This window comes from Asterias rubens, chromosome 2 (assembly GCF_902459465.1).
Source record: "Asterias rubens chromosome 2, eAstRub1.3, whole genome shotgun sequence".
Lineage (NCBI taxonomy): Eukaryota > Metazoa > Echinodermata > Asteroidea > Forcipulatida > Asteriidae > Asterias > Asterias rubens.
The window spans coordinates 17,176,425-17,424,760 of NC_047063.1; the positions used below are offsets into that span (position 1 = coordinate 17,176,425).

Here is a 248,336-nt window from a genome sequence, read left to right on the forward strand (position 1 = left end):
ACATGTCATGACGCGGCAAAATGTGTGGAAACAAGGGTGGGTTTTCTTGTTATTTTCTCAAGAAATAAACAAAAACATGTGCCATGATGAAAATAACACAGTCTTGTGAAAGCAGCCGATTTCACAAGACTTTACAACATGGCACAACTTAAGCACTACTTTTGTGAAATCAGCTGCTGGTTTGTTGAACTTTGTTTCAACCTTTTATAGCCATGTTCCCAATGATTCACTCCCTCTGTTAAAAAAATCAGCGAGCGGTTTAGCAGGGGATTTTAGCTCTGCCGTTACTGATCAGCAGAGTGTATTAATGTGTCCCTGGGCAAGATACTTTATCATAATTGATTTGTCCTTTGGATGGGATTGGTAGTGCACATTAAAGGCAGTGGACACTTCTGGTAATTGTCAAAGACTATAGCCTTCACAGTTGGTGCATCTCAACATATGCATAAAATAAACCTGTAAAAATATGAGCTCAGTCGGTCGTCGAACTTGCGAGATAATAATGAAAGAAATAAAACACCCTTGTCACATGAAGTTGTGTTCGTTTGAGATGGTTGATTTTGAGATCTCATGTTCTAAACCTGAGGTCTCAAAATCAAATTCGTGGAAAATTACCTCTTTCTCAAAAACTATGGCACTTCAGAGGGAGCCGTTTCTCACCGTGTTTTATACCTGATCAACCTCTCCCCATTACCCGTCACCAAGAAAGGTTTTATGCTAATAATTACTTTGAGTAAAAGTGTCCGGTGTCTTTAAAGAATCAGTATAACTAAAATCTCATATAGCGCATTTCACAATAAAAACTGCGCTCTAATACTACCCTGGTTATATGATTCATTAGGCCAGTAACGTATCTTTTTTAGTCTTGTTCAGCTCCCTGGGGAGTAAACAGCCTGGGCATAAGACTATGGGTTAACCCCAGTGTTTATGGTTCAGATAGAAAGCACCCTTGTTTAACAGGTTCCTTTAGGCTTGCGAGCTACAGTGATTGATTCCACTTACGAGGCATCCTTTGTTTCATTACCAGAAATGTATAGTAAGAAATATGATTGATAATTTCTTTTACACACTCCCCATTGATAATCCTCTAAATTGTTTAAACCAATACAATTTCCATTGGAAATCTTTTTCCGTGTTTGAGATGCTCTTGCAATCCCCAACATAATCTACATCCCTTTGAGACTACCACTTTAAATAAAGAAAGAAAAATCACGAAAAAATGAGAAAATCTACTTTGTTAAAACCTTGTAGGTCCAGATCTAGAGGGCGGCATGTATAACTTGTGCGTAAAGCGCCCCCCCCCCCCTTCTCACCAATCTGGATCTGGTTCGATACCTGGCTTAGGCCATAGTGATAAGAGTTTTGTGTTGTCAGGTCAGACCTGTGTGTTCTTTCCTATGCTGTGAGGGTTTCTTTCCTCAGGGCCCTCTGCTTGGCTGTGCTCTGTGGTTATTAATTGCTTGATGTGGCTGGCTGCCAAAGGGGCATGCCTAGAGGGCGGCTCAAACACATTGTAGCAGCATCCTTCCCAATAGACCGATCCATTAAGCTCCGCCCATTGCGTATTGACCAATCACAACGCAACGAAGGTCCGACAAATAAGGTCCGACATGCGTGCTTGTATCTTGGCGCGCGCGGCAAAGTTGTGCAGAAAGACATTGGAGAGCTGCATGTGCTCTTGCTCACACGTGCGTCGTGGGCGGAGCCAGCTTTTCAGCAACATGTAAGACAATTAGCTTCCCAAAGTATTGTTATCTTTGTTCTGAGGTCCAAGCTTATTACAAATTGCTTGTTCTATTTTTCAATAACAAAACCAAAACCGGACACAGATACATGTTAGTTTTTCTTTGAAATGTTTTATTTCACTGAGCTTGTAAGAAAATATAATGGGAAAAAAAGTTCTCCAAAGGGTTTTTCCAAGCTTAGTAGCGATGGCATTTAATAACTTACAAATAGTCTAGAAAAATATACAACTATTATATCCAATGCTTAAGCACAGGAGGGATGTTTAAGGCACTTGATGACTAAAGAATAACTACAAACTGAAACATAAACCAAATTAATTTAAAGTAAACCTCGTTTTGCCATTTTTAAGTTTTGGAATACAACACAAGCGGCATACAAATCTTGAATACAAACATCATTACAAATTGTCGTCATTAAAATCAATGTTTTATACAGATATATTTTGGCAAATCAACCTCTCAAAAATGTAGTCCCTCCTTTGTTTTTAAATTAATCACAAGAATGCTTCTTTTCATTGATGTGTTGTAAAAAATATCAATGTTAACAAAATTACAATGTTGCTGACCTTGCCCATCTTATTGCACACTTCAGCCAAATGTAGAAAAGTAAAACCCTGTTTGATCTGAATATTCAGGGTATTAGATAAATTTTGAAGATATAAAAAGTATGTTTTTCAAATGAACAAAAATTCAAAGTGGGAAGAAATACATCCACCAGAACATAAATGAATACAACAAAATACACAATTTGTTGACAAGGAACATCTATGACCCTTTTTCTTTTTGGAAACTACAACTGGGGCCAAGGCCCAATCTTGGGTCCTGGGTCCCAGCTTGAGCTCCATCTGTTATTTTATGTGAGTTCAAACACCCAAGCCTTGGTGTCAAAAAAGCTATGTAGAACGTGGACAAAACTTCAGTACGATGGGTGTGTTTCAACTATGTTGGATCTCACTGGAGTTGATGTTGTACAATGAATATGCAAAATAAAAACAAATTGAGTTACATTGTATGAATAACAAGTCTGTTAGCATCATAAAAGGACGAATATTTATATGCATTTTGAATATCTATGATTTGATCATATCAAAATGTTTGAAACGGAATACGGTAATGCTGGAATGAGTGTTAAGCAGTCTGTTAATCATAAAAAAATAAGTTTGTTACAAAATCCCTTTTTTTTCTGGCCCAATTTCAGCTTGAGCATGAGAAGTAGATCAGCACAACAAGATTAAACTAACTACAGGCATGATATTCTCCCTACTGTTGTCTGTTTTCTGATTTTTGAGGCCCTTGAAAAAATCTGTATTTAAATAGCCTAAAGTGTATATAAGAGCCAACACCTCGTGTACATGTAGGTCAGCCCTTGTACTCAATAAAATATTCCTACTTTTTTGACAAAGACCAAATATCATGTCTGCTAATAGACCTATATCACGCTGTCACCATCTTGGTCATGTTCCTTATTTCCACAACAGTAATGAATGCTAACATTCATTACGAAAACATGGCACCAGACTATTATTTCGTCCAGCCTCAGTTTGGTTACAATGAGTTGGAATGGAGTAAAACCAAGATGACCACACCGTGATAAAGGTCTACAGAATTAGGTTACCAAATCAAGGTCTTACATCCAAGTGTCTGGCGGCTCATAATCCCATACAGTAGCACTACCTCATGATCCAGTTGGAATATAAAAATGCAGCATGAAAACATTCGCTGAACTTCACAACTCTTAGCAAAGCTAAAGTTTTACAGCTGAAGTCGCCAACCAAATTCATAAAGCTGCTCAAAGGAGTATATACCGCTAAGCCAAACCCAGAAGTGACCCAGTCTTAAAGCCATTATATACTTTCGGAACATAAATAAAAAAATTAAAAAAAATCACAGATTTACAAATAACTTATAGGGTTGACAGAAGGCAATGGTAAAAGACTTCTCTTGAAATATTATTCCATGAAATGCTTTACTTGGCCTTGGCCTTGGTGCCCTTCAAAAGTTTCCCATTGACGTTAAGATTTTCCAATGAAAATGCTCTTTTCAACATGATCAAAGATGAAATTCCAGTCCCGAGATACCACCCATGCAGGTACCAACCGCATCTCTGGCCACAGCATTCGCGATTGAACACCAACCCTTCAGAAATGTCAATCTCAACTTCTCGAATTGGCATTATTTGATAAGCCAATAGAAGACGTATGTACCGGCTGCTACGTAGTGACTGGCGTAGTTCAGGTTGGACCATTTGCTCAAGGTGTGCCCCATACCATAACCCTAGAGGGAAAATGATAAACATTGATACTGATCAATACAAAAAAGCACTCACATATTACTGTACAATAAAAGTCACTGAAAAAAATGCGAGCATACAAATACTGCTGACTAAACAAATAAAATATTGTTGTCAAAATTGAATTAAACCAAGTCATTGCCCACTACTGATAACATATAAAACTTAATACATCAGATTTTGACGTGAAAGAAGTGCAAGTTATTTTTTATAAATTAACATAAAAAAAGGGCATGAAAACTGGTATTAATTGAGTCATTCATTGTGTGTATCTTTGTCCTTATTTTGTTGATCCTTACATGTTGAAATTACTTCAATCTTGTACTCACCTGTTCTTCAATTTCTGAATCCGAGTTGAACATGACACCAAGGTATGCCAGATGAAATATTGCCAGCAGACTGAATCCTAAATTGGTTAGAGCAACTAGAGGTGTGTTCTGAGACAAACAAATTTAACAAAAGACACTGAAATCAATCCACAAACATCGAGATGTATTTTGTTGCTGTAGAATCTAGTTACGCCCTTGATGCACAAACATGTCAAATTATACATCATATTCTTGAGAAAGGATTGTTTTTCCATGACGTTTTCACAATTTTTCCTTATCCCAGTAGGCCGAGAACTCTGTTCTTCAAGAGTTCTGTAAAAAAATGCCAATTCCAACTTTTTAATTTTTAGATCAGTGATCTCGCATTGAAAACTACATAGTGGCAATAGTTTGACCCTTCCATTTAAAAAGAAAAAAACAAACTCTGAAATTAATCCTTACACTTTTATGTGAATGCTGGCAGTCGGGTTTACACTTCCTGGCAAGAATACAAGCGTTGAATGTAATCGCTAACCTCTGACGAAGAACTGAAGAAAAAGGGAAATATATCACAAATTCTTTAAGCAACTGGATTTAGAGTTCTTCTTTCTAGAAAAATTGTTTGCTAACTTCTGACAAAGAACTAAAGACGAAGTAAAAAATAACTTAAGAATGACTAACTCACAACTATCAATTTTTCTTAGCAACTAGGATTAAGAGTTCTTGAGTAAACAATGCTGTTGAAAAACTTCCAGATCACCCCACCAGACCACACTCAAAACAACTGCTGGTGGGATCGAAGCTTACAGTAACGCCCTCTATCTGTGACTAATAAAGTGACTAATAAGGATTGGTCTTACAGCGGCTGAAAGTTCGCCATGAGTTTTGTGCTTGTGAATAAATCAAGCTTTTATGCTGTGGCAGAAATCAAATTTCTTTTTGATCATTGTCAATTTATGTAATAAGACAATGTTGAAGGCCCGGTCACACAGGCCTCGATAAAGAGAACGCAAAGGAGAACGTTAAAAATGCACGCCCTTGATTGGCGTGGGCGTATTCTGCGTGGAGCAATTCAACCAATAGAATGCTTTCTCTTTGCGATGTAATCGTTATTGTTTTCGTTATCGCTGCAGTGTGACTTTGCCTTAACTCACCATGCTCAATGTAAGAATACAATCCCAATGATAGGAGCACACTAGCTAACTGAAAATTCAGTCCCTGAAAAAAGGAAGACAAATAAAAAGCTCATCAAGGAGATATAAACCCAATTAAATATTAATTTATTCTGAATTTGAAACCAAGACTTCTCGAGAAAAGCACCAGTGTCATCACTTGGTGTATCTCAACATGTGCATAAAATAACAAATCTGTGACAACTTTTGCTCCATTGGTCATCGAAGTGCAAGAAAATAATGAAAGAAAAAAAACACCCTTGTTGCACAAATTTGTGTGCTTTCAGATGCCTGAGAAAAGCTTCAGGCCTGAAGTGTTTCTCAGATTAAAATAATTTAGTGAGAAATTTTTTTTTTTTTCAAATACTACGCTACCTCAAAGAGGTCATTTCTCACCACTTTTTTATACTATCAACAGCTCTGCATTGCTCGCTACCAAGTAATTTATTATGCTAATATTTTTGAGTAATTACCAAATTTGTCCACCGCCTTTTAGTAGAGTCAAGAAATGTTCATGAAGTAAAACTGAATTGAAATGAGTAGGAACCTTACATGCAGTAGGGAGCTAGCAGCGTAGGTCAGTAGCACTGCCGCAAAGTTACCAAATTTACGACTCGTCTTAAATACATCTGCTCAAAGAAAAAAGTGAAATCTGTTAGATGCTGGATTGGAGTGTTACGAATAAAACATCATTCTTAATTTCATTTCATCAATTGACTTTTTTGAAACACAAACTACATTGGTATATTATTTACTTTGCTGTGCAGATTTGTTTACTGGAGGGGTAGACTGTGGGATATATCTCATATAGGGTGTCTTGGCCGAGCGGATAAGAGCACCGAATTCAAGCTCTGGTGCTCCTGTTCAGCAGAGTGTGGGTTTGAATCCCAGTCGTGACACAAGGGTCCCTGAGCGAGACAATTAACTTTAATTGCATCTCTCCAGCCAGGGGTAAATGGGGACCTGTGAGGGCAGAGATGGTTCTTGTGATTGATTTAGCTGAGAAGCGCATAGTTAATGTTGCACAGGCTATATACTCCCAAGGGAGCTGAGATAGTTTAAGGAATGAATTAAGGCCCAGTGACCAGGGGTAATAATGTTGGAAGGGCTTTGAGATGCCCTTCGGGTGTAAAGGCGCTATATAAAAACCGATTATTGGTATAATTATAATGAGAAGAGTAGGGTGATAGGATTGAGTGCCAAATACTGCTGATAATGAAATAGTTATTTTCTTGGGCTCAATGGTTTCTCTAATATTATGGGTGTACCAATGTTGCAGTGTTTCTCTGGAGCTATGGTTTGAGCTTGTTCCCGATCTACGACGTGGTTTAGATCAGCGTTAAAAAAAGAAAATTGATAAACAAAACTAAACTGGCACTTGACTCACATGTTTTCAGCCACATGTGCATCGGTAGATTCCAATTGGTGACAACTTGAACCAGAGAGCGGGGTAACTCAATATGCCAGGGTCTTGCAACACTCAATTCCCTTAGGTTGAAAGAAACAGAACCAAAAACAATAAAACAAAGAGTACAACAGAGCACAATGAAGGTTGAAATCCCCAGAACTTTGGGGATTGTAAAGACAAATTGAAATTTCATTTGTTTCAAACAGCTTTTCAGTAGTTTATTTCTTTTGTTTTCCCGATGTTCCCTCTTCCTTCTGTTGATTTGTTTCTGTTTTCTTCTTTTCATGCGCTTTGAGCACCTTATTAGGTGGATGCATGCGCAATATAAATTTTCCTTATTATTATTATTATTATTATTATTATTATTTTCTTATTATTATTAAAATTGTGATGATATGATAAGTAGCTCTTTAGATATGAATTTCTCAAACTTTCAATAAACACTTTTCATAATGGCCAAAACTTTGTCTGGATCTTGTTTATAACTAGTCGTCATACTCACTCCATGCAAACTCTGAACAGTTACGACTTTTTTCAACAGTTTGTGCCTTTGAAGTCCAATATACTATGAGCTATATATAGGGCAGTTAGACTTTAGGTCTACTAAATCAGAGTTTGAACCGGAAGACATGGATAAATAAGGTCTCACTATGTGCAGTGTTTGTTCAGTGTTTAAAGGCCTTCCCAATTGTGTATAGATTGTAATGTGTGGTTCAGGAGTTATGATTCTTATTCAATACCTGATGAAGCGTCATGAGTCATAAAAACCGTGCGTCTACGTTATTTGAAGTTCAACTGTCTGATGAGTTTTCAATTTCAAATGAGTTTGAACCGAAGTCAAGGTTAATTAAGGTCTCACTATGTGCAATGTTTGTTCAGTGTTTAACTGCCTTCCCAATTGTGTGTAGATTGTAATGTGTGGTTCAGGATTTATGATTCTTATTCAATACCTGATGAAGCGTCATGAGTCATGAAAACCGTGCGTCTACATTATTTGAAGTTCAACTGTCTGATGAGTTTTCAATTCAATTTCAATCTTGACTTATACTGCAGAGAAGCTCGAACACCTTACTAAATAAAGACAGGGGCTGTGCGGTTGCTTTCTCACCAGTATTTATTCCCCCCTTCCTGTGGGGTGCGGAGACCAGATGATATTGCAGTACACTCAGACACGAAACTAACAAAGTAATGACTGAATCGGAATCCCATAGCATCTTTGTACGCATCGAGCCATCTGTTTAGAAACAATCATTCAAAATTGCATTATTATTGTTATCATTAATGGTTTATTAAATACTTGTGGCTAAAAGCTGAAATGTAGTCAATTACAAAAACAGTTACTTAAAAAATAAAATAAAAGCACCAGAAATTATGGTCTCTTACTCAAGGACACAAGTGTCGTGACCAGGATTCGAGCCCACACCCTAATTGTTCCCTTATATAACACAAAGGTCAATGAGAAAATATCACAATTTTATTGTTACTCACTTTTGGTCGGAGTCAATAAACAAAATTGAGGCAACACACGTTGATATCAAGAGACACAGTAGTGATTGGATGTACTTGAATAGCGATGTTAGAATCCATCGTATATCCTACATAGAAACATAGCAACCAGAATTTATAATAATAATAATAATAATGGCTTCTTATACCGCGCTCAGGTCCATCATGCAGTGACGCTCATGGCGCTCCACCATTATTACCCCTGGTCACTGGGCCTGAAATAATTCCTAAAAACCATCTCAGCTCCCTGGGGAATATACAGCCTTGTGCAACAAATGCGCTACTCGGTTAAATCAATCACAAGAACCATCTCTGCCCTCACAGGTACCTATTTACCCCTGGGTGGAGAGAAGCAATTATAGTGAAGTGTCTTGCTCAGGGACACAAGTGTCATGACTATAAGGATTCAAACCCACAGTCTGCTGAACAAAAACACCAGAGTTTGAATTCGGTGCTCTCATCCTCTCGGCCACAACACCCCAATGTATTTCATCCTCTGTCTTGTCTCCTATATTACACCATGGCAGTCATGATTACTGTATTTTTAACGTAAAAAAAAGAGCCCAACTATTTTTCCTTGTGGCCTGGGTTTGGTTTTGTTGAAGTGACTCAGAGGAAAAAATGGTAATAATAACTAGTTCTTATAATAGCGCATTTTACAACAACGTCTCAATGCCCTTTACATTTGTGCTTTGGTCATTCGAGCCTGTAGTCTTTCTCAGCTCCCTGGGGGGGAGTTTATGGCATCCAGGCTGCCTCTACCCTTGCAGTTACCCATGTTATGTTGTTACTCTATAGTCCAAAGAAATAGACCACTGTGGTCTATCACTTTAAAGGGTGAAGGCTTTCACAAATTTCAATGTCTGAATACCAAAGAGACTTGCACAATCCATTATGTGCACTATGATCTAGATGGAACACTAGCACCTTATAAATTGTAGTTGTTATATTGTGTCAAAGAGAGTGGACACTATTGGTAATTACTAAAAAAAATTATTAGCATAAAACCTTACTTGGTAACGAGTGAGGGGAGAGCTGTTGATAGTATTAAACATTGTGAGAAATGGCTCCCTCTGAAGTAACGTAGTTTTCCACGAATTTGACTTTGAAACCTCAGAATTAGATTTTGAGGTCTCAAAATCAAGCATCTGAAAGCACACAACTTTGTGCGTCAAGGGTGGGTTTTTTTTTCCATTATTATCTCGCAACTTCGACGACCAATTGAGTTCAAATTTTCACAGGTTTGTTATTTTATGCATATGTTGAGATACACCAAGTGAGAAGACTGGTCTTTGACAGTTACCAATAGTGTCCAGTGTCTTTAAGACAAGGGCATAGATGCTTGGAATATGCTACTCACAATATCACCAGGTTGAAGCAGACTGATATAACTAGAGTAGCTAATCCAGGGCCCGAATATAACAGTTCCGATGTTAAAGGTGTAGCCTAGGTACGCCATGAAATCTGGCAACTCGGAAACGACCCCTTGATCAAGGTCAAAGGCCAAGGAGATAATCTTCATCACCAAGATCATCTGCGCTCCTAGGAGGATCAAAACATATCAAATCTCATATCAGAAAAATAGTCCTTCAATGTTAAGGCTCTCCTTATAAAATCTTGGGTGAGATAGTATGAATACCAGAATAAAAGTGTCCTCGTGCATAGAGATGCTTAAATGCACGGTTAACTATTGGTAATTATTCAAAATAATTGCTAGCACAAAATTGTTACTAGGTAATGAGCAATGGAGAGCTGTTGATAGTATGAAACATTGTGAGAAACGGCTCCCTCTGATGTAAAATAGTTTTTGAGAAAGAGGTAATTTCTCACTCAAATATGAAAAGACTTTAGGCCTGAAGCCTTTTATAAGGCATCTGAAAGCAGACAAATTTGTGCAGCAAGGGTTTTTTTCTTTCATTAATCTCTTGCAACTTTGAATAAAAATTTTACAAATTTTTAATTGTATGCATATGTTGGGATATACCAAGTGAGGATACTGGTCTTTGACAATTACCAAAGGTGTCCAGTGCATTTAAGCAGAAAATATTGCTTAACAATTCTGCTATAAAAGCAATACTAAGCAGGATACAAGTCACAAAAAATCCTCTTCAGTCTTGGACCTTTTTTTGCAACTGTCTTTATTTGGGGAAAAAGTTAAAAGTAGTTTATGCTTACCTCTTATTCTATTCCATTCAACTGGATCTGCAATAGTCAACTCCCTGATGAAAAAAGAAGGTCCACAAATTTTAATATTTGAGCTCCTGTTCTAACATTCTTAATCAAGTTTTATTGGGGTACACATATCCAGAAAAATAGTTAATGGACTGACAATTTAACCTGAGCAGAGTCTTTTTCTAAGGCTAAACGTATTTGTTTTTTTTACAATTTCCATATATATTTGGTTTGTGGTAACACCATGGTGTGTGTCTACTTGCCAGGTAGAGTTTGTTCTAAGAGAACTGTCTTTCTTTATTCTACTATCGCCTGAGCAGATTTATCGGATGTTCGGGAGACTTCTCAGTTCTGAAAAGATCTTTCCTGCTTTTTAACTAATACCCGGGCGAAAGGAATAGAAAATTGGCGGGACTACTACTTTAGCTTATAGCTTCGTATAACTGCACTACCACAATATCCATACAAATAACTGTTCTTTGGGGAACGGTTGAGTCATAAAAATACAAATAAAATTGGTTATACAAATCCCAGATCACTGGTTGATTAGAACAAGTTTCTACTCATGGCACGCAAATTGCCATATCTTCTCATCTCTTCACTGTATCCGTTTTAAAGGCCTGTGCCCAATGTCATACAGCTACTTAAATGGAAAAATCGCTTAACAATTTTCTGCTTAGCAAAAAGGAGGATAGGCCTACCATTCATAAGTTGAACATAATGTGATATAGTATTGGGCTGGTAACCTTATTCTGGTGAGCTTAATTAGTTTGAGCTCAGCTACTCTTTGTGTTTAAAGCAGCACTATAAAATTGAGCCAGGTTTTGCAAGATAGCCTGCTATCTTTCTTTGTTGCACTCGTACTGTTGCCTTTTGGAACTCCCTATCTTTATCTTGCTTTCTAATATCTGATAAAAATCGCAGTTCAAGAGTTCAAGAAAAAATGTGAACAGATATCTTTTAGCTCCCCTTAACTTTTCCGTATTTTTTCTCTTCACCTTGAGTGACCATCTGGCCTTGTGTTGCTTGATATCGCATCACAGATAAAAGATCTAGCTCAAATTTAGTAGAGCTTTTAAAAGTAGAACAAATTCTGCAGGTCAAGTAAAATGCCTCATTGGACCGAGGATGCCCCATAAGAGTGAATGGGAACTAAGATCACAGATTTACATAAAACTTACACGGTCTAATGATGATGATAGTAGAAAACATCCATTAAAATATTTCTGCCTGAAACGTCGTAGGATTTGATGAGAAATTTGTTTAATCGATGTCATGCAAAATGTGTACCCGTTTTTCACTTTTTTTCCTTGTGACCCAGATCTTTTCTCGTGACCCAGATGGTCGATTGATTTCAAACTTCTACCGGTTTGTCAGTTTATGTAGGTGGATTACATTTAGTTCTTACACTGCCGTGAACTGTTTTGTTCACAAAAACCTTTTCTGCTATGAAGGGTCTATGTACTTTTTCCTAATATAAAACACAATGTCCACAGATTTACATTAAACTTACACAGTTTGAAGATAATGATAGTAGAAAGCTTCCCTTAAAACATTACTGAGGTGCTGTAGTTTTTGAGAAATGAGTAAAACAATGTCACAAAAATAATTTTTGTCGCAGTTTGAGCATCTAAAAACGTATTAACCAGTTATGGTATGTCTGGTTAATACGTTTTAACATGCTAAAAAAAAATTTGTGACTTATTTTCATCATTTCTCAAACACTACAGCACCTCAGTAAGTAATATTTGAAGGGAAGCTTTCTGCTATCATTATCTTCAAACCATTTGAGTTTAATGTAAATCTGTGGCCATTTTGAAAAAGTACCTGAATCTTTTAAAGACAACACTTACCAAGCAACCAGCAGAGACACAAAAACAACGGAGGTGAAAGGTCCTTTACTGGTTGCACCGAGTGTGTGCGCTACTTGTAGCAAGAAATAACCAAGAAGACTAAGAGCAACAATCTGGATGATCAGATTCTCAAAGAAGTAAGACAGGGCAGTCAGGCCGGCAGTCATGGACAGTAGATGGTAGATGGTTGCAGGTAAACCTGTCAATATTAGTAATAACAATAATGATTGTTTTTTATATCGCTTTATACACTTAAAGGACGTCTCAAGGCGCTTCAATTATTAGTGCCCCTGGTCACTAGGCCTTAAATCACTCCTTAAACCATCTCAGCTCCCTGGGGAGTAAACAGCCTGTACTGCCAAATAAGTAGCGCACTAAGCTAAATCAAACACAAGAACCGTCACTGTCTTCACAGATACCCATTTACTCCTCGGTGGAGAGAAGCAATTATAGTTAAGTGTCTTGCTCAGGGACACAAGTGTCACGACGGAGACTCCAACCCACACTCTGCTGAACAGAAACACCAGAGTTTGAGTTTGGCGCTCTTAACCGCTCGGCTACGACACCTTACAATGTCAGTAAACACACTCTTGCATTCAATTTCAGGAACATACACCTGCAATTAGTTCAAATTTAAAACCAGACAGGCCATGAACAAGGCCTACACATCTATTGGTTATTGGTGACAGAGGTCACATAGGCCTCAGTGTTGGCCTTGGTTCCCCTTCAAATGTTTCCCATAGACTTTGAGACTTTCCAGTGGAATCGCCCTTAGCAAAATGAAAATGGCCTTACCCTCTCAAATATAATAACAATGAATAGTGGCTTCTCATATGGCGCACATGTCCGTCACTCAGCGACGCTCCTAGGGCTGTAACATACAGTATTTCCTGCAAGATTTGGGACTACATTTGAATTATGAGACCTAATTCATACATAATGTTTTACAAGGTGTGTGCAACAACTTGCTGCCAATCGGACCAGGAACACCTAGCCAACCCCTTCTCTTCTCTGGCTTCTTTTACATGCGTTACATAACACATGGGACCAACGGCTTACTGTCCCATCCGAAGGACGAAGCAATGGCTAAGTGTCTTACTTAAGGACACAAGTGTCACGGCTTGGGATTCGAACCCACACTCTGCTGATCAGAAACACCAGAGTTTTAATTCTGTGCTCTTAACCGCTCGGCCACAACACTTCCACATATGAAAATCTACCAGTAGTTGTTACCTGTAAATGAAACGGTTCTCATTGTCAAACACACAAGCACCAAGGGCGTGATGATCTGAATTCCTTGAGTCAATGTTGGCAAGAAGCAGTTCTCAAGATGCCCTGCATATGAGAAGGGAGGCGGCTGTGAATCCCCAAAGTTGAAATCTCCTTCGTACTCATCTTGATACTGCTGCATCATCCGATATAAGACGTCCTCGGGAATATCCTCTAAACTCTCATATTGGAAGTCTTCATCCATCATAGCATCCATGTCCAACTGCTGCTTCTAGTATCGGGAAATTTGTGCAATTTTAGATTGTTAGTGGAACATCTGAAGAAAAAAAAATGATCTTGAACATGGCTGTAATTGTGATCCTCCTGATGTGGAGGATATCTCGACATAGTTGCGATAACGTAACCCTCCTCTCGACAACGAAGCCAGGGGGAGGAGGGTTACATTATCGCAACTAATCTCGACATGGCAGATGAATGCGAGATATTTGTTGGGATCCTCACAATAATTCATTAGCGTTTCATTAAATACCACACGTGACACTACCATTGGCGGATAATAAGTAAAAACAAGCTAACATTAACAATGAATCATTTCAGATCAATTCAAGGTTGTTGTTTTTTTATTTTTTAAGTTATGCAAGGGTGAAATATTACAATTGTTTTCAATTTTTTTTATTTTATAAATTTATAAATCATTGACAGCGCCACCATTTCCAAAACAATTCTTTTGGGGAGAACGTCAAGATTGTCCTCCATCATGTGTCCATTTAAACTACTTATAAAAATGAGCTTAAATGTTTTAGTCATATCTCCCAATACAAGTTATAACTTTATAAACACAACTGTTGCGGTGACGTTGCTCATTCATAAAACAATCTTGCGCTACAAAAAAACCTCAATATATATAGGGGGCCTATAATAAATAATTAATAAACCGAGAGTTTGGATCACTAATGGCATTTTGTCGTTACTGAGTATCCAACAAAATTGACTGAACTGTTCCTTTAAAATACTCGAAATTAATGTTTAAATTTAACAAGTTTACCAAAAGCTGAACTGGCAAATGGAGTTTGAAGAAGAGTCTTGCCTCGGATCGTTGATAATCTAAATAGGAAGTTCCACCAGTTGATATGCGTCGTACGGTTATGCACACATCACCACATCACACTACAACTGCATGGAACCTATACCACATCACATTACTCACACAGTTCCAGTTGGCGCACCAGTCTGGTAGCAAATTAGTCAGCTAGCCGCATTCGTCTAGACAGTGTGATTAACGACGAACAATGGGCCTGGGTGCAAGATCACTCACGCATCGTTTTCTCTGCAACATGAGGAACATGTGTGCGGCAGCACCGGTGTTTATTATAACTGTTTATAAAGAGCACACGTGGCTTTGTTGTTTTCATGTGTAATTTGAGTGGGTGGTGCCGCCCAGCAGAGGTATAAAACAACAGCGGTGGATGCAGATGTGCAACTGCAAGCAGCCTGTGTCCAACTCACCCGTGCTGGGAGAAATTTCTTCTTAAGTTTTGGTGAGTGCCAAGCAAGTCAGTTTTTTTTATTATGTAACCCAATGCAATTGCAATCATTAACAAAATTAGTGTCAAATACTCCTAGAACGATTTCAGTTTCGTCCGCTATCGGAACCGAAATAGTTCTTCTGTTCTTTTTTTAGCACTTCGGAGAAGTGCCAAAGTGCTCTTTGAGAATTTTAATTGAATGTCCCTGTAACCTGTTGAATTAGTTTTGAATGTTGCATGATTTTGTTTTGATTCTGCCCACACTGCCACGCAGTACAGTGTGGTTGTGGCGCTAGAGCAAGGACACTACCTCTGAGTTAAACTTCTGCCTGTCAAATATTAATTAATTGTGGACCAACTGCGGAATAAAACATGATCAGGTGTTGTTTTTTTTACATGTAGCTTTACAAAATACAAGTGATTTTCATCATCAACACGGGAAAATATGCCTAAATCTGACCGCCAATTTTTCATTTATGACCATTTGTTCTGACCAGATCGTAGACCCAGTAACTGGGTAGCTATTTTGGATAACTTTCCGTATGGCGCCACCACTTTTTCACTCATTTTTACAAAAATGGATATATCAATCAGGTAAATTAGATACTATATTATTTTATTTCGAATGAAAAAGTGGTGGCGCCATACGGAAACTTTTCCGCTATTTTTTATAAGCTAGCTAGTATGACCGATAATGTCAACACTTCGAAAAAAGGAATACAAACTTAACTTAAACTTAACTTAAACTTAACTTTAACTTAACTTAACTTTAAACTTAAAATAAATGCATAATTTTATAAAGCGCTTCAACACTGTTTCAAAGCGCTGTACAGCCAAGAAAAACATTAAAATACAGGATAAAAAATATGAGCAAAAATAAGCAATATGGTTTTAAAAATACACAACAGTTAAAAAGGTAGCAAAACATTTGTAAAGCAGTGCATTATAAACATTCATATTATAATACAGAATAAAATACAAAAAATAAGCGTCAGGCGTACCCACAGTAAATCAACCCACTATACTATACAGCGCCCCAGTTATGCTGGATCTTACCAGATCGTTATTCTTGTCTTGTTTTTAGTGCACAAACCACTGCAACTGTGCTAAATTTTAAACCATAAGACGTGCAGCATGCATGTACCCTATTTATTTATAGGCCCTTGTTGGGAGCAGAGCACAGACAATCACATAGTGTTTTTATGGGGGTTTTTTTCACAGGAAAATTGTAGCAACTGTGAAATGAACAAGGGTTTAGGTGATGGGGTCGAAAACCTCAAAAAGTTCTTGGGTTTCCCCAGCCTTTGAAATTGGCTCATGATTGCTAAAAAAGGGCTTTATACTAGTCTTGAAATCAAGTCGGTAATTGTTAAAGACACTGGACACTGGTAATTGTCAAAGACTAGTCTTCACATAGTGAATTTCACAACAGGCATAAAATATCAAACCTGTGAAAATTTGAGCTCAATGGGCCATCAAAGTTGCGAGATATTAATGAAAGAAAAAGATCACCCTTGTTGCACCATGATCACACGAATTTGTGTGCTTTCAGATGCTTGATTTCGAGACCTCAAATTCTAAATCTGAGGTCTCAAAATCAAATTCATGGAAAATAACTTCTTTCTCAAAAACTTTGACACTTCAGAGGGAGCTGTTTCTCACGATGTGTTATACTATCAACCTCTCCCCATTACTCGTACGGAAATAATTAATTTGAGTAATTACCAATAGTGTCAACTGCTTTTAAGCGGGGTGTAGCAACGGGAAGGCACACTCATCCTTGATTCCCAGTATGTTTGTGTGAGTCAGTGGCAAGTAACACGTGCTACCTACCTACGACCGTTGCATGTGTATAATCGCACTGTGACTGTTGCGTTATCTGTTGCAGAATGTGTGTTCATAACAATTAGGCAGCGCCATAACGTCATCAAGCCTAGGGCTCTCCCCTGGAATTTCATCTTTGAGAGGTCAATGCCATTTCCATTTTGAAAGGTGGGCTTCCATTGGAAAGTATTCAAGTCTATGGGGCATCAAGACCAGGGCAACAGAGTGGGGGGGGGGGTAGGCACTAGAAATTTGAGGATGATGGCAGTTGGAGTATTGGATTTGACCTTTACCAAACCTACTGCATTTTGTTACATGTGACAGGCTTGCTAAGGGTTTGAAAACACTGTGTCTTCTGATTCTATGTAGATGTTGGTGATTTGCACCACCAGTGAAGCAATTGCTCTATGCACCACCTCACTTGTTGAGCAGGGAGGGGTGCAGGATCAGCAAAGGTTTTTAAAAGCCTTAATGTTTGGTTTAAAAACTAAACTGTTCAGTAAACACATGATGCAATGTATACATAGTGGATTACTAGACTGGTCTGAATCTGAAATTCACATAGTCATTGTGGAGGATCCATGTATGCCTAAAACTGCTGCATAAGGCCAAATAAAAACCAGTTGATCGTCCCCTCCCTCATTCTTTTTTTGAGGCCGCATCCTTTTTTTAAACTATTTTTTTGAATTACATTTTTTTTTTAATGACACATTTTCTGTGTATTGTTCACTAAACTTACTATCTTTTAAGAACTTGTAAACATATTTAGTAAGTGCTGACTTTAAAATGAATAATTGGTAGCCAGTTTGAATGAAAATCCATGGCAGTCACATTTGAAAATTTAAAAAAAAATGATAAATAAAAAGGCCCTCATCTTTCTCTTTTTGGAAAATCCTGGACGATCAACTGGTGTTTTTTTTTTACTTTGCCTAACCAGTATGAACAAGTGTGTTGTGGTTGGATTTTATTTTAATTGGTCCTACCAAGGAGGAAAATTTCTTTGCATAGGCCTACATGCAATACACAAAATAATTACACTCAATTATAATAATACTACTGAAAATAAATTAGACCATGATAATGCAATGAATGATTTTGTGACGAATAAGACAATTCAAAAGGACATTATAAGGTGAGATGAGGTCACATATTATATATGATGTCCATCTTCAATGTAAACAAGTTATTTAATGAGTATTTCTATAGAAATTTGAAACTTTATAACAAAAAACACAAAAAAGGGTACCAGTTTGTATACCAAGAGTTAACAAAGAGTTAAGACTATAGTCTTATCTCGACTTCGAAAAAGTTTTTACTCCTAGAGTCCTGACTCTTTGTGAAATCGGTCCCAGGACACATTAGACATCAAATTTATTTATTTCTAAACAGAAAAGAAAATATTACTCACACCATGGAGGTATCACCATGCTCATACCATGCGCACATGCTTTTAAACAAAATACCACAATAATTGTGAACTAGAAAACAAATGAGTGGTATGAATTTTTTAGTAACCATCAAATTTCAATCAAAAATTGACAGATAAATGAGGGCACCTCTTCAGCCCATTTTTGTATTTATTTACTTAATTTATTTATTTTAACTCTTCGGACAAAACAAAACAAAACAAAACAATCAAACAAGCACAGGCCGTTCAGTTAGGGCAAAAGTTATAAAAACTGTCATCAAAAAAGATGTGCCCTCCCAGACCTAGCTCATATAAAGTACACATTTATATACTTTACATTAAACACTCTAAAATTGCAGTAACAATTTAAACAAAAGATGGCAAGTATGGAAACTTGAGGATGATTTAAATAATAAAACTTTCGAAGAAAACAACAAATTAATCAACTCAATATGTTCAGCATGTGAAACACTGTTTGAGTGGTTTTAGCATGGTTTCAGGTAGGGTCATACTAGATTCCTATGGGGGGGGGATGAAATACACCATAGCAAATCAAGGTACCGCACATGCAAGCCCCAAATGTTTTTTTAGACTATTTGATCCAACATCCGAGGTTTCATTGATCTGCCAGTACATAGAGTAGATTTCTGTCCTTACTCCCTGGTGAGTATTATCTGTGTCATTCAAATTTAACCATCACTTCATTCATGTCTTCCTGTCTACAACAGTAACGGATGTGCCCTAACAAGCTTCCTTTTAAAATAAACATATCTTTAATGGACATGTCTGTTGTATTAAAAATTCTAATCATTTACATTTAAAGCCCCTTGCACACGAGAGCAATTTAGAAAGGGTCCCTTGCTAAACTGTAGCATGGTTGTAAGATTTTACAAAATGCACCTGTTGTGAAACGACAATCATTAGTGTCCAGGGTCCCTTGTCAAATCTTGTCCAACATTGCTTCATTTTGTCAGAGGTCCGGGCCTATGACACAATCTTACGCTAGCGGAAGTTTTGACCAAGGACGTGGGCTACATCATCGTGTGAAAGGAACCCTTGTTTATTGACCGACGTCCTAGGTGAAGTTGCCCATGCAGCGCATGCTATTGTGGGTGCTATCTTGTCCAATCAAGGTGATCAGGATTACCGATGCTTCATATCACTCTCACGTCACACAAGGGTTGTTATTTTTTTTAATTTGCAGTGGGAAAGCTCACAAAATCAGTCACACATGGTGATAACAAACAAACAATCCACGCTCGTAAATTTTGTAGCGAGGGACCCTGGCTACATTTTGGCTGTGTCAAAAGGGCTAAAGAAGAAACTATAAATAAATAGTAAACTTGCGGGTACAAACCATGTGTAAATCTCTGAGGGTGAGTGTTGGCCGGTTGGGTCTCAACATTTCGAACAGTATACTCTGCTCTTCTTCATGGTTGCAGTCTGGATGCTGATACTTATCCTCGCCTCAGGCGCGGGTTATTATCGCATCCAGACTGCAACCCTGAAGACGAGCAGAGAATCTGTAAGAAACATCTAGACCCAACCGGCTCTTTTCAGAGCCAACACTTGCCCTCAGAGATTTACACATGGTTGTACACACAAGTTTACTATCTATTTATAGTTTCTTTTTATGTCTCCACACCATGCAAAGCTTCAAACAATACTCATTTACATTTAGTGTAAATGCTAAATCTGTATGGTAAAATTTTCTTTTGAATAATTCATTGTTTGTTCTTTGTCAGTGTATTGATTTGGTTACCTACATGCCAGGTCCAAAAACACACAGCTGTACAATTTAAAGTCTGCTTGTGATATGAAATATCTGGGGGGAAATTTGGCAAAGAAAAATGTGTTAAAGTTTTGATTGCTTACTACATTGTACTACCTGGGCGAAAGGTAGGAGATTGGCCAGGACATATATTATTCTTTATTCCAATGCAAATTTAACATCTATTAACGAATTTATTGTATAGCCTATTTGGTTTGCAGTAACACCATGTGTGTATTTACTTGCTGGGTAGAAATTGTTCTTTTGAGAACTTGTCTGGATTCTAGTACCTGCGGAGAAGATTTTTTCAGAATTCGGGAGACTTCTCTACCACTGCAGAGTAGATTTTTTTACTGACTTCGGGTGACTCCTCAATTCAGAAAAGAACTTTTCTTTTAACTACTATACCTGGGCTAAAGGTAGGAAATTTAAAAAACCTTATACTTCCGCTTTAGTGGATCGATGGGACCTCTCGTTCTTCACCACTACTGGGTGAGTTCTTAATTAAGAAATCTACTCCGCACTATGTATAGCACTAAGCGAGACAAGTTCTCCAAAAGAACATAATCTACTTGGCAAGTACACATGGTGATACCGCAAACCAAATATAGATTGATACCTCACCATGCAATGCCTCAAATCCCAAATGACTAATTGACTCTTTTTTTTTTTCTTTTTATATTTATTGTTATTCACTGCAACAAAAAACATGCAAATACAAAAAAAATCACAGAAAAAGCAACCAACAGAATTAAACTAAAATGCCAAAAGGGCAGTAAACAAGATAACTATGGACAGAAGACAAACAAAAAGGGACAACAAAAAGACCAAGGACTAGACAGAACCAACTAGACATCTAAACATCAGATAAACAATATAAACCAGGCAGAAAATTCTAATTAAAACATATTTACCCATTTTTTTTGTTACGGTCATCGAGTGATCAATTTCTTGTTGCTATGGCTTTTTCTGTTTTAAATGAAGAATAAACAAACTCTTTTAAAACGCAGTAATTGATAGAAGAGGCACTGCTTTACACTTATTGTTGAAAATGAACTTTTTCGCCAAAATAATAATAAAGGAGATAAGCTCTTTCCCTGGTAATAAACCAAAACAAATATCTCTACAGCTTGGAGTCACTGGATTATAAGATGTTGAATTAATCCAGATGATTATATTGTTTCAAAAAAGGTTTGACCTTACTGCAATCCCAAAAGAGGTGAAGCATCTTCTCACGCTCTTCGTTACAAAAGAAACAAATGTCAGAATTCTTCTTTTTAATTTTGCCAAGAAAGGTGTTTGTTGGAATGAGAAAATGAATGAATTTATATTGAAAATATTGCAATCAAAGCCCGGTTCATACTTCATGCGAATGCGAAGCAAATTTGACGTGAATTTGAGGTCACAACCCTCCTTTCACAGCGATATTCGCAAGAGCGTCGAGCATAGTTTAACTGCTGCGAAGTATTCGTTGCGAATTTGTGATGTCAACATACGCTTCGCATTCGCAGGAAGTATGAAGCGGGCTTTAGGGTCTTTAGTAGTCTTAAAAGGAACTTGGTGAACCTCATCCCATTGTGGGGAAAATTCAATCAAAGTGATCCATTTCCGTTTTTTTAGTAAGCTCTTGGGCTACTGTTTGGAAAATTAAGTTGTAAACAAATTTAGACGGCTTTTCTTGTTGCGAAGTTCATGAATCAATAATGATTATGACTCAATCTCATTTGTCAAGTCACAGCCAAACAGTTGTTTCCAAGCCCTAGGAAGTGCTTTAAAGCCATTATACACTTTCGGTAAAAAAAAAAATTAAAGTTCACAGATTTACAAATAATTTACAGGGTTTACAGAAGGTAATGGTGAAAGACTTATCTTGAAATATTATGCCATGAAATTATTACTTTTTGAGAAAACATTAAAACAATATAAATTCTCGATAGTGAGAATTACGGATTAATTTTAAACACATGTCATGACACGGCAAAACGTGGGGAAACAAGGGTGGGTTTTCCCGTTATTTTCTCCCGACTCCGATGACCGATTGAGCCTAAATTTTCACATGTTTGTTATTTTATGTGGTGGTACACAAAGTGTGGGCCTTGGACAACACTGTTTACCGAAAGTGTCCAATGGCTTTAAGTAGACCACAGTACTTGGCGAAAGTACATTTTATATTGCTATATTTCAATCCTGAAAGTTAGAATATTCCCATCCTTAGAACAAATGTCCATAAGTTTTAAGATCTCTTCATCCTTCCAAGAACGATAGAAAATACATTTGTTATTGATTTTGACATTAGAATTAAGCACGATAATTTCAGACAAAAAGTGCGTGGAATGGTTTGCTTGCAATTCCAACTAATTGACTTTTGTCTACTGTAGCGTAATCTGAGCAGTAGCTATGGCAGCCTACGAGGAGCCTCCAGACACGGATATTGTCCATCCTCGGAAACGACACAGTATTTGTATCAACCGTCCGTCCTTCAACGAGTTACAATTCCAAGAGATACATGAAGAGAGTACTAAGGAGAAAACGTCACTGGGGACAAAAATTTCAAGGTATTTGTGACAGGGAAAAAATTATAATTTTAAAATGCAATTTTTTGACATTTGATTTTCAGATTTCCATTTCGAGCACCATAAACGCTTTCTGAAATCTAACAAAAAAATAGATACTACCCATTCTTATTAAAGGAGTTGCTCCCCTGAAACTAGTTATAGTGCCTGTTCCCCCGTAAGGTACACTACATGAAGAACATAGCCCTGCTTGAAAATAAGCTTGGGCGATATTCGGATATTATCGAATATCGCATTACTAATTTGGAAACGATTTCGATATCGGATCAATTTGGTTTTAATCGAAATGTTGATATATCGCGATATATTGCAATATCGATTAAGTATCGCAATATCGCCATGTATTTCTTAGCTGAGACATCTTGCACCCCATAGGTTTGGAGTAAAACCAGAAGAATAGGTCATAAGAACACCTCTCTTATGCTATGACTGTCTCTTCTACAACTTTCACTGGGAGTTTGAAGATTGATGATGTCAAATTTAATTAATTACGATTATATCGAATATCGCGATATATTGTCGACGATATATCATGAATAAAATAAATCGATATCGCCCAAGCTTACTTGAAAACAGAAGCGTCCAATCTCATACATGTAGACCCCTCTAACAGCAACCTGGCCAAAATAGAGAAGCACAACTTTCTCTTTAAACTTCAATAGTCTTTTTAACAAAGTATTTTCAAATTCAGCTTACATCAGCAAAAAGGGTTTCAACATGTTACAAGTGAATGTTCATACTGATTTTTTAATTATCCACAACTTTGTGTAAAATAAATGACAGATAACTTACGTACATGTAAATCTTTCAGTCAGTTTTTTTTTGTTTTAACCTGAGGGTGATTTTTTAAAAAGAACTCTACTGTGTTGGTTTTGTTTGTTCAAAACTAAGTTATAATCTTGGTTACGTTTTTACTTTGTTTTAATCTTGGTTATAGGTTTTTTTCTACTGTCTATTATGAAGTTTGGCCTATGCACATTGGCAAATCAGTTGATTTTCTGTTTTTCTGTGTACTTTTTTCGCCAGAGCAACCATGGGCAGTTTCCTCATGTTTTATTAGTGGGTTGATTGTCTGATTATAATAAATGTCCAAAGAAAGTTCTCCTGCTAAATGTTCTACATTTTGTACAAGGCGCAGTAAAAACTAAAAACAAACAAAACAGAAGAAACAGAAGTAACAAATCTATGAATGACCTTTTCAGTGGCACTTTTATCCAAGTACTTGCAAATCTTACCAATAATCCTAATGTTGTATGATGGCAGACGGACGATGTTGTTGATCTGTTGATCTGTGTGTCATAGATGAATCAAAAATAACCCCTGAGTTCCGAGCTTGCAGCGAGGGAGCTAACTGAGCATCATTGATGCAAATGAACTTAGTATTTTTAACATGTACTTTAAAACAAAAACGCACAGACAAGTTTTGAGTCATGCACCCTACCTTTATTTTGATCAGGTTTGTCAGTCGGCAGCAGTGCACAAGTCAAAGCTTAAAGGGTTTCTTCCGTCGAGTCATTCCAATACTTGATTGGCTTCCAGCATATGACATTAAGCGTGACCTAATGGGGGACTGTGCGGCAGGACTTACAGTTGGAATCATGAGGTTACCCCAGGGTGAGTCATGACCTCGACCGTTAAAATTTACTTTTATTTTTAAATAATGCGTGTTATTTTAGGCCTACTGAAACTATGAACAAAGCCAAAGATGTAGCTTGAAAACAACTAGGAATAAATGAATCACTTGTAATTTTAAAGCAGTGGACACTATTGGTAATTACACAAAATAATTGTTAGCATAATAACATACTTTTGCTGTTGGTAGTATAAGACATTGTGAGAAACAGCTCCCTCTGAAGCAACATAGTTTTCGAGAAAGAAGTAATTTTCCACGAATTTGATTTCGAGACCTCAGAATTAGATTTTGAGGTCCGAAATCAAGCATCTGAAAGCACACAACATCATGTGACAAGGGTGTTTTTTCTTCCATAATTATCGCGCAACTTCGATGACCAATTGAGTTCAAATTTTCACAGGGTAGTTATTTTATGCATATGTTGAGATACACCAAGTGAGAAGACTAGCCTTAGACAATTACCAATAGTGTCCAGTGTCTTTAATTGAATGTCAAAGTTTGTGGGTTGGAATGCCACCCAAGTAATGTGCCAGTGTATTTTTTTGTTCCTCTGGACGAAAGTTGTAGGTACAGTTGAGTAGGCACACAGTGCTTAACACACAACACACATTGATGTAAGGACAAACCTCAAAAATATTCATTTGTAAAAGAATTTTACTTAATATTTTGTTCAGGTAATTTTGTTGGTATTTATTCTAACTATACCCATTCGATGACTCTAAAACCATTTTATATTGGACAAACAAATTCCTCATCAAGGAAAAGTTCCTTGGTCTTTCACTTTCACATCAATGCTGAACCAGGAAAAAAGGAAGTCGATTTTTTTCCTCAGTAAATAGCTCCTTCGGAAATTGGGATTAGTGTTATAGATTAAGGATCTTTTCATTTTTCGCAGAAAACGTGCAGGAAGTTTTTAATTTCATTTTTACTGCCAGAATCAAAATGAGAAAGAAGGTTCTTAATTTACACTTTGTGTGTTAGCACTGTGTACTTGGTACTTTCGAAGCTCTGTGTACAAAATTCACAGGCATATTTTACTCTCTATTAAATCACCGGACTTGCCCGGTTGCGAGACACTGACATCAGTGCCCTTCAGTTCACTGTAATTGAAGAGGCTTGCCAGCATGGTAGTTTATAGTATTGAGTTTAATTATTCCTGTGTCTCACTCCTTCCTACCTTTATCTTTGATTCCAAAACCATCTGTTATTAAGACTACCAGCAAAATTATTAGATTTTACATATAGTTGCAAGAACATGCCAGCAAAAATACCCATACGAGACTTATTGACAACTAAAAAAAGAAAAGTCTAAGTGTACTTTTAAAGACACTGGACACTATTGGTAATTGTCAAAGACTAGCCTTCACACTTGGTGTATCTCAACATAGGCATAAAATAACAAACCTGTGAAAATTTGAGCTCAATCGGTCATCGAACTTGCAAGTAATAATGAAAAAAAATAACCCTTGTCACACGAAGTTGTGTGCGTTTAGATGGTTGATTTCGAGACCTCAAATTCTAAATCTGAGGTCTTGATATCATATTAGTGGAAAATTACTTTATTCTCACAAACAATGGCACTTCAGAGGGAGTCGTTTCTCACAATGTTTTATACCATCAACCTCTCCCCATTACTCATCACCAAGAAAGGTTTTATGCTAATAATTATTCTGAGTAATTACCATTTAGTGTCCACTGCCTTTAAAGGCACTGGACACTATTGGCAACTACTCAAAATAATTGTTAGCATAAACATTTATTTGGTAATCAAGTGAGTAATGGAGAGCTGTTAAAAGTATAAAACCTTTTGAGAAACGGCTCCATCTGAAGTCACATAGTTTGTGAGAGTGAGCTGATTTCTAACTGAAATAATAAAATACTTTAGACCTGAAGCCTTTTATTCGGATTTGAAAAGCACACAAATAATTGTGCAACAAGGGTGTTTCTTCTTTTATTATTTTCTCCCAACTTGGATGACAAATTGAGTCCAAGTTTTCATAGATTTGTTATTTTATGGATGTTGGGATACACCAAGTTAGAATACTCTGGTCTTTGACAATTATCAAATGTGTCCAGTGCCTATAAACTTTTTTCCCCAATAACCATCATAAAAACAAAGGAACAATACTTGAATAAAAGGGTGTAGATTTTGGGACAATATATTGGTACAATACTCATATGTGCTGTGGATATTAAAACCAAAGATTATAAGGCGCAAGATGCCGAACTGAAGCTTTATCTAATGTTAGAACTTGAAATACGCACGGGTGGCATTTCAGCAAGTAAATGTTTTATGTTTCCCATTGATAGGAATGGTCATTGTCTGCGCTGATCTTAATTGATCTCAAAAGAGTTACTTGCCAAAATGGCGTCCAGTGGGATTTCACTTTTCAGCCCGAGTTCTGCATCTTGCGCCTCTGGCTCTATAATATTTTATTAAAACCCAAGCTATCCCCCAACCCCCTGTTTATTTAGGTTAACTGTTTATTTTGTTTGATGTTCTGATGGAATTATAATATAACAATGCACCATTGCACTAAATCACTTTTGTATGCTCCCAGATGCTCTATGCATAAGGATAAACATTACGTATGGTACAGTAGGACTGAAACATTTAAAGGGATGCTGCAGTGAATTCAAATAAAACAGTTAATTTTGCTGTCATTTATTTCTGATATATGTATTGAACAACAATAAAATGTGTTTTGTTTATTCCCGACATATCTGACTTGCGTACTTAGCGAATAAGTCATGCCCCCCTTTTGTGGATTGTTACCGCCCCCCTACCATCGACGTCACGTCGGGAATTCAAACATATCGTCGGCAAAAAGAGTCTGGTCCCTTACTACACACGCCTAGGTATTAGGCCACACAGAGCACACGTCTCTATATGCACACAGCCAGGGGGCCTGACGGCTCGGGTTACCGACATGACGTCACGTTTATGCAAATGAAGGTTCCCTTTTAGGGGCGGGGTGGGTTCCCCTAATCTCTTGAAACCATTTTTAAAATACTTGGGCATTCAATAAAAAATATATAACAAATATTTCAGGTTTAAAAAGTCATGTTTAATCGTTTAAATGAATAAAATTAAAACACTTTAACTCTTTGGGTGTTGGGTTAAACCCCATGGAATTGGATTTTCTTAGAGTGGGAAAGGATCCAAACAAATTGCTGTAGAATTGAAGTAAATTTCAACTGGTATACCATACAAAGACATGCGGGAATTACATGTATTTTGTCAGTTGGTTCTTTTCAACTTACAAAACCTATACATAGATTAAAAAAAAGCTAACCATGGATAAATATTTTATTGGTAAACAAAAATGCCCTTGTGGTTATTGTTGTACACAATGGCAATTTTTTACAGATAAAATATACCTTGTGATTTTTATCTTGAAACCTTTCTTCCCTGAAAAATGATTCATGCTTTTTCTGGATATGTTTAAGATATTTTGAGGACCAATAAATAAAGTTAGAAAGAGTCAAATCCAAATTGAAATAAAAGTTTAACTTAAGTTGAACTTTTTTTTTTGGGGGGGGGGGGGGATTCGTTTTTTTCTTCTTCTTTTTGGGGAAGTAAATATTTCCTTTGCCTTAGAATTCTCCACCAATATTCAAGTTATCAATAAGAAATGATGTATAATACAACATTGACTACTGTTCTTCATTGTAATAAAGGTATGGCATACGGACTCTTGGCAACCCTGGCACCTGTCTATGGACTCTACACTGTATTCTTCCCAGCAATTATCTATGCAATGATGGGAACATCAAGACACATCTCAGTAGGTAGGTCAAAGGTCATTTGCTCTTCTCTTCTTGGCTTTTTCTTTTAATTTAAAGGCAGTGGACACTGTTGGTAATTACTCAAAATAATTATTAGCATAAAACCTTACTTGGTAAACGAGTAATGGAGAGCTGTTGATAGTATACAACATTGTGAGAAACGGCTCCCTCTGAAGTAACGTTGTATTTGAGAAAGATGTAATTTTCCACGAATTTGATTTTGAGACCACAGAATTAGATTTTGAGGTCTGGAAATCAAGCATCTGAAAGCACACAACTTCGTATCACAAGGGTCCCTTACAAAAAAGTCCTATAGGAGTCCTATAGGATCCTATGGGACTCTATAGAATCCTATAGGATTTCTATAGGACATGTAAAGGACTGTAAACATTCCTATAGGATTCCATAGGATTCCTATAGGACATTTAAAGGACTGTTAATACTACTATAGGATTCTATAGGATTCCTATAGGACAAGTAAAGGACTGTAAACATTCCTGTAGGATTCCGTAGGATTCCTATAGGACATGTAAAGGACTGGACACATTCCTATAGGATTCTATAGGATTCCTATAGGAAATGCAAAGGACTGTAAATATTTCTATAGGATTCTATAGGATTCCTATAGGACATGTAAAGGACTGGACACATTCCTATAGGATTCTATAGGATTCCTATAGGAAATGCAAAGGACTGTAAATATTTCTATAGGATTCTTATGGGACATAGGGTCCTATAGAATTCCTATAGGACATTTTTTATGTGTCCTATATGATACATATATATAGGAGACTTGTTTGATATTCTATACATAAGATGGCGAACAAAAGACTCTTTCAGTGTCCTAATAAGCCACTTCGGAATTCCAGCTGCCCAAAGTCTGTTACTGCTGACAACGCATGTTGTCTATCTCCCCTAACCCGCCGGTGTTGTCAAAAGGTTACGTGAGGTAGACAAAATGCAGGTGTCAGCAGGAAAATGAGACATGCGCAGCTGGAATTCCGAAGTGGCTTATAGGACTTAAGGCATGGATTATGGAGAATTAGGTCTAATGAATGTCAAAGAGCACTGGGCAAGATTGCACTCTGATTTAACTGCATCAGCAGTCTCATTGAACTCAAAATTCTATTCTAAATCTATTCTATTCTATTCTAAAAGTGTGGTGTCACAATCAATTTGAGCTCAGGCAGAGTGAGGACTCGTGTGCATAACATTTATTATTGAATTAGTTGTTGCCGCGCATCATTGCATTGCGCATTAAACATCATCACAAAATCATCACAACTTGTTTGTTGTACCTTGTATTGGTCGAATAAATAATAATAAAAAAAAATAAAAAAATCTACGATAAAAAAGATTTATGTTGAAATTTTTCTCAGCTTTTTTTTATTGAGACTGACAGCCAGCAACTTCAGCAACATTACATTTCCACAGGGCGTTTTCACATTTTGTATAACGGATCACAGTTTGTTATATTATAAATTGTTGGCTATAGAAAAATATAATAGGTGAACTGTTTACAAAAAATGCTCTGTTCAGACCTTTTTTTGCAATCAACTTTTATGATATTTATTTCATTTGTGTAGACCAAAACACAATCTCTGCAAAACCTTTAGAAAATACCCAATTCCAGTTACAGTGTAGATATCTAGTTTACTTAACTGGTGGACATGTGCTATCTTAAGTGACACCACAACAAACATGAACAGGTAACTAAGTGAAACATAAGCAGTGAAGTTGAAATACATGAATGGGGTTAGAACAGAAAAAAAAGCAAGGGGTAAACAATGAATAGGGGGAAGGGACTGGCTTGACCACAAGAAGATGGAAACACAAAGGACAATATCAAGGGTGGGGAGGTGGGGGGAAAAGTAATTAATTAGTGAATGAGCCTCAGGCTAAAAGGCTGTGGGGAAAAGAGAGACGGCAACACAAAAGGTTTATTAGTCGCAAGGGGTAATCAATTAATAGGGGGACAAAAGGGGGGGCGGGGGTTGAAGGGAAGGGACTTGCTTGACCACAAGATAATGGAAACACAAAGGACAATATAAGGATGGGAAGGAGAGGAAGGGAAAAAAAGTAATTAATTAGTGAATGAGGCGTAGGCTAGAAGGGGGATATGTGTGGGGAAAAAGGAGACCGCAAAACCAAAGGTTTATTAGTCGTTTCCTTCTTGGATGTTCAGACCATGGGGTTGAATGGTCTGAAGGCGTCTGTAATACAGAGTTTCTCCCTACTCAAACGAACAGTCTCTCTGTGGTTGCCTAGTGCCTCTATGCCCTGTAAAATCATGTCAGAAATTGAGTGATTAGGAAGATTGATGTGATGCCCTACAGGTGTATCTAGCTTTTGGGTCTTGACTGTAGATCTGTGGCCAAAACGCCTCTTGAGTGTAGTTCTTGTTTCACCTATATATTGAACACCACAGACTCTGCAAGATATGAGACAAATGAGATTAGTGGTGGTGCAGGTGACATGACCCCTTGTTTTATGGGTGGTACCGCCGGTGTTGTTGGTGAAGGAGTCCGATTCCCTGATGTGTTGTCTACAGACGATGCATTTGGAGATGTTGGAACACCCAAAAGTTCCCTGTGGTAGAGGGGGGTTAACATTGTCATTAATGGGAGGGACTTCCTGCTCGGACAATAAGAAATATATTAATTTAATTTGAGACCTCAGAGGTCGCGAAACTTAAATCACACAAATTGTGTGACAAGGGTGTTTTTTCCTCCATTATTATCTCGCAACTTCGTGATCAATTGAGTTCAAGTTTTCACAGGTTTTTTATCTTATGCATATGTTGAGATACACCAAGTGAGAAGAATGGTCTTCATCACAACTACCAATAGTGTCCAGTGGCTATAAGCCGCGTCCAATTTAAAGGAAAGTGTATCTATTTTTTGTTTTAATCACTTGATTGTTTTAGTCCTATTATAGGTGTTTACAATAAAACTAACGAATGATATTTTATTTCAAAAGATGGGACATTCCTTCTGGATTTTCGGCAATATGAAATTTTTTCACTCTCTTATTTTTAGTTTAACAAGATTAAAATTATTCAAATGTTCCAAAAACCAAAAGGTAGCTATCCCTTAAATGTTACAGCTATACTTTTAATAAAGTGGAATTTTTATGTCAACATTTAGACACAGCTGGCCTAAGGACGACTTTTGTAACTGAAATGAACACATCCGCACTAACAAATATTTGCTTTTTGAACAATGAATTCAATTAACCAACCATTCCATCTTGTGTGCATCCTGTTGATGTCAGCTATTTAATTAATTAAGTAGAATTGTAAAAGGGTGCTGTTGTGTGAACTGTAAATAAAACGTCTCATTTCTTTTTTAAACAAACACGGTGTACCATCTTACTACAATGAACATTCACAAATTAACATCTGCAGTACACTGAAATAAAAGCCCACAATTTCATAGGAAAAATTCAGAGAATATTTATTGACATTTTTATGCACACATTTAAAACCCTCTAGAAACAAATTGCTTCATGTAAGCTTTTTGTAGTAGTAGCCAACCAGGCGTGTAAACTTTTGTGCGTTTTACTTGCCCCCAGGTAGTTTTAGTTGCCAATATTATAAACATGTAGCGTCAAAAAATGTATATGGAAGCGCTCTAAACCAGTTTAACATGAACCATGCTTAATGCAACAATATGCACACAAATAATGGTAATACATGTAGTATAATCTGTTGCATTTGGCAGTCAACTCAGATGTCATTATTTGACTGAATTTGTTGCATTTAGCAGCCTAGTGATTTTGCTTTAGGGTTTGCATTTTGTGTGGACCAACTACTTTCAAATGACAATGTGTTCCCACAGTGACCATTTCTCATTGTGACCACTCCCAGACTATGAAAACTGTGTGAATGATGCATAATGAAGAAGTTGGTCCACACAGATAACACACTGAGATCACACTGTATTCACACGGTGACCATTTCACATTGTGACCACTCCCAGACTATGAAAACTGTGTGAATGATGCATGATTTGAAAGAAGTTCACCATGTGAACACAGTGTGATCTCAGTTTGTTTTCTGTGTGGACCAACTATATTCAAATCACGCATCATTCACACAGTTTTCATAGTCTTGGAGTGGTCACAATGTGAAATGATCATCGCCCAAACTATAAAAAACTATGTCGATGATGTGTGATTTGAAAGAATGGTCCACACAGAAAACACACTGAGATCACACTGTGACTGTGTTCACACGGTGACCATTTCACATTGTGACCACTCCCGGTCTATGAAAACTGTGTAAATGATGTGTTATTTGATTTGAGTTGATCCTCCCAGAAAACACACTGAGATCCAGTCACACAGTGACCCTTTCCAATTGTGACCACTCCCAAACTATGAAAACTGTGTGAATGATGTGTGATTTGAAAGAAGTTCTCACAGATAACACACTGAGATCACACTGTGTTCACACAGTGACCATTTCACATAGTGACCACTCCCAGACTTTGATAACTGTGTGAATGATGTGTGATTTGAATGTAGTTGGTCCACGGTGAAAACACACTGAGATCACACTGTGTTCACACGGTGACCATTTCACATAGTGACAACTCCCAAACTATGAAAACTGTGTGAATGATGTGTGATTTGAAAGAAGTTCTCACAGATAACACACTGAGATCACACTGTGTTCACACAGTGACCATTTCACATAGTGACCACTCCCAGACTTTGATAACTGTGTGAATGATGTGTGATTTAAATATAGTTGGTCCACGGTGAAAACACACTGAGATCACACTGTGTTCACACGGTGACCATTTCACATAGTGACTACTCCCAGACTTTGAAAACTGTGTGAATGATGTGTGATTTGAATATAGTTGGTCCACACAGAAAACACACTGAGATCACACTGTGTTCACACGGTGACCATTTCACATAGTGACTACTCCCAGACTATGAAAAACTGTGTGAATGATGTGTGATTTGAAAGAAGTTCACACAGATAACACACTGAGATCACACTGTGTTCACACAGTGACCATTTCACATAGTGACCACTCCCAGACTATGAAAACTGTGTGAAATATGTGTGATTTGAACGTAGTTGGTCCACACAAAAACACACTGAGATCACACTGTGTTCACAGGGTAACCATTTCACATAGTGACTACTCCCAGACTATGAAAAACTGTGTGAATGATGTGTGATTTGAAAGAAGTTTACACAGATAACACACTGAGATCACACTGTGTTCACACAGTGACCATTTCACATAGTGACCACTCCCAGACTATGAAAACTGTGTGCATGATGTGTGATTTGAAAGAAGTTCACGCATCTGTGTGGACCAACTTCTTTCAAATCACGCATCATTCACACAGTTTCCATAGTCTGGGAGTAGTCACTATGTGAAATGGTCACCGTGTGAACACAGTGTGATCTCAGTGTGTTTTTGTGTGGACCAAATAAACTGCACCAATAAGTATCTAAACACCTGCAAATTGTCAGATATATCCGAATCTCAAACAGTAAGCCAAAAAATTAATTAATTAATCCGATGCACAGTTATCTTCTGTGCATTTTGATACCTCTTGTTTTATGCTACGATGTTGTTTGGCGCATTTAGTGGTGCTTGGGTGGCTTAAGGTCAAATTTCAAAAGTTGCAAAAGCCCCTATTCACCACAATTCCTGAAGGGAGCCGCAGAAGCATCACACACATACAAAATGAAGACAAAAGACACCAATTTGTTATGTTTTTTTACTGCAGTAACTCTTAAGTCTTCTCACTTAACTGCTGAAAGGTACTCTCTGCTTTTATCTTATGAACTCTAACTGCTTATATCCTGAAGATAGTCCTTAATACTGGGTGTGTCCTCCATCACTGTCCTGAACGGCAAGGACACATCTTCTCATTATGTTATCTCGTAACACCTTTCCCTGTCTTACCATATCAGGGAATCGTCTGGCTTTACAGTTTATGGCTCCCTTCTCTGACCCTTTTGCTTTGTTAGATAATTAAAGCTGATTTTTATCGCCATCGATTTATTCAACACACGATAAACAACTAATTTTTATTTTATGAAAGGCAGGCAAAAAAAATGCTGATCTTATGCGTCACCGAACGCTTTTGCTTGAATTGGGGCTTTTGCAACTTTTGAAATTCGCCTTAAGCCACTCAAGTACCCAACAATTCACCGAACAATATCGTAGCGGAACACAAAGAGGAAAACTGTACATCGGATTAATTATTTAATGTTTTGCTTTATATTTGAGGTTCCAATATATCTGACAATTTACAAGTGTTTAGATACTTTTTTTGGGTGCAGTTTATATTCAAATCACACATCATTCACACAGTTTTGTTATAGTCTGGGAGTGGTCACTATGTGAAATGGTCACTGCGTGAACACAGTGTGATCTCAGTGTGTTATCTGTGTGGACCAACTTTTTTTAAGCCACGCATCTTTCACACAGTTTAAAAAAAAAATCAAATTACTTTGTTTTTGGTGTATGTGCACGCTACATAATTTATGTGGTTAATTTGTATACCTTTTTGTACTTTCGTGAAAGACTCTAAAAAGAGATGAAACATCGGGCAACAAACTAATAACTATGCACCAGTGCTTTCGCTCAAATTCATGTCAGGCGACTTTGTCGAAGGGCGACACTGTCAGGGGGTGACTTTGTGAGGGGCGACTTGTTGGGATTAAACCACTAGTTGAAAACCTCTTCACCACACATTGATTCCCTTATTAATTGTTTGTTGAATGTCTTGGTACAATTTTGAAGGTCAAAAGTGCCAGGAAGGCATAGGGCCTGTGTGTAGTCAGTAGTGAAGTATTCTGGTGAATTACTCGATCTTGAAGACTGCCCTCTGTTGGTGTCAGTCAGTCTGATCCTCTCTTGTCTTATTATGGTTGACTTGGGAAGTTGGCAATTGTAATAAAACTACGGTGTCTGTTTTACAGGCAGGGTTTATTTCTGGTACTTGTCAAAGACCAGTATCCTCGCTTTAGTGTATCTCAACATATGCTTTAAACTTAAAATAACAAACCTGTGAAAATTTGAGCTCAATCAGTCATCAAAGCTGCAAGAAAATAGGGAGATGAAAAAAGTAACCCTTGTTGCATGGAATTGTGTGCTTTGGGGTCCCTGGAGAAAGGCTTCATGCCTGAAGACTTTTTCAGATTCATATTTGTTGGTGAATATTTACCCTCTCCTCTAAATCTAAATTACTTCATAGGGTATTGGTTTTTTTATAAGGTTTTATTATAACAGCGGCTCTTTTAATGGTAATTAATTTTTGGATTATTCACCACAAGTGTATCAAGTGCCCCCTAATCTAAAAAAAAAAGCATCAGAGATCATGAAAAATATATAGTTAACCTCTTGCAAAACATGCATAACTTCAGTGTCTGAATTTCAACCACTTGAAATAATTAAAAATAAATAAGTATTTCCACAAACCTTATTTAATTACATGTTGATTTTATGAATGTAGTTGCTTAAACCTAGATCATATTGAAACAAGTTAAATTTATTCTTGAATTCCAATGATTTATCATCCCTTTGTTGTTGTTTCCAGGAAGTTTTGCTGTGGTCAGTATAATGACAGCTGTAGCTGTGGACAGAGTGGTTGAGGAGACCAGACCTAAAGAAGGACCGTATGATGAAGGTTTAGAGAGGGCCAAGATTGCATCATCTCTAGCGTTTCTTGTTGGCATGATACAGGTAAGGCCTTCTTGTATACAGCAGGCCTGGTACTTAAAGGAACATTACAGAATTGGTTTTTGCTAACAAAACAGTTGCCTGGCAGTGTAGGCACTTTATGTAATCCATCATATACATAAACTGACCAACCTGTAGAAGTTTGAGATTGATCGGCCATCTGGGTCGCGAGAGAAAAGTGAAAACCGGTTACTAATTTTGCCTTGATTTTTTATTTTTTGGGGGTATATAATACAGAAATTAATGGTCTCTTAAAGACAGTGGACACTATTGGTAATTGTCAAAGACTAGCCTTCACAGTTGGTGTATCTCAACATATGCATAAAATAACAAACCTGTGAAAATTTGAGCTCAATCGGTCGTCGAATTTGCGAGATAATAATGAAAGAAAAAACACCCTTGTCACACAAAGTTGTGTGCTTTCAGATGCTTGATTTCGAGACCTCAATTTCTAAATCTAAGGTCTCGAAATCAAATTCGTGGAAAATTACTTCTTTCTCGAAAACTACATTACTTCAGAGGGAGCCGTTTCTCACAATGCTTTACACTATCAACCTCTTCCCATTACTCGTTACCAAGAAAGGTTTTGTGCTAATAATTATTTTGAGTAATTACCACTAGTGTCCACTACCTTTAAGGGTTTAAGGATGATTTTACGACCTGAGGCAACCTTAATACAACTTGAATAGGATGCAAGGTTAACACTTCAGACTGGACTCGACCATACAATCATCAAACTATCCCTGGAAATTTTAAATGTCAGCAATTTTTTCTAATGTTTCACAGGAGAGTGATTTTGTAATTTCCCTCTTTAATTAAAGTTGTACTGACCCATGTGATTTTGAAGGTTATGCTTTGTTCAAAGATGTCTGTAACATGTTAAGTTTTGTTGCATGTGATGCTTTTTTTAATATTTAGTAACCACTTTTTTTCAAAATCATCTATCGTTTCCGGGTTTTTGTTTTTCCAAAATGTTCTTAATTTCATGTTTTATTGTCTCCCATATGTATTCTTTGAATTTTAATCTGCCAAGCACCATTTTAATAATATGAAATAAATACTGTTGCAAATGTAAGTTAGTGGCCTGGGCCAAATTTCATAGAGCTGCTTAGCACAAAAATGTGCTTAGCATGAAATTTCTTCCTTGATAAAAATTGGATTACCAACAAGATTTTCATGTGTTGCATATTGCTTGTTACTGGTATTCAGCTACTGTTTGCTTATAAATCCTGAAAATCACGTGGAAATTTAGTTGGTAATCCTGTTTTTATTAAGAAAGAAATTTCTCGCTGAGCAAATTTGTGTGCTTAGTAGCTCTATGATATTGGGCCCTGATGTTTTTACCTGAGAAAAGCCTTTCTCTTAAGCCTTTGAGAAAGTCTCTGCTGTGATATGGTCTAAACCTCAGGCCACTAACTTTTGTTTGCATTTTCACCTTTTAGTCAGTAAGCAGTTTGCAACACTACTGTTGTATTCTATTCTTATCTTGTAGTTTGGGCTAGGAGCACTTCGGCTAGGCTTTGTCAGTACATATCTTGCCGAGCCGTTGGTACGGGGTTTTACTACCGGTGCAGCTTTCTACGTCTTCAACAGTCAGTTCAAGTACTTGTTTGGTATAGATGTGAAGAGGTACAGTGGACCATTCGCCATCATTAAGGTGAGAATAGACTGCAAGTCTCGCACTCATTCAAACTCATCCGGGACCATTATGGTCCCAACCTTATTGAGTTTTACGTTGGGAAGATTTAGTTTCGTCCATTATTTCATAGTTTGTGAACATGCAAATTACATATTTTGTTAAAAATGTAATACCAATTAACAGCACATATCAAAGTTAAAATTAAAATTAATTATTCTCTCGCAACTTCGACGACCAATTAGGCTCAAATTTACACAGGTTTGTTATTTTATGCATATATGTTGAGATACACCAAGTGAGAAGACTGGTCTTTGACAATTACCAATAGTGTGCATTGCTTTTAATGGGATGTCAAAACAGAACGTATGTTGTTAAAAATCGCGTTAGCTAACGAAAAAACTAAGATACAACAAAAATGTTTTACTTGCATAGACAAAAAAAACCAATAATAATTGAGAGAGCAAAATACACTAACTTTATATGTTTTATTGAAGGGGTGATTTAGATTCAACATCATTTACACAGCTCACATATTGGTCTATCTTTTCTTCCTCCAACAGACATTTATTGATTTGTTCTCCAATCTAGCATCTACCAACGTATCAGAGCTCATTATAGCTCTCATTAATTTAATCGCTTTGGTGTCCGTCAAGGAACTTCAAGATAAATATAAAGACAAAATGAAGTACCCAATACCACTGGAGCTCTTCTCAGTAAGTGTAATTCTCTCTTGCTCTCTTTCTCATTAGTTTTTCGTTAGAGTTTTGATTAGGCGTGGGCAACTAGTGAAAATTATTATTTGACTAATAGCGCCTCAAATAGTTGCGACTTTGACACTAATCGGGCAAGTTTTGTATTTCCAAGAATCACTTTTATAACTCAACTAAGCAAGTTGTGAGTCATTGGCGTGGTCATGACTGAGCTGTCTAGCTCATCAGACTCAAGTTCTGGGCCCAATTTCATGGCTCTGCTTACCGTAAGCACAGAATTGGCGCTTACGGATCAGGAAATTCTGTGCCTATGGCAAGCGTATTTCATGGGTTGGCGGCGAACTTTGGCTTCTGTGTGTGCGTACTCCACGTTACTAGGCATTCTACGCTTTCAAGGCTAGTGCAGAAATTCGGCGCTTGCACGTAAGCGGGGAATCGTGATCGTAAGCACAGAATTCGGCGGTAAACAGAGCCATGAAATTGGGCCCTGATGATGACTCAATCAATGGGTGCGTTCGATTAGCTTCCCTGGGTCGACCCGGTCTGCCCCCGGTACGTTCGTAAAGCTTCGACATCATTCCAGGGGCTCACCCGGGTCAGCCCCAAGTGCCCTGCTTGTGGAGTGGGTCACTTTGGGGCTGGCCCCAGGTGCATGACCTCACCAGGAGAGGGTGATCAGTGATCGTTCAATTAGCTCTTGTCAGGGGCTCACCTGAGTGAGCACCACGGGGTCAACACAGGGAAGCTAATTGAACGCACCGAATAGTTTACAGTCTCTCTTTTATGTCCATATCGTTGTCAGGGGTGAGTGTCAGAAGCCATTCAACAGGGATACCACAAGTACTATTACTTTTTGTTAAAAACAAAATGGGGAGACTGCCAAGGGCTAGATACTTGTTGGGAGAGCGTGGCACCTTAAACTGGAGGTCCCAGGTCCATGTCTCGCTCCAGTCAATTTTTCTTTGTTCAACCAAAACATTCATACAAATTTACCGAGTCAGTTTCCTTTGTGGTTTACTACTAAATTAATATACATGTATAACATAGATATATTTATAATTGATATAATTGCATTTTCAGATAGTTTTGACAACTTTGGTGTCCCATTTTGCACAGCTAGAAGAAAGATATGGCACCAATGTGGTTGGTGAAATTCCTACAGGGTAGGTACCAATATATTTGTTTTAGAAAATATTTTTAACCTCAATATTCTACCCCATTACATAAAGAATAAACACTTTTATGGCTTGCCATAAGGAAGCGCATGACCAAGGTCAGACATATCGCTTTGTAACGCTCAGCTGACTTCAGAATTATTTCCCTGCACATTTGTTAATTGTTTATTCATAGAATTTTGAAAGCACTATTATTAATGCATCATGCAATCCAATTGGTTTTTAATTACCCAACCAGGATAATTTAGTTCTTTCAATTTGAAATATTGTATTGCAGTTATCTCTTCCTCCCCTTTCCTTTATTAGTCCCCCTAAGTTTTTTATTGACTATTCATAAATACCTCTGACAGTTTCGCTATTCCAATCGGTGGAGAGCGCGTCACGTGAGTGTGTATAAACTTTTGTTTATGACCAGTAAAAAGTGTTGAAACATGGGCGTGACACGCAAGTTTGTACATGTGCTTATAAGACAGTTTCTTCATTCCTATTGGTCGAGAGCAAAGGCCGAGACAGTTTTGACACAACGCGATGCGCATAGCATTCCCTTAAAAGGAGTTGTTTACCCGAGGGCCTCGACCGGGCCTTACGATTTCATAGCTGGAGGGGTTTGTGTTGAAAGAAATCATTGAAAAATTACAATTTTTTCATTTATTTTACTATTTGACCATAAGTGTTGATGATTTTTGACTGAAAAAGTATTTATGAATGGGTAAAATCATACGTCTCGGTAAAATTATCAAGAACCAGGATTATCACTAGTTGAAAACCACTTCACCACACATTGATTTCCTTATTTTTATTCATTTTTGTTTCCTAGAAATTTATAACTAAGAGTTTTGTTAATGTTTTTGATGATGGTATCACATTTCACTTTCCTTGAGAAAATATTTGCATATTTTTTTTAACCTTTTACCAAAAATTGTTTTAGGGAAAAAGTATGTTTTTACAAAAACGATGATCAGTAAAAAGAACCATCCCGCACACAGCATGCAAATTTAATACCTATTATATATCATTGCGGTACCTGCTGCCAAAAAAATAGGATTCCATCTGCCTTTAGCTACTGGGCAATCTCAGTGGTCTAGTTGGTATGACACTGCTCTAGAATTGCAGGGTCAGGGGTTTGAATCCCACCCGAGTAACATGACTGTGATATTTTTCACAGGACTCGGTGAAAGTACTGATTATACAGTACTAACACACATCGATGTATGGGTAAAAACCAAAATTAATAAACATTAGGGCTAAATAGCTCAGTTGGTAGAGTGCCGGCACGTTTCTGTGTGGCCAAAGGCCCAAGTTTCACTCTTTTCTTTGTTAAATTCAAGGTTTTTTTAAAGTTTCCCTTGTGTTTTTTTTAACTTAATATTGGATATCATCATCATCATCATGTCCGTTTAAAGGTCGTTGTCCAGTCTGTTCTTGGTTGGGCCTACTTTCTCCCTATGGCTCTCCTTCACTTGGCCCTGTCCGTCGTGTCCCTTGCATTGACTCCATGCCGTTCCATGTCATTTGACACGGAGCTCTGCTACGTCTTGCACGAACAGCCAACGGATGTGAGCCCACCCACAATAACCTTGGTACACCTCTTAACCCAGTTGGCATCCTCTTTTTTCTCCACCTCTGCCAAACCACATCAGCATGTGCTTCCTTCATATCTTGGTGGTGTCGCATCCCCTTAGGGTGATCATTCTTCGACTGCAGGTTGTATCGATTTTGGGTTCGATTCCTGGCTATGACATGAAACAAATTTATGGCTAGTTAATCTGGGAGGTTGAAGGCTCAAACCACGCTGTAGTCAACAAAATTCCTTTTTCAATTGTAAATAACTTGTTGTTGAAGTGCATTGGCAGTAATTTGGCATGATAAAAATCCATTCATTAATTTATTTTTACTGACTGTTTTTTGCAAACTGTGCATTTCTGTTTTTAGCCGCCGTATTGCAGTGTTTTAAAGACACTAGAGACTATTGGTAATTGTCAAAGACTAGTCTTCACAGTTGGTGTATCTCAACATAAGCATAAAATAACAAACCTGTGAAAATTTGAGCTCAATCGGTCGTCGAAGTTGCGAGATATTAATGAAAGAAAAAAACACCCTTGTCACACAAAGTTGCGTGCTTTCACATGCTTGATTTCGAGACCTCAAATTCTAAATCTGAGGTCTCGAAATAAAATTCGTGGAAAATTACTTCTTTCTCGAAAACTGCTTCACTTCAGAGGGAGTTGTTTCTCACAATGTTTTATACTATCAACCTCTCCCCATTACTCGTAATCAAGAAAGGTTTTATAATAACAATTATTTTGAGTAATTACAAATGAGTGGTTGTCCACTGCCTTTAATCTGGACGTCGCAGGCTCAAACCATGCTGTTGTAAAAAAAAAAATCCTTTTTCAACTGTAAATTACTTTTTGTTGAAGTGCCTTGGCGGTAATTTGGCATGATAAAAATCCATTCATTAATGTATTTTTACTGACTGTTTTTTGTAAACTGTACATTTCTGCTTTTTTAGCCGCTGTATTGCAGTGTTTTAATAAAACCATGAATAATAATATTGCTGTTATTTTGATACAATTTTTGGAAAGGAAAAAGAAAAAAGAAAAGATCTTCTTTTTTGTTAAAATTGTCATTGAATAAAAAATTATCTCATCAGAAGTCCCTTGAGAACAATAAGTGCACCTCATTAAATGCTACCAGTAACTTTTTATGGTGATTGTTTTTTAGAAGATTAAAATATAATCGTTTTTGAACCCATTTTGAAGTCTTTTCCCTGGTATCAAATACCCATTTTGAAGTCTTTTACCCGGCATCAAAGCTCCATTTTGATTAATTGCTATGAGGCATTAGTTTTTAACAACATCGTCCTGATGAAAGAAAATTAATTTTTTTTGTTACAGGTGAGGGTAGTGCTATTAAAAGAGCTACATAGTTTCTTGATCATTAGCCTTAAATTTTTACGAGTCAACTGCAAAGGAGGATATAAAAAAAAATCCATATAAATGATTGCCATTGACTTGATATAGTAAGGTTTGCGTTAACACTATGTCATGATAATCTCTAAATGAGTTGGGCTGGTTCTGAAAAGAACCGTTGGTTTTAACTCGACATTTTGATCAGTATGTTCTGATCGTCTTCTGGAGAACATTGCTTTGGCCAAGGCATACCAATGACTAAATAGTTTTATTTTGAAAAACCAGCTGGTTAGCATTCCATCCTACCGCATGTTGTACTGAATAATTCTGAACGGCTGGACTTTTTAATTCATTTAGGAGTTTCACATGTTAGTTTTTGTTTAGAAATGTGTGTAGTGTAGATTAGAACAGCACTGGTAATTGTCAAAGACCAGGGCCCAATTTCAAAGAGCTGCTTAAGCGAAAAATTTGCTTAAGCACGAAAATAGCTTGCTTATTTTACACATGTTACTGGCAAAAATTTCATGCCATGTACATTGCTTGTGACTAATATTTAGCTGTTGTTTACTTAGCATAACAATCGGGTCTTAGCCGGTATTCTGATTTTACAAAGCAAAGATTGTTTTGCTTAAGCAAAATTTGTTGCTTAAGCACCTCTATGAAATTGGGCCCAGGGTCCAGGTTCATGGCTCTGCTTACTGTAAGCACAGAATCGGTGCATACGGAAGCATGGAATTCTGTGCCTACGGCAAGCATATTTCACCGGTTAGCGGTGAACTTGGGCTTCTGTGCGTGCGTATTCCACGTTACTAGGGATTCTACGCTTACAAGGCTAGCGCAGAAATTCAGGTAAGCGGGGAATCGTGATCCTAAGCGCAGAATTCGACGGTAAGCAGAGCCATCAAATTGGGCCCAGTTTCTGCTCTTTATGTGGTCCAGCGTCATGAACTACCAACCTTTGAAAGTTTGAGCTCACTCAGTCACCAGGGACATGAGAAAGTAATGAAATAATCTCACTGTTTCAAAATATCAGGTTTTTAGCTAAAAACTGGCTGTTTGACTTATTTCTCTAGAACTAAGCATTTCAGGCAAAACTATTTCAAGGGTTGTTTTCCACCATGACCATCTTTATATCATGGAAGTTCTGCACAAATATACCTTCTACTTTTATTTAAATAATTTTCAGATTTAAAAAAAAATCCTCAACCCTTTACTTCATTCTTTTTAATTACAAATGTGTCTGTCCCTGCAGCATACAATGACACAAAGTATTCCATTGAAATTCAAAAGGCCTTGTCTTTTAAATAAAAACTCACATGAAATAATCTTTCATTTATAAAAACTCCTTTAAATAAAAGCTGCAGTGAGGGCCACTGTCAGCATGTGTAAGTTTAAGCTCAATCTCAGAACTGCCAACTCACCCTGAATCCCTCATTCCATTTTCCGATAAACAAAATAATTTTGAAAATCTCCCTGACTATTAAAATTGTGTTCCTATTACGTTGTTGTAGTTCTGAATATCTCCCTGATTGTTGTACAAAATTTCCCCGATGATAAGTTGCAATACGTTTGCTGCTCTGCATAATTTAGTTTACCATTGTCTTAAAGGCACTGGACAATATTAGTAGTTACTCAAAATAATTGATAGCTTAAAAACTTACTTGGTGACGAGTAATGGAGAGCTCTTGATAGTATAAAACATTGTGAGAAAGGGCTCCCTCTGTAGTAACTTATTTTTTCGGAGAAAGAAGTAATTTTTGACGAGTTTGATTTCGAGACCTCAGAATTAGAATTTGAGGTCCCGAACTCAAACATCTGAAAGCACACAACTTTGTGTGACAAGTGTATTTTTCTCACATAACTATCTCGCAACTTCGCTGACTAAGTGAGCAGACTGGTCTGTGAAAATTACCAATAGTGTCCAGTGTCTTGAACCACATCGCACACACTGGTCAGCTCAATTGTCATGATCAATTAAATTAAATTAAATTATTTCATCACAGTTTACAAGTAAAAAGTGAAAAATAACACTCCAGGTGTGCACTAAAAACATTTTTTTCTTTTCAATACAGATATAAAAGACAAAATTACAAATTACCAACACAGTATATTGCTAGTACAATAATGATGGGTTAGTGATTTGGTCTAGAGGGGGAAGGAAATAACTATTATACACATATTGACTGCCAATGAGGTAACTAGTGTTTGTCTAGACCCCAGAGGGACTTTGAGTGACCAGAAGAGCGACCTATTTCCCGAGACCGAAGGCCCCTCTTCTGGTGTCACTCACAGGCCGGAGGGGGAATAGACGTACACTAGTTACCGAATTATGCCAGTTAAATATGTGTTTTATAACACAGTTCGGTCTTAATGTGAAATAATCTGGAAAAGAAAGGAAGTTTTGTAGTTGCTGTTCACGGTTCAAGTCAAGAGAGGGCGCTGTAACAGGGCACTATTTTCAAAGACCAGTGCCCGCTCGGGAACTAGTTCCTGCAAACACGCATGCACGAGCACTAGACTATATTAGTTCATCCCACGTGACCGTGTTTCAGCCAACCAGAATACAGAACAAGCAAAAGGTGTGTTATAAATCCATATACCTCCTTCGTGTTCATCGGTTTGTCAATTGTCAATAATAAACAGCATTTATAAGGGGCATTATGATCAAAGATTCCTCAATGCGCCTAACAATAAAAAACTAAAAGGCAAAAAACGACCAATTAAAATATTGGCTAAATACTAATAAACCGGAAAATAACCGACATAAAAAAGATTCAACAATGCAAACAAAAGTAGATACAAATTTAAACATTAGAAACAACAGACCTAGATATGTATATAGGGCCTAAACCCATACAAATGGAAATGTTAAAAATACAAGAAATTAGTCCATCAATATACATTGAACCAGGAGCAACTAGCAAATGTAAAAATGTCAATCAAAACCTTAATGAAACCAAACACTTAATTCAGCAAACAAGTAAGATTAAATTAACCAAGGCAAGATAATTATAGATTAAAACAATTCTTAACCCACAGGAAAAAGCTTGATGTGATGTGCTTGATGTTAGGTCCCGGGCGTGTTAAAACTTGTACACTAATTATTTACAAATGTTTTGTCCCTGCTGCATTCGATTACACAGAGCAATCCAAAGGAATTCAAAAGGCCTTTTCTTGGAAATATAATCTCACATGCATACATGCATGATGTCAGCACGTGTGTAGCAAATCAACCATAGCTTGACAAATTGTAAATTTCATTATGATGGTAATGAAAGACTTGTGGTAATAGTCAAGGGTTCCATCTTCAGACTTGTTGGCAATCTTTTTTTTCTTCTAATCAATGCATGCTTTGAAGGTCATCTGTGTCAATTTGCTTCAATAAATTAAATAATTAATTACAGTCGTCCTCCCGAGGCAGGTCCCAGGTCCTGGAGATGGCTTGCCAACTGTCTCTGTTGTTTGCTAAATATGTCCTGCTGTTGCCATGCATTCAGAAATTTCAGATGAGGTTGTTTGCGTTAATCTTGATGTATTTTGACAAGGGCGGTAGTCGCTGCATAAAATTATCACAATGAAGTATTGTTTCTTATCTAAAAAGTATTGACTTCCATTTACATTTATTTGCAAATTTGTTTGTTTGTTTATTGTTTTTGTTCTTTTTTTGTTCTTTTTGACATTTTTACTGAAACTATTTGAACAGTATAAGCCATGTCTCTCAACAACCTGTCTCTGAGTTACCTCTCATCTCTACTTTATACCCGGAAGACTTCCTCCTCGTACTGTCTTCGCTCCTCTGTCGGAGGATGTCTTCAAGTTCCCAAATCTCGTAAACAGGCTGTCTCTGCCCCTAGGCTATGGAATAACCTTCCAGCTCATGTTAGAAATTCAACTGGTCTCACCCCTTTTAAAAAGGCCCTCAAGAATTATCTTTTCTCTGCTCGCATGTAATCTGGGTTTCTCCAGTGTAAACCCCACCCACCCAACCCTGCCCTTCTGGCTCTCTGTTCTTTTTCTCTCTCCAGCGCTTTGCAGCCTCTGGTAAAAGGCGCTATATAAATGTCTTGTTTATTATTATTATTATTATTATTATTATTATTATTATTATTATTATTATTATTATTATTATTATTATTATTATTATTATTATTATTATTATTATTATTATTATTATTATTATTATTATTATTATTATTATTATTATGTCTGGACGTTGTGTGATGATTACACAGAATTGGATGTTCTCTAAAGAGTAAACCAAGTCACACCAGTGTTTAAAGACAGTGGACACTATTGGTAATTGTCAAAGACTAGCCTTCACAGTTGGTCTATCTCAACATATGCATAAAATAACAAACCTGTGAAAATTAGAGCTCAATCGGTCATTGAACTTGCGAGATAATAATGAAAGAAAAACAACCCTTGCAACATGAAGTTGTTTGCGTTTCGATGGTTGATTTCGAGACCTCAAATTCTAAACTTGAGGTCTCAAAATAAAATTCGTGGAAAATTACTTCTTTCTCAAAAACTATGGCACTTCAGAGGGAGCCGTTTCTCACAATGTTTTATACCATCAACCTCTCCCCATTACTCGTCACCAAGAAAGGTTTTATGGCAATAATTATTTTGAGTAATTACCAATAGTGTCCACTGCCTTTAAGACAAATTTAGCGCCTCTGCACTGAATTAATTTTTCCGATCTTTCAGAATAATTTGCTTTGTTGTCACAATGACAGTCTTACTATAAACAAATAAAAGACAACAACAAAATGCACTGAGGTATTTGTTGAAGAATTGTGCGCGCCCCTCTCGTGGAGCCCTGGATTTTATGAACTATGATTAATCTTCATATTGAAACCAATCAATCTTAATTGCTATGATAAAACTGACAACCTGCTTAGTATCAAACAAAATGGGGGTTCTGAAGTTGAGCCTCAGGCTTATATGACTATAGTGCTTTTCTGATTGAAGCTTTTATGTAATTGTGCACATCTACATACCCTTGGGGGGATTAAGTTATATCTGATGTCAAAAACCACTATTCAGACGTGGCCTTAAATTGCATTAAAATGTCTAAGAATAATGCATATGCAGGCACTGTTTAAAGGCAGTGGACACTATTGGTAATATACTCAAAATATTTATTAGCATAAAACCTGACTTGGTAATGAGTAATGGGGAGAGGTTGATTGTATAAAACATTGTGAGAAACAGTTCCCTCTGAGAAAGCAGTAATTTTCCATGGATTTGATTTCGAGACCTCAGGTTTAGAACTTGAGGTCTCGAAATCAAGCATCAGAAAGCACATAACTCCGTATGACAAGGTAGTTTTTTCTTTCATTATTATCTCGCAACTTCGACGACCGATTGAGCTCAAATTTTCACAGGTTCATTATTTTATGCATATGTTGAGATACACCAAGTGCAAAGACTGGTCTTTGACAATTACTAAAAGTGTCCAGTGTCTTTAAAGGGAAGGTTTACTTTTGGTAATCACTCTAAGAAGTAAAGGCAATGTAACAACTTTATGGTTCTAGAACCAGACCCTTTGTGGGGATTAAGTTATATCTGCTGTCAAGAACCACTTTTCAGATGTACCCTTGAGTTGAATTAAAGTCTTAGAATAATGCAGGAACTGTTTAAAGGGAAGGTATATGTTTCATAATCACTCTTAAAAGTAAAGAGTATTTAACATCTTTTTGTTCAGCTTTTGATAGTACAAAGCATTTTGAGAAACATTTCACTTCAAAGTAGCACGTCCACATACCTTTCAGGGGATTAAGTTGTATCTGATGTCAAAAACCAATTTTCAGAGGTGGCCTTGAACTGTAATAAAGTCGTAGAATAATGCAGGTGTTTAAAGGGAAGGTATAGGCCCTACATTTTGTAATCCCTCTTAAAAGTAAAAGGCAATTTGGTTTTCATAGCCCACTGCAGCTTTTGATAGTATAAAGCATTTTGAGAGACCTTTTCACTTTCAAAGAAGCATGTCTACATACCTTTCGGGGGATTAAGTTATATCTGATGTCAAAACCACTTGTTTGGTAAAAGTAAAAGTAAAGGCAATTTGGTTTTGATAGCCCACTGCAGCTTTTGATAGTATAAAGCATTTTGAGAAACATTTCTCCTTTAAATATATAGTATGGTTATGTTAAAAGATTTCCGTTTCTAGTTACAAAACATGAATTTGAGCTGTGTAACGCGTCTCAGATTGTGTATGAATTCCTATAAAGGAATGCTTCCTGCAAGGACATATTCGCTCTGGGTTTTCAGGGATATCTATAATAATAAAAAAGCGACCACCTTTTCAGTTTTACTGCATTTACATAAGTTTAAAACAACCAAAATGTGCCAAAAGCCAAAGGTATGTTTTACCTTAAAATATTACTCAATGTGACCTAATACTGCAATTTGAGTGTAAAATTTCCAACGTTGTGGCACTTGCGGCATATTATTTAAATTTTCTCACATAAAAATACCAGTATCGTCACTGTTTCTCTAATAGCCACATAAATTCTTAAGTGACAAATTATTGATTAGTACAGGACGGGCCTTTATCTCAATACATGAAATTGCATTTTGCGTTTTCACAAAGAGCCACAGTGTCTAAAAATGCACTTTAAACAGAACCAGAAGAGAGATGAAAATTGTTTTAGCATGTAAAACGTATTTCTGTGACATTGTTTTACTTATTTCTCAAAAAACAACAGCACTTCAGCAAGTAATATTTTAAGGTAAGCTTTCTGTTATCATATATCTTCAAACGGTGTAAGTTTAATGTAAATCTGTGAACATTGTGTTTTGTGTTAGAAAAAGTACCCAAATCCTTTAACTTGATCAGGAACTTGCCAGCAGGACCAGTTAGCTTGTTGTTTTACTTCTTTCCTAGTTCTTCACAAGTCCACATTCCACATTAAAGCTCTGCAGTGAGGGATGTTGTCATGATATTTTGATACTTCCATTGTCTTAACCATAACCTACACATTGGTCAGCTCATATGCCTCGACATCTATCCGAAGGTGAACCATGAGGCAGGGATGTGATTTCTCTGTTTTACACCAAAACAAATTTTGCCCCAAATGAAAGAAATTGTGTGTTTTTTTATGCCCCAAATTTTCCCAAAATTTCTTTCGAAAATGGAGATATAACTACATAATTACACTCCGTGTTGCAGAGTAGGGTCTTTAAAACCAATGATAAATGTTAATAATTTGGCTTCATGCTGGCAAGTTTTCATGCTTGCATGCTTTTGCACTTTGCGCTCAGAGTTCAGTTTGTTTTCTCAGCAGACTATCACATCCCTGTAGAGGGAGTGATTTGGTCAGAAGGTGGCAAGAAAAAACTCTGTCAACATCTTTTATGTACAAAATAAATATGTCAATTGTCAATGGTAGATGAAACCAAATCTAACTAATAAAAACCCCACGCTCAATTAGTGATGCGTCGTGGTCAAACAACTTGCTTACCCAGGGGTAAATAGAATTGTACCGGTAAGGGCAGAGATGGTTCTTGTGGTTTATCATATAGTACGCTACAAACTCGGCAGCACAGGCTGTATTTCTCCCCAACAGGGAGATGGTTTAAGGAATGGAATTTATGGCCCAGTGTATAGGGGTAATAATGTTTGTAGTGCAATTATCAGTCTTTGGCATTGGACTATTTAAGAGTCAATACTATTATAATTATTTATTATTATAGTTACATGTAAGCAAAGATATTCTGAGGTCTCAAAATCAAATTTGTGGAAAATTACTTCTTTCTTGAAAACTACGTCACTTCAGAGGGAGCCGTTTCTCACCTCTTTGGTACTCGTAACGTTACCAAGTATGGTTTTTATGCTAATAATTGTTTTGAGTAATTACCTATAGTGTCCACTGTCTTTAAGGTAAGCTTTCTATTATCATATATCAAAGAAATTAGATAAAATTACCTAGGCAATACCTGGTTTTGACATTTTAACAAAACACTTGGATAACAAAAATTGTTTGAAAAATGAAAGATGCAAAACAAAACCCTCTAAACCTTTGGAAAATTCTAAGAGACGTCAGTACAACAGACCAATGTTGCTGTTGGTACGCAGTCCACCCGACAGTGTAGGTCCTTCTTCATTCACAATGAGCATGATCTTTTTTTATTTATATTTTCAAACATAACACTCATTTTCTGAAACCAAGAGAGTGTTTTTTCCTGCAGCTTCTTAGAAGCCTTGTCATGAAAAAACTCCTCAACTTTCTGTTCGTAGCCACATAGAGGAAGGGGTTGAGGAAGGAGTTAACAAAGATGAGCTGCGAGAGCATGACCCGCATTGAGTCCTCCTCGCAGACGCATCCAAAGAAGCTGACCGCAGTAGTGAAGAAGAAGTATGGGAGATTGCAAAGAGCAAATACACTGAGAAGTACAACTAGGGTTATTGTCGGGCGGATGTAACGATGATGAAATCGTCGATCATTCCCAAGAATTTTGCCTCTAAATAAATCCTTCAGACTGCGTGATTGCTTCTTGGTGACGTTAGTCGAACTGTCTAAAGAAGGCGCTCGTTGTTCTAGATCCAAATTTGTTTCTTTTTGGTGTCTACGTTTAGGACTTCCTTGCGATGGCTGGATTTCCTCTTTGCCACCAGTTCTATCAACTTTGAAATTGGTGTGCGGGACAAGGAGATGGTTTGTTGATTGGCTCAGTGGTTTAGACATTTCCTCAACATTTTGCAATTTTGAGGCATGCACTGGAATTCCCGCATTTGCTGATTTCATTTTTGGTTTGGGGCTACTTTGGTGTAGGGAAGGTTCTTCTGACTCACTGCATAGTTGACCTCTGTAACCATGAGTTGGTGTTCTCTGAACTTTCTCAAGACGTATTCTCAGAAGACTCAGAAAACGAACGGTGCAGACTGTCATTATGATCAGTGGGATGAGAAAGAACAATGTCATGGTTACCACTGATGTGACAGGATTTTTCTTGACAGGAGAAACGCATTCGTGATCAAAGTTTAGGCCCTCATGCATTGCATACGGTCGAATGTCCCAGAGTACAAGTTCAGCGATGCTATACGCAATCATGCTTAACCAGGTGATCACAATCATTCTTGCAATCTTGTTGTGGGCCTGGATGGAAAGATAATTGGCATACTCACGCGACATCAGGAGGTAATTGTCGATGCTGATGGCCGTGATGCTGGCTATCCCTGTAGTGATTCCAATATTAGAGAACAAAAGTCGAAACTTGCAACCAGCCTCGCCGAGCGGCCAGTGCCCGTAACCAGCATCAATTGTCAGTATAGGCCAGACAATTGAACCAATCATCAGATCTGCACAGGATAAACTAATAATCCAGAGCATTCTTGCTTTTCTGTGGAGACTACGCTCGAGAATAAATGCAGCGATTGTCATCGCATTTCCAAGAATTGCAATAGTTGTGATCATTGCGAACAAAGTTGTCAGTATTACCCTGAGTGCGACTGATTTCTCCACCTCATTTCCTCCAGAAGATATGTTCAAATTTGTAGACTCCATTGGGGTTTTTTTTGTGAGTGGAATTGGTATCAGACTTCTGTAAGCATAGCGAGTTAAAACTATTGATACCAACAAGGCGTTAAAATGCAGCATACAATTGCAAAAATGTTGAAGTCTGTAAATGAAACGGCCTGAGAAACAGTTATTTTATCTTGAAAGCAGTCTTTCATCACTGTTACATCCATCCGACAATAATTTATTTATTCTTAAAAAAATAGTTTTAAGCAGGACAGACTAACTCTTGACAAACGTCCTGATTATACTGTCTGCAAATTTCCTCAATACTGTCCCTGATGTCCCAAGATGAGAGTAATTTCACTTGTGTTTCCAGCTCCGAGGTGAAGTGTACAGATGTTTATTCTTGAAAGTAGTCCTTTAAGATGCATAGTCTGAAAAATGACTTGATTTTAATGACTGCAAATTTTCCTCAAACTTCCCTGATGTCGCAAGATGGGGAATGTTTTCACTTGTATTTCCAGCTCCAAATTGAAGTGTACAGATGTTTATTCTTGAAAGTAGTCCTCTAAGGAGCATAGTCTAAAAATGTCCTGATTTTATCGACTGCAAGTTTTCTTAAATGTCCCTGATGTCGCAAGATGGGGAATGTTTTCACTTGTCAGTCCAGCTTTAAAGTGAAGTGTCGTTTCGAACACCCTCGGCCGATCAAGAAAATAAAGGAAAAAAATCATTGATTTTATTTCTGCAAAACGTTCTACTACCAGACATGGTGCTTGAAGCGTAGGTGGTTTAATGATTGCCATGTATACAGCTTGGCATATAACGTAACATATGTTGTCCATCTTGCTATAGACCATTAGACTGCACTTGATGAACCAAGGTTGTCATAGTCACCAGAGCAAACTAAATTTCCAATTTGCGTTCGTTGAAATGAAGCAGTGACACTTCGTCGATAAAAAAAAACCTGACGTCATTCATTGATCTTGTGTAGTAGCTTTGATTGAAAGGGGGCGGGTTGAAGATGTGCCTTATATAGAGACCTCACGTTAGTGCCATGTGGAATGATCTAGATGTGGCGTGCAGAGTCACTTAATTCCACCCTGTCAATATAGAAGAAAAATAGGTCACCTTGTTAGTAAATTTTCTCTCTAATTCTCTTGACATTCAGTGCAGATTCCTTCATGCTTTACACAACCTAGTTTATGAAGGTGTGGTAATACTTTGACTTTTCAGCAAGCTAAGTTACCCTAGGAATACACATGGCTGACCAGTCAATTTTATGCTATCTCATTTGTTGTCACTGTGAGCATGCTTTTATTGTGATTTTTTTCTTCTTCTGTTTTTCATTCAAATTATCTCTGATCAAGCATTTAAAGTACTGGACACTTGGTGTTTACTCAAAATAGTTATTAGCATAAAGACTTTCTTGGTATCGAGTAATGAATAGTATAAAGTATTGTGAGAAACTGCTCACAAGTAACATTGTTTTGGGGGGACAGAGGTAATTTCTAACTTTTAGTATGCATCTTAAGGCACGTACATTTGTGCAACACAGGTGTTTTGTTCTATAACTATTTCCTTGCGACTTTGATGACTAATTGAGTCCAAATTTGCACAGGTTTGTTATGTAGTACTGGTCTTTGAAAATTACCAAAGGTGTCCAGGGGTCAGTTTCACAAAGAGTTAGGACTCGTCTTATCTCAAGTTAGGACGAGTAACTCGTTCTAACTTAGGATTAATCTTAATGTCTGCATGCTACAGTGCAGGGTTGGGACTCGTCCTAAGTCCTAAGATTAGTCTTAAGTTAGGAAGAGTTTTGTGAAATCGGCGGCAGTGCCTTTAAGCTTAATTTGAATCCAGTCCTTTTCATTTTATGTTTGAAGACTTATTGGATGAACATTTCCTCTCTGGACTGGTGCACTTACAGCTTGTTATCACATTAGTCCCCACTGTAAACTCTTTTCTCCTGAACACCGTGTCCTTGATAGGTGAAATCAGGTCTTCAAATAAGATGAAGGGTTACATCTTTAAGGAATACAAGGCATCCCGAAATGCTCATTTGCAAATGATATTTTATGGTTTTTTATTTAAACAGGAACAGGTGTTTTTTCGCAAGGCACACAGTTAAGATGATATGTAAAATGCTTTTTGTTGATTGATGAATTATTTATTTTTTATTTTATATTATCCGTAAATGGAATTTCTGATAATTGGTGATTGTACAATCAGTTATCACAGATAAGGCCTTTTATTTCTTTGTATCAGAATTGTTTTGTTTAAAGCCATTATACACTTTCGGGACAAAATTTGTTTTTATAAGTTCACAGATTTACAAATATTAATAATAATAGCTTAACTTACATGCTTTACAGAAAGTAATGATGAAAAACTTCTCTTGAAATATTATTCCATGAAATGCTTTACTTTTTGAGAAAACATTAAAACATTTGTCAATTCTCAATGTCGAGAATTATGGATTTATTTTAAACACATGTCATGACACGTCGAAATGTGCAGAAACAAGGGTGGGTTTTCCCGTAATTTTCTCCCGACTCCAATGACCGATTGAGCCTAAATTTTCACTGGTTTGTTATTTTATATATAAGTTGTGATACACGGAGTGTGGGCCTTTTGGACAATACAGGTTACCGAAAGTGTCCAATGCCTTTAATAGATAGTGTTATTGAAAAATGTCTTTTGCAATTAAAAATTTTAAAAAATATATAACTCAAAGAGAAACAAATCATTAAATTTCAAAATTTCACAAGAATATTTTTAGGGTTAAAACAAATGTTTTTAAAGCTCTATGTGGTTTTGTTGTTAAAACTCACACATCCAAAGGTTTTATGCTAATAATTATGTTAAAGGCAGTGGACACTATTGGTAATTGTCAAAGACTAGCCTTCACAGTTGGTGTATCTCAACATATGCATAAAATAACTAACCTGTGAAAATTTGAGCTCAATCGGTCATCAAAGTTGCGAGATAATAATGAAAGAAGAAAACACCCATGTCACACGAAGTTGTGTGCGTTTAGATGGTTGATTTCGAGACCTCAAGTTCTAAACCTGAGGTCTCGAAATTCTTGAGGTCGTGGAAAATTACTTCTTTCTCGAAAACTATGGCACTTCAGAGGAGCTGTTTCTCACAATGTTTTATACCATCAACCTCTCCCCATTACTCGTCACCAAGAAAGGATTTACGCTAACAATTATTTTGAGTAAATACCAATAGTGTCCACTGCCTTTAAGTGATTACCAATAGTGTCCACTGCCTTTAATAGATGGTGTTATTGATGAATATCTTTTGGTAGTAGTGGTTTAGTATACACATAATGAATGTTTATGAGTGCAATGGTGCGAATATGTTCATGAGTTGAAAGATGGAATGTTCTATTCAACGAGGCGGAGCCGAGTTGAATGGAACATTCCAGCTTTCAACGAATGAACATATTCGCACCATTGCACGAATGAAAAACATTCATTATTTGTTTTATATAACATCCAAGTCATTTGTCATTTTGATTGAAAGATACAACTTTCAAAACAAACAATTTCAACTGTAGAAGCCGAATGCTAGTAATTTTACTATGCCTTCTTGCAGTAACACCTGCTGCGTTACCAAAGACACGCGCACGCCATGATGTTTTTACTCAGCTTTTTCGTTCCATCCGAAAAGTACCATTGCACGCTGCCAGCGTGCAATGGTACTTTTCGGATGGAACGAAAAAGCACGGTGAGTGACTCAGCGTGCAATGGTACTTTTATTTGCTATCACGTGACGGACAATCCTCCAATCAAATGGCAAGGATCTGCTTGGGTGTTATATAATTGTTAATAATCACACATCGATTTACAAATATAGACAACTTCACAGAAGTTTCACTGGTTGAGTTCACCTCTTCAGATCCCATCCTATTTAAAAAAAGTCACACTTGAAATCAAATAACCATATCCTGGGAGCCTCTCAGACTTGGAAATTGCGATTTATTTACAGAAGTTATTTACCGTGGTCCCATTAAGGACTGGTAAATATTTAGTGACGAGGCTCTGAAAGTGTGAAACGGCGTCTGTCTGCTGTTAAAGATCGTGGAGAGGTCTTCTTATATTTCCCATGTAGATGTAGAGTTTCTCAGTTTTTCCATATACCTCTACCCTTGGTCTCTGATTTGTGAATCTCGTTTAAAGACACTGAACACCTTTGGTAATTGTCAAAGACCAGTCTTCTCACTTGGTGTATCTCAACACAACAAACCTGTGAAAATTTGAAGTTGCGAGATAATAGTGGAAGAAAAAACACCATTGTCACAAGAAGTTGTGTGCTTTTAGATGCTTTATTTCGAAATCAATTCAAATTGTTTACTGAGAAATTACTTCTTTCTCACAAACTTTAACTTTGTTAATTCAGAGGGAGTCGTGTCTCACAACATTTATACTATCAACAGCTATCCATTGCTCGTTACCAAGTAAGTTTTTATGCTAAAAATTGTTTTGAGTAAATACCAATAGTGTACACTGCCTTTAAAAGTCAATGCATGAGTGACATTGAAGTTGTTTCCATCATGTTACCATTCATAAACACTTAGCATTTCTTAAGATGGGAACCAGACATCTTAGAATGTACAATTCCTCCGCATCCATATGAAACAAAAAGCTCCATCAAAAACTCCTTTCAATAAGATACACCTCCCTTGCCACTCAGAACTATTCTAAGATGACATTCAGTGTTATGACAACGGTTCTCATTAAAACAAAAAATTGACAATAATAGTTGTGGGTGTAGAAAACAGTCTTGCCAGGCTGAAAAAGCCCTGCGTGTTTTTTATCAGTTCCTTCAGATTGTATCTGACCCCGAAGGAAGGTTCAATATCATCTTTTTTTTATTGTGCTGTATTCTGAGCACACAGGTACTCCTCCTGCTGCATATAAATCAAGCCTTGTTAGTCTTGAGATCTCACTTAAAGACACTGGACACTATTAGTCAAAGACCAGTCTTCTCACTTGGTGTATGTCAACACATGCATAAAATAACAAACCTGTGAAAATTCTAGCTCAATTCTAGCTCAAGTGGTCGAAGGTGCGAGATAATAATGAAAGAAAAAAACATGATCAGTGCTTTCAGATGCTTGATTTCGAAACCTCACATTCTAAATCTGAGGTCTCGAAATCAAACTTGGGGAAAATTACTTCTTTTGCGAAAACTATGTTACGTTAGGGAGCCGTTTCTCACAATGTTTTATACTACCAACCTCTCCCAATTGTTTGTTACCAAGCAAGTTTTTATGCTAATAATTATTTTGAGTAATTACCAATAGTGTCCACTGCCTTTAAAGGAACATTACAGAATTGGTTTTTGCTAACAAAACAGTTGCTTGCACTTTATGTAATCCACCAAATACATAAACTGACAAAGCTGTAGAAGTTCGAGATCAAATCGGCCATCTGGGTCACAAGAAAAAAATGAAAAATCGATAAAACATTATGAATGACATTGATTCAAAATAAAACTGAACAAAATGCTCACTGAGCGATAAACTCCAAACGGGATACTAGTTTTATTTATTTGACACCAAATATGACATTTCAGACAAAAATATTTCAAGGGATGTTTTCTACTATCATCATTAGACTGTGTAAGTTTTATGTAAATCTGTGATCTTAGACAATTTTTTTCTCACCAATTCTGTAATTGTCCTTTAATTGGTACTGACTTAACACACTGTGCTCATGTAATGGCTGCCCGAGTAGAATTCACATACCTGTTCAGTCGTATTAATGGGTTGAGGATTAAATACTTAGGGTCTGTATTCCAAAACACGACTTCTGAGTGCTTCTTAGTTTCCGGAACAGTTGCTATTGGTTACCGGGTAATATATGCTCACCGTTTTTACGAAGAGCCACTTATGTCCAAACCTTTATTGAGATTTACATTTTTTATTGTGCTAAAAACTGCAAAATCTGCATTACTTAATATTAGCCATGGTCTTGATTTGAAGACCTCTCATATGATTCTGTATTAGTTTAATCTCTTCATTGACTAAACTATAATTTCTCTAAAGGCAGTGGAAACTATTGGTAATTACTTAAAATAATTATTAGCATAAAACCTTACCTGTTAAAGGCAGCAGTGGACACTATTGGTAATTACTTAAAATAATTATTAGCGTTAACCTTACTTGGTAACGATTAATGGAGAGATGTTGAAAGTACAAAACATTATGAGGAACGGCTCCCTCTGAAGTGACGTAGTTTTCGAGAAAGAAGTGATTTCCCATGAATTTGATTTTGAGACCTCAGAATTAAATTTTGAGGTCTCAAAATCAAGCATCTGAAAGCACACAACTTCGTGTGACAATGGTTTTTTTTACTTTCATTATTATCTCGCAACTTTGATTACCAAATGGAGCTCAAAGTTTCAAAGGTTTGTTATTTTATGCATATGTTGAGATACACCAACTGTGAAGACTGGTATTTGACAATTACCAATAGTGTCCAGTGTCTTTAAATATATTGGCTAATTAATTTATGATACGTGTCTCTTCATGAAACCTTAAATGTGTTTTTACATAGGAAAAGGGCACGCATGTCACACAGATCACGCTAGGTGAAACCTGAAAAACGCTTTGACCTTCCGGTACATGTTACTCTCTTCTGTTGCAATGTAGTACAATGCAATTTTGGGGCCTGCGGCTCTTCTGAACGCGCAAAATGCATAAGATCGATCCATTAGGCTCTGCCCACTCTGCCGCGCACCCCAAGCATACACGCACGCATGTCAGACTTTATTTGTCGGACCTTCGGTTGCGCATTGGTCAATACGCAATTTAATGGACCAGCTTAATGGATCGGTCTGTGAGTGGGATAAAGGCCCCTTCCAGAAGTAATCAATAATTTGTCATTTTAAGATATTACTCTTCGTTAAAAAGCAGTGACGATATTCATTTTGGTTTCACCCGTCGATGGATGTACTTTAGCACTGTTTACTCAGTACTTTCCTGGGTGACGTTTTGACTATCAAGTACCCATGAGGGATCAGAGCAATACAGCTCTATCTTATGTGTCAAGAGCAGTGCAATTTGGCTTAACCACTGCCTCACTCGGAAATTACTAAAAGGGTTTGTTCATATAGCTTTCCTCTCACTCCATGCCTTTTAGACTTGACCGAGTTTATATATAAAAGATCCTTTGATGCAAGTAATGCGAGTCAACAGTGCTTTTAGGCACAAACGTGGTATATCAGTGCCAAGTTTCTAATGCAAGGCGAGGTGTGTTTTCTTATAGGTGTTTTTATTTAAAGCAGCGTCTTCTAATATTATAGGTGAAAAATACTAATAAATGTTTTTTTTTATTTAAACAGGAACAGGTGTTTTTTCTCAGGGTGCATTGTTCAGTTGATATGTAAAATGCTTTTTGGTGATTGATTTTGTATTTTGTTACTTTATATTATCCGTAAATGGAAGTTCTGATAAGTGGTTATCTGCAATCAGTTATTAAAGATAAGGTTTTATACTACTTTGAATCAGCATTGTACTGTTTAGTGGATGATATTATTGAAGCCAAAATTGTCTTTGGAAGCAGTAAAATAAAATAGAGTACTTATACAAAGAGTATCAAACCATTTAAGGGTTAACAAAAAATTGTTTTGAATTTTGTACAAGGTTTCGTTGTAAATAGTCTATACATCCGTTAACAAATTTAGATAATTTGCGGGAGCTTCATTATGAAAAGAACTTGGGTAAATGAAAACATGATGAGTCTTAAATGTTGTTTGAAGCTTTGCATGGTGTGGTGAATAAGGGCAACTAGAAGTATAAATTTTAATAGTAAACTTGCAGGTACAACCATGGGACGAGCAGAGTATATTGTTCAAAACGTCGAGACCAAACTGGCTCTTTTGAGAGCCACCACTCCTTCAAAGGAGTTTTTACTCGTGGTGGTATCTGAAGTTTACTATTAATATTTATATTTATAGTTGTCCTTATGATGAGCCTAACACGTTGACTTGGATTGGGCGAGTTGGTCTATGTAAACCATTTGTAACCGATTTTATAAAATGCATATGGTTAGAAAGTTGTTTTAAAAGTAGAATACAGTGAAAATGCTTTGAAATTGCGTGGTTTTCCTTTTATTTTGCGAACTAGCACGGTTGGCAATTTTGTGGACAAATAAATTTGATGCCACAAATTGGAGTGCTGTGTTAGTTCACGACATATAAGGCAAATCGTGCAAATTCGAGGTATGTTTGTGTGGATCATTATATTCTACTTTTAAAACATCTTTCTATCCATATGCATTTCAGAACATCGTTTTCAAATGCTTTTAATAGACCAACCTGACCGATCCAAGGCAGCGTGTCCCTTTAAATATGAAAATTCCCCACAGGAATAATAAAAATGGTGTGTTCGTGTTCTAGAAACTTGTTAGACACAACCTTATATTAAAACTACACCAGCTACATTTATCGAGTAGGGGTTTTATTTATACACTGTAGCTGTTTATGCTGTGGTTTGAAGGAAATAGAACTGAATAAGTAACCAGTAATAAGTTTAAGTGTAATGTAACAAGTAATTAGTGTCAGCAGGCCTAAGTGTCAGTTGTGTGGTGCTTTCAATGTTTAAAAACGGTCAAACGGCTTTGTAGTATGAAAATTCCCTACATGAATAACTAACAGGTTGCTTTATATAGAAACCAGTTAGACTCAACAGCTCTCGTTGTAGCTGTTTATGCTGTGGTTTGAAAGATATAAAACTGAATAATTAACCTGTATTAGATTTGCTGTAACACCATGTGTGTATCTACTTGCCAGGTAGAGTTTGTTCTTAGAGAACTGTTTTGCTTTATTCTACTATCGTGGAGTAGATGTTCGGGGTTCTGGAGTCTTCTCAGTTCTGAAAAGAACTGTCCTGCTTTTTAACTATTACTTGGGCGGATGGTATAGAAAAAAGGCTGGGACTACTACTTAAGCTTATTGGATTGTGATTAACTGTTCTACCGCGGAGTCAGTTCTTAAAATGGTCTCAACTTTCGACTAGCTTGCTCTAGTCATCGTCATCAGGAGACCGTGTAATCAGTGTAACCTGTAATGAGTTTCAGTGCAATTGTAACAAGTAATTAGTGTCAGTTGTGTGTTGCTTCTTTAATGTGTGTAAAAAAAAATGTGTAAAAACAGTGTAATTAGAAAACTGTTATTAGAAATCATAGAACTAAATAAGTAACCAGTGAGGAGTTTCAGTTGTTTGTCGCTTTCAATGTGTGAATAAATGGTTTTGAAATGTAGGTCAAAATATAACTGATTTGCCCCAGTTTCTTTTTTAATTTAGCCCTTTGATTGTAAGCAGGCATGATATTGGGCCCTTGGTAGTAAAACAGGGCAATTTTATTGAACACAAGGGCTGACCTACTTGTTTTTATGGTGTAGGTTTAATTAGATTATTCAGGCTATTTGATCAAAAACAAATATGATATTTTTTCCCAAGGGCAAAACAGTCCGAAGTTAGGAAGAATAGAATGTTGAGAGTCTTTTTCTTTGACTCTTTTCATGTTGGCTCGCCCTCGGCCCTTCCCCTTACTCAATACCATGCCACTCTTTGCACATCTCTTCCCCATATATATTTGTTGCTTATTTTCTTCTTCTTTTTTTCTCTTTAGTGGAGTTGTATATATGTATTTCAAAGGCATGATACTTCACATTACAACATACAACAAATATTGCTTATGCATACAATTTAGGAGGACATATATAGCAAAGAAAGATAAACAGGTATAATTGTATACAATTTAAAGTGTAATCACTAGATCTCACAAAGAACAAACAATAATAAAGTTGAAATAAATATTATATGGTTGTATGAAGTTGCTGTTACACTTGGTGTCCAGTGAGTCTTATCTGAATAATTATTACAAATAGTAATCTTAAATGAATTAACTTATTTTAACATTTTTTATGCCATGAAAATATTGATTGTCAAATTTCAGCTCAGGAAAACTTGATGTTTTATGGAAAGCAGATACATTTTTTTTATAAAGCAGCTCCATGAAATTGGGCTCTTGTCGAATGTTGTAATTTCGAACAAATTTACATTGTAATTTTGGGTTGAACAAAGACAAATTGACTAGAGCAGGACATGAATCTGCAACTTCCAGATGCGTTCATGCCGGTGCTCAACCAAATGAGTTATCTAGCTCTATGTTGGCGGTCTTCCTATGTTGTTAATATTTTTTGCTGGGTTGCCAGTCAGAAGCCATACAACCTGTAACGCTATATGGACAGGAATCAGAATTAGGATAAGGGCCTGACAGCTCAGATGGGTTAGAGCACCAGCACATTAATCCGGAGGTCGCAAAGTCAAGTCTCACTCAAGTAAAAAAGATTCTTCAATCTACTTCAACCTAACATTATCTATAAAAAAAATAGCCCAGTCAGTTTCCCTTGTGGTTTAGCACTTTTACTTGAAATACAAAAAGTAGCATCTCTTTAAAGACACTGGGCACAATTGGTAATTGTCAAAGACCAGTCTTCTCACTTGGTGTATCTCAACATATGCATAACAAACCTGTTAAAATTTGAGCTCAATTGGTCGTCGAAGATGCGAGATTATAATGAAAGAAAACCACCTTTGTCACACAAAGTTGTGTACTTTCAGATGCAAAAAAACGAAATCAAACTAGTGGAAAATTACTTCTTTCTCAAAAAATACGTTAATTCAGAGAGAGCCGTTCTCACAATGTTTTATACTATCAACCTCTCCCCATTACTCGTGCAAGTAAGGTTTTATGCTAATAATTATTTTGAGTAATTACCAATAGTGTCCACTGCCTTTAAGGTGATCCCTCTCCTCGATCCTGCATTTACTTTGAGCCCTGTCATAGTGCTTTCTAGCTTGTACCACAAACTTGGGTTTGATTCCTGGCTATACACCAGGTACAAGTTGAATGACTTCGGACTGACACCTCTGAGCAAAGATACTTTACACTGTGTAAAGAGACTGGAATTTCTGTATTAAATTATACATATCTCTTGTGTCATTCCAGTCTTCCACTGCCGAGTTTACCGGTGTTTTCTTACATGGAGTCCATGATATTGGATGCAATCGTCATAGCAATCGTCACTTTCTCCGTCTCAGTTTCGGTCAGCTACATCTTCGCAAAGAAAAACAACTACGAAATCGACGCAAACCAGGTAAAGTCATTACCATAGTACCGGTTTAGCAATAAGAAACTTCAAGAAGAACATTCATTTGATGATTTTTGTATTAATTTTTTTCAAATTTATGCAAATTTTGTATTTAACTACCTTTTGATCTTTACAGATATGATAATTTCAATTAACAATCTTAACGAATCAAAATGCAGGCCTAAAAGAGTGCCTGGAGTGCTGAAAGTTCCTTAGGCTTTTCAACTGAATTAATATGTCATAAAAAAAAACTTTAAAAAAAAACAGCAAGCACTGTACTAATCACTTGCACTTTTCCGCACTTTCTCATCTCTTCATTGTATCCGTTTCAAGAGAGATATTCAAATAGCTTATCCACTCGTACTGCTGCACTTTGGAACTCCCTACCTGTAGTGTGTTTACCACCATCTGACACTCTTTTCCTGTTTAAGCTTTTAGAGTCTTTATATTTTATTGTAGTCGTCAATCAATCAACCGTAACATTTATTTGGCGCCATATTCCAACAATCATTGCTCATGGCACTGTACAGTAATCTCTTGTAAACGGATGCAATTTGATTCATGTCTTTAAGTACGTATTGTAGGTGATTGTCTGATGTTGTTGAGATGACTCTTTCATATCCTTAAGTGTCCCTTTGGTTTTTTGTGAGTAGATTTTTTCATTATAAACAAAAGTACAAAATTAAACAACCCCAACACAACCCATCCAACAAAAGTTTAATGAAAGGGGGTTTTACTGTTCTGCATAATTTGCAGGAAAATTCCAGGCAAGAATATTCCCTGTTCAATCCAAGTCCCAAAGATAATCTCACTGGCTCTAAAAGCTAATAGATCATAATTTGGTTTTTAACCTGTACACCTATGTGCAAGTCCGGTGTGTAAGCCCTGTGAAAAAAATACACATTGGTGTTCGGGCAAAAAAACAAAGAACATTAGTTATCCCCATGCATAATTAACATCATAGTGGTACCCACTGCTAATAAACAGGATTCAAACTGCCTCTACCCGCTGGACTAGCTCAGTAGTGTAGTCGTAAGATTTCATGGCTCTGCTTACTGTAAGCACAGAATCAGCGCTTACAGAAGCAGGGAATTGTGTGCTAACGCCAAGCGTATTTCACGGCTTAGCTGCGAATTTTGGTTTCTGCGCTTGCGTACTCCATGTTACAAGGCATTCTATGCTTACCAGGCTTAGCGCAGAAATTTGACGCTTAGCGCAGAAAATCGTTATCGTAGACGCAGAATTCGGCGGTAAGCAGAGCCATGAAATTTGGCCCTGTTCTAGCAATGCAAAGGTCTTAAAGAAGCAATTGTCTCGATCACTACTCCAAGAAATATCTCACTTGTACTGTTTCCCCCTTTACAGGAGTTGGTTGCTCTAGGTTCTATGAGTGTCGTTGGATCTTTCTTCTTATGTTACCCAGCTGCTACCTCATTGTCTCGATCACTACTCCAAGAAATATCTGGAGGAAAGACTCAAGTGTGTATCTGCTTTTTGTATTTTCCCAAAAATGTTGATTTTGATAAATTATTTGAGGTATTGATTTTGATACTCAAGTTTAAAAAGAAACCATATGTTACATAATCAGGCATGCAACTTTTCAGCTGATCAGCTGATTTCCCCTGTTTCCTTTCAAAACAGTACAATAGAAAACTGAAAAACACTGTTCAAAAATTAAGTGGGGTCGGCCATTTCCTATTTTCCAATTCAGAATACAGCCCCCCCCCTTTTGGTTTGTTTTGTAAGACTCCTCACGAAATAACAATTATATAAGTATTTTGTTAAACTTGGACATGAGCTAAGAAACATTTACCAGAGCAAGACTTAAACCTGGGTAAACTTGGGTAAACTTGGGTAAACTTGGGTAAACCTGTTCAAACCTGGGTAAACCTTGGTGTAATCCCTGGCTTACACAGCAGTTACAGGTTGTATGTTTTTTGACTGGCACCCCCAAACAAAGATATTGACAAAATAGAACGATCGCCAACATATAGGGCTAGATGGCTCAATTGGTAGAGCGCGAGCTTGTTAATCCGAAAGCTGCAGGCAGGCATGCAACTCTTTCGTGTTTCGCGGAATTCCGCTTTTTAAAAAGAATGATAAGTGCTATAAAAAAAAACTCTGGTTATTTTTTTTTTTTTTGGGGGGGGGGTATATTATTCTTTATTCAACCCCAAGTTGTTTAAGTTTACCCAGTCCGTTTTCCTTGTGGTTTATTACGTGAAAATTGTTTTTGAGATTAAAAACTTCAAATGTTTTGATTTATTTTTAAAAGAAAAATATATTAAAAAACGAAGTTGTCTTTTTTGTCATATTTGTCCTGTGAGGAAATCTACAAATTTGTCCTCAACTTTGATAATTCAATACTGATTGTATTTTTTATTTTATTTTTCCTTGCAGTTGACGAGTCTGTTTTCCTGTGTATTCATTCTAATTGTGTTGCTTTTTATAGCACCACTTTTTTACTCATTGCCAAAGGTATGGGCTTTCTTTCTTGTTTAAAATTTGTTTAAATATTTTATTTTTGATGGTTTTTTTAAGTTGCATGACCCAAATTTTACAGAAAATATTTGTATGTATGTTTATTAATGCAAAAACCTTTGCATTATACACCAGACAATGCACAGTATGCACAATGTAACATGCATTATTATTTGTACATTGCTGTTTGGATGTGATCCTGACAATAATTAATATTTGTGTTTTTAGTTATACTTACAGAATTTCCTGTTATCGTTGACTGGAGTTGTTCATGCAATACTTTAATGAAAGCTTGAAATTTTCTCATTTCTATAATTAGCCTTTTCAAATTTAAATATAAATGTTTGGGTCAAATTGGCAAAAAGTCACACTGAGCATCTTTCAATTTGTTTATTATAGTTTTTTTTTAGTTATTCCATTTTCGATTCCACTCCTTTTATGACATAACACTAATAAGCTATTAATAATATATTTTTTGTGACTTCTTGAATATTGTCTAGTACATTGTGAGTAGGATTTGAAACTTTGCATGGTGGAAATTAGATATAGTAGAGATTGCGGTAACACCGGTCACGTAATGATAATCTCTAATTGAGTTGGGGTGGTTCTAAAAGGAACCGTAGGTTATAAGCTCGACGTTTCGAGAAGTATGCAACTGTTTAAATTGTGCATCCTGGGACTAGAGAAATTTTCTATGACAGTAACACCCGTTTCAGATATGCGCGCAAGAGTTGCACGGAACCAAATAGATTAGGAGCAACTCGAGGTCGACACAAATAACTTTTTGTTTCAGACGGCTGACTAAATAAACATTTACATTGGCTCGGCTCATGACAAGTTTGACGTCTGAAACCAAGATGCTCCAGAGTTGTTCCGAACAACTGCAACAGTCGATCTCTCGATCTGTTTCAGACGTCAAACTTTTCATGTACTTAATTCTGAATTTGGTTCGGCGCGACTCTGGAGCGCCTGTCTGATACGTTGTGGAGCAAACACCCTGTCACAGTACTGAATGATGTATGACAGAATGGTACCTAGCTTTGCTTGTTTAGCAGTTGTTTTACAAACAGTGAACCGGTTGCTTGTTCAAACAATGTGACCCAGCAACTCTCGTCTTTAGTCTTGTAAATCCAATTAATCAACTCATGGTACCGGACGCTAGATGAGGAGGGGTTTGGCGATCAGCAAAGGGATAGGGACACAAATTCGAAAACGGATGAACCATTATCTGTTCGTGTTAGATGTGCGTTAGATTTTGTCTCGAAATCATAGAGTTGTATGTCACGCCTTAGCCAAATTATAGATACCCATTGGCTGGCAAAGGTTTTGAAAGTAAAACAAGTCAAAAACCATTCTGTATGTGTTCTTGTTTTTTTACGTTTTTGGGGTTTTTTTTTTTTCAATACTTGAGTCCAGTCTATTTACTAATACTAGTTGTGGGTATTATTATTAGATTATAATTAACAATATTGTTAAATTTTCCATAAGAGTACAAAACAAAATACAAGACAACATACCCTGAGATAGGCAAAGGTTGTCCAGCAAAAACAAATACAGACTTTGATCCGAAGATCTGTACAGCCCCGCCACATCTACTGTCGTGTATGAATAGTATGCCCTTTGCAGGCACTGTATATACATGCAGCACAATCATACTATTGGTTTACAAACCATATTAATTTGTCCGTCTTTACCTACGTTTCTTGACAGAACTCATGGGCTAAAATATACATTTGAAGAAGACTTTAAAAGAAGATCCAAACTTACCACTGTCACTTGGTTTTGAGTTTTCATTATGTCTGAATTCTTTAATCTTCCAAACACGAGTGACAACTGGGGTTGCCGTGGCCAGCTGGCTACCTGTTGCTATGTGCGTTTGTGCACTGCTAAGTGATACAACAACTATCCATCATCATAAAGTCTCAATGTGTTTGTAACAAAATTTCACTTGTTTTCCCTTTTTTTCTATCTTTTTTTTCTTATGACACAGAGCTGTCTGGCTGCAATTGTTGTTGTAGCCCTTCGAGGAATGTTCCGTCAGTTTAAAGATATCAAAGTTTTATGGAAGTATTCAAAAATAGACTGTGTAAGTTTTTAAGAATTAGAAAGAATTAGTAGTTCAATTCCAGAATGTAAAAAATCAAATCAGATCTTTAAAACATTTATTTTATGAGAACATTTTCTTCAATACTGAATCATTTTCTTCATTTTACTGGACTGCAAGGTAGAGGCCACTGATTTTGGCACAAGGCCAGTAAACTCAGACCGAGAAAGTTTGGCTTTCTTTTGTTGTTCAATTAAATAATAACACCTATCTGTGTATAGAGCTTTGGTTTAAAGGGAATGTACCGGTACACGATTGGTAATTGTCAAAGTCCAGTCTACTCACTTGGTGTATCCCAACATACATGACATAAGCATAAAATAGCAATCGAAAGTAAAAAAAAACCTTGTTAGACGAATTTGTGTGCTTTCAGATAGAAATAAAAGACTTCTAGCTAGAAGTCTTTTAATATTTTATTGAGAAACTACCTCTTTCTCAAAATCTACACTACTTCAGAGGGAGCCGATTCTCACGATGTTGTATACTTTCAGCAGCTCTTCAATGCTTGTTACCAAGTCAATTTTTAAGTTAATATTTGTTTTGAGTAATTACCAACCGTGTACCTTCCCTTTAAAGGAATTGTGTTCAAATGTTGACTTTGAATTTGACTAAAATTGTTCAATTCAGTGTTGGACATCAAAGTCTACTTACCCATAAGACAATTAATAAGATAAATCTAATTCTCTCAGTGATTCTTCAAATGGAAATAAATGAAATCATCTTTGTAGAATTTATTTATCATTTTGGTCTTGTGAAATAATCTTTGGTCCAGTTGCAAGCCCTTTTGTCTTGTGGATTCTTTTACCAAATTTGAGTCCTGATCATAAAGAAGATATGGTGTTGCATAAGGGTTACTTGAAGGCACTGGACACTATTGATAATTACTCAAAATAATAGATAGCATAAAAACTTACTTGGTAACGAGCAATGGAGAGCTGTTAATAGTATAAAACATTGTAAAAATCGACTCCCTCTGACATAGTAACATAGTTTTTGAGAAAGAGTTAATTTCTCTTTCAAATAATAGAAGACTTCAGCTTAAGCCTGTTATTATGCATCTGAAAGCACAGTATTCTCTTGCAATTTTGATGACCAATTGAGCCCATATTTTCACAGTTTATTTTATATTTTATGCATGTATTGGGATACACCAAGTGAGAACACTAGTCTTTGACTTATTACCAAATGTGTCCAGCCGTCGACTTCACCAAACTCTTCCTAACTTAGGATTAATCTTAGGACTTATGACAAGTTAAGTTCCGTATCCATAGACGTTAAGACGCATTGAACCCACCCTAAGTTAGGACAAGTTACTCATCCTAACTCGAGACAGGATTAATCCTTAGCGTTTCATGAAATCGCTTGCAGTGCCCTTTCATCTTTTTTTTTTGCATTAATATATTTTTTATGAATGCACTCTCAATTACAGATGATATGGTTAGTCACATGGTCTTCCACAGCTCTCCTGGGCGTCGACTTGGGGCTAGCAGTGGGTGTGGTCTTTGCTATCATGACGGTCATCGTGAGAACCCAGAAGCCGTACTGCTCCCTGATGGGAAAAATACCTGGCACTGACATCTACAGAGATGTTGCTTACTACAAAGATGTACGTCAAACAAATTGTTTCCATTTTTTCTTCACTTCCAAAGGGAACCATGAGTGTCTGAATGGTCAATTTGTTTTCCAACTTGTGCCAAAAATAGTCATAGTTTCATATATTAAAATACCTACAAAATAGAAATAATACAAGGTTTGTCAAGAGCCACCATTCTTTGACCAAACATATTCCAAGGCACTGATAAAAATACAAATTTAAGGAAAGAGTACAGAGATACAACTTCGTGTGACAAGGGTGTTTTTTTCTTCCATTATTATCCCGCAACTTCGAAGACCAAAAAAATAATTAAATTTTTCACAGGTTTGTTATCTTATGCATATGTTCAGATACGCCAAGTGAGAAGACTGGTCTTTGACAATGACCAATATTGTCAAGTGTCTTATTAAACCAGAAGTGTGTTTTTCAATATTAAAATACCATCCTGAATATTGTAGCGTATTGTTCTCGCAAACTCTGATTTTGTCCTAGACATGGTTGATGATTCTCTTTAAAATGTTAACAAGCTTTTTCCTGAAGACAAGTAGAGTATACTGTTCAAAACATCAAGATCAAACCGGCTCTTTTTAGAGCCAACACTCCCTCAAAGGAGAATATTATATAGTTGTACAAGCAAGTTTTTTATAGTTTATTATTGTCCTTCACACCATGCAAAGCTTCAAACATCACTTAAAGACACTGGACACACTGGTAATTGTCAAAGACCGGTCTTCGCACTTAGTGTATCTCAACATGTGCATAAATTAACAAACCTGTGAAAATTTGAACTCAATTGGTCATCGAAGTTGCGAGACAAATAATGGAAGAAAAAAACACCCTTGTCACCTGAAGCTACTTGATTTTGGGACCTCAAAGTCTAATTCTGAGATCTCAAAATCAAATTCAAACATTTTAGTGGAAAACTATTTCTTTCTCGAAAACTACGTTACTTCAGAGGGAGCCGATTCTCACAATGCTTTATACTATCAACAGCTCTCCATTGCTTGTATACTAAGTCAGTTTTTATGCTAACAATTGTTTTGAGTAATTACCAATAGTGTCCAGCACCTTTAATCTATTCATCAAATCATTCTAAAATGTGATTTCCCACAGGCTGAGCCGATACAAGGTATCAAGATTTTCCGTGTTCAAAGCCCCCTGTACTATGCAAACTCCGACTACGTTAAGAGTACCTTATACGGTAAATCCAAGTTGAACCCACCTGAGATTCTTAGGACAAGAGCCAAGGCAGATACCAAGAGGATAAAAATGGAGACCAGAGCAAAGAAAAAGGAAGTCAGACAGAGGAAGAAGATGTCTAAACACCCAAAAATAGATGAAGAATATGAGGTTAGGTCATGTTACATTACAATTATAAATAAAAGGTCCATAGAGCCTGGGCCTTGTTTTTTACAAAGTATACAACTTCCAGCCATTGGACACTTTCTGAACAGAACAAAAATTTAAAGTTCACAGATGTACAAATAACTTACAGGGTTTACAGAAGGTAATGGTGAAAGATTTCATTTCCCTAGAAATATTCTTTCATGAAATGCTTTACTTTTTGAAAAAAACATCAAAAACAATTATCAATTCTCGATATCGAGAATAACAGATTTATTTCTAATAAACACATGTCATGACACGGCGAAACGTGCGGGAACAAGGGTGGGTTTTCCCGTTATTTTCTCCAGACTCCGATGACCTATTGAGCCTAAATGTTCACAGGTTTGTTATTTTATATGTAAGTTGTGATACACGAAGTGTGGGCCTTTGGACAAAACTGTTTCCCGATGTTGTGTGATTGCTTTAACAGCAATTTAAAGTTCACACATTAAGTCGACCCGTGCTTGACCACTGACTAGCAATGTACATAGACCTTTTCGCAACTACTCGGCGTGCAATCAGGTGCATGCTGGTCTAGCTAGCTAACAAGTTTGATCGCTAGCTAGACCAGCATGCTTCTCATTCATGGGTATTTGCAAAAAGGTCTATGTATGGTGATGTACTCCATCAAGTTTAGTCAACCATCAGGGCCCATGTTTCATACAGCTGTTATGAAAAATACCGCTTGATGAATTTCATTTCTTAACAAAAATCGAGTGGGGCACCAGTCACACCAATGTAAACTTTTATTGGCTGGTAACCTGTTTCTGTTTAGCAATATTGACTTGTCTTTGCTTTTCAGAGCCATGCACACTCCTACTTAAGAGATTTACACATGGTTGAACCCGCAAGTTTACTATTTATTGGTGGGTTCTTCCTATTATTGTTATACACACCATGCTAAGCTTCAAACAGTAGTTACTTCCATTGCCTTCCCCAATTTTGCTACAGTGTCACTGGATCGATTCTGCTCTTTACATGGTAAGTCATCGAAGTGTGGGTTCGGGTCCCCGTCGTGACACTAGTGCCCTTGAGTAAGATGCTTTATGATAATTGCTTCCCTTCACCATGGGGTATAAATGGGTACCTGCAAGGGTAGAGGTTGATATATTGTGAAGGAAAAAACCTTTAGGGTGCTATGGTTGCCCAGCTTGTATACTCCCCAGGGAACTGAGAAAGATTAGAGGAATTAATAGAGGAATTAGTTACCAGGGCACTGTTGTAAGAACTTGTTATTATTTTTATTATTATAGGGCTTCATGTGGAAAAATCCCCCAGGCTTACAGATATTACATAAGGATTGGTCAGGATAGAAAAACATAAATGGTTAAATTGTTAGTCTGAAAGCTTACTGATTGTGACACTCATACTAGAACAATTTATTTTCCTAAATGTTTCCTTGTGAATTAGTCACACAGAGCATCTTGACTTCAAAAGAAATTCTGTGGCCCTTGGGCGGGCCCCGGACACCCAACGCCGCAAGGGGCGAGCTTGCGCTCGCAAGGATAGGACTCACATTTCCAGACACTTTTTCAGGCTTTTTTTAAGACAAGCAATCACATCCCTGCATACTCCAGAAAGCTGTATCTGAAAATCTAACATAAATACCAACTGCTGATTTGGGTTTTTGCAACCAAAATTTGTTTACATGTTGAAAATTGTGGATGATGATTTGTTTTCCATATTTTCTCCCGCCTCACATAACAGATTAAACCCAAGTTTTCACAATATTTTTTAAGAATAAAAGTTCACCAAAATAAACAAATCCTAATTTTGTTGGCTTTGTGTTATGATCAACATACAATTATTTTTAGGCCTAACGAATAGAAAAATGTTGGTTTTTTTTTAAGTGTAGGTGACAATTTCAGCAGTTCTGGGGTTAAACTTTAACAGGTTTTACATGGAATTATCAATTAATACGTCCTCTTTTGAATTTCAGATTAAAAGCTAAACTATCACTTTCATTTTCTTAATCTTTCAGGGATTACCATAAAAGGTGTCAAAACCCCCATCTCCCCACCCCCAAGAAAAGATATATAAAATAAAATAAATAAATAGGTAAACAAACAAAGTGCAGTATTAATTAATTGATCAAACTTACCTTTGTGCCATCCCTATAAAAAAAACTTCACTTCTTCCATTGTGCATTAGATGACGTCTAACAATACAACCATCATCAACGACCCCAAAAAAGACTTGATTGAACAGTTCAACCAGGTAGAAAATCATAATAATCACAATGACAACGGAAATGTTGAGAGTATAGAGACGACACTGGAGGATGGAACCCACTCACTCGTTCTGGACCTCGGCTCGGTCAGCTTCATCGACTGCGTTGGGATTAGCGCCCTCAAGAGCATCATTGCTGACTATGAGAAGATCGGGATCAACGTGGTGATCGCGCACTGTAAAGGTAAATGCTTAAAGACACTGGACACTATTGGTAATTGTCAAAGACTAGTCTTCACAGTTGGTGTATCTCAACAAATGCATAAAATAACAAACCTGTAAAAATTTGAGCTCAAGCGGACGTCGAAGTTGGGAGATATTAATGAAGAAAAAAAAACACCCTTGTCGCACCATGGTCACACGGAGTTGTGTGCTTTCAGATGGTTGATTTCGAGACCTCAAATTCTAAGTCTGAGGTCTCAAAATCAATCTGTGGTCTCAAAATCAAATTAGTTCTTTCTCTAAAACTACGTCACTTCAGAGGGAGCTGTTTCTCACAATGTTTTATATTATCAACCTCTCCCCATCTGGTAATCAAGAAAGGTTTTATGCCAATAATTATTTTAAGTAATTACCACTAGTGTCCACTGCCTTTAAAGCTGTGTTTGAGTTCTTGGAGAATGGAGATAGTATTGTGGCCAAGTGGATAAGAGCACCCGACTCAAGCTCTGATGACCATCACATAAAAGTATCACAGCTCTTCAGAAAAATGCATCGGAGTAATTTGTTAAAATATTTCATTTGGTTATAATTTGTTTCGTAGAAAACGTGCGTGAGATGTTACTGCAGAGTGGCTTCATGAAACAAGTCGGCTTAGATCGAATGTTTGTCACTTTACATGATGCAATCCAGCAGATTTCTTCTGATCTAGAAGCACATTCAGCAAACAAGGTAATAATAATAATAGTGGCTTCTTATATAGAACTCATATCCGTCACTCAGTGACGCTCAAGGCGCTTCAAAATTATTATTTATTCCTGCAAAGTATGTGGGACTCGATATAAATCATGAGACCTTTACCTTTTTGTACAAGGTACATATGTACTTGAAGGCATAGAACAATCTTTAGTACAATCTAGCGCGGTTTGTGGAGACATCGACTACATAAGACTTTCCCTCTCTCTGAGTTATGGTGGTTTTTTAAATGAACCGTGGGTTTAACAACTACAACGCTTACAGTGTGCCCTGATTGACTTCCTTCTTCTGGTCATCTTCAGGAGAAGAAAGATAACGTTTGCAGATGATCAGAGCATACTGAAGACGGTCAGAGCATTCTGATCGAAATGTTGAGTTTTTAACCGCAAAAGAGGCAGTCTTATGTACGCCATGTGTAACCTAATAGATTGTATTCTCACCACAAAAGTTTCAAATCTGGAAGACATTCACACCAGTGTTACATTTTGACAATTAATACAAAAGCCATGTATCATTGGCTCTGGCACCAGAGACCAGTATCATTGCTCTGCTTACAAAAAGAAAGAACTTACGACAGCAGGGAATTCTGTGCTTACGTTAAGCGTATTTCACAGGTTAGCTAGGAATTCTAGCGTGTGCGCGTGCGTGCTCCATGTTACTAGGCATTCTAAGCTTACACAGCTAGTGCAGAAATTTGGCGTGTACCCTGCAAGTGGAGAAGGGTGATCGTAAGCGCAGAATTTGGCGCTAAGCAGAGCCATGAAATTAGGCTCGGGTTTAGTTGCTGTTAGAGTCAAACTGACCGCCCTTTAATAATAATAATAATAATAATAATAATAATAATAATAATAATAATAATAATAATAATAATAATAATAATAATAATAATAATAATAATAATAATAATAATAATAATAATAATAATAATAATAATAATAATAATAATAATAATAATAATAATAATAATAATAATAATAATAATAATAATAATAATAACCGTATTTATAACACGCCTTTTGCCAAAGGATACAAAGCGCCAGGTATTATTACTGCAAGGAGTGGGGGCGATTTTTGAGATAATATAAGACCTAATCCTTAAGCACCATGTAATGGTTTACAAGGTGCTGTGGCGCAATATGCTGCCAATCCAGCCAGGAACACCGGGGCGAACCCCTTCTCTTTTCGGTAAGTGCACTGGGTTCTTTTACATGCGTTTAAACAACACATGGGACCAACGGCTTTACGTCCCATCCGAAGGACGAAGCAATGGTTATGTGTCTTGCTTAAGGACACAGGTGTCACGGCTGGGGATTCGAACCCACACTCTGCTGATCAGAAACACCAGAGTTTGAATTTGGTGCTCTTAACCGCTCGGCCACGACACTTCCACCAAGCGAGAGCCAGTTCAAATTGTATTGAGTAAATAGATGTTAAATTTACTAGCGGGCAACTCAATGGTCTTATGATTATTGCATCTATCCACTTCTTGATGATGTTTCATTTTAATAGATGTTATTTTTGCATCGTGGATAAAGAATGTAATTTTTTGTTTATCCTTACACCAATATGTAATACAAACTCTCTACTTCCCAGAGTTCTGTGAAAAATATTCCACTTGCAAATCATTCTGGTGGGACGCAAACCCATGACCTTACTTTATTTTTGTCTTTTTTTTCCTTTTGTTCCCACAGTTTGCCCTTGACTACATTTCAGGAGCATCAGGTGGTGATGCTTCTTATGAAATGAAGGATCTTTGTAATCATGACAAGGGTGCTGATACTGACCAACTCCACGTAGAGATGAACTAGTAAAAATGAACAGCCAAAACGTAAGCAATATGATGTGACACTCGTAGATTGAAATGGGTCTTAGCTCTCTTCTGAAGTATGGCAAATCTTAATTTTTTTACAGATCTGGGCCCAATTTCATAAATATGTTTAGCAGAAGAAGAAAAAATGTTTAGCAATAGCCTTGAGGCAAAAAATGAGCAGGGCGCCAGTTGCAACAATGTCAACTTTATGGAATTTTTGATGGTAACCAGTATCTGTAAACCAAGATTTTTCTGTGCTTAGCAAGTTTTTTATGCTTACAGTCTGTGACTAGAGTGGGACTTGAACCTATGGCCTTGATTAATGTCTTGCCCCTCTACCAACATAACACCCCTTACAAATATTCTGCCTTTTCATTGGTTTAGAGCGTGTCACATGATGTGTCTTAGTTTTACTAGACGGCGTACAAGTGATAGTTCATCGTTTGCCGTGTGATGATGCATCATTTGTCGACTATCACACGGCGTGCAGTACCCAGACGTCTTTTTACCCATCCGAACCCAATCAGTTGTGCATCTGTGTATCTGAAACGGGCGTCTGAACGTTACGTGTACGGAGATGATAAATAGTCTGTTGGGGCTGACTGCTTTAACTCGTGCTATGGTTAAAACTACGACTCCCTTGGTGATCCCCGGACCGTTCCATTTTCCCTTGGCTGCGCCTCAGGAAAATAGAACGCTCCGGGGATCACCTCTGGTGTCTTAGTTTCAACCATAGCACTCAAAGCAGTCAATATTTGTATACTATCACATATAATTATCAATGAATTTCAAAGATATAGTTTGTCATAATCTGTACTATGGTTGTGTTTGTTTATCAAATCAAATTCGGACATCGAGTTTGACCGGAGTTTGACTGTGTCCTAAAGTGACAGTCACTTTTGAGACTATAGATCAAGGTAACTCCCACACATTTATTTATTTATTCGTTTAGGCCTTAAAAAAAAAACAGCAACAATAACAGAAAATGGAGGATTTAAATACCACAACCTATGGACAAACAAACATAAAATGACTGATCCGTCCAACACAACCTACAAGTTACACCTTATTAGACTATGAATAAGAGTCAAGGAACTGAGCTCTTAGAAAGAGGGTGAATATTTAAGAGAATCATTTAAACTATTCCAGTATGAGATGCCTCGATGGACAACATTGTTTTTAGACTAAGATAATCTATTAATATGGACGAACTAATTACCCTTAGCGCTACAACGAGTATTATATGCGTGAATATTTTAAGTTATGTAAAACAAGAATTAAGACGGAGAAAGTAGGTTATGCATACATTTATTCATGAATTTACCCAAATTAAGGTGGTATAAGTCAATACGTTTAAGTATGTTTAATTCTGCAAATAATGGACCAGAATGCTGATGGTATCAAGCATGGGATTGGAGGTATCCCATGGTGATTAAGATATCAATGTATAATTTGGTTTGCGGTAACACCATGTGTGTATCTACTTGCTGGGTAACTTACGTTCTTTCGAAAACTTGTCTTGATTTGTATTCTACTAGCGCGGAGTAGATTATGGGAACTCATTACTACTGCAGAGTGGATTTTCGGAATTCGCAAGACTTCTCAGTTCTGAAAAAGAACCGTCCTGCCTATTGTAGGAAATCGGTCTGGATTACTTTTTTCGCTTTAGTGGAAAGAGGGGACTTCTCTTTATTTAACTTCACTCCCGCGAATTCTGATGTTCTTGAACACCTTGAACACCATGCGCCATGAACACCCAGCAGGGTGGATACGTGCGCATCACAAGTCTTATTATTATAAATATTGTTAGTTCTTAATTGGTCTCAACGTTTCGACTAGCTTTGCTCTAGTCGTCACCAGAAGACTGACATTGGTGGTAACATATTTCTGCTGAGTAAGTTAAGTCAGTGCCAGTGTAAATTTGTTGCCTAGTGGCTTTATGAAATTTGCCCTTGGTTGGTAAGTGGTGCTGTGCTCCACTTGTTATCTCCGTGGGCGGGTTTGACTCCTGCTGACCCGAGAAAACATGTTGATATTTCCGAGACTACCTCACCTTTTTTCTTTTTACATCTGAAAACTTGTGTATGGACCTTTCTTTATTTTCGTCTTTTCCCATTGTTTGGTGGCTTTTAGTACCGGCCAAACCCAGCAAAAAATAATTTTTCTGGCTTGTTCATTTTAGTAACTCCTCACCCGTATTCATTTAGGTACACAAATAGAAAGAATAAAGTTTGATTTATTGTTTTAACTAAAAGCAATTTGAAATAAAATTTAATCCTTGACAATCTTTATTTTTATGATTTCATGGAAACTAATAATGGTTGTTAATGGACGTATGACATTGACAGCATGTACAGAAGAATTACAAATAATATAATATAATTAAATATATTGTAAGATGTCTTTCCAAAGAAGAGTTGAAGGGAGGTTATATGATTAGTTTGCTAGACAAAGTTTTCCATAGAAACCTACCGCAGCATTTGATAGTATAAAGCATTATGAGAAACATTTCACATCAAAGTAATGTGGTTATGTCAAAATATATATATTTGTTATGCCTTTAAATTTGAATCTAAGAAGCGTTACTTTCAGTCAAGTTTCTCAGGTTGTTTATTCCTGTAGAGAATTGTCTTCCTGGTTGTTTGCTCAAGATTTTTGGCGATATCTCATAATGCAACCATTAATGTATACACACGTATACTAAACGCTTCCAAAAAGAAAATCAAATATTGAAGACCTCTCTGTTTTAATGCTGTACTTCTCTCTGTACATCTTTGAATTCTGAGAGTTATAAAGTTTCCTTCTGAGTCAGTGCAATTATCAAGTAGAAATTGTCAAAACAAATATTTAAGTTTAATAATTAATTGACGCAGCTGCTGGTCAGAAATGTTGCGGCCATGCTAGTGAGAGAAACTGGCTAGCTGGTTTCAGTATTTAGGCCTACAGGTAGTTGGTTTTAGTTTCTGGACGAGATGGTGCTGAATCTTTGTTGTTATTTTTATTTTTTTAAATTTTTTTGTTTACCAAAGGTTTGAATAAATTTGTGCTTCCTAAAACCGCCTTCCTACCACAGTACCAGGTTTTTAACAATGGGTCTATAATCAACACACTTCGTGAGATTGTTATTTAGTTAATTGAAGGTGGCTTTTTTACAATTCCACATCATTTTGAACAAAACTGTTGAACTTCCAAATGTATATTTTTATATGAAGCAGCTGGTAACACTATAGAGAATTGATAGCAATAAGTGAAATGATTAAAATTGTATGTATTCATTCCAGATAGTTTTTTTGCATTGACTTGAAGTTGGGCAGAAGCACAAATTTTTTATTTTATATGAACTCAATGCCAATACAATTTCAACTTAAATGGAGTAACCTGGGGTTATTTTATGTCAAGCAAACGCACAAATATACATTTTAAATTGCCAAAGTTAAACGTTAGTTGTATTTCATGTGCTTTTTCTGTGAAATTGTGCATTTGTGTGTGACAGTTATTATGCATTTGCAATCTAAGGTTCTATACTGATTTATATACGTGTGGACAAAGGGCTCGATTTCACAAAGCACCCAGATTTATCTTTAGATGAGTTATCAACTTGTAAATCAAAAAATATAGAGACGTAAGTATAATGTTGTGTGCCTTTTTTCTGTGTAATTGTGCATTTGTGTGGGTGACCGTTATTCGCATTTGCACTCAATAAGGTTATATACTGATATAATTTATATAATACGTGTGGACACATGGCTCGGTTTCACAAAGTACCGAGATTTATCTTTAGATGGGTTAAAAACACACAATATAGAATAGTCTATAATGCTGTGTGCCTTTTTTCTGTGGAATCGTGCGCGTTTGTGTGGGTGACAGTTATTTGCACTTGCAATCTAACGCTACAATGCTTTCTTTCACAGATTAAAGCAATATTTGGGCCCAGGGCTCGATTTCACAAAGCACTAAGATCCATCTATTGTCGATATAACCAAGTGATTTGTACTGTGGCACACACTGCTGACAGTTAAGATCAACTCATTGTGAAATTGGCCTTAAGGTTCGCAAAAAAAGTGCAAATATAGCCAAGACCTGAATTTACTATTTTAGGCCAAGATGATTGTATGGTGTATTGAGATTTATTGTAAACTAAATATAAAAAAAAAATAAACTATTGACTCCCACCGAACAAAGGCAGATTATAGTTTGATATTTTGTATTGTGTAATTATATTAAATAAATGAAGAGCAGTATTATATTTATTAGAATATTTTATATGGTATATTGTGTCAACTGACGACAACTCTGATTTGAATGAAAAAATTACAGTGTACAACTTTGATGACTGCAAACATAAATATTATTTTTCTCACATCTGTGCACCATTCCATGCAGGTCTCGGAACATTTACCGTTTAAAAGAGAAATGGTTCACCCTAGGTTTTGTTTCTTTTCATCTTCTTTTTATTTGCAGTTGAGCTCACTTTTTGTTTCAGTAAACATAATAAATATAATGTTGTAAATATATATCATGCAAATACACACAGCCAAAAGATACAAACATTTAAGAGAGAAACCAATTCTTTCTCTCTTTGTTTCGTTTTTAGGATGAAATTTATTATTTTTTATTTTGTTTAATTCTTTAATATGCAATGATTATTGTTTTACTACAGTGCATAGCATCTCAATAAAATAGGCCTACATTTTATGTTAATATATATATATATGTATAGAAATAACTATCAATAAACGTGATTATTATAAATGTGATTATTTGTGACGTTAATTACTGCCCTGTTTTGTGCATGCATTATTGTTTACATAACTTCAGCTCAAATCTAAAGTCATCAAACAAATTTCCATGAACTTGGATTTAGTGGAGTTTGAAGGTTCATTTCGGCTGTTCAGACGTCCGGAATGGGCCAGCCCCCTGCGGGTTATATGGGGAGATTTTAAGTTTTTTTTGTCTCGGGGTTCTGGTGGTAAGGATCTTTATTATAAAACATCATACAATTCTGTATAATTGAAACTATTTTTCCATTTACAATTACTCGCAGAGATATATTTGTTTACACTAACAAAGTGCCCCACCGCCCCCCCCCTACAAAAAAATATTTTGCACCATCGCCTAACAGTCCAGAAGGCTCGCCCCCCAACCCGAACCTGCGCCTCGTGGTATTGGTGGTAAGGATCTTTATTATAAAACATCATACAATTCTGTTTAATTGAAACTATTTTTTTCATTTACAATTGCTCGCAGAGATATATTTGTTTACACTAACAAAGTGCCCCACTGCCCCCCCCCCCCCCCACCCCACTACAAAAAAATGTTGCACCCTCGCCTAACAATCCAGCCTGTCCAGAAGGCTCGCCCCCAACCCGAACCTGCGCCTCGTGGTATTGGTGGTAAGGATCTTTATTATAAAACATCATACAATTCTGTTTAATTGAAACTACTTTTTTCATTTACAATTACTCGTAGAGATATATTTGTTTACACTAACAAAGAAGCCGTGATCTCGCATAGGGCCTTAGTAGTAGCGGGAATTTCGTTTTTCAACATGACATGCGGTGATACTTTCTATTTTTGGAATCCTCTTCTTGCGAGAAAACCATGACCATACAAGGGCATTTGTTTTGTCAGTATGCAGATGGACGAACAGTGATTATCCAATCAAAATCATTGCTAACTCTTGACCAATCAACGCATTGTTTTATTTGCGCTGTTCCAATAATGACTGTCACTAAAATTTCACACTGCGTAGAGTAAACAAATAGTCCGCCAAATAAATTTAAATTCACCTAAAACTCTGTTAGAAACTAAAAATGGGTTGATTTGTTTGAAGAACTTTCCTTACAACTTATCCTCAAGCAATTTTGTTGAATCGTCGCTCTAAAAGACGAAAATCTGAGAATATTTGGAGGGTTAGTGAACAACTTGTGTGTTCAGATACCTGAACGCCCAAGGCTTGCTATGCACCTTAGCATGCAATCGTGCTGTTGTGTACACCTAATACCTCCATGTGTACACCGACATTTTCTTCATTTTGAGCAGACGATAAAACAACTTTTCCGTATGAGTTTATTTGCATTTTACACCTTAAAATCTTTTAAAGGTGAACATGTTTTTAATTTGCCTTTTCTCTAGACGCCTGCTCTCTATTTGAAAGTCAACATTTTTATAGCGGCATAGCAATTCTCCCATCCAAACCACAGCTACTTACGTAGAGGGTTTTTACTGCAGTTGTTTTTCCCCTTTTCAAAAGAATGAGAGACTCCTAGTAACTACTTTTGGAGTTCAAAGACAGTGAACACTATTGGTAATTGTCCAAAACTAGTCTCCACAGTTGGTGTATCTCAACATAATTATGCATAAAATAGTAAACCTGTGAAAATTTGAGTTCAATCGGTTATATCGAAGTTGCGAGATATTAATGAAAGAAAAAACACCCTTGTCGAACCACGTTCACACGAAGTTGTGTGCTTTCAGATGCTTGATTTCGAGACCTAAAATTCTAAACTTGAGGTCTCGAAATCAAATTTGTGGAAAATTACTTCTTTCTCGAAAACTATGTCACTTCAGAGGGAGCTGTTTCGTGTGACTATCAACCTCTCCCCATCACTCGTAATCAAGAAAGGTTTTATGATAATAATTATTTTGAGTAATTACCATATAGTGTCCACTGCCTTTAACAAAAAAGTATTCCTCAAGCGTGAGTTCGATTTCTAAAGGATTTTTGTTTTAGTGGGTGGGGTGCGCGTCCATAGCGACTAGCACGACCACAGACATAGTAAAACCACAGAGCGTTCTTTTATATAGCTCTATAAATAAAACCTACGTCTGTGAGCACGACAGAACAAAGTTTAAGTAGCGCCCTCATGTGTCTAGTTATGGTGAGACGCGTTACCTTGGCACTTCTGACGTTTTGGGAGGTTATTTGCATAAGAAATTAATTGGCACCTGCATGTACCTGTCTTTTCGTGAAGTTTGTAACACGGATATTTGTTTTGGAAGAGCAAGCTAGCGCAAGTTCGTCATTCAACAAAATCCTTCGTGAGTAAAATGTGAGATTTCATCGTGGCTTTGTCTTAGGCTGACTGACAAGAGCACACAACCATGTTGATTTACGTGGAAAGCAGCGCCTTTGCGGTAAGTTAATATTTTCGTTGAGAGGGGGAGAATGTCAGATACTAAACAGGTATGAATGTACTTAACCAGTTTCGTGAAAAACCCAAGAATGTAAAGTTTTTATATACTTCTACTTCTACTTCGATACTTGGCATAGTCCTTCAGTCAGGATATAAACGCCAAGGATAGCTGGAGAGATACCATTGAACAATCCTTCTTTGAATATATGTGAGCCTATGTGTGAGTGGGCATAATTTATGCTCTATAAATTTTAGCAGTTAAATAAAGAACAAATGACTGGGAGCTGTACTTTAACTCCTGTAAAAAAAAAGGGAAAAATTTTACGTCGTCGCCACCAACTTCCGGCCCTTTTTTTTTTCTCTCTTTTTTTTCTGGATGTATATATGCGGTAACCCTTCTTCTAAGGTAAGAAAAAAATTCAGTGGTTTTGGAGTTAATTACAGCGGATAAATTGGTGGCGACGTCCGGAAGATTATCCAAAAAAAGACTTTGAGTTGGCAGTCGTTAGCTATAGCTTGGCTTGGGCTTTGTTTGGATGGGGTAGTCATGGAGGTAGAAGGGGTAGGTAAGTAAGAATACTGGACACTTCGGCATCCTGCAGACTCAGCATCCGCAAACTCGGCACTTTGCAAACTCGGCGCCACCTCTTCACCTACTTCTAGAAACTATTATAAGGCTCCCCTGCGAGCCTTTTAATAGGGGTCTAATATTTTGGTCCAACTCGATCGAGGCTCGGCAGTTCGGCAAGCGAGTAGGCAGGTGTCCGCGTGTACAGCGCTTGGTGACCAAGTGACCAAAAAATAAGGCGTTGAGCATATGGAGAAGTCAAAAAACGTGCGATGCGGCAGAAAAACAACAGTGAGTACCGAGCAGAAAATGTCCTTTTATGAAGATGTTTTTTAATTTAACTCAACAAAAAAGCCATACAAGCATCATGAATGTATATTGAGTGTGTGGTGAAAGTTTCTGGTGTGTAGTACAAAGGAAACTTTAGTTATTGATGGCGAACGGTCGCAAAACTTTCACCTATCAACGCCAGTTTAAAAAAACATATAGCGTTAAGGAGGTCCAAAATATTAGACCCCTATAAGGCTCTCGGGGGAGCCTTCGGAGCCTTATAGTTTTGTAGAAGTACTCTGTTCCCACCCGTAACAAGAATGTCAGAACCATACATCAGCCTTTTTTTTACTAACAAACTCGGCACCAATCAATATCTTTTGAATGTATAAGTGTATAGTTACACAATAAAAACTGGTTTGAATCTAGTTTAGTATAGCTTTGTTAACGCTGTGAGTGCAGAGTTTGGAAGATGCCGTGTTCTCATTTTGTTGGTGCCAAAACTGCCGAGTTTGCAAGGTGCCGAACCAGTACCCATTTTGTATTGTCTACTGCATGCTGTGTTTACTCACATTGGAGGGAATTACCTAAGTCTAAGAAAAACAATTAATTAAGTTGTTGCTTTCAAACACCATGGAGCTATTTAACTGCTGATTATTAGTACCAAAATATTCATTTCGGGTTTGAATAAAATAAAATTAACATGTCTAGAGGGGATTTGTACCAGTTCCTTCGGATTAATGTGACGTTGCTCTTTACACTGCGCTATCCAACCCAATTCAATCTTCTTCTTTTTTCCCCTTGTGGTTAATTACTTTATAAAAAAAAAAATGTCATAGCTCTGGCAATGTTCATTGTGTTTGCCTCTTTCAAAATGCTTTTATTGAATTAAATTGAATGAATGAATGAATGGATCAGACCAAGTTGTCTTCGAACAACATGTAAAGGACTCTGATAAAACTCCTTTTTTTATCTTAATCTCCTAATTACTCAATTTACATGCTGTTCTTTTCACCAGATTCACTCCTTTGTTCTGCAATGTTTCCCTGGCGACACGCTGGCCCGTGTCAGGGCCAACCTCTTGCACATCCTGTACCAGATGGGTCACGAGGACCATCAATTCCGCATGAGGTATAAAGGTCAATATCTACGAGACGCATACACATTGGAGGATTACCGCATCGGAGACCACTGTGTGCTAAAGATGGTACCGCTGGCTAAAAAACATGAGGTACTTTTATTAAACATCTATTCATAAATACCTTGGACAGTTTCGCTATTCCTATTGGTGGAGAGCGCGTCACGTTGGTGTGTATAAACCTTTGTTTATGACCGGTAAAAAGTGTTAATTCATGGGCGTGACACGCGACCTTACACCTGGTCTTATAAGACAGTTTCTTCATTCCTATTGAGCAACGGCTGAAACAGTTGTGCCACATCATGCGATATGCGCGACGCACACAGCATCCCAAGGGCGGCGGAGGGCTTTACCATTTCATAGCTGGAGGGGTGTTGTGTTGAAAGAAATCATTTAACGATTATAATTTGCATTTATTTTACTTTTTGACTAAAAAGTGTTGATGTTTTTGACCGAAGGTATTTATGAATGGGTATCTTGGTAAATTATCAAGAACCAGGCCTCGTTGGGATTAAACCACTAGTTGAAAACCTCTTCACCAAACATTGATTCCCTTATTATATATGAGGTACTTCCTAAAAAAAGCTCAGACTCTTCTTTCCTTCAAGACGCACTTTTTTCTCCAATCCGTAGTCTGTAGAAAATTGCTTGTGAGCATGCTATCATGGAAATATTTATTTGCATTTTATCGCTTGAAAGTTGAATTGTATTTTGTTTGTGCAGTCCTTCACAGATGTGAAAGCCGAGAAGGCCAAGCTGGGTGCAGGGCAGAGCGATGAGATCAAGTTTGCTCTGATCAAGGAAGTGGCCATGTTGAAATGGAGAGAACAGATGATGTCCGGTTTCAGTGTGAGTACATAAACAATGACAAGTTTAAAGGCAGTGGACACTATTGGTAATTGTCAAAGACTAGCCTTCACAGTTGGTGTATCTCAACATATGCATAAAATAACAAACCTGTGAAAATTTGAGCTCAATCGGTCATCGAAGTTGCAAGATAACAATGAAAGAAAAATAACCCTTGTCACACGAAGTTGTGTGCGTTTAGATGGTTGATTTTGAGACCTCAAGTTCTAAGTCTGAGGTCTTCAAATCAAATTCGTGGAAAATTACTTCTTTCTCGAAAACTATGGCATTTCAGGGGGAGCCATTTCTCACAATGTTTTATACCATAAACCTCTCCCCATTACTCGTCACCAAGAAAGGTTTTATGCCAATATTTATTTTGAGTAATCACCAATAGTGTGCACTGCCTTTAAAGGAAGCAAAACTAAGCCAGAGGAAGCAAGGGAAGGAAAATTGAAATGGAGGCAAGGGGGGTATGGTAGAGGGATACTTTTTCCACAATTAATTTCCATAATTATTTATTCGGCATAAAAACACATACAAAATACAAACATTAACAAAACAAAAGCCAGGGACATTGTGCCTAGAATTAAAAAGGTTTTACCAAAAAACTGTGACCCGAAGGCCTTCAGTTCCAATATCCCTGGCCATATATTAAAAATTGATAATTATTTACAATAAAGCCCGGTTCATACTTCATGCGAATGCGAAGCGAATGTTGACGTCACAAATTCGCAACGATTAATTTCGCAGCAGCTGAACTCTGCTCTACTCACTTGCGAATGTCGCTGCGAAAGAAGGGGCGTTACGTCAAATTCACGTCAAATTCGCTTCGCAATCGCAATCGCAGGAAGTATGAACCGGGCTTTAGTCTATAAAAACATTATTAAACATAGGACAACATGAGATACATCATATTGCTTAATTCTGTACATTGTACCGAAACTTTCCCTCAGGGAACTCGGTAGTGAGGCGAGTAGAGTCCAGTCTGGTTTAAACCTCAATTTTGGATGACTGAAACTTTCACGTTATACAATTTTAAAACTGCACAAAATTCTTAAAGGAATGTTACATAATTGGTAAGAAACAAAAATCGTGAAGATCACAAATTTACATAAAACTCGGTTTAATGATGATGATAGAAGAAAACATTTGTGAAATCGTTCTGTCTGAAATTTCTTATTTGATGAGAGTTTTATTAATTTTTGTTTTGGCATCGATGCAACACAAAATTTGTAATCGGTTTTTCACTATTCTGACAGGGATGGTCGATCGCTCATGAATTTCTACAGGTTTGTCAGTTAATGTATATGGTGGACATAAAGTGCTTACACTGCCAGCAACTTTTTTGCTAGCAAAACCAATTCTTTAATGTTCCTTTAATTAATGGTGTTTCATATCGTTCCTTTCTTGAATGGCAGAATTAATTTCAGCGTTTGATTCCTTTTGACTTCTCAGGGCATCCTGTCGCTGAATCGTGTCTTCACTCTGTTTGCTGCTTTGATGTTCTTATGGTACTTCATTTCACCGTACCAGCCCTGGCAGTACGGATCCTTCCTCCCATGGGCCATGTTGATCTACTGTGTGGGTGTGGGATTGATTACGTTGTACACCATGGAGAAATGTCCGTCATACACTCACAGATCGGGATTTACTGGTCCGTCCAGTCTATGGTGAGTGTTGTAGCCACGGTGGGTGGTGTTGGCCGGGCCGGCCCAGTGTGGCGGTTTCAGATTTCCGGCGTGTTCAGGTTTCCGGGCGACGTATCCGGACAAAAATACCGCTGCGAGTACTGTAGTTCAGTGAAATAAAAATAAATAAATAAATAAATAAATAAATAAAAAACGGTAATAAATAAATTTAATAAACTAAACCAGAATAATAAAAAAAATCTCTTTTGATTCTCTGACGCTCGTTCGGTATATGTACCACTGGTTAAATACAGGATAATTTGCTTGGTCTTCACACCAAATTCTCTCATACGATCCATGCGTTCGCTGCTCGGTTGTACTCGTGGATGCCGCCATGACAGCTACCAGAGAGTAACACGGATGACTCAATACGGCACTAAAAATGGACTACTTTCACTTGCTGTGCGCAGGCGTCGCATGATGTAATGTTACCGTATTTGGTCATTCGGAAAACTGAACACGGCGGAAAGTTTAAACCGACACACAGGGACTCTTTTACCCAGGAATTTGAAAAGAAAGTACATAATAAAATAATAGTAAACCATTCTTGTATACATGTAGCGCATAACACAAAGTAATTAAACATGTCCCTAAGCGCTCTTGAGAAAAACACAACAGAATGCAAAGACAAGATGTACTGGGTAACAAACAAAAATGGATGAATTAAATGTTAAATAAGTGCGTCTTCAAAGCAGTCTTAAACCTAACAATGGAGTCAATGTTATTATAGATGTTCCGGGAGATTGTTCCATAAAATTGAGGCAGTGTGAGTGAAGCTGCATTCACCGTATGACTTGGTCATTACTGGTAGAATAACAAACAGTTTTTTCTTGTTAGAACAAAGATTTATAGAAGGTGTGTACAATTTTAACAGCTCTATCAAATAAGGAGCCACCCAGACACAGATTATTATATTGTCCACTGTGCATTGATCTAAGACACAGCTAATGATAAGGAGTCTCAAATGTCAATGAGAAAGAACACAACCAAAAGACCATTCAACTGATTGCATGGCCCCCAAAGCCTGAACAGTTTAGTTTGGGAACCTGACCCCACTTCAATTATAATGGCCCTGTTTAAGAGTTCATTCAATGAAACTGTTCACTTTTTAACTGACCAAATCTTGAAATGAATAAAAATGTTTGTGATATTTTTATATTATACTGATCTTTCAAGTTGTGCATTTTGTTTTTATCAAAATGGAACCATTTCAGAGGAGAATGTTTTTTTTATGATGATGTTCGGAGAACGAGCTGTAGGTGTTGCTCTAAAAGTGTAGACTACAAATTAATATTTCAGTTTGTATGACAACAAAGCACTCCTGAGATTTTTAATAATTCCCCACAAATTAATCTTTTTCATCTTTTGCAGGCCTAAGTTTTTCTTGGTGACTTTTTCCATTTTGACGATGGTGAATTGGGGTGTAGCGCTTTTTCTGACCATCAGGTTTATTCTGTCCATCCTGGTAAGTTAAAACATATTGCTTTTTCTGGAACTCTTTTTTGAAATGTTTTTGTAGCATGGTGGCATTTTTTCAAAATGTCCTGTATAGGGTAAATACATTATAAAGAGCATTGTTATAAAGAGGTACTTCTTCTAAATGAATTAATAAACCTGAGAGAATTTGGGCTACAAGTCTTCAGTGTGAGTTGTCAGGAAAAAATAATGAGAAACTGTGCACTTTCCAGCATGTAAATAGTGACATTTTCCTTAATTGTTGTATTGAGCAAGGGATTTTTGTTGTGTTTTTAGGTTTCCATATACTATTTTCTTAAATGATATGGCTTACTTAAATTTAGAGGACTGATTATAACTCGTAAGCTTTCAGACTACAATTTAACATTGATGTTTTTTAACCTTGCTGATCCTGTATAAAACCTTTAATTTAGAATGTTAAAATGTTTAGGCATCATACTTTTGAGGTTACCTTTACTGTTCAAGGCAGTGGACACTATTGGTAATTGTGAAAGACCAGTCTTCTCACTTAGTGTATCTCAACATATGAATAAAATAGCAAACCTGTGAAAATTTGAAATCAATTGCTCAAATTACTTTTTTTTCCTCGGAAACTACGTTACTTCAGAGGGAGTTGTTTCTCACAATGTTTTATACTATCAACAGCTCCCCGTTACTTGTTACCACGTAAGGTTTTATGCTAATAATTATTATGAGTAATTACAAGTAGTGTCCAATGCCTTTAAATACACTGGACACTATTAGTAATATTGTCTTCTCACTTGGTGTGTCTAAACATATATGCATCAAATGTCAAACCTGTGAAAATTTGAGCTCAATTGGTCGTTTGAAGTTGCGAGATAATAATGAAAGAAAAAACACCCTTGTCACATAGAGTTGTGTGCTTTCAGACGTTTGATTTCGAGACCTAAAAATCTAATTCTGAGACGTCAAAATCAAATTCAGGGAAAATTACTCTTTCTAAAAAACTATGCTACTTCAGGGGGAGCCGTTTCTCAAAATGTTTTATACTATCAACCTCTCTCCATCACTCAATTCCAAGTAAGATTTTATGCAAATAATTATTTTGAGTAATTACCAATAGTGTCTATTGCCTTTAAAGACATTTAATACGTGTCTAAGGAAATGTTAACAGCACTGCTTATTAATATTACATTTTAAGATTTTTTTCAAAGGATTTTAAACATTTTTTCTTTTAGGATTATTCTTGTCTGACGGATGAGACGACTGATTCCTGCACAGTGCGTGGTTTCTGGTCCTACTTCTTAGCCATTTACTTCTCTCTGCACTCTATCTATCTCTTCATCATCTGGTCAATGGCTATGTCCTTGCTCTACAACTTCAAGTTCAGCATTGGTGATTTCCTGGAGGAACACCTCGTGGTTACCAGGGATGTGGAGAAGGTGATTGAGACGGCGAGAAATGGAAGGTGGGTCTCGGCAAGGAGCAATTGTTAACTTTTCACCCAAAAAACATTTCCTAGTTATTTGAATTTTGGTTTTGACCCTTACACCGATGTGTGTAAGCACTGTATACTCAGTGTAGCAGTATGCCATTAGCAGACTGACTCAAGTCTAGCGTTCCTTCTTTACACTCGGTACTTTCCCAAGTCCTATGAAAACAAAATCACAGGCATATGTACTGAGTATTCAGTGCTTACTCACATCGCTGTAAGGGTAAAAACTTAAGTTGATATTGTTGATTCCTGATGCCAATTTACCATCCATTAAAACCTTTAAAATAGTTATTGTGATTCTTTTGCTCTGATTTATTAAGAAATATCTGAAGTGCCACTCAAACAGTTTGAAGATAATGATGGAAGAAAGCTTCCCCTAAAATATTACTTACTGAGGTGCTGTAGCTTTTTGTGTTACAAAAAGTACCCAAATCCTTTGAAGACAACAGTACGTATTTTAACACTCAACTAGGGCGTGTCGTGGACGAGCCGATAAGAGCACTGGACTGAAGCTCTCGTGTTTCTGTTCAGCAGAGTGTTGGTTTGGGTCCCGGTTGTGACACGTGTGTCCTTAATCCAGACACTTAAACATCGTTACTACATCCTTTGGATGGGACGTTAAGCCGTTGGTTCTGTGTGCTGTGTAATGCACGTAAAACAACCAAGTGCACTTTTTGAAAAGAGAAGTGGTTCAGATATTTGATTGACTGCATGTTGCCCACAGCACCTTGTGTTATGTAAAGGAATTGCATACCTAAAAAATGCAGCTCCACAATACTTCGCAGGAAAATACTAAATGTTGAAGCGCCTTAAAGGCAGTGGACACTATTGGTAATTACTCAAAATAATTATTAGCATAAAACCATACTTGGTAACGAGTAATGAGGAGAGGTTGGTAGTATAAAACATTGTGAAAAACGGCTCCCTCTGAAGTGACATAGTTTTCGAGAAAGAAGTAATTTTCCACGAATTTGATTTCGAGACCTCAAGTTTAGAATTTGAGGTCCCGAAATCAAGCATCTGAAAGCACACAACTTCGTGTGACAAGGGTGTTTTTATCTTTCATAGTTATTTCGCAACTCCGACAACCAATCGATCTCAACCAACCAATTTTCACAGGTTTGTTATTTTATGCATATGTTGAGATACAGCAAGTGAGAAGACTGGTCTTTGACAATTACCAATAGTGTCCAGTGTCTTTAAGCGTCACTGAGTGTTATATAAGAAGCAATATTTTGGTCAACATCGGAGACCTAATTTGCATACTGATCACATGCCCAAGTTGCAAATATTTGAGCTTTGATGAGTTTGATCAAAAAGACCTGGGCCCAGTTTCATAGAGCTGCTAAGCACAAAAATTTGCTTAGCATGAAATTTCTTCCTTGATAAAAACATGCTTACCAACCAAATTTGTATTGTGCATATTGCTTGTTACTGCTATTAAGCTGTTGTTAGCTTATCCTGAAAATCACATGAAAATTTGGTTGGTAATTCTGTTTTTCTCAAGGACGAAATTGCATGCTTTGCAAATTTGTGTGCTTAGCAGCTCTATAATATTGGGCCCTGGTGGTCTATTGGGTTTTTGTTTTAAGCTCTGTCTGACAGTGTATTTTTTACGTTGTTTCTTGTTAACAGAATAAAGGAAAGAAGACAAGCTGCCTTTGAGTTGGCCACTCTAGCAACAACTGGAGATGACAGCAAATTCAGGATCGTCGCTGAGGGAGGGTAAGTCTGCTTGATATAAGAATAAGCTATAAATGATCGTAAACTTACGTGTACAACCATGTTTTTTCGACGTAGATAATTTGCAATTGGAGTTAAACGCACATTTTGTGAACAGGTTTGGTACTGCCGATTTTGGTTTACATCTGGTATACTAATTGGCTCAAATTCTCTTGACGAATGATCTTGGTTGCGTCCTTTTGGGAGTCGTTGCCCTCATACATTGTTGTACCCGCAAGTTCAGTATCATTTAAAGATTATTATTCACACCATGCAAAGATTTAAACATCACTTCTGCTCGAACTCGTTGTTGGGTTCACCTCCCTACTATCTGACCATTTAGTTATGGTTTTGAATGATAGATGAACTTTGCCAACCTGCAATAATAGTGCACATTTAACAACCTCACCATCTGACTGCGTTCAATAACATACGCAATGACAATCCACATTTTAATATCTTGGGTGAATGTATCCCAACAGGAATTTGAAGAGAAAAAAAAAAACAAGGTTTTTTTTAAAGAGTACTTACCTTTATTTTTTTATTTTTTATTTTTCTGAATGTTTTTTGTTTCTTTTTGGTTATGTCCATAGGTTGGAGGTCCTAATCTCTCTTGGTCTATCCACTGATGAAGCAACTCAAGAATATTCCACAGAGGCAATGGCTGAGTTGCTTACAGTTCCAGCTATCCAGGTACGAATCATACTGTTCTGAGAGTTTTTCAAAACTATTTCAAGAATTTTCCTACTTCTGTTTAACCATTACCACTCATTCCGATCAGAGCTATTAGCCCATTTTATGAGCACACTTTCAATGGTTACAAGTAGAACACTCAGTGTTCTACATTTAACCCTTGAAAGTGTACCCATTTCACTTTGAAGTACTTTGGTTATCAAAAAAATATAACACTTGTTATCACCAAAAGTTTTAACATAGGAAGCATTATGGGTTATGCTTCCAAGTTAATGTGTATTCCTATATATCCTATTTTTGGGGCATTGTTGGCTTGTGTATGAAGCGCTCGCCTCTCACCAAGGTGACCCTGGTTCGATACCCAGCCAAGGCAATATGTGAGTTGAGTTGTGAGTTAGTTCTCTGCTGTGCCATGTGGGTTTTCCAAAGCATCCATTTTTGTTCCCTCAGGGAAAATCAAACACTTTTGATCTCTGGCTGTGCTCCGTGGTCATATGTGTTGATGTGGCTGGCAGCCAAAGGCGCCCTTGCCAAAGGCGCCCTTCGCAATTCAGCTCTTAGCTGCGAGTAAGGATGATTAGCCTCCCAAACTATTTTTTATTATTATTAATTATTTTTAGGAGTGGATACATATCTCAAAAACGCGTCCATCTTTTAAAAAAATCTCTTGAATTATCTCTAAGTTTATTCATTTATTCCCCTACACCACCAGGATCAGTTTGTGGAGTTGGGAGGCATCACCACGCTGACCACCCTCCTGCATTCCCGCTACCCACGCCTAGTCCAAGAGGCGGTCACTGCCATCTCTTACATCGTGGTAGACTCTGAGGACAACAAGCAAGCCGTTATTGCTGACCGGGGCCTGGATGACCTTGCTCATGCAGCTAAGGAAGGTAACGAGGTCACTAAGCGCAACATAGCTGGGATCTATCTTGACTTAGCCTTCAGCCCGAGCGTAAGAGCTCAGATGGCCTCACGTAATTCCCCAAGTAAGTACTTCAATGTCAGAGCTTGACAACAAGAACATCGAACCTACCTCCATAGGCCTTTATCACGATCTGGCCATCTTGATTTTTACTCCATTCCAACTCATTTTTACCAAACTGAGGTTGGACGAAATAATAGTCTGTGTCCATGTTTGCGCAATGAATGTTAGCATTCATTATAGCATTCATTACTGTTGGAAACATGGAACATGACCAAGATGGTGACAGCATGATAAATGTCCATGGTCAAACATTCCTTTTAGTTAGAGATTATTACATTTGTCACATTATATAGTTTGTGAGAGAAAGTTTCTTTGATAGGTTTTTTTATTTGCTGCACTCAGATCGTACCAAAAATTAGTTTGTTGATAAATAACCCAACAAAATTGCTGTAAATCCAAAAAGAGAAACGTTAGAGTGGGGGCTTAGCAGCTACATTTATGGGAGAAAAGGTTGTTAGGACACCGGCTTACAAACTTACCAACTACCATATCTCCACTATTTCAATAAATCCCAACACGCCGAGCTGGGAACCTTTACCTTTTTCATAATGGCAAAATGACAAAAATTTGTTCTTCTGGTCTTTAAAAATGATTGATTTTTTTTTCTTAATGCACTTTTTCTACCTGATGATTTGCCAACCCTTAGTCTCAAAATGCTCACTAGAAAAATTAATGGAGATGCGTGCACCCCTTGCGACCCCCCCCCCCCCTCTCACAAGACCTTCGTTGTTATTGTCTCAAAGGTTCTTGAATAATATGTGCGGTGCTACTAGAGAATGTTTACTGGACCAGAAATGTTTATACAAGACCAGAATCATAATGAAACAATATTCATTTGAATGAACTAAGACATATGTAAGAGAAGATTTATCTCAACTGTCTTGGCGTGTATCAAGTACACTTCATTCTCAATAAAGGTATTTTTCTGATTCGGTCAAGATTTAAAGACACTGGGCACTATTGGTATTATTGTCAAAGACCAGTCTTCTCACTTGTCTGCTTTTAGATGCTTGATTTCGAGACCTCAAAATCTAACTCTGAGGTCTCGAAATCAAATTCGTGGAAAATTACTTCTTTCTCGAAAACTGCGTTACTTCAGAGGGAGCCGTTTTCTCACAATGTTTTAAACTATCAACAGCTCCCCATTACTGGTTACCAAGTAAGGTTTTATGCTAATAATTATTTTGGGTAATTACCAATAGCGTCCACTGCCTTTCAACATAATTTGTTTCTGTTCAAGATAATTTTTAGATTATTCAATTGAAAAGACACCAGACCATTGGATTTGTGCAGTCATAAATTTACTGAACTGACACTACACTACACTTTTTGTCAAGTAATCTTTACATTTTTAAACTATTGTATATTTCTCTTAATATTTTTATGTGGAGCTGGTCTACTGTTGTAATTGCCTGCAAAGGACGACTACAGTTTTTTTGAATTGAATTTGAATTGAACTACAACCACTAGACTCGGGCCTGCAGTACAAATTGTGATATTAGAGCTTGACCAGTTGCGTTTCAATTCCCGCATATCAAAAGATTTCTCTAGTATTTGTCCTATTATTTGAAATAGCGTCTGAACTGATCTTGACATGTTGTTTTTGTGGATTGAATCCAGCTGCAGCACTAGTGTCACTGTGTACAACACCCGACAACGAGACGCTTAGGCTAGCCCTTCAAGCTCTTGAACTACTGGCTATAGAGAGCTCAGAGGTTATCCTTTATCAGGTCAGTACATAATATAAATAATAATATTGAAGTCTTATATAGTGCACGTATCTATCAAACAAGGTACTCAAGGCGCTGAATGTTTATATACGTTATACAGAAAAAAGGGTTATTGAAGTTATGAGTTATGACACCCAATTATGAAGCACTTTTAAAATTATTTTACAAGGTGCTACGGCGCATTCAGCAGCCACAGCCAGGAACACAGGAGCAAGCCCCTTGTCTTTTCGATAACTGCACTGGAACATGCGTTACACAACACATGGGACTAACAGCTTAACGTCGCATCCAAAGGACGAAGCAATGGTTAAGTGTCTTGCTTAAGGACTGGGTTTTTTTACATGCGTTACACAACACATGGGACTAACAGCTTAACGTCGCATCCAAAGGACGAAGCAATGGTTAAGTGTCTTGCTTACATCTAGTACTGCACCTCAAGAGTTTTTGCCTAATTTTGAAAATAGTTACTTTGCTAGGTGAGGTTTGTGGTAGCACCATGTGTAAATCTCTTTAGAGTGGTGTTGGTTCCGAAAAGAACTGACGGTTGACAACTCAATGTTTTGATCAGTATGCTCTGAAAGTCTTCAGGAGATCTTTCTCCTGAAGGAGAACTTTCTCATGAATCCTTGAAGTAATGAAAGTACAAGTCCTTTATCTTATTTGTATATTTTATCTGAAGGAGGACCTCCTTGATCGTCTTCTGAACATCCCTCGTCTCACCAAGGATTCAGAAATCTTCCTTCTGGCTGGCAAGATCTTACTCTACTCTGCTGAGAGTCCTGAGGTATTCTAAACAAACCCGTCCTTCACTCGCCTCCCCTCCATCACCTCACAACCTAGACCCTCATTAGTGATAATCCCTTTTTCAGCAGCTAACTCGCCCCAAGTCTGCAGAAGGTTCCCTGAAAATAATGCACTCTTTCCATGTTCTGATAAAACAAATTTGAAAAACTCCCTGATTAAGGAAACTGTTTCCTTGTTATGTCAAGTGTGATTCTAAATATCTTCCTGATTGATATTTAGTTTGCGGTAACACCATGTATATATCTACTTGCCAGGTAGAGTTTGTTCTTTAGAGAACTGTCTTTCTTTATTCTACGACCGCGGAGTAGATTTATCGGACTATTCAGGAGATTTCTCAGTTCTGAAAAGAACTGACCTGCTTTTTAACTACTGCCTGGGCGGATGGTATAGAAAATTAGCTGGGAATACTACTTTAGCTTACATGTTATATGATCGTTACTAACGGCACTCCGGCGGAGTTCTTAAATTAGTCTGAACATTTCGACTAGCTTGCTTTTAGTCTTCGTCAGGAGACTCAAATCATACATATCTTCCTGATACTTGTTCAAAATCTCCCCAATTGCAAGATGCAAATGTTGGTAGCTCTGAATTTAGCCTATAATAAAACTCATTCGTAAACAAATGTGGGGTTTTTTCGGGGGGGGGGGGTGGGCATGTCTTTTTTGAACACTACCGTGACTACTTCATGAAACATGTTTTTGACTGTTGAATAATGTTCTAATTAATTATCTACAAATATCTTGTATGGGTAAAATCCCATAACATAAAGGCATTCTTAACTGTTGAATAATACATCACTATCTTATTCCTCGAGTACAAAATGGTTTAAGTAACTGTATAAGCAATGCTCAATAATTCACCTGATCAAGCTTGTGTTAATTCCCAATTAATGGTGACACCCCTTTTTCCAGGCTTGTGTCAAAATGCTGGCTGCCCAGAACTTGAAGACTACACTGTTTCAATTTGCCAAAACGGGTGATCCCATTCTGCAGAAGGTGGTTGCTAAAGTGATTCTGTGCACTCTAGAGGAGAGAGCCCTTGCGTGAGTATATTTTGCATCCATTCCACAATAAATGTTATTGTCCCAATTAAGTGCTCGACAAATAAAGTTTATATTCTGAAGTAAATGTCAGTGCTAACATCGGTGAAATTTGTTTATGGTTGTTTATCAACTTAAGGGATGGTCACTTATTAATCTCTTCATATTCAAATTCCAAAGAAACGACCATGCCCATGACAGTGTCATTTTTCATAAACTTATCTGAATAATATTTGAAACAATTTTAACATCTTGAAGTTCTGGTAAGTGAATGACCCTAGATAAACTGTGCTAGGTATGTTTGAAGTTTCTGCATTTGGTTGGTTTCAATTTGCAATTATCTACAAATGAAATATGAACAACGGGTTAGTTCCAAAGACCAACATCGCTGAAGTGCATTTTGTGGAAAATAATAAACCACTAAAAAAATGGTTTCATTTCCACAGAACGAAGGGCTACAGAAAGAAATTCAATTTCCTGCTCTTGGTTTTACTTTGCAATTATCTACAAGTGAAATATAAACATATTTCAAGGCTACTATTAAAAGACCAACGTCTCTGAAGTGCATTTTGTGGAAAATAATAAACCACTAAAAAAAAAATGGTTACATTTGCACAGAGCGAAGGCCAAGGAGCTGAACCTGAAAGAGATTCTAGTTTACATCCGTGGCCACGCTGACGACCGTGAGGCATGGAACATGGCAGACGAGGGGATCACAACCTTCGATAATGCTCTCTTCAGCAGCTTTGTGCCCGGACCAGAGAGTGATATGGGCTCACTTCTTTCCTTCAAGAAACCTCCGCTACCGATGTTTGAAGGCGCAAAAGGAATGACTGGATCGTCGGTGAGTATGTCTGAAGCTGTAGCGCAATCAAGCTCACCACCGGACAGTGATAGTCAGAGATCTCAAGGTGTTGATGATAGAAGACCGACAGAGGTGATAAGACCAGGGTCAAAGGGTAATAAAAGAAAGACCAAATCAGCTTCATCAACATCTTCCTCCTCCTCCTCCTCCTCCTCTTCCTCCTCCTCATCTTCCTCAAGTAAAAGCAACAGTGACAAAAAGTAATTATTTATGGGGCGTCTTGGCCGAGGTTTTTAGAGCATAACATTCAAGTTCATTAGAATGTTGGTTAAAATCCCAGTTATTACACTTGTACCCCTGAGCATGATGCTTTACTATATTTGCTTCTCTTCACCCAGGAGTATAAATGGGTACCTGTGAGAAGGAAGTTGATACTGTGTTTGAAAAGGCCTCCTGAGTGCCACGACAGCCCGTGGCTGAATACTCCCTACTAGGGAGCTGAGAAACTGTTATTGGCCCAATGTAAAGCGCATTGATATGCTGTTGTGAAATGCGCGTTAAAAGATCTAGTTATTGATATTATTATACAGCTCAGAAATCAAAATGAAATAATAGTCATAAAATGTAGTCTACGCTTTTGGTAAAGTGATTGGCAATACATCTGTATCTGAGTCATCAGTTCAGGGAATAATTGTAGATTATTTGAAGGGCACCATTTTCACAAAAACAGCATGTTTTTAATGCTACAATTGGAAATCACCGGTCAGAACTTTCCTCAGTACTTAATACTTGTACATACTTTCTTTTTGTTTCCGGTTTTGATTTGTTTTCAGCTGTCTGAAACAAAATGTTGAATTATTCATTTAGACACTTGCATGCTATTGATATTCATTGTGTATTATAGTGTGGGGCGTGTATCATCACACACTTGAGTAGATGGAGTGAGCATTAAGGGAGTGAATATAGTAGTTGTGTGAGTACCTACACCGATCTACATTAAACACTTTATTTTCGTTGTGCTTTAGGATTCAAACTGCCTCTGAAATGGCAATGTCATGGATGAAATCCCACTAGAGTTTGCCTTTGGATTATATACAGTGCTTAATACACATTGCTGTAGGGTACAATACAAGTAATATTCTTTATTTCGGATGCAACTTTAAAATCTTTTGTTTAATGTAGTTGTTTTATCATGTAGAAAGAGATGGAAAGACATTTTATATATATATTTTCTAGTTTTGTAGATTTTATATTTAAAAGATATGTAAAAAGAGGAAAGAATGTTTTTTCTGTACAAAATGATTCCGTCCATAATGTACAAATTTTAATTGATAATCATTGTCCATCATAGTAGAATGGTTGGTTGGAGTAAGGGTTGCTGTCAGTACAAAGGATTGGGGTAAGAGTTGGGGTCAATGGTTTAAGACATTATGCTTAGAGTTTTGGTTTGGTATGGGTTAAAGTTGCCGTTAGAACAAGGTATTGAGGTTGGGTCAAAGTTCATTGGTAAGGGTTTGAGTTGCTGTTGGTCAGGGGAATTGGGCCGAGTTGGATAAAACTGCTGGACTTACCCCTTGTCCGTTTTTCAATTTTAGGCCAAAATTTGACGAAACTGCTGGACTTACCCCTTGTCCGTTTTTCAATTTTAGGCCAAAATTTGATGAAACTGCTGGACTTACGCCTTGTCCGTTTTTCAATTTTAGGCCAAAATTTGATGAAACTGCTGGACTTACCCCTTGTCCGTTTTTCAATTTTAGGCCAAAATTTGATGAAACTGCTGGACTTACCCCTTGTCCGTTTTTCAATTTTAGGCCAAAATTTGATGAAACTGCTGGACTTACCCCTTGTCTGTTTTTCAATTTTAGGCAAACATTTGATGAAACTGCTGGACTTACCCCTTGTCCGTTTTTCAATTTTAGGCCAAATTTTGATGAAACTGCTGGACTTACCCCTTGTCCGTTTTTCAATTTTAGGCCAAAATTGATGAAACTGCTGGACTTACCCCTTGTCTGTTTTTCAATTTTAGGCAAACATTTGATGAAACTGCTGGACTTACCCCTTGTCCGTTTTTCAATTTTAGGCCAAAATTTGATGAAACTGCTTGACTTGACCCTTGTTCGTTTTCAATTTAAGGCCAAAATTTGATGAAACTGCTGGACTTACCCCTTGTCTGTTTGTCAATTTTAGGCCAAAATTTGATGAAACTGCTGGACTTACCCCTTGTCTGTTTTTCAATTTTAGGCAAACATTTGATGAAACTGCTTTTTCCGTTTTCAATTTTAGGCCAAAATTTGATGAAACTGCTGGACTTACCCCTTGTCCGTTTTTCAATTTTAGGCCAAAATTTGATGAAACTGCTGGACTTACCCCTGGTCCGTTTTTAAATTTTAGGCAAAAATTTGATTAAACTGCTGGACTTACCCCTGGTCCGTTTTTCAATTTTAGGCCAAATTTTGATGAAACTGCTGGACTTACCCCTTGTCTGTTTTTCAATTTTAGGCAAACATTTGATGAAACTGCTGGACTTACCCCTTGTCCGTTTTTCAATTTTAGGCCAAAATTTGATGAAACTGCTTGACTTGACCCTTGTTCGTTTTCAATTTAAGGCCAAAATTTGATGAAACTGCTTTTCCGTTTTTCAATTTTAGGCCAAAATTTGATGAAACTGCTGGACTTACCCCTTGTCCGTTTTTCAATTTTAGGCCAAAATTTGATGAAACTGCTGGACTTACCCCTTGTCTGTTTTTCAATTTTAGGCAAACATTTGATGAAACTGCTGGACTTACCCCTTGTCCGTTTTTCAATTTTAGGCCAAATTTTGATGAAACTGCTCGACTTACCCCTTGTCCGTTTTTCAATTTTAGGCCAAAATTTGATGAAACTGCTGGACTTACCCCTTGTCTGTTTTTCAATTTTAGGCAAACATTTGATGAAACTGCTGGACTTACCCCTTGTCCGTTTTTCAATTTTAGGCCAAAATTTGATGAAACTGCTTGACTTGACCCTTGTTCGTTTTCAATTTAAGGCCAAATTTGATGAAACTGCTGGACTTACCCCTTGTCTGTTTGTCAATTTTAGGCCAAAATTTGATGAAACTGCTGGACTTACCCCTTGTCTGTTTTTCAATTTTAGGCAAACATTTGATGAAACTGCTTTTCCGTTTTTCAATTTTAGGCCAAAATTTGATGAAACTGCTGGACTTACCCCTTGTCCGTTTTTCAATTTTAGGCCAAAATTTGATGAAACTGCTGGACTTACCCCTGGTCCGTTTTTAAATTTTAGGCAAAAATTTGATTAAACTGCTGGACTTACCCCTGGTCCGTTTTTAAATTTCAGGCCAAAATTTGATGAAACTGCTGGACTTACCCCTTGTCAGTTTTTCAATTTTAGGCCAAAATTTGATTAAACTGCTGGACTTACCCCTTGTCCGTTTTTCAATTTTAGGCCAAAATTTGATGAAACTGCTGGACTTGCCCCTTGTCTGTTTTTCAATTTTAGGCCAAAATTTGATGAAACTGCTGGACTTACCCCTTGTCTGTTTGTCAATTTTAGGCCAAAGTTTGATGAAACTGCTGGACTTACCCCTTGTCTGTTTTTCAATTTTAGGCAAACATTTGATGAAACTGCTTTTCCGTTTTTCAATTTTAGGCCAAAATTTGATGAAACTGCTGGACTTACCCCTTGTCCGTTTTTCAATTTTAGGCCAAAATTTGATGAAACTGCTGGACTTACCCCTGGTCCGTTTTTCAATTTTAGGCAAAAATTTGATTAAACTGCTGGACTTACCCCTGGTCCGTTTTTCAATTTTAGGCCAAAATTTGATGAAACTGCTGGACTTACCCCTTGTCAGTTTTTCAATTTTAGGCCAAAATTTGATTAAACTGCTGGACTTACCCCTTGTCCGTTTTTCAATTTTAGGCCAAAATTTGATGAAACTGCTGGACCTGCCCCTTGTCTGTTTTTCAATTTTAGGCCAAAATTTGATGAAACTGCTGGACTTACCCCTTGTCTGTTTGTCAATTTTAGGCCAAAGTTTGATGAAACTGCTGGACTTGCCCCTTGTCTGTTTTTCAATTTAAGGCCAACCTTTGATGAAACTGCTGGACATACGCCTTGTCCGTTTTTCAATTTTAGGCCAAAATTTGATGAAACTGCTGGACTTACCCCTTGTCCGTTTTTCAATTTTAGGCCAAAATTTGATGAAACTGCTGGACTTACCCCTTGTCCGTTTTTCAATTTTAGGCCAAAATTTGATGAAACTGCTGGACTTACCCCTTGTCTGTTTTTCAATTTTAGGCAAACATTTGATGAAACTGCTGGACTTACCCCTTGTCCGTTTTTCAATTTTAGGCCAAATTTTGATGAAACTGCTGGACTTACCCCTTGTCCGTTTTTCAATTTTAGGCCAAAATTTGATGAAACTGCTGGACTTACCCCTTGTCTGTTTTTCAATTTTAGGCAAACATTTGATGAAACTGCTGGACTTACCCCTTGTCCGTTTTTAAATTTTAGGCCAAAATTTGATGAAACTGCTTGACTTGACCCTTGTTCGTTTTCAATTTAAGGCCAAAATTTGATGAAACTGCTGGACTTACCCCTTGTCTGTTTGTCAATTTTAGGCCAAAATTTGATGAAACTGCTGGACTTACCCCTTGTCTGTTTTTCAATTTTAGGCAAACATTTGATGAAACTGCTTTTCCGTTTTTCAATTTTAGGCCAAAATTTGATGAAACTGCTGGACTTACCCCTTGTCCGTTTTTCAATTTTAGGCCAAAATTTGATGAAACTGCTGGACTTACCCCTGGTCCGTTTTTAAATTTTAGGCAAAAATTTGATTAAACTGCTGGACTTACCCCTGGTCCGTTTTTCAATTTTAGGCCAAATTTTGATGAAACTGCTGGACTTACCCCTTGTCTGTTTTTCAATTTTAGGCAAACATTTGATGAAACTGCTGGACTTACCCCTTGTCCGTTTTTCAATTTTAGGCCAAAATTTGATGAAACTGCTTGACTTGACCCTTGTTCGTTTTCAATTTAAGGCCAAAATTTGATGAAACTGCTTTTCCGTTTTTCAATTTTAGGCCAAAATTTGATGAAACTGCTGGACTTACCCCTTGTCCGTTTTTCAATTTTAGGCCAAAATTTGATGAAACTGCTGGACTTACCCCTTGTCTGTTTTTCAATTTTAGGCAAACATTTGATGAAACTGCTGGACTTACCCCTTGTCCGTTTTTCAATTTTAGGCCAAATTTTGATGAAACTGCTGGACTTACCCCTTGTCCGTTTTTCAATTTTAGGCCAAAATTTGATGAAACTGCTGGACTTACCCCTTGTCTGTTTTTCAATTTTAGGCAAACATTTGATGAAACTGCTGGACTTACCCCTTGTCCGTTTTTCAATTTTAGGCCAAAATTTGATGAAACTGCTTGACTTGACCCTTGTTCGTTTTCAATTTAAGGCCAAAATTTGATGAAACTGCTGGACTTACCCCTTGTCTGTTTGTCAATTTTAGGCCAAAATTTGATGAAACTGCTGGACTTACCCCTTGTCTGTTTTTCAATTTTAGGCAAACATTTGATGAAACTGCTTTTCCGTTTTTCAATTTTAGGCCAAAATTTGATGAAACTGCTGGACTTACCCCTTGTCCGTTTTTCAATTTTAGGCCAAAATTTGATGAAACTGCTGGACTTACCCCTGGTCCGTTTTTAAATTTTAGGCAAAAATTTGATTAAACTGCTGGACTTACCCCTGGTCCGTTTTTAAATTTTAGGCCAAAATTTGATGAAACTGCTGGACTTACCCCTTGTCAGTTTTTCAATTTTAGGCCAAAATTTGATTAAACTGCTGGACTTACCCCTTGTCCGTTTTTCAATTTTAGGCCAAAATTTGATGAAACTGCTGGACTTGCCCCTTGTCTGTTTGTCAATTTTAGGCCAAAATTTGATGAAACTGCTGGACTTACCCCTTGTCTGTTTGTCAATTTTAGGCCAAAGTTTGATGAAACTGCTGGACTTACCCCTTGTCTGTTTTTCAATTTTAGGAAAACATTTGATGAAACTGCTTTTCCGTTTTTCAATTTTAGGCCAAAATTTGATGAAACTGCTGGACTTACCCCTTGTCCGTTTTTCAATTTTAGGCCAAAATTTGATGAAACTGCTGGACTTACCCCTGGTCCGTTTTTCAATTTTAGGCAAAAATTTGATTAAACTGCTGGACTTACCCCTGGTCCGTTTTTCAATTTTAGGCCAAAATTTGATGAAACTGCTGGACTTACCCCTTGTCAGTTTTTCAATTTTAGGCCAAAATTTGATTAAACTGCTGGACTTACCCCTTGTCCGTTTTTCAATTTTAGGCCAAAATTTGATGAAACTGCTGGACCTGCCCCTTGTCTGTTTTTCAATTTTAGGCCAAAATTTGATGAAACTGCTGGACTTACCCCTTGTCTGTTTGTCAATTTTAGGCCAAAGTTTGATGAAACTGCTGGACTTGCCCCTTGTCTGTTTTTCAATTTAAGGCCAACCTTTGATGAAACTGCTGGACTTACCCCTTGTCTGTTTGTCAATTTTAGGCCAAAATTTGATGAAACTGCTTGACTTGACCCTTGTTCGTTTTCAATTTAAGGCCAAAATTTGATGAAACTGCTGGACTTACCCCTTGTCTGTTTGTCAATTTTAGGCCAAAGTTTGATGAAACTGCTGGACTTGCCCCTTGTCTGTTTTTCAATTTAAGGCCAACCTTTGATGAAACTGCTGGACTTACCCCTTGTCTGTTTGTCAATTTTAGGCCAAAATTTGATGAAACTGCTGGACTTACCCCTTGTCCGTTTTTCAATTTTAGGCCAAAATTTGATGAAACTGCTGGACTTTACCCCTTGTCCATTTTTCAATTTTAGGCCAAAATTTGATGAAACTGCTGGACTTACCCCTTGTCCGTTTTTCAATTTTAGGCCAAAATTTGATGAAACTGCTTGACTTGACCCTTGTTCGTTTTCAATTTAAGGCCAAAATTTGATGAAACTGCTGGACTTACCCCTTGTCCGTTTTTCAATTTTAGGCCAAAATTTGATGAAACTGCTGGACTTACCCCTTGTCTGTTTGTCAATTTTAGGCCAAAATTTGATGAAACTGCTGGACTTACCCCTTGTCCGTTTTTCAATTTTAGGCCAAAATTTGATGAAACTGCTGGACTTTACCCCTTGTCCATTTTTCAATTTTAGGCCAAAATTTGATGAAACTGCTGGACTTACCCCTTGTCCGTTTTTCAATTTTAGGCCAAAATTTGATGAAACTGCTTGACTTGACCCTTGTTCGTTTTCAATTTAAGGCCAAAATTTGATGAAACTGCTGGACTTACCCCTTGTCCGTTTTTCAATTTTAGGCCAAAATTTGATGAAACTGCTGGACTTACCCCTTGTCTGTTTGTCAATTTTAGGCCAAAATTTGATGAAACTGCTGGACTTACCCCTTGTCCGTTTTTCAATTTTAGGCAAAAATTTGATAAAACTACTGGACTTACCCCGTTTTTTTCACTATTAGGCCCAAGTCGGTTTATCAATTTTAGGCCTAAATCTGATAATACTGTTGTCCCCTTGTGAATTGTTCCAGAACATTGATTGACTGTGGGTTTGGGTAAGGTTTTGTTGCCATTAACAATCCACATGGGAAACTGACTGCCTGATTAGTTAAGAAATTCTGTGTAAAAATAGCTAATTAATGTAGCTTTATGATCAGGAATAAATATGTATTCAGAAATCAATCTGTGGTTTGGTCTCTCATTGTTTTTTGTTTGTTCTTTTGAATATTTGGGGAAAACAACATTTTTGGCAAGTAATGTAATGCATTTGTGAAGAAAATGAGGCAATTAGATTTGTCTTAGTGCATCTTTGTCTTTGTTTCCATAAACCAAGAACATCCCATTACAAACAGTATGTTTATTACTTAGGATTGTTGTTGAACAAAAAAGCTGAGTTACCCTATCAGTTTACTCACAAAAACTAGCCTTGCTAAGAAGACCTGTAATACTGGAATGAATTTATTCTGGTATATCCCTTAATCACACGATATTAAATCTTATTCAATGCAACACTCACAATGTTTGAAAAGATCTTTTAAACCTGACAGAAGTTAGTTCTAGCTCCCTCGTAAGCCGACACAAATGTTCAAATGGATTGTCAAAAGAAATAATTAATGTCAAGTTAACAATCACTCAAGATTAATTAATGTCAAATTAATAATTACCTGAACCAAATGTGACAACATGATCCTTATAATTAGTGTTGACGAAGAAAGATAAAACCATGATATAGCTGTGTCAAGGTTCATTTTTATGGAACTGCCCACCACTTTCGATTCATTGAGTGGCAATTTCTGTCCCGTTAGCCAAACACTTGCATACTGAAAAAAAATATATCTACAATGTACTTCAAATAAGGCAGTGTGTGTTTTTAAGGATGATACCCAAGCACTCAAGATGTTACTTCATACAATGTCTCGTACATCTACACCTTCCTATATTTTAACATTTTCTTAAGTCCACACTTGACATCACTCGAATGTTCCCGAGGAAACAAAGTTCTTGGTCAGAAAGCATTCAGTGTAGCTGGAACAATGATTTGGGACAATCTTCCTTCGTCATTACGGAATCTCTTTAGTTTATCTCTAATTCTTAAAGCTCTTAAGAATCACCTCTATCCACTTTAAGTTCTATTTTATGTGATATGAACTTAAAGGAATAACGCCGTATAAATCTAAAGTGTGACGACAGATTAGCGATTTGATACTATTAAATGAAATTATGTTTCCATTTTTTCGCTGACTAAAATGAGTTTTATGTGTTTTAATCAGATTAGCTACAGGGCCAGTATTCATAAAAACAGCTGCACTATCATCAAAAATGTTATTCGATTAGTGGTCTTCTTTACTATTAAGACTAAAAACTAAACAACCCTCATATGATTGCATTGTAGCTCATCTAAGAGGGGAGGGGGGGGGAAGAAATTTTCTATATCAATGTCTTAAAGAAAGTTACAAAAAAAGCAGAAGAATACATTCTTATATTTACAAGGATAGATATCCAGCACAATAAATCAAAAGTAAACTAAATCAGACTACCGTTCACCAAAATAGTATAAATCGCAAATGAAATAATTGTGTATCAGATTTGAGAACTTGCATATAGTAGGAAACGGCGGCCATATTTAAAAATGGCAGCCTACATGTACCAACAAACTAGATTAAATCCTTAAGCCATCATCAAATGGATGGAAATTGTATTTAGTTCTTTAGTAATTTCTGTGATTCATCCTTATTTATACTTATGATTTCATGATTATTGTGGTGGGTATCTACCCCCATTTCATATGAAACTCTGCCTGAACACGAAAAACTCAACACTCAAGAAAAGAAAAAAAAAGTTAGCAATCAGGATTGCATTGATTTTCTGTTCAATCCTTTGGTTCTGGGCCCAATTTCACGGCTCTGCTTAACCGTCAGCACAGAATCGGCACTTACAGAAGCAGAGAATTATGTGCTTACGGCAAGCGTATTTCACGGGTTGGCTGCGAATTTTGGCTTCTGCGTGTGCATACTCCCCATTACTAGGCATTCTACGCTTACAAGGCTAGTGCAGAAATTCAGCGCTTTAACGTAAGCAAGTATGTTTTTATGCTAACAATTATTTTGAGTGGTAATCGATAGTGTCCAGCGCCTTTAGGAGTTTATTTTGCATTTTGGTTTCAGGCAGAGTTTTCTAAAATTCAGTAGAACGATGCAACGCCCCGTCAAGTCCATTCCCGCCCAGCAATGTGGGTTTTAAGGAAGAGTCCGTCATCATGCAATGGTGTCACATTACCAATTGCGGCGGTTGAACCATTCTACCTCCATCTCTCTCAGTCCGTGGTCACCCCACCATCTTACACCCATAATCAAGCAGTCCGCTAAAAGTATCAAGAGCCTACAACTGCTGGTTCATATTTCACTTAAGTCAAAACAAAAGTTGAAATATAAACCAGGCTTCACTATTTATGCCAAGTATCATGGTAACATTCTATTTAATACCATCATCAACGTTAATCTTGCAAAATATATACCTAAATATCTTGTTGAATTAAGTTCTGATGACTGTGGTTTTAATTAACTTTAGAAAATCATGCATAGAAAAATATGCAACAACATTCAAATTTGTAGTAACATAAATTCTATATGTACAGTACTCCTTCAAATTAAAAGGAGCGTCTCTTCTTTTATAGACAATTTGTTACTCATAATTATTCAACCAGGTCGCGCTTTCCTTATAAACCTACTTTTAATGTTAACGACAAAATAGTGATTAGTAAACGGTGGATACTTGGCATTATTTGAAGACACTACTTTACGGCTCTCTCTTTACTTGTATTTAGTGAGACTACTTTGGGTGTGTTGATGGTAGGGTTTAACCTCAGCAACCTCCAGCTTTGATGCTAACCCCAGATCTCTTCGTGGTCTGTAGGGTGGTGAACACCTGATTTGGGGGGAAAACAAAATTTAGGTTTTAATTAAGACAATATCAATGGGAGACTTTAGGACTGTCCTTTTCTCACTGTTCTTACCAGGGGCCAGTTTTATAGAGCTGCTTAAGCACAACGAAAATAGTTTGCTTATTTTACAAATGTTACTGGCCACAATTCCATGGCATAAACATTGTTTGTGACTGGTATTAAGCTGCTGTTTACTTAGCATAACAATTGTGTGGAGTCTTGGCTGGTAATCTGATTTTACTAAGGAAGAATGCTTTTGCTTAAGCAAGTTTTTGTGCTTAAGCAGCTTTATGGAATTGGCCCAAGTAGTGCACTTGCTCAGACATACACCCGCAATACTGAGCATTTGCTCGCACACTAAGAGCGTAGTGAGCCCTGTCAGACCAGGAATTTAAGCGGGAGGCCACAGAGGGGGTGATCCTTAACAAAATAAAGATGACCTTGCCCTTTCATTCACCTACCATGCTACCCTTCATTTCACCCCGACAAAGAGCAACAGGTTCTAGAAAACATGCCTTGTAAAATCTTTCTGGGGGTTATTGCATTACCCCCCGATTCCAGGGTACTTGGTTGTTTGTACAAACTTAATAATAACAATTATAACGTTGGAGTCTTATATAGCGCACGTATCTACCAAACAAGGTACTCAAGGCGCTGAGTATATACACTCTTTCAGAAAAATAGGTTATTGCAGTGATGAATTCTGAGACCCAATTTAATTTTTAGCATGCAAGAATGGAAGCTGCCAAAAAGGTTTGTTATTATATTCAGCTCGTTGGGAGGTAAGTGCCTAACAAATTCTCTTGGACGACAACATCAAATCCTTGAACTAATTATAAGAATCAGGCACAGAAATTTTGTGAAAAAACACTGATCAGAAAATATCCGCGTTAATGAGACTCAAGTCTTTTCTTACCTCAGACACAGTTGGATGAATGCCAATGGTAGAATCAAAGTGCGCCTTTGTAGCTCCACATTTCATGGCCACTGCGTAACCTTGCATGACTTCTCCAGCATTAGGACCCAAGATGTGAAGTCCAACGACTCTCTCCTGAAATATTCACAAAATTAGTGGATCGATTACTACCAGTCGTTTTTTTTTTCACGTTTTCAAAAAAACAAAAACGCGGAAACGCGGAAGAGTTGCATGCCTGAAATATATAGCGAGTTTTTGGAAGACAGAAGAAGCAAGCTTTAACCTTTGTGCAAGAGGGGTCAATACAAAGGTGTGTTGTGACACGAAGACACAAACTTTCTTACCGAGTCATTCTTATTGCAGATGATCTTTGCATAGCACGATTCTTTGTCCCTGTCAGCCACTGTGTACTCCAGGGGTTGGTACATGGAATGGTAGACCTGCAAAGAACCAAAGTCAAAAAGGATCAATGGCCATTCAGAAATGTCAATGTTGAAAACAACAAAATCTCAAAACTTTTGGTGGGTGGGTCAAAAGAAATAACTAAAAATCACAATTCTTTGATTAAATTCATTAAGTCTACATTTTTGCAACTGTGTTCCAATTAAAGAATTGTGTCAAACAGTATTAGATGAACAGCTTTATCAATTAATGTCTTAACATTTATTTCATTGTTGTCCATTCATCTTACAATACATAGATTAACATTACATTCAGTTACATTGGGACCTGGTCACAGGTGTTATGTAGTATGCCATTATATTTGGAAGGAACTTCAACCATAAATTTAAAGATATAGTTTTCTATCTAAAGCCCCCCCCCAAAAAAAAAAAAAGAAGAAAAAAAGAAACCTTAGTCCTGTCTTTTTGTAAAAAGGAAGGAGGGCCTTTTCTTGTTTTATTTCTTTAAAATGAACGCCCAACAAAATTATTAACACAACTTGGCCTTTTTTTTTCAATAGGCCAGGTTTGTTTTTGTTTTTGTTTGTCTTGGAATGTAAAATTTTGTCGTCCTTTTTTTTCACACAAAAAAGAGAGAGAAAAGGAGGCAGCATCTAAAAGAAAAGCGGACGGGGTCGCTAAAAAATTTGTTTTTGTTGTTTGGCCTTATATTTGATTTGAAATGGTTTATTAAAAACAACGACCATCGCAGCCAATAGGCTGAATTGCAGTCAAATAACAAAGAGATAAAAAATATACACATTTCAAAGAGTCAAAAATGCAACAAAACAATCAAATATTAAAGGCAAACTCTTAAAAAACAAGATTTACAAAAATGATTAAAGACACTAGACACTATTGGTAATTGTCAAAGACCAGTCTTCTCACTTAGTGTATCTCAACAAATGCATAAAATCACAAATCTGTGAAAATTTGAGCTCAACTGGTCATCGGAGTTGCAAGATAATACTGAAAGAAAAAATACCCTTGTCACACAAAGTCTGAGGTCTTAAAATTAAATTCGTTGCAAATTACTCCTTCCTCGAAAACTTTGTCACTTCAGCTAGAGGGAGCCCTTTCTCACAATGTTTCATACTATCAACCTCTCCCCATTACTCGCTACCAAGTAAGGTTTTTGCTAATAATTATTTTGAGTAATTACCAATAGTGTCCACTGCCTTTAAAAAATGATTAATAAGTTTACGAGTCAAGTTTTTTTACGCCATGTACCTCTATATTGCTTTCACCGTACTGTGCGATGGCGTCTTCCTCTGCCAGGCCACAGCTACCGTACTCCAGAGGGGTGAAGACAGTTGTTGGAACATTCACATAGTCGCACTGCATTGTGGGATGAAATAAACAAATTTATGCTTCTTAAATTGACAGGGTGCTTTGATAAAATTTGATAAACAACAACTTGTTAAACAACACTAAATAATAATAATAGTAACAATAATAATACAAGGCCTTTATAATACGCTATACAAAGAACAGAGGGCCTAACAAAGGGAGGGCAACACAAGAACAAAAGCAGAACAAAAACAGACCAACGGCAGGCCAAGAGATAACCCCCCCCCCAAAAAAAAAAAAGAGGAGCAAATTAGGATGGTTGTGGGAAACCAAACCCTCATCATTTGACTCGAGGATTTGATGTCTGTCAATTATCAAATCTTTGATTTGGACGATTGGAGGTCCTTATTCACACCATTTCATGGCATGTCACTGAACGTGCCTTTTTTTATACTCGTAAAGCGTGCATTTCTGGTACTATCCTTTGTGCACCCTTTGATGCTAGACCACTATGCGCTCACCTGCAATCACATGCATCACACACGTTGATGCATATATCGTGCACGCTAAACCACAACATTTGCTCCTGCAGCGGTTCATGACTTCAAGATTGGAAATAGCAGAAAGGCTTACATTATTTTGGAAATTGTGTTGCTTTTTTGCTCCAAATGACGACCACTCACTTGATTGATGTTACATTTGTGCTGTGGAGATTTCATTTTCATTCATTTGAGATGGAATGTTCTATTAAACTTGGGTCTGCCCTGTTGAATGGAACATTCCATCTTTCAATTCATGAAAATATGCACACCATTACACTCAAATATATTAACTGTTTCACTACATCAGAATTACCAACAAAATTTTCATTTGTTGCATAATGCTTATCCTGAAAATCATGTGGAAATCTGGTTGTATAGGATTTGAGGCATTGCATGGTGAGGTATCAATGTATATTTGGTTTGCGGTAACGCTATGTGTGTAATTTGGTTGGTTATCCTGTTATTATCAAAGTAGAAATTTCATGCTAAGCAAATTTTTGTGCTTAGCAGCTCTATGTAATTGGGCCCAGATCTAATCTTTGTTACTGACCTGTTCTGTTTTCCCACCGTACAGTCTTCTAGCCAGTAGTCGACCGGCCTGTATAGCGACAGGAGTCAGCTCCAGATTGCCCTCGATGATGTCACCAACGGCGTAGACATGAGGAATGTTAGTCTGCTCATTCACCACTGGGACCTTCCCATTTCTAACAGATCAACAAAAAAACAAAAAACATTTTATCCTCACATCAACGAAGAGCAATTTCGGGTGTGCACAATGGTTAACTAAAGGTTGATCATTTGCACTTGAACCCAGGCTGGTCGACCATTGGTTGACTACTGTGGTCGACCATTTGGAACGAGCCTCGAGCCCATGGTTTCTTTACTGGTCTCAACAGCATGTTCCATTCTAACACGTGTAAAGCGCAGAGGGGAACCAGTGGCACTATAGCGAAAAGGCGGAAGGTTGACTAGACTTCCATATGAGTCGTTCGAGTGAGTGCGTCACTGCGACTATGCGTTGCTAGTCAGTAGTCAATCACAGGTCGGTTGAATGTGCCCACTTGAACTTGCTCCTACTTGTATATGTGGTCTGAGGTAACACCATGTTAACTCTTTGGTGCATAGATAAATAAACAAAATAAATAAATCAAAAAAACATGTTCAACCGTTACTTAAAATTGTTCAATGGCACCCCCTGTTGAACATCACACCAAACAAAAGTTCAACAATCACTTAAACAACTGAATGAAGACGGTCTATATGGGGTATATGAAATACTTTATAAGAGAAGTCCCCCGGCGGTTTCCATGTCAACTTCTCCTCAAATCCTCTTTGGTTTGTACTTACTTGGAATTTGTCATGACACCAATTTTCTCAAGGCCAATGTTTTTTGTACAGGCGTCACGTCCAACTGCAACAAGAATCTAAAAGTAAAAAAAATTATCCTTTTGAAATACACTTCAATAATGGTTTAAGTATTAGACACAAACAACAATTTAAAGGCACACTCAGCCCAATTTCATGCTGTTTATGCAGTAGAAAAATTGCTAAATGCTAAGCACAGCAAAATTATGCTTACCAGATTGTGGTTACCAGCCAAAATACCACGTTACATGTATCATCTGTGACCGGTCTCCTGCATAATTTATACTTTTTGCAGAAAATTTGTGACCCTTATTTTCTGCTCAAACAACACTAAGGAATTATGGGACCCAGTTCCTGCTCTTCCAGAAATCAGTTTTAAACAATCTTCAATTCTTGCATACAATTGTTGGGTAATATAAGACACAATAAGAACCGCCTTTCTTCATGGTTAGAAACACTCCTCATGCGCTAGTGAAGTAAATGTATCAATGGTGAGAGTCAATACTGAAAAAAGAGGTTGAAACTTGAATCCAGATCTTACAAAATATTTTGATAATCTGAAGTCTTAGATTTCAATAAGATTTTGAAAATGGTATTCTCAGCTCCAGAGAAGCAGACCAAAGAGCAATTTTGTTTTGACCTCAACGAAATAACTGCAGTCAGAACTGAAATAAAAGTCCCAAGGCAAACATAAACATGTCAGAATTCAGATAAAAGTCTAACATTTCACATTTCCCTGATTTATCCATTACTCAAGAGTGACTCTGATAAAAATGGTATTGTACCCTGACTTACCGTGTTGCATTCAATGACCTGCTCTTCTCCTCCGTCAGTGGGTTCATAGGTCACTCGGAATAGACCAGGCGTACCCTCAAGGATCTTCTCAACCTGCCAACAGTGACACAATCAATCAATCAATCAATCAATCAATCAATCAATCAATCAATCAATCAATCAATTAATCAATTAATCAATCAATCACTGGACTAGTCATCGATAGTGCCAACAAATGTCTGCTTTTAGGGGTTATTTAGAATAATTAATTTTCAAAAACTTCAATCTCTTTTCAAAATTGTCGGCGGGTGGGTCATAAAAAACAACCTGAAAAATAAAAACCACTTTTCTTTTCATCTTTTCAAATAAAAGAAGTACTGTCAGTGCAGTGCCATTGTTAGCAGTCAACCTTGCTTCGATAGCTGGCCTCTGCATCCAATAGGGAGATGGCCAGGGTTTTCTCTTTTTTTCTCCACCAAAATGTTGCTTGCAGGAAGCCAGAAAAAGCCATAGAAAACTCCTGGCCTGGGAGATTATTTGGTAAAAATACCAGCTTCATTTGAGGAATTACTTTGTTCTGCAGTGTTTTGACGAGGAGCACCTCCGTTGGAAAATCTTAAAGGCTATGAGAAGGTATTCTGTCACCCGGAAATGTACAAAAGCAATACAAATTTAAGCATATATGCTGAAATTTATTCCCTGCATGTTGGCTAGAATGTTAATTACACTCGATACTAACTTTGAAATTTCTTTACATTTTATTGTTAAATTATGTGGCATCCATCTTTTCATAGTTATAATCATTGTTATTTATTTCAACAAGAAAAATAAATGTGCACTGAATTGAATGAACTATTGAAGGGGGCACAAAGGACAAGACCAGGGCAACTGGTCTCTCCCATGCCCCGAGCATTACCTTCTTAGGTACAGCTTTCCTGATGAAGTTAACACCATGCTGTTCCATGTGCTCCCCAGCTCTGTCAGCCATCTCCTGATCGAACCCTCTCAGTAAAATGGAACGGACCATGACTGTTACGTCCAATCCCATCCCACGAAGGAAGCCGGCACACTCTAAGGACACGTAAGACGCCCCTATGCACAGCGTTTTGTTAGGGCAGTAAGGCAGCGAGAAAAGATCATCACTGGCAAATGAAAATACAAATGTACCAGGTTAGTAAGGCACCTTTGCTTGAGGGATTGCATACTTACATTACTAAGAATTCTTTCCTTACACAGGCTTCTGAAAGCCCACTTGTTTCAGGAGGCCTACCATCAATGACTTTTGATTTAGGTGCTATACAAATTTCGTTTGATTGATTGATTGATTCTTTGCCCTTAACCTTTTCAGTGACTATTTAGGATGACAAGGGCCAAATTTCATGGCTCTGCTTCAAGCCAAATGCTGTGCGCTCGGATCACCATCTCCACTTGGCAAGCACCAAATTTCTGTGCTAGTTGAAGGAACATCACAGAATTGGTAAGAAACAAAAATTGTGAAGATCACAGATTTACATCAAACTTACACGGTCTAATCATGATGATAGTAAAAACATCCCTTGAAATATTTCTGTCTGAAATTTCATACTTGATGAGAAATAAATAATATAATTGTGTAATGCAATTTTTAACTTTTTTTTTTTTTTTTACCGTTGTGTATTTTTAAAACCATATTGCTATCTTTGCTCATGTTTTTTATCCTGCATTAAAATGTTTTTTCTTGGCTGTACAGCGCTTTGAAACAGTGTTAAAGCACTTTATAAATGCATTTAAGTCAAGTTAAGTTGAGTTCGGAGTTATCGCTCAGTGAGCGTTTTATTCATTTTTGTTTTGGCATCGGTGCAAAGCAGAATTTGTAATCGGTTTTTCACTATTCTCTCGTGACCCAGATGGCGGATCAATCTCAAACTTCTACAGGTTTTGTCAGTTTATGTATATGGTGGAGTACATAAAGTGCTTACACTGCCAGCAAGTTTTTTTGCTAGCAATGTTCCTTTAAGGAAGCGTAGATTGCCTAGTAACATTGAGTACCAACACGTACAAGCCAAAATATTATAATTCAGGAGTGATTGACGCGATTGAAGTACTCTTTAATTGGAAATGCCTACCTTTACGGGCAAACCATATTTATTTTGTTTCCAGGGACCAGGTTCCACATTTCAATGTGGTCGAGGAAACAACCGAGAAAAAGTGGAGAGTTGTTTTCATAAGGAAGTGACTGCTGTTTTTTTTTATACGAAACGCCAAAAGGTTCCACTTCCTGTCATAGATGAGAGGACAACATTCTCTGTCCCGATCTATTGTGTTTTATGAGTTTGGATGAAAATTATGTTGTAAAACATGCAGCTCCAATTTTATCATATTTTATTTTGAAAGAACATGGAAACCCCTCTGTTGCAGTATCCCTTTTGTTGATACACCTCAACTCTCTGGTTTCTTATTATATGTTGTCTTGTTTGTTACAGCTTGTTCATGTGTAATCATTCAATGCTCGCATTCGGTACAAAGTCCTCCTCACGTTCAATGCTGTCCATGGTCTTTCCCCTCATGATATTTCCCCCCAAGAACATTTGAAGGCCAACAGAAAAACCCTGGGAAATCACACGCCTGGCACGCAGGCAGGGCTCAATTTCAAAAAGCTGTTGAGCAGAAAATTCTGCTTTGCAAATTTCCTTGCCAGGCAAGAAATGAGCAGGGTACCAGTCACAGCAATGGAATCGATTGTTGAAATGTTTTTATCCGAATAAATTCAATCAATCAATCAATCAATCATGTAAATGTATGGTTTTTTGCCTGGTAACCTATTTTTACTAAGCAAGAGTTTTTCTGTGCTTAGCAAGTTTTTTATGCTTACAGGCCTTAAAAATTGGGCCATGGCCTGTACACGCTATGACAACTCTCAGCCAATGATAAGTCCTCATTGACGTCATCAAGAGTTATTCTGTGCTTAGCAAGTTTTTTTTGTGCTTACAGTCTTTATATAGCATTGGGCCCTGGCCTGTACACGCCGCGTACATCTCTCAGCCAATGATAAGTCCTCATTGATGTCAGTGAGGGCGGTATTTGGTTTTGTGGCGTCTATTCTTACCTTGTGACAGCGTATTCCTTGAGTCCTGGGATATCAGGATACCGTGGTCTCATGCCAGTGGCCAGAACGAACCGCTCGGACTTCAACACTTTCTCTTTCCCTCGTTTGTTCACGGTCTGTTTTCAATGAGAGAAAAAATCAAGTCATTAGAATTCTTGCTACTACCAATCCAGTACAAGTTGGTGTTGTTCTGCCCTTTTTTTTTTTGATTTTTTTGTTGTTGATGATCGTACCAAAAAGGGAACTTGTCAAAGCTCCCATAAGGTGATATAAGCTCAGAGCTGGCCCAATCTATCTCATATAAACATTGGTTCAATATCTATGATTATAAATTGCACAAATCAAATGAAATTTGTTTTGAACTCATAAAGCTGTTATCATATATAAGATATACTCAATGTGTATTTTCTATACTTTCTATAAATGGATACGTATTTGTTTGTACTTGTTTACTGAAATAGGTCCGGTTTGGATAGAAAACTAAGGCCCTCTACCCTACTCATTAAATATACAAATCAAAGGAACTTATGATTTCATTTGTCTGGAAAAATAATATTAGTAATAGCTAAGTTAGTCTGACAGATATAATAAGGAAAATGAGTAAAACAAGTCACAAAAATGATTTTTCGTCTCAGGAGATGAAAATTATTTTACCATGTAAAACGTATTCTCGTAACATTGTTTCACTCATTTCTCAAAAACTACAGCACCTCAGCAAGTAATATTTTAAGGGAAGCTTTCTACCATCATTATCTTTAAACGGAGAATTTTGATGTAAATCTTTGGACGTTGTGTTTTGTGTTACAAAAAGTACCAAATCCTTTAAAAGCCAATATTGAGCAAATGTAATAAAAACAAACTTTTACTTTGTGTGACGTCCAAAAAGCTATTTGAAACAGGCACATTAGCTTTACCCATTATCATAATTGCCAACTATTGACAAATATTATTGATGTCTACATTATCCAAACCTTTTACGGAAAAGGTCAACCAGTCGTCTGTTATTAATGTTAACGAAAATCAATGACTGTGGTTCGGGTAATTTATTTCGCAAAACATTTCAATCTTAGAAACGATTCATGCATAAAGCGTTTCTCAGATTTCTCAGGGTCAGTGTCCGTTTGCAAATGGTGTGGGCAGAGATGCCGTTAGTATACCCACTGCCACTCCACTTAACATGGGTTTTGTGTATGTTAAAAATACTGTGACAATTTGTTTGCTGTTTTTTTTTTTCAACAAATAGAGACTACTTAGTCAGCTGAAAATTTCACATGTGACATTATATATTTATTGATAATTTTGCATTGCGTTGACAAAAACCAATCTATGACCCCACCTTAAACTCTCTGTAAAATCTTCAGATATTGTTCAAACCGGATTTACAGATGTAGGCAGTGGACAAAGTGCCTAAGACCAGTATTCTTATTTGGTGTATCCCAACATATGATGCATAAAATAACAACTCTGTGAACATTTTTACTCAATTGGTCATTGAACTTGCAAGAGAATAATCAAAGAAAAAACACGCTTGTTGCACAAATTTGTGAGTTTTCAGATGCCTAAAAAAAATATTAAAAGACTTCTGGCCTCAAACCCTTTAAATATTTAAGTGAGAAATAACCTCTTTCTCAAAAACAATGTGACTTCAGGGGGAGCCATTTCCCACAATGTTTGATACTATCAAAAGCTCTCCGTTGCTTGCTACCAAGTAAGTTTTTACGCTGACAATTATTTTGAGTAATTACCAACAGTGTCCAGTACCTTTAATTAGGCTGAAGCTTTATATTATCATAATGTTTAATTTACGATAGTTTCCCTTCCTAATCTTGGATAAATAATGAGGAAAATACATACTGATTAGTGATAGTATTTAAATGTGTAAACAGCATTTCAAAAAGAGAAAGCTTAAAAAAAATCTACATATAAATAGAGTTGTGGTGAACTAAAAATGCAAAATTACTTTTCTCAGAAAAAAAAAACCCAATGAATTATTAAAAAAAAATCAGTATTTGTCTTTAAACAACTTTGTTTGCTTTGCTAGAATTGTTCGTTATGAAACGAATTTGAAAAACAACTCATGCATAATGGCTAATATGGTGACTTAAAGGGATTGGATTGAGAACAGGCGCAGGCAAGGGATCTGATCCTCAAAAGAGCAAGGCCATTTTCATTTTGCCACCGGGGAAACCCTTTAGAGAAATCTTATTACATTGTATCATTAGAGGTCTAGAGCATCCATGTTTCATGCCTGGAATTTCATCTTAGAAAGGGCAAGGCCATTCTCATCCTGCAAAGGGCACTTCCATTTGGAAAATCAAAATTCCAAAGGGAAAAACTTTTGAAGGGGCACCAAGGCCAAGACCAGGGGGCAATGGAGGCCATTGCCTGCGTTTAATTCCACGCCTGATGTTTATTCCTCACCAGAAATTGATTACATTCAATTTGAAAGCTGATCAAGTAAACAGTAGCCTACAGAGTCATGACCAAACGGTTAAGAGCCCAAGCAGACCTCGAACTCTGGGCCTAATTTCATGAAGCTGTTAAGCAGAAAATACTGACTGGACAAACATCTTTGCATGCGGCACCAGCAGCAACAATGCAAACTCAATGAAATTTTGGCTGGTTTCTGCCAAGCGATACTATTCGGTGCTTTAGCAAACTTTTGTGCTTACAGGCTTACCCATACCCTCGCAGGTACCCATTTATACCCTCGCAGGTACCCATTTATACCCTCGCAGGTACCCATTTATACCCTCGCAGGTACCCATTTATACCCTCGCAGGTACCCATTTAAACCCCTCGCAGGTACCCATTTATACCCTCGCAGGTACCCATTTATACCCTCGCAGGTACCCATTTATACCCTCGCAGGTACCCATTTATACCCTCGCAGGTACCCATTTATACCCTCGCAGGTACCCATTTAAACCCCTCGCAGGTACCCATTTATACCCTCGCAGGTACCCATTTATACCCTCGCAGGTACCCATTTATACCCTCGCAGGTACCCATTTATACCCTCGCAGGTACCCATTTATACCCTCGCAGGTACCCTATTATACCCTCGCAGGTACCCATTTATACACCTGGGTGAAGTGAATATTTTCTGCAAACAAATCTTACAAAAGTTGTCTCAACACATTACCTTAACTGTGTGCTCATCAATGAACTCTGCATATCCATTGACGTAGGTGACATCCTGGTCTCTCAGAGCCACCTTATAGCCCCAGTTCAATGACCCGATGTGATTCTGCACTGCATCCCTCAATTCACCCCATTCATGCGTAGCTAAAAGAAAAAGAAACAAAAATACAACAAATACATCATTAAAACACCTTGTGTTTTTTTTTTTTTTTACAGCTATACAGTGATAATACTATAGTGCCACCATCTTTTAGAACCTGCTACCTCAAGATTGACTAAACTATACAGCGATAATACTACAGTGCCACCATCTTTTAGAACCTGCTACCTCAAGATTGACACGCCTCCGCTCTACCAACTAAACTATACAGCGATAATACTGTAGTGCCACCATCTTTTAGAACCTGCTACCTCAAGATTGACTAAACTATACAGCGATAATACTACAGTGCCACCATCTTTTAGAACCTGCTACCTCAAGATTGACACGCCTCCGCTCTACCAACTAAACTATACAGCGATAATACTGTAGTGCCACCACCTTTTAGGCCCTTAAAATATTCTAGGTTACTGTACTTCTAGGCCCTGAAAATTTTTCCCATTTGCCGATAGGTGTAGGGCCAATTCTTTCAAGATTGATGCTCAGATGTTTTAAAATTTACGTAAGAGTAGGAGTGAGTTTATTTGAAGAAAGAATGGCTCTTAAATTTAGTTGGTAACATGGTTACATACATTTGTACGATATAAAAGTATTGTACAATTTCTCACTTTACAAGAGACACAATTTAATGCATTTAAATTTATTGATTTTATTATAAATTACTTTTTACAGGAATTGACCTTGAAGCATTTGTGATGCTCATGTTGAAAAAAAACCAATCATGTGAACGTGAAGGTCAACTTCCAGAATGGCCTCTGCAGAGTCTTAAATGCAATAGTAAACAAAATAAAAACAATCCAATCTCTCATTCAAACATTATTAGATTAGATTCTAATTAGATTAGAAATAATTTGTTATAAGCCACAAGGAAAACTGACTGGGTAATTTTTTTTTTTTTTTTTTTTTTCAATTCAATTCAATTCAACAACATTTGTTTCCATTTCACATGTCCCAGCATTTTTATTGTTTCATTTATTTATTTTAGGGAGGGGTGACACAAGAGCAGTTGGAATTATTTTCAAAAAGGAAGACCCAATTCAAGCCATTTTTTTGTGTGCGCACGATTTTTTACAATTTTGTGTGGACTTTTTCTTCTTTTTTGGTTTTTGGGGGGACTTATTATAATTTGTATCAGCGGGGTAGTTACAGGCCTGCTTGTTTTTATAACACACAAAAAAAGAATGGGAGAAAGAAATTTTACAACATAGGCCCCACAGCCAGATATTTAATACCACTTTCTCACTGGACTAGTAATTTGATTTTACACGTCAACAATAATCCTAAGTTCGTTTTATTGATAATCAACCGCATGTCCCAATTGTTCATGGCATACACGCTTTTAGTTAAATTCAATTATCATGTTTTAGTGCCAATGACCCTGAAGTCACCTGATCCGTGTATTTATAGAAACAAACACTTTGTCCTGGACAAACGGCGGACAATCTGAAAATACCACTCCCCTTTTTATCATTTTCATGACTCAGCTGATTTTTTTGCCTGTGCAATCTAATCTTTCCCCTGTAGAAAAGAAAATAAATTTCCAATATTATTATAAAATGGCTCCTTCTATAGATCTGCCTTTTTCAAGATGTCTCTTTGTGATTTAATTTGGTTTGCGGTAACACCATCTTCTTGCCAGGTAGATTATGTTCTTTAGAGAACTATCTTGCTTTATATTCTACTACCGCAGAGTTGATTTTAACAATCCGAGAGACTTCTCAGTTCTGAAAAGAACTGTCCTGCTTTGTGATTTGTTTTATTTTTCTCCATTGATCATGTTAACGTTTTTTTTTTAGAGGCGGAAGAGACGTGTAAGATTCACGATGTCACTCAAGACGCACCCTTTCAACTTATTAATAGCTCCTTCCGTAACAACATGCACTTCTGTCTATTTTAAGCTATTTATTTTTCAAATGCCGGAACTCTTCAGAAATCCTTGTCTAAGGCCACACTATCATCTTTCTCGTATCTAGGGTTTTAGGGGGGCTTTTTTTCAAAGAGAAGGCTTGTTATGAAATTAGGCCCTGTTGTAGGCCTAAGTATATATAACTGCGACTGACTAAGCTTAGGCGATATAGATTTATTTTATTCACGATATATCGCCGACAATATATTGCGATATTCGATATAATCGCGATTAATTAAATTTGACATCATCAGTCTTTAAACTCCAAGTGAAAGTTGTAGAAGAGACAGTCATAGCATATTATAGAGGTGTTCTAATGACCTATTCTTCTGGTTTTACTCCAAACCTATGGGGTGCAAGATGTCTCAGCTAGGAAATACGTCGCAATATTGCGATACTTAATCGATATCGCGATATATCGCAATATATCGATATTTCGATTAAAACCAAATCGATCCGATATTGAAATCATTTCCAAATTAGTATCGCCCAAGCTTACGACTGACTCGCACAATGCTGGGATCGAGGGTGTGCGAACCTTCCCTGTAACTGCATCGCGCTCCGACTGCACCACGCTTAACAATTACCGCCTTAACTTCAAGACTAAAGTATGTACAACTTGTGTGCAGATGTGAGGGAAAAAAATCGTGAAAAACTAATGACACTTCTTGACGAAGAATGAACACCCCTGGTACACAAATAAAACCCTGCGACCTGTCTACAATGTAATCCCACCCAAACCCTAACCCCACCCCCCATAGTCGACGCTTGGCTACATTGCTGACATTTTGTAAACAAAAACCACATTATACAATGTGTAGGCCAGACAGGGTTTAGGCATAGATGTTTGAAAAAGGAAAATGTAGATTGTGTTTATTCCCTGTCTACAATATAATCTCCCCCAAACCCTAACCCCACCCCCCATAATGGACGCTTGGCTGGTTGCCACAGCAACAGTGAATAGAAGTCAACATGACTCTTTGGATACATTGTTGACATTTTGTAAACAAGAATCACATTATACAATGTGTAGGCCAGACAGGGTTTATGCATAGATGTTTGAAAAAGGAAAATGTAGATTGTGTTTATTGTATGAATAGGCTATATCCATTAAATATTAAAGGGGCCGTTTGGTCTGTTCAGCCACTTTGATAATGACCTTCTGTCGCTATTGACTTTCCCTGCCAGGGTTCTTGTCTTTTGTTTTGTCTCTAGTGCTTTGTGTTCCAACCCCACTGGAGGTGTTTCCTACACAATCCTTGTATCTGCCCGCGGCCAGGCCAGGTTTCTCAGTAATTTGCTTAGTGTTTTTACACCTTTGTATTCTTATTACAACCATTGTAGTGCTTACATTCTTGCAAATCTTTGATGTGAAATTTTTTAATGTTTTTTTTTTCTTCATGTTTGATGGCAAATAAAATGAAATTAAATGAAATGAGAGTTCATAATTCAATGTACAGCCACAGGCCTACTTTGATCATGATGACACAGCCTCTTTAAAAATTAAGGGAATATTTGGCTCAATCCCTTTACCCATGGCCACGACCCTGCAAGGTTTTCAAACAGCCATTTCAGACCAATTCACTAATTTATTGCCATTCAAAAATTCCCTTTTTTGGTGAAAAAGCGCGGTAATGAAGGAAAATCGGTAAAACTTGTCTGTTTTTTCGGCCTAAATTTTCTCAATTCTAAACCAAACAAATTATAACAGACCAAATTAACCTATTGATTTCTATGTTGTTTTTTACCAAAATTGCACAGTCATCTTCCATGCAATAAACTAATAACACAGAGTAACACCCACGATAATGCATTAAAATTAATCTCTACTACATGCATAATTTTACTGATTGTCATTTGCTGTAACTTTTTATGGATTTTTGCTGAAATTTACACATTTGATTGTTTTCGGATGGATTAATTTTCATAATTTTAATTTTCTTACTGGAATTTGTTATGCGCTCTCGAACAGGCTGGTCCTGGAGAGGGCGCAATGTAAGTTCAATAAATTATTATTAATATAATTTACATTGATAGATGGAGTTTGGCAGCTCTGTCATTTGTTACTCACGGTCAATTTCTTTAATATTCACCAAAGCTTCTCCAAGTGCTATCATAACCTATCAAGCATACACTATTTTATGTAGACGGCTTAATTATACCATTGCTTTTTAGACATGCTACTACCAGCAGCATGTAATTCCATCCCCCCCCCCCCATTGAACATACAGAAAGGTAAATGGCTCGTTAATAATTCATCGGGTAAAAGAGATAGAAACTTACAAAGCAAGGTGTGAGGTTGTTTAAGGGTATGGGTACTTTTTTCTATTCACAAAACACAACGTCCACAGATTTACGTTAAATTTACACGAGATGAAGATAATGATAGTGGAAGGCTTCCCTTAAAATATTTCTTGCTGAGGTGCTGTAGTTTTTGAGAAACGAGTAAAACAATGTCAGTTTTAGTATGTAAAAACATATTTATCAGTTATGGTTTGTTATGGTATGGTATAATACCATAACTGGTTAATACGGGTTTACATGCTAAAATTTTAGTCTCTCTGCAGAGATGCAAATTATTTTCTGGCTTGTTTTTACTCATATCTCAAAAAACTAAAGCACCTCAGTAAGTAATTTTTCAAGGGAAGCTTTCTACTATCATTATCTTCAAACCATGTAAGTTTAACGTAAATCTGTGGACATTTTGTTTTGTGTTACAAAAAGTACCCAAATCCTTTAACGGCACTGGACACATTTTGATATTTTCAAAGACCAGTATTCTCTCTTGGTTGTGTCACAACAAATGCATAAAAATAACAAGTATGTGTGCATTGAAGTTGCAAGAAAATTATGAACGAAAATTAATAAAAGCCTTCAGTTGTAGTCTTTTAAAATATTTTAGTGAGAAAATACATCTTTCTCAAAAACTACATTACTTCAGAGGAAACTGTTTCTCAAAATGTTTTATACTATCAACAGCTTTCCGTTGCTCATCACCAAGTCAGTTTTTATGCTGATAATATTTTAGAATGAGAGAAATTTTTGAAACATTACAAAATTAAGAATTGTTGTTTATAGTTAGGTCATTGTATTGCTTATATTGATAATGCTGTACTTGGCATGCCCCCGCAAAAACCTCAGGTGTTGTCATACCTCGGTAACAAACTGTGATTGATTGGTTTGATTAAGTTTGATAATTTGATTAAGTTTGATTGGTCGAGAACCAATCCTGTGACGTGCAACAAAAACGCATGTTACATGGCTCGGGTAGCATAAAAAGTAATGTACACCGGTGTACATCACCTTGATCGTTCCCAGTGTTGGTTAATTTCCAGCGCTGTGTACGAAACACCCGCGGGTTTGAGGGAACAGTCAGGAATTGTTTCTTATTCGTCTGCTTATTAAACAATGAATACTCCGTCGTAATAATATTTGAAGATAACAACAGAACTTCGAGAAGAGGAATATTATTGTTACCAAGGTATAACAAAACAATTGTTGCACGCTGTGATTGGGGTCCATGGGTTTTTGTATACCCTCGGGGTCCCTCGAGCGTACAAAACGCCCGACACAGCGTGCAACAATTGTATAATGTTGCCAGGCACTTTACATAAAAAATGGTTTCTAGAATATGGTGACAGAGTTACTACTATAATTTGTTAATGACTATCAAGCCGAGACCAGTAAGCTTTTAATTTCACTAGTCTGTAAGGGCCCCCCCCCCCCCTGCAAGGCTTTTCTCTACCAAACTAGGGATGTTTGTCAACACTGAAGTAGCTAGCTATGACCACTTGGAGATAATTTTGACTGGTTTAATTAGCATTTGGCTAGCAAACCATTGTTTGACAATTTGAAGGATATGGGCTGGCCTTCATAAACATAGGGTGTAGGTATTTATTAACCCTTATTTTTATCCTTTTTTATTTTACTATTTAACAGGAATGTTGATTTTCTGCTGGTAAACAAATCAAAAATCAGATTAAAGGCACTGGACACCTTTGGTAATTGGTCATTGTAGTTGAAAGAGAATCATGAAGAGAAAAAAACTGCCCTTGATGAAGAACAAATTACGTACTTTCAGATGCAAAATTTAAAAAAAATTAATAAAAGGCTTCAGGCCATAGTCTTATTAATTGAGTGAGAAATTACTTCTTTCTCAAAAACTATTTACATCAGAGGGAGCCGTTTCTCACACTGTTTTATACTATCAACAGTAAGTTTTTATGCTAAAAGTTATTTTGAGTAATTACAAATAGTGTCGAGTGTTAAAGGGAAGGTACACTATTGGTTATTGTCAAAGACCAGTGTTCTCAACGCATTAAATAACAAACCTGTGAAAAGTTTGAGCTCAATTGGTCATCGGAGTTGGGAGAAAATGATGAACGAAAAAACAACCTTGTTGGACGAATTGGAGTGCTTTCAGATAGGAATAAAAGACTTCTAGCTAGAAGTCTTTTAACATTTTAGTGAGAAATTACATGTACCTCTTTCTCAAAAACTACAGTACTTCTGCAGGAGTCGTTTCCCACAATGTTTTATACTATCAACAGCTCTCCAATGCTAGTTACCAAGTCAGTTTTGAGTAATTACCAAATGTGTACCTTCCCTTTAAAGGCAATGGACACTATTGTTAATTACTCAAAATATTTATTAGCATAAAACTTTCTTGGTGACAAGTAATGGGGAGAGGTTGATGGTATAAAACATTGTGAGAAACGGCTCCCTCTGAAGTGCCATAGTTTTCGAGAAATAAGAAATTTTCCACGAATTTGATTTCGAGACCTCAGGTTTAGAACTTGAGGTCTCGAAATCAACCATCTAAACGCACACAACTTCGTGTGACAAGGGTGTTTATTTCTTTCATTATTATCTCGCAAGTGCGATGACCGATTGAGCTCAAATTTTCACAGGTTTGTTATTTTATGCATATGTTGAGATACACCAACTGTGAAGGCTAGTCTTTGACAATTACCAATAGTGTCCACTGTCTTTAAGGACGAATATCAAGCCAGGTACCGACCATAGACTTTTTAATATTGCAAAAGGAAAAAGGTCTATCTGCGAATAAAGCGTGTCCTCCAAACGTAATTTTGACTTCTAAATTGAAAGTGCACCTGTTCATCTCCATACAATTATCGTATAGTTGTACTTGATTTCCTTTTACAAACAAGCAAGTGCCTCGTACCTATCACCTTGGCAGACACTGCAGCTGCCTCTCAAGGCTGGACAGAGACTCTCTATTAGTCTTCAGGTTGGTTTTGTTTAAAGGCACTGGACATTATTGGTCATTACTTAAAATAATTATCAGCATGAAACCTTACTTGGTAATGAGTAATGGAAAGCTGTTGATAGTATAAAACATTGTGAGAAACGGCTCCCTCTGAAGTGACGTAGTTTCGATAAAGAAGTAATTTTTCATGAATTTGATTTCAAGACATCAGAATTAGATTTTGAGGTCTCGAAATCAAGCATCTGAAAGTACACAACTTAGTGTGACAAGGGTGTTTTTTCCTTTCATTATTGTCTTGCCTTAACTTTGATGACCAATTGAGCTCAATGTTACGGAGGTTTGATATTTTATGCATATGTCGAGATACACCAAGTGAGAAGACTGGTGACAATTACCAAAGGTGTCCAGTGTCTTTAATTGAACTAAGACCCTGAAGCCAGCTGCTCGTTGACTTAAAACAAAAAATTAGGATGAAGTAAATGGAATTTAGAAGGGGAAGAAGCAACCTTTTTAAAATGTTATTAAAATGTTGTTGCCCTTATCAGGGAAAATACGGTGCATTGTGGCACATCACCCCACTCTATGCCACAGCTTCTACAGTGCCCAGCCCTTGAGGAGCAGTGCTGTCTTGAAGACCTGATGGCAGCAAACAAGCACACATCACCCCACTCTATGCCACACCTTCTACGATGCCCAGCCCTTGAGAGGCAGTGCTGCCATGAAGACCCGATGGCAGCAAACAATAAGACTGTGAGATGCACCCAATCCTGGCCCAAACATTTGAAGAGCAAATGATGGACTCGAAAGAAGAATCTATCTGCACAGGCCACACCATCCATTACACATGACAGTACAAAGCGACCTCATTCTAGATACCTAAGTATCATTGCGCAAAGTTTGTTTATTGTTAGATTTATCCTCAAAATGAAATTACAATCTCCACTTGGATGACACACAAAATAATCAATGGATATTTTGCACTAAAGCTTATTTTCATACACTGACAGATCCATTCAACACAGCTTTGCCCTTCAAATTTGAACATTCCATTTTTCAACTCCACTAAAAATGGTTCTAGTGTGAAATTCATAGTCAGTAAGCTTTCACACTAAAATCAAACAATATTTTTCACCCTTACCAATCTAAAAATTTGCATCCTTACCTGTAAAATAACTTTAAGTTCAGTAATGTATGTTTTTAAATTCCCTATCATTCTGCCATCTCAGAGAGAAAACTACACAGGGGGCTATGAATGCGCAGCGCACAGGTTGAGCCAATGAGCAGCCTCCTTTTGATCCAAGGGGAGGGTGTCCTACCTAAAGACACTGGACACTATTGTTAATTGTCAAAGACCAGTTTTCTGTACGCGAGTACTGAAACAGGCAAATAAAAAAATATATAATTTTTTTTAAACAAAAACAAGAGCTGTTTCCCTGCGCTGCGAAACAGCTAATGAAGCAGGGCTCTAATAATTAATTACACATTTCACAGCATTTCAGTTTCTAATGATTAACTCTCAGTAAATACCAATTAGGTACAAGCTCAACTGAAAGGTACTGGACACATTTTGTTATTGTCAAGGACCAGTATTCACACTTGGTGTATCCTAACATAGGCATAAAATAACAAACCTGTGATGGTGTGTTGGCTCCAACCGGTTTGCTCGACGTTTTAAATATATATTCAGACTCTGCTCGTCTTTCTACTGAAGACGAGTAGAGTACTGTTCGAAACGTTGACACCAAACCGGCTCGTTTCAGAGTCAACACTCCCACAAAAGAGACTTATTACATGGCTGTACCCGCAAGTTTCCTAATACTAATAGTTTAAGTTTATTCTTATGAGTTAAACATATCACACATAAAATTCAGTCATCTACATGTATACTTACCAGAGTCTGTTACATTCCAGCCGTATTTCTTTGCATCTCGTATAGAGTCACCTACAAGAACAAAATAACAAAGAAAACAGTTATCAAAATATTGCTAACTATTAATATTAATAATAGCATTTTTAAAGTGTCTTTTCCAAAGGATGCAAAGCGCTCAGGGAATGACCAAGAAAATAACAACATCGGGAATGGAATCGTAAAAGCAAATGGAAATCCACTGCTTGGGCCCAGCCTGCAGCATTCAGGTAGTGTAGAGAGTCCCTCTATGACAGGTTTATGTGCAAGCCCTGACAAATATTACAGATCAAACAAGTTGGTTTTTACCGACCCTTTGAACTTGCACTGATAATATGAAGCACTATATTATATACTCAGTACTTCCCACCGAGTCCTAAGAAAAAAGCAAAAAACTTCAGACATATATGTACGTGAGTTACTCGGTCACATGTGATTCGAACCCACAACCTTTGCCATTCTATGAGCATATTATTAATTTGTAATTTTGGTTTTTACCCTTACACCAATGTGTGTTAGCACTGTATACTCTGTACTTTCCCGAGTCTTGTGAAAAAATATCACAGGCATATTATTCGGGTGGGGTTCGAACCCACGACCACGACCCTTGCCATTCTAGAGCAGTGTCTTACCAACTAGACCACCAAGATTGCCTGGTAGCTAGAGGCAGTTCAAATCCTATGTTTTGGCAGCGGGTACCGCAACGATATAACAGATGTTAAATTTGCATCAGGGGTAATGAATCTTAATTCTTTAAGCAGTTGTCTAACCACTAGACTACTTAGCTTACCCTGTAGTCAAAGGCAGTTTGAATCCTATACTTTAGCAGCCTTTAATTGATCATTGGTTACATTTGTATTTAGGCGTAATCAAATGATTTCATACAGCAATTTTGTATTACAAAATATTTAGACCATACGTTTTTTTTTGCACATTGAATGATGATATTGAGTAGCAAATGATGATTTTTGAGTAGCATCCGTAACAGTTTGTGTAACTTTTCGAAGAAAAATCAGTCGCTGCATTGCATATTGATTATCAGAGATCAGATTATTGAGTTTAGATTATCAACTATTTACCTAAAACTGCCGACTGATGCATTAGTTTCTTTGGGATGCAGCCAACATTCACACAAGTTCCTCCAAGACCTGTTGAAAACGATAAAAGTAAATAATTGTTTTTAAAAATTGTCATATTGCCTCATTTCTAAAACCTTTGCTGTCTTTCCTATAAAGACACTGGACACTATTAGTAAGACCATTCTTCTCACTTGGTGTGTCTCAACAAATGCATAAAGTAACAAGCCTGTGAAAATTTGAGCTCCAAAACCCCCTTGTCACACAAAGTTATGTGCTTTCAGATGCTTGATTTCTTGACCTCAAAATCTAATTCTGAGGTCTTAAAGTCAAATTCGTGGAAAATTTCTTCATTCTCGAAAACTACGTTACTTCAGAGGGAGCCGTTTCTCACAGTGTTTTATACTATCAACAGCTCCCCATTACTTGTTACCAAGTCAGGGTTTTATGCTAATAAATACTTTGAGTAATTACTAATAGTGTCCACTGCCTACAAGTCAGGGTTTCATTGTGGCAACGATATTCTAAAAGGAAAATAATTACTCAAGAAGCTAAAAAAAAAAATCTGAAAAATAAAGTGCGCATGAGTAAGATTAAGTGGTTAATTAAATATCATGCACCATGTGATTATCAAACTTTTGCAAAATAATTTCCTGAGAATTATAATAAAAAAAGGCCTTCATCATAGCATTTAAGAACATACATGTGTATGCATGAGTTTTACAAAGAAGCAGGGCCCAATTTCATGGTTTGCTTACCCTAAGCACAGATATTGCGCTTACTAAGCAGGAAATTCTGTGCTTACGGCAAGCCTATTTCACAGATGTTGGCTTCTGCGCGTGCGTACTCTGTGTTACTAGGCATTCTACGCTTACAAGGCTAGCGCAGAAATTCGGCACTTGCACGTAACCGGCGAATGGTGATTGTAAGCGCAGAATTTGGCTGTAAGCAGAGCCATGAAATTAGGCCCAGATCTTAACGAAGGTAAGAAATTGTTGCAGGTCTGGAATTTCATCTTTGAGAGGGCAAGGTCATTTTCATTTGGCAAAGGGCACTTCCACTGGACAATCTAAACTCTATGGGAAACTTTTGAAGGGGCACCAAGGCTAAGGTCAGGGCAACAAGAAATTCCAGACCTGGTTTGTGCACAAAAAATACATATTGTATTCTGAACTCCATTCTTACCCCAAGTCGTTCCTTTAGGGGTGGGTTTAACAAAGTCACACACAGCAACATTCTTTCCAAACGAAGCAGCTTCCTGTGACAAAAAGAACCAAATACAAAAGTTTTGGAAATATTAATCTATTAATTTTTAGTAATAAAACACAAGGTAAACTGACAAGCAACCAGGAAACAAGGAAATTGGGCAGACTGCAAACATCAAAAGGCTAGTTACTCAGTTAGTACAGCACCAGCAACCAAGCCCTGAGTTCGCAGGTTCGGAGCCTGCAATAGTGAATTTTACTATGTTAATCCCAAGAATATAATTATAGCATAATAATAAGGGAATCAATGTGTGGTGAAGAGGTTTTCAACAAGTGGTTTAATCCCAACGAGGCCTGGTTCTTGATCATTTTACCGAGACGAAGTCGTGGTAAATTATCAAGAACCAGGCCTCAGCGGGTTAAAACCACTAGTTGAAAATTGATTCAACACGCTTTGATTCCCATTCATAAATACCTTTTCGGTCAAAAACATCAACACTTTTTGGTCAAAAAGTAAAATAAGTACAAAAATTATAATTGTTCAATAATTTCTTTCAACACAACACCCCTCCAGCTAAGAAATGGTAAGGCCCTCGGGTAAACAACTCCTTATAAGGGAATGCTGTGCGCATCACGCGTATCGCGTGATGTGGCACAACTGTTTCAGCCGTTGCTTTTGACCAATAGGAATGAAGAAACTGTCTTATAAGCACAGGTGCAAGCACGCGTGTCACGCCCATGTTTCAACACGTTTTACTGGTTATAAACAAAAACAAAGGTTTATACAGACCCAGTGACACGCTCTCCACCAATAGGAATAGCGAAACTGTCTGAGGTATTTATGAGTGACTCTTACGAACATTCCAAAGTTATTATTATTGCGCTTTACATAATTACCTCTGCCGTCGATTTCACCAAACTCTTCCTAACTTTGGATTAATCTTAGGACTTAGGGAGAGTTGAGTCCCGCATCCAAATACGTAGGAAGCATTGAAACCATCCTAAGTTAGGACGGGTTACTCGTCCTAACTCGAGTTAGGATTAATCCTAGAGTTGAGTCCCGCATCCAAATACGTAGGAAGCATTGAAACCATCCTAAGTTAGGACGGGTTACTCGTCCTAACTCGAGTTAGGATTAATCCTAGAGTTTCGTGAAATCGGCTGCTGATCACTTAGCCATTTATTTTAGTCATTAAAAGTGCACAATGCACATCATGGAACATGGTGGCCGAAGGCGTTAGACTTAAGTTCTAATGGACGTAAGTCCTCATGGGTTCGAACCCCATCCGTGTTATTAATTTTCTGCGCCTTGAACACCCAGCAGGGTGGATACATGCGCATTACAAGTCTTATTATTATTATTATTTACTATCATTTTATAATGCATCAGTAACATTGGTCCTTTTCAAAACTACGGCTTCAGCTTAATAATAAGAAATACTTATATAGCATAATTCAGTACTGCAAGTACTCTCAAAGCGCTTTACAAAACAAATAAACAAATTTATACAAGAGAAAGCAACAAATAAACTAAACAGTACAAGATTACAAAAAAAGTTTGAGTAAACAGGTGGGTCTTGAGATGTAATTTGAAGAGGTCCGGGTTTATCTGAGAACGGAGGGTAGCAGGAAGAGAGTTCCAAAGGGTGGGTGAGCTGAATTCAAAGGCTCTTTTATTGTCCATTTGTGTTCTGTATGGGGGTAGCTTATACTTTTGAAGCTTCTTTCACCTGGTTGATGGAGCCTACTAAGCCTCTAAAGATGACGCTGTGGTTTTGTAAAAAGTTCTTTGTATCATTCTATCGCAATGTCAGAGGGCCCAAGGTTTGAAAAGTACAGACCTTTATCACAGTGTGGTAATCTTGATATACTCCATTCCAACTCATTGAAACCAAACTGAGGCTGGACGAGATAATAGTCTGGTGCCATGGGCAATGAATGTTAGCATTCATTACTGTTATGGAAACAGGGAACATGACCGAGATGATGACAGAGTGATAAAGGTCTATAGAAAGCCAGTAGACGGAAAACCCAAACAGATGGCCACAGTTTATATAACAATGTCACACAACTATTCAAATAGAGTGTTGAATTTGTTTGAAACCAAGCAACCATTTCTGTATGACATTTCATTTTTTTGAAAGTTTGCAAGAAATGTTGAATTTGGTCAGAACATCTGTTATGACGGTTGAGTGTTTCGCTAACATTCAGCCGTCCATGCCTACCAGCTTGGTTTGTTTATCAACAATGGAAAGGTCTATAATGTTTTGTGACCCTGAAAGGAAATATAGTCTGGCGCCTTTGTGGTTGGATGGCTTCCATAATTGATTATGTGCATAGAGAGGTAGGGAGCTTGGTTAAAGATGGAGTCAGATGGTTCAAGGGTATTGCTACGCTATTACAGAGAAGGAATTAAAAACAAATAATAAATAATACATTAAAATCTATATAGCGCTTTCCACAAGGGTTTCAAAGCACTTTAACATTGCCTGAAAAGATGTGTTTTTAACTGAGACTTGGATGAGCTGATTGAGGATGAGTCACGGATGTGTAGAGGGAGCTTGTTCCAGCAAGTTGATGCAGCTACTGAGAATGCTCTATCACCATAGCAGGTATTCCTGCGTGGGCCATTGGAAAGTTGAAGAGAGATGGTAAGCTTACAACTGTGTATGTTTGTGACGCACACAGGTAGCACAGTGACGTACACAGGTAGCAGGATTACAGCGCGGAGCTGTTACCATTAAACTTTTTAGCAGCCGTGTTGAGCTAATTAAAGTGTAAAGTGTCGTGGCCGAGTGTCGTGGCCGAATGGATAAGAGCACCGAACTCAAGCTCTGATGCTTCTGTTCAGCAGAGTGTGGGTTCGAATCCCGGTTTTGACACTTGTATCCCTGAGCAAGACACCTATACTTGCTTCTCTCCACCCAGGGGTAAATGGGTACCTGTGAGGACAGAGATGGTTCTTGTGAATGGTTTTAGCCGAGTAGCACATATACTGCACATAGGCTGTATACTCCCCAGGGAGCTGAGATAGTTTAAGGAATGATTTAAGGCCCAGTGACCAGGGGTAATAATGTCGGAAGCGCTTTGAGACACCCCTCGGGCGACGCAACACCACAACAATGATGGTTCATTATTCATTCAAGAGGTAGGGTTTCAAACATCCCTAAGTGCACTTCTCCATTAATGTCATTTTACCGATGATGTACGCACAATAAGACACAGATAGAGACGTGTCGGCCAGTGTCAGTTGCAATCTACAGCTATGTTCAAATCATATCAATATGAATACATGAGCATGACATATGAGATACATGTAAAGCCCTAAGGCCGAGCCACACTGCAGCGTAACGAAAAACAATAACGGTCATGACGCAAAGAGAACGCATTCTATTGGTTGAATTGCTCAACGCACACGCACATGCTCATTTAACCATACTTTTTCAAATGGGGAAATTTATGGCTGTGATATTGTAAAAGAAAAGGCCAATAAACTGAACACAAGTTCATGAAGTTCTGGACCCAATTTCATAAAAGTCTCCGCACTAAAAGCAGCTTAGCGCAACAAAATTATTTATACTGGAATAAGGTTACCAGCAAAAACAAAACAAAAACAAAGCCAGACCAAAAACAAGGGGTGTTCAGCTGAATCCCAAATACCTATAAAGAACCATTCAACATCCACCATAAGTAACTGGTAACCTGCTCGTTTTTGCTTAGCAGAAACTCGTCAAAGCAGCACAATGAAATTAGGCCCCGTTTTACAAGGCCAACAATTAATTCACCAACTCATGGCAAATAAGTAAATAGGATGCCATAGCCTAAATAATCATTTTGGAATGTGAAATAATATTACCTCGCATTGCCCTTTCCATTTTCGACTCTCTCTTTGTACAATGCGAAATGTGAAAGATGTCAACTATCTTGTCTAAAATCTACATGGTATGTTGTCAACAGAAATATTGCTGATTGACTTCTGCATACCTATGGGTCCATACACATGATGACAACGCATGTTTGGAAACACACACATGTCCAGACATCTGTGAATAATATCATCAGCATATGTACAGTGATTAACCACTTCGGGTTGGTATGCCAACCATGCCGCTGCAAGAATTTATTTTTCAGAAATGTTTTTGTTCATTTCAGAGGTGGATTTCACAAAGAATTAAGACTAGTCTTAACATTAATTAGGACGAGTAACTCATCTTACAATGTAGGACTAGGTCAGGCCTTAAGATTTTACAAACATTAACAGTCCTAAGTTAGGACTATCTAATAATAATAATATAATATTTATTCGGGCAATCACATTTACAAGCACATGTACATAAAAACATATTTAAGAAAACAAAGTAAAACAACAGTGGGGTGCCCAGGAGAGCATAAAAGTTAAAAAAATTACTATCGCCAAAAGGCGTATGTCTCCTAAATCCCCAAAAATACATAAAGGCAAGAGAGGGCATATAAAAAAGCACAGAAGATAATAACAATCACTGAACGACTATAAAAGGCAAACAAGCAGAGATAAACACAATAATACACACAATCCAAAAAGGATATTTGTTAAAATGCAGGACAATACATCAAAATGGTTTAGAGCAATACATAAAAACTCCGGTAAGGGGATACAAATGTAATGACGTTGTCAACAGGTTAGACTTGTGGACAAGTCGTCATATCCGCCCCACGCACCGAGACAGCGCTGCCGGGAGACCACCACTCCCGCGCGAACCAATGGCCCCCCCGACCCCTCATTAATGAGGAGTCGAAATCGGGGAGCCACCAGCCAGCAGCGATCCCGCGAGAGCACCATCCCAGCGCGCAGGGCCGACCTAACGACCCGTCCACCCGTCTTTGTGAAATCAACCCCTGGAGCATATATTTTCCTTTTTAAAATATCATTGCCACAATGAAACCCTAACTTGACAAAAGGAAGACAACAAAGGTTCTTTTAAAGGCACTGGACACTTGGTAATTACTCAAAATAATTGTTAAGCATAAAAAACTTACTTGGTAATGAGCAATGAAAATGTAAATTGGTATTGGAAATCTGCAAAAAGGCACCAACAGCAAAAGCGCAGTACACCATGACAATTACTGCAAGTGCTGTGGGTTTATTCCTAGCCTGAATTAGTGATTGAAAAAGTCAAGGGCAAACTCTTAACGACATGTTATTTGGGGCTCCGTGGCCGAGGGGTTTAAAGAGCACCAGACTCAAGCTATGGTGTTTCTGATCAGTATAGTGCGGGTGTGAGTCCCAGTCGTGGCACTTGCGTTCTTCAGCTGGATACTCTACCATAATTGCTTTTTCTTTCAGATGGGACATTAAAGACACTGGACACTATCGGTGATTGTCACGGACCAGTCTTCACAGTTGGTGTATCTCAACATATATGCATAAAATAACATACCTGTGAAAATTTGAGCTCAATTGGTCCTCGAAGTTGCGAGATATTAATGAAAGAAAAAAACACCCTTGTCACACCATGGTCACATGAAGTTGTGTGCTTACAGATGCTTGATTTCGAGACCTCAAATTCTAAATTTGAGGTCTCGAAATCAAATTTGTGGAAAATTACTTCTTTATTGAAAACTACATCACTTCGAAGGGAGCCTTTTCCACAACGTTTTATACTATCAACAGCTCCCCATTACTCGTAATCAAGAAAGGTTTTATGATATCAATTATTTTGAGTAATTACCAATAGCGTCCACTGCCTTTAAGCGGTAGGTCCTCTGTGCTGGGATTGGTAGTGCATGCAAATAAAACCAGAAGACTTATTTCGTGAGAGTTGGGTAACCCCCAGTGTTTCTGGTTCACATACATGTACATACACATGTGTAGCAAGCCCCTTTTGTCTACATGTTTCCCCCAGCTTGCCTCCTGCTTTACTCTACCATAATTGCTTTTTCTTTCAGATGGGACATTAAGCGGTAGGTCCTATGTACTGGGATTGGTAGTGCATGCACAAAAAACGGAAGACTTAGTGTAGGGTAACCCCAGTATTTCTGGTTCACATACTCTCTAAATATAAAAGAATGAAAAACATCATTCTTTACATTTTGAGTTGTCCCTCATATGGCTCTTTAAAACGCGTGGTAATTATTTCACTCTTTTAAAAGGGGTTTCACTTCAGGACAGAGTGAAAAATTACTCACAAAGATGTAAACTTCAATATTAAATAGTGGAAGACCACTCTCAAAAGAGTTGTCCCTCATGTTGTTTCACTCTTTTGCATTTAGAGAGTACATGTACATGTACATGGACATGTATAGCAAGCCCCTTTTGTCTATATGTTTCCCCAGGCTTGCCCGCTATAGTGTTGAAGTTCACTTTATGAGACATCCTTGTCTTCACACATATACAAAGTAATAATAAAACTACTATGTGACAGATTAACTGTCATCTGTATAGAATGTATGTGAAAATCACATTTGTAACCATCCCCTTAAAATGCTTAGTCATTGCTTCTGCAAAGTCATTTGATAAATCTGCTAGTTCATTCAGCATGCATGTACGACTCATACAAGCAAGAGAACTAGTGGCACAGTATATAATACTGCGTAAGCACTGCAGTATGTAATTTTAACAATGTTATATTGATTGAATTAAGTTTAGCATTGCATAACCTTGAACACTGTAGAGTCGTCCTGCTTTATTTCCTATTTCATTCTATTCAAATATACAGGGATGACATTTGACAAATATACAGGGATGACATTGGACCTCTTGAGGAGGGCTTTAATTAAGGGCCTTGGTTCCCCCTTATTCTAGACCTGGACCTCCTAGCTGTTACAATTACTTTTTACTGCATACTTTTGACTGCATGGAGGGTGCTTTCACATGGGAATTGTCTTGCATCAACCTGGCCAGCAGACACATTTTGAAAGACAACAGCCTTTTTTCCATCTGAGATCGTTGAAATGTGTCCCCTTTTGGTCATTAAAAAAAAGGAGGCGGCGGCTGGCCTTTAAAAATGAAGCATGCAGGGACGCTAAACATTTTGACCTTTATTGCCTGTATGTTGTTATCTTACATCAATGATAATACTTTAAAAAACTATGCAACCTAAAAATTTGGTTTCACATAAACCCTCACACGGCAAAACATACGACAACATCAGGAGGTTTACAAACTGTGCATCAACGAAACTATGAGTGTGGCCACAATTTGGACTAGGTCCTTTGCCTTCTCAAGACAATTTGAAGGCATTTTGGCCATTTTGGACAGCACTGTGTGAATTGATTATAAACAGGGTATAATACAATTAAAGGCAGTGGACACTATTGGTAATTACTAAAATAAAATTATTAGCACAAAACCTTACTTGGTAATGAATTTGATTTCAAGACCTCAGAATTAGAATTTGAGGTCTCGAAATCAAGCATCTGAAAGCCACAACTTGTTGTGACAAGGGTGTTTTTTTTATTTCATTATTATCTCGCAACTTCGACGACCGATTGAGCTCAAATTTTCACAAATTTGTTATTTTATGAATATGTTATGATACACTAACTTAAAGACAGGTCTTTGGCAATTACCAATAGTGTCTTTAAGCTGAGGTATAACAAAGACAAACAAAAAAATAAATAATCTGGCCACTACTGTGTTTAAAACTATGTTTTATCATTTTTGTTTTGCCATTTTGGTCGCATGCATTGTACTAAATAATTGTACAATACACTAATGGCTGTAGTCATGGATACAATGCTGACACTAGAGTTAATTTTCTAAGAGCAATGAATCAGAAAACGCATCATGGTTGTATTCCCAAAGGTACTCTTGTTTGTCAATATGTTCAAGGAAGAAAGAAAACAATAATAAAGAACAAAAGGGATCTGGGAGAGTCGGGTTAAAAAAATTCCCCACGGACCATTTCCTGCAATTGTATTTCCAGGAATCGGCGGATGTCCAGTGGAAAAGTGCTGAGCATGAGGAAGCAGCTATAAAGGCAGGCTATTCCTATGGCAATTACTCCAAATCCTAAAGCAACACGTATAAAACATTGTTAGAAACGGCTCCCTCTGAAGTGACGCAGTTTTTGAGAATGAGGTTATTTCTCTCTCAAACATTAAAATTCATCAGACCTGAAGTCTTTTAATTTTTTATTAGTCATCTTAGCCTAAATTATAGACCCACTTGTTTAGGGATTCTTATGATCTGTAATCACTTGTATGTATTGTGCGGGTGACAGTTGTTAAATTCTTTGTGCAATTTGCTTCTGTATGTTTTTTAAGTCTGTTTTGTACATATGTTTGATGTAAATTTTACTGATTGTTATTTGCTTGAACCTGTTAATGGATTTTTGCTGTAGTAGTTTACACATTTGATTGTTTCCGAATGGATTAATTTTCATAATTTTAATTTTTTACTGGAATTGTGTTTTTGATATGTGCTCTCGAATAGGCTGGTCCTGGAGAGAGCGCAATATAAGTTCAATAAATTATTATGTTTATTATTATAATATTCATACAATATCAAGGATTTGTCAAAAATATATACTGATGATTCACAGAAAATTTCTTTAATGTGCTGAATCAAACAGAGTTCATGTGTGTGTTCCGGATTAATTTCCTTGTTTCCTAAGCTTTCATGCAACCTTGCATGAGAATTTCCTTCCGTTTATTACTTTTGTCTTGTTAAAAGGCATTATAGTTTTTTATACTACTTGTTTGAGGATAAGGTACGATGGAAAACAAATTGCACAAAGTATTAATAGGATTTCACACGATAAATAGGTGGAAGAAAAACATTAAAATACACTTATTCGTAGTATTTGATTCAGTAAAATCGATGTTCAGAAATGTCAATCTTTTTCAAAATTGTATGGGTTTTTTGGGTTAAAAAAAAAGGAGAAAATATAGAAATTCACATTCCGTTTCAAATAATGGAAAACTTTTTTTCTGTAGTTCCTTATGGTGCCCTTGAAATGCGCCAATAGAAATTTACAGTTTCCTCACAGAGTGCCCTTCCCCTTTCTGCAGGCAAGCCATAAGAGTTTCGGAAAAAGATCAACATTTTGTGTGAGAACTTCTTCAAACACAAGAATCTTACCTTTGCTGCAGCGAGGCCGCCAGAGCCTCCACCAAGAACAACAAGATCGTACTCGTACGAAGATGACGTTTCAGTTGGATTTAACAACAGAGACAGTCGTCCCTCGGCATGGGCCTTCTGTGTGTCGTCATTCCCCCCGAGATGTTTCCCTCTGATGAAGACATTTGGGACAGTCCCCTGGCCAGTCATCTCCTTCAGAAGGTCTTGGATTTGCCCGCCATTTCCTAGGTAGATTGATGGATGAATTTGGATGGAAATTACTACGAGGGTCTATTTATTAGCGCTTTATCACACCCCTAGGGTTGTATCAAAGCACTCAGTATTTTGTCCTGCTATGTATGTGGAAATACGTTTGTGAAGTATGAGACCTGTTAGCATACTGGTGTACGAGGTGACGTGGCCGATATGAAGCATATCAAACAGGAACACCGGGGCGAACCCCTTCTCTTTACAATAAGTGCACTGGATTTTTTTTACTTGCAAATTACACAACACATGGGCCCAGTCAAAGGGACTAAAAAGAGCGTGATTTGAACCAATGATCTCCGGATTAACGTACTGGCATGCTAATCTGGAGGTCGTTGGTTCAAATCCATCTCTAGTCAATTTGTTTGCGTTTAACCCCAAGTTATTTAAATTGTACCCAGTCAATGTCCCTTGTGGTGTATTACTTGATAAAAATAAAAGCCATCAAAACTACAAATGGACCTGAACGAATAAAGGGACATTAGAAAAAATAGTTTCATCTGTATAACATACCAAGCTACATTTGTCCAACATCTTTGAAAAAATCTTGATTCAAAATTCCTACCTTCTTTATCAAGCTCCAGTGCCTGAAATGGGGCCTTCAGAGATGTAAACAAGTCCTTCACCTGTTGTATAAAGAAATAACAGAACATCTTAGTACAATACTCTGTACAGTAATTTGTCTGTGTCCCATGTCTAATTCTTTGTACATGGCATGCCATACGATCTTCCTTGCCAGGATCGAAAGCGTAGCATCAGATTTACGCGGGGGGGGGGGGGGGGGGGGGGGGGGGGAACACACAAAACTAACAACACATTGATATTTGTGACCCACTCTGTGAAAATGAGTCACATGTCACCCAATGCAATGCTAAGTTATAGACAGTTTAATGTGGAAAATGTAAATTAAAAAAAAAAAATATTTTTTTCTTTTTAAGATCTTTAGTTGCATGGTTAACCTTACTTACTTTTAGGCAATAAAGCTATGAATACAACAATTTTGTGATCATACTTATATATCTAATTTGTATCCTTTTGCACACAATGGTAGATTAAAATGTCATTTGCTGTTCCGACCTACCGTGGGACAATATCGATTTTCAAACTTTTTTCAGTTAGAGACTCCTTTGGCATTGGAGATTAGCATTAGGTTACCATTACCCCATGTCGACCTCTACTTCTGGGTCAACCGGAAGTGGCACCATTTAACTCAATACACTATTCAACATGTTCAAACTTGTTTTCAGTTATAGACTCCTTGGTCATTTTAACACATAATCCAAGCAAAAAAACACGGAACAGCTTTGTGTTTGTCCACAAACACCTAATGTCTAGTTTTACTTGTAATTCGTTTTTCAAAAAAAATGGTGTAGTGGCTAATTTCAAACGGGAGTAACTCAGCAACACGATACACCCCAAAGCTTAGACACATACCAAATTACTGCTGCTGATGCTGCTCATGCATCAGTTCCTGAAATTGCCGGGTCACATTTGGTTTTACCTGTACATTTGGTTTTACCTGTACACAGATGTGTACTTTCCCAGAGTTCTGTGAAAAAAATCCACAGGCGTATTACATGTACTTGGGTGTGATTCAAACTCATGATCTTTGATGTTCTAGAGTCCCTATTTTTTGTTCCACTCGTCGGACCCTTTTACCAGAAAAGATACTTTGCCGGTTTACTCTTTCATTTTGGATGGGAATTATCAAGTACAGTTGTCACCAAATATGCTAATGGGCTAATTAGGGCTCAGTTAGCAGAAAACACTGATAACATGTTTGATGAAAATGGGTTCCAATCAGAGAAATTGTTCCATTATTTTGATTGAGTGTGAACAAAACAAAGAATGTAACACCACCATGATTCTGCCATTTGCTTGGTTTCAAGTGCACCACATATTTATTTGCTAGAATGCCACATGAACGCGACGTGCTATTCACACAGCAAACAACTACATGTATATCCACAGCAACCACTGTACTTAATATATATACAGTAGCAAAAGCAGCGTTTTGGTGCCTAGACGTCTCGGATGTTTGGGGTCAACATGGTCAATGGGGTGTTATAAAACAAATAATTACTGATTTTACTAAAAGACCCTGGACACTATTAGTAATTGTCGAAGACCAGTCTTCTCACTTAGTGTACCTCAGTATATACAAATAACTAGACATTGAGAGTTTGTGAACAAACTCTAGGTGTTCGGTTTCCGGGAGTAAAAGCCTGGTGTACTGCCAGTTTAGACAGGTCAAAAGGTCACGAGAAGGTCACCAACATATCCTTTTTTGTAATGTACGTAAAGCCCTTCAATGTGATGTATAGATTGTCAAAATAGCTTGTGTGGTTGAGAAAATATGAACTTATGAAATATTGACGACTGTACAGAACAGACTAACTAATCGTAAGGGAACTGTATGTTGAAAACGCCTTGAACGAAGACTATTATACGCGAAGCATTGCACTCTATGGTTGAGCACTGAAGCGTGACACTACACGTGTTTTATGTGTATAATCTTTAGGCACGACCAATGGTGGAATTTTTCAACCTCAATTTTGAACCAGAAGACTAGGTCAAAACGGGGTCATGTCTGTGAGGCATTTACGGAGTTTTCAATGACGATTCCGATGATGTATTGATTGTAAGAATCCCTCATGTAGATCAAAAGTTATGATTTTTTGAAATAATAAACTTTGAATTTTCATAACTCAAGAATGGATTACGTCATCATGACGTAACTACACATTTTTCCTCTCCTAGAGAATATCTAACTATGTGCGAAGTTTCAAGTTCATACGATTTTGGAAAAGATGTTTTTGTAAGGGGACAAGGGACGTAGAGAAGAAGAAGAAGTATCAACAAAAATAAAAAAACGAACAAAAATAAGAGGTGTTCCAGGCTGTTGGCCCGAACACCTAACAAACCTGCACAAATTTGAGCTCAATTGGTCGTCGAAGTTGCGAGATAAAATAATGCAAGAAAAAAACACTTTGTCACACGAAAATGCCCTGGTGCCCTTGCCATTTTAAAAACAAAGGTACATCGTGTTCTACTTCTACTGCATGTACATTACACTCCTCGAGATTATCTCATGTATCCTGACTACACGCAGTATAATTACACTGGTCAGATTAGCCTTTCAACAAACTAAAGACTGGCAGCATGACTTGACACTTTTATACAAACGCTGCTATTCACTGTGTAGATCTTTGAATTAAAGGACGATCAGACCATGGAGGAATGATCAGACATGGCTCAGCTCATCTGCAAGAGTAATGCCATAATTGTTTACTACATGCAAAAAGTACAAATTATCAGCAATTTCACGAAGGGCCAAAAACCTTAAAAATCAATAAAAAACTAATTTTGATTTTGTTGGTGGATTTGACTAAGGTGATCGGGATCTAACTATTTACGAAGTTATAGGTCTCAAAATTGTCTAGTTTCTTAATAATGCTAAGTTGATAAAAGACAAAAACCTCAAGAACCTGTAATTATGTTTCCACGAAGAACCAAAAACCTTTGTAACAGCTAGCACAGTGCAACTCATGAGTGCGCCAGCTTTTGCGTTTTCACGAAGAGCCAAAAACTTAAAAGGACACAAAATAAGCACCACCCGGAATAGCGTTTTCACGAAGTGCAGAAAAGTGTTGCTCTACCGCATGGAATTATCCCTTCGCACGGTGCCAAAGGGATACTAAAAACAAATTCTTACGATAGCTGTTAATATTAGACATTATCAAAACCTTAATTGTAATTTTTACATCACATAATTATGATAAATGGCTTAAGGAAAGCACTTAAAACAAAAGCTGCAAAAACTGACGTGAACCTACACTTTAAAATAAACAACCCCGAAGCCAATATAATGCATGTACAAAGTTAGCTTGTTTACTCTTCCCTATAAATGACTTGCATATACATTGGGTAACATCACAAGCCCAAATGTGCCCCTTACTTTACATCAATGTGTTAGTCGACGAGGTAGAAGGAAAACCGTGCAATTTCGAGGCATGTTTGCGTGGATCATTGTACTCTACTTTTACAACATCTTTCTACCCATATGCATTTTATAACAAACGGTTACAAACGCTTTTCAAAGACCAACTCGGCCGATCCAAGGCAACGTTTTCCTTTAAATACAACAATAATTTATGAAGTTTCCCTGTGGACTCACTGCACTTGGAAATGTCAAGGCTGTGTAGAACATTGCTAAATGCAGCATAGTGCAACAGAGTATAGGATTTGAGTTCACTCTGATTTAAAACATTTTAAAGGCAGTGGACACTATTGGTAATTACTCAAAATAATTGTTAGCATAAAAACTAACTTGGTTATGAGCAATAGAGAGCTGTTGATAGTTTAAAACATTGTGAAAAATGGCTCCCTCTGAAGTAACATATTTTTTTAGAAAGAAGCAATTTTCCTCGAATTTGATTTCAAGACCTCAGAATTAGAATTCATGAGGTCTCAAAATCAAGCATCTGAAGAAAGCACGTAACCTTTGTGTGTGTCAAGGGTGTTTTTTCTTTCATTATTATCCAGCAACTTCGACGAATCAATTGAGCTCAAATTTTCACAGGTTTGTTATTTCGTGCATTATATGACGTTGAGATACACCAATTTAGAAGAATGGTCTTTGACAATTACCAAAAGTGTCCAGTGTCTTTAACAAGCTTGTAAAGCATGTTTGATTTGAAGAGAATCGTAGCAAATAAAGCATAGCAAATAAAGATAAGAAATGCAAGCAGAGGGATGCAATTTTTGAGCTCTGATTGTGAACATCACTGGTCAGCATTTTGTAGTTCACAACTGATCGTAGCAGTGCAGTCAACCGGATGTGGTATTTTATTGCTGGTTTTACCGATGTGTGTCTGCAACTTTAGTTTGACCAGGGCCCCATAGACCGTATTGAGTATGATGTCACCGTTCAAATTTTTGCCCTACAAGATGGCGTCTGCGAACGTGTGCGTATGTGTGTGCGTGCTTGTGCCGTAGAAATCAAACCGGGAACACTGTGTGCTGCGTGTTTCTTTGATGTATGCATGTAGACGCGCATACGGTTCGAACTACAAGATGGTGACTTTCATTACAAAAAAGGAGTTATCCAATACGGTCTATCTCATGGCTCTGCGTCCCATTTCCAACGCCGCTAAATGCCAAGTTGGATATATATGGGACGCAGAATCACTTATAAAATTTCAAATTCCACTCACGCTGGTATGAGCAACAAATTGGTTGCAAATTGGTTAAAATTAATGAAAAAAAAATGATAGTTCCTTCAAAATCACATCATACACTGATATGATCTTTAACGGGCCCCCAAAAATAGGGTAGGTAGGTAGGGATTTTTTTTAATTTCTTTAATTTTATTTTCCCCCTTCCCGCAACGAAAATTAAATGTTTTCTAATTGTTTAAGCCGGTAGTACAAACGATAACAAAACAAAACAAGGCTACACACAACAAATAGTATATTTTTAAACTCTCAATGACATTTAGAGTTTGCAGGGTTCCGACAAAAAAAATGTTCTGACAATTCGGCCTATTCCAACACCCCTATTCGGACACCCGTATTACAGTTTCCCTATGTTCCGACAACTCGGCCTATAATTATTCCGACACCCATATTTCAACAGAAGTGGGGAAAGTTTTGGTAGTGTAGTACAAAAGAAACTTCAGTTATTGCTGGCTAACGGTCGTAAAACTTTCACCTATCAATGCTGATTTGAAAAACGTATAGCGTTAAGGAGGCCCAAAATATTGGTAGACCGAAAAGGAGACCCAGTAGAGGATGTACGTCATGGACTTTGGTCGTGTGAATAAAACATTGTATGCATAATTCATGTTTGATGTCGGGTCAGATGTCAAATCGAAATCGAGGCAACCCTAACCCTAACCCTAACCCTAACCCCCGACATCAAACATGAATTATGCATACAATGTTTTATTAACACGACCAAAGTCCATGACGTACGTCCTCTACTGGGTCTCCTTTTCCGTCTACCCAAAATAATAGACCCCTATAAGGCTCACGGGGGGAGCCTTATAGTTTCTAGAAGTAGCCTATCTATAGGCATGATAGGGGTGTCGGAATATAGGTTGAGTTGTCAGAACATAGGGGTGTCGGAACAACTATTGTCAGTGTCGGAATATAGAGCAGTCACCTCCTAGACATTGGCCATGCGTGCGCATGTCGTGCAAGACAACATACACCACGGCGTTGAATGCCCCTCTGCCTACTACTACTAGTACTATACCCATAACGCATTGCTGTTCTCAATCGCGATATTTATTTATGGGCCCATGACGGTCATGGCAGTAGCATGACCAGACCTACTCCTCCATCCATTTAGAAGTTTGTTTTTTTGAACTATGATCGAGATGAGGTTAGTTCCGCTCTCTACTGTCTCCCGTACGGGGGCCGATAGCAGAACGAACCTCATGTAGTTCTAGGAGTAGACCAGGGCCCAATTTCATGGCTCTGCTTACCGTAAGCACAGAATCGGCGCTTACGGAAGCAGGGAATTCTGTGCTTACGGCAAGCAAATTTCACGGGTTAGCGGCAAATTTGGGCTTCTGCGCGTGCGTACTTCACGTAACTAGGCATTCTACGCTTACAAAGCTAGCGCAGAAATTCAGCGCTTGCACGTAAGCGGAGAATCGCGATCGTAAGCGCAGAATTCGGCGGTAAGCAGCGCCATGAAATTGGGCCCTGACCATGACCAGACTAACTAGGATAAAATAACATTTAAATAAATATTAAATGGAACTTAGAACAGTCTGAGTTTAGAAGGGCATATAGATACTGCCATACAACAAATAATTTCTATAAAAAATATATTATTAATTAATAAATTAAATGGGTTGCTGTCTTACCTTTTTACAGAAAGGACAAGTTGTTTTACTAAATATCATCACATCGTTTTGGTTGATGTACTGCAGCACCATCGCCCGCAAATTTCCAGCGGTGTCCAAGTTGGTGGGTGCCATTTTTTAGTTCAGTAATCTAGCCCAGCGCGCGCCCAGAGGTTCGTCCGTGGGTACCGTGGTGGGTGGTGTCAAAGATACTATTAAAATAGTATCTTTGGTGGGTGCGGTGGTGTGGGGAGCCCCCCAAATCTAACGCTGTCGTCTGCCTTAATTGGCACCTAGCTTGCCGGTGGTGGCGTTGTTACTGGTGTGGTTGTTGTGTAAACGAAACGCAGTCACACTGCTCCAATGATCGGTTCTTGATTAGTTAGCACCATAGAGCTCTATGGTTAGCACACTTTCTCGGCTAGACTCCCCTCCGTGCGCAACATGCACAGCATGCAAGTGATCCGACACTAAGTTTTCACCATGAAAACATTTTATACCAAGTCTACAACATTTGCTACACAGCCGTTGTCCAGGAAAGGCGGCTCCACACAATCATGTTACGAAATCCCAACACGATCCGTCGTGCATGGACAGTCCGCATGTAACACGTACCCGAGGTTGGTGTGGAAATATTCTACCAACGTTTATTTCATACAATAAGCCATTGAGGGATCGAGGATCGAGTTTGTCATAAGAACACATGCGGTGAAATAAACAACATGAGGGCGCTAGCTTCAAGAAAACCCCGCGAAATATTTCGCGCCACCAACACTATGGTCAAGATATCCGCGGCAATTCTGTTACTGTAATAGAATTGCAATCCTCAAAAAAGGTCTCTTGTTTTATTTTTTTCTATGATTCTATTTTTTAATTGATTTAGAAAAAAACACGCTTGAAATGTACTACGACAGGGGACATTTAATTCTATTCCAACGTCTCGAAATCAAATTCGTGGAATTACATCTTTCTCAAAAACTAAGTTACTTCAGACCACGGAGGAATAAATTAGTTCCTCCATGTTCAGACATACCTCCATGCTTCAGAGAGGGAGCCGTTTCTAACAATGTTTTATACTATTAATTTAACAGCTCCCCACTCGTTACAAAGTATGGTTTTATGCTAATAACTTTTTTTTAGTAATACCAATGGCAGACGCCAACAAAACAATCATGTTTGCCCCGGGTTTTCATTGGGTGCATTCGTTTAGCTTTTGGGTCATCCCCGGTCTGCCCCGGTGCGTTCGAATAGCTTTTGACGTAATTCCAGGTGCATTGTGGGACAGATATGGATCAAATTTGGCTACCAGCTAGACCACAATGCACCTAATTCCAAGCTTTATGCGCGCGCCCTAGTATTTGCGACGTCAATATCGCCTGATCATTTATTGACAGCTGGTGCGTACTAAATAATAGAAATAAGAAACAGGGGAACCAAAATAATATCAATGCACATCATGATATGAATTTATTGTACCTCTAAGTTATTACAGAAAAAAAAATATTGTAAAAGTAAACTTTAAAGGCACTGGACACTATTGGTTATTGTCAAAGACCACTCTTCCCACTTGGTGTATCTCAAAATTTGCACAAAGTAACAAACCCGTAAAAACTCAATCGACAAAGTTGCGAGATAATAATGGAAGAAAAAAACACCCTTGTCACGCGAAGTTGTGTCACACTCGATGCTTGATTTCGGGACCTCATAAAATCTAATTCTGAGGTCAATCGAAATCAAATTCGTGGAAAATTACTTCTTTCTCGAAACTACGTTACTCCAGATGGAGCCGTTTCTACTCACGATGTTTTATACTATGAAGAGCTCTCCATTACTCGTTCCCAAGTAAGTTTTTATACGCTAACAATTTTTTTGAGTCAATACCAACAGTGTTCACTGCCTTTATGTTTTAGCTGTTGCAAACTGCTAACCAACCAAAAGGACCCATGGTACATAAATGACAAATAATTTAAATCATTTTTGAGCCTTCGAGAAAGACTCTGCTGAAGGGTTGAAACGTCATCACATTAATTATTTTTAGCACAAGTAAAATAATTAACAATTGTAAATTCAAGTAGACCACATCAGGATGCACACTGCTTCCCCTATCGAAATCAAGCGCATGCAGCGATTCAATATAGTAATTAAAAATACAAATAAATACCCGGTACAAAGTCAAAATCATACTGAAACTTTCCTCATAAAAAAAAGTAAGCTCATGAATCTGCAATCATGACTACTCTAAAAAAACTCCCATGTAGAGAACTGACCACATTCGGTTCCGAATCCCCTTCTGGGGGCCTGACCTAGTTGGGTCAGTGTGACCCGCAATCTGTATCAAAATTACACAACAATAGGTCAAACCTTAGCATAATCCTAGCTACTCCACTGTTTAAAGTAAGTTTCCAGATCATTAGCCTGTCCAGTATTCTCACTATGTGTATCCCCACATTATGCATTAAAATAACAAAACCTGTGAAAATTTGGGCTCTTGGTCATAGAATTTGCAAGAAAATAAAGACAGTATTATTTTGTGTGCTTTCAGATACAAAAATGCTTCAGCTGAAGCCTTTTATTATTTGAGGTGGGAATTTCCTCTTTCTCCAAAACTACGTTACTTCAGAGGGAGCCATTTCTCATACTATCAACAGCTCTCAATTGCTCGTTGCCCAGTAAATATTGTTATGCTAACAATTATTTTGAGTAATTACAAGTAGTGTATGTACAGTGCATGTGGAGCAAGCAGCATATTGTGTGATCGGGAATGTGCGGTAACACCGTGATATCTACTTGCCAGGTATGTTCTTATAGAGAACTATCTTGCTTTATTCTACTACCGCGGAGTAGATATGTTCGGGAGTTTGGGAGACTTCTCAGTTCTGAAAAGAACTGTCCTGCTATTACCCGGGCGGATGGTATAACAAATAGGCTGGGATAGGATCGTGATTAACTGTACTACCGCGGAGTCAGTTCTTAAAGGGTATACGTATACTTTTTCCCAACAAAAAACACAATATCCACAGATTTACATTAAACTTACACAGTTTGAAGATTATGATAGTAGAAAGCTTCCCTTGAAATTTTACTTCTGAGGTGCTGTAGTTTTTGAGAAATGAGTTAAAAGTAATAATTTTCGTCTCAGTTTTAGCATGTAAAAACGTATTAACCAGTTATGCTATGGTTTTGGTATAATATCATAACTGGTTAAGGGGATTTTAGAGACCAAAATTATTTTGTGACTTGTTTTACTCGTTTCTCAAAAACTACACAACCTTAATGTATATTTGGTTTGCGGTAACACCATGTGTGTATCTACTTGCCAGGTAGAGTTGTTCTTAGGGAACTGTCTTGCTTTATTCTACTGCCGTGGAGTAGATAATCGGAGGTTCGGGAGACTTCTCAGTTCTGAAAACAACTTTAGTTAGTAATATTTGAAGGGAAGCTTTCCACTATCATTATCTTCAAACCATGTAAGTTTAATGTAAATCTGTGGACATTTTGAAAAAGTACCCGAATTCTTTAAATTGGTCTCCACGTTTTGACTAGCTTGCTCTAGTCATCGTCATGAGACATGTTATAATACCATTGACTGTTCATTCAGCAGAACAGTGAGAGTTAACAAGTTTTGGCTTCAGTTTTATATGAAAAAATAACAACCCTGCGTATCGTAGATCATTGCAGATTATGAAAATAAATTGCCCTTCCAAACAAGGGAGATTTCTGGCACACTTTGAACCTCCATGTATTTTTTTAACACGAGATTTTGGAGCATCGTGGTTCAGTGGGATAAAGTTACCATGGCTGACATTTGGCTATCTTTTTTTGTCCTTGCAAAAACACCAATCCAAGCCTTACGAACTTCCTTCTCCCTCAAGCAAAAAATCAGAAAGATTGCAAAGCCCTCAAGAGAATTAAAGACTTCGAAAAGGACTTGGAAGGGTAAATACAGCGGCGCAATAAAAGATAAGAGTCCGAAGACCCATGTCAGACCGATCAAGATTGAGATATAAAAGGCCCTCTTGAGTCGAGTAGCCACCTCCCTGTCATGGGTTGTAGATGAAATCAAGCTGGGGCGGGTCAGCCTGTACATAACCAGGGTGAAGATGACGAAGTTGTAGAGTAGAACGAGTCCAATGATGAGTATGTGGCCATAGTATAACGAGTTGCCAACTTTCAGGAAACAACTGAAAGTATAAATAACAATTAGAGGTGCGGTGTTCTTTTATGAAACCTCGGTTATAGCAAAATGTATGCTGGTACACAGATCACAGTCAAGAAAAATGTCTAACAAATTACCCTATAAAAAAATACCATTTTAGGGACACGTTGCCTTTCGGATTGGTTGCTTTGGGCTACAAATGGCGTTTATGTGTACGAAGGAGATGTTTGAGTACAGTACACAAATATCCCTTACGTGTGTTTTCATGGACTAAAACGTTCCGCCATTTTGTTTGGAGTAAAAAAAACCTGGTTCTACAAAATGGCGGACCGTGTCACCAAGTGAAAGGAGAACTGGATATTAATTTTGTATGAATAATCACTTTTTCTACTAATTTTTCCCCCAGCCTTTTCAATCCGAAGGCAATGACGGTCCCTTTAGGTATCAGCTTGTATCATGGATCTGTAGCCTGGGCCCATGACTTATCCACAAGGATAAAGACAGGTACCTGCTATCAAAGATCCAGTGGATCCATTAGATACAATGACATCATTGGATAAACGTGCGGTGACAAACATAGATGCCCAAACAGGACGTCATCGGATGTCCAGGCTATCATGTGACCCACAGTCGTATCTGCTTGTTTCCCGTTGAAATGTTATAATTAGTTCATCTACAGTATTGGTGTATCTGTTACTTACATACCACCTTTCGAGTGGAAGGACACGAATGGCATTTTTCTACATTAGGACTAAACTTTGAGCATAAAAATGTCTGGATATCGCATGAAAATAAAAAGGTTCAGTTTTATACTTACTAATTATCATTTATATATTGTGTGTGGTCAACTGCAAATACGATGATAACCACTAACAACGGAAGTCCTGTAAATTGGAAACATATCCATTTCACATTATTTATAATATTTGTGGTCGATATGATCTCATTGTTTTTTATAAGTACAAGGAAATGAAATTAACTCACTCACGATTTTAAAGTTGAAAAAAAATCAAAAATGAGAGAAAAATAAGTAAAACAATCTCTTTGATACTTGATCCAAAGACCCCTGACAGATGCTCTACCAACTGAGCTAAGAGGCTCAGAGGTACACCCCTCAGGTATATACGTTAAGACACTGGACACTATTGGTAATTGTCAAAGACCAGTCTTCTCACTTGGTGTATCTCAACATATGCATAAAATAACAAACCTGTGAAAATTTTAGCTCAATTGGTCGTCGAAGTTGCGAGATAATAACGAAAGAAAAAACACCATTGTCACACGAAGTTGTGTGCTTTCTGATGCTTGACTTCGAGACCTCAAATTCTAAATCTGAGGTCTCGAAATCAAATTCGTGGAAAATTACTTCTTTCTCGACAACTATGTCACTTCAGAGGGAGCCTTTTATCACAATGTTTTATACGGTCAACCTCTCCCCATTATTCGTCACCAAGTAAGGTTTTATGCTAATAAATATTTTGAGTAATTACCAATAGTGTCCACTGCCTTTAAATATAAGATACGTAAATGAGCAAGAAAACAAAAGTCTTCTGAATACTTACCCCACGCAGTGGCTGACGCTATCATCATGAAGTGAGACACCATAGCGTTGGTAACTTTCACAAACAGAAGATACATATTGGTGGCTGCTACGGCCATCCAGGCAACTGAAGCTAGAGTAAAGAAATGAATCAACACCGCCACGATCGTACAGCCGACGGCAGGCCCTGTAGCTTCGATACCGGTCAGAAAGACGAGGTTAAGCCCCAAGAGGGAGAAGGATAGGCAAATTATGATCTGCTTAGGACGACTTTTGCGACATTTCCTGCAGGAGATAATGGAGACAAGAGTGAAAGATTAACATTGACATATTAGATGTTGTGATTTAGGAAAAAAACAATCAATCAGTCTGTTATTTTGTTTAAAAAAATTCTTTTTTTAAATCAATTTTGATAAATATCTGCGTTTTAAACACAATTCAGCTTTTGGCTGCGAAGTTTTAATGGTTTTTTGAATAAACAAATAAATAATAATAACAACTTTGTATAAACAAAGTTTCACAGAGCAGAACAGTCTACTTCACACACTTCTGCTGAATAGAAATGAGTAGGAAACCAGTTACAAACCGTCATTACAAACTGTCATAAGGAGTCATGAAACCATAAAGGTAAAGGCACTGGACACTGTTGGTAATTACTCAAAATAATTGTTAGCATAAAACATTACTTGATAACGAGCAACTGAGAGCTGTTGAAAGTATAAAACATTGTGAGAAACGGCTCACTCTGAAGTCACGTAGGTTTTGAGAAAGAAGCAAATTCTCACTAAATTGAATTCGAGACCTCAGCTGAGGTCTCGAGTTCAAGGCATCTGAAAGCACACAACTTGTACGACAAGAATGTTTTTTTCTTCCATTTTTTCTCACAACTTTGACCAATTGAGTTCAAATTTTCTTTGTTATTTTATGCATATACACCAAGTGAGAAAACTGGTCTTTGACATTTGCCAAAGGTAAGAAAATAATCAACGTAATAGTTTTTACTCCCGCGTAAAACAAATGCAAAAGAAATAAACAATTTACGAACTGTCATTTGTTGTTGTCGTACACTTTACGGTCTTCATATGTGTATTTTATTACTTTTATGTGTCAAGATTTATAAACCTTGTATTCAGCGCTATATTATTGTTTTACATTAATTTTTTAAATGATTTTTATATTTTTTATTTTACCCGATTGCAAGAAAAGAGACAATGGTAACAATGAGAGCAACGATGGATATCGCAAGTAGTATCCTGCTGATGATGCCGCGTTCTATGCTGACATCTTTGTTACCATGAATATCCTAAAGGAGAAACAACCAACAGTCAAGAGTAAATAACTACATTTCCTGGTGGGGTTGGGGAGTCATGAAACCATTATCCTGAAACGTGCCTCACCCCCCCCCCCCCCCCCCCCCCGCGAAGAAAACAATTACCGTGATATAATAGTTTTTACTCCCGGGTAAAATAAACGCACACGATGACAAAGATTTACCACCTAAACTAATACAACAACCCGTAATTTGGACAACATACTAGAAACATAATTATATCATCCAAAACAATTGTTACTAAAAAGTACCCCTTCCAGCCTCATCAGAGTATAATAAAAGCAAAATAAATTTATCACAAATACTGGGCGAGTCAAAATGAAGTCGACAGAGAGGGATTCATGATTTAAAAACAAAACAACAACTGACACTCAACGCCCCCAGTGAAGTACATAATAAACGAGCATAATTTCGTGCTTATCTGGAGGAAAAAATGAAACAAATAATTGATCATTTCAAAGATAAGTTATGCCTGTTTTACTTAAAGCACTCATGTTTGTAGCTGTCCATGGAATGTTAATGCTTGACTGAATCTAAATATCTGAGTCATTCATTTGTATTTGTTTTGTCAAGTATTCCGTGAACAGCTTGCAAAATGAGTACCTTTATTAAATTAGAAATAACTCCTCTTAAGAACGATCAATATTTCTTTCATTCTTTTTTTTTTTAATAAGCAGGAGAGAGTGCTTGTTACATATACGTTTGAGTGTCATTTTGTTTGTTTTGAAAAAATATCACCAATCCCGGTTAACTTCTTATTGGCTCATCCTGTATCGTTGTATTTCATACAAAGATAACTCCAAAGGTGTGGTAGCTTGTCAAATGATCACAGTGGCACACTGTCTGGCCATCGGCGTTACTGTTGTCGGAGGCCAGTCTACATCCTTGACTTGACCAACTACCAAGGCCGTTAGATAAGTAATCCCAGAACACACACATGAATCTATCCACCGTCTCGTTTGCTCTGTTGACCTGTCAGAAAAGGCATGTGAAGTTTTAAAATCACAATTTGGAGTATGACCAACACTCTATACAAAATAATGTGATTTTGCTTTAGATTTAGATCTCATTGATGTGAAAAGGTGCAAGTTTTCTGAAAAAGTCCTGATGCATTTTGTTTACTATTTTTCTTCTTTTGGGGGCTATTGTGATGTTTTGCTCCGCGCGAAAGTAACCACAGATTAAAGAGGGGATTCAAGGTAAATTCTCAGTTTAGTGATGCGCTCATTTTTCAATGAGTTGAGTGCTTGGAAAGTAGGGCAGAAGCGTTCGTCATCGGACAACACAAAATAATTAGTAATAAAATAAAAACATGGGTCCGTGCACAACAAAAAATAATGTATGCGTCAGTGTTAAGCTCAATTTTCAATGCCATTTTGATCGATTGGTTACCTCGTTTATAGAGACCATGTTTTTAACGGTGTAATATACAACATAAATACCCTTTAAGTGTATTTAAGTTGTCAAAATCCAAAATTATCTATTCGAAAATGAGCAGATCAAAGTGTCTCTCTAAATGTAAAAGAGTGAAAACAACACACTTTACATTTCTAGTGGTCCCTCAAATGGCTCTTTAAAAAGAGTGGCGGTTATTCACTCTTTTACAGGGGCTTTTACCCCATGACAGAGTGAAAAATCACTCAAAAAGATGCAAACTTCAATCTAAAAGAGTGGAAGACCACTCAAAAAAGAGTTGTCCCAATATGGTTCTTCAAAGAGTACTTTTTCACTCTTTTGCATTTAGAGAGATTTATAAGTGTAACTAGCAGAATTCATTCACATTCTTACTTTGGGAGTGGGAAATGTAGTGATGACTGGAGAATCTAGTTTATCTATCATTACGCCCTCAACGGTAGCAGCAATAACACGACGTGAAGACACGTTCTTACTCTGGTTCCGCATTTGGGGAGGCCGGAACAACTTGCTGTTCTGGTAGATGAAGAAACTGATTGGAACTGGATCTTCTGAGACAATTTTGATTAGATAAGATAATAAAAGTAATTAAAAAAAAACAATTATCGTGAAACTTTTTAATGCGCACAAATCAATTAAAGTACTCATGGCGCTATTAATACAAACAATAATATACACATGTATTATTATAATAACCAAAATTGAAATCCAGCACATGTGGTAGAGAAATACAATTAATGCAATACCTAAAAAAATTCGAAGGGTCAAAAATCAACCTTTTACTCAAATATTTGATTTAAAAGATGTGTCTTAAGTTTTTTTAAAGGTTTTTACACTGCACTGCTGGGGTGTTAAATTAACACCATGGGTAAGATACCAACAAAAGAATCAACAATGTACAACAGGGTTTTAAAATAACACCCATTTCATAAAAACAATTACATTGGCATTATTTTTTTACACTAACACCCTTAATGTGACAACAGCACCCATGGTGTCAATATTTTAATACCCAGGTTTTTACAGTGTAGGTCTTTAGATTAGATTAGAACAGATTAGATAAGATTAGATTAAATTAGTTTATTGCTATTTATAACAAGAGTATACAATAGAAATTGCCTTGATCTCGTGCTTCAAAAATACCTAAATATGTGATAGTAAAATTAAGACAAACAACTTATATCCAGGCAAAAAGCGAAAAATAAAGGCAGAGTACACCTTTGGTGTTTGGAACTGCTGATTGTTTGAACCCTATAAATGTATGTAGTGACGATTTACGAGTCTTCAAAGACACTGGACACTATTGGTAATTGTCCTAGACCATGCTTCTCAATTGGTGTATCTCAACATTATGCATTACATAGTAAACCTGTCAAAATTAGAGCTCAATTGGTCGTCGAAGTTGCGAATGAATAATGGAAGAAAAAACGCCCTTGTTGCACAAGTTGTATGCTTTCAGATGCCTGATTTCGAGACCTCCAAATATAATTCTGAGGTCTCGAAATCAAATTCAAACATTTTAGTGAGAAATTACTTCTTTCCCGAAAACTACCTTACTTCAGAAGGAGCCGTTTCTCAAAATGTTTTATACTATCAACAGCTCTCCGTTGCTCGTTACAAAGTAAGTTTCTATGCTAACAATTATTTTGAGTAATTACCAATAGTGTCCAGTGGCCTTTAAGGAGGGGTTTGGATGTTTTGAGAACTTTGGTGTAACACAACCTTTATCGTGGAAGAAGTGTTTATGGATCATACAGCAAGCACTCATGTTTCCTTATATGCTTGCGAGCTATCATCGGTGATTAAGTTAATTTATAAGGCATCTTTGGTTTCATTACCAGAAACACATAACACATTATCATACTTTCTTTACCTGTTGAATTGACTTGTTTAAGGATTGCATTTGGTAGTTGGATGGATATACCAGCATCATCAATTACTGGATTCTGGCCCCTTCCTCCATCAGTAAGAAGGAAAATATCCTCCGGTTTCAAAGTATCATGGTCGCCGCCAGAGTCAGTGGAATTACTGCCGAACACCAAACCGTATCCGAGGCCTTCCCGTGGTACGGTGACCGCCACCACGGCAAGGCTGTTCTCCACTAAGGTTAAGTTACCCATGTCGGCTTTCTGGAGAGCACTGATGTAGCTTTCCATTGCCAAGATGATTTGAGATGTAATGTTACTCTCCCCTAGGTCGTCAAATACCGTATGGTTAAACTGAAGCAAGTCGTTTAAAATGCTAACCACTTCACCAGCAATCTGTCACAGATATTTGGAAATAACTTTCATGCTTTATAAGGTATACTGTACCCATTTGACAAATTATCAAAGACCAGTATTCTCATTTGGTGTATCTCATTATGCATAAAATAACAAACATGTGAAAATTTGGACTCATTAGTTATCGAAGAGAATAGTGAAAGAAAAAACACCCTTTGTGCGGCTTTCAGATGCCTAATAAAAGGTTTCAGCTGAAGTCTTTCATTTGAGTGAGAAACTTACCTCTATCTCAAAAACTATTACTTCAGACGGAGCCGTTTAAGTAAGTTTTTATGCTAAAAATGATTTTGAGTAACTGCCAATAGTGTCCAGTGCCTTTCATATAATGCTTTTTTGTTGTTTACCTCTCTATTACCGCTCCGCTGCACCCACAGCCATAATAGCAATAGTGTATTCTTCTTTTAAAGGATTTGGGTACTTTTTCAAAATGTCCATAGATTTACATTAAACTTACAGTGTTGAAGATAATGATAGTGGAAAGCTTCCCTTCAAATATTACTTACTGAGGTGCTGTAGTTTTTGAGAAATGAGTAACAAAATGTAATGAAAATACGTTTGTAAATGATTAAAATAATTTTCGTCTCATGAGACGAAAATTATGTTTACGACATTGTTTTACTCATTTCCCAAAAACTACAGCACCTCAGCACGTAATATTTTCAGGGAAGCTTTCTACTATGATTGTCTTCAAACTGTGTAAGTTTAGCGTAAATCTGTAGACATTGTGTTTTTTGTCCTACAAAAGTTACATACACCCTTTAAGTGCCCATATCCGTCACTCAGTGACGCTAAAGGCGCTTCAACATTAAGAATTGTTCAGTAACATAAAAAAACAAATTGTGGAGCTGAAAGTATGAGACCAACTCCTTTGCAACCAATGGTTTACAAGGTGCTGTGGCGCAATATGCGGCTGATCCAGCCAGGAACATCTGGGAGAACCCCGTCTCTTTTTAAAGATGCTATGTCAGATTTTTGGCCGATTTGACCCCAAAATTTTGATTCAAAATTCAATAGGTATTTTGATGGGGGTCGAGAAATTTATACTTGAAATTTCACTGTTTTCCTCTTAATATAGACCTAATGACTACGGAATCACTTTGAGCAAAGATTATTAAAAATAGAGCGCCGATCATATTGACCTTTGACTCGATCTAGTTTGAATAGTCATCTTCAATTCGTCACGTGATATGAATATTGGATACATTAAAAGTCATTTACATAGTCTGGCCACGCCTTCAATTTGCAAATGTCCAAGACCTTGGTGAGCACAGACTCTAGAAATGGTGAGATCTAAATCAGAGAAACAGAGCGCCCGCTAGCGTTCGTTCATTACAAGCGTGTACAGTTTTTGCACTGCATAATCGGAACGTTGGTTGTGTGTGACCGCGCAACACCAATGGTCTTGGAACCAAGACTAGCGTTACACAACACATGGGACCAACGGCTTTTACGTCCCATCCGAGGACGCAGCAATAATGGTTAAGTGTCTTGCTTGTGTCACGACCGGGACTCGAACCCACACTCCGCTGAACAGAAACATCAGAGCTTGAGTCCGGTGGCCTTATCTGTCTTACACCACGATCTTGTACTGTAAAGGCTTTTTTTGTGATATGAAACGAAATTCGCTCGGTGCCGCCGGTCTCATCAAAGACCGCTGGGATGAGCTGCGTGATGATGAGCTTGTTCAAATTATTTTTTCAGAATGCATGGCTGGGGGACATTTTGCTAACCATTGGCGCAATGCACACCCAAAACACCACAACACAATGTGTATTATAGAAAATGTTTTACCGTACGTGTTAATAGGTTGCATTAGCTGTTTCGCAAAATACTCTGTAGTTGCGCCTTTCTGCTAAAGTAAACGCCGATTTCGTAAAGTTAAAAAGACACATGCCTCTTAATGACACTAAATGAAAGTGAAATAGGTTGCTCAGGAAAACCCAATAATATATTCAAAATGATGTCAACATATGGCCTACCTGAATGTCAGGCGGCGCAGTAGAAAACTGCAAGATACCGATTAGAGCGACTCCAATGGAAACAATGCCGTCAGCATTGTGGTTTTCCTCAAGTGACGACTGGCTCTTGAGTGCCGTAGCCACTGCAGCAACATTCTCTGTTTTGATTTCCACCTGATGATTCGAAATCACGTACGCACACATTCAGAAATGTTGGAAAAGCACTAAATGGGTGGGGGGGGGCTGTCTTGAGTTCTTACCGTTCGAGCCCTTCTCTCCCCACAAACCCCCCTTCCCCAAACCCAGACATGCCGTTAAAACAACTATATTTAGAATACTTCAACCAGGGACAACGACTAACTTGTTCGTCATAAAGAAGTTATCACTTAATATTGGAATTGGAGACAGTTGTTATGTGACATGATTTGGGGCAAACTGTTGCGTAGCTATACACAACGACACAATGACACAATCTGGAGGTTGCTATTTTAGTGAAAAGGACTATTCAAAAAAGCTTTTCCTGGACCATTTGGCGTTAGTGAAACTGTCTCTTTTTGATGAAGACACTGGGCCTCACCTTTAGTAATTGTCAAAGACCAGTCTTCTCACTTGGTTATCTCAAAATATGCACAAAATAACAAACTATGAAAATTGGAACTCAATTGCCGTCGAAATTGCGAGATAATAATGGAAGAAAAAACACTATTGTCACACGAAGTTGGGTGCTTTCAAATGCTCGAAATCAAATTCAAATATTTTGTGGAAAATTACTTCTTTCTCGAAAACTATGTTACTTCAGAGGGAGCCGTTTCTCACAATGTTTTATACTATCAACAGCTCTCCATTGCTTAATACAAAGTAAAATTGTTTTGAGTAATATACCAACAGTGTCCATGTGCCGTTAAGGTAATAATATGTATCTCTGAAGACTTTATTCAAATCTAACTATGGAAAATGGATTAATCTGCCGTTATACAATGTAAAGACCTTTTCACACGAGAAAAATAAGCAGGGTGTCCGTGTAAGTTGTTCTTACCGTTTCCAATTCATCCAAGCTGCACGGCGTTGTGATTGGATTCTTCCAATAGGCACGTAGCAGTTCGTCCACGGCACACTCCCTCGTTGCTGAACAATGATCGGAACAACTTTGATTTTAATTATTTAAATATATTGATACTTATCAAGTATTAAGCCACTGGGAACATTTGGGTTTGAACAAAGAAAACTTGACTGGAGCTTGAACCAACGACCTACCGCCTGAACTCGGTGAAAACACGATGTAAAAAAGCTGCTCACCAAACTCTTCCTAATACCCCTTCACACCGAACTCGTCCTCAATACGTTCTGAAAAATGTAGTCTTGGTACAAGACGTTGTAATTCAAACTATCACTCTCTACAATAGGGTACTTTTGGGACGCGCTAGCTAGGTGGCAGCAGACTTACCAGGTAAAATCCATTGTTCTCAGTAATGTTCGCATGCTCAGTAATACCTGATAAGTCTGCTGCCACCTAGCGTCCCAATAAAAGCAAGCGGGGATCGCGATAGTTGAGTGGTGCATAACAACGTCTTGCACCTAGACTACATTTTTGTTTTAGAACGTAGTAAGAACGTGCTTGGTGTGATGGGAGTATTCCTGAGTATTAATCTTAGGACATATGACGAGTTAAAGGCAGTGGACACTATTGGTAATTACTCAAAATAATTATTAGCATAAAACCTTTCTTGGTGACGAATAATGGGGAGAGGTTGATGGTATAAAACATTGTGCGAAACGGCTCCCTCTGAAGTGCCATATTTTTCGAGAAAGAAGTAATTATCCACGAATTTGATTTCGAGACCTCAGATTTAGAACTTGAGGTCTCGAAATCAACCATCTAAACGCACACAACTTCGTGCGACAATGGGTTTTTTTCCCTTCATTATTATCTCGCATTTTCACAGGTTTGTTAATTTATGCATATGTTGAGATACACTAACTGTGAAGGCGTGTCTTTGACAATTACCAATAGCGTCCACTGCCTTTAATACTCGTTCTAACTCGAGATAGGATTAGTCAATAGCGTTTCGTGAAATAGGCTGCAGGTGAAAGCGATACCAAGCATATAATAATCAATTGCAAATTGTAATTTCTCCAGTAGTTTGTTCGTCTCTGTCTGTCTGTCTGTTTGTTTCGTCTTTGTTTTGTCCTAAGCATGTACCTTTGCTCATGTATTTTGTTATGTAAAGGCAAGCCGCTATACAAGCTACCTGGCTTATTTTGGGCCTTGCCTCTACGGGCTTTCCCGCTATTTTATTCTTTTTCTGTCTAAGTTATATATATGCATTACAATGTAGTTCTGTCATTTGTAGAAATAAATTTGAATTGGGTTGAATTTAATTGAATGAATCACTACAAATACCCTACCCATGAAAGGATCCGATGAGCAGTTCTGAGAAGAAATAGCCACGTTGCCCACTCTGGTGGAAGGGAAGACCAACGGGCCTTGTGTTCCATTGTACATGTATACATCAGCTGGGCATTCTTAAGATTGAAGACAAAATACAAATTTGAAAGGAAGGATATTGGCTTAGGTCTCGAATCCAATTCAAATATTTAAATAAGAATTGTTTTTCTCAAAAAATTTACGTTACTTCAGAGAGAGCCGTTTCTCAGAATGGTTGATACTATAAATAGCAGAGCCGAATCTACGGCGAGTGATTTTGTTCGTCCTGTTGGATTTCATCTAATTTAATTTATCGTGTGTTGCTTGCTCTCATCCAACACGGTCCGCCATTTTGTGGGGTCAACAATGGGTTCTACAAAATGGCGAACTGTGTATGTTCATGAAGTAATTAGGCCGTGTCCGAAACGACGACTTCGGCTACAGCTACGTCTAGATCAGCGCGTCTACCAGTGTTGAAGTATAGCAGACGCGCGCGATCTAGCCGTAGCTGTAGCCGAAGTCGCCGTTTCGGACACGGCATCAATGCCCATTCAATTTTGAGGGGTATATGTGTGGATCATTGGGTGCGTTCGTTTAGCTTCCCTGGGTCGACCCCGGTGTGTGGCGGTTTTTTCTCCCAGGACGAACCTGGGTAATTGTCTGCACACGTTCGTCCTGGAAAAAGAAAACGCAACACACCGGGGTCGACCCGGGCGAGCTAATCGAACGCACCCATATCCTACTTACAATGGGTGCGTTCGTTTAGCTTCCCGGTCTGCCCCGGTGCGTTCGAAAAGCTTTGGACGTCATTTCAGGGGCTCACCCAGGTCAGCCCCCAGTGGCCTGCTTGTGAGTGGGTCACTTTGGGGCTGGCCCCAGGTGAACGACGTCATTACGAGAGCGGTGAGTGGTCGTTCGTTTAGCTCTTGTCAGGACTCACCCGATTGAGCACCGCGGGGTAGACCCAGGGAAGGCACCCATATATTCTATAACCATTATGCATTCCAATACAATTTTTTTGTACCCAAAGCGCCCAATCTGAGGGCAATTTGTTCCTTAATCTGTCACCTTCGCGTTTTAATTTGATGCTTATTTAGTTAAATTCTGATTATTTACCACTGCAACCAATGAGTTCCACACGCATCGACGGCCAATAGCTGAACGTTATGGGAATAATGCGGATGAAACGAGCTCGAATTGAACTGTCAAACTTTCTCGTAACGGTGTCTGTCAAGCCTTGGTTGCCCTCAAAAATCTGAGCGTGATAAAAAAAACATTATTAGAGGCACTAAGTCAGGTGGCTTAGTGTAGAATGTCAATGTAATTGTATTTTACACCAAATCCCCTTTACAAGGAACACGTTGCCTTGGATCGGACGAGTTGGTCTGTGACTGTTTATTTGGTGTTATATTTTTATTAAATAAACCAGAGTTGAGTTGAATTGAATATTAAGGTTACCGTTACAAGGGGTGTGTGTGATTATAACTACGATATTTATGATATTTTACAAATGTTCCGGTACTTTTATAGTTGTTATCCATCTACCTAAAAGTCACACAACAATTTATTTCTACCCTTTTACGAAGTATAATAATTTAAAGAAAAATTCATATGTTCTTGTTTGAGAAAACATTTGGGGCAATAGAAATAATCAAGGGTGAGCCTGGTGGTGTATAACTTTGACGATGTTTCAGACGGACTTGTTTCCAGCCTCGGCACTTGAAGGCAGTGGACACTATTGGTAATTACTCAAAATAATTATTAGCATAAAGCCTTACTTGGTATAACGAGTAATAGGGAGAGGTTGGTAGTATAAAACATTGGGAGGAACGGTTCCCTCTGAAGAAATGTAGTTTTCGAGAAAGTTAGTAATTTTCCACGAATTTGATTTCGAGACCTCAGATTTAGAACTCAAAGTCTCGAAATCAAGCATCTGAAAGCACACCACTTTGTGTGACAAGGGCTGTTTTGTTTAGTTTTCTATCTCGCAACTTCGACGACCGATTGAGCTCAAATTGTGCACAGATTTGTTATTTTATGCGTATGTTAATAATACACCAACTGCGAAGAGTATTCTTTGACAATTACAAATAGTGTCCAGTGTCTTTAACCATCGTTCGTAAGGACAAGTTTCTATAAAATAAACATCCACAGACTGAAAAGGCTTATGGGCCTACCTCGGTTTTACTATCAGCAGAAGTAACACTTTTCCATTCACTTTCGTCCATGCTGTACTGAACCTTGTATGTGCTTACGTATGAACGATAGTCACCGATTGGTGGGATCATTGACACCTTGTGTAATAACGCCTTCAACCAGTGTTTGCTCAACCAGGTCGACTTGGAACCATAGGTCATCCACGTTCGTATCATCACTGTAAGCGCACCAGCCCCCAGCAACGGGCGGGTTTATGGTTCCATTCTGGTTCAGTCGGCCGTTCTTCGGCTGACAGTCACCCTCATATCTCGGTGTTTGATAAGACCGCGCGGCTGATATCCTACTGTCGGGAATCCCACCACTTTCCATTCCCAGTGGATCCCCGCAAATAACTTTAAATATTCAAACACATTAATTATAAAGAATTAGAACATTCGAATGGTTCCAAAATCCAAAGGAATACTTTTTTTTCTGAAGTACACCACCCCTTAAAGTCCTGTAAAGATTTCCTGAGATAACCATCAGAACACAACGGAGACATAGGTCTTGTTCATCGTTCTTATTTTATATAACTCTATGGTTATAAAAGAGATCATTGATGTAAACCAAATGAAACGTGGTTCCAAAGTCCAAAGGAGTTTTTTGCCTTAAGCAAACGTTTTTCCTATGAAGTACCCCCTAAACAAACAAACAAACCCTCAAACAAACAAACAAACCCTCAAACCCTCAAACAAACAAACAAACAAACAAATAAACAAACAAACAAACAAACAAACAAACAAACAAACAAACAAACAAACAAACAAACAAACAAACAAACAAACAAACAAACAAACAAACAAACAAACAAACAAACAAACCAAACAAACAAACAAACAAACAAACAAACAAACAAACACACAAACAAACAAACAAACAAACAAACAAACAAACAAACAAACAAACAAACGAGCAAAAGTTCTCAATACTTACAATCCTGTGAACATGAACTTCTTGATAACATTGCGACAAGAATCACACTCAAGAATCTATGCAACTGCATGATGCCGTGCAGTAAAATGACGAGTTGACCACTGAGATTCTAACGTTGGCCGAAACCAACTTTCCCCCAACCAATTCCAAGTTTACCAAAAACGTGCGTAATTATCAAGTTCGGGGTTGTGAATTTGACAGAAATGGTTCGGATAAGAAGTTTCAAAATTGTTTTTAATGCAATGAGTAGAGTGAACCGATGAACCGATAGAGCAAGGACGAGACTACACTGTTTTACAGTTTTCGCTGTTCGCGGTTAAAGTCTCTCAAACACTGAGGGATGTCAAACGACGTTTCCAATTTTAAGCAATCTATGAACACCAACACTGTACACGCTCAATCTATTATGATAATGACGTTCGCGGTAGCTTGGTTCTGATAATCCACTGTGTTCTCGAAATCGTAACATTGTCATGTCAAATTACAGTCGATGTGTTTTCCGGGTAAACAATGCATCAGCAAGAATCACGGTGACGCGCCGTTTTGGGTCCAACAAATAAAATGTTCATTGTGTTTGTGTTACTAACAACTGTGTAAAACTGATACCGTGTCTTCTTCATCCATATGCCCCTAAATATGCCTGATTATTTGTAGTCTTGTTTAACTGTGTACTGTGTAAGTTGCACTGTGTACAAACATTTGTAACATTCATATTATAATTTGACTATACAAAACAATGTTTCACTCAGAAGTCATAGATGCGCGTATGGTAGAGAGAAAACCACGTAGTCGAAAAGGTTTTTTTACTATAAAATATTCAATTGGTTTAAAGGATCATTATACATTAAGTGGTTTTTGCTACCAAAACAGTTTGCTGGCGGTGTAAGCACTTTATGTAATCCACCATTATACACAAACTGACAAAGGCCAGCCCGTAACAGTATGAGATCGATTGGCCGTCTTGGTCACGACGAAATAGTTCAAACCCAATAGCACATTTTGCATGACATCGATTTGAAGGGAAAAAAAGAATAAAAAGCTCACTGAGCGATAAACAACAAACGGGAAAGTAAATTTTTCTCATCAAATATGAAATTTCAGACAGAAATATGTCAAAAGATGTTTTCAACTACCATTGATCATCATTAGACCGTGTGTAAGTTTTATGAAAATCTGTGATCCGTAGTAAGTTTTTTTTCACCAATTCTAACGTTCCTTTAATCATTTTATCGGGAGTTCAATCGTCTGGGCGCCAATGTGTGGCACCGGTTATACATGAATCTGCTACAATGGCAGGAAATAATGCCCTTTCTCCTAATGAGTCAACTTTATGCAATTCTTTGTAAACACTGAAACCATGAACTAAGCAAAAGTACGAACTTAGTGCAGCGCGTGTATACCTGGAACTTGAAACCACTTCCTTTCGCTATTATGACGGAAATGAGTTTGTTATTGTTCCCGTTTAACAATGACATCGTCGCATCATGTTAAATAATGGTTCAATGCTGAGCTCTATACTCATACCTGGAAGGCTCTCTTTAAAATAATAAGTGGATACATTGGCTGGGGTTCTGTGGGAACAGCGGGGTGTTGATTCAAATCAACCCTGAAGACCCATCTTTTTTCAAAAACATTTCAGTAACATTCACTAGATAGTGGAATTTTTAATTTGTCTTGATCTTTGCACTGCTAACTACCAAGGAGACACGTTTTTATTGGAGTAAGCGCCATGAGCACCTTTTTGTGGATACCGGCGCTATAGAATAATAATAATAATAATAATAAACCATTCTTATATAGCGCATATCACCGTGAGGTCCCTAAGCGCTGTAAAAGGAAATCAACAATTATTGTACAAAGTAAACAGATATGTTTTCAACCGGGTTTTGAATTGTTCTGATGTCTCAGCCTGTTTAACAACCTCTGGAAGACTGTTCCATAACTGAACTGCTGCATATTGGAAAGAGCGGGAACCGTACGACTTGGTTTTGATAACTGGGGGGGTCAGAAGGGATTTATTTGAAGATCGCAGATTCCTGGTTGTTTTGTACTCCTGAACCAAGCTTTGAAGATAAACAGGGGCAATACCATGGATACATTGATAAGTCAGAACCAAAACTTTAAAATCAATTCTAGCCCGTATTGGTAGCCAATGTAGATCCTTGAGAATGGGTGTGATGGATTCCCGAGTGCGAGTTCTGGTGACAAGTCTGGCCGCTGAATTTTGTATGCGTTGTAATCTGGCAATCTGAGTGTCCGGTAGTCCGTAAAGAAGGCTATTGCAGGTATCTATGCGGCACATTACAAAGGAATGAACCAAATTTTCAGTAGATTTCACATCCAGATATTGTCTGATGGAGCCAATTCTATGAAGAGCAAACGAAGCAGCACGACAAACATTGCTGACATGATTGTTAAGTGAAAGATGGGTATCAAACAGAACTCCGAGGTTGCGAGCACTTGACACTGGGCATATGGAGGTATTGTTTAATGTGCACACAGAGAAAAGATTACACAACTTGTGTAAAATATTACCTGTTTTAGATGTAGTGGGCGAACACCATAACTATTAGGTAAAACTTTACCCAACAGGCGTTGGGTAATATCTTGCTTAATAGCTGTGTAAAAGTTTACATAAATATTGGGTAGTTTTCTTTACTGAATTGTGGGTAAACCCACTCATGTAAAATATTACTTAATTGTGACGTAAGACTTTACCGCTTTACAATGTAAATAGTTGTGTAAAACTTTACATCAATATTGGGTATTGTTTTTACTGAATTGCTGGGTATAAATCCACTCATGTAAAATAATTACCTTATTTTGAAGTATAGATTTTACCGATTTTTAATGTAAACTGTGTGCCTTTAAAACTGGTAATAATATACACAATGCTTGTGTTGAATACTAGCAAAGTGTTATTTCATGGAGTTTAGGGCTGTAATAAATGGACACATCATAAATACTGAGACTTGGCGACTACAACATGAATTTCAATCTGAATTTCAATTTTTTAATACAAATTTATTGGTAATAACATTAACAATCCAAAACATCACATGTGTAAAATGGGGTGTTCTGTATGTTTCATAATCAGTCAACAATTTCAGTGAATTTAAAAAATTACAAAAAATCTACCTAATTGGCAAGGTCAGAATAAATACTTCCAGGCTAACACAGCTTAAAATGTAAGGTTGTTCCATAAATCAAAACTATCACAACTATCACATCTCTGATGATTTTGATACTTTATTGCAAACAATTTGTGCAAGAACTTCTTTAACTACAATGCTTCTGGAATGGTCAAATTACATTAATTGGCAATGTCAGAATAAATACTTCCAGGCTAACACAGCTTAAAGAAGAACTCCAAGGTCAAATTCAATTTTGGGTTTGAACAATTTGTATGGGGAATTATTGGTTTATCCTAATTGTCGCTAAGCAATCAAAACGGCGTTGAATTTGACATTTTGACAAATTTGACAAAACTAGAAGGGTATTGAATAAAAATTTGAATTTGACCTTTGAGTTCCTATTTAAACTGTAAAATTGTTCCATTAATCCAAACTATCACAACTATCACATCTCTTATGATTTTGATACGTATTTGCAAACATTTTGTGCAAGAACTTTCACTGCACCGCCCGAGTTTCTGAAAACCAATTTTTCAAGATTCTTGCAGTAAACAACTGGAATCGTAGTTCAATTTTTAACAGATAGCTTAATATTTATGCACAATTGTTTACCCTTTTGGTAATGTTTGTATAAAAGTACAAGCTCCCATTGGGAACAATAATCGGCTCTCGAATATTTTTGTGTAAGGATAAAATGGACACAATAGCTTTTCAAGGCTTTTATTTGGCTCAATGCTCATACTAATTAAATGCGAAGGCGTTAGTTTTCGACAAAATCATCATTAGTGATGAATAAATACAGTTTCCGTTGTGCTTACTAATTGGTATGAGCTAAATTATTTCATTGAAGCTAATGACGATGAAATAATTTAGCTCATACCAATTAGTAAACACAAAGGAAACTGTATTTATTTATCATTAATATAGTACTTACCGTCAAACGTCTCAACTAAATGAGGGAAGTTTCACTCAAGAAGTTTTTCCTTCATGAGATCCATTTCGTTACGTTGTGTGTGGTTACACTGTAGAACACAGAGCGCGACCCCAGCAGACAAGTCACACGCTGCGTATTTTGCACAATACTTGAGTAAAATATCGTGGTTTACTAAACACCATGTAAACTTTTACAACCAGTTCAGTAAGATTTGCATAATATGTGTTTAAAGTTGCTAAGTTATGTAAACTATTAGTTTTACTAACTATTTGAGTAGTTTTTTATTTACACAAACGTCTTGCTTAAATTTTTCATTAATTTTTACTTATGTTACGTATTTTTTTACTTAACACATTTAACATAACTTTTTTTACCATTCTTTTTCTGAGTGTGATACTTGAGAGAGGACTAACAGGTCTGTGACGACTGGAAAAATGGATGACCTCTGTTTTGTTGTCGTTTAACTTAAGAGAGTTCTTAGTAGACCATGACTTGATGTCTTTCAGGCATTCTTGAAGCTGGACTATGCCTGATGCTCTTTCATCATTTTTGAGAATAATATAAAGCTGGGTGTCGTCGGCGTAAATCATATTGGAGATACCATGGTGATTAATGACGTCTTCAAGTGGTGAAGAATAAAGAGTAAAGGCTAAAGGGCCAATAACCGAGCCCTGTGGTAGAAGACGTCATTACTATTATTATGCCCTTCACTTACTAATTTTAAAGTGTGCAATAACAAAAGGAGGTCCATGACTGTTAGACGGTAAGACTCGCCCAAGGCATTGCACGCTTATCAGAGAAAACGGTGATGTCAAAGACTATAGTCTTCACGGTTGGTGTATCTCAACATGCATAAAATAACAAACCTGTGAAATGTTGAGCTCAATGGGAGACTTTCTGGGACGATAGAGGGCAGCAGACTTACCGGGTAAATCCATTGTTCTCAGAATTATGCGCATGTTCAGAACTACGTAAACAATGGAAATTTACCCGGTATGTCTGCTGCCACCTAGCGTTGGAAAGTCTCCTATTGGTCGTCACTATTGGTAATTGTCAAACCCAGTCTTCTCAGTTGGTGTCCCAACATATGTTGAAAATTTGAACTCAATTTGTCGTCGAAGTTGCGAGAGAATAATGAAAGAAAAACCACTCTTGTCGCACAAGTGTTGTACTTTCAGATGCCTTGAATTCGAGACCTCCGATCAGCTGAAGTCTCGAATTCAATTAAAATACTTAAGTGAGAAATAACATCTTTCTTAAAAACTACGTTACTTCAGAGGCAGTCGTTTCTCACAGTTTTGTGTTATCAATAGCTCTCCTTTGCTCGTTACCAAGTAAGTTTTTAATGTAACAATTTTGAGTAATTACCAAAGTGTCCAGTGCCTTGAAACAACACGTGTCATGACTTACGTGTAATACCGGTGCCCACTTAAATACACTGTATTCTCACATGATGTATCATTGCATAAAATAACAAGTCTGTGAACATTTTGACTCAATTGGTCAACGAAGTTGCAAGAGAATAATGAACGAAAAAAACTCTTATTGCACAAGGTGTGTGATTTCAGATGCGTAATAAAAGGCTTCAGCTGAAGTATATTTTATTATATGAGTGAGAAATTACCTCAAAAACTACAATACTTCAGAGTCAACCGTTTCTCACAGTGTTTAATACAATCAACAGCTCTCCTTTGCTCGCTCGATGTGTCGTGACTTTTAGTGTTTAAAACGGTGTAAACGCAATAGTATTTTTATACCATTCCTGTGGAACTTTTGGCCAATCCACAAACCGTCACATTAAAAAAGAAAGTGGATCAGTACATTTTTAAACACGGAATTTTAAGTTCATCCCTAATGTTGTTAGTATAGGTTTTCTCGGTCAAATTCGGCAAATGAGCAGTCAATTTCATTTTCATGCGTTCGAATTAAAGCTATTTTGCCTCTTCGGTTGTTACTGCGTTTCAAATTCAGAATTCGGCCTTTCAATTTCGTTTTGAGTGGAGTCGAATTCCTTTAGCACTATGATCAATTTAGCCTATCGTCATTCTTTTTCGTGACACACACGCCTCAAGAAGCGTCTGCGAATTTGAATTCTGCTTTGATGAATTGTTAAATTGTATGATTATTTTGTTAAATCGAATGACGCAACATTACATTTGACTAATCATAAAATGAAATCGAATGACCCTTTTCAGAAGCATTCGATTTCGCGCGAAATAGAATAGCTTGGTGGTTAAATTGGCTGCTCTTTTGCCGAAATTGACCGAGAAAACTTATAATACTATTGTCATCAGAAAGGCATTGCATTTGACATTGGTTTTTTGGACTGACGAATACATTCCTGTGTGGAATGCACGGACCCATTTGTTGTTAATATCTAATGATTCAAATTTCACTCTGAAAGAGTATGAAATAAAAATGCATTTCACACAATTTGAAGGCGAGGTTAGGAACTTTCAGATGGACTCTTTCTATCGGAAAATGACTGTTTCACAAAACTGAATTTACGATTACATGATTTTATTTCACATGCCTCTGAAGAAGGTCCGGTTTGGATCGAAAGCTAAGGCCATCTACCCTATTCAATATTTTTATTTCACCTTATATGAATTGATGCTTGCGGCTATTGACCAGAGAAACAGAACCGATACAAAACATATGAACGAGTCTGTTAATCACCCCCTACATTCTATTAATACGAACAGATTTACAATCTTATATTTATTTATTTACAGTCGTATAAGAGCCGTTATCATAATATAGGGAAATCTTTCCCCGGAGATTCTTTTCCCCATGGGAAATCAACGTGGGCTGAAACAGGAGGATTCAGGGAGGCATTTTTATTTTTTTATGCAAAAGTCGCCAGACACACAAGGCATGAAGGCCACTTCAAGGTTTGGGCTACAGTTATTTTTTTTTCCAGAGGCCGTTGCCACCAACCCCTAGAGCTAAAACGGGGTTTACCCTTTTACAGTCCATACTTAGGTATCATCAATATAGAGAGGAAAGCACTACCTCCCCAATTTTACAGAGCAAGTGTCACAACCGGGATTCGAACCCACACTCTGCTGATCAATTCCGGAAGGGTGGGGTTATAATCTCCTCTACATGTCACACCTGTGTCAACTAGGAAGTTTATTCAAAAGAGGGCAGACGAAACTTCTACAGAGTTCGCCATTTGGGTGGGTGTGTGTGGGGGGGGGGATTAAGTAGAATAATATTTATATTTATTTATTCGGGCAATCACATTTACAAGCACATGTACATACATTAAGCATATTTAAGAAAACAAAGTAAAACAACAGTGGGGTGCCCAGGAGAGCATAAAAGTTAAAAAAATAACTATCGCCAAAAGGCGTATGTCTCCTAAATCCCCAAAAATCTCCAGCCACACCGAATCGCCTATGCCTATTATTTCGGGACTAATAATCAGAGTTTTAAGCACTGATCCCCACACTCGAGCGAGGGTAGAGGTTGCGTGAATGAACAAGCCTTTGGAGCGCTATACGGTTGCCCAGGTTGTATACCCAGGGAGCTGAGAAAGATAAGGTGAATGTTGTTGGCCCAATTACCAGGGCACCAGTAAAAAGCGCGTTGAGACGGTTACGTAGAAAATGCGCTGTGTGTATAAGAACTTGCTGTTATTATTATTATTAATAATCGCAGAACTCCCTTTATCTCTGGATTCTTAAACCTCATGTACCGCATTGGTGTACGAATCATCAAGGCTACCACCGGAACCACGCTGTCTAAGTGACGTCAGCTGGACATCAGATTGCGATTTGAAATTGGTACTCTTGGTGGCGCTCTGCCCCTCCTCATCCGGTATCCTCGGACAGAACACCTTCCTGTTACGGATTGGTAGCATATTCATGATGGTGACGCGCATTTGCTGTCGGCAGCAGAACATCAAGAAAATTAAGAGACCCTGGAGCGAGTTGAAAACCGAGAAGAGAACCTGGAAGACGAAATTTGAGGACTCGAAGATGGAGAGAAGACCGAAGACCCAGGTGAGACCGAGCAGCACGGAGATGGCCACCGAGTTCTGGATGCGTTTGACGGCCTTACCTTTCTGGTTTTTCGCCAAGGTCGATTTTATACGTTGTCGAAAATACAGGCTCCAGAGAACCAGTATGAAGATGATTGTGTTGTAGAGCAAAACGAGAGCCAACACAACGATCTCAGCATACAGAAATGCCCAACCTCCAGGCCTCAAGAAGCAGCTTAAGAGAAACAAAAACAGGTGGAATGCTAAGGTTTGTAACTTGGCCAAACTAACTAAATATTTGTAAATGCAAGTTGAAACGATAGCGTCTCCAATCCTTAAATGTGAGTAACCAATGGGCCCAATGTCATGAGTCGCTTAAGCAGAAAATAGTGCTTAAAAAATTTTTTGCTGAGCAGAAATAAGCAGGATACCAGCCATAACTTGTGCAAGGTAGTTTGCATGACTTCGCATGACCACCAACAAATTTGTGTAAGTTTAGGTTGAATCGGTTATTGGACTCACGAGAAAAACCTATTATGGTTTCACTGTTTTAAATTATTGGGGTTTTTAACTATAGAAACTTTTTGTTACGAGTAAATAAATAGAGCATTTCAAGCAAAACTATTTCAGCGTAATGCTCTCTGTGTGAGAGTGTAAAATCTCTATGTGCTACGTGCACATGTTTGCAATCACAACTTACCAGCATGACTGAGGAAACCAAAGGATTTAGTCGGTAAACCTGTGAATGGATCCTATGACAATAACGGTCATCAAATCAATTTGTCAGTTGTCTATAAGGGTCACACTAGAAGCCGACAACTGACGACGCTTGAAGACAGCTGCCGACAACAAGTTTTAAAATGCACCTAAAACAACATTTGAACATAAGTAAACTGGTTAAATGTATGTACAAGAGTCATATTAGTTATCTACATCACCTGCGTTGTTTTAGAATGCATTTAAAATGTGTTGTCTGCAGCTGTCATCAGTTGTCTGCTTTTATTGCGACCGGTATGTAAAGGGTGTGCGACTTACAACTGTTGGTTTTCATATTGCGTGTAATCCACCGCTAGGATGATTGCTACAATCAAAAGAGGCATTCCTGTTTAAAACAAAATATATATATCATAAACATAGTGTGACTTATAGAAATACAAAGATGACTATATAGCTTCCCAGGAGTCGACAGAGAGTTAGGTAAAGGACTAGTCATGTAGCATCAGAAGATATTAAAAACGTATGGCTAGACCTAAATTAGGACGAGTAACTCGTCCTAACTCGAGATAAGACTAGTCTTTTAAACTCTTTGTGAAATCCACCTATGGTTTGTTATTACCCAACAACACAATTATTGCAAAAACATCACTGCAAAAAACTGGGTGTTACAATTAACACTATGGGTAATGTCACATAATATTGATACCATAAAGAATCGCCAATTGACATTATGACGTAAAAAATAACACTTATTTCTGCCAAAATAAGTACATTATATTTTTTATACCATATAATGTTAATTTCGATTCTCTCTTCGGTGTGTGGAAATATCCATGGTGTATATTTAAACACCTCAATTTTTGCAGTGTATGGTAATATTAGGTACAAAGTTACAGTTTCGTGAAATTGGAAAACAATGCTGAAGGGTATAAATAAAACACAATGGGAAATATAGCGGATTTCTTTATGAAGTAATTTCTTGATGAAATAGTTTCCTTCATTATACGGATTCTATGGATTGAAACACGATTGCAGGTATGATGTAAGGGCTATGTAAAGTCGAAAATCAAAGCAAATGTGAAACTCAGTTATAACTAAGGTTATACATATTAATTATATGGTTAATTTCCTTTAGGGTGTACATTCCCAACGATGGAAGCTGCAAACAATTTCATTAAGCCCAATTTCATAAAGCCTGTAAGCACAAAGATTCGCTGAGCACAGAAGAGTTTTGCATAGAAAAATCAGGTTACCAGCCAAAATTACATTTAGTTTGCACTGAGTGTGGCTAGTACCCGACTCAAGTTTTGCTTAGCAAAGAAATTTGGCTAGGAGTGTTTTCTGCTTCACAGATTCATGAAATTGTTGGCACCGGGCCCAATTTCATAGCGCTGCTTAACGGAAAGCAAATTTTTGTGCTTACTGTAGCAGAACAAAATTGCTAAGGTGCAAGCGTGTTTCACAGGTTATCAGAAAAATGAGGCGGTCATATTGCTTGTTGGCATGGATTTGCAAGATGACGTCAGGTATTTTCGTGAAGTAAGCTTAGCACGCGTAGCATGCGTGATAGCACGCGTGATGAAATGGAAATCGCATAGTAAGCAAAACATCGGCCGCTAAGCAGCTCTATATGAATTTAGGGCCTGGGGTCGATTTCACAAAGAGTCCTAACTTAGGACTAGTCCTAGGAGATATACAAATTGCATGGATAGTCCTAAATTAGGACGAGCAACTGGTCCTAACTCGAGATAAGACTAGGCCTAACTCTTTGTGAAATCCACCCCTGGTCTTTTTCGCCACATTGGCTGCCCATACATCCCTGCATTAATAACCTACCCCAAGCCAGCAAGGAAGCCTTCACAAGGAAATGCCTGAGTCCAAGGTTCATGACTTTGACTAGGAACATGTACAAGTTGGTCGCCTCAACAGCCATCCAGGCCAGCGAGGCAAGGGTGAAATAGTGAATCAACACGGCGACCAGGATGCAGCCAGCCCTGGTGGCTGTTTGCTCGATGCCGATCAAGAAAATCGTGTATAGACACAGTAGAGACAATGAGAGACAGATGAGGATACGGCCTGGTAACTTCCCCCGGAGAGACCTGGGGGAGTATAAATTCATTCATTCATTCATTCATTTCATTTCATTCATTCAGTAACATGTTTTTCAATGATGTCATTCAATATAATAATGCACCTTTTCTAAATTACAATAGCAATAATTTTAGTATGAAGTATGTACATAATGATTCATGCTTTTGTTCTCTAACCTATGGACAGACAAACATTTAGTAAGACTAGAGTTCTACCAGCAATCAATAAGTTCTTCATTCATGATGTGGCAACGGGGCGTCTTTGAGCAAACCTAACATTTAGGCGGTTGATAAATGATGAAATCTCACCGGATTTATTCTATAACACCCAAGCAGATCATTGCCATTTGATTGGAGGATGATCCATTCAACTCGGCTTCGCCTCGTTGAATAGAACATTCCATCTTTCAACTCATGAACATATTCGAACCATTGCACTCATAAACATTCATTATCATTGTATAATATATCTGTTAGATTCGCACCGGGGATAAAGGATATTAAAGTTGGTTTTACCCTGACATCGATGTATGTTAGCTCTGTATATGCCTAAAAATCACGCAGGCATCTTGGGTATTGCAAACTAAGGTCGTGTATGGGTTCGGGTCCAAACCGAGTGATTGTGATTGTTTTCACAGAGGTCGAAAAAAAGTACCAAGTATGTGTGCGTTCGATTAGCTTCCCTGGGTCGACCCACGGTGCTCACTCGGGTGATCAGAGCCCCTGACAAGAGCTAATCGAACGATCACACTCGCCCTCTCGTGGTGACGCCATGCACCTCGGGTCAGCCCCAAGTGACCCACTCCACAAACAGGGCACTGGGGGATGACCCGGGTGAGCCCTTGGAATGACGTCAAAGCTATTAAAACGTACCGGGGCAGACCGGGTCGACTGAGGGAACGAAGCTAAAGAACGCACCCAGAGTATGCAGTGGTATAATACACTAAGGGTAAAACCAAAATTGGTATCCTCATCATGGTCATCTTTATCATTTCTGTCTTTGTTCTACCTGTCTGTCCATACGTTCTTGTTCCTGTCATAAGAACTAAGACACATCTGTTTTCAGGAAGCTTACTAGTCTTGATGCAAGACATTTTTGTTTCCCCCTACAGCGCCCGCTGTCGTTCGATAGTAATGTACGCGGCGGAGTGGAGTGGGGGACCGCGATAGTTGAGTGATAATGAACAACAACGTCTTGCACCAAGACTAGATGTCTACCAGCAATAGAGTTCTTCTATTCGTCCCTATAGGCACCTTTGAGCAAATCTAAAATTTAGGCGGTTTATAAATGTTGATTGATTGATTGATAAATGATGAAATCTCACCTGATGGCCAAGTATACGACGAGTGTAAGAAGCAGTGCAATGATGGACACTCCACAACCTATCTTGTTTATGATATCCAAGGCAACGCTACTCTGCTTCTGGCCATGAATATCCTTCAAAAACAAAAAGATGTCTCAAGATGTCAATTTTCTTTCTTTAAACCACACGATAGAAAAAAAGGTCATTCATGAATATTAAAATGTTAATTTTGCGGTCCATTCATACGAGAAACAAAATTGGGCGTATAAGAAATGCCGTATCGTTGATGTACAATACTCCAACGTATTCTTACTTGCGTAGTTCGGTTCCTTCACATATACTTTAAAGCTTAGTTTGTTGCTATACAAATTATATCATGCTGTTGGGAAAGTTGCGAAACAATTAGTCTTTAGAAATATGAAAGTAAAATCATTTTAATGAGTTAAAAAAGAGAACCATGGAGCGAAGTAGACTTGACCTCCATTTTGGGTCTCAAGTAAACATATTAATTTTGCCCATATGTGACGTTCATGTTATCATTAAAAATGTAATGGTCGCACATATTTGGGCGTAATTGGCAAATGGGATTTCAACAAAAAATAAAGCATCCGGGTCCCAAGTTTTAATGTGGTGTGTTCAGAAATAAAATTGGATTGATAATTTTGTTATGGGCCTTTTTCATTTGGAAGAATTTCGTAGGCCTATAATGTAAACAAAAGATATTGTTTCAAATGAAAACATATAGTCTTCGTTCGAGTTGTTTTTCTTTCTTTCTCGTTTATGAAGACTCGCGAGACTTGCACATCCTATTGCACAGCAACACAACCCGAGAGATGTGTGACCTTTTCTTGAAGGCGGAATGCGGGGTTCTCACCACGAGTACAGCAAAGCTAGTTAAGTGATTGCATTTACACTCTGCCCTCCTGCTGGAGAGAGAGACTAGCTGACAGCCCTCTTTCGACCAATCACCAATGCCGTTGTTTAGTTTGAAATCCCAGAAAACGCAATGAATGTTGGTGACGTCAGCAACTCCATTGATTGACTCACGGCTTGTCCGCGCCACGTCACTTTGGCGTACCTTTAAAATAAAGCAACCAAATTATTACAAATAACGTTATGTCGATCAAACCGTAAACATTTTACGAGTCGTTTGGATTTTCACTTGATGTATGTTTTTCTAAAAAATATATTAAAACTGCATTCTGCAATACATCCACCTAATAATAGCTATAGCGTTATTTATTTGTTTTAGCAACTTACAGTGTTTTGTGTTTTAAAATAATTCAATTAATAAAATATTGCTGCACAAAACAATGAAAAACCAGCAACATCGGCAGGAACATTATAACAAAGCTTATACACAGAGACGCATCAAAATACACAACGACATGTCACCTATAACGTCACATGGTTACAAAAGAGCCACGAGCCTGGACCTCCTGCAGGCACGATTTGTACACCGCCTAACGGAAAAATAATCATCTCTATTCATTTCTTTTGAGATTGCATTGTCTTAAAGGCAGTGGACACTATTGGTAATTGTCAAAGACTAGCCTTCACAGTTGGTGTATCTCAACATATGCATAAAATAACAAATCTGTACAAATTTGAGCTCAATCGGTCATCGAACTTGCGAGATAATAATGAAAGAAAAAATACCCTTGTCACACGAACTTGTGTGCGTTTAATAAATAGTTGATTTCGAGACCTCAAATTCTAAACTTGAGGTCTCGAAATAAAATTCGTGGACAATAATCCTTTCTCGAAAACTACCTCACTTCAGAGGGAGCCGTTTCTCACAATGTTTTATACCATCAACCTCTCTCCATTACTCGTCACCAAGAAAGTTTTTACGCTATTAATTATTTTGAGTAATTAACAATAGTGCCCACTGCCTTTAAAAAATTGCCTCGTGTGTCATGGCCTTGTATGGCACGAAATAGACACAACTAGTGAAACTCACCTGCGACAGTAACAGAAATGACGTCACAACCGACGCGTTGGGCGGCAGGTTTTCGACAGTGGCCCCGTTAATTGAAGCCGAGACAATCCTGCTACCCACAGTGGGTGTAGAAGACGACGAACTACGGCCAGAGCCGAACAGCTTAGCGTTCTGATAGACAGTAAAACTGATTGGCACTTTGCCTATGAATTCAAAAATAGGTAACTGTTGTTTGTTGAAACATTACAGAGAATTTGTGAGATAAATACAATAAGAAATCTTATCTCACTTCAATATAATGTTTGTGTTATTCTTCACGGTGAAAAACATTCCTCTTAACCCCCCCCCCCCCCCCCCCCCCCCCCCAATATAGTGCAATTTAATGTCTGGATATACAAGTGCCGAGAAAAGATGTTGGAACTTCTTTCCTCACTTCTTAGACACACACCTGTAATGTTAACCAAGCTCAAAATATCTCCCGGTAGACTGATAGACGTGTCTATTGTCTTCCCGTCTCCCCCAGTCTCCTCACACTTGGTGCAGACGTTGACGTCATCTTCCTCGAGGTTATCATTCCCGTCTTCGTTTTGCCTCGTCGAGAATACGATCCCTCTGAAGTTCTCCGTGAGTGGGACATTGAGCGCCTTGACGGCAAGGCTACTAGCCACTGCACTAAAGTTGATGCCATTGGATACGACTAAGGATACCTGTTTCTCCACTGCCTTTACGATACGGGAGGTCGAGTTGTCACTTTGCAGGAGGGAGTCTTCAGACACTTGTAGAACATTATTCACAACATTAATGACATCTGTAGTAACCTAAAGCAGATAATATAAAACCAATGGAAATTTAAAGTAGTTACTGACACACCATTGGTCGTCGAAGTTGCGAGATAATATGAAAGAAAAACACCATTGTCACACGAAGTTGTGTGATTTCAGATGCTAGATTTCGAGACCTCAAAATCTAATTCTGAGGTCTCGAAATCAAGTTCGCGGAAAACTACTTCTTTCTCGAAAACTACGTCACTTCAGAGGGAGCCGTTTCTCACAATGTTTTTTATAACACCCCTTACAAATATTCTGCCTTTTCATTGGTTTAGAGTGCGTCACAAGATATGTCTTAGTTTTACTACGGCGGCCGTGTGATAGTGCATCGTTTGCCGTGTGATAGTCCGACGACTATCACACGGCGTGCAGTACCTACGTCTTTTTGTAATTACCCACCTCGAACCCAATTAGTTGTGCATCTGTGTATCTGAAACGCGCGTACAAACGTTATGTGTACGAAGATGATAAATAGTCTCTTGATGGGGTGTTATAAAACAAATATTGACTGCTTTATCTCGTGCTATGGTTAAAACTACGACTCCCTCGGTGATCCCCGAACCGTTCCATTGCGCCTCGGGAAAAAATATAACGGTCCGGGGATCACCTCGGGAGTCGTAGTTTTAACCATAGCACTCAAAGCAGTCAATATTTGTATACTACCAACAGGTTTTGTGCTAATAATTATTTTGAGTATAATCGCCAACTGCCTATCGCTGGTCCTCGTGCGAACTTGGCTATTGTATCGTTTTAAAAACCCTTGTCTTATAACCCGAACCTGTGGCGATGGGCTTCCGATGCTGATAATGTTGTCCAGGACGGTAGCCGTGGAGGAAATACCTTCACTGTCGATAGAGGATGTTTTATTCGTCAATGCCATCAAAGCCAAGGACACTTCGGCCACGTTGTCTTCTGTCACTTGTTGCTAACCACAAACAAAGGTGATATGGAAATAGAAATAGAAAAGATAATGGTGTTCATTTTGGTGATGGCTTAGTGGGGAAAGTATGAACGGGGTTGTTAAACAATTTCCCTGGGGGGGGGGGGGTTGGCAGACTCGGATTAGCATCGTGCTACTTTGCCCCGTTTCAAAAGCACAAACACTGTGAAAGCCCTTCACGATGTTCAACATTTCTTTGACTGTAGATTACAGGAGGCAATTGTACAACACAACACAAAGTCAATGAAAAACATGATTTTCAAGAAACGTTAATTCAAACGAATTCTTCAGCGTGCTTACTTCTGATAAATTATCCAGGTAGTCGTTGACACTTGGCTTTTCGTAGCATTCAACAAAAACAGGATCGCTCCAGAATGCGCCAGTTTCGGCGCTTCCATTGCATTCGCGTGAAGCACGGGAAGTCATTGTACCTTCAGATGAAGAAAAGAAATTAGGTGGGTCAAAACAAAGTGCGCCACCTAGTGTTTGCAAACAAGAGATTATTTTAAATGGGGGGCAGTTTTCATTATTTCATTATTCCATTCAACACTCACATTTCACGCAGCAATCTATATTTCGTGCTTACAACAGGCATTTCAAAGTCTTTGTTTGTATTGTGTCATTGGTACTCATTTTCTTTTGTTTTTATATTGATTTTTACTATTGCAAATTTCGTGTGTGTACATCATCTAAATTGCGCATGTATTCCATTTCCTTGTAAAGACACATAGTGGCGCACTGTATTGAGAAGGTGTCGTGGAAAAATAGGGTCCAGTCCAATTCAAATTTTCTGCCCGACAATAAAAAAAGAAGGGAAATCTTATTATGTTACTTTAAGGCACTAGACACGTTACGAGCAATGTAGAGCTGCTGGTAGTATAAAACATAGTGAGAAACGGCTCCCTCTGAAGTAACGTAGTTTTTGAGAAAGAGGTTTCTACCCAACTATTTGAATCTGATAAAAGACTAAAGGCCGGAAGTGTTCTTTTGGAATCTGAAAGTTATCACATCATTTCAGCAATAAGGGTAAATGTTTTCTTTCACAATCCTCTTACAATATCGGTGATCAATAATTGAGTAAAAAATTAACACATTTGTTATTTAATGCATATGTTTGGATACACACCCATTGAGTGACAATTACCTAACGTGGCCAGTGCCTTTAGTGAGAAAGTATATACTTACTTGGATCATCGGTCACTGCACATTCCTCCACCGAGTTTTGAGATGACCATGGCTGTGTTGCTTCGAATGTGACAAACCCACCATTCATTAATATATATATATCATCAGGACACCAGGCTGAGAAGTAATGTTAAAAGTTATGCCTTTAATTTTTCAGCAGTTGAGAAGTAATTTACGGTCAGTCAATCTTAGGTGATAATAACGTCGAAGTATTATACAGCGCACGTATCTACCAACAAGGAGTTGAAGGCGCTCAGAATGTACCTTTTTTACAAAAAAAAGATAGAACTCTAAACCCCGATTATGTAGCACCTTATAAGAATATTTACAAGGTGCTATACGGCGCAAGCATTAGCCACAGCCAGGAACACCGGGCGAACCCATTCTCTTTTCGACAAGTGCACTGGGTTCTTTTACGTGCGTTTCACAACACACGGGGCCAACGGCTTTACGTCCCATCCGAAGGACAAAGCAATGGTTAAGTCAGTTAATAAGGACAGAGATGAAGGGAAAAAAACGGTTACTGCATGTGTTCAACGACGCAGTGAAGTGCCCAGACGTCCTATATATGTTTTATCAATTTATGACTCCTGTATTGCATCAGTAAATACGTTGGCTAAACAAAGTATGACACATGACGCATGTTTCACCAATCAAAATATAAATAATATGTTCTTACATAGACTTGAGAAATTATTAAATGACAGGTATCTATATAAAATGTACGTCGTTTGTACCCTTACGTCCATGAAATACTATGGAAAAAGATTGCATGTTGAAAAGAAACAAAATGTGACACCCATCGATGAGTATAATTGGCTTCAACTTAAACTTATTGAATAGACCCTATCCTAGAAAGGGTTAAAAACTATTCTTATTTTTGTTTAAACATTGACTGTTCCGAATGTAAACGTTTCTTACGTACCAGTTACGGATACATCAAATTCGCATGAGTCATTACACGAACAAATGGATTCTCCCAAAGCTGTGCATCGAACTGTATTTTGACCAATCGGGAATCGGCTGCCGGATTGTGGATAACATTGAAACTCTACTGTGCAGCTGGGGTTACCACCAGCAGCGATGGGATCCGCCCATGTGACGATGGTGTGGTTTCGCCCATCGTAGATATCACGACGGCTTTCCGTTGGCGGGCCCGAACACCATCCCAAATAATCTGAAACATAGTTCAAGAAGAAAGGAAGCGGTCATCTATCCGCCTTTGTTAAAAACTTAAGAACTAAGTTCCTTTCATAAAATTAGGTGTATCTAAGTTATTGGCCTTGTCTCACACTACTCGTATGCTCTATTCGTGTCCATATGTGACTGTACCTTGTTGTACTAAATGTTTGTTTGTCCATAGGTTAGAGAACAAAAGCATCTCGCTTGACATTATACATTAAAGGCAGTGGTCACTATTGATAATTGTCAAAGACTAGCCTTCACAGTTGGTATATCTCAACAGTATGCATAAAATAACAAACCTGTGAAAATTTGAGCCCAATCGGTCATCAAACTTGCGAGATAATAATGAAAGAAAAAACACCCTTGTCACACGAAGTTGTCTGCGTTTAGATGGTTGATTTCGAGACCTCAAGTTCTAAATCTGAGGTCTTGAAATCAAATTCGTGGAAAATTACTTCTTACTCGAAAACTATGGCACTTCAGAGGGAGCAGTTTCTCACAATGTTTTATACCGTCAACCTCTTTCCAATACCTCGTCACCAAGAAAGGTTTTATGCTAATAAATATTTTGAGTAATTACCAATAGTGTCCACTGCCTTTAAATACTGTCATTAAATTGCTGCTTATTATTGATCATTGTGTGCCTAATTATATCATACTTCTTCTGTTTGATTATTGTTATATCCATATCTTTGGAATTAAAAATGCAAACTTTTACCAAATGAATTGTACAATACTTAAGTTGCAACTTTTTGTAATAATAGAATTTAACAATATTTGATTTCGTAGAAAAATGCAGTCTTCGTTGCAGTTAATATCTTGTTTTTGGAAAGAAACTTGCCAGACGATAAACAACTCCGACCAAAGATTGGTTTAAAGGCACTGGACACACCAATATTTCTCACTTGGTGTATTCAAACATATGCATAAAATGCCAAATCTGTGAAAACTTGGGCTCATCAATGATGCAAGAGAGTAATGAATTAACACTTGGTGTACATATAGTGTGCTTTCATCAGATGCCCAATAAAATGCTAAAGTATTTTAGTATTGAGTGAGAAGTTACACTCACTCAAAAACTGCGTTACTTCAGAGGGAGCCGTTTCTCACAATGTTTTACACTATCACCAGCTCTCCATTGCTTGTTACTAAGTAAGTTATTATGCTAATCATTATTTTGAGTAATAACAAATAGTGTTTATAGTGCCTTCAAAAACGAAACCATGACGATGTGGAAGGCTGCACTTTGGACAGGGGGCAACCTACATAGGAGTCGGCAGGTAACCCGATCCAAATCATGAACACAAGCTGGGTTTTCAGTTTTTCAGATATTGTTAGCGATACACATCTAAATAAGTAATCTAGTTCCCGATTGGGGCAAAACAAAAAAGTAAATGGTTACCGTATTCACATCTCTGTCCGATTATCCCAACAGGGCAATCACATGTACCGTCAGTACAATTACCATTGTTAAAACAATATGCACCTGTAGAGCATTGATCAAAAGCACCTGAAAATAAAATAAAAGACAATGTTTTTGTTCCCTCTCAGTAACAAATAATATACGCATCCATTGACGAACTATGCCTGTTCGTGCGGCCACAACCATTCCTAATTACTATAAACTCTTAGATGACCATACACTCTTGAATAATTATAATTTTAATAAGCTAGCATGTGGCTTTAGATGTGTCTGAGCTGTATATGAATAAGCATGTAACCTGTGAACAACACTTTAAGGATTACATAACTAATGGTGCGCAGAAAAAAGTAAACTAAATTTCTTTACAAAAGCAATCGACCCTTCAGCAGAGTTTTTTTTTTTTTTTTTAATCTTCAGACATACACAATAGTTACAAGTTGTACAGGGGCTGTCAAGGTTGAAACAAAAGTATAAAAACTGTCATCAAAAGATGTGTAAAACCAGACCCCTTTCTCATTGACTAAATACTTTTACAATAACTGTTATGGGATGGCAACATACTCTTGGTGTATGCATTACTAAGGGAAAACGTTTTAAAGGAACATTGCAGAATAAGGTAAGGCAACAAAAAAATAGTTTGTGCATAAAGCGGTTTACATAAAGTGCACTACCAGCACCTGTTTTGTGACAAAATCCAATGCCCCTTATTTTTGACCGCGCGAGGGCGCTATAAATAGTATTTTGATCACTTCCGGGGGTACACGCGATTCGCCCTGCACAAATTAATAGGCGTTCTGTCACTTTTGTTACGCCGTAGTTTCAATTTGCTTTAGAGGTGGATTATAGCGGCTCCTTTAAAAGTCTTATTGTCTGTGATGGATTAGATGTCTGTGGTTATAATGTGTTCCAATCTTTAAAAACTGTTTTGGGTATGAACGAATATACCCCCCGGAAGTGATTGAGAGCGCCCTCACGCGGTCAAAAATATGGCCCATTCTGTAAGCATGTTATTTAAATTTCAATACATGCATCTGTTACTGCTGACAAACGATTTTGTCTATCTCACGTAACCTTTTGACAATACCCACTGGCATTGTCAAAAGGACACGGGAGATATAATGGGTTCGTTCATTTAGCTTCCCTGGGTCGACCCCGGTGTGTGGCGGGTTTTTTCCAGAACGAACGTGGGTAACTATCTGCATTCGTTCGTCCTGGAATAAGAAAACGTCACACACCAGGGTCGACCCGGGGAAGCTAATCGAACGCACCCTATGGACAAATTGCGTTGTCAGCAGTAACAGACAGGCGCAGCTGCAATTCCGAAGTGGCTTATTGAATCGCAGTTGGTTCAACATACCGATTGTCGTAATACTCGTCGGTGTTGTGATTGGCTGGTCGGTTGTGCCATGATCGACAGTGGTCTCTTCCGTTGCGGTCATTTCATCAGTGGCCGATATTATAGTTGTTGGCTGGGAATAAGTCGTAGCGCTGTCGCCAGAGGTGTATCCCGCTGTGGTAATATCTGGAGTGGTCATTATTGTTGTTGGGTCGCCAGATGTGGCAATGTCGACAGTGGTATCTTCCATAGTTCTCATGTCATATGTGGTCAGCGTTGTGTTTTGCTTAATAGTTGTGCTTAACGGTTTTGGCTGGTCAGTTGTGAAGCTGTCGCCAGTGGTGTCGGTCACTGTGTTCATTCCATTAGTGGCCAGCATTGTTGCTGGCTCACCAGTTTCTATAATTTTAGTTGTGGCACTTTCGACAGTAGTCTCTTCTGTGGAGGTCATTTCATATGTGGTCACCGTTGTGTTTGGCTGGTCAGTTGTGGTCATTAAAGTTGTTGCCTTTATTGTAGTTGGCTGGTCAGTTGTGGAGATGTCGACAGTAGTCACTTCCGTTTTGGTCACTTCATTAGTGGCCAATACTGTTGTTGGCTGGTCATTTGTTGCACTGTCGACAGTGGTGTCTTCAATTGTGGTAATTTCATGAGTGACCAGCATTGTTGTTGGTTCGTCAGTTATTAGAATCGAAGTTATTGCCTTGTCGACTGTACTCTCTTCACTCGTGGCCAGCATTGTCGTGTCAGTTGTGGCTCCGGTTGTAGCGTGATCGACAGTAGTCCCAACCACTGTGGCCAATGTTGTTACTGGCAGGTCCGTTGTAGTGCGTCCAGTAGCAGTCTCTTTGGTCATTTCGTAAGTGACCAGCGTTGTGTTTGGCGTGTCGGTTGTGACCACTTCAGTTGTGGCGTTGTCGACATCGATCTCTTCTATTGTGGAGGTTTCATATGTGGCCGGCGGTTCAGATGTCGAGTTCACTTCACTCGTACCATAAGTAATGGTTGACTTCGGCGTTGTGAAACGTTCAGTGACCGGAGTAGAGGTTGGCTGGCCAGTGGTGGTTCCCATAGTTTCGTTAGTGTTATTCATTCCATCAGGGGTGTATCTGAATGTGGAGTTCTCATAATTTGTCTCATTCAAAGTGGAGGTTGTCTGACCTGTGAAAATAATCGGAGATAACAAACAGACAACAAAAACAGAAACTGTCACAAACAGACAGACAAACGCGTATCATTATTGTCAGAGAAAAATTTGCAAGTAAAGAACGAATGTGGGATATTGGAATGTGTAATTTTGTAACTGGAAATCATTCAAGCAACTAGTTTTATATAAAATGTTGTGCACTTGCGGGGGAAAAAAGTATGGCCTACGTCACAACAGGACAAGCAGAGCCTAATTTCAAAAACCTTATTAACCAAAACATATTGCTTAAATTTGCCAAGCAATGCTTAGCAACAATATTGAGAAAGTTACACGGAGTGTGTGACATGGTAGTATATCTTTTTGGCAACCTTAGAAAATATACGATGGTAATCCTCTGATCATCAGAGTGTGGGTTTGAATCCCGAGCCATTCATGACACTTGTGTCCTTAAGCAAAACTCTTAACCATTGCTTCGTCCTTCGAATGTGACGTAAAGCCGTTGGTCCCATGTGTTGTGTAACGCATGTAAAAGAACCCACTCAGTGCACTTATCGAAAAGAAGGGGTTCGCCCTGGTGTTCCTGGCTGTGGCTGCTGTATGCGCCGTAGCACCTTGTAAACCTGGGTCTCAGAATTTATCATTGCAATAACCTATCTTTCTGGAAGTTTGTATTTACTCAGCGCCTTGAGTACCTTGTTTGGTAGATACGTGTGCTATATAAGACTTCGATTTTATCCTAATTTTGCGAAAAGCCTTTTTGTGCTTAAAGGAACATTACAGGATTGGTTTTGCTAACAAAAAAGTTACGGGCAGTGTAAGCACTTTATGTAATCCACCACATACATAAACTGACAAACCTGTAGAAGTTTGAGATCGATCGGCAGCATTGGACAGGACCTGACAGTTTCAGTTTGGGGTTCCAGGCCCATCCCGTTGTCTTACATGAACCCTCTAAAATTATTGGGGGGAGTGGCAAGCAGGGTAAGGGGCTAACTGAATGTATCGAACCATTCATTAATTTGTGCATCTTGTTGATCTCACTCGGTGCTCAAGAGGGGAGGGCACGGGGTTCTAAGCGCCCCCTAAAAAAACTAACAACAATGGGAGACTTTCTGGGACGATAGAGGGCAGCAGACTAACCGGGTAAATCCATTGTTCTCAGAATTATGCGCATGTTCAGAACTACGTAAACAATGGAAATTTGCCCGGTATGTCTGCTGCCACCTAGCGTTGGAAAGTCTCCTATTGCGCGCTAGGACATTTCACACAGCACTGGTACCTTGCGACTGGGTTTGTGTGGCACACTATGCATGTTTTGTTTCCTTTTTTGGAGGGGGGACACCAGGCTCAAAAAAGGAAGTACAATGTTTAAGGGCAACTTATAATAAAAAATGGTAAATAAATATCCCGCATATATTTTTGCAACACGCCTAGCATCCTCATTTGATTAAACCCGTTTAGTATTTACTCTGTGATGAAGGACTGTGTTTATTTATTATGGACGTGGGTTGACGGTACTGCGTGCGTAAATGCATTATGAAAATGAAACAAAATGAATTATTTATATTTGTTATCAGTCTTGTTTGCTTTTGCTTTGTTTCAATACCTCATGTGTAACTTTCTCACACAAGATGAACAAAGAAGGTTTTTTTAGGGGAAGTATATCATTGGTAATAATTGTATAAAATGGTGTGTTGTGGCCGAGCGGCTATTAAGAGCGCGTGATTTGTGCTTTGATGTTTCTGATCTTACGGAGTGTGGGTTTGAGTCTTTTTCTCAATTTCATAAAGCCAGTAAGCACAAAAATGTGCTAAACACAGAACAAATATAGCTCAGTAGAAACTGGGTACTAGCCGAAATTCCATAAAGTTTTCTTTGTTGCAACTGGTGCCCAACTCATCTTAGCAAATATATTTGTTCTTTTGTTATTTCCTTTGTCCCTGCACTTAACAGTTTCCATAGACTTCACACAATTTTCCATGGAGCACCCATGTCTTAAGAATTCCCTTATGGTGACCTTTTGTTTTCCCCCGTTTTTGTTTTGTTAATGGTCTCATAAGATACCGAAAATGAGCATACATGATCTAATGATGTCTGGTCGGATCACTTATTGAGTCAACTTGAGACAAAACTTAAATAATCATTTCTTAAAAAATAAACTAACACCTGGCGAAACGGTTTCACTGGTCTTCGGAACGAAGTTTGTCATCGATTCGTTTTAATTGCCGCACAGTGTCGTGCAAAAAATCATTTCAGCTCGACACGGTAAAAGAGCGACGTTTAGCGCCGACCTAAGATAGTGTTGGAATATGTCTTAAAAGCAAAGGTTTATATAGGTTTTCTCGGCCAATTTCGGAAAAAGAGCAGCCAATTTAACCACCAAGCTATTCTATTTCGCGCGAAATCGAATGCTACTGAAAATGGTCATTCGATTTCGTTTCATGATCAGTCAAATGTAATGTTGCGTCATTCGATTTAACATAATAATCATTCAATTTAACAATTCATCAAAGCAGCATTCAAATTCGCAACGCTTCTTGAGACGGGTGTGTCCCGACAAAGAATGACGGTACGCGAAATTGAACAGAGTGATTTTAAGGAATTTTACTCGACTTTAAACGAAATTGAATGGCCGAATTCTGAATTTGAAACGCAGTAACAACTGGAGAGGCAAAACAGCTTTAATTCGAACGCATGAAAATGATATTGACTGCTCATTTGCCGAATTTGACCGAGAAAACCTTTAGAATCGAGGGACATATAGAAATTGAACACTGTATACAAAGCCTTGATATGGATGGCATGGGGTGCCTTGGACGTAAAGCGTTCACCTCTCACCACTGTGGCCATGGCTCGATTCCCGCCTAAGGCTGTGTTAGTCAAGTCTTGATTCAGCAAGTCTTGCTGTAGCAGCTGAAAATACCGAAATTAATATTAACTTGTTCCCTTGGGCCTTACGTTGTGACGTCACCTCGACGGCAGAAAAGGATTTACGTTCAACAACCACACCATAGAGTACCGATTGTTTTGTGGCAAGAAGAGGGCTTTTGAAATTAGAAAAAGTTATTCGAATTTTTTTTTTTTAAATAAAGTGATTCCTCTAATGCGGTAGCAAGCATAGAAAGAAGAAAGAGCTCACCTTGAACGACCACTATGAGTGCCGATAAAACAAGCATGTGTTCCCTTCGAAACTTCGCCATCGTTCACGATGATGTCTAAGCCCGCTTTACCGAGATGCTCTGCCGACAGACCGCGGCTCAATAATAGTCGCGAATCTCGCAAATTGCTGTCTATTTGGCTTCGTCGTTTTCATTGGCTATTATACGGCTTCGGCTCCAGATTCGGCTCAGGCTTGCTTGGCCTCGCTAAGGTTGTTTTGACAATATTGTGCACTCTTTGCGTACGTGCTCAGGGCTGCAGACGAGAGAACGAAGCCTGAAGCCGAATCCAAAGCCGAAGCCATATCGAAAAAGGCCAAAGTCCATTTCCAAAAGGCGGCTCCGATACGCCTTATTGCGCGACTAAAATATTTGATTCATTACTATCACTTTTCACAAGAGGGTTCTGTCATTATGTATTCAATTAAGTTTTTTTCTTCTTCTTTTTTTTCTGTACATTTTCTGCTCCATTCGGGGGAGGAACATTTACTAAAAACACGGGTTTTTGTTTTGTTCTAATATAGGTTTTCTCGGTCAATTTTGGAAAAAGAGCAGCCAATTTAACCACCAAGCTACTCTATTTCGCGCAAAATCGAATACTCAAAAGGGTCATTCGATTTCGTTTTGGGATTAGTCAAATGTAATGTTGCGTCATTCGAATTAACAAAATGATCATTCAATTTAACAATTCATCAAAGCAGAATTCAAATTCGCAGACGCTTCTTGAGGCGTGTGTGTCACGAAAAAGAATGACGCTACGCTGAATTGAGTGCTTAAGGAATTTGAATCGACCCAAAACGGAATTGAATGGCCGAATTCTGAATTTGAAACGCAGTAACAACTGGAAAAGCAAAACAGCTTTAATTGGAACGCATACAAATGAAATTGGCTGCTCATTTGCCGAATTTGACCGAGAAAACCTCTAGAAACGAGGGACATATAGAGATGCACATACCCGCACTAAACACTGACTGAATAATTATTAACTTTAATTGTGTGTGGTTATATAGTATATGCTATCCGCATAAATTTATTGGACTTATATCGCTATGAAGCCCCCTATAAAACAACATCAAATATGAACTGCTATATATCTTGTGGTTACTTAAACATTTTGCAGGTTGGGTTGTTAATTTTTCGATAGACTTCGGGTTCGTTTTCAGGATGAAATTATTCACAGATTGACAATACAGCTCCTGATTTTCTGCAATAAACGCTACCACCTTGAGAAATGAAATGGAATGTTCACAATGTTATAGTTGTATTGTATATTTATTAACATCTCTATTTATATAGGATTAAAACAATCGGATGGTTCATAAAACACAATGAGTTTAAATATTCCATCGAAAATCGAAGGGCATCAGATTGACCTGCGATTGGCTTTTGAAAACAAATACAAATAAAACACAGTTCGAAATAAGTCAATAATAATGTTTTACTTATTTATACACTTTCGCTTTTGAACCCACACGTTTTCCTTTATGTAAACCTTTGTGAGTTTTTATTTAGAGCCTGCACTATGAAAGAGAAAGTATATTCGAGTGTTTAAATAATGGGAGACTTTCCAACGCTAGGTGGCAGCAGACATACCGGGTAAATTTCCATTGTTTACGTAGTTCTGAACATGCGCATAATTCTGAGAACAATGGATTTACCCGGTAAGTCTGCTGCCCTCTATCGTCCCAGAAAGTCTCCCATTAGCTGAAATTAACACAAATGCTGATTGAAAATATTTGACCTCATTGGACGGGAGGTGGTAAATAGCGCATTTGGGCAGAGGCCTAGATCTTAAAGACAATGGACACTATTAGTAATTGTCAAAGACCAGTCTGCTCACTTGGTGTATCCCAACATGCATAATGTAACAAACCTGTGAACATTTGAGCTATTGGTCGTCGAAGTTGCGAGATAAAAATGCAAGAAAAAACACATTTGTCGCACGTAGTTGTGTGCTTTCAGATGCTTGATTTCGAGACCTCAATATCTAAATTGTGGAAAATTACTTCTTTCTCGAAAACTACGTCACTTCAGAGGGAGCTGTTTTTCGAATTGTATTATACTATCAACCTCTCCCCATTACTCGTAACTAAGAATGGTTTGATGATAGTAATTATTTTGAGTAATTACTAAGTGTCACTGATTTTTAAAGGCACTCTTGATACTAAAAAAAAACATTATGAGAAACGGCTCTCTCTGACGCTAATTTTTTGAGAAAGGGGTAATTTCTCGCTAAATGTTTGAATCTGAGTGAAGACTTACAGCTTTTCTCTGGCATCTGAAAGCACAGATCGGCGTGGGGAGGGTTTTTGTTCTTGCAACTTCGACCAAATGAGCCCAGATTTTCACAGGTTTGATGGGTTTCATCAATCAAAATAGCTTAGCATAGAGTATGAAAGCTGAACAGATCAAGTAACAAAGTAATACACACTCATCGCAGCAAAGCTTTGCCCAATTGCGTGGTCTGCCAAGGGAAAATAAGTACCCCAATGTGGAAGTGTCGTTGATGAGCGGTTAAGAGTGCCGAATTCAAACTCTGTTGTTTCTGATCAGCTGTGTGTGGGTTCTAATCCCCAGCCGTGACATTTGTGTCCTTAAGCAAGACACTTAACCATTGCTTCGTCTTTCGGATGGGTGGTAAAGCCGTTGGTCCCATGTGTTGTGTAACTCATGTTAAAAAAAACGGTGCACTTCTCGAAAAGAGAAGGGGTTCGCCCCAGTGTTCCTGGCTGTGGCTGCTGTATGCGCCGTAGCACATTGTAAACCCTTATAAGGTGCTACATAGTCGGGTCTCAGAATTCATCACTGCAATAACCTGCCTTTCAGTAAATTTGTATATACTCAGCGCCTCGAGTTGGTAGATACGTGCGATAAGACTTCGATATTAATTAATTAATGCAGAGAAGACAAAGAAGGAAGTTTCAGCTTCAGATGTTGGAGGAAAACACAGATAATTAGTCAGGGAAAACCCACGCAGTCAGGTAGGGATTGAAAACCCCAATACACCGTCGATACTGAAGCCTATAACATCTGTATGGACTGGAAAAGGGGTAACCCTGTTTCAGCCCTAGGAGTAGGTGGCAACGTCCTCTGGAAAAAAATAATTGTAACCCACACTTTGAAGTGGCCTTCAGGCCTTGTGTGTCTGGCGACTTGCATAAAAAAAACTAGTGCCCGTTCTGATTCGAACCGGGGTCCTAATTAGAGGTGGGAGGCGAGGAAAGATACCACCCCCACACCAACTCGACCTCCCCCTCTCTCTCTCACATGACCAGGCACGTGAGTAACTATCCATGAAAAAAGAGGAAAAGAGAAAACCGGGCAAGAAAAAAAAAGAGGAAAAGATAATATTCCTATACTTTTGTACACAGAAAGTGAAGTAAAAAAGAGGAAAATCAAAATCCCAAAAGAGGAAATCAGCTGAAACGAGGAAGTCTGACATGCCTGCATGACAAAGACCTGTGTGTATATATGTTGTAAGAATTCTCAGTGTTGTCGACGATGTTTTTTTTTATACTGGGATGAACTGTCCCATCTTTTATTTCCGATTAAGTTTTATCAACATTGATAAACATTGTAGAATATACACATCTGCTGTTTCCTTGCTAAGTCTAAAATTATCTATGTACAAAGGTTAAACCAAGGAAAACCAAGGTAAGTTTTTCCATCACAAACGGCAAAAACAATAATAATATACCATATTAACTTTACCCAATGACACTGCCCTCTACACCCCCCCCCCTTTTATAATTATATCTATAAATAAATAAAAGTGTGATATTAAAATTAATACATCAAAGTTCTAATTTAGCACTTTATCAGTAGCATAGGTGGACATTTCCAATGTGGGGCAAAAGGGGAGCAAAGAAATAATTGTTTGTGTTTTTAATTTATTGAACCAGTGACTTGGCTTTAGATCCACAGGGTAATGAGAGGTAGTCGAGTTAAAATATAATAGAATGTTTAAATAAAATATACAACCGACTTACAATCAAACAATTACGTTATAAGCGCTCTATAAACCTTGTAATAATTATTATTATAACAACAAAAACGAACAATAAAGTGTATAACAACTAATAACCAAATATGTATTCTGTAAGACCCAGTACATACGTGTTTAACTGTGTCAATGCAACGAGATCTGATCTCCTAAAATAACATTTATAAGAAACGCAAGTTTTAGAATGTCAAAAGGTCGTAATCTCGCTGAAATTTACTCAATTTACACACACAGTAAATGGATACAGAAATAAAACATTTTTACACTGAGCGTTCAAAGGCACCAGACACTATTGGTAATTACTCAAAGTAATTGTTAGCATAAAACCTTACTTGGTTACGAGAGATGGAGAGCTGTTGATAGTATAAAATATTTCGACAAACGGCTCCCTCTGAAGTAACATAGTATTTGAGAAAGAAGTAATTTCTCAATAAAATAATTGAATTGAATTCGAGACTTCAGCTGAGGTCTCGAATTCAAGCATCTAAAAGCACACAACTTGTGCGACAAGGGTGTTTTTTCCTTCCTATATTTTCTTGCAACTTCGACGAGCCATCTGAGCTACAATTTTTCACAGGTTTGTTATTTTATGCATATGTTGAGACACACCAAGTTAACAGACTGGTCTTTGAAAATACCAAAGGTGTTCAGCCTTTGGTTACCAAAGGTGTTCAGCCTTTGGTAACTGTCAAAGACCAGTATTCTCACTTGGTGTATCCCATCATATGCATAGGATAACAAACTGGTCATCTTAGGTGCAAGAGAATAATGAAAGCAAACACATCCTTGTTACACAAATTTGTTTGCTTTCAGATGCCTAATAAAAGGCTTCAGGCCTGAAGTCTTCTTATAATTGAGTGAGAAATTACCTCTTTTTCAAAAACTATGTTACTTCAATTCAGAGAGAGCCCTTTCTCACTATGTTTTATACTATCAAAAGCTCTCCATTGCTTGTTACCAAGTAATGTTTTATGCCAACAATTATTTTGAGTAGTGTACCAATAGTGTGCATTTAGTAGCCACAGCCAGGAACACCGGGGCGAACCCCTTCTCTTTTTGATAAGTGCACTGGGTTCTTTTTATATGCGTTACTCAACACATGGGACCAACGGCTTTAAGTCCCATCCGAAGGACGAAGCAATGGCTAAGTGTCTTGCTTAAGGACACAAGTGTCACATATAGCTTGTGAGTATAGTCTGGATCACACACATGTGACTGTGGGGTGGGGGAGGGGGGGGGGTTGTTAGAGTTTTGGGCCACCCTACAGCTAAATGTTTAAGTGGGTCAAAATGCCACTACACCATCCACCTGGCGTGCCTTGATAAAGCTAACAGGGAACAAGACAAGAGTAGGGAAAACAAAGCAAAGAGCAAAATATACAACAAAACACAGGAATTCCTATGGTAGCTGAAAAAGTTAAGGCTAAACGTCTTCAGAGCTTATTGCACCTCGTTAATAGAATGTAAACCATTTTTAGGGAGTTGTTGGTGTTCGGGGTTGGAGTGGTTCTGGTTACCGAACCCGCCTTTCTCCATGTCGTTGACGGGTGTGGCCAGGGTAAGACTGTCATACAGGAAAAAACAGACAAGGGAAAAATGTAAATGAGAAAAGTGAGGTAATCGACTATGGTTTTGAAGGAAACTTTTCCATTTATCTTTTAGAAAATGAGTGCATTACAAAACTTCATTATGACCTCCAAGCCCCTCTTTAACATCATGTGATGGTCATTCTGTGTTCAAGTTTAATATTTTAGGCATAATAAAAAAAAAAGGGTATGTTGGCGTTACCCTACCTACCCTAAAAATATGGCCGACCCTGGATACTTCTTATTTTTTCAAGGGAAGAAATTTAATGATGAAAATCTATTAAAGACATAAAAAAAAAAAATGTTTTCAAGGGTTTAAAAATATACTATTTGTTGTGTGTAGCCTTGTTTTCTTTTGTTATCGTGTATAAACAATTAGAAAACATGTAATTTTTCATGCTGGGAGGGAAGGAGGAGAGAAAAAAAATAAATAAAAAATCCCTACCTAACTACCCTATAGATATTTTTGGGCTTGTTACGCCAACATAACATTTTATTTAATGCCTTATGGAGGTACTCTTACCGGTACAGCCACTGCTGAACGCAAGCAGCAACCAGCAGGAACCCTACGCAGAACTTGAAGATAACTCCCATACTGAGATTCTACAGCGTTGACAAAATGAAAGAAAGTGATGGAAATAAAAGCATGGTGCAATTTATTGTTGAGAACACTGATGTTTGGAAGAGGGTTAAAAAGTGCAGAGCGCAAGTTGAAGTTCAGTCATGCCAGACACACGAAAGAGCAGGGACCCGAGGGCCTTTTTTTCTTTTTTACTTGGGACGGTTAACCCATTCTAATTGGTCCGAATGGTCATGAGGCCATGTTTAAACATGCGATATAAACAGTTATATAATTGAGCAAAAGTTTCTAGGACAAGGACACAAGTGTCTAGGGCAAGGACACAAGTGTGTTGGGCAATAAATCAAGTGTCTTGAGCAATGATACAAGTGTCTTTGTTAAGGACCAAAGTGTCTTGAGCAAGGACACAAATGTCTAGGACAAGGACACATGTGTCTTTGGCAATGAATCAAGTGTATTGAGCAATGACACAAGTGTCTTGGTAGGGACCCAAGTGTCCTGAGCAAGGATACAATTGTCTAGGACAAGTGTCTTGGGCAAGGACACAAGAGTGTGTGTTGGGCAAGGACACAAGTGTCTAGGATAAGGACACAAGTGTCTTGGGCAATGAATCAAGTGTCTTGAGCAAGGACACAAGTGTCTAGGACAAGGACACAAGTGTCTAGGACAAGGATACAAGTGTCTTGGACATTGACACAATGATTCTAGGCAGTATTCTGTTTTTAATTTTTTTGTTATGCATTCTGTTCTTTTGTCTGGCAAAAAGCTCAAAGGCTCAATGATGCTTTCCTTCCAAACAAAAGAATCAGAGGGAGCAATTGCAACTTGCCAATGAAATGCACACCCAAGTGGATTTTCTTATAGATGGGCCCAAGTTAGACATTAATGATTAAAATATGGCTAGGCACTTTCTTTCCGTCCCATCGCAAGCCTCTTCGACAAAGGATGTAGATGCAACTGTAAAAGCGTCAACGTGTTAGGAGTGTAAAGCATAGTCAATCGTTATATGGATCCCAGTAATGGGGCTACTTGGACGAGGGATTATATGCAAACTAAACCCAAAATGGATTGGTCTACTCTATATACCCACCTGTAAAAGTAGGAATATAACAATCATATTCAAAGGAATCCTGAAGAAGTTCATGATGGTAGATCGAGCTGTTTAGGATGAATTAAAAACGAAAATGTTTTGGTTAAATTGTCATGTGTAATAAAGAAAATCTGAACATTCTCCTCTACTTAGGTTTTTTATTAAAATACCAACTGATTTAATCTCTAAGGAATGACAACATAAAATAGATTTTGCATAGGGGATAAAACCTTATTTAGTTTTACCCATACACCGATGTGTGCAAAGCACTGTATATTCGGTACTTTCCAGAGCTCTCAAACCCCCTCCTCCCACCCAACAAATCCACAGGCATATTACTAAAGTGAGATTCACACTCACAACCCTTTGCCATTCTAAAGCAGATATCTTACCACTAGACCCCCGAAATTGCTCGGTAGCTAGAGGTAGTTCAAATCCTCTAAAATAGACGTACAATATTATCAGAATAATTTCCATGAACCAATTGTACCTCTAATCTCTGACATACCAAAAACTTTTCACTTGACATTTTTTTATTTGTTTCCTATATTTACCCAGGGGTGACATTCAATTCAATTAATATTAATGATAACAATAATAATAATAATGGACACTTTTAAAGCGCCAGTCTACAAAAGAACTATGAAGCAATGAAAATAGCAAAACGAAATAAGAAAAATACACTAAACAAAAAGCTTCTCCGTGAAGATGAGTTTTTAAACTGTTCTTGAATATAAGAGATGTTAAATTTGCATCGGGGATAAAGAATATTAATTTTGTTTTTTACCCATACACCGATGCGGTTGACACTTATATCGTTGCGGTACCCGCTGCCAAAACATAGGATTGGAACTGCCTCCGGGCAATCTCGGTAGTCTAGTTGGTAAGACACTGCTCTAGAATTGCAAGGGTCATGGGTTCGAATCCCACCCGAGTAATATGCCTGCGATATTTTTTCACAGGACTCGGGGAAGTAGAGTATACAGTGCTGACACACACCGGTGTATGGGAAAAACCAAAATTAATGTTCTTGAATATGTTGAGTGATTTGGAGAGTTTCTTTATCTGACCCCAAAATGGGTAAGTCGAAAGCTCGCATACAGTAAAAACATTGAAAACATTCAAAACAGTTCTATGGCTATATACAACTAAAAGGAAAACCACTAAAAAGCGTAAGTATCTAAAAAAAAAGTATCACTAAAAAGCGTAAGTATCTACGAAAAGAAAATACCTGGTGACTGGGAGATACAGTTTATAACAACGTTTGAAAGTCAGATTGTGGTGTGTTACTGCACAAGGGATAAAGGAGGTTGGGTACCGGTTTGCCGCAGCATCAGGCACTCGCATACGACCAGAAATTGGGATCAGCTGGATTAGATGGACTGTTTTTGGTTAGTGTAGGGATTAATGAGGGCAGTATCTCCACAATCAGACACTCAGTGAAGCTCCAAAGATAAAATCTCAAGATTCAAATATGACCTCTGTATCCTCAGCAACACACTTTCCTTTTAAGGTATTTTCCCTCTGTGGTGCTCAGGAGATGACAAACAAAAACATGCCCACACAACATTTTATGGTACACAGGAAGGACCAAAAGATATCTTCAATACCTTTATATACCCTATTTCTCCCATTTTTCAAGGCTAACTCTCCCTCTCATGGTACCTAGAGAGGGCCAAAAGATACCCACACAGCATTCAAAATGCCTTCATATACCCTCTTTGCCCTATTCTACTAGGTTAGGCTCACCTTCTTCTGGCACGTACTTCCCTCTCATGGTACCCAGAGAGGGCCAAAAGATGCCCACACAGCATTCAAAATGCCTTCATACACCCTCTTTGCCCTTTTATTTTAGGTAAGGCTCACCTTCTTCTGGCACGTACTTCCCTCTCATGGTACCCAGAGAGGGCCAAAAGATACCCACACAGCATTCAAAATGCCTTCATACACCCTCTTTGCCCTATTCTACTAGGTTAGGCTCACCTTCTTCTGGCACGTACTTCCCTCTCATGGTACCCAGAGAAGGCCAAAAGATACCCACGCAGCATTCAAACACTAGAAAGCTTACAAACACCATGGGCTGACTCTGTCAAAATTCAAACCATATTACACATTTTAGATTTAAATAGAAATAATATTAGGAGATTTGAATATTTGATTTGTGCTTTGTTCTAGAGATTCGAAAACTAGCACAAGACAGAGTAAAAATGAGAAAAGCTTATAAAACAATGTTAGTATGACAGAGATTGGCTGTTTTACCAACTTGGTGCTTCTAACCCCATGTAGCAGTTTGCAGAGTTTCCTTTATGAGAAGGTCATTAAAGCCATTATACAATTTCGGAACAGAAAAAAAATTAAAAGTTCACAGATTTACAAATCACTTACAGGGTTTACAGAAGGTAATGGTGAAAGACTTCTCTTGAAATATTATTCTATGAAATGCTTTACTTTTTGAGAAAACATTAAAACAATATCAATTCTCGATAGCGAGAATTACAGATTTATTTTAAACACATGTTATGACACGGCGAAGCGTGCAGAAACACGGATGGGTTGTTCCCGTTATTTTCTCCCGACTCCGATGACCAATTGAGCCTAAATTTTCACAGGTTTGTTATTTTATAAATAAGTTGCGATACACGAAGTGTGGGCCTTGGACAATACTGCTTACCGAACGTGTCCAATGGCTTTAAGACAGACAAAACCGACAGACAAACATGTATGTGGAAACAAAGAGGTTGTTCAGACACAGTACTAAAGTCGGTTTAACTCGTGGTTCAACCCTATCTAGTTCAACTCTGTGTATCTAAACAGTACTAGTATAAGTCCCAATCGGGTTACACCCACAAAAGATAGACCGTTCAGCGAGTTTTGTCTTCTCCTTTAGACCGCTTCGGGTTTATCATGTAACACTGTGTGTGTGGACTGAATAAAAAAGACCACATCCGGTTTAACTCATAACAGACGACCCATTGACCTCCGTAATCATTATGTAAACAGTGGCTAATGAACAGGACAATAAACCGGATGTTAGAGTAACAGGGTCGCGTTTGTTTGACCTCCTAAAACCAAAGATAAACCGTATCGGGTTTAACTTAGTGCTGTCTGAACGCAAGGGGGAAAACCTTTTTACAACCACCTCAAAAGTTACAGTATCTGGTCTAACTTAGTACGCTGTCTGAACACGGAACTCACCCATGGCATTAAAATCGGCACACAAAGAGCAAGCGCTGATATGAAGAGAACAGGTCTCATGAAGGACTCCACTGAAAAATGTTTACTTGCGATCTTAAAGATGGAGGATCCGATCATTATTGCAACCTACACAAGAGAAACAAAAAGAAATAGCAGAGTTAAAGAACAAATGTAGAGAGTAAGTGTAACTATAAATTTGAATAGTAAACTTGCGGGTACAACCATGAGTAAAATCTCTTCTGAAGGAGTGGTGGCTCTGAAAAAAGTTGGTGTTCGAACAGTACACTCTGTTCGTCTTCGGGAGAATGCTGGCCTACTGGTGGTGGTGAAGTTTATGTATGGCTGGAGGGATGCACTTTTGGGCGGGAAGTATCGAAGCTGTTTTTGTCCGGTGAAACGTGTGAGTTAGTTGGTTGCTGGCTGGATGTGTGTGCGTTAGAGTGTGTCAATGTTGTGGTGAGCTGCTGCTGGAAGTGTGGACTTGAGGTCTCAAAATCAAATTCGTGGAAAATTACTTCACTCTCGAAAACTATGTCACTTCAGAGAGAGCTGTTTCTCACAATGTTTTATACCATCAACCTTCTCCCCATTACTCATATAACCAAGTGAGGTTTTATGCTGATAATTATTTTGAGAAATTACCAATAGTGTCCACTGCCTTTAATCTGTGTATGAGTAAGGAGAAATAAATTGTGAGAAACCATGCACAATTTACAGCATGTAAACTAGTGTCCTTAGTTTGGGTTGTAAGAAACAAAATAAGGTTTTGTGTATTTTTAGGCTTTGAGACACATTTTTCTTAAAGTCATTATACCCTTTCCATACAGGGGAAGAAAAAAAAAAATCACAGATTTACAAATAATTTACAGGGTTTACAGAAGGTAATGGTGAAAGACTTCTCTTGAAATAATGTTCCATGAAATGCTTTACTTTTTGAGAAAACATTAAAACTAATAAAATCTCGTTAGCGAGAATTGCGGATTTATTTTAAACACATGTCATGACACGGCAAAATGCGCGGAAACAAGAATGGGTTTTCCCGTTATTTTCTCCCGACTCCGATGACCGATTGAACCTAAATTCTCACAGGTTTGTTATTTTATATATAAGTTGTGATACACGAAGTGTGGGACTTGGACAATACTGTTTACCGAAAGTGTATAATGGCTTTAAATACCAATTCATTTCACAGTGAAATATTTCACACAAAATATGGTTCTAGTATGAAGTTTATACTCAATTAGGGTTCAGACTCAAATTAAACAATTATGTTTTTTATCCTTACAGATCCTGTATAACACTTTTAGACCAAGAACTCAAGAAAAATGCCACATGGCTGTTGAGGTTAAGCCAATAACAAAAGGGAAAGTTTTACCTGATGTTTTACCTGATTTTGAATTAAACAATTATGTTTTTTATCCTTACAGATCCTGTATAACACTTTTAGACCAAGAACTCAAGAAAAATGCCACATGGCTGTTGAGGTTAAGCCGATAACAAAAGGGAAAGTTTTACCTGATGGTGCAATGGTGTCACAACAGCTGGGCTATATACGGTCAACAAAAACTACCATGAATACCTTTCATTTTTCCTTCAATTGTTTGCAAATATTTGTGGATTGACCCAGGGCACATGGTTTGGAAATGTAGGGCCACTGATTTTCCGCGATCGCGGAAAACGGACGGAATTCGCGGAATCCGCCCTTTGAAACGGAAAACGGGATTTCAGAAAATTTCATTTTTTTTTTTTTTTTTTTTTTTTTCTTGACGCCAAAACTATTGAAATTGCATTCTTTATTAAGATTCTTTTTGTTAAACTAAAAAGGCATCAGAAATCAGACCATTAAAAAGTACGAGATCGTAACCGTGGATCATTCTGTTCTACTTCACACCATCCTCAATGTTTACACACATGATGTACACACGTTGTTAACATGGTTAAGCAAAGGGCATTATTCGCGGCACGTTTTAAACATTTTTTGTTCACCCAAATTGCATTTTCTCCCTCTCTTTTACCAACAATAATACACAAACTAGCTTACCTATGATCTATAAGAACACATACAATGTTTTTTCATCTCGGAAAGGTCTAAAATAAAACCGTAAACTGTCAACATTCTGTCGCCAAAGCGAAAACAAAATGGCTGACATTTTGTTTGTGGATGGAGAATGGTCACGTCCATAGACTTGTTCCCAAGTCTTTGATCATGCTGAAACAGCGCCCTCTTGTGGATACACTCCTGTCATTAGCCTACAATGTGGCTGATGCAGAGAATCAACTGCAGTTTTAGACTTGGAATCAAGTCTATCACATCATGTGCATTGATACTGCAGTCACAGTGCAACCTTTTTAGAACAGCAGTATACAAAATAATCCACAATTATAAAAAAAAGTATTTTTTTGAAATTTGTCAGGTCAAATGAACATTTTACGAAGTCAACAGTGCAACTTATCTCAAATTGATTTTTATAAGTGTGTCCCTGGGTATTAAACAACCTTTTATCTAATTAAAAAAACATGAAACGGAATTTTTTGTGCCTGAAACGGAATTCACGTTTTTGCCAAACGGAATTTGCACTTTTCTGAAACGGAAAATCAGTGGCCCTAGAAATGACTCCATTAAAAAAGACCATCTGCTTGCAAAATACGCAATTTGTAATTTTCTAAATTTAAAAGAAGGCCAATAGATGAGGGCTGGTATCACCAAATTGTTCCTTATTAAAGGAAGAGGACCAAGGTTGTAGCTACCACGGTCGGAGCCGGTCGGCTATGACCGGCCCCATAATAAGTTTTTTTATGACTTTTATATTTATGAAAAGAGATGTAAACAGTTAAATGGTGAGCTAACATTGTTGCAATGTCAAAAGTTGCACTAATAGTTGCTAGCTAATAAATGACAATAAAAAACGTCCACACCGGCTGTTGGAACCCTTAATAATGCTCCAAACATGAATAATTCACAAATACAAACTAAGGTGAAAATTTTAATAATGTTATCTTCGCAAACATATCAATCTGAAAAGTACAAATCAGTACTTGCAGTAAGTGGAATAATTATGTCAAACAGCAGTGCAAGATGAAATTTGAATTAACTCCAGTTTGTAGACATAGACCTAATTATAATTTTCGTTCATTTTTTTCATCATGACATCATTAGATGTCAGGTCTTGCGAATTCAATGCTTATAGGTAACCAAAGATTATCTCCTGAACCATGTGTCATCGAGTCGTAATGTTTGCTCTTTCTTGTAGCTCTTTGGTCGGACACGTTCCCTGCATGTGCAAAAGTTGCTGTTTCAGTAAAAACAAATTCCTACGATATGGGCCAAGAGCTAAGCTATTTCATTATCCCTTACGTTTTCTGACATCCTGTTCAAAGATCATTTCGACAAGTGTAATTACACCGACCGAATTCAAAACTTAAGGAGTCTCGTAACGGCCTGAATTGTGCACCACTGCATGCAATTTCCTCACTTAAAACGCATGAAAACGGCTTTGATATGTACCCATCATTTCTCATACATACAGCTTTTGGAATCGGCTCGGAAATGCGCCCACCGTTTTCCATACTTAACAGCTTTTTGGAAGCGTCTGGGATAACCACGAATTTGATTTTGAGACCTCAGATTTAGAATTTGAGGTCTCGAAATCAAGCATCTGAAAGCACACAACTTTGTGTTACATGGGTTTGTATTTCTTTCATTATTATCTTGCAACTTCAACGACCGATTGAGCTCAAATTTTCAGAGGTTTGTTATTTTATGCATATGTTGAGATACACCACAGAGCAAGGACCAGAAGGAGTTACAACTAGCCGTACTTCAAAGGTTCCATGTGTGTTACTGCGGTCACAAATGACCAGCGCTAATCGGCAGAAACATCTGCGGGCACATTTCCAGGCAAGCAAAGTATAAAAGAACCATGAAAGAACTAGGTATTATATGTTTGTGGTTACGTCACAGAAAAATACACAGATTGCACTGCCTTCAAGCGTTCTTCTCAACCAATGGCACACAACAAGGATGATTTTGGTAAGAATAACGAGATTTCAATGATGTTGGCAAACGAAAATGCAACAGGAATTGTAATATGCAATATTCTTAAATAAACAAACACAAAATCAGTTGAATAATTACGTCTCTCTCAAGTTTCTTAATCAAAAATATCTCACCCAAAATTGTCCAAAAGTAAACCAAAAATGCCATTTAATATCCCCTTTTTCAATTTTGTGCAATTGTGTGTACCGTTCAAATGCACCCCGAACATACATTAGAAATTAGAGTTCTACCTTGATTGTGACCAGGGGTCGATTTCACAACGAGTTACGACTCATCTTACATGTATCTGAAGAAGTTTTTAATATCTCAAAGGACTATTCCTAAGTAAGGACTAGTACTAGGTAGGACTAGTCCCAACTCTTCGACCCCTGCTTCTCAGTGTCAAAAAGTGTTTGTTATTATTTTTTGAACTTGATTCAATTTTACCACTAATCCCTTCCCAAACTTCTCACCATAAACCCAGCAAATATCCTGCCGTGTGGAATGGTCTCTTTTGGCTGATTAGGATCCGTCTGCTCTTGTGACCGGCCAAGGGCCGGCGTCCACTCCAGAACAAATGTGTACATCGCTCCTTCAAATAAAGACTGGATCAGGCCGAGACACAAGACTTTACGATCTGTAGAAATAATAATTATTATTTGTATTTATTCGACCAATAACAAGGTGTAGAAACAATACGTGCAAACAAAAGTTTAGCCACAGGAAAACAGCACCGGTACTAGAGCACTGGTACTGGATGAAAAGGACTGACAGAAGATTTGGATACAACAAGGAACATGTGAATAATAGATAATAATAATAATAATAATAATAATAATAATAACGCACGTATCTACCAAACAAGGTACTCAAGGCGCTGAGTATAGACAAACTTTCAGGAAGATAGGTTATTGCAGTGATGGATTCTGAGACCCAATTATGTAGCATTTATAAGGGTTTACAAGGTGCTACGGCGCATGAAGCAGCCACAACCAGGAACAACGGGGAGAAGTGCACTGGGTTCTTTTACATGCGTTACACAACACATGGGACCAACGGCTTTACGTCCCATCCGAAGGACGAAGCAATGGTACAGTGTCTTGCTTTAAAAGGACACAAGTGTCACGGCTGGGGATTCGAACCCACACTCTGCTGAGGGTAAATTGGGTAAGGACAGTAAATGGGGTGGGAGAGGGAACAGCAGGGAATTAGGAAAAAAGACAACCAAGTTCAAGCTGGCCAGGATTAAGAAAAGTGAACTTAAACACTGTGACTCGAAAGTCTTTTAATCCAAATGAGAAGACTGATGATTGCATTGTTCGAGTTCAGTTGCTAGACCGTTATTTCTTAATCAATGTACATCTGAATTTAATTCTAATAGTCTGACCCCTAAATTGGACATGGGCAACATTAGAATTTCGGTAGCAAAACAATGAGTATTAATTTTGTGCTAACCAGAAAAAGGTTAGACATTTGTGAATAATAAATCAAATCAATAAATGAATGTTTTAATTAGACAATGAAAGTTTCTTTTCGCTAAACAAATACTTTGAAGACCACTCTTGATCAATAAACCCCTGTTATCCGGAGCTACTTATCTAAACATGCAAAATTAATTTCATGAAACCCATTGTTGTTTTCTTTATAAAGGGGTCTTTGTACTTTTTTGGTGGTGTTTGGGGGAGGCTTTCTGCTATCATTGTCCTCGGGCCCAGTGGGTTTGGCGTGAATCTGAGGTTGCTCTCTGTGCCAATTTTATTTTGTTTTTTTTAGTCCATTCTATGGTTTTTATTTTAAATTATTGTCCCTTCCTCTTATCGCTGCAGTGTTTTGTTGTGGGTGTAGTTTTTTGTTTTCAATAGTCTGGTTTTGCTTGTGTTTTATGTTTTCTTTTGTGTGATTTTTAAATGTTTCAGTGCATTTTATTTTGTATAATTATATTTTTATCGTTGGCAGGGGTCTGGTTTTTTGATGACAGTTTTTATACTTTTGTTTTAACCTTGACAGCCCCTGTACAACTTGTAACTATTGTGTATGTCTAAAGATTTAAAATAAATAAATAAATAAAATACAAATTACGTTCATGACCCTGTAGTTCTGAGCATAAGAATGAATCAATAATGTATCAGCTGCTGTGAAATACACCTGTTGTATTCCCTTCAGATGTATTGTTTGCCTTACTTTCGTTTAAAGGAACATTACAGAATTTGTTTTTGCTAACTAAACAGTTGCTGGCAGTGTAAGCACTTCGTCATCCAACATTTACATAAACTGACAAAACTGTAAACATTTGAGATCGATCAAACATCTGGGTCACGAGAAAATAGTGAAAAACCGGCTACACATTTTCCATGACATCGATTCAAAAACAAAATATGAATAAAACGCACATTGAGTAATAACATCCAAACGAGAAATTAGTTTCACTTTATTCTCATCAAATAAAACATTTCAGACAGAAATACTTTCGAAGGGTGTTTTCTGCTATCGTCATCATTAGACCCTGTTAGTTTTATGTAAATCTGTGATCTTAGACGAGCTTTTTTCTAACCGATTCTGTAATGTTCCTTTAAAATGAAGGTCAACAAGAACGGCCCAGAAACAGGCCTTGAACATGATGTGACCACTGATCATTGGTGAAAGCAAGAAATGAAAAAACCCAAAATGTCCAAATTTTCTTTGCTACCATGCAGGCACGCCCTGCTGTGGCAGCATAACCATTTCACAACATTTTCCGTCCCACCAGGGATGTCATGATATCCATCATGAGCCAAGCCAGTGTTTGGAAGCCTTCCCATTTCAGTTTTTTTTAAACAAAATAAATTGGGGAAAGAGATCGTTAAAACAGGTAAATTTTAGTGTGTGTATTATTTGCTAATACACTTTATAAGAACGATTTATTATTAGCACCAAACGTTGACATTGCGTTAACAATGGTAAAGGCAGTATGGCACAAATCATTTAACACAAATCCTTTAACCATTTCGCCATTTACTCTATCAGTGATAAATTGATGCATATATGGACACATTAATGTTTACATGTAACTCAATTTGTTTTATATGGTGAATTTTCACAGGTTTGTTATGTTGAGATACACCAAGTGAGAAGTCTGGGCTTTGACAATTACCATTAGTGTCCAGTGTCTTTAGCTTGATTCTAAAACCTGAACTGATAATGAAGTTTATATTGAAACCATTTGGTCTGAAATGAAGTCATACATGTAACATGTGTCATCATCTACAAAACTGTATATCTGAAACCAACTAATTTGGAATATTCCAACCAAAATTAAGGACAATGTGTTTACATGCTGAAAATTGTGTTTTCTCCATTTTCTCCCAACTCATATTCCAGAAAACAAATTTTTTCTGAGAAATATCTCCCTCTGAATTGAACTCATATTCAAGAAAACTGTTTCTGAAAGTCTAAAAAAAACACCCATCATCTAATTTTGGTTACTATAAAAAAAAAAAAAAAAAATGTTTAAATGCTGAAATAAAAAAAATAATAAAATGTACACTATTTTCTCCCGACTGACACAATGGACTGAGCCAAAATTTTCACAGGTTTGTTATTTCATGGTTGATCGCGCAAATTATGAACCCTGTCTGGGACTATTTTGTCAGCACTAAAAATCCTACATAATCACACATTGTTCTCGCATAACAGGCCTACACTGTGCATATTGCAATCTGTAAGGATCTAATCACACACCAATCGATATTCAATGCAGATGCCACAACATGTTCTAAGGAACAATTGAGGTCAAACTATAAACAGCAGGGACCAAGACAACACAACACAACTAATTACATTGCAACAGCACCAATATTTTTTCACACTGTATGCGGTACCTGCTACTTGCATATCGGAAAATACTAAGTTCATTGTTGTTCTACTAATGTTTTTTTTTCTTCAAGATAATGATTCTAAATTTTCCACCGTTCAAAACAATATTTTGCGGTTGATCTAACAAAAGAAAATTAAAAATTCAGTGCAATCATTTCATGAGAATCGCTCAAATTTAATTTTTAATAAAATAAATAAAATAAATATGTTAACGATAAAACTGTTACTGGAAAAAAACATTTGTTAAATAACACAGAAAGAAAATATTGCAAAAAACAACTGAAACCCAAGCAGTCAGGTCCCAATTCATGGCTCTACTTCTGCCAAATTCGGGGCCCATTATAACCATTCTCCGCTGAATACTGCGCCAGCACCAAATATCTGTGCCAGCTGTATAAGCCAAAATTTCCTAACCCGTGAAAGCGCGGAATTATCTGCTTCCGGAAGAGTCAAATTAGTTTTTACAGTAAGCAGAGCCATAATTGGGCCAAGGTAGGGACTGATAACTCCATCCCCGGCAGCATTCGAACCTGGGACCTAAATTCAAACCGGGTCCTGGAGGCGGGAGGTGGGAGGAAAGAGCCTTTTCAGTAATTGGGTGACCAAGCTATTTAAGTAATTGCCCCTCTCCTTTGGAACAAATTAATTACCAACGCATATTCATAATGCTCGATCCCATTTAAGACCTTACTGAAAACGCACCTTTTTAATTCATAAATGAAATTCTTCACGAGATCAGTTGTGAGTCGGTCAATTGAGGTGCACTCCATCTTACTCCTTGTATGTTTGATCTTATGCCTGATTCTTACTATTTTACATGTATAATTTATTGAAAAAAAAAAAAGAACAGATTTATAATTTGTGTGTTCATTATAAGATTTAGTTGGTAATTTTATTTTGTAGACAGACAACAGTGCGCTTAGAAACAACCGTATAAAAAGGCACTGGACAATATTGGTAATTACTCAAAATAATTGTTAGCATAAAAACTTACTAAGTAACAAGCAGTGGAGAGCTGTTGATAGTATAAACGTTGTGAGAATCGGCTCCCTCTGAAGTAACATATTTTTTGAAGTAATTTCTCACTAAAATATTTGAATTGAATAAGAGACTTCAGCTGAGGTCTAGAACTTAAGCTAACGAAAGCATACAACTAGTGCGACAAAAGTTTTCTTCCATTTTTTTCTCTCAACTTTGACGACCAATTGAGCTCAAATTTTCAAAGGTTTGTTCTTTTATGCGTGTGTTGGGATACACCAAGTGAGAAGACTGGTCTTTGACAATAACCAAAAGTTTCCCGTGTCTTTAAAGCCATTGGACACTTTCTGAACAGAACAAAAATTGAAAGTTCACAGATTTACAAATAATTTACAGGGTTAAGAGAATGTTATGGTGAAAGACTTCTCTTGAAATATTATTCCATGAAATGCTGACTTTTTGAGAAAACATTAAAACAACATCAATTCTCGATATCGAGAATATTGGATTTATTTTAAACACATGTCATGACACGGTGAAAGCGAAACGTGCGGAAACAAGGGTGGGTTTTTTTCTGTTATTTTCTCCCGACTCCGATGACCGATTGAGCCTAAATTTGCACAGGTTTGTTTTTTTATATATAAGCTGTGATACACGAAGTGTGGGCCTTTGGACAATACTGTTCAACGATGTTGTGTGATTGCTTTAAGCACCATCTAAATATTGTGTATTATTGTATCTCACCTGTCCTTATGTGTGAAATAGCTGTTTTGAATGATGTGCCTAAGCTGGCTTTGGCATCGCCGTAGTTCTCAGACCATATCGTCATGACGATTAAAACCATTAAAATCAGAACAATCAATGAGACGTCAAATGGTGACCTTTAAGAAAAACAACCAATCGTGGATCAATATAAAAATGTGTGACTACTGAAAAAATGCCGTTAAACTTGTTAAAACAGGGTCAAACTGTAACCTACATGTATAAGAAAAACCAACCAATCATGGATCAAGATAAAAATGTGTGTCTATTGAAAGAATGCCGTTAAACTTGTTAAACAGGGTCAAATTGTAACCTTTAAGAAAAACAACCAATCATGGATCAAGACAAAAATGTGACTACTGGAAGAATGTCGTTAAACTTGTTAACAAGGTCAAATTGTGACCTTTAAAGGAACACTACAGAATTGTTATTTTGCTAACAAAACAGTTGCTGGTAGTGTCATCACTTTATGTAATTCACCATTTAATATACAAAAACAACATATTATTCATTATAAATGTTTCCCTTGAACAATTTTTGCTTGAAATGCAATAGTTTTTAAATAAAAAAAATTGAAAATAGTTTTGATTTTCAGTTTTAAATTGAAGTCTAAACATTTGAGATTTTCCCCACTTTTTTTTGATCAATAATTGAGCTTAATCTTTCACTAGTTTGTTATTTCATGTAAATGTTGTGTCCCATCAAGTGTGGATACACTTATCATGAATTTTATACAAACAAATCATGAATTTTAAATGTAAAACTAAAAAAATAATACTCACACAAAACCATACAGATCGGCAAAGAATTGGGCAACTATGCCAGCTGCTATGGCAACGATGGAGTTTCCAAGTGTTGCATGTGAAAATATGGTACCTAACAGATCCTTGTCAAACCCTCTCTGAAAAGAAAACAAATCAAATACAGAATGTTTGATTGGGTTTAAAAAGTTTTTTTAAAGATGATCTTCCCATGAAAGAAACTTGGCAAACTCCCACAAGGGGATATACGCCCAGCTGGCAACAGCAAATCGCTCTCTTATTATACAAACATTGGTTTTAAGTCCGTAATGAATTGCACAAATCAATGAATTGTCCAGTTATCTCAGATCTTACACGCATCTGATACCGAGTAACAAAATTTATTAAGGCAATTGCTAATGGGATCAGAGCCAGCCACACCACACCACAGCCCATTGATTTGACTACTCATTTTTAGTGGAAATGTCGCGGCTGAGCGATCTGGTTAAAGCCCGGTTCATACTTCCTGCGAATGCGAAGTGAATTTGACGTGAATTTGACGTCACAACTCTGTTTTTTCGCTGTGAATATTCGCAAGAGTTGAGCACAGTTCAACTGCTGCGAATTGTTCATTGCAAATTTGTGATGTCAACACTCGCTTCGTATTCGCAGGAAGTATGAACCAGGCTTAACTCTCACAGTTCCAATCATGACAGCTGTTTTGTATTTAACCATTTTTTTGTCAAACCCTCCCTGGAATTTTGTAAAAATAAAATACAGAATGTTTGACTTGTCTTTTTTTTAAGATGACCTTCCCATGAACAGAACTTGGGAAACTCCCACAAGAGAATAAATGCCAATAGTAAATTTCTATGCTGTTTGACCAGGCATAGGTAACTTATCGGCCATCACTTTTTATTAGAATGAATGTACTGTATGATGGAACCACAACCATACACACACAGCTCTTGAGTTGCAGTCACTGTGTGGATATTCCTTTGTTCTGTATCCTATTCTTCAACAGAGGGTGCGGTCGATTCGCTTTCCTGGGTCGACCCGGTCTGCCCCCGGTACGTTCGAATAGCTTTGACATCATTCCAGGGGCTCACCCGGGTTAGCCCCAACAGTGCCTTGCTTGCGGAGTGGGTCACTTAGGGCTGGCCACAGGTGCATGACGGTTACCACGCGAGGGTGAGTGATCGTTCGATTAGCTCTTGTCAGGGGCTCACCTGAGTGAGCACCGCGGGGTCGACCCAGAGAAGCTTATCGAACGCACCCACTATAAACAACACTGCGGTGTGGATGTGTTTAAGTCCCTACATTATGTGACATGTTCTTGACCAACCACAAGGTAGAATCCATGGGGTGTTATGTACAAAATATGGCCGAATCCGAATTGGCGTCTTTGGCTACGGCTACAACTGTTGCTAAGGATGTTGCTAAGGTTATTCCTATACCTCAACGCATGATGAGGCGGAAATCTAGCCGTAGCCCTAGCTGTAGCCACCAAATTGGATAAGGCCCAACTCTAAGTTGACTTACTGAGTTGTGTTCATAGACTAGCCAAGACTCGAATGCACTGTACAGAATGGAGGTTGCTATTCCACCCAGCAACCGGCCTATCATCAGAATGAAGAAGTTGTTGAAGTGTTTGGTGACACATGCCAAAGCGTACAGGATACCGTACAGCACACAATTTGCCCGACGTCCACTTGAAACAAAGAGAGAAAAACTGAACATTAGAACGCAAGTTTTAACATTTTATGAAACAGTTCAGAGATAATACCACATGCAATTTAAGGCACCGTGCATGTCATGCACATTTTGTACTTGTTGACTTTTTTGTGTGCCATTATTTATTTCCTACACTATAACACACACAAAGCTTGATAGATTTCAGGAAATATGCATCAGAGCTGCACAGTAAACAGTGCCAAGTTTTAGTTTTAGTTTTGTTTTAGTTTGATTAGACTGTTTTTTTTATGGTTGTGTGTCATACAAAAATTACAATCATTGCCCATTAAGATTAACACCATATGACATCAAGTGGGAACAATTCAAGCTGTAACATTTGCAGTTGATAGCGATGAAACCTGTTACCATCGAGAGACAACATTTTAATAGATCTACTTTTAATTTGAATCAGGAATAAAGATTATTACTTTTAGGAATGACATGATCTAATGAATGGTCCCAGCTAACCTTTTCTTCATCTTCCTTTCTGCAAAGGAAGCTTTTGATGGTCCCTTTCAAGACCAGGGCCCAATTTCATAGAGTTGCTAGGCACAACAATTTGCTTAGCATGAAATTTTTGTCTTGATAAAAACAGGATTACCAACCAAATTTCCACGTGATTTTCAGGATAAGCAAACAATAGCTGAATACTGTCAGTAAAAAGCAATATGCAACAAATGGAAATTTGGGTTGGTAATCCTGTTTTTATCCCGGAAGAAATTTCATGCTGAGCAAATTGTTGTGCTTAGCAGCTCTATGAAATTAGGCCCAGAAAGATGCAGTTAGTAATGTTAGTTATCATAAGCATTATGAGGGGAGTACGGAAAAGTATGCCACTTCTGTTTCAAATCAAGGTTTGATTTGGTACAGAGGTTTCCGTACAGCGTTTTAATCGAGAATTAACACTTAAAAAAACATTAATCTTGGAAAAGAACAGAGAAGATATCCCATTTATGATAGAATAGAAACTGGCCAACTTAAGTGTCAACAATTTGGGTTTTCATAATTTGCTGACACTTATTGTTCACTTTCATTTCATTTACATGTAGATGACACATAAAACAAATTGTCCAAATTAAAACGGATGATCATAAAGACACCCAGACACCCTTCTATGCTTCCAATATTACCCTGTTCACACATAGGCGGCGCTTCTATTACAATGGAACAGGGAAAAGTGGCCGAGAGCGTGACCAATCGCTGACCAATCTTGGGCCAAACGTGGGAGGATCTTCAAGGGCATGGTTTGGTCGGGGTGAGATCTCCCATGTTGGGAAGCTGCAAGCTCTCCCCACACTTATTTTGAACATGTTCCAAACAAGCAAAGCTGAGTCGTGGCCATTAATAAGCGGGGCAAAGTCGTTGTGGGAACGCCATTATTGTACAAGCAGCGTGGTAGCATCGGCAACCGTTTTAAAGTAGAAAACTGCTTGGTCGGCATTGGTCTTGGTGTAAGACCAAATAAAAAAACTACCAGTTGATCATCCGGATTTTTCAAAAAAGAGGAGGATGAGGGCCTTACTATGTACTATTTTACAATTTTTTTTTCTAGATGGCCGCTTAGTATTTCAAATCAAACAGGCCACCAATTCTTCAGTTTGAACCCATTGCAAACTTATTTTATACCTATTTGTTGCATGAGGACCTATGTTAACACTACCACTTTGTTAACAGGGTCGGTTTTGTAAAAAGATTTGCTGGTAGGCATTCACTATTATTGTTTTATGAAACAGACGGTTACACATGTTCGACAGCATCACATTAGAATCAGAAAAAGTTCCTACATTGTAGGCCAGTCCTTTTGAAAAGCTGGAGTTAAAAAAAAAAAAATTTTTTTTTTTTTACAAAAATCAAAAAAATAACAGATAGTAAAAAAAAAAAAAGGATGCTGCCCCAAAACAGGATGCGGGCGGGGACGATCAACTGGTATTTTTTTTATTTGGCCTAATGGTGAGTAATCGTAGTGACAGCGAGTCAGAAACATTTTTTACATATAAGCAGTAAAGTTGAGCGGAGTCTTGAATTTGCCAAAATTGCTGGATTTCGACGGCGATCATACCTCAAATTGAAACAAATTTTGAGATTGGGGTGATTAGCAAGATCTACCTAAAGTCGTAGTGCTGCGTCAACGGGGTATTATGGCCGAGTAGAATGTGGGATGCATAAACGCTTTATTTTTCCGTATTCCACAAGCATTCGTGTGATAAAAATTTTATCTTCAACAAACTTGACATGCAGCTTTACACAATCAAACAGCTGTACAGTAAAGCCCCTTTACACGAGAGCAATTTAGCAAGGGTCCCTTGCTAAATTATAGCAAGGTTGTTAAACGTTACAAAATGTACCTTATATGAAAGGACAGCAATGTTTGTATACTGTCCAAGTTCCCTTTCAAAATCTTGTCAAACATTGCTACATTTTACAACCTTCCTAAAATTAAATAAGGGACCCAAGTTAAATAGCGCAGAGTAAGAAAAATGCAGAGTGTGATATGTCCCATGCACTATAGGTTTAAATCACACCAAGGCTTACTAGTCATTGCCTTGGTGCCCTTGAAAGGCCCCAGTAGACATTTAAAATTTCCTCATAGGGTGCCATTTACCAAGAAGAAAATGCCCTGGTGCCCCTGTGCTTTCAAAACAGAGCATACAGGCCTGCACACCTCTTGTTGCTATGGGTTGACCAATCCGAATCGAGGATTCAAGTCTGCTCGATATCAATTCAACTCAATTCACATTTATTCCATACTGTCAAAAACACAGCGTTAGTGTAAAGAGTAGTTTAACATTTTTAAAGTCAAAGAATAATAAATACAGTATGGAGGAAAATTTGTAGATAATAAAAATAATAGTTTGGCAAAAAAAATTGAAACTCACAATTTATCTGCAAACGAGCCAACCACTGTGCCAAAGATCATGCTAGAACCGAAACCCCCAACAAAGAGTTGCTCAATCTGATGGGGTGTCATCCCATAATGCTCATACAAGGCATACACGTAAGGACCTTGCAGCCAATCAGCAGCTGAAAGGGAGGGAGTATACAAATTATTCAAAAGGACATAAACGTTTGCAGATCAAGTGACGAGATAAAGCTTAGGGTGGTGCATAAATTCTCTAAAAAAACAATCTTCGGAAAAACAGATTAATTACAAATAGGTAGGGACAAAACATGTCCATCAGTGCAAAAACGTTGTATCTCGATTTCTGAAAAAACTTTTATCCTGTACGAAAAAATGCTCCATGCAAAAATGTTGCAGCTTGACATGTACATGTACTTGTTTTGAGTGTACCTGAGCCACTTGTTAAAGAATACGGGTAACTTCAGGAGATACTTAAACTCTTTTACAGTGACACCAGGATTAAATGCCTTTTTGCCGGTGTTGGCTTCTGATCTTTTAGTAGTGGTTACAATTTCATTCTCCGATGTGTGTTAGCACTGTGTACTCAGTACTTTCCCCCCGAGTCCTGTTAAATAAAATCACCTAGGCATATTACCTGGGTGGGATGGGATTCAAACCCACGACCCTGGCAATTCTAGACCGCTGAGATTGCTAGAGGCAGTTCGAAGCATACAGCCCTGCAACTGACTGCGATACCCAACTATTACTCTGTCTGAACCTACCCATTGCAAAGAGATAGACCACTAGATAAACTCGCTGGAATTTCTTGAAACCAACATCGTCTGAAGAGGCCACTGTAGATCGTGTGTAGAGATACAGTAGAACACAGAGGACGCACAGAGCATGAAAAGATGATACAAAAATCATGATGCTGTCTGTGTTGGCAGCAGCGGCTGTCCTGTTTTGGTACAACAACAAAATATTCAATTAAATTCAAATCAATTCACTTTATTTCCAGTTCATTATTAATTAAAGTTAACAATACACAAGGTAGTGAATAAATACAAGCAAATGCATTCTATGTTATGAATAATACAATATTTATAAAACATACCGGTACATTTTTTCAAGCAATTAAAGCATTGCCAGTCAATATGTGTATACAAATGTAAAAAGGGTTTGTAGTACTAAATCTAACCATGTAGAACCAACCAAACTTAACTATTTTAATATTTTTAATGCACCATATCCATTGCAAGATGAGACAAATACTGTACACAAGGGCTACCACCATGCACCAGGGGTGAGCATGGTGAGACTGAGAGTCATTACTAACGAAAAAGTCTGAAACATGGTAGTTGCGATAACGTAACCCTCCTCCCGACGGAGGTAACCCTCCTCCCGACGGAGGGTTACGAGTTTGTTTCGAGCGGAAACGGTTGATCTGGTCCAACACGTACAATTTCGACAGCCAGTCACCAGATTTGCCCCATTTTTACCACTTTCAAAAATCATGACACAAATTCTGAGGGTACGAACTTAATCCGCAATGTCTAATGCAGCCTGCCATAATACTCAAAACACCATTTAGCCTTTAGGAAATATTTCGAAGAAAAATGGACAAAAACTTACCAGATCCCGGAGCGAATTCCCTGTCGCATCGCTTTGCAAACGCATTATTTTGTTGTTGCGCTTAACCATTTTATTTTTATGCATATGTTGAGATACACCAACTGTGAAGGCTAGTCTCTGACAATTACCAAAAGTCTTCTTACCTTTTCTTGCCTTTCAAGTTTCAGCAATATTCATGTATGGGTAAAAAACCAAAAATTAATAATATTCATTTCCTTGGTGATCGACTCTCTCTCCTCTCACACGATCGAACACATCAAGCTCACCAGCAAAATTTTGTGTGAACAAAATAGCTCGTACAATCTATACACGAAAGGGGGATAGACCTGACGTCATGATGCGGAATGTTAGATGGTTCATCAGCACCTAGATCACGCAGCAGCGGGTCTCTCCTGTAACTGCATGGATTCTGCATAGCACCAATGAGACTAGTGGCGCTATTTAGGGGCGTGTCAATGAACGGCCAGTCAATCAATTAATACTAGGCGGGGGCGGGGCGGCGTCGACGGGTGGGGGGAGGGGGAGGAGGGGGGAGGGGGGGGGGGGGGAAACAAGTTTACTCGTGAGACTACCACCAGACACAATTATGAGACTACCAACAGACACAATTATATTTGTGTTCACTTCTGATTCTCTACCACTGAACTTGATGTTTAACAATCGGAATGGAATTGACTCCCATCATGATCAATATAATGTATTACTATTATTGTTTAAAAGACAGATGTTTTCTGTTGGGGTGGGGGATAGATAATTTGTGTGTGTGTGGGGGGGGGGGGGTGAACTGAGCATGTGGTCATGGTTACCTTGGTACAAGTTAACAACATAAAACACAGGCTAGAGAATACAACTTAGCAGCAAATTGGGTTTCCGTCCTCCAAGGCAGCCCAACAATCAAAGAATAAACCCAATGATGACTAACTTGAAGAAGAAGGGTTTTTACTCTCAAACTGACTCAGACAAAACAAATATTAAAATGCTACAAACATTTTGTGGTGTACTGTATTCTTTTATTACCAATATTTTCCGGATTGTAATTTTTAAACCAACATTATATAATTGCAGCTGAGTTATTTCAGGTTCAAAAGCAAGATAGTTCTACAATTTATTTAAAATAAAAACATCTTTAAGCAATTAATGTATGGAAATGTCTGTGTTTTACGCTCGACACAAAACCAAATAGCTAATTTGTAAATAATAATATAAATTGTTTCAGCTGCTTCTTTCATCTTATCTTAGTATGGACAGATAAATCATAAACAACTATTTTGTTTTAAAGTCAGAAACGTTGACTGTGTACAAGGCTAGCATTATTGGCAAAATAATCTGTAGAGTTGGGATTTTTTCATAATTTTGAAGGAAAGATATAATACAGAGTACTTATAGATTTGTATTTTATACAATATAGTTAAAATAAATTATATTTTATTATTCATTGAAATCTGTACATTACTTGATGCCTTTAAAGTATTTGGATACCTTTTCAAAATGTCCATAGATTTACATTAAACTTACAGGGTTTGAAGATAATGATAGTGGAAAGCTTCCCTGAAAATATTACTTACTGAGGTGCTGTAGTTTTTGAGAAATGAGTAAAACAATGTCATGAAAATACGTTTGTAAATTATTTCCATGACATTGTTTTACTCATTTCCCAAAAACTACAGCACCTCAGCACGTACTATTTTTAGGAAAGCTTTCTACTATCACATCCTTCAAACTGTGACAGTTTAGTGTAAATCTGTGGACATTGTGTTTTTTGTCCTACAAAAGTTACATAGACCCTTTAATAGTAGGCTCACATTGACTCAAAATAAAGTGATATTATGCACTTAAACTGATTTTAAAGGCAGTGGACACTATCGGTAATTACTCAACATATTTATTATCATAAAACCTTACTTGATTACAAGTAATGGGGAGAGGTTGATAGTATAAAACATTGTGAGAAACGGCTCCCTCTGAAGTAATGCAGTTTTGGAGAAAGAAGTTATTTTTCACGAAATTGATTTTGAAACCTTAGATTTTGAATTTTAGGTCTCAAAATCAAGCATCTGAAAGCACACAACTTTGTGTGGCAAGGGTGTTTTTTCTTTTATGATTATCTCACAACTTCGACAACCGACTGAGCTTACATTTTCAGACAGGTTTGTTATTTTAAGTATTTTGAGATACACCAAGTAAGAAGACTAAGTCTTTGACAATTACAAACAGTGTCCAGTGTATTTAAATGAGTGAATAAAAGGGTAGCGACGAGTTCTTACACGGCTCTCTCTTGCTCACTATTATGCTAAAAATAAAAGCCCAATACTAGGGCCCAATTTCACAGAGCTGCTTAAACACAAAATTCTGCTTAAGCAAGATAATCCATGCTTAGTATAATCAGACTACGGGCCGAGGACCACTCAATTGTTATGATAAGTAAACAATAGCTAAATACCAGTCACAAGCAATGTGTATGGCATGAAGTTTTGGCCAGTAACGTTTATGTGTAAAATAAGCAAGCTATTTTCGTGCTTTTAAGCCAAATTTTTTGATTAAGCAGCTCTATGAAATTGGCCCCAGGACCTCAGACATGTCCAAAATCATTGAAATATTTAATATACGCACATACATCAAAAAGCTGCCAACATTTGCATTTTGGCAATCAGAGAGACTTGATAAAGATTCTGGGAGATGTTTAGAATTTCATTCAACATGACGGGGACAATTGTTTCCATATAAATCAGGAAGATTCTCAAATTTGTTCACTAGAACATGGAAAGAGTGCTTTATTTTCAAGGATTTTGCTGCAAGATCAGGGAGATTTGGCAGCTCTGAACACATGTGCCAAGCTTTACTGTAAGTTTGTTAAAGCTAACATTTACCAATAGTGTCCACTGCCTTTAAATGCTTTGGCATAGTCGTAGTAAGAAGATTTAACACAAAAAATACATAAAAATTGTTTTAAACTGATTCATTGAATTTTTGGTTTTTGTTGCCATGCAAAAACATTTCAGACTAGGAGATCGCCCTTCTCTTCCATGATAAGAAATCGGATCCATGCAAGACCTATATAAACTAACTCAACATATTTTATTCCCAAACAAACAAGAAATTACCACCCCTTTGTCAAACTCAGTGAAGCATTTTGTGTTTTGTTTGTAAATCCAAGTTTATTTGTACAACAAGCTTATTAATAATCAGCATACCTCTGAATACAACACATTGGCTGTTTGGCACTTATGACTCAAAATATTTTATTCCTAAACAAACAAAAAATTACCACCCCTTGGTCAAACTCAGTGAAGCATTTTGTGTTTTGTTTGTAAATCCAAGTTTATTTGTACAACAAGCTTATTAATAATCAGCATACCTCTGAATACAACACATTGGCTGTTTGGCACTTATGATGCAAAATATAAGATTTTTTTTCTGATACTTGAGTTTCAGACAAACAAAAAAATTACAATTTTCGTTCCAACCCAGTGAAGGCAGTTTCTGTTTGGCAGGCAATTCTAAACTTGTGGGTTTATACATAATTAACAAAAATAAAAAATTCAAAAAGTTGGAAGATTAGTGAAATGCCTAGCTGGGTCCCTTTCACTATAAAAGTTATGGCAAATCCCACAATAGGTCAATCAACCGAACGGGGTATGGCTGTGGGCATTAAATGTTAACGTTGAGGAGTGAAGGGCAGAGCATGACAACATAGTTGCTACTACACGCCTATTGACTAATATATCATGTCCGAACATTAGCGAATTGAAACTTACAAAACAAAACTATATAACCAATTGCTAACCAATATAGTCTACCAAACTACCAGGCAAAATGTAACATACACTTGAAGCCAATGACTGTTGACATGGGCCTAATTTCATATGCAACAAATGGAAATTTTGTTGGTAATCCTGTTTTTATCAAGGAAGAAATTTCATGCTAAGCAAATTTTTGTGCTTAGCAGTTCTATGAAATTGGGCCCTGAACATAACTGAACCACGTGAAACATCCTCGTATAAGCCAAGGGAGTCAACAAACTTGAAACTACAAAACTACGGAACATATCGATATACAATTTGGGGGGCTAATCACCCTTACTCGCAGTTAAGAGCTGAATTGCGAAGGACGCGGCTACAACATGTTCGAGAAGCAGGCATGCAAGGGCGCCTTTGGCTGCCAGCCACATCAACCCATTATATGACGACAGAGCACAGCCAAGATTGAAAGTGTTTGATTTTTCCCGAGGGAGGAAAACCGGATGGTCTGGAAAACCCTTGTGGCACAGCAGAGAGCCAACGCACAACCCAACTCACATATTGCCCTGGGTGGGAAACGAGCAGGGGTCACCTTGGTGAGAGGCGAGCGCTTTGCGCACGAGCCAACCGTGCCACCGACGGAACAGATAATGTCATGACTAAAAGTACGGTAGGTCATATATACAGCTTGAAATCTGTCCTCTACCAGCTTAAAACAGACTATGACTGCAATGCCATTTTTTTCAACCAGGACTGGAAATTTTTTGAAACATGGGAGCATGATCAATATGAAACTTAGTTGCCTGATGTTTATCGAGTGCTGTGTAAAATATCTGTACTTATGGCTAAGAAGTGTAGTGATAGGACAAGCATTAAGTTTTAAAGATGTTAAATTTGCATCGGGATAAAGAATATTCGTTTAGCTTTTTCCATAAGTAAAGTTAACAGTAGTAAAATGCTGCATGAATATGGCCATACATTTTGTGATCTTGTTATTGTTATTCTTTCTATATGGCCCATTTTAATGCTCATGAAATAGACCTCCCCATAATACCTTCTCTTGCATTCAATTTTTGTACTAATTGAAGGCACTGGACACATTCAGTAACTGTCAAAGACCAGTATTCTCACTTGGGGTATCCCAACGTATGCATCAAATAACAAAACTGTAAAAATTTTGACCCAATTGGTCATCGAAGTTGCAAGGGAATAATAAACAAAAAACATACCCTTGTTGCACAATGTGTGTGCTTACAGATGCATAATAAAAGGCTTCAGCTGAAATTTTACTATTCCAGTGAGAAATTACCTCTTTCTCACAAACTATATTACTTCAGAGGGGGCTGTTTCTCAATCACAATAATGTATACTATCGACAACTCCCCATTGCCTGTTACCAAGTTTTTATGCTGATAATTATTTTGAGTAATTACCAAGTGTCTTCACGTATCCAGTCTCTCCCCTTCCATCATGAATTATTGTAATGGGTTATGGATGCTGCATACCCAACTACAGATTCAACAAGACCAGCCTTCACTTGAACTTTACAATGCCATTGTTAACCTCGCAGTTGCTGTTTGCTTTGATATGTTCCCAATCTTCCCCGGTTAAATCGCAGTCTTGCAACACCACCTTTTGAAGGTGGACCATCGTCTGCAAAAACGGGAACCATGTGTTTGCCGATCCCTTCAGTTTTATGTTTTTGTTGAGATACAACTCTGTAAGGTCAGGCATACTCTTGAGTTGCTCAACCAGGCATTGGATTGTTTTACCTTCCAAGCCTAGGTTATTTAACACCAATTGCTTGAGATTAAACCGCTGCAACTGTGCACACCAGGCGGTGTCTGCAGAGTCAAGTTTTTCAAACTCTGAGAGACTCAACTTTTTCAGGTCGCCCCTTTTACTCATAGTTTTCAGGATATCTTCTAGGTTTACATTCGATAATGAGATACCTCTGATGCGCAGCTTGGTGCCATCCTCAATCTCTATCTGGTAGTTCAATGAGGGATGGACGATATTGTCAACTGAGCAGGTTGCAAGGTTTGGCATATCGCTACATGACTCAGCGATAAATTTCAGATCTTCTGTGGCAATATTGCAATCATTTATGCCCAACTTCTCAAGACGCTTTAGACAACGTAAACACTTTGACCACTCGCTTGTAGAAAGGTTAAGTTTTACATTACCAGACAGTTGCAACTTGGTCAACTTAACCATGCCAGCAAGCGACTCGACATCTTTACCTACTAGAGAACAGTCCCGCAATTTCAGTTTCTTAAGGTTCTCCATCTCTTCCAAACAAGGGGCCCACGATTCAGCCTTGCCGCCCAATTTGTCATTGTGGGAAAGGTCCAAACTGAACAGGGTGGCAATGGTCGCAATGTGCTGCACATCATTAGCATTCAAATGACAATACTGCAACTTCAGTTTGCCTAGTTTTTGCATTTTCCCCAGGTAGGGAGCCCAATGAATGCCTGAACCACCCAAACCTTGGCAGGACTTACAGTTCAAGACAGACAGGTTATGCATGTTACACATGAGAGGCAATAAGTTCTTGTGGATAAACTTCTCCAAGTTGCAACTTTGAAAGATAGCTTCCTCTACCTTCCCAAGAAAAACAGTCCCCTTATTTTTCTTTGTAGTTATTACACGTTTGAGAAAGTATGCAAACGAAACAAGGCTGTCGCCATCATAACCATCAATCCTCAATTTACTAGTGACAACCAAGTTTATGAAGTCCTCGGTTGGGGGTTCTTTTGATTGATTCTCAAAGTAACACTTGAGGGCCAAACTGTGATCTTCTGGGCACTTTTCCTTTAAGATTGCTAGGACTGCATTGGTGCATTCATCATTGCCACCACAACAGAAACGCAGCAAATAGTCCAAGTTCGACAGATTGCTCATTCCTTTAATTTGACCAAGAACCTTTTGAAACTCAACAAAGTTCTCCTTCAGCAAGTTTTGCAAGTAGAGACCTGCGCACAATTCTTGCATAGTTTTGTGGAGAAACTGTGTGCTGTTTTGCAGCTCTACTCCCCTTGAAACCTTCTGACTGTTGAGAATACCCGCTTCTAATGCTAGGTCGAGCGCCCCCTTCTCAAACAATTTCTCTGCGAATGAAAGTTTCTGGATTTTGGACAGGAGACCATCCAAAGCAATCTTTCCAATTTCATTTACAATCTGTGATATTTCTTTTACAGTGATGGCCTTTTTCCCCTTTCTTCCAAAGAGATAGTTCAGTGCATCTTTGTAAAGAAGGAACAAAGTAGCGGGTAGTACAGATGATTCTAGCCACAAAGCACACAACATGAGAAGAAGCATTGGGCTCTTTACCAACTCTGACAATATCTCAGAAGATTGAATCTTCTGTAAGAGCTCTTTAGCCTTCTCTAACTCATTTGAATATACTTGTTTCACATACTTTTCTACGTCTTCTTTTCGGAATCCCAATACCTTAACACGGTTCATTGTATCCGGAATGAGTTCAGTGCGGAGTGTGTGATACTGTGATGGGCGAGTTGTTACAACAACACAGCAGTCACGAAGCAAATCACTGCTTACAATTTTAAGCACAGAACCAAATTTGGATTCAACTAGGGTGGTGGTCATGAACTCATCAAAGCCATCCAAGAGAATCAGCACATTCTCTTGGTTAGCATGGATATAGGACTGCAAATCAGTCTTGTTTACTTTACTATCTTCAGCCAAGAGTTGGTTAAAAATTGCCTTGATAAAATCTGACGTTTCTTCTAGCGCATGCATCTTTAAAGAAAACAGAAGTTTGTACTTTTTAAGTGCTTCGCTAGGACCATTTGCCCAGTCGTATACAATTTTGCTGATAAGGGTTGATTTTCCTAGACCAGCCTTTCCTTCAAAGATGGTTCGATTGATAAGATTACCCTCTCTGGTCTTTAAGGTAAATACTTCATCATAAGACCCTAATTTTTGTGTTTTTCCTTGTGATCTACCTTCCTCATCATGACTTTCTAACACCAGGTCTGTATAAATGTCTAGAATATGCCTCTTCTCTAACAATGGATTCATCTGTACTTTGCTGTCTTTGTTTGTGTACCTTTTCTTCAATTCTCCTTCACACAAATCAGCCGCTTCTGATTCTCTGGCTCTGCATTTCTCTGAATCAGTTGTCGATTTAGCTTGATCATTTCCTCCTGATAAAGGAAGAGATGACAAAATATGACTACTCATAAATAACCATTCAAACTATTGGCATGGCCTAATTGTCACACGTGACAACTTTCACAGGCAACTAGGAGGTAACCAACTGCAGTGCAAACTACAGGAACACACAGGTAGCACATGAGCAATTTTTGTTAAACAAAGTGTTACACTCCCCAAGAAAATAGTTGAACATTGAAATGTGAATAAATTCTCTTCATGGAGATTGCCTTTAAACTGCTGCGTGTGACAAGGCCTTTACACCTTGGTCTGCATTTTTAAAAGACACCTTCTCCACTCTCCTGATTTCCAAGAAAAGTATCTTTAATTACACTTAAGTTATAAAACTTGATGCTCAGGATTTGAAGAAGAAAATACACATTTGTTTCAACCATCCTCACTGAAACATTTTCTAGTGAACTCAGGTTTTGTCTGGTGAAGCAATTGACCCCTTGCATATGATGTCAAACAGCGCCCTCACTGCGGTCAAAGAAGACCTACCATTGGCTGAAACTGGTACGCGGACTGTACATATGTGCAAATTTACATTGCTTGATGGTGGCCAATGCAAGGAGTCTATGTGGAAAACATAACTGACTGTATATTTTAATACACTTTGGTTTTAACCTTTACACCAGTGTGTCTTAGCACTAGTGTATACTCAGTTCTTTCCCCCCCCAAGACCTGTGAAAAAAATATCACAGGCATGTTATCGGGTGGGATTCGGACCCACAACCCTTGCAATTCTAGAGCAGTGTCCTACCAACTAGACTACCAAGGTTGCCCGGCAGCTAGAGGCAGTTCAAATCCTATGTTTTGGCAGCTGGTCATGCTGGTACCGCAACGATATAAGAGATGTTAAATTTGCATCGGGGATAAAGAATTTTTTTAATGTTTTTTTTCACAGGACACAGAGTACCGAGTATACAGTGCTAACACACATCGGTGTATGGGTAAAAACCAACAATTATTATTCTTTATCCCTGATGCAAACTTAACATTTCTTTTGACTGTATATTGTGTAGAAACATTTACAACAGACTGTGCAAGTCTTCAGGGTAGCGAAAACGGGAAACAACAACTGAAGACTACATTTTTCATTGAAATCAAAACCTCCTTTTGATATTCAATCTATATAACAGAGCATTTTGTATAAATACAATTTCATTTTTCATATATTACAAACAATTTTGTATACCACGGATCTTAAAGGCAGTGGACACTATTGGCAACTAATCAAAATAATTAGTGGCTTTAAATCTTACTTGGTAACAAGCAATGGAGAGCTGTTGATAGTATAAAACATTGTGAAAAATGGCTCCCTCTGAAGTAACTTAGTTTTCGAGAAGGAAGTAGTTTTCGACGAATTTGATTTCGAGACCTCAGAATTAGAATTTGAGGTCTTGAAATCAAGTATCTGAAAGCACACAACTTTGTGTGTCAAGGTTGTTTTTTTCTTTCATTATTATCTAGCAATTTTGACGACCAATTGAGCTCAAATTTTCACAGGTTACCGAAAGTGTCCAGTGTCTTTAAGGTTTAAAAATTTCATAATGTCCTTACCACTTGGTCTAGCATCACCGTAGAAGTGAAAGGTGCTGTCAGACACGTTACCAAGGATCACAGCACTTTTATGTGCCTTGATGTCCCCGACAGTTGGCTCAGGCTGCTCTCTCCTTTCAACCCCAGCACTTTGAACTGGTTGCTCTCCCCTGCACAGTTTCCTAACAAATGATGCGATGAAATTCAATACGAAACAGAAAATCCCTATAAGAAGAAGAGGAAAAAAGAGGGGAAGTTTGTTTTTTACTCAAACAAAGGAGACAGGTTGACCATATCCCTTTTTTGTTTTAGTTTTTTTTAACAAGTACATGAGTTACTGAAGACTTGAGTGCCATTGTACAAAGATTGCTTATAAAAAAACGTAAAGGGATACGTTATTTACAAAGAGCTGGCATCCAATATGCGCCGCATCCTTTTGCCTCAGCGAGGGCGCTGTTTGAGAGCATGATAACACACACGCTTGATAACGTGATGGTGAATTAAGCAGTGAGAATTTGACTCTCAATAATAAACACATATGAGAAATAGTAATAACAATATCTTTCCCTCAAATGCACTGGTTTATTCCATCCTCATAAATACCTGGGATAGTTTATCCATGTCTGATGGGTCAATGATAAAATCCCAGTGAGAAGCATTTTTAAAGATCCGCATGGCGCTCAAGTTTACGCAGGCACTAATTTATGCATAATGTAATCAATACATACGGACAGGTATTCAATGTACAATCTATTAGCACTCGCGCATACGCACAACTGTTGATCAATGAGCTTTTGACCCTTCGACAGTGACAGTAATTGAAAATTTTAAGAAATTCTTTACAGATTTCCCAACATTATTTTGGGCATTCATGAATGAGAATAAAAAAAGTAGTGATGCAGTATTAAATGGCCGTTTGAAAACTTGCAGGGTTGTCATGGTTGTGGCCGTGCCTTCGGCCAAGACACTGCCTATTTCAAGCGGCTGTTTAAGACCTTGTCGCCTACTCTTTTATTTTCTTGCTGTTCACCAAAAAGCCTGGATTTTAACCCCTTCTTCACTGACTACGCAACAGAACTGCAAGTTAATTTACCAATCAGCCGAGACAGAACCCCTTTTGTGGAGGCTGGAGTAGAATCACTTTGTCTCTCGTTTGACCGGTTCTTTGGTTGGGCCTTTTTCTGCTTCCCTGAAATTAGAATAAAAAATTAAAACCATTAAGAGCTCTTAACTAATGTTGCGGTTCTGTTTCTCTCACACTTGGGCGAATCTTCTTGCGAATATTAATATTTGAAATTTGCGATAAATTTGCCCCAAAGTTGCGATTTGATAGTGAACATGTTCTCAATCGTCCTTAAACCTCTCCTTACCAATATCTTACGCATAATGCATTTGACACAATCAACCATGAGCATCTCCTCCAACGTTTATCTTCACGCTATGGAATTACTGGTACTGCCCTTAACTGGTTCTCTTCTTATCTGAACAACAGAACCCAGCATGTTCTCATCAACAATGTTAAACCCGATCGCCATCATCTCTGGTGTGGTGTTCCACAAGGTTCTGTAGCTTGGCCTCTTGAATTTATATTGTTCAGTGCACCCTTGCAATACCTCATTGCTGCCCATGGTATTTCTAGTGTTGCTTTCGCTGACGACACCAAGTTTACATTACATTTGATCCAGCTGATTGCGCTTCTGCCATTGCAAAAGTTGAAGTATGCATTCAAGATGTCAAATCTTTGGCTTTGTCGAATAAACTTGCTTTGAATGACTCCAAAACTGAGAGCTTATATTTGAGATCTCATGGCTATCAGGAAAATATCGATGGCGAATTACCGTCTTCACAACATTCACTGAAATTTAGGAAGCGCTTCGTATTGCTGCTCTCACAGGGTGGCGAATGTTATTGCGAAGATGAATATTTGAATTTCGCATTGAACTCATCCAAAATGGCGGTGGGATAGTGAATATTTTCATCTCGGTCTCACCCCTCGATCGTCCTTGGTCGGCCCTCTCCTTACCAATACATTACGAATGCTTACCAACGCTTGCCAATGCATTTGCGAACGTTGCCATTGTTACAAACGCTTTACCAACATTACCAATCTTAGGAAAATGACGAATGACGTCTTCGCAACATTCCCTGCAATTTAGAAACCGGTTTCTAAATTGACCGATCTTCATAAGCATATTCGCTAGCATATTCGCCACGTGAAAGCAGCAAAAATTGACCGATCATCGTAAGGAGGTGGGAATGACTTGTGAACGTACCGAATTTGTTACCAACTATTATAAAGACACGGTGAATGTTGCGAAGTTTGAGCGATTGTTAAATGTTTCCGTTCGTAAGCACATTCGCTAGCATATTCTCCCCAGTGTGAGAGTAGCATACAAGATGTTTTTGAGATATTCTGATTGTGTAAGAGAGATAATAAACATCAAATACAATACTTTGGCATTATTATGTTAATGAAAGGAGAGCTTATGGTCAGCATGTTTGCCGATAAGTGAATAGAAAGCTAGTGTACAGCACTTCTGTAGGAAAACTTTTTAAAACAAAGTAACAAAATGAAAATGTGACCAAATGTTTTTAAAATTACTGCTTAGAAAAGAATCTGGTCACAGTGACTTTATTAGCTGTTTTCTACTGCCAAACCAGGACATCACAGATAGGAGAACCTAGGAAATTTGTATATAAGACTTAGACGACGCTCTCCTGACCTCCTTGTCAAGTTCTGCCGCGAAAGTTTCAGGAAGAAACAATTTTCTTACCTCCCTTTCCGTGTTTTTTGCCGCCCCCCAACAATCCTGGGCCTATGCTGAGCTCAAGGTTTGCATCTTGCTGAATTAGCTGTTCTTCTAAAGACAGTTCATCACGCAACTGTTCAAGAAATAATGTATGCAGTTACTAACAAGTAAGTTTTATCACAATTTAGGAAATTAGTTTCCCCACTGTATGTTAATGTGTCATGACCCTCGTCATGTGATCAGAGTACATTTACCTGTTCACCATATCTTCACCTACAATTTGACTCCCAAAAATGGCAGACTGTAAGATAACAGTAGCAGCATGTAAGGTGTCTTTAATGGCAGTGGACACTATTGGCAATTACTCAAAATAATTGTTAGCATAAAACCTTAATTGGTAACGAGTAATGGGGAGAGGTTGATAGTATAAAACAGTGTGAGAAACGGCTCTCTCTGAAGTATCGTAGTTTTCGAGAAAGAAGTAATTTTCCCCGAATTTGATTTCGAGACCTCAGATTTAGAATTTGTGGGTTTTTTTCCTTTCATTATTATCTCGCAACTTCAATGACCGATTGAGCTCAAATTTTCACAGGTTTTTTACTTTGTGCAAATGTTGGGATACACCAACTGTGAAGACTAGTCTTTGACAATTACCAATAGTGTCCAGTGTCTTTAAGATATTATTTAGAATCACACAAACTTTTCAGGAATTATTGTTTAAAAGAACTTTACAGAATTGGTTTTTGCTAACCGAAACAGTTGCTGTTGCTGATCAATCGGCCATTTGGGTCACAAGAAAATAGTGAAAAACCGATTACACTTTTTGCATGACACCAATTAAAAAAAAAAAAAAGGAAATAAAATGCTCACTGAGCGATGAACTCCAAACGGAAAATTAGTTTTATTTATTTCTCATCAAACTAGTTTAATTTACTTCTCATCAAATATGACACTTCAGACAGAAATATTTCAAGGGATGTTTTCTATCACCATCATTAGACCCATGAAAATTTTATGTAAATCTGTGATCTATATTTGGTTTTTTTCTTACCAACATCTGTAATGTTCCTTCACCGAGTGGCGGATATGCCCGCTATATAAGAAGCTGCTATTATTCCATCTTTCGAAGCAATAAATTAATTTTATACAATGTACATACCAAAATTCCCTTCAAGGTGGAAAGATGTTGTTTCTCTCGTTGGATTCCCAGTTGTTCTTGGAGAATTTCTTTCAAGATGAAGATGGTCGTCGAAGGATGTAGCTGAAGACAAATGGGTGCCATGATCCCACGTCTGTTCACGAAGATTTGGACAAGGGGTTCCTCATCCTTTTCACTGAAAGGGGAAAAATGTAAACAATTGTGCTTCGAAATTACTTCTTCTTTATTATGAGAAATGCCAGGCTTCTCACAAGGTCGACAGCCTTCAAGGTGAGTGCTACACTTAATTGATTTGGGCCATCGACCCAAATCTCAAGTGACATGAGGGGCACGTTGCCACCTACCACCACGCCTACTCGTCTCTCACTCGGTCTTGACATTAGAGGGTAGGTTTCAGTATTGGTCTCGGACTTTGTGGTCTCGACTCTGACATTGCAAGCTTCATTGTTGATTGGAATCTTTTCCAACAAACGAACATATTAATACCAGCTGTTGAATTTAGATTCACTCAGAATAAACTACCTGAGACAAGGATCATTTAGCGTCTCCACCGTTTCTGTCTTTGAATGATGCAACATCTTCTTGGTGTCTTCTTGAGGCTCTGACATACCGTCAGACACTGCGGGTACACGTGAGGAGACGAGAGCCACGCCCGTCCTCCGGTTGTACTTCATTGTCATAGCCATCTTTTGCAATAGAGTTAAATTGATTGTAGTGAATTTCTTGCAGGCCTCTCAGTGTCTTCTGTAGCAATCTCAATGTGGCCAAATAACCTCTGAAAAGTGATGAAAAAAATAATTCATAAATTCACCATTTATTTTGTATGATCCTTCTGGTTGCTTTATCTTCAAAGCCATCTTTTTAATTGGATCACCATCAGGAATAATAAAAACGATTGTTTAGTTTTACCGACACATGTGGGATGTTCCAATGGATGACTGCTCTTTTTTGTTGCCACCCTTACATTCCGACACCCCTGTTCTGACAACCCCCTTGTGATTCCCATGCAAAGACAAGAGTTAAATTTAGGAATAGGATAACACACTTTATATAACACCCAAGCAGATCCTTGCCATTTGATTGAAGGATTGTCCGTCACGTGATAGCAAATAAAAGTACCATTGAGTCACTCACCGTGCTTTTGCGTTCCATCCGAAAAGTACTATTGCACGCTGAAGTACTATTGCACGCTGGCAGCGTGCAATAGTACTTTTCGGATGGAACGAAAAAGCCGAGTAAAAACATCACTCCGTGCGCGTGTCTTTGGTAACGCAGCAGTGTTACTGCAAGGCATATTAGTAAAATTACTAGAATTCGGCTTCTACGTGTTTCAAAATAGCTGTACAGAACGCACATTGTGACTGTTGAATCCAACAGGCCGACCCAAAGAGAAACGGGTGTAATTTCACAATTAAAAATTGTAGGCCTGCGCTTTGTTTGTTTGTTTTGAAAGTTGAATCTTCCAATCAAAATGACAAAGATCTACTTGGATGTTATATAAAACAAATAATGAATGTTTTTCATTCGTGCAATAGTGCAAATATGTTTATTCGTTGAAAGCTGGAATGTTCCATTCAACTTGGCTCCGCCTCGTTGAATAGAACATTCCATCTTTCAACTCATGAACATATTCGCACCATTGCACTCATAAACATTCATTATTTGTATACTAGGGGCGTCTGAACATAATGTTGGTGGATAGTCACTCCAATAACCCTGTAGGCTACATCTGACCATTGCTCTATGATCAAACAACCTGCCAAGTTGTTAGCCCAAGACCTTTTTTTCTAAAATGTTTGATTTAAATTTCTTGCACTTGCAACAAAACTGCACTTAAAAATAACCCTTAATTTTGTTGTTTAATATGTGTGTCGTTGTTGTGTAGAAGTGAAGTCATGAAAGGCAGTCTCTTTTTAGTCCTACTTCTAGAAACTAGCAGTATGAAACTAGCATATAAATTTTAAAATGATAAATGACTCAATGAGGTCAATAGGAGCCTTGTTTCCAGAACCTTAGTTAGCCCATCCGCTAGCCCAGCTCGTCGAGCTGTAAATGGCTCTTCTTCTTCTTCCAAAAAAGTAGTCCACCATCTGGTTTATTAGTATGTACTGCGAGGGTGTGGATATATACAGTGCAGGTGGGTGAACAGTGAGTGGGCTCTCTTTTAATAACATCGGTCTCATCACAGTCACCAGTGATGAGACCACTGTTAAAGAGGGCCATTAACAGCTCAACAAGGTGGGCTATAGCCTATCCCCAAAATAACACTTAGTCCTCTAGACACCCACCCAGTTACCGGGGCGCTGTACTCCCTTTTTTCCAAACTTTATCATTTATCGGTCGTACTAGCGATAATGACAAAATTTGAGAAAAAGGAGTACAGCTTTTTAGAGTAGAGGAGGGTTATGTTATCGCAACTATTCCCATGGAGGAAGTCTTTCTTAGCTAAGCCCCACAATCACATTGCCCACTTGCCCTCGGCCACTTCCTCCATTTTATTCAAAAACTTAACAAAACATCCATATGGAGGTACCAAGGGGAAAAGTTTCCGGATGGCGCCACCACTTTTTCATTCGATATGAAATAATATAGTATCTAATTTACCTCAATGAGATATCCCTTTTGGTAAAAATGAGTGAAAAAGTGGTGGCGCCATACGGAAAGTTATCCTACCTAGGTACAAAGCATTTAGACATATTATTTAAAGGCTATAGCTACTCCGCATTCTGTGTAAAAAAAAAAGTTTTTCCGTTTCCAAGTTCTCCAATCACAACCTAATTTAGATTTGTTTGTTTGTTTGTTTGTTTGTTTGATGAATGATCTTCCCATCAAGGGAACTCGGCAAACTCCACAAGAAGGGATATAATAAACGCCAAGCTGGCAACAGCTAATCTCTCTCATACAAACATTGGTTTAACTATTGACCCCTTGCACGCGCCTCACACGCGGCGACTGATGCCACGCTCACCATGTTGTAGCCCCACTTGTGTGGCCAAGGATAGCTAAAATCCTTTAGTAAAGGATTTTAGCTATCCTTGGCCACACAAGTGGGGCTAACCATGTTGGTGGTCAATAGGCTTATCACCTAAAAATAAGTCACCTAAAATTGACCACCAAAATGGCGCATCCAAGATTATTCTGATGACGACGTCAGGTGAAATGATTATGAATTACACATCAAGAAATTGTGAGTCCGTTTTTGTTGAATGGAAAAAGTATGACCACGAACTTCATCTACAACAAGACTACATCTGTCTATCTCCCAGCCACGCAAGTTGAAAATTTGCCCGCGCAAGGTTTAAAATCGATTGAGCAAGCTTGCACAATTCGAACTTAGCTCTGCATTATTCGCTTTGCTTATTTTTAAGTAGGCAAGTGGGGCGGGTAGTGCAGAAGTTAACTTCCGGGTACTGAAAAAACACCTTTAGTTTACTAACCAAAACACAGATCGGTTTTACTTTTATCTTGTCTGCCTAATTTTCAGTTTACTTTGCACAAATAAGATGTTGAATCTCTTGAATCGAAGAATTCTCCACTTTCATTTCACAATACGTCCCAATGAAAAAGTTCCCCAACATCCACCATGCACAACCTGCCGCTGATTTATTGCTAGGAAATCGAGAAATCGCAGGCTTGATAATGTCAACAGAGGGCGCTATGCCAAAACACTGTTCAATTTTCAGTGGAGTAAAATAAAAATGTTAAAATGGATGCATTCCGGATGATCAAAACAAGCCGAAAACTTGCGACGAAATGCTTATTTTACAAAGTCAGCTCGATAAGTTTGTATCTCTACGTGTTTCTCATCTTAGTTATATCCAAACACAGTGAAGGGCAGCTGTCAAATTTTCTAGGTGATGTAGAAAATGAAATAAATAAGTTGACATCAAAAACATTGCAGTTGTACAGGGACAGATGTAGTGAATCTCTCGTAGAGTGCTCTTCCGCATTCGAAAAGTAAGTTTATCCTTTAATAGTGTATTTTTCCAAATGAATTGCTTCAAATTTGCTTTTCCATAATCCTTTTTTGGCTTCCAGAAACCATGGAGCAATGACTGACATGTCTGACCGAGCCGAGTTAATTTACCAATTACTTTTAAAAACATTTTTAAAAAGTGAAGAACGAATGAATGTCACATTGAATGTGGTGATCACATAGACACACATGTAATGTACCATGACATATGACTATAGATAGAGGTTCATTCCTCTATCGTCTCCATTCTACTTCTTAGGTGCGATAACGTAACGCTCCTGCCGTCGGCAGGAAGGTTACGTTATCGCACTTATCTACTTCTCGGAGTAGTGTCGTGACTAGCCCTATTAGTATTATAATTATAGGGTAACTTTCCGCATGGCGCCACCACTTTTTCACTCATTTTTACAAAAAGGGATATCTCATTGAGGTTAATTAAATACAATATTATTTCATATCGAATGAAAAAGTGGTGGCGCCATACGGAAACTTTTCCTTATACTAACAAATAGTGCCAATCTACTCCTAGCCTAGAACTATAAAAATGAGGTTCCACGTGGAGACGATTGCGGAACGAACTTCATTTTTCTAGGAGTAGAGTGTCAATCCACCTCGATTGTGTTAAAGGTCTAAAATTGAAAAGCACTTTCGTGAACATAATAAGAACGTTTGTATACAGCTTCTCAAATCAACTCAAATCAAAGAGTAAGTAAGATGTGGACACAAATTTAGCATTTTGATACTTTGTCGTTTGTTTAGATGATCTTTCTGAGGCTCCTGTCAAGGTTATTTTGCAAACTCCCACAACAAGGGGATATAAACAGCCAATCTCTTTTATGTAATGGGTTAAAGGCAGTGGACACTATCGGTAATTACTCAAAATAAGTATTAGCATAAAAAAACTTACTTGGTTACGAGTAATGGGGAGAGGTTGATGGTATAAACATTTTCCATATGTATAAATTTGTAAGTTTTTACAAGTGTTACTACAGCCGAGTGGTTAGGAACATCAAATTCAAGTTTTGATGCTAAGTCACTGGAGTGTGGGTTCGAATCCCGTCGTGACATTTGTGTTCTTGAGCAGGATACTTTACTATAATTGCTTCTCTTCACCCAGGGGTATAAATGGGTACCTGCGAGGGTAGAGGTTGGTACTGTGAATGAAAAAGCCTTCCGAGCGCCATGGCAGCTTGGGGCTGTATACTCCCTATTGGGAGCTGAGAAAGATTAAAGGGATGTTATTGGCCCAATGACCAGGGGACTAATGTAAAGCGCATCGATACGGTTTATTGTGAAATGCGCTATATAAGAATTTGTTATTGTATTGTATTATTGTAGGCGCCATGGGCACTCTTTCGGTGGATTTGTGCCTGTAATAAGTTTTGCTATTATTATTATTATTATTATTAGATCACAACTAGTCATTGTGAAACAGACTTCCTTATTTTGTGTGTAATAATCAAATAAAAAAATGTCTACCACTCCAGTACATAACATGGGTGCCTGACCAATAGGTCTTTACCAAGGGCTGTATGATGAATGGTCCATAGACTGAAGATATTTACTGGTTTGTTGTTGTTGTTGTTCACCCACAGGAACGGTTTTGCCTGCAGCACAAGTGACATTCAAGGAGAGGACTCATTATGCAGAACAGATCATGGGACAGCCTTCTTGACGGCACAGCCTGGATGCTCACAGTGCACAAACAGGTTAAAATAATAATAATGTCAAAGTCTTCTAGACAATGTGACCTGTGACATCACATATTTACTAAAGAGCCACAGAGCCCAGACTTCCTGCAGGCACGATTTGTACACAGCCTAATGGAAGAAATCATAAAATCTTATGTTTTAAGGAGATTGCACTGTATAATTCTTATCAATTTTTGATATGATGAAAGGGGGCACATCTCAAAACTTGTCCAGCTCTTACTTTCATAATTCTTGGACTGTTGTGGCAATAATGACACTAAATGTCAACTTTCCCATATGACCTGTGCAGTATTGTGCCTGCCAGAATACTCGAAAGAATGTACAAGGTCACACTTATTGTAAACAAAGTTCACATGGTCTATGTATAGCGCAAGTATCTACCAATGAGGTACTCAAGGCGATGCAGGACTTGAATTTTGCACTAGACTGAGGGTGGAGGCCAGCTGATTTATAGTCCGATCCATTAGGCTCTGCCCATGGCGCACGTGTGAGCAAGAACACGTGAGCCTCTCCAATGCCATTCTTTACAAGTCTGTCGCAGAGCGCCAAGCATATAATGCGCACGCATCTCAGACTTTGTTTGTCGGAATTTTGGTTGTGCAATGGGTTGTTATTGGTAAATATGTAATGGGGTCGGAGCTTAATGGATCACTAAGTATTTGACCGGACAAGTACAGCATTTTTTTTTTTTCCAGCTAAATATCAGTTAAACATAATAGTGTGTACAGTCGTCTCAACAGCATAGCCTGGATGCTCATAGTGAACAAACAGATTGGGTGCATGGAACAGGGCTCAAGGCCCAAGGCCAGTTGATTTACTGTCAGGCCACTAAACATTTGACGGGACAAGTCTGGCGATCTCGTGTTTTTAAATCAAATAAGGCAGTGGACACTATTGGTAATTACTCAAAAGAATTATTAGCATAAAACCTTACTTGGTAACGAGTAATGGAGAGGCTGAGCTATTGATAGTGTAAAACATTTTGAGAAACGGCTCTCTCTGAAAGAACGTAGTGTTTTGAGAAAGAAGAAATTTTCCACAAATTTGTTTTCAGTCCTCAGAATTAGACTTTGAGGTCTCGAAATCAAGCTACTACAAGCACACAACTTTGGTGACAAGGATGTTTTTTATTTCATTACTACTCACAACTTCTACGACCAATTGAGCTCAAATTTTCACAGGTTTACTTTATGCATATGTTGAGATACACCAAGTGAGAAGACTGGTCTTCGACAATTACCAATTGTGTCCAGTGTGTTTAAAAGAATAAACCATTAAAGAAAATGAAAATCTAATTCTGTTCTTTTTGTGTCTCAAGGAGGTTGAATGAAGAATTGTCTTTAGTACGGACAGCTAGTAGTCACTGCACTTGTAAGGATTTACTCAGCGCTGACATCTGCTGGACAAAAGGTTAGAAAATAAAATGTCAATGCAAGACAGCCTTTGTGTACCTTCTTTGTACACCTGAATCTTATAGTAAAGTCACTAGAAAACCATTGTAAAAAAATTGTTGGTAACAAGCAATGAAGAGTTGCTGATAGTATACAACATTGTGAGAAACGGCTCCCTCTGAAGTATCATAGGTTTTGAGAAAGAGGTAATTTCTCACTCAAATAGGAAAAGACTTCAGCTGTAGCCTTTTATTATGCATCTGAAAGCACACAGAGTTGTGCAACAAGGGTGTTTTTTTCTTTCATTATTCTCGTGCAAATCAAATGACCCATTGAATACCTTGTTAAATAACAATAGTGTACAAATCCTTGAACATTTTTTTCTTCATCTCCATGTGTTTTCTTAGGCCTTGAAGATGATTTGAAGAGAACATCTTTGCCTGGTCTGCTTTGGCAACAAATCTCAACAACAAATGGTTTCACAAGGTAATTTATTTATTTATTTATTTATTTACACAAAACCTCAAAAAATGGAGAAGATAAAGAGATTTATAAAAATTACATCAAATACACAGTACAAGGGACATAAACACGAAAAATAAAGAAACAGGATAACCCTGACACTCTCGATCGACCCCCAGACCAAATTGAAAAAGTCAGAGACAAGGGCAAGTAATAAGGGAAAACCTCTGGAACACGTTGCCTTGGATCGGTCGAGTTGGTCTATCAAAAGCATTTGAAACCGTTTGTTATAAAATGCATATACCGGTAGTTAAAAAGATGTTTTAGTTGAATATAATGATCCACACAAACATGCCCTCGAAATTGCATGGTTTCCTTATACGTCGTGAACTAACACGGTACGCCATTTCGTGGAGTCAAGTTTTTGACTCCACTAAATGGCCAGTGTAGTTCTGTAATTTGTGGAAATGTGTTAGTGGAAGTAAATGTGAATTGAATTGAATTGAATTGAATTGAATTGAATTGAATTATTTTTTGCATCTCAAGACTTTATCCAGGGACAGCCCAGGAGACGTGCTACAGCTACGACCCCCGGCTGCGTTCATGGTTTGTGGCTGCCTCCACCGGACCTAAAGATGTGGTTATCGTCGTGGATTCTAGTGCATCAATGGATCTAGTGCCTAAGAGTAGTACTAAAAATATGTCCCTCATGCAGCTGGCCATGCAGGCAGTGACTCATGTACTCAGTACGCTTACTTTTATGGGTGAGTGTAAACAACAACAAACAACAACAACACAACTGGTGGACAATAGGTATCAAACTTAATTTGGTATTTTGCTGTTAACTGAACAAACCAAATGTGCACCACATTGGTCGGTCGAGTTGGCGTAGTGGTATCTTTCCTCACCTTCTACCTCTAGGACCCTACGTTGAATTCCGCCAGGGACACTTTGTGGATTAGGTTTTCACTATTCAAACCTCGCTATTTGCTTGTCACGTGTAATTTTGCATTTAAAAAGGGCAGTATTATTATTCAGAAAGTGGTCCCTAACTATCTGTTCTAAAAATTATTCAAAGTTGACAAAAAATATTCGGGGAAAAAACTTACATTTGCCTTGTATATAACTTTGTGATAGATTACGTTGCAGTCACCAAGTTTTCAACAGAGTCTGAGCAGGTCACAGTCAACGAGGTATTCACACTGATCCAAGCAACAAGGGAAAATATCTCAGCTCTCACTGTGAGTCACTCTCAAATCATTTAAAGCCACTGGTCACCTTTAGTAATTTTAAAAGACCAGTCTTCTCACTTGCTGTATCTCAACGTATGCATAACATAACAAACCTGTGAAAAATTGAGCTCAATTGGTCGTTGAAGTTACGAGATAGTAATGAAAGAAAAAACACCCTTGTCACACAAAGTTGTGTGCTTTCAGATGCTTGATTTCGAGACCTCAAAATCTAATTCTGAGGTCTCAAAATCAAATTCATGGAAAACTACGTTACTTTAGAGGGAGCCGTTTCTCAGAATGTTTGATACTATCAACAGCTCCCTGTTACTCGTTTCCAAGTAAGGTTTTATGCCCAAATTCTTTTGAGTAATTACCAATAGTGTCCACTGCCTTTAAAACATAATATGGTCGAGACGCAGCAACAAGGTACATGTAATGTACGCCCCAAAATGAACTTTACATGAAAGGCAACGTTAAAAGCTCAATGGGTTGTGTCTCGCTTAAAATAAGAGACCGCCAATAGTAGGGCCAGATAGCTCAGTTGGTTGAGCGCTAGCACATTATTCCAGTTCTATTCAATTTTTCTTTGTTCAACACACACACAAAATTTGCGTATAATAACCCGAATAAACGCACAACGTTAATGTGCGCAGAGATACAGAGTGTTGCACAGAGTGTATTCACCGGAGATGCAATAGTATCGCACAATTGATGTAGGACCATGTTGCACCAACGCCTTGATAGTGTCTAATTTGACCTATCAAAACTTAAGGAATCCTTGGATTTGCCAATAGACTGTGCTAGTCTTGCCCGTATTCAAATTTCCGGGACCAAGTTGGTCCAAACCATATTTAGTTTTACGTGTGCTTGTTAAAAAAGATGTTGCGCTTAATTATTGTAACCTTTTGTTCTGTTATTGAGTTTGTGCTTTGGTTTTTTTTATTTTTTTATATCAGACGGAGGTGAATAAAATTCAACCCAGTGGCCACACAAACTTTGAGCAGGCTTTCAGGCTAGCCTTCAATATTCTTGACCGGTCGACGAGTATTGGCCGTACGACCGGCTGCAGTAAGGCCATCTTGTTCTTGACGGATGGGTCACCAACAAGAGGGGAGAGTGACCCAACCAGGCTGGCCCAGATTGTTGGCGATCTAAACACCAGGTACCTATTTGTATTTTGTTTTTGGTGAGTTGGGGTGGTTCTGAAATGAACCGTTGGATTAACTTGACGTTTCGATCAGTATGCTCTGATGGTCTTCTTCTTTCTCCAGAAAACGATCAGAGCATACTGATTGAAACGTCAAGTTAATCCAACGATTCTTTTCAGAACCACCCCAACTCATTTAGAGATAGTCATTACATGGTGTTACCGCAAACTCTTCTATAACAATAATATATACATACATGTATACCAAATATTACAGTATTACTGTAGGGGAGCTCTCTAAGAAGCAAAGCTTATTAGCATGAGTTTCAAACAGGTTAGGGTAAAACTGAAAATATGATTTTGTATGATTTTTTTTGGCAGGCAAGATGGGAGTAAGATAGCGAGTATCTTTACTTACTCTATCAGCGATATTGCAGAAACAGAAATATCCAAACACATAGCATGCAGGTAAGCTCACAAAATAATATCTCATTCTTTAAGTTGCTTAATAAAATCCTCCGTGACTGTTGTCAATAGACCAAAATGTAAACAATGTTGTGTACTCCACCATTATGTTGTAAACAAAAATTAAAATTACCTTAGAGTTGCCAACTCCCGGATTCTTCAGAAAGTACCCTGAAAATAACCTTTTTTTGTCCTGACTAACAAATAAAAAAAAACTCCCTGATTATGGAAATTTACTGTGCACTAGGCCACTCTCCCACAACAGCCGTCACTTTCACTTAACTCTTCCTAACTTAGGTTTTGTCTTAGGACTTAAGGCAAGTTAAGTTTCGTATCCAAAAGCATTGGACGCACTGAACTCATCCTAAGTACTCATCCTAACTCGAGATAGGATTAATCCTAGCGTTTCGTGAAGTTGGCTGCAGGCCACATAAACATGTAATAACAATAAAAACAATGAAAGATACTTATTAACACTTTCTCGCAGCTTGCCAATATACTCAAACCAGCGCATCATCATACAGTTTGCAACTGTACTGCTTAAATTGCATGTACAACTGATTTTGGCTGCTCTCAAACTTTTCTAACACGGTATGGGTAGACTCAAAATGGTCCACTAAATCCTCAGAACCAAAACAAGAGAGAGACTCTGTGGGGAATTTGCAGTAGGCATTGTGATGATGAGCAAAGACAACAAGGAGGTGTATACAGGGTATATAAGTTTGGAGTGAGACCATGTTGAGACTTGTAAGTGAGCCACATTAGCTTGAACACAATAGGCCATTCCGAATAACCCCTTTGTTGCTATAAGCCTTTTTGAGATATGGCGGACACAATGCTACAACACTGTAAAGTTGGGGTAAATTTGTGCGTATTGACCATAGAAATAGAACGTATGTTATTCAGTGAAGTGCGCATTTTAGGCGACGCAGTGTTTACACATAAACCTAATGACCACCAACATGGTGAGCGTGGCATCAGTCGCAACGTGTGACGCGTGCATATCACGTCCGCCATATCTCAAAAAGGCTTATGAGAGTGGCCATAGTGTAGGGCAGGCCGTATGCGCGTCTTAACTCGTACATCAATGAAGCACGCAGCGTTCCTGATTTGATTTTTATGGCACATGGTCACGCTCACAGACGCCATGTTGTGGGCAGGTATTTGACTGGTAACGTCATATTCAATACGATCTAAACGGTCCTTGATCGGCAGTCAGTGTAGATGGCGAAGAATAGGTGTGATGTATTCTTTTCTTGGAGACCGTGCCATAAGGCAGCGGCAATAGTCATTTATCAACCTGTCTTATTGTTTTCTCCTCAGCGCTAACGGCATCTGGTCCCAGGTAGAGACGGACTCTGCGGCCAGCCTGCAGGAGCAGATCAGTCAGTACTTTGAGTTTTACAGCACCCTTCATAAGGGGCCGAGCAGTGTTATATGGACTGAGCCATATCTGGATGCATTCGGTGCCGACATGGTGGTGACGGCAGCTAAAGCAGTTTATGATAACTCTAATACCAGTCACAGCAAGCTGGTGGCTGTAGTTTCCATTGATATCTCGTATGAGCATATACAACAGGTAATTTTCATCGACTCAGGACTAAAGTTTGTTTATTGACCCAATTCACCTGACGTCATCATCAGAATTATCTTGGATGCGCCATACTGGTGGGCAATGTCACTCTGCGTTATTCAGTGAAGTGCGCATTTTAGGGAGGCGCAGTGTTTACACGTAAACCTTTTGACCACCAAAATGGTGAGCGTGGCAAAGACGTGTGACGTGCGTGCAAGGAATTCAATATAGGCAATCCCTCGATGTGAGGACTAAAGTTTGTTTATATAAGCAATCCCTCGATGTGAGGACTAAAGTTTGTTTATATAAGCAATCCCTCGATGTCTAGGAAGATGACAGTTCTCCATAGGTAAACAAAATTATTAGGGTTGAGGAAGTCGGGTGCCTAAGGTGACTCCGTCGATGACTCAAAAGTCCGATCCGTGAGCCACATACTCTCAGGCAGATGTCACAGGTTGTAGTTAAAGGTAGGGTTGGACCAGGGCGTGTCTCTCACGTTCCCTCTTCTTTTTCAGCTGTCGCTTAGCGGTTGCCTAAACTAGATGTTTTGTTTAATAGGTAGCAGTGCCTCTGTGCGACATATGCCTCCGTTAGGACTAAAGTTTGTATATAACACTGCTCAAAGGAGATGTACACATGGTGCTACTGCAAAAAATTATACTCCCATCATGCAAAGTTTCAAATCCTACTTAAATAACATGTTTTTTGCTGATTTTATAGCTCTTGGTAAATGGAGTTTTTGATCAAGAGTGCATGGTCTCCAAAATATTTTTATGTAAAAAGGAAACAATCATTTTCTGAAAAAAATATTTGTTTGTGGACTTGGGTTGATTTGTTCTGCTTATGCCGCATTTCCAATTAACAACCTCTTGATCATTATGAGTACGAGATAGCAATTAATGACCTTATAGCTCTGAGTCAATGGATATCAACCTCTATCAAACACTAGGAACAAATTAACACTTTCTAAACTTGTGGGAGTGTCGTGACCGAGCGGTTAAGAGCACCAAATTCAAACTCTGGTGTTTCTGATCAGCAGAGTGTGGGTTCGAACCCCCAGCCATGACACTTGTGTCCTTAAGCAGGACACATAACCATTGCTTCGTCCTTCGGATGTGACGTAAAGCCGTTGGTCCCATGTGTTGTGTAGCGCATGTAAAAGAACCCAGTGCACTTATCGAAAAGAGAAGGGGTTCGCCCCGGTGTTCCTGGCTGGATTGGCAGCATATTGCGCCATAGCACCTTGTAAACCATTACATGGTGCTTAAGGATTAGGTCTTATATCTCAAAATTCGCCCCACTCCTTGCAGTAATAATACCTGTTACTTTGTATCCTTTGGCAAAAGGCGTATTATAAATATGGTTATAATTATTATTATTATTATATATTAAGGGCCTTGCTGTCACATCTTCTATTTATGCAAAATATTTTCTGTATCACCAGCAACAGGAAAAGCATGTATTTGATTTGACCCTTACGCCATTGTGTGTCAAGCACTGTATACCCAGTGCTTTCCCAAGTGAAATATATTTCTTGGGTGGAATTCAAACCTCGTCCATTGTCTTCTATTAATAATAATAATATTCTGTTTTTATATAGCGCTTTATACACCATGTCTCAAAGCGCATCCAACATTATGACCCTGATCAATGGGCCATTTCATTCCTTAAACCATCTCAGCTCTCTGGGGAGTATACAGCATGTGCCGCCAAATTTGTAACGCACTAAGCTAAACCAACCACAAGAACCATCTCTGCCCTCACAGATACCCATCTACCCCTGGGTGGAGAGAAGCAATTATAGTAAAGTGTCTTGCTCAGGGACACAAGTGTCACAACCGGGATTCGAACCCTCACTCTGCTGAACAGAAACACCAGAGTTGATATTGGTGCTCTTGTCTGCTCGGTCACAACACCTCACTAGGTCACCGCGATGGATCCTACCCATGAAATATGCTAATTACACTCATGCATGCGTACAGACCATGTTGGTTTGGAAACGCCATAGAGTTGTGCACTAAGCAGACGCGCAATCGCGTCTGCATCATGCACCCATTAGCCGTGTACAAAACAGCGTTATGTTCCCTCATTTTGCCAACCAAAATGTAAGTGCGCACTCGCTATGTGCAATTTACATATTTCATGGGAAGGGTCTATTGCCCAGTAGCTAGAGGCAGTTTGAATCCTGTATTTCAGCAGCGTGTGCCACAACAATTAAATAGATGTGAAATTTGCTTTGGTTTACCCTTAATTACACTGATGTGCGTCAAGCACACATCAGCAGGAACGATTTCATCCAGCATTTTTGCATAGCAACAATTTTCGACTGAACAGATTTTGTGCAAGGTGAATGCTTGAGTAGCAGATGATGATTTTTAAGTAGCTGGCTGACACATTTTGCGTAGCATTTTGCTCTTCTATATAACGGAAATGTTTCACTGCTCGGTAATTTGTATGCTTAATACTTTCCCCGAGTCCTGTGCAGACGATTCCCTTGAATGCGTGTTTTTTGTGTGGTAATTTCACAGTTGGAGAGTGACAAGGCAGTCGTAAGAGAGGAGTTACGGAGACATCAAGATTTCTGCCCAGAGATCGCCGTGTACTCTCAGTGCGAACTGGAGGTGTTGCGACAGAAAATTTACGCCAATGGCGCCATCAACTATCAAAGTGATCCCAAGAAGATCTGCGATCAGAGTTCGGTGAGTGATACTTTTTTTTGCTTTAGACCTTTTTTTTTACATAAGGTTTATCAGAACTGAGAAGTCTCGTAATTTTTCTTACCAACTCGGCGAAAAAAAATGGTGCAAGATTGAACTCGGTAGTCTCACCTAAGTACATTAAAGTACATTTAATCACACGTAGTTACAAAACAAAATCATACGTATATTGATACCTCACCATGCAATGCCTCACAAGATTTTGTGTGTATTTCCCTTCGGTGGATGGGTAAAATTAATATATTTTTAATCCTGGAATCTTTGTGTTGACATCTGCTCCTTTTCCAGTTTCAGAATCGGTAAGAATTGTAAATAAAGTCGCGATTTCGGATCATCGGTTTGGGAAAAAAAATCCTAGATGCACGACTCTATCATTTACCTCTACCTAATGTTGCTTTTTTCCATTTAACTTCACACAGACATGCCCTCTGCCAAGTGATGAATCATGCCCCAATAGAACATTCCAATATGAGCAGTGTACAGCTCATACTAGTGCCACTCGGGATTATCAAGTAAGTATGACAACATTTTAGGGCAATGGCCAAATTTTTATTTTTGCTGAACCCTTTCAGTGTTTAATGTGAACGATATCAATTTTCCCCTTTTCTGTCCAACTAACATGCAAAGGCTTACAACAAAAACCCATGATTTTTATTGATTGAACATTATTTATTATCACACCCGCGGCCGAGTTGGATGTGGGACGCAGACGCACTATTTTGTTCGTATTCCACTCGCGCTTGTGTGATACCTTATGCTTTTGTTGAACGAGCCTGTAAATTGACATACTTTTATTCAGTGTTCAGGGGTTTGAAAAAATACACTGTATGTTAAAGTGTACAGTGTGGGAATGAAACACACTAATGCTTCGAATGACGTCACCCACATGGTAGGCTTCCAAGGATTTTTAGATCACTATTTGTCGCCGTAATTGTTTCTTTTCGGGATTCGATGCAGGATTTTTGCCAAGCAACAGCAAGTAATGGATTTTCTGTATTTTATTTCATACCTACATACAAAAATTGCGTGGTCCAAAAGTGGGGGCTGCGGTTTTGAACAATTCTAGCGATCATCCCATGGTCTATTTATACCCCTGGGTGGATTCATACCTACACTCCAATGACTGAACCACCAGAACTAGAATTTGATGCTCTTATAACTGCTCGGCCATGACACCCAATTATTTCTTATTATTGTTTTCGCCACAGGATGCGGCGTGTTGTGGGATGTTTTTACCATGCCCCTCATCCAACGTTCCATCTGTCGGGCTGTCTCCAATTCTCACAGCCGTCTTTACCTGTCTCCTTCTTGCAGTTGTCACTTTTCTTTTATAATACTTGGCATTTTTCTATCTCATCAATGTTAATTTGAAAAATGTAAAGGCTTTTTTTACGGTTTTTCCTTGAATTTTATAGCACTAAGTTTAAAAAAAAATTTAAAAATGGTGCCCCTTTTTGTATGTGCGAATATATGCATCATTGTTGTACCACGCCTAATAACTGTGTTTTGAAATATACATTTTTTTTAAGTACAGGATTAGTACGTATATAAAAATAAGATTAATTGGTTACCTAGCAAAAGCTCACAAGTTAGAAAGTTTCCCACTAGTACCAATACTCTACAAATTCGTCTGAAATATATGTTCTTTCAATTTGAGAAAACGGCATGAAAGACCTCCATTGCTTATTTTAATTGCCGCAGTCAAATTAAGCCTGTTTGTGAACAAGCACAAAAATTTGTTATAAAACGTCAACGGCTTTGAGAGAGATGTTCAGTTTAAAATGTGGGAGGAAAACCCCAGAGAGCGAGGACCTGATCTAAGCGCAGGATTCGAACCGGGGTCCACAGAGGTGAAAGGGAGGGAAAGACACTACTTAGCAAACCTGGGGTGGATTTCACAAAGAGTTAGGACTAGTCTTATCTCGAGTTAGGACCAGTTATTCGTCCTAATTTAGGACTATCCATGCAATTTGTATATGGCTAGGACTAGTCCTAACTCTTTGTGAAATCGACCCCAGATTCCCTTCTTAAGGGCTTGGTGCACAGACAGTCTTCTTGAAGCACGGCAAAGTACTGAGTCTGTCGGAGGCTTTCGTAGGAAAGTGCTTGTGGGGGCCAGCAGAGCTTTT

The 248,336-nt window shown here is 37.9% G+C and overlaps 9 protein-coding genes across 15 annotated transcripts; 3 read left to right on the plus strand and 6 right to left on the minus strand.

Moving 5' to 3' along the window:
• Nucleotides 1–3,738: 3,738 nt before the first annotated feature.
• On the minus strand, nucleotides 3,739–24,279 carry LOC117302460 (protein-serine O-palmitoleoyltransferase porcupine-like). 3 transcript variants are annotated; one of them, XM_033786432.1, is made up of 13 exons: nucleotides 24,228–24,279; nucleotides 13,688–13,955; nucleotides 12,455–12,653; nucleotides 10,605–10,648; nucleotides 9,790–9,971; nucleotides 8,412–8,518; nucleotides 8,032–8,157; nucleotides 6,903–7,003; nucleotides 6,068–6,144; nucleotides 5,498–5,561; nucleotides 4,806–4,891; nucleotides 4,365–4,472; nucleotides 3,739–4,019 (listed from the first exon to the last, which is right to left on the minus strand). In XM_033786432.1, the coding sequence occupies exons 2-13, from the start codon at nucleotides 13,938–13,940 to the stop codon at nucleotides 3,918–3,920; spliced, it is 1,449 nt and encodes a 482-aa protein (XP_033642323.1). In that variant the 5' UTR covers nucleotides 13,941–13,955; nucleotides 24,228–24,279; the 3' UTR covers nucleotides 3,739–3,917. The 3 variants fall into 3 exon arrangements, with proteins under 3 accessions (XP_033642323.1, XP_033642316.1, XP_033642309.1); XM_033786425.1 differs by lacking the exon at nucleotides 24,228–24,279 and adding an exon at nucleotides 21,128–21,166; XM_033786418.1 differs by lacking the exon at nucleotides 24,228–24,279 and adding an exon at nucleotides 14,730–14,829.
• Nucleotides 14,967–75,939, plus strand: LOC117302439 (sulfate transporter-like). Of its 3 annotated transcripts, XM_033786390.1 has the most exons (18): nucleotides 14,967–15,222; nucleotides 22,592–22,768; nucleotides 24,243–24,400; nucleotides 28,101–28,211; nucleotides 35,787–35,932; nucleotides 37,422–37,586; nucleotides 38,129–38,281; nucleotides 39,359–39,441; nucleotides 62,863–63,010; nucleotides 64,370–64,483; nucleotides 65,405–65,482; nucleotides 67,476–67,571; nucleotides 69,019–69,195; nucleotides 70,297–70,533; nucleotides 71,521–71,550; nucleotides 72,721–72,982; nucleotides 73,562–73,689; nucleotides 75,405–75,939. In XM_033786390.1, the coding sequence occupies exons 2-18, from the start codon at nucleotides 22,611–22,613 to the stop codon at nucleotides 75,519–75,521; spliced, it is 2,361 nt and encodes a 786-aa protein (XP_033642281.1). In that variant the 5' UTR covers nucleotides 14,967–15,222; nucleotides 22,592–22,610; the 3' UTR covers nucleotides 75,522–75,939. The 3 variants fall into 3 exon arrangements, with proteins under 3 accessions (XP_033642281.1, XP_033642289.1, XP_033642299.1); XM_033786398.1 differs by lacking the exon at nucleotides 71,521–71,550; XM_033786408.1 differs by lacking the exons at nucleotides 72,721–72,982; nucleotides 73,562–73,689; nucleotides 75,405–75,939 and having other exon boundaries at nucleotides 71,372–71,544.
• A 6,552-nt stretch (nucleotides 75,940–82,491) lies between these two features.
• Nucleotides 82,492–99,498, plus strand: LOC117302482. Its single transcript, XM_033786442.1, has 13 exons — nucleotides 82,492–82,660; nucleotides 84,516–84,728; nucleotides 85,359–85,484; nucleotides 86,940–87,154; nucleotides 88,544–88,637; nucleotides 89,848–90,077; nucleotides 91,740–91,829; nucleotides 92,420–92,519; nucleotides 93,232–93,508; nucleotides 95,128–95,237; nucleotides 95,917–96,021; nucleotides 96,953–97,083; nucleotides 97,699–99,498. Exons 1-13 carry the CDS (start codon nucleotides 82,628–82,630, stop codon nucleotides 98,147–98,149), a joined length of 2,175 nt encoding a protein of 724 aa, XP_033642333.1. The 5' UTR covers nucleotides 82,492–82,627; the 3' UTR covers nucleotides 98,150–99,498.
• Nucleotides 99,499–107,540: 8,042 nt separating this feature from the next.
• Nucleotides 107,541–148,203, minus strand: LOC117306919 (thioredoxin reductase 1, cytoplasmic-like). The gene is made up of 16 exons (XM_033791496.1): nucleotides 147,621–148,203; nucleotides 141,309–141,369; nucleotides 140,498–140,721; nucleotides 131,417–131,489; nucleotides 130,235–130,303; nucleotides 129,141–129,191; nucleotides 119,955–120,097; nucleotides 116,810–116,925; nucleotides 114,641–114,866; nucleotides 113,746–113,838; nucleotides 112,933–113,009; nucleotides 112,136–112,289; nucleotides 110,984–111,091; nucleotides 109,658–109,753; nucleotides 109,314–109,448; nucleotides 107,541–108,381 (listed from the first exon to the last, which is right to left on the minus strand). The coding sequence occupies exons 1-16, from the start codon at nucleotides 147,732–147,734 to the stop codon at nucleotides 108,319–108,321; spliced, it is 1,803 nt and encodes a 600-aa protein (XP_033647387.1). The 5' UTR covers nucleotides 147,735–148,203; the 3' UTR covers nucleotides 107,541–108,318.
• Nucleotides 148,204–151,096: 2,893 nt separating this feature from the next.
• On the minus strand, nucleotides 151,097–166,377 carry LOC117307204 (adhesion G-protein coupled receptor G4-like). Of its 2 annotated transcripts, none has more exons than XM_033791884.1 (13): nucleotides 165,833–166,377; nucleotides 164,881–165,252; nucleotides 163,820–163,958; nucleotides 162,685–162,801; nucleotides 161,315–161,403; nucleotides 160,300–160,452; nucleotides 157,912–158,299; nucleotides 156,414–156,586; nucleotides 155,415–155,597; nucleotides 154,486–154,598; nucleotides 153,318–153,580; nucleotides 152,573–152,639; nucleotides 151,097–151,780 (listed from the first exon to the last, which is right to left on the minus strand). In XM_033791884.1, the coding sequence occupies exons 2-13, from the start codon at nucleotides 165,073–165,075 to the stop codon at nucleotides 151,375–151,377; spliced, it is 2,286 nt and encodes a 761-aa protein (XP_033647775.1). In that variant the 5' UTR covers nucleotides 165,076–165,252; nucleotides 165,833–166,377; the 3' UTR covers nucleotides 151,097–151,374. The 2 variants fall into 2 exon arrangements, with proteins under 2 accessions (XP_033647775.1, XP_033647774.1); XM_033791883.1 differs by having other exon boundaries at nucleotides 156,414–156,589.
• A 6,894-nt stretch (nucleotides 166,378–173,271) lies between these two features.
• Nucleotides 173,272–191,184, minus strand: LOC117305222 (adhesion G-protein coupled receptor G4-like). The gene is made up of 14 exons (XM_033790045.1): nucleotides 191,124–191,184; nucleotides 186,859–187,998; nucleotides 185,481–185,588; nucleotides 183,819–184,070; nucleotides 182,894–183,010; nucleotides 182,009–182,139; nucleotides 181,547–181,693; nucleotides 180,390–180,759; nucleotides 179,963–180,144; nucleotides 178,874–179,077; nucleotides 178,021–178,133; nucleotides 176,442–176,704; nucleotides 174,924–174,990; nucleotides 173,272–174,123 (listed from the first exon to the last, which is right to left on the minus strand). The coding sequence occupies exons 1-14, from the start codon at nucleotides 191,182–191,184 to the stop codon at nucleotides 173,589–173,591; spliced, it is 3,690 nt and encodes a 1,229-aa protein (XP_033645936.1). The 3' UTR covers nucleotides 173,272–173,588.
• Nucleotides 191,185–196,246: 5,062 nt separating this feature from the next.
• On the minus strand, nucleotides 196,247–218,424 carry LOC117302928 (molybdate-anion transporter-like). The gene is made up of 12 exons (XM_033786920.1): nucleotides 218,312–218,424; nucleotides 217,319–217,494; nucleotides 216,574–216,718; nucleotides 213,506–213,674; nucleotides 212,006–212,124; nucleotides 211,206–211,342; nucleotides 206,105–206,268; nucleotides 201,596–201,721; nucleotides 200,384–200,486; nucleotides 198,401–198,468; nucleotides 197,254–197,333; nucleotides 196,247–196,708 (listed from the first exon to the last, which is right to left on the minus strand). The coding sequence occupies exons 2-12, from the start codon at nucleotides 217,461–217,463 to the stop codon at nucleotides 196,585–196,587; spliced, it is 1,380 nt and encodes a 459-aa protein (XP_033642811.1). The 5' UTR covers nucleotides 217,464–217,494; nucleotides 218,312–218,424; the 3' UTR covers nucleotides 196,247–196,584.
• Nucleotides 218,425–223,187: 4,763 nt separating this feature from the next.
• Nucleotides 223,188–235,123, minus strand: LOC117307241 (NLR family CARD domain-containing protein 4-like). 2 transcript variants are annotated; one of them, XM_033791929.1, is made up of 7 exons: nucleotides 235,022–235,123; nucleotides 232,055–232,307; nucleotides 231,533–231,707; nucleotides 230,398–230,506; nucleotides 228,717–228,812; nucleotides 227,645–227,848; nucleotides 223,188–226,074 (listed from the first exon to the last, which is right to left on the minus strand). In XM_033791929.1, exons 2-7 carry the CDS (start codon nucleotides 232,216–232,218, stop codon nucleotides 223,439–223,441), a joined length of 3,384 nt encoding a protein of 1,127 aa, XP_033647820.1. In that variant the 5' UTR covers nucleotides 232,219–232,307; nucleotides 235,022–235,123; the 3' UTR covers nucleotides 223,188–223,438. The 2 variants fall into 2 exon arrangements, with proteins under 2 accessions (XP_033647820.1, XP_033647818.1); XM_033791927.1 differs by having other exon boundaries at nucleotides 234,970–235,123.
• Nucleotides 235,124–235,232: 109 nt separating this feature from the next.
• Nucleotides 235,233–248,111, plus strand: LOC117305990 (voltage-dependent calcium channel subunit alpha-2/delta-3-like). Its single transcript, XM_033790845.1, has 12 exons — nucleotides 235,233–235,489; nucleotides 237,104–237,217; nucleotides 238,539–238,630; nucleotides 239,019–239,097; nucleotides 239,620–239,837; nucleotides 240,211–240,314; nucleotides 241,262–241,467; nucleotides 241,834–241,920; nucleotides 243,241–243,496; nucleotides 246,019–246,189; nucleotides 246,627–246,719; nucleotides 247,416–248,111. The coding sequence occupies exons 1-12, from the start codon at nucleotides 235,239–235,241 to the stop codon at nucleotides 247,539–247,541; spliced, it is 1,797 nt and encodes a 598-aa protein (XP_033646736.1). The 5' UTR covers nucleotides 235,233–235,238; the 3' UTR covers nucleotides 247,542–248,111.
• Nucleotides 248,112–248,336: the final 225 nt, after the last annotated feature.

Bases quoted from the DNA above. Each gene is read 5' to 3' on its own strand.
- LOC117302460 (XM_033786432.1), bottom strand. From the start codon at position 13,940: ATGGATGCTATGATGGATGAAGACTTCCAATATGAGAGTTTAGAGGAT. The intron at 9,972-10,604 runs GTAAGCATAAAC...TGATCCTCCTAG, and splicing joins TGAATGGAATAGAATAAGAG to GAGCGCAGATGATCTTGGTG. The intron at 5,562-6,067 runs GTAAGGTTCCTA...TCCTTTTTTCAG, and splicing joins CTGCTAGCTCCCTACTGCAT to GGACTGAATTTTCAGTTAGC.
- LOC117302439 (XM_033786390.1), top strand. From the start codon at position 22,611: ATGGCAGCCTACGAGGAGCCTCCAGACACGGATATTGTCCATCCTCGG. The intron at 28,212-35,786 runs GTAGGTCAAAGG...TGTTGTTTCCAG, and splicing joins ATCAAGACACATCTCAGTAG to GAAGTTTTGCTGTGGTCAGT. The intron at 39,442-62,862 runs GTAGGTACCAAT...GTGTCATTCCAG, and splicing joins GTTGGTGAAATTCCTACAGG to TCTTCCACTGCCGAGTTTAC.
- LOC117302482 (XM_033786442.1), top strand. From the start codon at position 82,628: ATGTTGATTTACGTGGAAAGCAGCGCCTTTGCG. The intron at 91,830-92,419 runs GTAAGTCTGCTT...TTATGTCCATAG, and splicing joins AGGATCGTCGCTGAGGGAGG to GTTGGAGGTCCTAATCTCTC. The intron at 95,238-95,916 runs GTCAGTACATAA...TTTTATCTGAAG, and splicing joins CAGAGGTTATCCTTTATCAG to GAGGACCTCCTTGATCGTCT.
- LOC117306919 (XM_033791496.1), bottom strand. From the start codon at position 147,734: ATGGCACCCACCAACTTGGACACCGCTGGAAATTTGCGGGCGATGGTG. The intron at 130,304-131,416 runs GTAAGAATGGAG...CGTTTTCAACAG, and splicing joins CCCTAAAGGAACGACTTGGG to GTCTTGGAGGAACTTGTGTG. The intron at 116,926-119,954 runs GTAATGTGTTGA...CATTGAAAACAG, and splicing joins TTGATGAGCACACAGTTAAG to ACCGTGAACAAACGAGGGAA.
- LOC117307204 (XM_033791883.1), bottom strand. From the start codon at position 165,075: ATGATACGAACGTGGATGACCTATGGTTCCAAGTCGACCTGGTTGAGC. The intron at 161,404-162,684 runs GTAGGGTATTTG...ATCATTGTTCAG, and splicing joins CTCATCGGATCCTTTCATGG to CAACGAGGGAGTGTGCCGTG. The intron at 155,598-156,413 runs GTAAGAATGTGA...CTTTTCTGACAG, and splicing joins CTACATTTCCCACTCCCAAA to GTCAACAGAGCAAACGAGAC.
- LOC117305222 (XM_033790045.1), bottom strand. From the start codon at position 191,184: ATGGCGAAGTTTCGAAGGGAACACATGCTTGTTTTATCGGCACTCATA. The intron at 183,011-183,818 runs GTACGTAAGAAA...ATTACTTCTCAG, and splicing joins ATTTGATGTATCCGTAACTG to CCTGGTGTCCTGATGATATA. The intron at 181,694-182,008 runs GTAAGCACGCTG...GTTTGTGGTTAG, and splicing joins ACCTGGATAATTTATCAGAA to CAACAAGTGACAGAAGACAA.
- LOC117302928 (XM_033786920.1), bottom strand. From the start codon at position 217,463: ATGATTTTTGTATCATCTTTTCATGCTCTGTGCGTCCTCTGTGTTCTA. The intron at 212,125-213,505 runs GTAAGTCAACTT...TTTTCTTTTCAG, and splicing joins TAGTCTATGAACACAACTCA to AGAGGGTTTGACAAGGATCT. The intron at 200,487-201,595 runs GTGAGTTCCGTG...GAATTTTGACAG, and splicing joins TGCCGATTTTAATGCCATGG to AGTCAGCCCATGGTGTTTGT.
- LOC117307241 (XM_033791929.1), bottom strand. From the start codon at position 232,218: ATGGCTATGACAATGAAGTACAACCGGAGGACGGGCGTGGCTCTCGTC. The intron at 231,708-232,054 runs GTAGTTTATTCT...TTCCCCTTTCAG, and splicing joins CTAAATGATCCTTGTCTCAG to TGAAAAGGATGAGGAACCCC. The intron at 226,075-227,644 runs GTAAGGACATTA...TTCCTTTATCAG, and splicing joins CGGTGATGCTAGACCAAGTG to GAGGAAATGATCAAGCTAAA.
- LOC117305990 (XM_033790845.1), top strand. From the start codon at position 235,239: ATGGATGCATTCCGGATGATCAAAACAAGCCGAAAACTTGCGACGAAA. The intron at 240,315-241,261 runs GTGAGTCACTCT...TTTTTATATCAG, and splicing joins AAAATATCTCAGCTCTCACT to ACGGAGGTGAATAAAATTCA. The intron at 246,720-247,415 runs GTAAGTATGACA...TTTTCGCCACAG, and splicing joins GTGCCACTCGGGATTATCAA to GATGCGGCGTGTTGTGGGAT.